The sequence below is a fragment of the Diadema setosum genome, chromosome 12, assembly GCF_964275005.1.
Source record: "Diadema setosum chromosome 12, eeDiaSeto1, whole genome shotgun sequence".
NCBI lineage: Eukaryota > Metazoa > Echinodermata > Echinoidea > Diadematoida > Diadematidae > Diadema > Diadema setosum.
The window spans coordinates 32,180,767-32,402,848 of record NC_092696.1 but is presented as its reverse complement, the minus strand read 5'-3'; the positions used below and the strand labels follow the sequence as shown (position 1 = coordinate 32,402,848).

The 222,082-nt window shown below is 39.0% G+C and overlaps 9 protein-coding genes and 1 non-coding gene across 10 annotated transcripts; 6 read left to right on the top strand and 4 right to left on the bottom strand.

Moving 5' to 3' along the window:
• The first annotated feature begins 11,934 nt into the window (after positions 1 to 11,934).
• Positions 11,935 to 30,042, top strand: LOC140235893 (mechanosensory abnormality protein 6-like). Its single transcript, XM_072315885.1, has 11 exons — positions 11,935 to 12,226; positions 12,398 to 12,591; positions 13,084 to 13,271; positions 14,238 to 14,316; positions 17,495 to 17,608; positions 20,662 to 20,833; positions 21,450 to 21,573; positions 22,391 to 22,591; positions 23,806 to 23,890; positions 24,576 to 24,716; positions 29,559 to 30,042. Exons 1-11 carry the CDS (start codon positions 11,935 to 11,937, stop codon positions 29,739 to 29,741), a joined length of 1,773 nt encoding a protein of 590 aa, XP_072171986.1. The 3' UTR covers positions 29,742 to 30,042.
• Positions 30,043 to 45,357: 15,315 nt separating this feature from the next.
• LOC140236104 (serum paraoxonase/arylesterase 1-like) lies at positions 45,358 to 54,457 on the top strand. The gene is made up of 6 exons (XM_072316076.1): positions 45,358 to 45,523; positions 46,775 to 46,898; positions 49,131 to 49,331; positions 52,295 to 52,376; positions 52,807 to 52,947; positions 53,500 to 54,457. The coding sequence occupies exons 1-6, from the start codon at positions 45,400 to 45,402 to the stop codon at positions 53,677 to 53,679; spliced, it is 852 nt and encodes a 283-aa protein (XP_072172177.1). The 5' UTR covers positions 45,358 to 45,399; the 3' UTR covers positions 53,680 to 54,457.
• Positions 54,458 to 57,555: 3,098 nt separating this feature from the next.
• Positions 57,556 to 58,260, bottom strand: LOC140235892 (carbohydrate sulfotransferase 14-like). The gene is given in 1 exon segment (XM_072315884.1): positions 57,556 to 58,260. A coding segment is annotated over 1 exon segment (705 nt).
• A 20,577-nt stretch (positions 58,261 to 78,837) lies between these two features.
• On the bottom strand, positions 78,838 to 84,671 carry LOC140236255 (D(4) dopamine receptor-like). The gene is made up of 4 exons (XM_072316218.1): positions 84,384 to 84,671; positions 80,496 to 81,162; positions 79,105 to 79,327; positions 78,838 to 79,009 (listed from the first exon to the last, which is right to left on the bottom strand). Exons 1-4 carry the CDS (start codon positions 84,669 to 84,671, stop codon positions 78,838 to 78,840), a joined length of 1,350 nt encoding a protein of 449 aa, XP_072172319.1.
• Positions 84,672 to 96,775: 12,104 nt separating this feature from the next.
• LOC140236194 (DNA damage-binding protein 1-like) lies at positions 96,776 to 125,399 on the bottom strand. Its single transcript, XM_072316162.1, has 25 exons — positions 125,336 to 125,399; positions 120,276 to 120,424; positions 119,663 to 119,779; positions 119,020 to 119,165; positions 118,477 to 118,552; positions 117,328 to 117,540; positions 116,558 to 116,716; positions 115,501 to 115,584; positions 114,333 to 114,449; positions 113,552 to 113,654; positions 112,213 to 112,288; positions 111,383 to 111,491; positions 110,661 to 110,839; positions 109,628 to 109,791; positions 108,791 to 108,898; positions 108,027 to 108,234; positions 106,760 to 107,097; positions 105,951 to 106,115; positions 105,267 to 105,361; positions 103,367 to 103,537; positions 101,889 to 101,998; positions 100,813 to 100,982; positions 99,886 to 99,988; positions 98,370 to 98,493; positions 96,776 to 97,502 (listed from the first exon to the last, which is right to left on the bottom strand). Exons 1-25 carry the CDS (start codon positions 125,397 to 125,399, stop codon positions 97,422 to 97,424), a joined length of 3,429 nt encoding a protein of 1,142 aa, XP_072172263.1. The 3' UTR covers positions 96,776 to 97,421.
• A 6,767-nt stretch (positions 125,400 to 132,166) lies between these two features.
• On the top strand, positions 132,167 to 142,981 carry LOC140236125 (PIH1 domain-containing protein 2-like). The gene is made up of 6 exons (XM_072316099.1): positions 132,167 to 132,268; positions 135,373 to 135,579; positions 137,110 to 137,233; positions 139,270 to 139,826; positions 140,699 to 140,861; positions 142,863 to 142,981. The coding sequence occupies exons 2-5, from the start codon at positions 135,376 to 135,378 to the stop codon at positions 140,840 to 140,842; spliced, it is 1,029 nt and encodes a 342-aa protein (XP_072172200.1). The 5' UTR covers positions 132,167 to 132,268; positions 135,373 to 135,375; the 3' UTR covers positions 140,843 to 140,861; positions 142,863 to 142,981.
• Positions 142,982 to 148,765: 5,784 nt separating this feature from the next.
• LOC140235582 (dnaJ homolog subfamily C member 24-like) lies at positions 148,766 to 160,445 on the bottom strand. Its single transcript, XM_072315587.1, has 5 exons — positions 160,310 to 160,445; positions 156,970 to 157,149; positions 155,488 to 155,620; positions 153,697 to 153,762; positions 148,766 to 151,343 (listed from the first exon to the last, which is right to left on the bottom strand). Exons 2-5 carry the CDS (start codon positions 157,117 to 157,119, stop codon positions 151,150 to 151,152), a joined length of 543 nt encoding a protein of 180 aa, XP_072171688.1. The 5' UTR covers positions 157,120 to 157,149; positions 160,310 to 160,445; the 3' UTR covers positions 148,766 to 151,149.
• Positions 160,446 to 178,061: 17,616 nt separating this feature from the next.
• On the top strand, positions 178,062 to 193,796 carry LOC140236235 (scavenger receptor cysteine-rich domain-containing protein DMBT1-like). The gene is made up of 3 exons (XM_072316201.1): positions 178,062 to 178,179; positions 191,750 to 192,124; positions 193,202 to 193,796. Exons 1-3 carry the CDS (start codon positions 178,095 to 178,097, stop codon positions 193,405 to 193,407), a joined length of 666 nt encoding a protein of 221 aa, XP_072172302.1. The 5' UTR covers positions 178,062 to 178,094; the 3' UTR covers positions 193,408 to 193,796.
• A 5,860-nt stretch (positions 193,797 to 199,656) lies between these two features.
• LOC140236372 (U4 spliceosomal RNA) lies at positions 199,657 to 199,764 on the top strand. Its single transcript, XR_011901772.1, has one exon. It is a non-coding gene; the product is annotated as a U4 spliceosomal RNA (small nuclear RNA).
• A 6,037-nt stretch (positions 199,765 to 205,801) lies between these two features.
• On the top strand, positions 205,802 to 221,574 carry LOC140236094 (BAG family molecular chaperone regulator 1-like). The gene is made up of 6 exons (XM_072316065.1): positions 205,802 to 205,883; positions 215,914 to 216,027; positions 217,193 to 217,275; positions 217,639 to 217,752; positions 218,783 to 218,890; positions 220,709 to 221,574. The coding sequence occupies exons 1-6, from the start codon at positions 205,817 to 205,819 to the stop codon at positions 220,838 to 220,840; spliced, it is 618 nt and encodes a 205-aa protein (XP_072172166.1). The 5' UTR covers positions 205,802 to 205,816; the 3' UTR covers positions 220,841 to 221,574.
• The last annotated feature ends 508 nt before the right edge of the window (positions 221,575 to 222,082 follow it).

Below are 222,082 nucleotides of genomic sequence, written 5' to 3'. Positions count from 1 at the left end.
GTTAGAAACGCAGAATGCAGAGAGAAAGGAGATTAATGCTGTTTTGAAGAAAGACAAAGTTATTGTTGATGAGAAATGTATTTTAGAAGAGATTTATTTATATTACAGCAAATTATACCACTCAGACAAGTTACATAATTCTTGTGAATATCTGCAAAATTTGAATTTTGTTACTTTGGAAGAGAATGACAGTTTAAGTTGTGAGGGAATCCTTACAGAAAAAGAATGCTTTGAAGCCTTGCTGTCGATGGAAAATAACAAATCCCCCGGCAGTGATGGCTTAAGTGCTGAATTTTATAAGATTTGTTGGGATTATAACAAAAATTTATTGTTAGAGAGCCTGAATACAGGGTATAGAAGTGATACATTATCTGATAGCCAAAGACACTCTATATTAACATTGTTGTTTAAGAAGGATGATAAACGAAAACTTGATAATTGGCGCCCAATATCTTTGTTGAATATTGATTATGAAATAGCTACAAGGGCGTTAGCGAAACTTTTACAAAATGTAATTCCGAAACTAATTTCTTTTGATCAAATGGGTTTTATTAAGAAAAGATCAGCAGTAGAAAATATAAGACTTGTACAGGATTTATTAGACTTTTGTTCACAGACAAACTTACCGAGTATTTTTATTTTTCTTGATTTTAAAAAAAGCTTTTGATAATGTCGATCATGATTTTCTGTTTGAAGTTTTGAAACGGTATAATTTCGGAAAATCGTTTATTCAGTGGATCAGAACTATTTACAAGAATGCAGATTGTAAGGTTTTGAACAATGGTTGGTTGTCCAGAACGTTTCCAATTACTAAAGGGGTTCGCCAGGGCTGTCCTCTTTCTGCATTGCTGTTCCTTTTAGTTGTTGAAGTACTTCAAATGAAGGTACGAAATAATGATAACATCAAAGGTATATGTATTCCTCAATGTGAGCAGTCAAATTTAAAAGAAATCAAAATATCTCAATTGGCGGACGATACAACGCTTTTTGTTGATTCAATCCAATCGGGAAATGAAGCGATGAAAGAAATTGAAGCGTTTGGTGCATATGCTGGTCCAAAATTGAATTATATAAAAACACAAGCTATATGTTTAAATGGAAACTGTGATGACTGTATTGATGGTTTACAATGGTCTGAGGAACCGCTCAAGTATCTTGGAGTGTTTTTGAATATTCATGGTGAAAATTTTGAATATTTGAATTGGTCCAGGAAGATTGAAAAAATGAAACGCATAATCAATATGTGGAAAATGAGAAATTTAACATATTATGGTAAGATAACAATCATTAAGTCGTTATTAATTTGCAAATAATTCATGTAGCAACAGTGTTTACGATTCCTCCAAGCTGTATAATTGATATTAATAAGATTTTGTTTGCATTCCTTTGGAATTCCAAAAGAGAAAAAGTGAAGAGAAGTGTACTAATTAATAATCCAAAAGCTGGGGGTCTTGATATGGTAGACATTGAGTCAAAAATAAAAGCACTCAGATTGTCATGGCTGTCCAAACTTATCGATAATCATCCGCGCCCCTGGAAAAATATTGCTAGCTTCTGGCTTCAAAAAGTTGCAACACCTCCCACATGTTTTGTGATAAATTGTTCCATAAAAGATATGTTTTGTTTATGTAAGAAATATAAGATCCCATCATTTTATAGAGACCTATTGATCTATTGGGCAGAAATACGATATGTGGATCTGTTGCGAGTTAGAGATATTGGCGAGGAATTTTTATGGCTTAACAGTAATATCAAAAGAAGAAATGCTTTATTTTCAAAATTGGAGTAATAATGGTATAAATGTAGTGTCTGATGTAATAGTAAATGGATCTTGGGTTGATCAAACCCAAGTTAATAATAGTCTGCAGACTGATAATTTACTTGTTTCTTTTCAATATCAAAAATTGAAACACGCCTTCCCTCATTTTTGGTTACATAAACACTCTAAAAACACAAATGTTGAATTAGCATTTAAAAGGGCCGAGGAGTGACAACATTTTGAAAGTGTTGGTTTTCCTGCTAGATTCAACATTTAAAATTTTATTTTAAAAGTTGGATGCAACACTTCAAAAAATGCTGTCACTCCTCGGCCCTTTTAAATGTTGATTCAACATTTGCGTTTTTAGAGTGAACTACGTAATCAAAAAATTGAACATGAAATGAATAGTCAACAGATGTTTGAAGTGTCAAGAAGTAATGTTTCTGATATCCTTAGCAAAAAAGCTAAAATGTATTATACCAGTTTAAAAGAAAAGAAGGTTTCAGAACCAAATATGATCATCATTTGGCAACGTAAACTCGACCTGCCTTATACATTTGATTGGGAGTCAGTATTTGCTTTTAAACTGTTGAAAGTGAAACTCAACAAGATAAAAAAGTTTAATTTCAAAGTGATAAACAATATTGTACCTTTTAAGAATAATCTATTGAAATGGAAAATTACCACAAATGCACAGTGCAAATTCTGTATTGAAAATGAATCATTAATGCATAATTTGTTATATTGTCCGAGAATAAGAAACATCTGGGCAAGGATCAGTGACCTTATTTTTGAATGTTCAAGAAAAAACATTATCATAGATGAGAAAATCATAGTAATTGGGTATGAAATTTGTGAGAAAGATTATTTCTTTACCAACGCAATAATCAATTTCATGGAATATGCAATTTATAAGGTATATCTCATGGAAGAATACAGAAATCAGCGATTTACTGTATCCTTTATTGTAAAAGAATTCAAATATGAGTTTCTGTTATATTGTAATGATATCTCTAAAAAAAGAAGTATTCGAGAAATCGATGATAAAATCCGTTATATACAGAATTTTCATTTGATGTAATTTGAACTATGACTACAATTGTCTTATGCTTGTATTGACTTATGCATGATTCTGAATAATTGATTTGAATAAAGTCCCTCAAATTGAGGACAAAAAAAAATAATAATGTAGGCCCTAAGAAATAAATTGGCTCTGATCTTAGAGAAAATGTTATTATGTCTAGGTCTCTAATGGTAGACCTTTTTTGGCGCCATTAGTGTTCAAATACAAAAAAAAAAAAAAAAACAGCAGTCAAAACTACTCAGTTCAAAGAGTTCAAAGCTTGGCACTGACAGTAAAGACATTCAAAGTGAACAAACGCTAGGCCCGCTGACCCGATGACCCGACAACGCGAAATAATGAAACACACAAAAGAGCGCGGAGGCCTTTTCAAATGCGTTTACTCGATCTCTTTGATCTTTGCACCTGACCTATACGTGATGTAGACAGCCTAGCTCATCCAGCACACGCTCCTGGATCCTTACCTACGCTACAGGGGAAGTTATTCACCCCGCGACTGCTTTTAATTACCCAGGGAGGTTAGTTATCACCTCCCTTTCTAACCTCGATAAACTTCAGAATACTTCTTACCTACTCTTCATCGCTTTCTACTAATCTTGGCAAGTATAAATATATACTTGTGAGAGAACGTGCATGAAGCGATCACGGTTGGACTCGCCTTTTAGCCACATGAAACCTCACTTCTCAGTCATCTGTGCTTCCGTACCTTATCTCGTTCGACTGCATCGTTTGCAGGTGCCAGCTGCATATTCCCGTGGAAAATACTACAGTTTCAAATAACACTATGTTGACGAAGGTCATTGTCGTTCTGCTTGTTGCAGTAGCCGCTCGCCATGTGTTCAATTTTGCGTGAGTATAAACAGAGGTGTTTTTTTTTTCTTTCCATTTTGGGGTTCTTCTATTGTTTATTGTGTGTACACGCACTTGTGTATGTGTGTTTGTGCGTATGTGCGTTTTGTTAGATTGTAGCATATATCGTGAACCAATACATGTCATAACACGGAGCTGAGTTTTGGATAGAGACTATTTCACAATCAAAACGTTTTTAGGGCAAACGATGATATAAAAAGGTCCAAGACGTGTAAAAATCGGGAACGGCATCTTCGAATTAATGCACATACACTGTACATATTATGCAGGCCGTTCATCTTTATGGAGCCCCCACTTTCAAAAATGAAATAATGCATACTTCATTTGACTGGTCTATACTTAAGAATTAAGAACGTTGCACCCCCGCCCCCAACAACCCCCTTCCCCTTCTCCCGACGTTGCATAAACATTAAAATGTCTGTTATGGACTCTGACACAAAAATGATATGTATAATTCTAAGACGTAAAATAACATCGTCGTATGACTGGATAAACCATTGTACATTGTGTTAGCCAGTACACTGTGTCCCATGATGGCGGCTGCTGTAAATGGTTTGACAATGAATTCATACATCAGTGTAGAGATCAGTGGTACAGCCTACCGTGTCATCTCGTAGTGCTTTTGTTCCCCCCCCCCCCCCCCAAAAAAAAGGGGGGAATAGTTCTATTGCCTTCGTTACTCGTCAGTGTTTCACGGGAGTAACTTAGGGTCCCGCCCCAAGATTTGATTCAAATCAAATCAGATCAAATCAAATCAAATATTCACCCATCCGCCATCGAAAAGAAGAAGTCGTTGCCCACTGCCCCTTGACCCAACCACGAACACTACACTCCTGACCCCAACCTCCCTCGTCACCCCTTAGATTGTAAATCATCTACAACGTTTTATGTCAAATGATCGTTTCGATCAGTTTACATGATGGCTGTTGTACTGCCGCTGCATGCAACATGGTTATGGAATTCCACTATGGCGTGTAAGTCGCTTTTAAGGTGATTATCAATAACAAAAACTATGACTACGAGGGATGTACGATGTTATCAATAGTAGGATTTGTATGATTAGAGAATGGACCCTGACCCGTAAACTGACGTTAATTATCACGATAGGTCTAATTTATCTGACCATCAGACTAATAGAGGACAAGTTCACCTTCATAGACATGTGGATTTAGTGAATGCTGCAATATTAGTAAAACAAATCAGTGAGAGTTTGAGGAAAATCGGACAATCCGTTGAAAATTTATGAATTTTTGAAGTGTCTGCTCAGTCACTGCTGGATGAGAAGATTACTACAGCTGATGATGTCACATGCGTACAATGATATAAAGAAAATATAAAGAAAATTCAACATATTTTCACTTTTCTCGCATAATAAGAGAATACTTGACTTCCCTCTTTAAGAAGGCAGGGGGAATAATATTACCCTCAACATACGTCAGTGAAAAGTCGAGGAAATGTGCACATTTTTCAAAAAGTAACATTTTGTGAAATTCTCTTTATACAATATGTATTTTCCTTATACTGCTGTACGCATGTGACACCATCAGCTGTAGTAATCTTCTCATCCAGCAGTGACTGAGCAGACACTTCAAAAATTCATAACTTTTCAACGGATTGTCCGATTTTCCTCAAACTCTCACTGATGTGTTCTACTAATATTGCTGCATTCACTCAGTCCACATGTATATGAAGGTGGACTTGTCCTTAACTTCAATTGATACACACTAACACACTCAAACTACAGACGGGATGTCCTAGTTATCGGACACTCTACGAATTAAGTTTTTTCTTTATTATTTCAACTCGGCAAGCAAGCAAGATTTCGAATGGCTTGAATCAGGGAGGTGTTACAGAGATGGAGTGGCAACTCTTTGTAATTCATGCAAACGCATGTTTGGGTTCAAGGCGTTACAATGGGATGTCTAGCATTCCATTACGCTTTGAAGTCATGCTCGGCGCGGCTTTGGTTTGCAAGACGAAGTTGGGAGACGAAGAACGCATTTCACCTTTCGTTGAATTACAAGTTCTATTTCACCGTAAAATTTTAAATGAAATAGAAATGTCTACTCGAATTGATTTAGAATAGTTTAGGAAAGAATTCAATAATATAAACATGTATTTCTAGTTTCTTCGTAATGCGGAAATCAAAATGAAATGAAAATTAGGCCCTCTTAAAAACCTAATATTTTTCTATAATGCGCATATTTGTGCATGTTAGTTTTTTAATCTTTTAATCTGGGATATTTTGATCTTTCAAATACAGTACTCCGCTAAAGCGTATTCCAGCGTGCTTTTACACTATTTGCTGTTAAAATTGTTAGTTTGACACTGCATTTTGAAAGAGAGAGCGAATTGCAGTAGGGGCAAGTATTCTAGATGTGAGAGCGCTGGTCCCGATTATTGATGCTCTCTTTTGTCAAAGCACATGGGTAACACCTGTAGTTGAACGCATAACTTCTCGGCGGCGCCGCGCATGACTTCAAAGGAGAGCAATAGTTGCCTCTCCTTCTCTAGCACCTCCCTGCTTGAATGCAACGTTCGGCAGATCGCAGGTTATACACGAACTATAATCAAACCTTACATGGAGACAATGCAGTTTTGACTGACATTGTTTAATTAACTCGGGGTGTGTGTGTGTGTGTTATTTGTTTGTTCGTGGTTGTATTTTGGCGAAATCATCCCAATTCCTAGCACAATTTCAAGTTTCATTATTACTGATGATGATGATGATTATCCATAACATTATAGCGCCATCTGTTGTAGAAAAATTCAAAGGCGTAGCTGACTCCTCGAAAAGGGTTAGCAATTGAATGCCTGGTGAAAATTAAGAGTCTTGAGTGTATGGCGCGCCAGTTTCTTAATTTCACGGAGGAATAATTATTTCACATCAGTTTAACGAGATTTATACTCGTAGTTGATGTTATTAAAGGTAACCTGGAAATTCCATCTCTTTATTGACGTCATCTCTTCTCTATCCGCAGGAAAATTATGGGATACCACAAGATGGTTTACAATCATGCACCTGGGAAATGTCAGTTTGTGTCGGGAATCAGTAAGTCATCTCGCATTCCTCATCCCAGTGTAAATCGCACGAAGTAATAAGTGCGAGTGTCTATTCCCCCCCCCCCCCATTCATCCCCAGCCACCCCCCCCCCCCGCCCGCCATTTCCCAAGACTGACAACGAGGAAATAAGTCATTTCGCAGGTCTAGGGCAATTACCCCCTGGTCAATTACCCCTTTCCCTGACCCTGACCCTGACCCTAACCCTAACCCTAACCATAAGCTAACCGAAACTCTAACCCTAACCTGTATTTAGCCGGGGGTAATTGTCGGGAAGGGGGGGGGGTATTGTCCTGATACGTATTTCGCTACATATTCAATCATATTCGTTTGCATAGATACACACACACACACACACACACACACAAACACACAAAACAGAAAGTCCCTTGTTTAGGACAAGCTTACATTTTCTGAAAACAAAATTGATGTCTTTCGAATGGCTGTTCGGCGCCATTGAAAAAGAGAAAGGGAAAAATCACGGTTGAAGGAGTACAGTGAATGGGAAATTATGCGTGGCACAGGTCCTTGTGATCTGGTGGACGAGTTAAACTCAGACTCTGTATGAAAATAAGAAAGAAAGAGAGAGAAAAATGAAGAGACAGCCTTAACCTTTGTCAGATTTTTAGCTCAGACCACATGGCTAATTAATGAAAGTTAAACTCGCTTTTAATATACCTGATATATTTTCCAACTAGTACCGAAGAACAATGTTTTTGAACGACCAATTAAGAGCTGATACGTGTTAACTTTATTCCAATAACATTTACGTGAACTGCATTATAATAATAATAAAAACAATAATAATAAGAAATGATAATGATGATAATGATAACAATGATAATATTGTAGACTTTTTCTATAGCGTATATTTCTAATAAACTGATGATGATAATAATAATGATAATAATAATATTGTAGACTTTGATAAACTGATCAATGCGCTGTTCAATTGCATTAAACGTGCTCAGAGCTGTAAAGGATTTCACAGGTTGATGCTGGTCATAAGGGGGAAAATGTGGGAGATTTAAAAAAAAAAAAAAATCATAATGGTACACTCGCTCGTGCTCAATCACACGTTCCCCTTCAGGATGTATTTTAATTCTTAGAGTGCCGTTTTATGTCAGTCGGATAGACAAGCATAGTGAAAGAGTGTCAAAATCTTTATTATGTCATTCAGTATTCATCTGCTGCGATAGTTGTGTGAGTATTTTGTTTGTATATCTGACCATTAATTTCTTATATCGTGTTTTGTTTTGCTTTTCTTTTCTTTTTTAACTCGAGGTTCGGGGTCTGAAGATCTGGAACTTTTGTCGGACGGAATTGTTCTCATATCTGCAGTAAGTCACAGTTCAAATTAGACATAACCACCCTTTCTGCACACACACACACACACACACACACACGCACCAAAAAAAAAATCAAACAAACAAACAAACGAACAACACACAAATTTTACATATTATTTTAGCTGGACATTTCTCTAGACAGGACAAAATATAAATCAGTTCGGTACATCAACATCGTCTGTAAGCTTTACTCGGGGATTTTATAACCCCAAAGTAAAAGTGCTCCTAATAAAAGGTTGGCCCCACCATTTGCAAGGATCTATTTGTTTCTGTATATCTCATCCCTTTTAAAACCGATTTTCGTCAAGCAAACTTTGAATTACTCTTAAAATTTTATGCCCTTTAATAATTCATCGAAGTTGTTTATCATTATCTTGCAAAAAAGTTACAAAACTGAATCCCCTTCTCAACAAAATCTGTACCTTCCCTTCAACATCCCCGCACCCCTTCTAGTTTGTAAAGCATCTATGCGGTAAAATAGTTTTATGTCGGATAATTGTTTCAGTCGGTTGACATGGCTGTTGCCCTACCACTGCACTAGACCATAAATGTGGTTATTTTTTTAATGAATTCTGAATGATTTAAACTTTGATTTATATGAGAAGGGAAGACATTCCGCAGATCACTCTTTTGCCCATCATGTTTATGCTATAAACAAATAAAGGCACAACATAATTAGTCCGTTCTACAGCGCGTCTAGACTATTTGATAATTTACCACAAAATATTCCAATCATTGACAACTTAAGCTCTTTTAGAAAAGCAATGAATGAAGTAAATGTCCGGATGTAATATAGATTTTCTGTTGCCATTCACTTTTAATTCAATTTTGTTGTTATCGAAATGTCTTATCTTATCTTATCTTATCTTATCCTCCTGGGGTCTCTGCCATGCATGCTCGAACGCACACTGGTGCTCGATGGCACCGAGTACGTCCTATTTCTTTCTGACTCCTAGATGATGCGAGTCGAAGACTTTGCCTTTCATTCGTTAAACAGTGATGAGTTCTTTGAAATGTTCAGTAATAACACGGAAACACAGACAACTAATGACCCCTCTAGTAAAGATTATCAGTTACCTTTTAATTTTTATGAGGATAGTGTTAATTTTTGTCAGAATAACAATGAACAATATCCAAGTTCAGAATATTTCACTATTAACAATATCAAATCTTTGGTTGAAGGTAATGATTGTGACAATAATTTGTCTTTAATGCATCTGAATATAAGGAGTTTGAATCATAATTTTGATAATTTTCGCTTATTCATGAATGCACTCAAGGATTTTTTTTTTTTTATGTAATAGGTCTTAGTGAAACATGGGCCACTCAGGGTTTTACTTCTATGTTCTCACTCCCAGGTTATGATTTCATACATAATAGCAGACATCAGAGAATGGGCGGAGGCGTTGCTTTATATGTAAAACAAAATCTGGATTATGTTATTCATGATGAATTGAACTGTATGAGTGAAATTGTTGAATCACTTGTTATTGAAATTAAGGTCACAAATTGGCAATAATCTTGCTCGCAATATTCCGGATAGTCAAAAGAATTTTTTTGATTTTTTACAAACTCGTACTCCTAACTCATTGTTTTTTGTTCCCTTAGAGAGAAATGAATTGTTAGATATTGTTCAGAATTTGAAAAACAAGAAAAGTGCCGGGGCATGACAGTATTGATAATGTTCTTTTAAAAAATATTATAAATTTTATTGTTGATCCATTAGTACACGTTTTTAATTTGTCTTTGTGTAACGGAGTTGTCCCTGAGGATATGAAAATTTCTAAAGTAATTCCTATTTATAAAAAAAGGGGATAGGGAAGATGTTTGCAATTATCGACCTATATCTTTGTTGACTTCCATTTCGAAATTACTTGAAAAAGTTGTTCATTCTAGATTATTGAAGTTTTTGGATATTCATAACATCATTTCTGATTATCAGTTTGGTTTCCGGCAAAACCACAACACATCCCACGCAATACTTATCTTTTTAGATAAAGTTTCAAAAGCTATTGATCAATTTCATCATACAGTCGGCGTTTTCCTGAACTACTCCAAGGCCTTTGATACCATTGACCACAATATACTTTTTTATAAATTATCACATTATGGTATCCGAGGAAAGGCCTTGGAGTGGTTCAGGAGTTACCTTTCTAACCGTAAGCAATTTGTTTATGTTAATGGACATACATCTGTCATGCAAAATGTTAATTGTGGAGTGCCTCAAGGAAGTTTGCTTGGACCTCTTTTATTTATCCTTTACATTAACAACATGCCGAATTCATCAAGTATTCTTTCCTTTCTATTATTTGCTGATGATTCTAATGTTTTTTTGTCACATTCTGATCCTAATATGTTAATCGATGTTTTAAATGTTGAATTGGATAAATTACTTCAATGGATAAGAGCAAATAAATTGTCCATAAATATTAAAAAAACTAAATGTATGATTTTTAGTAACTCTTTAGAAAATGTACCTAGGAATGTATATCTGAATGATACAGTTATCGAAGAAGTTTCTTCAATCAAATTCTTAGGTTTGATTATTGACCGTAAACCTACTTGGAATTTACATATTGATTCCATAAGCCGTATTATTTCAAGAAATATAGATGTTATAAATAAAGTTAAATTTTGTTTACCCAAAAATGTTCTTTTAATGTTATATTCATCTCTGATTTTACCTTATTTGAATTATGGTATACTCGCCTGGGGAAACACACATTCTTCTCATTTGGAAAGACTACTTTTGTTACAGAAAAAAGCTCTTCGCATTATTTGCAATGAATCGTGGAGAAGTCATACATCTATTCTTGCAGGTCGAAGGGTGCGGACGTGCCGTGGTGCTCTCGCTGTTCTACTTGTACTATTAACCGAATTTTGCATCTATTTTCTGCCTTTCAGCTTTGATTAATATTGTTTGTTCTTCTTGATCATATGAGTGAGCCTGTTTTTCATTTATTTGATCCTTATGTGACACATTTCTGCTGAACTTGTTTTGAAATTTGACTGCGGATCTGAACCCAAAGGACAACGCATATCATCGTAAGTTGTTCGACTCACGGCAGTCAAGCACTGCTTTGCACAGTCTGTCGCAGTGAGTGCACGTCCGCTGCTCTTTAGCTTCCGCCCTATACAGTTTGAGTTACCGTGATTTATACATGTTATCACTTACTTTACTACTTTGTTGTGTTGATGTTATATACTTCGTAAGATCATTTATCATTCATTGTAGCGAACAGTATATTGTCTAATTATTATTTTTCTTTTTGTCTTAGATGTGTAGGCCTATTTTCCTCTGTTTTGAGTTATAGTATCCACTATTAGTATTATCCATATATCTATATCTTTGATTGACTTCACCTGTAGTTTATTTGTGAAAGGAAAGTATTATCTGTCTGTTATTGTGTTATTATATATCCACTGTGTATTTACACCCAGGTGTCAAAATACATCTGATTCTGTGTATACTTGTGTAAACTGCAGTGTTCGGTCGCTGCACGTTGCCAAAGCTATAGTGTGTAGCTACATGTAGCTGCCATTTTGTTTCTCACCTCCTCTATACACGCGTTCTCTTTTGTAATTCCCTTTGTTCTATACTATCCGACCTATTTACTTTATAACTGAGAGGCCTCATACTTTCTTTAGAGTTCCTTATCGCTTGGTCTCTCTTGTCATTGCCTGGTTTTTTCCTTTTCTTCGTATTCGGTCCGGTGCGCCTTTAGTCCTCCTTTTCCCTTTTATTCATTTCGCCTCTCCCTGCCCCACTCTATTGTTTATCCCCACTCGATCCTCTCCCTACATGGCCGTCACAATGGCGGCCATGTCTGGAATTCAGGACGTCCCTCCCCTCATTGTTCCCGCTAATGACTCCGAAGAAAACCCCAACAACCTCTCAGAGATAGAACCTGACCCCACTCCGATTCCTATCCGCGACACTGGCTTTACTGAAGTATCACGAAAAAGACAACGACCGAATTCCCAACCCTACTCCGATGACGAATCTGATCTGTTTCACACACCCACCCGTCCTCCCTTCAACCCGCATGTAACTATCATTGGCACAGTCAAAAACATTACTCTCATCAACCCCATCCAGATCGCACGTGAAATAAACAAGCTAGTAGGAAAAGTGTCTCAAGTCCAACGCAAACAAAAATCCTTCACTATCAAATGTTTCAATCCTAAACAGGTTCGTACTCTTATGGAACTGAATGAATTCTGCAAAACCCCAATTCGTGTCACTAACGACAAGTCATTCTCTCCTGTTCTAAAAGGTGTCATCAAACGCGTCTCGCCCGAGTTAACGGAACAAGACATCAAGGAGGCGCTGGCGGGCCAGGATGTGACCGAAGTTAAGCGCATCTCAAAGCGATCAAACGATGGTCCCACCCCAACCAATGTACTTGTTCTCTCTTTCGACTGCCCCTCACTTCCAGAATCAGTGTGCATTGGCTACGAAACTTTCCCAGTAAGTGTATATGTTCCCCCTGTTTCTCGCTGTTTTCACTGTCAGAGGTTTGGTCACACAAAAGATACATGTAGATCTAAACAGCGTTGTGTAAGGTGTGGAGAAAACCATGATCTCTCTTCTTGCCCGTCCAAATCCAATCCAAAATGTCTGCGATGCGGGGGCCCCCATAGCGCGGCATACGCAGGTTGCCCAAAGTTCAAACTTGCACGTAAAGTGCAAAATTACTCCACTTTGAATCATGTTTCCTACGCTGAAGCTGCCAAAAAATTACAGGTTACCCAATCCAACACCCAGGCTATGAATTCTAACCCAGATCAATCTGACCCGCAACATCTCCCAGGTCCTCATGTGCCCGATTCTCCTCCTCAATCCACCATACCTGCTCCCATTCATAACTCCAAGTCCAACCCTACCACCTCCTCCATCACTACTTCTCGCTCCCATCCTACCACTGTGAATGTGACCCATGCATTTACTCAACCCCAACAGGCTACTGACAGGGCCCAGGTTCACAGAAGCCTCCCAGTCCCCACAGATACAAATACGGCCTCCACTCAAACTAACAAACGGCAACTCCCTCCTACAACATCCATTCTCCTAGTAGAAAAACTAGTCTCCTTTGTGAGCACAGTTATCAACAATCTTCATGCGGCTGATTCTGACCACAAGAGAATCATGTTAGTTGTTCAATCTGCAAACACTTGTTTCGATGTGGTCGTTTCCCAGGAAAAGATATTCGAACTCCTACACCAGAACCAATAATGGATCTGAACCTCATTATTTGGCAGTGGAACGCCAGAGGGCTCCCCTCTAATGGCGCGGAGCTGACTCAACACATCTACTCTTCCCCTTCTCCCCCACATGTTATCCTCGTGCAAGAGACCTGGTGTCACGATGACACAAATTTCTCCATTCCTAAGTATACTGCTCTGTGGCGCAATCGCGTCTCATCACGTGGAGGTGGCTGTGCAATTTTTATTCATCAAGACGTAAATTTCAGCAATGTTCATTATTTCCCTCAGCTAGAGGGCTTAAAAGTCAATATTCTGTATAGAAATGTTTCTGTCACTGTGATAAATTTTTACAATCCCATAAAAAGATTGTCCACACAAGATTTACTTTCACTTACAGTCGACTGCCTGCCATACTATGTCATTGGAGGAGATTTTAACGCCCACCATCCTGCATGGGGAGGAACCACTATGGACCTCAACGGAAAAGTCATATTTGAATTTTGCAATGATCACGATATTGTTATGCTTAACGATTCCTCAGCAACACGCTTTGACATTGCTAGAGGATCTTCCACATCAATTGACCTCACTCTTGTTCCTCCGTCATTAGCCCCCCACTGTAACTGGTCGGTATCCCCGTTTTCCCTCGGGAGTGATCATTACCTTATATATTGCAGTGTTCATTTTACTTTGCCATTAAAGCGACTTTCCATACCTAGCGCTTCCTCTCAAAATCATGACAATCTTCCGCCCCGTTGGGCTTTTCGAAGAGCCAATTGGGAATTATTTCAGCGTGAACTAGAATTGTTACATCATTCACACAGCTCCCGTCCAGCAAATATTTACGATTTGTATGATCTTTTTCTACAATGTATTACCCAAGCTGCTAATGCTTCTATTCCCCTCCAGACCCCGACCTGTCGCCCACCTCTTCCCTGGTGGTCGGCGGCCTGTTCGAGAGCTGTCCGCGACCGTCATCGTGCCAAACGCAAGCTTCATAAGTCATATCTTTACGATGACTTAATCACTTATCTACAATTCAATGCTGCAGCCAGGCGCACCATTATATCAGCCAAACGTTCTCATTTCACTACTTTTTGCAACTCTTTGAACCGTTTTTCCCCACTCTCAGATGTATGGTGCAAAGTAAAACTATTGTCTAACAATAACACCAGGAGTACCTTCCCACCCATACTTATAAACAATACTTATACTCATGACGCCCACTGTATCGCCAATGCTATGGCAGTTGCTTTCTCTCAAAAGCCTTCTTTAACTCCCACTCTCCCTCTCCCTACTTCCCAACCCCCATCCTATATACATGACAATGATTCTCCTCTCAACGCTCCTTTCACTCCCAAAGAGCTCGAAATGGCGATCAAAGCTTCCAAAAACTCAGCCCCTGGGGGCGATGGAATCAACAAACAGTTGTTAAGCCATTTAAATGACAATATGTTTTGCTCTCTGTTAGAGATTATTAACATGAGTTGGGAAACGTCTGTGATCCCGCCCCAATGGAAACACTCCATTATCAAGCCCATACTAAAGCCTGGCAAGGACAAACACTCCATCAGCTCCTACCGCCCAATTTCTCTCACACCTATTGTATGTAAACTCATGGAACGTATGATTGTCCGTAGACTCTCGTACATTATTGATAAATATGATTTAATTTCTTCCCATCAGTCAGCTTTCCTCCGACATCGTAGAATTCTCAATAATCTCCTTTGCTTAGAATCCGAAGTAAGGAAATCCCTATTCAGTAAAGGATATACGGTCGCTATCTTTCTTGACATTTGTCAAGCCTTCGACTCTATTAATCATCAGGTACTGCTTTCCAGACTATACTCAGTGGGACTTCGAGGCCGATTTCTAAGCTGGGTACAAAGTTTTCTGGACTCACGAACTTTTCAGGTGCAAATAAACTCCACACTTTCAGACATTCGTACATGCCAAGCTGGCCTCCCGCAAGGTAGCGTCATTAGTCCTCTATTATTCAATTTGTTTATTGATGAAATTATACATTATTGTGCATCAAACGTGTCTATGTATGCTGACGACATCGCTTTATGGCATTCTTCTACCAGTCTTCGTCACATCAATACAAAACTCCAGTCCGATGTGAATAGCATCTCTGATTGGATGACACAGTATGGACTCTCTCTGTCTACTAATAAGTCTAAAGTGGTTATATTTCACTCTCGCCCAGTTTCTCCCACAGGTTTCTGCATTCGTCTCCAGAACGCTCCGCTTGAAGTCGTCCCTTCTCATAAATACCTAGGGGTTACCCTTGATTACTCCTTGTCATGGTCCCCTCATGTTCAAGACATCTTAATGAAATGCAACAAACGGTTAAACCTCCTCCGTTCGCTAACCGGTTCAAACTGGGGCGCCGATACACAAATCCTTCTCTTACTCTACCGGTCTCTAGTTCGCCCTCATCTCGACTACGCCTGTGAAATCTATGGTTCTTTATCCCCGCTCCTTTCAAGCAAACTAGATACAGTACAGGGCCATGCCCTTCGAATATGCACCGGCGCGCTACCATCCACCGCCCTGCATGCACTTCAAGTAGAATGTAACGAACCACCACTCCATATACGCCGTGAAAGGGCCGCCTTCAATTACTGCGCCTACATATACACACTGTCCCCACTTCACCCCGTCCGAAAAGCCATTGTCAACTGCTGGCAATACTCTTCGAATAAATGGCCACAAAACAAACTTCCTTTCGCTCTCCGAGTAAAGCCGCTTACGGACACTTTCCTAAAGCTGCAACCAATGCATGTTTATCCCAGTCCCCCTTGGTCCAAAGAACATCCCAATATTGACTTCTCTCTTCACAGCTCATGTCCCAAGACCGCCCTCCCTTCAGCGCAACATCAAACTGCTCTTCAAACCATAAAGACCACATATTCAAACCACCTGACAATTTACACTGACGGTTCCCATGATCCCTCCACTAACTGTTCTGGCATTGGAATTTACGTACCTCACTATCGTCATGAAATAAGTGAAAGGGTTTCACCCATCTCAATTTGTCGTACAGAACTGGTAGCAATTCTTCTTGCCCTATCATGGCTGGAATCCTCTCCCCCTCTCAGAGCTGTTATTTTCTCAGATTCTCTCAGTGCCTTGACACTTTTGAATAACCACACCTCAAATATCCTTGACCTTCCCAATGAAGTCCTTCTTAAATGCTCAAATCTTGTAATGAATGGGTGTGACATCACTTTAGCATGGGTACCAGCTCACTGTGGTCTAGCGGGCAACGAAAAAGCCGATTATCTTGCCAAACAAAGTTTACGTAAGAATATTACAATCAGTGTTCCTCTAAGTGTTGGTGATATACGACATGTAATTAAACATAGGTGTCTTGACGCTTGGAACGCGTTATGGCGCTCGTCTAAGAAAGGACGCCATCTTTTCAACATCCAACCCTGTGCCTCAAACACCTTCACCTTTGAAAGTCTGAATAGACGTGATGAAATAATAACTCACCGACTCCGCATGGGCAGAGCCAGATTAGCAACTTTTTATCATATTATCCGTAAGCTTCCCACTGGTCTTTGCTCAATATGCAATGCACTGGAAACCGTGGAACATTATCTATTACACTGCAAACAACACACAAATCAACGTACAAATCTCATGCGTGCTATCCATAAGCAATCACTAAACATCTCTGATTTACTCGCAAATCACAAAGCTCTGGACGCAGTTATTGCCTATGTCAAGGAAACCAACAAATATCACAGTATTTAAGATTGCATAACTTTGCTGTAGCATGGACTTTGCAAAGTCTTGCAGAATGTACATGTACTTTATCACTTTGCAAACGTAGATTTCAAGATATTTTGTGAGTCGTATTATATGTTATTATGCATTATTGGTATTATCAATTACTTGTTTATTAATAATGTCTCCCACGTTGCTGTGGAATGCATTTGAAGAGGTATGTACATGTATCATACATCTTCATAAATAATTGCGAGTTGCCTATACACACGTCATGTTGGCATATATCTGCTTATCAATGATATGTGGGTTTTTGTGTTTGTTTGTTTTGTTTTGTTTTGTTTTGTTTTGTTTTTCTTTCTTTTTTTCATGCTTGATTGTGATAAATCTCACTTATGTTTTATTTAGTCTCGTTTTCCCCTTCCCAGTACACAGGGGAAGGACTTTCATTCTCCCCTATCCTCAGCGTAATAGACCTTCACGACATTCGCAGCGGACATCGCTCTCCGGTCCCCTCCGACAACAAGCCCACCTTTGAATTGGTCAGCCGTCACGTCGAGGCCTCCATCCGTCCACCTCGCCTATAGGTGCCGGAATCTGCAGCAAGCGGGTTTGGGGAGTCACTCGCTGCTGCAGATCCCGGCATCTCCCTCAATGGGTCTCTATTATATAAAACATATTCATGTATATTGTCTTACGTTCCTTGCGTGCGTTTCCCTAGCAAGAACAGGGGATCCTTTCGTTCATATACCTATAGTGTAATTTTATAAATGATACACCTTTCATCATTTTTGTGGTGAGAACAACTTAAAAATATTTGTTAATCCCCTTTCGTATGAGTCGCCTGCACCTAATTAATACTTTAAATCTATGGTTTGAATTTATTTTGAAGATTATTATGACTCCCACTTTCTGGCACTAAATTGTACTTTTTATTTTTTGGGGCTTGAAGCCCGCAGGTATACTCATACGTCTTTGATTCCAGGATTATATCTGTATCATATTTCTCCGTTGTTTGCTGCAAATATTTTTCTGTATCAACGCCTTAGAGCTCCTTGATATAAACACTGCAAATATTTTTCTGTATATGCAAGTATTTTTCTGTATCAACGCCTTAGAGCTCCTTGATATAAACACTGTATATATATATTTTTTCATCTTCTTCTTTCTTTCGAAACAATGATACAGTTATAGTAATTTTATCTATTTTGTAAAAAACATATCATTGTGTGTGTGCTCTATTTAAATACTGTACATTATTTTGGGTTGAACCATGATATGGATGTGTCTGTGCGTGGTTGAAGGTGTGTGTATGTGGTTGAGTGTGTGCACGTGGATGAGTTAGTGTGCGGTACACGCGCGCGTGTATTGTGTAATTATTTGAGTTTGTCTGAAGAATAATATGAGGTATTCATCAATATCATATGAGCTCCCTCGTGGAGACGTAATGAGCTCCTTTATGGAGACAATATGAGCTCCCTCGTGGAGACTTTATGAGCTCCTTTGTGGAGACAATATGAGCTCCCTCGTGGAGACGATATGAGCTCCCTCGAGGAGACTTGGTATGCATTTAATATTCTTGTTTATATCTCTTTAAGATCTATAATGTTTGTTTTATGTTATAAGTGCTGTCTGGGGCAAATTATTTGTATAGGGCCCCATTTCTCTCTCTCTCTCTTCTTTCGATCTTTAAAATAACAACAACAACATACTGATGTATTATTTCATGAAAACAAAATCTTAAAAGTTAAAGATTTGTATTTTTTACACCTAGGACAATTCATGTACAAACTTACCAATAATTCTCTCCCATTTGTGTTTGAGTCCATGTTCACTAAAAACAGATCTGTTCATTTTTATCCTACCCGGCAATCCAACTCATTTCATTTGCCATTAACTAGGACTATGTGTGCTAAATCTATGTTTTCTTTTACTGGCCCCAAATTTTGGAACACTCTCGATAATAGTATGAAACAAGTTCTAAGTTTAAACACATTCACATCTAAACTGAAGAAGTTGTTCATAAATTCTTATATAGTTGAATGAGTTATATTTTAATTAGCCTTAATTTTGAGCTCTCTTTTATTCGTTATACTCATTCTTTTCTTCTATCTATTCCTTTCCTACATTATGTACATATACCTCGGTGATCCACCGCATCATGTGCCTCGCGTGTGCTGGTATAGACCTTTCATCTCTTCTCCTTTCTCGCCTTTCTCTTGTCTCTTTCTGTTTCTTCTTTCAAAGTAATTTCCTCTTTTCCTCTTTTTCCTTTACTGTGTTTTGTTTTTCTCTCTCTATCTTTCTCTTTACAAGAGAGGTTGCTTGTGTTTGTCCGTCTGTTTGTTTGTTTGTTTATATGTATAGGTCTGTATGTGTTGTACACATTTTATATTATGTCTAGCTAATCGCTTTTTGATGTTATTTAGTCCTTTTGTCCACGAGGAGACTGCAAAATACAAGCTTAGCTTTTTAGCATGTCTCCTCCATTTCCTGCAACTTTAGTTTCAATTCAATTTTCATTGTTTACTTTGCTTTTGTGATGCGTAGTATTGTCAACTTCACGTATTTTCTTTGTTACTACATTGCATTGATCTTGTGTTATTTTGTGTATGAAAATGTTGTTGGAAATGAAATAAATGAAATGAGATGAAATGAAATGAAAATGTACTCAATATCATTCCAAATCATTTTATGTTAAATTGATGCAAACATATAGTTGTAGTTATAATTGTTATGATTATCATCAGTTATTTAGTGACCATAAATTTGCAATATAACATACATACAAAGGTATATGAAAAAGATATCAGGGAGTGACACATTGGCCAGGGCTTACAAAAGTGAAATTCCTTACTATTACCCGGGGGCATGTGAGCCCTCATGTGTCACTCCCTAGCACATAATAGTGTTGATATTCGTTTGATTTAATATTTTCAGTTTGAAAGTTTTAATATAACTGCACTATTTCAATAAAATGATATGAAAATTACAAGTAGACTAATTAAGCAATGTCATTGATCGGTAAACAAAATTCAACGTCACCGGGGAATTTCGGGTTTTCATATATGGCTAGGACAAGAACATTCTTCTTCATGATCAAAGGAGCAAAGAAAACTACATGTTCAAGCCCATAAGATGCAGCAGAAAGACGCTGGAAAAAAAAAGAAAAACAAATATTTTCGATCGTTTAAAACAATCGAAGATATGTCAAGAAACGTAGAAGAGGAAAGAGACGACAATAGAAGCGATGATAGGTGAGAAAAAAAGAGACGTTTTTATGCACAAACCCCAAAGTGGGGAATAATGACTTGATATATCTGTATTTCGTCTACATTAATGCTTCAAAAATACAGTTCTTAGATGTGATATAATAGACATAGAAATAGTCAAAGTGAAAATGATAATCAGTATAATCAATGTTAAGTATATTGTGAAATATACAAAATAATGACAAAAGTCAGAATGAAGAAATGTTTTTAGAATAAACCGTCTTTCAGTTATGGTTAATTGAGAAATTAGTGATTATTATCTTCTTATATTTATGCTTTATTTTGACATTTTTATAAGGTACTACGTTTCTCCCTATTGTCAGGGTTACTTGACGTTCAAGGATCGCGTGGACGGTACACCTGCCGGGCACATCTACGCCTACGATGTCAACCGGCACGACGACGGGGCCAAAGAGCTGACGATTACGGGCGACTTCGACGTCACCAAACAGCTTCACCCACACGGAATCAGCGCGTACGAAGACTCGAAATCGGGTAACTTTCTTGGCAACTTTTGTTTGAAATATTTTTAAGAAAGCAGGAAAATGTCGGGAAAAGGATAATCAAAGCTCACATTTACCCCAAAACAGTGACCATGTTTGTACCACTTTATGTCAGAAAATATGGTGGATAATAGTATACTTGAACTTGAATCGTCTACAACGCAGGTATTTTTCAAATGCGCTTCTACATGTGCATCCAAAGAATTAAAAAGATGAAAAAAAAAAATGATTCGTCCCTTTTCAAACAGTTTGAGCTGAGAAAGTTGGGACTTCCATAGAAAACATTTCACCAACAACCAAGAACATCATTATTCAGCTATTGTTAGCGTGTATAGTTCTACAATTTGTTACATTTCGTGTGATTTTGTAGTACATCGTTTATCAATATTTTTGTACATATTCCTGTCACTGAGAACAGCTAGGTAAAATACACACATACACACACACACGCACAAACCTCTCATGTCCCCCGCCGTCCAGTATTAAGACGTGACAAGGTGAAAATCACCTATGTAGTCAAAGGCATATCTATGACCATCCACTGATTAACATTCTTTATGATTGGCAGATTGTTGTAAATGGTACCACATTATTCCCATGTCATGTAGGGAAGACATACTTCTTTGTCATCAACCACTACGTCGGGTACGATGTCGTGGACATTTTTGAATTTCATCGCAGTTCGATGTCGTTGTCTTTCGTGAAGTCCAGGAGAGATCCTCTAATGATAAGGTCAGAATTGACAATTGCATTTTTTTATAAAGCATTATGAGTTCATTTTTTCAATTTCCAATTTTATTCCCTCTCTTTTGTCAAGGAGCTTTAATTGCTGTACATTGTTCTGCGATTGTCGATCTTATACCCCCATTCTACATGGAAATTCTCTCATCGGTTTGTTGCTTCCAGCCAGCCACCGAAGTGTATCGAATCGCGGTCCGATGGATCCGACTTGACAAACACGTGTTGGTCGACTATCAGGTGAGTGTCAGACATGTGGTGGGTGATCCTAATCGGATGATCTTGCCCCATCGGATCACCGCCCGACATGTCTGACACTGACCTGATGGTCCGACGAGTGACAGATGAGGAAAAATCTCTGTGAAATCGGGGTATTATACGCAGTTTGGTGAATTTCATGTTGTTCAGAAATCTTTGATAACATGTTCATTGAAAAAAAAATGAATGGAAATAATTTTACCAACTAGATATAGATCCAGCTCTGTGATCAACACGTTTGCAGTGGAGATTTTTTTTTTCCTTTTTCTTTTTTTTATCGTATTGGATTTGATTTGAAGAAATTATAGTGAATACTCGGTCACTTATGTTATCTTCTGTTTCGGAAAGACAAACAAGTATATATATCGTTAGAAAGGGTTACAAAAGAAAAATCCTTTCTTTGTAGTTGCTGTTATTGACGGCGGGTGGTGTACGTCATTACGTATGATTGTGACGCTTATATTCACATGAACAAGACTTTTTTTCCTATTCTGTTTGATGAATCTCTGTAATACCCATTATGCATCATTTTATTCGAAACGAAAACATGTAGCGTGAATAATCTCGTAGCGACAGGCCCGGACTCGTTTTACATCACGAATGAGGCGGACACTCTACATCCTACCTTGCGATTGGCCAAAACACTGCTGATGCTGAAGACCGGATATGTCCTCTTCTGTGACGTCACTTCCTGTCGACAGGTGTCTGAGGCGCTGTTTGAACCTAACGGCATTGATATGTCTCCTGACAGAAGGTACATGCGTATAAACTATTCGATCAATTCTTGGAACATGTAATATGAATTGCTACGTTGTCACAGATGGTGGATAATAAATTATGTACTTCATTCGGAACGTCAAATAATACCAGTTTGTCAACGGGACTATCTCATTGAAACTCCATCCCATTTAATGATTACTTTTGGGGAAGTCCTGAGATTAGCTAAAAATGATTGTCATCTTGGCTAAACTCATCTCATTGGTCCTAAGTATCACGATCCGCCTACAAGGGATGACAGATTAATACAAGAAATGTTCCAGGAATTAACCAAGGATATGCACTTGATGAACAAAATAGAAAATAATCACGGAACATGCATTTTCCATGACGGTTGAACGATGTTGTTGTAAACAATGTAGGAGCTTTTTTAAATTAATACAACTTCACAGCTACGCTGGTAAGAGCTAAAGATAACCTATCCGAGTATGGTTTATTTTTTAATCATGGCTGTTACTTAAACACTGAAATTATTGTTATTTATTTTCGTCGATGAAGAGCAATTTGTGAATGAGTTGCGTTAAACACAACTAGACCCAAGAGTCACTCATGCGAATAACTGTTTAACGTTAGACGCCGAAAACGTGGCTTACAAATATTGGACAGAAACTGCAATCGCGATTCTAGACAATAGAAAGTGTTCACCATAACCAGGGCTCGACACTAACGGTGGCCCGGTGGCCCGGGGCCACCAAAAACGCACGTCGGGCCACCAAAATTTCAGAAATGAAGAATTTGGTGGCCTGATCGGGCCACCAATAAGGTCGGATGTTTGCCTTTGGGCCACCAAAAATAAAAGTTAGTGTGGAGCCCTGCCATAACTAACCATTTAGTATTATCATCATTATCATTATTATTATTGTTATTATCATTATTAACAACAATAACAACAACCGCTAATGTGGTTTGCCTGGAGGCGCAAATTATACAGGAGGAGACAAAACTGATTCTCTTCTTGATAAACAAACCTGAACGGAAATAGCAAACAGTTGTTACATTGAATATTATTGTATGAAACCTTCGCCAATTTGAGCCGCCACAATATTGCGAGTTTGCATGTGTTTCCTTTTTTTTTTATCTATTCATCCTCCTTTAATTGTAAGATGACTCTTGATAAGATGGTCGCAGTTGACGAACATGTGCAAGAGGAGATCGTCACAAGTGCTTTTTATTATTTACTTTGCTTTCCAGATATCTTTACGTCGACCAACCTTTTGAACGGAGAGTTCAGGTATACGAAAGGAATAAGGCGGACAACAGCCTCAAAGGGAACGAAGTAAGTCGAGTCCCTGCACTGACATCTATAGGAAATATCTCGATATCCTATAGGTTGATTGCTCTGAAACCACTGCACCGCCATTTTACCACGCATATTGCCCATTATACATATTGTGTACGGCGTTCACGACATCACGTGATCATCCTTACAGTCTCATTTGAAAATGCATGCAAATACCCATAGGGTGTGTGTGGTAAAATCGCAGTTTGGCGGCTTCACTTGTTTGTGCAGCATGGATGGGCCAATGAGATTTACTTCTCATATAGAGATCAATGAGTCTGTGTATCTTCTCAAACCGCCAAACTATGAGCATTGCTACTAATAATATCTGAACAAGTTATTTATCAGCTTGAGATTGCGTGTTGAAAAAAAAAAGCAGCTGTAATAAGAGCCAGACAGTTACAAAAACATTTTAACAAAATTATTTGTCTTTCTTGTATCATGTTGTTTTCAACTTATGTTCGTTCATCACGTGAATTGTATGATGATCACCGTTCTTGGGTTTTATTCTCGTTAAAGTTTGTCGTCCGCCATGAAGATTGCTATGCCCGTTTTAAAGCCAAGGTTACCATAGCAGCCCATCTGGCTCAGCCGCTGAGTTGAATAGTGAGTTAACTTCAAATTCCCAACTTGCATTACCCTCTACAAACCAAGGTCCCTCTTTCGAAATAACTCCGTTCAGGCGATCCAGTCCATAGATGTTTGGACGTCGCCGGACAACATTTACGTGGACGCAGACGGCGATCTCTGGCTTGGGTGCATAGCGGTGGGCCACACCGCTATGGCGTATATTGACCACGAAGATGTCCGGGTTGCTTCTCAGGTACTGAGAGGTCCTTTCGATTCATTTTATTACTCTGCTTCTGTGGAAAGTTTCGATGATGACAGAAAGAGAGAAGAGAGGGGTTTATCTGTTCATGTGAGTGTGTGTGTTTGTGTGTGTGTGTGTGTACACGTGTGTGTGTGTGCGAGAGAGAGAGAGAGAGAGTTCAGTATTGAAAGAACAAAATAGATAATTATCTCATAATATGCGTGTACATGTGTCTAGTCTCAAACATGCATACTACTTACACAATATATTACATAATAATGATAATCCAAAAACAGAGAGACAGATAGACAGACAGACATTACTTAATATCTGTATTTGAGTGAGTTGCCTATTGCCTGTATTGAAGCCATTAGGGAGAACTCTACTTCCTGACACGATTGGATGGCGAAATTGGCGTCGAGAGCACAAAAAAAAAAAAAAAATCAATTCCACAATCAGTTTCAAAATAGAAAAGAATGGCTTGAATCAGACAGGGACAATCTATGTCTAATAGGCCATGGGGTGAGCTGGTTTTTTCGCTTGTTTCGTTCCGACAACTGCGGCACTAAAATATCTCCACAGCTACGTGTAAACAAATAACCAAAAAGGCTACAGGAAAAAGTTCGACACAAACCCTCCTGCAGTATTTTTTGTAATTTAGGGGGAAACAGTGAACTTTTTTGTCACTGAGGAGCTGAATATGTACACTTTGCCGTGTACGATATTCATTCGCGAACGATCATGTGATGCATGTTATCCAATCCGAATCGAGAATTATTGTTTACGAGTCAAAATGGCCGCCCCCTGTGAGCCTGTCGACGCGTCTACGTCGTCTGCTCTGCCGAAACTTTTAAGATGCGTTATTATGCATGTAACATCGATGAAGTTTGAAAATTTCACGGCTATGACAAACCTAAGATAGACGAAACCTATTTTGTGTGCCAAAGAGTGGATCAAATTGAGTGGGGAAGACCGTGAAATCGCAGACCAGAACGAAGTGATTCATCTGCTCAGGGGAACTGACTGCAACCTACATAGGATGATTTACAGGTTAGTTTACGTGCGTACAGTCGTAGCAGTCGACACGGCAGTGCAGTCTCATATTTTAATATGGCTATAATGATGACTGTACAAGTACAACGTTAGCTATGTTAGTTATGAACGTTGCTTGTGTATATTACAATGGACGCTAATGCTGTAGCTTAGCCGTTTAGTAGCGTGTCTGTTACATTTTAGATAAATTATCTTGAATTTCACCTTGGCATGGCATAGCGCCGTTATCAATGTAGCCTAGATGAATTTTACATGTTGTTCTATGTAACGTTACAGCCCAGGTTAGGTTGATGTAGCTGATCAGTGATATTGTTTTGTAAAAATCTTGACACACAGGACTGGATTGAAAAAGGTCTAAACTGCATGTAAATTCATATTTTCATAATCATGGCCATGGAGTATTAATATTAAAAATCTATCCTGTCTCTCTCACCCCGAAATTGGCGAATCCCCCCTCAAAATACACATTTAGCATCTCATTAAATTAACTTATTAATATTTGATATAAATAGGTCTAAAAAACCAACAATGACAATAACATGATTTCAACAATTAAACTCCCTAAAACATAAGATTACCATTATGTTGTGCCAAATTATAAAGCAGTGGGTGGTGGTGATAGTGAAAGGCCAAGGATTACTAGTAATGTACTAGTATTAATGATGATAAGGCAGTTGTATTCATAATTATGATAATTGATATTGCATGTGATCAGGTGCTGAAAGCTGTAGATGTCATTTAAAATCAGTAATTGCACTGCAAGTACAAGTTGAAGTAGTTGATGATGACAATGATCATGAGGTGTTCCTGGCATAGTACTAGGGCCTATTGGTAATTACAAGATTCAAATATTGGCAGTCAATAGTCTACCGTACATTTAATGATATATTGAGTGTAATGTTCAACCCCTCCCCCTAGCGTTTAGCCTTTTTTCCCCCTAACAAAATCCAACAGCTAATCATTGCTGTTCATTTCTCCATTGTATTAAATAGGATTCCATGAAACGCGCTACAAGAGGTTTATAGATAGCAAACGCCTGAATCTCGCTAGGAAACGAAAGCTGAAGGAGGAGCCTGGTCCGTCAGCAGGATCATCTGTTTCCTCCCCTAAGACGCTCACATCAAGATCAAGATTTTCTTCTGGAAGCTCTTCAGGTTCTGCTGTGTTGCCTGTAAAATGCATCATTTGCAACAGAGTCAACCTGCTCATTACTTGCCAAGGGAAATAGGTCAATATGATTAATATTGAAGCATGAAAACATTGTCATGTTACTATAAGTTGTCCTTGATAAAATGGAGCAATATATATACACCACTGAAACATTCACACACATACACAAAGAACTTCAGTGCAAAGTTCAGAAACAACAGAATGTACTGTATATGCACCAATGCTTTGGTCAATGTGATTAATGTTCAAGAATTGACATCTTACCAAAGTTGTGCATGATAAAATGTCTTTGTAATACAGATTGCTTCCTGTATTTTGAATGCCAATGTTTATGCAACATGTTTTGACTCCTTGCCTCAGTATGTGATTGTTCGCCCTTTAGCAAACATTTCTGCCCACTATTATGATTTGATTAGGGTTGAATTATTCCAAAGATGTCTTCCTAAGTGGTTTTTTTTTTCATAAAACTGAATGACTACGATTAAAATTTGTTTCTCCCACTCTGGGGGAAAAATGTGTTACTATTATTAATACTGAAATAGAATGTTCATGTAGAAAGGTCAGTACAATGTAGGTGTGAGTACAAAATCAGTTTGCTAAAACTAATACCAGCCAAATGAAAATTGTGCATAAGTTGAGTCAGATTTGCGCAGATCCTCTGATATTGGAAGTTAATTGCAATGTTATCATAATTTTCAATGCCAAACCTGTTTTATATATTTATTCTCTCCAAGATTTTCAGGTACACATTGCCTCCAATACAGAATCCAGCAGTTTTCACTCATGAATGGGTAAACTATGATATTGCCTTTATTTTATATTGGCATTTTTCAAAACTTTTACACCCTTTCAAGGATATTTTGACCATGGAATGTTCCAGGAAATTTATTAAAACTAGAAAATTTGACTGATTATCATTTTGAGCTATCTTACATGAAAGGAGGTAGTGTCCCACCAACCTAATGATAGCAATGAAAACTTCAGGAAATTTTATGAAGATTACATTTTCTAAAGTACTGTAATATTTCATGAACAACGTGATGGCTATGTGATCTAATATTAAAGCTTCTTAAGAAGAAGAAGAAGAAAAGAAAAACATGTTTACTGATAAACAATATGATCTGTTTAATAGTAATGTCTCATGTGTGTCAATGAGTTTGTATGTGCGTGTGAGTGTATATAATATGTCAGCGTTTTTATGCACCTGTGTATGTGTAATGCACTGATCAATACATGTATTATATCATTGTGTGTGTTCATGTTTATGATAATCTTTTTTATGATGCTGATGTGATAAATGGCCAAGGCATGTAGAATAATATTGTAATACACTTGGGTATCTTCATAACTATGTGTGTGCGTATGTGTGTGTGCATGTGAGGGTGTGTGTGTGTGTGTGTGTGTGTACAATAAGATTCTCCCACATGCACGCGGACACACACACAAACAAACGCTCTGATTTTTTTTTTTTTTTGCCTTGAATGATTAGTCATTTGATTAATAACATGTCGTTGAACAGAATATAAGGCATTTGCCTTGACCTCTGATGGTTAGTCAGTGCTCTCTCTCATTATGGTCTCGAACCACTTTGCTCTTGTCCTTCTTTGCATAGCCAGCATCAGGAAAAGCTGAAACATGAGATATAATGCAACTATTAAACCAAAACTTCACTTTTTTTCTAGGTACTATGTGGCTAAAAGCAGTGCTTTACAAATGTGTATATGTATTTCAGCTTAGAAACACTATGGGAACTATACTGCGGCTAGCAGCCCCTACGCATAACTGCGGCCAGCAGCCCCATACGCATAGCGTCATGGGGCTGTGAATTGTAGCATACAGGATCATGACGGATATTTTACTGCGGACAAATATCAACTTAAAATCGGGAAAAAATCTTCAATTTGAAGACTTATTAATAAATTTGAAGTATTGATAACAGAGTTCGTGCAAGGTTTGCTTCAGCAAATAGTTCCTTTCTGTTCAAATTGATGACTAAATGTGACTCGGTCGAGAGGAAACTGGGAGAGCTACACTGAATTGACGGCCAGCGCATGCGCACACAGACATCATATTATCCAGTCAATGGATTCGAAATTTGTGCGCAGTGATGTGTGCGCCTGCGCTGACCGTCAATTCAGCGTAGCTCTCCCAGATTCCTCTCGACCTAGTCATATTAAGTCATCAATTCGAACAGAAAATGACTATTTGTAGAAACAAACCTTGCACGAACCCTGTTGTCAATACTTCAACCTTACTTGTAGGTCTTCAAATTGAAAAAATTTTTGTTCGATTTAAGGTTGACGTTTGTCCGCGATACTACCCTGTCATGATCCTAAATGCTACAATCCGCAGCCCCATTACGATATGTGTATTGGGCTGCTGGTCGCAGTTTATAAAATATGGATTTTCGCAAAAACTGCAGGATATTTCGAGGAGAACTTTTTACTGTATATTTAGGATGTACAAAACATCACATTTCCGCATTCAGAAAGTAGTGCCAGTGTTGCTGGAACGAAACCCATTTTCTAAGCCTCTTTTTCAGCTTCACCCCATGGCCTATAAAACATATAATGAATATATTGTGCTATCATGGACGGTCTTTGAAGCAATTTCATCTCCTGTGTCGTGTAGGTGCTTCGCGTGAAACTCGGCGGCTCAAAGGACGCCCCCTATCGGGACTATGAACTAAACGAAGTGTACAGCGAGGACGGGAGTAACCTCACCATGTCTACAAGTGCTGTACGTCACGGGAATGTCTTGCTCATCGGGTCATTGCACGAACGCATGATGAGATGCACGCTTGACGCTCTGTGACGTAACATAGTCATGACCTACGACCGGATTGCTTTGCGTCACCAAGAATTTCAGAAAAATCCATGCCGCACTTTCGTTCCACTCCTTTGATTCCTAATTGTATTCATTGTACATCATTAAAGCTTCATGCAATACAACTAAGACTAAAACAAGGCTTCAAACTTCCATTAATATCTTGTTAACTCATTTCTTTTCAGGAGGAAAATACAACAAAAAAGGACAGCACATCGATATAATTGTAATTACATTGCATTGCAAACAACCTAGGTTTCATACAACTTCCACATCGCAAAAATAAAAGCAAAACACGCATATGAATGAAAGCATAACTTGAAATAACAAAGCAAAGTGTTAAGACATTATTTCCCATAGGCTACCCCACCCCCTCCCCCCCCCCCTAAAAAAAAAAAAAAAAAAAATCTACATTATCCTTTTAAAGAGCGCCCTTTCAGTGTTGTTTCTATCTGTCAACAAAGATATTTGATGGTAATTAAATGTGACCCGCTACAACAAAATTATCCTAAAGTCGCTGACTGGTGAGCCGAAAAATCGAGTTTGAAGTCAGATCACCAAAATCTGTCAAAACGTTCGGATTTCTGTTCTTACATAATTTTGTAGTCTAATGTATCTTCTATCATCTGCGGAAATTTCGAAGCTAAATGATCAAAGGAAAGGCCTGAAAATAGCATTTTTCTGGGCCATGCTTGGCTCGCCCGTCAGCGACCTTGGGATCCTTTTGTTGTAGCGGGTCACAAATGCAGCCGCTGCTGTAAAGCCTTTTTGCCGATTGAAAAATAATGACCATGATTAATAATCTGTATAATATAATCGGAAAAAAAAATGACGCTACGCAAGTATTGATCTGATGAATTTTGGCTTCTCCCTATTCGTGTTTTTAAAACACTTGTCATGCATGTAGGCACCCTATATATGATAATTAGATATAGTATCTCATCATTGTCCCATGAAGCTTGAGAGCAGATGTAAAATTAGTGTAGTATTGTCTCAGAGCAGTGTTGAAAAGGGACTGGTATGTTGAAGGTGAATCCCTGTTGGGGAAATAAAGTAATTTGTTGTCAATACTGCTGTATAATTATACAAGTGTAGAATCATATAATAGAACGACTCAGGGGTATAGATATACTAGATATGAGTCATTCCTTAACAGGTCTTTCACGTATGAACCAGACAATCCGGTGAACGATATAGGAGCCGTTTATCATTATTATAACGGTTGACATATTGTTGGTAATATTACTTTCAATGTTTTATTTTATATGCATGTGTGTTTGTATAGGGTGATGTCCGTTATAACAAAGATTCGTTAATACCAAAAATGGGGGGGGGGAATTATGTTGGTGTGTTTTTTTCCCCATTTCGGATTAACGAACTTCAGAATGATAGCCTTATTTCTTTTTTGTATTAACGAACCTTCGGAATAACGAATCCTTATTTCGGCAACCATTAAATAAGATGTGAATTTGTCACACTAAACGCCGATGTACAGTATCATGAGGTTCCTGGTTCGTGTTGGCAAAGTTACAGAATACTTCCGTACTACAGTATGCCATGTGTTGTACGAATTTGCTTGTGCGTCTACCATGTCTGTTGACGTCATTGAAGTATTAAGTACTAGGCCTATACCTCAGATGACTCCCTTTGCACATCATGGCTGTAAAACGGGAATAAACTGTTGGTGTTGGAAAGTCTTTTTCTAAATTCTTGTGTGTTTGATTTGCATTATGTTCCGAATTACACTTCCTGTTCATGAGTGAATACTTCTCTACTGCAAGGCAGTCATCCCAGAAGACCGTCATTCACGAGTCATACAGCTCACGAGTCATGCAGCCCACGAGTTCGACACTAGGCAAATAAAGCCCATGAGACCGACACTTGGTAAAAACGACCCATGAGTTCGACAGATACAACACAGCCGGGGTTTAATGTGTCGGTCTCGTGGGCCTTGTTTGCTTAGTGTCGAACTCATGAGCTGTATGGCTCGTGGGCTGTATAACTCGTAGGCTGTATGAGTCGTGGGTGTCGGTCTGGTGACGTGCACCCCACTGCAAGTACACATTGGACTATAACCGGAATGGTAGACAAATTATATCATTCGGGAGACCTTTGATGACATGCCTTGGGGATTTTGGTGGGTTTTTTTTTTTTTCAAATTTCACCTGTTCCATACTGGAACCTCGTGGCCTGCGTATTAAGTCTAGGGGCATTTCAGAATTCAGAACTGTATGGAACGGGTTAATTGATGATCAACAAACCCTACAAAAGCAAAGGTGAATGTGTTCAAGTGTTCAAGTTGGGTAAGACCGCGGGCGGGCCCGGGCGGATGGGAGCGAAGGTTCTCATTGCCAATTTCGCCGAGCTGTTGCGGCGGTTTTAAGAGGACGCGTTGTTCCAGACCCTGTTTGTGTGTAACCATCTACTTACTAAACAATCTGGAGGAAAAATTGGGATTAAAGCAACGGTCAACTCCACAATCAATATCAACAACAACAATAACAACAAAATGCTTTGACGTATCACAAACCAAACGTATGTCTGGAAAATAATGGGTGTTATCTACGCCATTTCAAGTCTTTATCTTAAAGAGGAAATCCACCCCAAAATGAAAAAAAAACTTCAAAAGAAAGACAATAATATTCCCTGGAGAACGATACAAAAATGACGAAAATCTGGTAAGAAAAGAGGAAGACATGACATTTTGAAATTTCACATTCTTTCGGAAAACTTTTCTTTACCTGTCCTTATGAATATTCAAAATCACACATGGATGATATCATACCCGCACAATATTTCATATATGTTGTATATGAAATCCTGAAAATTCTAATCTTTAGCTAATACAAGTAAAAGCACTTTCCAATAACAAGATAATATATCAGAGTCAACATTTGTTCTCTTTTATATTTGGTGATTTTAAGACAAGTTTTATATTTATCCAGCTGAACTATGAGATTTTTTATGTGTCTATGATTGAAATGAAAAGCAAATTGTGAGAGCATGACATCGTCAACTTGAAAAAAGAAATTCCCTACAGAACGATACAAAAATGATAAAATACAGATAAAATAATGAGAAATGAGGAAGATATGACATTTTTAAAATTTCACAATCTTTCGGAAAACTTTTCTGGACCAATCCTTATGAATATTCAAATCAGCAAGTTGACAATGTCATGATCTCACAATTTCCTTTTCATTTCATAACAGAAATGTCAAAGATCTCATATTTCAGCTGGATATTTTTTTTTTCTAATTGAAGCATTTATCGAGGATTTAAGATGCTAATAATACCCACGTCTGCTTTTTATACTGAATCATACAATAAGTAATTAAAGAAATAAAAGTATTTGATAGTGATTAAAGCACTGATGATAGTATTTATAGTGCACCATGAGGGTAGATTCCTCGTGTCATCTTCATGAAGCATTACTGTAAAAGTGGATGTTTTTGCGCGATTCATTTTCCCGCGCTCGGCGGGGTAAGAAGAGTTTCTCGTGCTTTTAATTCCGCGGAATCAAGACATCAAGTACTAGAACATAATGCAAGCAAAAATGTTCGCGTGCTTTTATCATCCCGCTAGTTTCGAGATGCGCGAAATGCGCGAAATTTACCTGCACTTATCTGCAGTTCTATTCTTTTATTTTAAGGTAACACATAAACACACAAGCAGAATCATAGCAGCAGTCATTCTTCACTCTATCAAGCTGTCGGGGTCATCCCACTAGGCCGACACCTATGAGTCATACAGCCAACGAGTTCGACATTGAAAACAGGTCCATTTGTATACGGCTCACGAGTCATACAGCCCACGAGTTCGACATTATAGGCAAATAAAGCCCGTGAGACCAACATTGGGTGAAAACAGCCCACGAGTTCGACAGACACAACACGGGGTTTAATGTGTCGGTCTCGTGGGTCTGGTTTGCTTAGCGTCGAACTCGTGGGCTGTATGATTCGTGGGCTGTATTTAAAATCTTAGGCTGTATAACTCGTGGATGTCGGTCTCGTTACGTGCACCCAATCTATCTGTCTAACAAACATCACACAATCCAGTATATTATACAGTACTTGCTGAAGATATTGTTCTGCAAACCCCAGATTTATTTGACGAACATAGGGTTTCGGACGAAGCTGGTCATAACGTGAGGGCAAGATGATAAACTTTAATATGAGATCAACACTCAAGGTGAAGAGAGTTTCCCCCCCCCCTCCACCCCCCCCCCCCCCCCCCCGGCTTCTCCTGAGATTAATTCCAGCACGGAGGTGAGTATTGTATTGCACATTGTTTCTGTACTGATACATCAGTGCCAAAACCCTTAAAGGAGACCTCCAGATGATTTTCAGATTTCTATATTTGAACAACTATAAATGAGTTTTATTGATTACAGAGTTTCATTATTCATGATAATAATAATAATATGGTTTTATTTACCCAGGGTAGCCTCTTCAGTGTTGCCACTGTTCTACCAGAGGGCCCTGCTATTATTATTACCCTAGCATTGCCAGGTACCCATTTATACACCTGGGTCGAGAGGGACATAGTGGGTAAAAACATCTTGTCCAAGGACGTAAGCACTGGGCGGGATTCGAACTCGGGTCCTCCGATCGGGAGTCGAGAGTGTTATCCACTATACCACAGCTCCCCCATGATGATTAGAATGAAAAACAATAATGTTTTCAAAATTTACAACAAATTCAAATGAATAAAAATGATGACATGGCAGCATCACCATAAGAATGCATGGAGTTGGGGCTGAAGGAAGCAGAAGAAGAGAAGAAGGCATGCATACATTATACAAGCAAGCAGTTTACTGTAATCGAAATACACTGCTACATTTCTGAATTTATGTGAACCTCCTATACCATGTATATCATCGTCATTGTTCAGTGTAATTTGTTTAAAGTTTTTCACAATGTTGTTTCTCTGCTCAAGGACCCTAATAAATTCCACAAATCTACGCATGGAGCTGTCGATTTATGTATTTCATATGATGTGAAAGTAGGAAAATTGTCTGGGATGGGATTGCCCCTTTAACTGTTCAGAGCAAAGATTCATAGAAAGGTTAACACAACAACGGGTACAAAGGTGGCAAATTCTGCTACATTTAAAGCCTGTCCATGCCACCTCCCGTTTACCGCCATCAGCATTATTGCGGCTAATAATCATCTCTGGTGATCTATTATACAAGTGAGCAGTGTGAGACATATCATACTACAAATCTACAACTGCAGCAAGTTTCATTTTTATACATGAGAGACAGTGCCGCTATAGTGCAATCAATCTAGGCTTGCGTTGACACCATATTTTGAGTAACCTGATGTCGCCATCGACGTTGAGTGTCGTTCTGCTAGATAATAGTGTTCAACATAGCGTGAGTATGGAAACATCCATTTTTTGTCATTTCGTCATTTTTACGTTTTTATGGTATTTGGTGAAACTGTGGTTTACCATAACTATACACTGTATATCAACATAGCAATACAGTACCTTTGAAAGGAAATCAATGAATTGCCATATATGCTAATGCTAGAGACACCAAGTCCAGGATTTACATGCTCATTGTTCTGTGACCTTGAAATGTTTTGCAGGTACCTATTTTCCCCCAGAGCATGAGTTGCAACATTTCACTCACGCATGATTTGCAACCATGCTGAACAACTAGGCATGCATTATGTGTTACAAAAAAACAACTACATGACCTTTGTATCCGCGTATGGAAATAGCAATAATGGCAATCTCATGAAATGACAATGCTGAAAAGCATGAGGTGGTGACGAGAACAAATGCTTCATGCAGACTATTGTAATGTTGTTGTTTTTTTCACACTATAGCTTTCTTTGAGTATCTATCCGTAAGGTACCAGTGAGTTCAGACAAGAAACGGCAGCCTCACTTGCGCACGCATACTGATTGATCAAAAAATAAATATCTAATAAACATACAAATTTCATATGAACGCTCGCATTATTATGTTTCGGAAAACTTGAAATGAAAATATCTATTGGTCTGACATAACACATTAAGTGCTATTCCACATGTTGGCTTTCACTGAGTACAAAAGACGGTCAGAATGGAATAAGTGAAATACCAAGATAAATTCCTCAGAAAAAGTTATAAAGGAGATATCCGAACATACGCTAATCTCACTATTATCTTTAAAAAAAAAATCTACCCATTTTCTGAATCAAAAATATCTTTCACGTATAAGTACCCAGAATTAAATGAGACAGCATCTTAAGATAATCTGCCAAACAATTCCTATGCAATCTATTTAGAATAAACACGACAAAATCCTAACTTTAGTCTCTGCACCATACGACGATTTCTGTATACAACTATTCGTGTAAAAGCTAGCCTGTCCGATGCCACATAAATGTGTTACTCCAGCACCACATATTTTATATATATATTGTCAGTAATGTGAATATGGATAGCCGCTGTGTTATTGCAGCCCTCTACGCAGAATATGGTAATATCAACGAGAAATTTATGCAAGCCAATCTAGTTCTTTAAAAAGACGAACAAGGAACATTGGGAAATGATAATGAGTTAACCGGCGACGCTTCCCACTATAGAGTACAAACTGTTTTGCGAGGATCGCGACTTTCTCAAATGGCGGAATCTGGAGTCGTTCCACTCCGCAACAGTCGTCGGGAACAGCCATACAGTGCTCTTTGTGACCCATGGAGTGTAAAATAGATAACCACACACACCCACCCACCCACACACACACACACACACACACACACATACACAAATAATAATGTCGTAAATGCAATTTGATATCGATATGCACTCTTCACAGTTTATATATAAAACGAGCTTTAATATTGTTAGCGTGTTAAAAATCATCGTTCGCTCAGATTACAAGCAAAGCGCGGAGAGTGCATGTTAGGTATGTGAACTTGATCTGAACCTGGCCTTCAATGAGATGTACATAATAGGTTCCTACACTCGCTCTCCTATCTTTATGCCCTACGTTGGCAGGAAACGTCCCATTCACGTATTGTTTGCCTTTAACCCCAGATCAGTTCAGAGATACTTTTTGCTATTTCTCTTCTTTTTTTTTTTTCTAGACCTGACCTGCACTGGAACAGGAGTTCAAACCTGAGCCTTTTAATTTCATAGTGCTGGACCGTCTTACAACAGAACGTAACGACTGTGACCCGCATTTATCGTCGCAGACCTCGGTTAGCGTGTACGGGAGCATCGCTATAGTTCAAACTGCACGTATACTCGCTTGGAAACCAGTCCTGCACAGTTTCAAAAATATATGTTGTAGCATAATGTGGGTGAAGGTCATTGTCGTGCTACTCGCTGCCGTGGGCGCGCGCTATGTGTTCAACCTGCTGTGAGTATCGGAAACAATGACATTTCCCTTTTCCTTTTTCAATATAGGGTTTTTTTGTTTGTTTGTTTGTTTGTTTTTTGACTGTGACATACAGTATGCCAAAACAGCAAAACCTCTCTGAAACTGAGTGAAGGAAACACATCTGCAAGAATTGGCAAGATTGAAGGGCACAGACTTCCGACAATAATAATGATAATGATAATAATAATAATAATAATAATAATAATAATAATAATAATAATAATAATAATAATAATGATAATAATAATAATAATAATAACTATTATTATTATTATTATTATTATTATTATTGTTGTTGTTGTTGTTGTTGTTGTTGTGATAATAATGAGAAGAGGAAGAAGAAGAAGGAAACGATTGCTATATGTAATTTTAGGAGAAATTCTCTTTGTTTTGTAATTGCTTTCTTTTTCTTCTTATTGTTTTTCTGACTATATAGGCCCTTAAACTGTCGCAGAGTCGACTATGCCGAGTCCGGGACATTTTTCCCCAAGTCCACTTTATTTAAAGTGTAATCTTTGACCACGTTCAATTTTCCTTTATTGATTATGTTAAATAAACAAGTTGGAAGAGGTTTCATCACAATCACACTTCGAGCATGCAGAATGACAAATTCCACTAATGCTCCTTCACGCGACAATTTATATATTTTTCTACGATGTAATGTAATTATGAGCAGTCAATATTGTTTGTATTGTATCTATACCTGGAAAAAACATGACAATCTACGACTTTATATTAGAAGAAGACGAAAAACAATCGAAAAATTATCAAGATTTAATTAGACATTATTAATTTAAAACAGAGAATGTTTCTCTCAACAGAGGGATTGGTTGCATCGTTATCATTTTAATCGCTCGAATCATTAAGAAATGAACATTGACCCATAAATGGACGTGTCCATTATGATTTATCTATTAACGGAAACTTGCACACCCTCAGATTCACACACACACACACACACACACACAGTGACACACTCACTCACACGCGCGTGTCTCATAAATAGGTTAAACTCGCAGTATGCTGATATAATTTATGTAATTTATGGTCACCTTCCACAACGTTCTTTCCTCAGAGACGCTTTTTTTTTCTCGCTCTTTTCCGCAGGAAAATCATAGGATACCACAAGACAATTTACAACCACACTCCAGGAAGATGTCACTTGGTGCCAGGGATCAGTAAGTCATCTTAGTTTCATGATTCCAATATAAATCACGTCATACGATAACAGCTTTGTTTTTAATATCTGTCCTAAGTCTATATGGAATCTGCGATTGAGTTTGTTATTCATGACCGGAAGAAAGCCTAACCCGAGCTGACGAGCATTTTTGTCTTCAGATATAAAGATTGTTGTCATGACAAGCGTGAACTTAAAAGTGATAAATATTCATTTCAGTTCAATTCAATTCAATTCATTTATTTTCATACTTCTCATTTATGAACATTACAACAGAAATAATAATTTTTTTTTTACCTTGTAAACAATGTGCAGAAAACAAACAATATACATAGTGAAAACACATAATTACGTGTAATGATAACTGGTCAAAATCGAAATGGGATTGATCAAAGAGAAGTATGACGGGACCTACTTGAAAGCTAGCTTGTTTGGCTGTACGAGCCCCGAGCAATCAGTGTTTATGAAAAAGACACGGAGAACGGATAGAAGATAAGACCAGGTGATTTAATGGTGCCAAATAAGAAAAGCGGGGTATGCCTATCTATATGTGATAAAAAAGAAGAAAAAAAAAAAAACTATACTAAAAATGTGAACCATTACTGTGACCGAGCTGTTATTGGTTTCCGGAGTAGAACATGGTGTTAGACCGGGGGCCCTGAAGATTTATTCAGCTGAAAAGGGTCACACTTTTTAATGGTCTCATCATATAAGGATGTGTCCAAGGGTCAATAAAATGAATTGCTGGCAAGTCACATCCTGTACCGTAAGCCTAGGGGCCACAAAAAGGGACCCCGAAAAGGGGATTTATTCAGCCGAAGGGGGTCACGGACAAAAGTTGGTAGATATTGTTCCTTTGGGTGTACTTATCATGAAAACAGCAATGCCAGCTATTTTATCCTGTACGAGGCCCCAGACAGTAGCCCCAAAGGGCCCCACAAAATTTATGGTGTTATTCAGCTGAAAAGGGTCACGGCTAATTTCTTTTGTAATGGAAGTAGTTCCCATCAGAGATATCCAAAACACCAATGCCAGCTATTTTATCCTGTACGGGGCCCCAGACAGTAGCCCCAAAGGGCCCCACCCCCCCCCCCCCCCCCCCCATAGGCCTACGTACAAACACACACAAACATCGATTTTATTCAGTTGAAAAGAATCACGGCTAATTTCTTTTGCAATTGAAGTAGTTCCCATCAGAGATATCCAAAACACCAATACCAGCTACTTTATCCTGTACGGGGCCCCAGACAGTAGCCCCAAAGTGCCCCACCCCCCATAGGTCATACGTACAAACACACACAAACATTGATTTAATTCGTGCAGCTGAGAAGAGTCACGGCTAATTTAATTTGCAATGGAAGGAGTACCCATCAGAGATACCAAGAACACCAAAGCCAGCTATGTTATCCAGTACGGGGGCCCCGGACAGTAGCCCCAAAGGAGCTTCCCCCCCCCCCCCCACACACACACACATTAGTTTCATTCAGCTGAAAAGAGTCACGGCTATTCTTTTGCAATGGAAGTAGTACCCATCAGAGATATCCAAAACACCAAATCCAGCTATTTTATCCTGCACGGGGCCCCAGTCAGTAGCCCCAAAGTGCTCCCTCCCCCCCCCCCCCCACACACACACATTGATTTTATTCAGCTGAAAAGGGTCATGGCTACTTTCTTTTGCAATTGGAAGTAGTAGGCATACTCATCAGAGATATCCAAAACACTAAAGCCAGTTATTTTATCCTGTACGGGGTCCCAGACAGTAGCCCCGAAGTGCACCCCCTCCCCCCCCCCCAACACACACACACACACACACACACACACACACACACACACACACACACACACAAACACACACACACATTAGTTTCATTCAGCTGAAAAGGGTCACGGCTAATTTCTTTTGCAATGGGAGTAGTACCCATCAGAGATATCAAAATACCAAAGCCAGTTATTTTATCCTGTACGGGGCCCCGCACAGTATAGCCCAAAACACGGGTAATTTCTTTTGCACTGGAAGAAGTACATGTACCTATCAGAGATATTCAACACACCAAGGCTAGTTATTTTATCCTGCACAGAGCCCCAGACACAGTTTTAGCTCCACAGTGTCCCATCCATTATACATGTACTGTGAATCAGCTGAAAATGGTCTTACAAATTCTTTTGTAGCGTTAATATCAGGGCCTACTGAACAGAGATAATAGATCACAAACACTAAAGCAAGTCATCTTATCCTGTATACGGGGTCCCATAGGTTACAGTCGCAAAACACTCAAGAAATTTGCAAAGGAAGCATACTTCTGTATAGTGCACAACTAAGATGACCATATTACGAAAACCAGTCATTTCATCTTGTACTGGGCCCAGGTTACAGTAGCCATACAGTGCCCCTCCCCCGCATGATTATTATGACATCATTTAGCTGAAAAGAGTCATAGTTGTTTTTCTTTTACAATCGAAGTAGGCCTTAGTTTACATCATAGATACCCAAAACATCAAAGCCAGTTAGGTTTTCTCAGCCAATTTCGCACTTTTGTTGGTTCATTTGATAGAAGGTTCGAATTCGTAAAATGGGTATTCAAATTGGCTGGTACCCTACGTTCATTCAAATTCGCCTTGACTTGCCGAAAAGGGTATTTCAGCCATTAAATTTCGCGAAAGACAGTCAAATTCCAAACATGTTCATTCAAATTCAAATCATGCTATTTCTTTGTTTCAGAGCATTTTAACATGTCTTTCTATGTGTGTTTTCGTATCATCTATGAATTACTGTTATAAAGCAGTAAAAGTATCATATTTCTTATCTAGTATAACTGGATTTGGTTGTTCTGTAACCAGACTGATAACGATCCTTCTCTTTCATATACATGTCATTATAGGCCTATACGTGTACCAGTAATGCAGATTTACTTCATTTTTTATAGTCATGACAGCACAATAGATACAGACGTATATCTCTGGAAGACATAGAAAGAATTATCAAAAAAAAAAAAACATTTGAGGATCATAGCCTTGACTTCTTGGAACTGGCCGACCGCTCGTAATAAAACGCTCGTAACGGCCAGATAATTTGTGGCTTCTTACTTCTTTGGATTCAAAAAGCACGTTAAAAAAATGGTGTCATAGTCTCTTAAACGAATACGAAAACATGAAATGCTATGATGCTTACAAAACAATAACTACGATGAAAGAAAATAAGGAAAGAGGCCAAGCATGAACATATCTGTTTAATTGACTGCAGAACATATTAAATTAGATGGCCAGAAATCAATTTGAATGAACGAGCGCAGCATGTAATCACGTGACTATATCATTATGAATTTAGGAATGAACGGATAGTGGAATGGTACTTGTCTTATATATGGATTTCAGTTGAAAAAGTGTTATTTAGAATAAGGTTAGAGGTAATGTGAATGTTTCAAAATAAATTTGAATGAAGAGATTAATATGACATTGAACTACCATGTCATCTAGGCGAAATTTTTGCTAAATTTAATTCAACATTAAAGAATTCGATTAAAAGAGGTGCGATGTTGGCCCGGATGCAGGGCCCTGACAGGTATAGCCCCAAGGTATTCCCACCCCATGCATGAGTTAAGTGTTTTTAGGTGAAAAGAGTCATGTATGCCTATTTTCCTTGGCAGCTAGTGGAATTAACAGCTGAGATACGTAAAACACAAACCCATCCAGTTAAAGGGCCCCCAGCCAGTAGCTGGAAACTGCTCCCGTATTTATATTTTATTCTAAGTGAAAAGAATCACTGCTATAATTTCTTTTGCAATGAAAGTAGGCCTAGTACTCAACGAGGTATCAAAAACACCGAAACCAGTTATATAGCTGTACGGGGCCCCACGGAGTGTTCCTAAAGTGTCCCCACATGTAATTCCACTATCAAGATCTGCATCCCGATCTATTCAATCTGTCAGATCGGGAGAGAGCGGCAAAAGTGTACGGGGACCGGGAGCATCGATCGTAGCAGCAGCGTTTGGGTGATGGGGTTGGATCTGGCAATTTTACAGATCGGGAAGAAATTTTGAACTGGTTCAAAATTTCTTCCTCATCTCCCCATCATTATCAGCTGAATAAAGTCAATGCGTGTGTGTGTGTGTGTGTGTGTGTGTGTGTGTGCGTGTGTGTGTGTGTGTGTGTGTTTGTACGTAGGGCTTATAGGGGGTGGGGCACTTTGGGGCTTCTGTCTGGGGCCCCGTGCAGGATAAAATAGCTGGCTTTGGTGTTTTGGATATCTCTGATTGGTACTCCTTACATTACAAAAGAAATTAGCCGTGACTCTTTTCAACTGAATAAAATCAATGTTTGTGTGTGTTTGTACGTAGGCCTATGGGGTGGGGCCCTTTGGGGCTACTGTCTGGGGCCCCGTACAGGATAAAATAGCTGGCTTTGGTGTTTTGGATATCTCTGATGGGAATTACTTCCATTGCAAAAGAAATTAGCCGTGACCCTTTTCAGCTGAATAACACCATATTTGTGGGGCCCTTTGGGGCTACTGTCTGGGGCCCCGTACAGGATAGAATAGCTGGCATTGCTGTTTTCATGATAAGTACACCCAAAGGAACAATATCCACCAACTTTTGTCCGTGACCCCCTTCGGCTGAATAAATCCCTTTTTCGGGGTCCCTTTTTGTGGCCCCTAGGCTTACGGTACAGGATGTGACTTGCCAGCAATTCATTTTATTGACCCTTGGCCACATCCTTACATGATGAGACCATCAAAAAGTGTGACCCTTTTCAGCTGAATAAATGCTCTGGGCCCCCGGTCTATGTGCATATAAAGCCTATACTTTGGTATGTACACTATAAACTGTTGTTGCAACTATCGCAAGGATATGATCAGTAAGACACAAAAAGTAACATGTACAGCTACTAACGCATTTGGTGCCTGCCGTCAAGCTCTATAGGTAGAAAATGAGAGAGAGGTAGAGGGAAAGAGGAAGAGAGGGAAACGAAGTACAATGTGGAATTGCTAATGATGAATTCGGAGAGCCTGATGGCAAGACCCAAAATGGAATATGTTTGTAAGCCTGTGCTTAATTTCTTTTCTTTTTTTTTCGTATGTCACTTCTGCCAATCTGTAAGCTGGAGAGAAATTTACGCAAAAGAATATTCAAAACGTTTTCATATTTGCTTACTCAGTGTTTATCTTATTCCTTTAATTCATTTTTGTGTTTGTTTAATCGTTTTCTTTAATCGTTTGTTTATGTTACTTTCACTTCAGGTGCTGGCTCAGAAGACTTAGAAGTTTTGTCGGATGGAATCGTGCTTATATCAGCCGTAAGTTGATATCAAAAGCACTTTAACCCTATTCCCACGGGGGGGGGGGGGGGTATTTTGCCCTCCTCCCCCTCGACATTTCGCGTGATTACTCCGCAACGCGTGATGGTCTCGCCGCGACATTTTGAGACTTTTTTCTTTCAAGTATCGCGCAACTTTTGAGTTCAAATTTGTCGCTCCCGGGCATACCATTTTGAAGCCACGCCCCTTTGAAAAAAAAAAAATCGTCGACCCAAACATTGCTCAAAAACATGATTTTGTGTACAAATCCAATGTAAATTGTGTTTTTGCAAATAATTCATATAAAGATAAATATTTTTACTTTCAATTGCTGATAATGATTTATTTTAGCCTGATTATGCTTTAAAAATTTTCTACGACAAATTTTGATGAAAAGAAACAACAAAAACAAAATTAAAAAAACGAGGAAATACAAGAGAAATTCAATAAACAATAAGATACGTATGAAATGATTATGAAGCCGAATTTATGCTTCAACATTATTGTTGAAGGTATTGAAAAGAATGTATTCACCAAAACTTAGAAGTCTTGGAGCTTTATTTTTTGATTTATAGGCAAAAAAATATTTTTGCATAAATTAGCATAAATTAATTAATATAAAATACATAATTTAAGATTTGAAAAATCAAACCTTAATGTCTTGTAGATTACATTGGCATCTACCTTAGTGCAAATTTTCGCGAGGATCGCGCGAACCACGACCGAGATCTGAAAGGGGGGGGGCCAAAAAGCCCCCCCTCCGGTGGTTTCAAGTCCCTCAAAAAACCCGGGGGGGGGGGGGGTTAGGGTTTAAGTACATGCATGTATAACAATGTGTGTTTATTTTTGTATAAGTAATGAATAGTGTTGTGTCGGCTTGTGCCAACGCATGGTATAAGCGCTAGGGCTTATACCATGCGTCCAGCCAGCCTTTTGTTATCATTATTTATATCTTGGCAACTTAAGCGTCTTCTTAGTTTCTTGCATCAAATTATTTATGTTCAGACTAACTTTGATAAAGGTCTTTGACCGAAACGTCGGTCCATTTTTTTTTTTTTTTTTTTTTTTTTGTCTCCTGCGGTGTTTATACGACTGTTTTTACTCTTGATATCTATTTATTACACACCGACGCAGAACTTTCATATTTTGATATATATATATATGAAGAGTTTGTTTGCAAAAACCGATAAGTCCATATTTGCCAAATGGAGATATTTGCGATTAAAGGTCAAGAAAAATAAGGAAAATAATAAGAAAAGTTTTGCTTCTTTCGACCATAACTTCAAAAATATACCTTCATATGTAGTGACCAATATATCATTTAAAAGGTATTATTTTGTACTTTATGACAGAGATCGTACTTCAAAATCTTCAAAAATGGACTTATCGGTTTTTGCAAACAAATCCTTCATATATATATATATATATATATATATATATGTATATATATATATATATATGTAATGAAAACAAACAAAGTGAAAAGTTAGGCTTACAATAATAGAAGTTGTATTTGTCGATTCTGAAAAATAAAGACAGAGCGAGAGAAAAAAAAAAGAGGAAACAGGGAACATCTTTGGACAATAGAGGAAATGTGGAAATAATGGTCACCGTAGAGGAGGAATGAAGGCAAACATGGAAGAACAAAAAGAGAATAAAGGTGGACATTATACAATAAGTAATTATTTTGTGTTTGTGGTGTATAGAGCCGTGTTTTCTTATCTCAAAAGGAAACACCCATTTTTCCCATTTTAGGGGTGCCTGCTACCAAAAGATCGCGTTGACGGTGCACCTGCCGGACACATGTACGCTTACGACATCAACCGGCACGACGACGGGGCCAAAGAGCTGTCGATTACGGGCGACTTCGACGTCGCCACTAGGCTACATCCTCATGGAATCAGCGCTTATGAAGACTCGAATTCGGGTGAGATTTTGCAGCTTAGCTTTGTTTAAAGAAAGTGGCACAAGAGAAAGTGTCATGGGAAATGAAGCAGAAAGCAAAATTCATAAATTGTCGTTTGTTCTGCGGGGTATTGGTTATGTCTTAATGGTCTAAACGAAAAAAGAGTGTCTTTCTTTTTTTTTTTTGCAATAAATGAGTGGCTAAAAGATTTAAACATGGAGCATTTCTAACCGGACAAGAATGTATCGCTATGGAGACTATTGTGAAAAATAATAAAGGAAACAAAAACAAAGAAGACGGTCGAAACTTTCAATAACAGGAACCATAGGAAGGGAAATATAACTGGCGATTGTAAGCGAATAGTATCAATCTTCCTTAGATTTTTCAGCACGGTATAATCGTGTTGATACTCTCTAAAAAAAAAAATTCGAGTGAAAATATTCACTCTTGAAAGAGTGAATACAAAAAAGAGTAAATTTAGAGTGAAGTTGGAGTGAATTTTGCGTGAAAATGTTCATTTTCACTCGTTTTAGAGTGACCTCAGGTATCACTCCAAAATCTTCGAGTGATCCCTGAGGTCACTCCTAAATGAGTGAAAATGAACATTTTCACTCAAAATTCACTCCAATTTCACTCTAAATTCACTCTTTATTGTATTCACTCTTTCAAGAGTGATATTATTTTCACTCGATTTTTTTTAGAGAGTATTTGTTGTCTTATACGTTTATTGATTTTAGATTTATTTTTTTCATATATTTTTGTTACATTTTAGAAATTAAAGTAATCACTGTCTGCCTTCTCCAAACGTTGAAACATTAATCTCCGTTACACCAAAGGGGCAAGGAGAAAATATATCTTCGTTCATTTAGAACACGTCACTCGAATATATACATATATGTATACACTTATGTATATATTATATATTATATATTTCATTTACAACACCTCACTCGAACATTTTATATATATACATATATATATTATACATTTACATTTACAGTATCGTTAACTTGCCTGTTGTAAACTCGTAGTGAGATGGAAAACGAAAGTAGTGTTGGATTTTTTAATATAGAATCATTGACTTACGGCTGACATGAATGTCTAACCCAAATCAACGCGTAGTGTTTTCCTATGAAAACAGTAGTATACTTTTGTGTTCGTTCGGTAGGATTATTTTCTATTCAATCTGTGACATTCTCTTCATGCGTTAGTTTGAAAATGTCAAAGTTTATCAGATTATTCCTGACATGCCTGGTATATATCTCTGACTAGGCAAAACATACGTATTTGTCATCAACCATCTCGTGGGATACGATGTCGTCGACATCTTTGAATTCCATCGCAGTTCGATGTCATTGTCGTTCGTGAAGTCTCGGGGAGATCCTCAGATGATAAGGTGAAAATTGGCACATACAGTGTTGTAAATGTATATTTCGCCTTTTCAATGTCGATATCATTCCTTACTATGTCTATGATACAAAATAATATCACAGAGTGCTCGTTTTCCTTTTCTTTGCAAGATTCATTGTCACTTTTTGCCATCCAGTAATTCAATAATCCACATTTTGCAACTGATTGAGAAAATTACCCTTCATCGACTTAAATAAGCACCAATAAATCTAGTGTTTTGGTGGTAGCCGTGATTTAAAGAGAAACTTCACGAGTATCATGCAATGATTTTGTGAATAAGTCTCAATAGAAAATAAAACAACTCAAGGCAATAATTTATCCATATAAAAAAGACGCAATACTCGCTGCTCTGAGAACTAGCACTGGTTGTCAGACGAAAGCTCGGTAGTCTGTCTATTGCATAAGGCACTTGTCTTGTATTAATCAGGAGATTCTTGGTTCGAGTAAAATCCGAGTATTTTAGCTCATGATGTGTTATCAAGGCTTCACCTGAGGCACTGAAATTATCGGCGCTTATTTACGTCGATGAAAGGCAATTTGTCTATTAGTTGCTGCGAAAACTACTCGAGAAGAACACCAACATCTGTATAATACCCCCTAGCCTTAAACCAAAACAAGAAAGAAAAAAAGAAAGTGAATGTGAATCTTTCCAGCCTTGCGAGACCAAAGCCTTCCTCACTTTAGCATGCAGAGTGATTCATGCCAGTACTCTTTATATGAAAGAAACGAATACTGATTGTATAAGAGCAGATATCTATCAGGATCTATATACATTTATTATAGCAGTCGATGTGATATGTACACAGGAAAATGACCCGTGTGCCTAATGTCTACAGAGATCCGATATACCTTCACCGTTTGCACAGAAACTTTGCCCATCTTAAATAAGTTTAGTATTTCAAAACAACCTTAGAATGACAGTTATGTCAGGCAGGCCTATGACATGACCGTACGACACGGATAAGTCGAGATTTAAAAAGTGTCTCTTTTTTTTTTCTTAATGAAAGAATTGTCATTTTCATTGTCTATAGGTTTTTGCAGGTCCCTGGAAAAAAAAAAAGAAGCATACGTACTGTTCTTTTAGTTATTAATCATACATCGTTATCGTTCTTGATTACCTTGGTCAAAAATGGTAAAGCAAAAATCATTTTCGATGATAGTTTTTCATTGACCAAATTTACATGCTGTTTCGACAAGGATGTCTAAGTAAAACTTGCATGTCTCTAATGATATAGCTGATAACAATCAGTTACTTTACAAAAGAGAACGATGACGAACATCTCAACTATAATAGCCTCTGAGGGCAAAGGGCATTTGTGACCGTGCATCACAAAAACAAATATAAAGCGCAGCTTTTAGATAATATCATCTGAAAGAGACATTCTTCTTTTACATTATTTTAAAGTTAAGGATCATAAAACGAATTGGAAAATGTGTTTTTATGCAGTTTTTATAAACTTTTCTTTGTAATAGTGTGATTATAACATGTTTTAGAGACAACTTTATGTTTCTTTAAAATCCTTTACGCACTCTTCATTTTCAACTCTAATAACTAATAACTTTTGGAAGGATGATGCTACTGCTTTGAAAGTTGGTATTAGTAAGGGATAGAGTGTGTTTAATACATGAGCATTATTAATTTCAGTTTAGTCTAAGAATCAATTCGTTGTTTCTAAGCCGTCGATTTTTTAGGTTTTATTAAGTTTTAAGAGACTATTTGAAATGAGTAATATATCATTTTAAAGCCTAAAGTCTGCGCTTTTTTTTTACCTTACTTAAAATCTATGTCTGGTGTTTTTTGTTGGTTTTGTGATGAAGGGTCACATTTATATCACGTGGGTTGTTGGTTTTTTTTTCGCTACATAAGCGTTGTTAATCAATACCAATTTTTATTCTTCTTTTTTCTTTCTGTAGAATACAATGTTTTTTGTTGACTACAATAATGGCAACGTCACGTGGCTAAGACACGTCTATCTATCACTGGCAATACTGGTCAATACTAGATGACACTCTAAAATTATTAGCAAGCAGTAAATTTGAAATCATAATATTCTGGCCTATCTAAAAAATGATAATGATGATAATGGATAAAAAAGCCAGACCCTTTGCTTGCTGTATACAATACTAAACCGAGACAATGTTCTTCTAATCGCATTTTATTAACTGAATACTTTCACTGCTTTCTTATCCCATCATTTCATTTCGGGGGGAAAATCAGCTTGAATAATCTGGTGGCGATAGGCCCAGACTCCTTTTACGTCACGAATGAGGCGAACAGTTTGCATGAGACCTGGCGATTGGTCAAAGCATTCCTGATGGTCAAGACCGGATGTGTCCTCTTCTGTGACGTCACTTCCTGCCGACAGGTGTCCGAGGCGTTACTTGAACCGAACGGAATTGACCTGTCTCCTGACGGAAGGTGCATATGAATATTTGTGTTATGTTATATTTGATATGACGTAATTATCATGTTCTGACGCACTTGTTCCCATGAAGGACACCATTTCATCTCATTTCATTTTATTTCCTTTCTGACTAAAGGATACGATATCACATTTGCATATAAACAAAATAAAGAACAACGTGACTTTTGCATATTCAAATGAGATTTAAATGCACGCCATTTTTTACAATGAAACAAAACATAATTTTACCCTTTTTTTAAATGCATGGGCAAACTGTAACTGAATTGTAACAAAGAAATAATGGTGGGAAATGGAAGGACTGCTAAAAACTTAGTTTGTAGAACGCAGTCCGCTCGTGAGTATTCTTCGTGTGTCCATTGTACAAAAAGTAATGTCTATTCTACGAGCATTTAGGATTAATGCGGCAAATTACAAAATATAACTGAATAGAATGTGACATTGATTTACGTCCGAAGCAAATTAACGTTTCACTTATAAGATTAAATTGACAGATCACCCAAGGTGCTTCGTCTTCTGTTATAACATGGATCAAATTTGATGTGGGAACGACAAGAAGTGTTCACATTTTACTGAAAAAAAAAAATTCTAAACTGCATAATTATGGTGATTGTAATGACTGTGATAACTGGAGCTACCATATTTAGATAAAGGAACGTATATTTTTATTCCGGTGTACCAGTCTTTCTATATTTCATTTTACCACAGAATTATACGGCTGTCTGAGTTTATGAAAACAGCAAGCTACTTTTACCGCGCAGCTTTAACAACAAGTTTTTCTTTCAGTGGAAAGGAACACAGTATTTGCGATTGCGCTGTTGCATGGGCCAATATACAAATGATGCACAGGATAGAGTGCGTTAGTGGAGATGTAGCGCACTCGAGGGTATTTACAATTGTGAAACATGCACGAGGCGAAGCCGAGTGAATGTTGCACTACATTGTAAATACCCGAGAGTGAGCTGCATCTCCACTAACGCCACGAAATAATCCTGTGCATCATTTGTTTTATAAAATGGGTCGAAAACTAACAGCATTTTTCACGTACCTTTGTGGGTCAATACCAGTCAGCTACATGTAGCACTCGCTCAAGAGTCAAGATGTCCGAAGATGTTCGTCCCAAACATTTACGCACGTCGCACTCGGGATTCCCGCACATATGTACTGTACGTATAAGTTAAGAGCATACGTACGCCACACATGTTATGCACACAAGAAAGGCCGGCCGGCAGCGCCCGAACTAGAAGTTGTTTACAGGATTGACAGCGCGTATAGTAGCGCGCGACGCACTTGTAACAACTGATTGAGTGCGCACTGCTAGTGTAAACATTGTGACGTCAGGCCGTGCATGTTAGTGAGAAATTAATGCACGCACACGTGACTCATTTCAGCGCTAACAATTGGCTACATTCTTGAACCCAATTTATAATGCCTACTAACGCAGCTACCACAGTGGGACGATGTAAGTGTTCGTTCAAGGTATCTTTAGAAACGCATACGGCGATGTTCCAAACGTACGAGTAAAACCGATTCGTACGATGTATAATGCTGAAAATGATCGGCATAATGTCGGCTTATAGCTCGTGCGTTGATTCCACCTATACTACATTATGTATTCTGCAAAGACAAAGTTTGCTTGCTATCTAGCAGCGGGAAATTGCGTGTAAATACGTGTGATTGTCACAGTCGGTTACCTGCAGCATTTACATAGTCAATCTTCTTAACAAAAATGGCAGCGATCAGCACGTCCAGTACCGTATAAAAAGAGAGTCTGGCCAACTCGGTTTTCGGCTTAAGACTTTTGAAGCCTGGGAATGGGCAAAACTGGTCCCGTGATCTCTGTGGAGGCATGTGGTTACCAAAGTGCACTCATACGCAGTGCCAATTGTTCACTACCCCTAATTTGGATTGCTTTCATTATTACCAAAGAAAAAAAAAATGTACGTCTCAGCGTACACGCTAACCCTTTAACGCGTGATACGCTGGAGAACGACATGGCGTCCTCCATTTAGCAGTTGTCCAGACTCTCTTTCCGGCACTGAGCCTAGTGCCGTATATAAAGTCAGAGCGGGTTGATAGAGAGAGTTGCGACTTCGGAAGTTCGCGCTGATTGGCCAATCCCTCAAAATAGTTCCCCCCGATCGTTGATGTCGATAAGACCTTGGAAAACCGCGTACACCGTTATGACGCAAGCAATGCACTTATTGTTATTTTGCTCCGTGGCTCGCGCAAAGTAGAGTTACGCGCTCCGCGCATGGGTTCTACCCAAGATTTCAGAATAGTTCCCTCCCCCCCTAGTCGTCATAACAACAATAAAGACCAATAGCCCGGGATTTTGAAATACAACAACAAATGTAAAGGAGTGGGACTACATAATATACTCGTCCTCACATTTTGATGTTCGCCCATCAACATCATCCAGGAGCGTTAAAACCACTTTGAAAATATTTCATCCTTAGCGGTTGTTTGCATCCGTTTCCTTGACTTCGACAGCAAATACTCCTTTCTCTACTTCATTAAGCGCCTTGAGCATTTAATCAAAGTGGAGAACGGCGCTATAGAAATTGTATGTATTATTATTATTAAATTTACATGATTTTCTCAACTAGTCACACTCCCGTCGCAAGCAATTGGTATCTCACACTGCCGCAGGGTCCGTATGGTACTGCGTGCCTATGTGAAAACCCTGTAGAAATAATTCGTCGACATCGACGACCAGGGGAAACTATTTGACGTGACCTTTGTTGCCCAGTGACGCAACTCTCCCTATAAACCCGCTCTGTATAAAGTGCAACAGCGCCCTCTTGAGTCCTAGGTCTTTGTGCCCTTAACTTTTCATTAGCGTGATTTCACGAAAGGACTTCTCTGTCTCCTGTAGCAGAGATTAGATGAAACTGTCAGAGTTGACAAAGCTAGCAAAATAAGATTATAAGCACTTGTAAATTGCTGTTCTTCCCAGGTATCTCTACGTCGATCTACTGTTTGACAGGAAAGTTCAAGTATACGAAAGGAATAAGGACAACAGTCTAAAGGATAACAAAGTAAGTCGAGGTTTTTGTGTTTTTTTTTTTGTTCTGTTTTTTTTTTTTTGTCTGTAAAGGAATTCCTTTGAAATCGTTCAATTCGTGAGCTCGAGACGGCACTTTACCCAAAACCATAGAGATTTATGTAAACCTCGTTTGTATCAAATTAACATGACATCGATAAGACGTATGAGCAACTGAGGAGCACGAACGAAGCTTTCGAGCTTACCAATAGCAATCAACCAGACTGTTGTATCTTTGTTGCGTAGGTTCATGGCTGTTTTCGAGACCTCGTGGGTTTTGTACTAGGCCTGCGTAGAATGGAAGCCCAGTATATTCTTTGTCAAATTGCATTTCTTTCTTCCACGGCGTCTAAGATAAATAGTGAGTTAATTGCCAACTCCCAACATCCTCCATCATTCCCTTTTCGAAATTACCTCCGGTGCAGGCGATCCAGTCCATAGATCTTTGGTCATCGCCGGACAACATTTACGTGGACGCGGACGGTGATCTCTGGATTGGATGCATACCGGTGGGCCACACCGCTAAGACGTACATGGACCACTCTGAGATTCGAGTACCTTCTCAGGTACTGCGATCTCTCTCGTTCATTTCCGATTGCTCTGCCATAGTGGAGGTTCGAGGATGTGAAGGAAGAGAGAGACATTGAGAGATGGGAGGGGCGTGTGCTTTATTTTGTGCATGTGTATGACTTTAGTCTTTAGTATTGCTAATAAAAGGCAAAATTATATATATCATATCGCATGCATGTACATGTTTACAACAAGACTCAAGCAAGCAAACTTGGTACATTATACAAAACATGTATATAAAGAGAAAGAGAGAGATTTTTACGGAGATTTATTCAAATAGATATTTCATAAAAACTCGAGAGAGAGAAATTAGTAACAACAGAGTTTATATCCGGTGTATTATATTCAACGCGTTTAAGGGAGTAGGCCACAATCCACTTTCTGAACTATTTGGAGCAGGATTATTGGCGTCAACAAAGGCAACGATCAATGCCATGGTCTTTTTCGAAATGGAAAAGGAATATCATGAACTAGACAGAAAACTCTTGCAAGTTGAAGAAAAAAATAAATATGTTTAATTAGTGTTTCAATCCATTACATTTGAACAGGTTATTCGCGTGAAACTTGGCTCAAAGGACGCCCCCTATCGGGACTACGCCCTTAACGAGGTGTACAGCGAGGACGGGAGTAATCTCACCTTGTCTACAGTAGCTGTGCGTCACGGGAACGTCTTGCTCATCGGGTCATTGCGTGAAAGCATGATGCGCTGCACACTGGACGCGCTGTGACGCAACATGTATATGACTGATGACGGTAAGCACTGTTGGGGCACCCATCCCGCTTCATCATAAATATTCATCATCTACATGTATGTTTACCATCGGTAGGTAATACAGTTGAAAATACATGATTTTTACATTCCCCGGCAGCGTTTTTACATTTCCCGGCAACACTGAACATTTTTCCATCTCCAGGCGAAACGTTTTTACTTTCCCCGTTGATGCAATTTTTACGTTTTTACATTTTATGATACCTATCCAGCGTTCTGGGCATTTATCTTACTGCCTGATGAATATTCATGATGAAGCGGGACGGGTGCCCGAACAGTTCTTACCACTGATGATCATCCACATTGTTGTACCCCCCCCCCCCCCCGACGTTCCGGAACAAAACAAAACATTAAAAAATCCATACCACACTCGCAGTTATTTGCTGTACCCTTGGGTATACTAGAAACATACACTGTAACTTACCCTTAACACGTCGTCTCGTTAGGTCTCCTCTCTTTGCATGCGATCAACTCCGGGCTGCTTTTAATTTCCACATAGGCCTACAGCGTTATTGACATGCCCTGTAATAAACTGTGGTAGTAGGAAAAGAGATAATGTATGTATGTGTGTGTATTTTGCCCTCAAACTTATTCATTTTTAAGTGCTTTTCCAGTAGAATTTTACATTATGTAATTTCTTATTTTTCCTCAGAATTTTTAATCTACTTCCATATAGTGTTTGTAATGATTTTTGTATTTCATTATTCACTTTTCCTAATGCGCCTTGAGCACATTAGCCGTGTGGAATGGGCGCATTATAAGTATAATAGTAATTGTTATTATCTTTATTATTATGATTATGATAATGATTATTATCATTATTACTTATATTATTCTTATTATTATTGATGTTGCTATTAACATTATTATCATCATTATTACTATTATTATTATTACCATTGTTATCGTGCGATTATCACAGTATTTTGAAATTCATAATTATTAGAGCATTATAACTACTCTCTTCAGAGAGTAGTTGTATTTGTGTTTTGTTTTGTTTTGTTTTTAACCAAATTTGCTTAGAAGACTGTCCCACTTTGACATAGGTCAATTTGTCAATCAGTTATTCCAATCATCAATTGTGTATGTTTGTTCTGGAATACAATACAAATGACATTGGAAAAGTTGAACTATTTCGTCTTCTTCTTGTTTTGTTTTGTTTGTTTGTTTGTTTTTTTCGTTTTCATATTTTGTGGTAGAATTTAGATTACTGTAGCTGAGATGATGAAGTTTCAAGTTATAATTCCTTTTTATTTGTTTCATCATAGCGCCTAATCTAATCATTTGAGGCATCCGTTTTCAAGACGACTTCTCTGGAAAATATGCTTACTATCGGGACTGATATACCACCGTTGACTTCTGTCTGTATTTGTTTGTTTTGTTTCTATTGTTGTAGTTGTTGCTACTGCTGCTTAATTTTTGTTTGGTTGGTTGTTTGTTTGTTTGTTCGTTCGTTCGATCGTTTAAGTCTTTGAATAAATGCCTTTTAGCGTCAAATCAATAAGCCTAATGATGGTCCCTCTCGATATATGGCGGGCAAAAACTGCATCACGATGGCCGGATACTGATGCAACGTTTGGATAATACAAACCCCATGACAGATGCCTCAGGACATTAAAGCATGGATAAAAGGTTTTGCCAGGATTTATATCTCTACCATTCTTTCTTCTTGTAAAGGTGACACGTAAACACGCTAACAGATTCATGGCAACAGTCCCTTTTCATTCGGTCTGCCTGTATGACAAACATCACACAAACTATATTGGTTAAATATATCTACGAAACCCATCATTTTATTCGGTGATTAAAGAGGCTGCGTAAGAAACTAGTCATTATGACGTGAGCAGATGTTGAATATTAAACCGAAATAAAATTCAAGGGGAAAAATGAACTGTTCGCTGTTTTAACTTTCGAGACTAATTCTAGCAAAGATGTAAAAAAACACCGGCACTGCTTTTTTTTCTGCTTTTTTTTTTTTTACTAATAACTCAAGAACAACACGCTACATTCTGGACACATTATACAACTATATGAATAGGTACCTATTTGTGTGGGACTGAGGCAAACCCAATGGTAGCGAGTGGTGGTATTATAAAAGCCTATAAAAGCTTGCCCATGTGACCTCCAGCATTACATAAGCAACATTAGTATATCTAATGATAATTTCTGAAGCCTCTACCAACAATATACACTTAAGCAGACGAGTGTGAGGCATAGAAAACTCAACACTGTTGACTGTACCTGTCTGTGCGCTATGAAACAAGTTATTTAGATGGTTCGAAATGCGTATATACATAGTTTGAATCCGGCCTCCGTTTAACATGTACGCCACAGTGCAACCTACCCTACTTGTTTTCACATATTTTTCTCATTTCATTTCATTCCATTTATTTAGTTTCCATAGATATTATGCAGTGTTGCATTATTTTGTAACATACATCCACAGCTTGATAAAAAGTATATACATATGTATAATGTTTATATGTATTGTAGGCATATGATAATATGTATGTGTTTGTGTGTTTCGCAACAAGTAAAGGAATGACAACAGATGTTCACAAGCAATGACAAGCGTCAACGTCCGGTCAGGTATCAGGTGTTTATTGTACACGGCAGTCACAGCCACCGCCTTTCATGCCATGCGTTATTATGTGAACAAATTATCACCAGTTTTACTGGTAACAGTAACAGCGTACAGTACACATCAGGCTGGCAGGCCAATTAGCTGGTCCCTTGAATTAGAGCACTCTTAATACACTATTTTCTACGGTAACTGGTCAGATTATCCTTTTACTAGTCCTACATAACTAAAGAGGCATGTCCAAACCTGCCACTAAAAAGGTGCATACATGGTGTATATAAATATATATATATATATATATATATATATATATATATATATATATATATATATATATATATATATATAAACAGACAAATCTCCTTTTACTAAGGCGTCGTGGGAACACCCAGACTTCCATGGTACATAATAATCATTTATAAGCATATATCATTATAATCATTTATTTTAGAGCAGGACTGACACCTCTGTATGTTAAACGTGCCAAAATCTTATATGCACTTAAATTTGGTTCGACTTTCATCCATACCGACGGTATGCAAAATTGTAGTCCTACATAACCAAAGAGGCATGTACCAAGAGCGCCAAACCTGCCACTAAAAAGATAAATGTATGGAAAAAATGATAGATAAATAAAGAAACAAGTAAATAATGAATAAAGATAAGTAAGTAGATAAATAAATAAATAACACCACTACACGTACATATATGTAACCCCTTAATTCTACTCTTTCCATTACTTCTGAGTCAATTTTCTCATGATATGGTTTTAGAGAAGTAAGGAAATAAGCTCATTAGAAACAGATCCCTTGCAATCAATTCTAAAACAGGCACAGACACATTAAAATCCTTTCTTAGCTTGTAATTCTGTGGCAAACTTCTATAGGCAGTAAAAGTCAATCTCTAGCAGCTGAAAGACTTTATATTTGCCAGAGGGTACAGTTGTATAGGACTTGGATTCGAACCGGAGATCTCATGCACGAGTGGAATCCTGTGGTCTGATATTGGCATAACGCAGAGTCACGGCAGCTGCTGATTATTATAATGATAGAAAAGTCAGAGCGTGCTGCATGTACAGCAGAGCTAACAAATCCTTCGATGGAAACGTTTCAAAATGATACATCACAGAGAACTGAGCAAAACATGTCATTTCTTGCCCGGATAGTCGTTTAATGCAGACGAGGCGTTTACTCGCATTTTGATACTTGCTGGAATCGGATAGTCGAACAATTCTATATCTGTCGACAAACGTCGCTATAATGACCCCAGCTGTTCTGTAGAAAGTTGCCCATAGTACTGGTCAAGGACAGAGGAACCGCTACTATTTGTCGGGTTCGAAGAAGCTGGAAATCTGATATCTTCCCTAACGCCCAGTCTGTTGAGGATCATTCTGAAATCTTCCTATAGCGTTTCAAAATGACCAATGAAATCATACCTTATATCACACGGCGCACAAAGGCGGAACATTTCTCGCCAGTGTTCTTCTTCTTGAAGACCAAGAGTGTTTCGAGAGTTACCTACATAGTCTACAAAATCACTGAAAGTCACCGTGTCACTGTTAACATCGGACGAATTTGAGAGTATTTTTTCATTTTGTTGGTATGGCTTCCTCTTTGACCGAGATATCAATGATGTAAATTTCTTTTTTATAGAAAGGCTGTCAACTGCAGGAAATTGGAATTTATCTCGATACGCAGACAAGATTCGGGCGAAAGGTTCTCGAACAAATAAAAACGTGGTGTAATTTCGCAGCCGTTTTTTAGCCTCTTCTACATCTAACCTGCGCAGTGTAACTAACTGTTTCTCAGCAAGTAGATGAACATTGTTATGGCCAATGGCATCAGTTGAATTTATTAACCCTCTTAGAAGCAGGAAAAGCCGCTTCCAACCAGTACAACTAGCTTTAGGGACATAGCAAAAAAGTGTCTTTAATTCGTCAAGCACGAAGATATGATCCATACGTGACAGCGACTGTTTGTTAAGACTACAGGGCTGCCAACATTGGAAACTAGTTGAGAGTGAGACTCCCATAGGCCAATGCTATAATTCAGGAGTCAAAATGAGTGAGATCAATAGAAATGCATGCAAATGAAATAAAGTTTTAGAGTGAGAAAGGACCACAATGAGTGAGTCTCACTCTCAATGAGTGAGAGTTGGCAGCCCTGAGACTATTAGTCTCGAAAGTGGCGTTCGTATAACCAAGACGTGTGCATGTCTCATGTAGATGTGAAATTCGTCGAAACTGGCGATCCAGAACAGAATCCGATGGAGTCATCTACATATCAAATAAAGCAAATATGAATGTTATTAAGATGATTGAACTGACACAGGGAAAACCGTAATAGGCATAAGGGGTTCCGTGTCACTGTTAACATCGGACGAGTTTTTTTTTTCATTTGTTTTGTTTGGCTTCCTCTTTGACCTAGATATCAATGACGCAAATTTATTTTTTTTTTTTCATATTGATGCTATCAACTGAAGGAAATTGGAATTTATCTCGATACGCAGACAAGATTCGGGTGAAAGGTTCTCGAACAAATTAAAAATCGTTGTGTAGTTCTGCAGCCTTCTTTAGCCCCTTACCTACATCAGTGTAATTGCTTCATGAGTTCAACATCAAAGGAAAGATACGATTCTCTTTACAGAACTCGGTGTTCATAAGTCATGCATGACTGAGGTAGAACAATGGATAGTGGTGCTACCAAGTGGTAGCACCATAGTGATGAGTTTTCTGGACTTTTACCGCTATCTTTTCGAAAAAGCGAAATTCATAACAAAACTATCCATACTTCCTTTTTTCGTATGAGACCTTAAGTGTTAAACATGAATGACGCAGGCTCGAGAAAAAGTTGTATAAAATTATGTTTTATTTCTATTCATTCGACGGATTGTAGAAAAACAAGCATTCAGCTTTCCCGACTTAGCACTAGACAATGGGCTCAGTATCTGCGCGAGTGAATTCCCTTTTACCCCCCCCCCCATGTTTCTGCAAAAGCATGCGGAAGCATGAAGGTCATTCTTATCTGCCAAGTCTCAAGAGCTAGCAAAATCGTTTCTCATTTAAAGGCTTATTTACCATTTGCAGATGAAACAAAAACCCAGCTTTAGTGCTTCAAAATAGTTCTGAAATATGAGTTAGGGATAGAAACAGCCTGTGAAAAAAAAAAAAGTTAATCAGTATAAACAATGTTAAGTATTGTAAAATATAAAAAAAAAATGGGAACAATGTCAGTTGTAATGAAATTATTTCTAGACTATTTTCAAAACCGTCTACAGTTACGGTTTAGTGATGAAGATAGTGATATCTCCTTATATTTTAGGCTTTATTGCAAAATCTTTATATGGTAGAATGTTTTGTGATACAACTGACACTGACTGACAATGCATCAATTAATGTGGTAACTCGAACATTTTTCAAATCACTGCTCCTAAAAGTGAACAAGTACCTTTAACTCTCCATCACTACGGATCAAATTGGAGCATATTTTCAAATTAAGTTTTCTGTAGCAGACGTTCATTTTCACGAATAAGCTGTCATATGGAAGGAAAAACTGCGAATGTCAAGGCTATAATTTTCATTTTTTGCACACACACACACACGCGCACACACACACACAAATAGCCGAAAAAAAGGTCTGAAAAACTCACTCAAAGTTCCGATTTGTGCGTGCAAACTCAAAGTCGCGATTTGCGCGTGCAAACGAAAATTTGGTAGCGCCACTGTCAATTGTTCTATCTCGGTCATGCATGATTAATGAACATTGTGTCGTGCATCGAATGAAAAAAGAGAAACTTACATTGCCGTTGATGTGCTTCTCATAAAGCATTTAATCTAAATGAATGAAACTATAACAAGTTCAAATTTTCAGGTGTGAGTTTCTTCACTATTAATTTGTCTCCCTCTACAAATGAAATTTATTAAGATCGCAACTGCTGATCTATGAATTAGCAAACATGTGGGGGGGGGGAAGCAACTGGTGGGAAAAATTTTAATTTGTAGAGGGAGACAAATTGAAGAAACCCATACCTGAATCTTCACCCATTACATATCTTGCCATTGAATATAGGACAATGCTTAAATTGGTATAGAAAAAACTGTTACCGCATCTGATGAATTCTCACGTTCAGTCTGTTCATCCCATTCACCGTTCATCCCATCATGTACTCCAAACCTAACCACTACATGATTGTTGGAATCTGCAAATCAAACATTAAAGCACAAAAGTATATCACGGTATTTTGGCATTATGAAAGTGAAATTAATTACTCGTTTTCCATCTACCCACACCCCAAAGCAGCACAAACGCGATGTTATTGTATTTTGCGTTTGGTGTTGCTTTTTTTTTTTTTTTTTTTTGCCTATCACTGTCACCGATCAAATGATTCGGTTACGGTCGCTTACATAAACAAATTGCATAATTTTTATTATACAAAAAAAAAAAAACTAAGTTGAAACCAAGTATTGTGTTCAACATTCCGTAACCATCTATATTCAATTTAAAGCGTTGAAAAAAAAATAAGATCTTCCCCAATAAGGTCTTTTGTCGTCGACGTGCACAGAATAAATACAATGTATCATGTGAAAAGTGTCTTGCAAACATGGCAAACGGATTAATTGTACTTGTTAGCCCCTGACACAGTTTTGAAGCAGAAATTAGTCCGAGACAAATAAGGGCACAAAATTAGGCAAAATGTCAACCAAACTTCTCGATCTTTGGATCGCGATGTTTAGCTGCCGGTGTGACCGCACGACAGAAGGTCGCGAAGACTTCGCGTTCTTTGCCAGTCTGACCGCACCTAATTCTGGTCGAAGAAAATGACTGAGTGAATTTGATTAGTTTATACACGTTGCATGTGCAATGACGAACTGTCTTGAATCGAATACTTAATTCAATTAGATCTCAATTTATTTTGAAATTTCTCGGTGGAAAAAAAAATGTATATAATATTGCAAGTTAAAATAATGCATGATATCAAGATAGGAGGCATAATAGAATATTGCAAACATATGAACAGAGTGGTCGATCTATGAAAGTTGGAATCTGAGAATAAGTGCTAAAGAAATATAATCGAATCCACAATTAAAGCAAAAAAGCTTGTTGAGCGTAGGTCCCAGTATTAGAACCGAGTGTAAGAAGATGAGGAGAGCGATTGCAACAAATATGAAAGTTGTGGTAAGCAAATGACGAGTGACGTTGCATTTATTTTAGAAGAAGAAGTTAACGTCTCGTGGTTCGCCGATGTAACAAATGAATATGAAGTCCGACATTGATTATGACAACTGAGTATGCAAATACCATGTGTTATTATCATGCAGAGTATAAGTAGGAGTGTCTAGAAACGGATCGTCATAATAGTTCAAGCTATGAACGAACGTTATAGCGTGCGACTTGTTGTTTATTTGTTTTGTTTTGTTTTTTGTTTTTATATATAAAAGAGGTTATCTCCTCTGAGCCATTTCTCAACAATCTCGTCACCCTCATAGCCGACGCCATCATGGAGCGAGTTTCGCAAAACATCTACCAGGCTCTCAACCATGATGTCACTGAGAAAGAGAACGAAGTGTCTGCAAAAATCTGCTGGAGAAATCCCTTGCTGATTTGCCAAACATGCATGAAGAGCTGCAGGAACAGTACATTAGGCTAGAGTCCCTCAGGATCTACGGAATAGCTGAAATACCAAATGAGAAAACAGATAAAGTAGTTCATGGTGTTGTAAAACAGCAGCTTGACATCGAGCTTGGCCTGTCAGATATTGCACGGAGTCACAGGATCACAACGAAGTCGAGACCGGGAGTGAGATCTACTGAAGATCTACCACTCATTGTGAAGTTCAATACGTACAACACCAAGCAAACAGTATTCGACTCCAAGGCCATCCAATTAAGAAGACCTGACTTAACATCGACATTAACTGATCAACGCTGCCAAGCAGAAATCAACAGTGAAGCGAGTTTGGACAAACGATGGAAAAATCACGGCGTTGCTGTCTCTCCCTGGATCACACGACAGAAAGATCACCTTCAGAACTACAGAGATATTGAGAGACTGGAATGATTCGAGGTGAGAATCAATATTACTCAAAAGAGCAAGAAAAATAGACTGGATGGGACTATTAAGCTATCCATGTCTTATACTCTGAAAGAAAAACGTCAGAAATAATCAAAATGCATTTCTTTGTGTCAACTGCTGTGAATAGGGACTTTTCGATTTGCACGTTGAGCCAGGCGTCACCCTGTTCTGACGTAGTTTTTACGTACTGCGCATGCGCGAGTGTCGACCCTCGGCTCATCGCACAAATTTCGAACGCGTTAACCCCGGTTATCACCGTCCACCCAAATCGGTTGCGCCGCGCTCAACCCACCTTGCTATGACGTCACACTCCTCTCGGGTATCGTGCGAAAGAGCACGATGACTCTCGGGAAATCCGTGCTCAGTTCACCTGTTTTCCTTTTTCTTTCGAGAGAATATTTATATTCTAATTACATGAAAGCTTATGATCTTGATACGTCACAGCAGCAGCGCTGACATACAAACTACAGCCTCTGGTACCTACTTTATTTGCCCGTTTTCACTGCTTCGCACTTTGCAACTGCCTACCGTAGTCCCACACATGCACTTACACGTAATGCTGTACGCAAACAGATCTTGGTGCTTTTGGCCTAGCTAGTGCAGCAGGGCATTTGCCTAGTAGTCTTACCATGCATCATGTTTTAAAATCCACATAATTCCTCCCAGGATACGCATCTAGTCAAAGTCAAAATAAATATTACAGGTACAGAAACGAGTCACAAATTCCGCATATATGCACGCAAGGCACAGGTTGCCTCCTGCACACGCCACGAGATGTGACGCCGGCGCCCGAAATCGAAATGTGTTTTAGCAGTGGGTCAACGTACAGACGTGACGCCTTGACGTACGGTTGCGCTCGGCGGCACGTCCTTCTCGTTCACCCAATCGAAAACTCCCTAATGGCGTCACTTGGACTGATGTGGTAAAAGTAACGATGTCTTTGTAAGTGATATTGATTGCATATGTATTAGCCGCATTACCAGGACGTGATGATATGAAATCAAAGGAACCTGAAATACAAAGTGATACTGACATCTCAAAACCAAAAGAGAGATAGTTGACTGTCGAATCGCAACTTCAATCTCTAAGAGCTGAAAAGGGATTAAAATCATCGCACTTGAATTGTTTGTCACTGACCGAAAATAATGATGAACTACGTAGAATTGTAGATTTGTCTGATGTTGATTTGATGACTCTAAATGAAACACATTTGAATGAAGAGATACTTGATACAGAAATTGATATTGATATACCCCATAGATGTAATTAGAAGAGATGAAAATCCCATGGGTGGGTCGAGGAACAGCAATATATATCAGAAAATCAATTAGTTATAATGTAAGGTCAGATTTATGTGATGAATCCTTGGAAATGATTGCAGTTGAAGTAAAAATCACCGAATGTAAAAACAATTGTTGTTATTGTGTGGTACAGACCGCCAAACGCTAATGCTCGTGTGTTTGATTTATTTGAACCTGTACTTCGTAAACTGGATGATTTGCTTCAGGAATATATCATACTAGGTGATCTGAATTGTAACATGCTTGCAGGTCATCAGTCCTGGCAAAGTAAGCATCTGAAAGAGTAAAGTGTTGACTGAAGCTTTCGGATTAACCCAAGTTGGATCTTCGCCTACACGAGTTACTGTTGATACTTCAAGTTTGGTTGATGTTATATTGGTTAATAACCTGGATAAAGTTGAAAGAGTAAATGTAATTCCAGACTCATTTTGTGACTATTATATGGTTTCCTGTACATGGGGTATAAAACAATTTAAAAAAAAAATATGTAAAGAACACTCACATAGATGCAACTTTAGCAGAAATATTCAAAAAGTACATATCGTTAAATATGCAGAAGATATAAGTAAATTGCGCTGGGATTGCGTTTATAATGCCACTGATGTTAGTACTGCGTACTCTGCTTTTGAAAGAGAACTTTTTAAAGTAGTAGACGATAATGTTCCCCTGACACGTAAACGTATTAAGAAAAAGGAATCTCCATGGGTCAATGATCTTGTGCTACAGCTCATCAGAGATCGTAACAAGTTGAACCAAACTGGACTGACACACAAAAAGACGACAACTGGGACTGATATAAAAAAGGCAAGAAATTGTGGAAAAGCTGAAATACGTAAAAGAGAATTCATTACCAATACCATAAAGACAAGTAACGGTCAATCCAGTAATGTATGGCAATCGTTAAGTTATATAATGCCTAATAAACAAAGTCATGAAGGAAAAGATGAAATTGAACGAGATGGTGTCCGATACATTGGGAAAAAAAAGCCCTCACTGAAAACTTCAATGGTTAGTTCGCAGAGATTGGAAAAACTCTTCAGAATAGTATTATTAAGAACAGTCCATGTTGATCTTGACAACGACCATTGTAATGAGTCATGTTTATCCACATTTAAAGACATAGAAGAGCATGAAACTCTTAAAGTAATCATGAAGACATCTAAACGATGATATCCCGATGTCGCTTATCAAATCGATTGCTCAAACCTCTCACATATATATTGAATATGTCAATTAAGCAAGCATCTGTTCCACATGAACTGAAAGTTTCCAAAATTACACCTGTCTTTAAAAGAAAACTGTACTGACATTTTCTAATTGTCTTATAATTCTAATCTACATTTTTTGATGCCTACTACTGGAAAGAGAGGATTGTAAAACCCAGGATAAGCCTGTAATGATTTTTTGAAAAAAATGAAAACGAGCAAGCCATGGAACGATCCACACAATTTGGCCTACGTCACAGGTGCTCTTGGTGCACAACTCCGACATTAGCAAGACGAACTACATAATGCCAATTTACTGATGAAATCTCACACGAAGTACTGCAAAAGCTGTTATCTAGTATAATTGCAATATGGAGCTATAATAAACATGTTAAACAATATCTATTAATCTTTAAAAGCAATCTCTTCAACAGCTTTTTATTTAGATAAAACTTGTGGGGAAATTCCAGATATGCAAAATGAAAATTGGCATCGTTTTCCGAACGTGCTGCCCATAGAAGACTGTTAAACGTTACGCATTGGTGATCATCGCATGATCGAGCGATGGTTCGCCAGTTCAAACTATCTAACGTAGATGAGGGCTGAGTGAATCTAAATCCAAATGTAGATAGACTCTCTTCAACGGCACACACGATTTACATTTAGTGAGATGAAAACGGTACCCAGTAGGACCTACACATGGACTCTGAAATACTAGAACTAGGACTAGGACTACTGAGCAGTCAAGGAGTAGGTTCTACGTGGCAGTCCAAGTTTTGATGAGTAGGCCCTACACTCACCGTCGACATTGCAGCTGTAGGCCCTATGTGCACAGCTGCGCTAATAAGGCACAGCGTAACGTTACATACCCCTGCTGCCAGAACTTGAAGAAAGTCCAGACTCCAGATCTAGATCTGGACCCTTGTCCTGCAGGCACTGTTGTTCCTGTGCTGGATTTTTCAAGTAAGGTATCTGCTTTATGGATTTCCGATGCTTTGAAGTCGAGATAAATATCATAGTGGTGTTATTTACACCAAGGACTAATGTTAGATCTAACAGTTTGTTTCAGTAGGCCTACGTACTAGGACCAATATCTCGGAAGAGTGGCCACGTAGATTTTAACACAGTGTCGCCGCTTCGCGATCCCAGCGCTGGTGTAGGTATAGTGCTAGCGTACTTCCGTATCCATGTAGATATTTCAAAATTCACCTTGCCAAATGGCACCAAACTCACAGGAAATACTTTATGATTCATATCCAACAGCTCACGTTAATTGGAAACAAATCACATGTCGGGAAGCGTAAGTGTAGATGTCGACTTTCCTGTCGGCGTCGCTAAAAATAATCTGCTCTACGACTAACATGAGTGATTGCGGCCAGGCCCTACCTACCTGCTGCGCACGCACAGACTGAAGTTAGCCATTAAATATCATGAGACAAATCTTTCAAGTAATCGGGGGCAATAAATAAATTTACAAATTATTTGTGGTAAGTTGAATGAAAAATGTAGTTCCATCACACAAGTCGCAAAAATCATTACACTTTTGAGTTTAGTTCTCGCGTAAATTCCCCGTTCGCACAGTACTAGTCGGCTAACTTCAGTTCTAGATTGTGCATCTTGCGTTCGCCAAGATCTGTCGCGATGAGTGAGGGGTTTTTTTTGAGTGACGACTTGAAAGTCGACGTCAATATTGATACTTCTCGATTACTGATTTCGTTCAAATATAAGAGAATACTTTGAAATATGCTATGAAGTATATCCTGTAATTTTGGTGCGATTTGGTTTAGTGAAATTTGAGATATCTACATGGACAGAATGGTACACAAGCGCCGCCTGCTACAGTCAGTCCGCAGCACGTATGCTAATGAGCCGATCCGGCAAGATTTATTCAGCACTCTCGTTGACGATCTTTGCGTTCGAAAGGTGTCTCGTCGTGCGAGATTTTGCGAGACTTTGATAGGGCTATGGTTTTCACAGTGTAGCGACTTGTACATACATTTGTCATGGCTACAAGTCACGGTAAATTGTTTTCCAGACTTTGATCTTTATTTTGATACTAAATTTGCCTATAACATCGAATCTTATCATGACTATATAATCAGTTGAATTTGCGTAAATTTTACCTGCTTTTCACGGAAGATTTTGTCATCTAAAGTTCTTTTTTGGTTCCTGACCGGATTAAGAAACTGTTGTTTCTGATTTTGGCTTTTTCGTAGAGAGGAAACTTAGATACTCATCATATATTGGAGTCAAGGAGACGCAAGCATGATTTATACTAGTTTTTCCGTTTTGAAATGTCTTTAAAATTCACTCCTAAGTCAGAAATATGCTCCGCACAAAGTGTACAGTGGTGCGAAAGAGCTCTCTCATTGGACAGTGCGTGCGTTCAGCGCTTGAACTACACGCGTGCCAAGAAACCGCAAGTGGCATGAAACCGTTATGTAGCAGCGTAATGACGTAATACAAGCGCTGAGTGCAGGCGCTGTCCAATGAGAGAGCTTACTCTTGAGATTGCACGGTTTCAAGCTGATCAGCACTGACATCGATGTATACTTTACTGGTTCCTGACCGGATTAAGCAACAAATTGTCAAGATATTTACATAGATACAAAGATTAGGAGATGGACTACCAAATAAAGCATTTTCATTGAGACGCAAGGTGAATTTGGTATTTTTTTGACGTCTTGAAAATGTACTGCACGAATTACTTTTTTCATCATTTTTCAAGCTCAAATTACGCTCTGATATTTTTCATTTACAATAATTTGAGTAACATGTGACGATAGTTTACATATTTTCCTTGAATTTGATACCAAATTTGTGAACATAAGGTGTATTTTTGTAGCCGAAAGCCCAAGCACAAAATCCCCTTACGCAGCTCATTACGTATGCAAGCCTAAAGCGGGCTTGCATACGAGTTGAATAAATACGAGCGAATTATCGGGTGCTGCGGACTGACTGGCTAGCTATTAAAATTAAGCCTAAGCGTCGTCTGCTACTCGATACGAATTAACGCACGCGTATGCGAGCACTTGTAATCAGTAATAGTGAGAGCACCTGTGACATCATAACATCCGGGCTAGTCAGCTCATTAGAATAATTCTCACCTAAAAAGTTCCGTTTTTAACATTAAATTACGGACTTAATCGTTATGAAATTTTGATTCTGTTTGCACCGCTGGGTCTTTTAGAATTAAAAGAACAACATATAAAAAATAAAAAACCGGTAAAATACCCTTTTAAAGGTGGGAATAAAATGGTGATTGGAAATGATAGACCAATGAGTACTTTACCTGTTTTAGCTAAGATTTTTGAAAGATAATATTTACCCAATAATATGATTATTTGACCAATCATCATCTTCTCTGCGATCAACACTTTGGTTTTGGCCCTAACAACTCTACTAATACCACTGCCTTGTTAAAAGTAACAGAGGAATGGCTAGACGAGCTCGATAGAGGTAATCTAGTTGGGGTAGTAACATTGGACCTGAAAAAGTCTTTCGACACTGGTGACCAAGAGGTATTGTTGTATTATTAAACTGAACAGACTCGGTGTCACCGGTAGGGCCTAATGCACTGAAATGGGTGGAGTACTTTGTTCAATCGCTTTCAGTATACTGTTGTGAATGGTATAGAATCACCCAAGAGAGTTATTGTTACTTTTTCGATATCAGTGATTTCGTTATCATTGTTAGTGTATAATACACGAAATTCCTTCGTAGAAATATCGCCGCATTTCATCTATCATGTAATCATGTATCCAACCATGAACTGTAACTGTTCACCTGTACCTCGGTGAGAAATATTTTGTCATGCCTTACTGATCAGTGATCCAGGTGAACTAACTTTGTGTAAGCCTTTAGACATACCTCTCCTTTCCCTTTCTCCTTTCTACTATCCTATCTCTCCGCAAGTCATCCCTCCCTCTTATTTTCTCTATGTATATTATGTACGAGGGCTGTATAGATTACTATATACCTTTCTTATCTTAAACATGAACTGGAAATGTCGCTATGGCGACTGGTATTCCTCCGCCATAATGCATGGTTCTACTTATAGGTCTATAATACAATGTCTTGACAATGTGTGATACCAGTAAATCACATAATTGGCAATATTTTGTACTCACCTCAGTGTTACTGGCTGGTAATTCTTTTTTTGAATGTTACTACATGTACGGTTCTCCCTTAAAGGTATTAGCCCACATTTGTAAACCTGCAGCAATTGGTCTCATAGTTATCATGGAGTTTGGGTATGATTGCAGTAACACCTGTGCAAAATTTCGTTCCAATTAGTCCATTACTTTCATAAAAATAAATGAAAATGCACCGTAATCCGTATGCATGCGTATAACGCTCGTAGCTCCGGTCCACGTACGTGTTACATGTACAATGTACGTAGCTATAGCCCGCGCTCGTAATTCGATTTTGGGTCGGGTTAACCCGGTTTGAAAATTGATTTTAAAACGATGATTTTCTCTCTTTTATCGAATGGTATAGACAAAGAGAGACAGGTGAGGTATGTTACTGTTATAACTTGTACTTGAAGTCATATTGGACCTGTTTTATGCAGTTTTGATTTTTGTGGGTTTGCAAATGTGGGCTAGTACCTTTAAGGCTTATCATGTCTCTTCTGAGGACTCACGTGTCGAGTTGTTCTTTTTTCAGCATTATTCAAATCGTATTATTACACCATATTGTTAGCATTGCTAAATCAACTGTTCATACGTCTGCACAATGTGGTTGTCTGTTTTTCATTATCTGTATTTGAGAAGATTCTTTTATTGCCCCTGGTATTCTTGCCTTTCATTTTTGCTTTCTTTATTTTGGTCCTATGTTGCACCCGTGCTTCTCATCTGTTTTTTACACTCTGTTCAGAATTTGGGACCCTCCTGCGGCATCCTTCTTCAGCATTCATCACACACACACACACACACACACACACACTCACACAATTGTGTTTTTGCATTTTTTCCAGAACACTCTTTTTATAACATTAGTGATTAGGTGTGTCTTACAGACTCGTTTACAATTTTTACGACATCTTATACATTTCCATTCAACTCAAATAAGTTTTGATAGAGTGTGCAAAATTTCAGTTTAATCTGATAATGCCTTTATTGTGGTTTCCGTAGATTTACTTCCTCTTTTTATTTTTGTTTTCTTGTTGTTGTCGCTGTTGTTTTTTGTCCCATTCATTGCACAGAACACGACTTGATATATCTTAATTATATATAGTTGGAGCTTGAATACATTCTTACCTTGAAAGCCTCTTTTCCGAATGTGTTTTTCTTTCAGTGTGTGTGCATTCTTTCTTTCCATTGTTTATATAGATCAGGAAAATTCATCTTTACCGTGTACTGAGTTATACATCGTTTAAAAGCGTAGCGTCTGTTCTCGCAGATCATGCCCTTAAATAAAGTTTATGTCTGGCGACATTGTGTGTTTGGTGAAACATTGTCACATATCAGTTGCAAAGAAGAGACCGAGTGAAAAGGCATAAAGGGAGGTACCCTCCCGAAATGTTATCTGTCTTTGTTCATTTTTTCATTGTAGTCATATTCTTTCATCAGTCTTAAATGCAGCTTCCATGTCACTATTCTTTGTCATATGCGCACCGCCAATACATACGTATTGTAAACAAACACCAACAAACACTCAAACAAATCCTCATAATGCAACTAAACCACCTCAACGCTTTTTTTTTGTTTTCCCTTGATATTAATTGATTTCATTCAAATCATTCATAAATCAACCCATTCTGGGTGTAACATAAAGAAAAACGTTACAAATGCAATTCAAAACACGAACAAATCCGTTTGTCAATTAATACTACAAAATAATCTCACTTCAACATAGATAACTCGATTATAAATCAACCCTACTAACAATTTCTTCACGAGAAAGTTTTGACATGCACCAAACCTATATCCCTTGAATATATTGGTTTGGATCATGTAACACCTTCTTACTTACAAGGGCGTATACATAAAAAAAGCACAAATACATTGTACAAATCTAGAATAAAATCAGTCATAAAAACCCGACCAACCCCCCGCCCCCAACCGAAACAAATCTACATCTATCCTAAATATTAAATCCTACCAAAATCTGTCATACCATTTATAACTATCCTTCTTGAAATCAAATCCCCAACCCACCAACCCCGATTAACCAAAACCTAAATCATCCCACACCCACATTCACCAACCCACATACATGTACATACACACACCCACACACATACACACGGGTGCTGCTCGTTATTCCGAAGGTTCTTTATTCCGAAGATTCGTTTTTCCGAAGGTTCATTTATCCGAAACACACAATTCCCTATACCTAGAGGTTCGTTAATCAGAAAATGAAAAAGGGTTCGTTAATCCGAACATTTGTGGCGTTATTGCGAAGGTTCGTTGATCCGAAAATGAAATTCGGAATAAGGAACCTTCGGAATAACGAACCTTCGGACTAAAGAGCCTTCAGAATAACAAACCTTCGCAATAACGAAATGTAACCCACCCCCTCCCCCCCCCCACACACACACACACATCCGAACCGATACCACCTTCCTTCCTGATGAAACGACATCCCAATTCTTCCCAAACGACTTCCCAAACCTTCCCAAACGACTTCCCAAACCTTCAAACAACACATGACTTCCCAATGTTGATACATAAGACATAATGGACCGTATGCATAAAAGCACCACTCCGAATTCATATACAAATCCGTCAAACAAACTCATCAAACTCAAAACTGCTGATAAAATCAATATAACGTTTATGCCAGCAACAGCTTAATCCTCCTCATGCGCAGCCAAAACACATACGCTGACATGATAAACACATTCTTCCATCATAATATAACATATACACACACACGCACACACAGACACTAAATTATCATGTGCGCGCGCACATACACACTTCCTTGAAACCTCACCATGACTTTTTACATGGTATGTTTGCATGGATGTAGCCATGTAGGTTTTGTTTAGGTACTTCAATGACTATGTCAAGAACAATAATACCCAGCAAAATGTGCTTCGAGGGCTTCGATGTGCTTCGAATCTTTGCCGCCAGCCCTCATCAAAGATTGTTGCCAGACGACAACCTTCGATGCCAACTCCGTCAAGGATTGTCGCCCCCGGCTCGGGGGCGACAATCCTTGTCGCAACAATGTTTGTGCACCTGTTGATGTAATACAACACATACAATACATTCTTAAAATGAAATAAATGTCTATAAAGTTTTACTTGGTCATTTCGAGTTTTGCACTCGGCATATAGCAACAAGCAGCAATAGCAACAACAATTTAACATTTGGAAAACTATAAAGCACCGAAGTACCCGACAATATTGCCAGTGAAAATTTTTCCATGAAACAGAATTGGAATTATAAGAACGCATTGATACTGATTGTTGCAAATCCAACGATCAGCAATGGTTTGAGTAGGGTACAAGGATTGGTATATTATCTGTATCGTAATTAACTTTTGAAAATGTGCGCGAAGAAGTGATGATAGCAGAGGAAAAACTTTGCCATCTTCATAAAAGGAGATCTTCGACAGCACTCCTCACATATTGGCATTGAACCAGTGGCGGATGGGGGGGGGGGGGGGTGGGGGAGGAGAGCACCGGGCGCCCCCCCCCCCCCGTTATTTATTGTTAAAACAAAAAACAAAAAAGAAAAAGAAAAAATGGGGAGGGGTGCGCGCGACCCTCCCCCTTTGATTTTGTAAAGGCGCCCCCTCTTTACAGAATACCTGGGTTCGCCCCTGTTGAACGTCAATCATGTTTCTACAGTCTAAGATATTTCTTGTTGTCCCTTCCAGTCATTGAAAATGTTGTTCAGATCATTGTATTCTTTCTCCAAGCCGCTTAATTGTGAATCAGAAAACCATACCATACAGTCAAAGGGTTATTAAACAGGGAAATATCTAAGCCACTCTGCGTGCTTAGCAAATACTGTACGAACAGTCATTGCTTAGATTTAGGTGAGAAATTTATTTTGAATTCTGATTATTACTCAAATCTCTCTTCATTGTTCTTATTTCAATAATTTGATGAAATTACTCCGGCTGACTATTCGGCGTCAAATATGTAATAGTCAAACGATGGTTGAGAAGCGCAAATGTATATTCGAATAGCTTTTTGTAATATAATTTTCTAATCCATTAACTTGATTTTTATTTTACACAGTCGTTGTTTTGGGGGTTTGGGGGATTGCTTTTGACATCTTTTAAGGGAAGGCGAAGGTTTTGAACATTGCTTTTGATATCTTTTAAGGGAAGGCGAAGGTTTAGAACATTCTGTCTTCTAGACGTAATGCAAAAATCATCATGCTAAGTAGTCTTATTATGTGCTAACGACGGTATAGATACTGTATGTGCGGTAAGAGCAAGGTAAGTATCTTCTTAAATAAAAGTGGATATGCCATTAACCCTGAAAGATGACAAATAAGTGGACCTCTTGCGTCCTTACGGCATTGTAATGAACCCCCCCCCCCCCAAAAAAAAAAAAAAGCCAGCGTATGTTGCATAGTCCATTGTCGATGAGAAAACGATTAATCTTTACTCGTGATTTGACTCCCTGAAGGGACAATGTGCATGACTGATGGCAACAAGTAAGATGGACTGCTTGAAGTTTAAAGGGGACAATTTCGACAACCATGTGGTGTGATAATATTCACATCGATTGTGTGCAGCATTCAAAGTGTTGTTTACTTGAAGCGCTTCACAGATGTAATAATTTCTGAGAAGAGTCCGAGTCAGAAGGTAACACAACCCTACCAATACGTGCAGACACAGCGGAGATTCTGTGCGGCTTAAATACCAGGCATCTTTTCTTTAATGAACCGCCCCTCCTTACGGTATAGACATGCACTTATAAAGAGTATAATGAGAGAAGGTATAATAAGTTCGCCGATTGGAACGTTCGTTGGAGCAGAATAAAAAATGTCTGGAAAACGAATAGGGATTGTATAAATCACTTTGTGATGCCCGTTGGACCGAGGCGCCTTCAGACATGTGGGTTGAGTGAATGCAGCAATATTAGTTGAGAACATCACTCACAGTTTGAGGAAAATCGGACAATCCGTACAAATGTTATGAATTTTTTAAGTTTCTGCTCAGTCACGGCTGGATGAGAAGACTACTATAGCTTGTGATGTCACATGAGTACAACGAGATAAAGAAAGTATAAGGAAAATTCAACATATTTTCACTTTTCTCGCATAACAAAAGAACACTCGACTTCTCTCTTTCAGAAGTCAAGGGGAATAATATTTCCCTTAACATACGTCAGTAACGAGTCGAAGAAATGTGCACTTTATTCAAAAAAAAAACAAAGTTTTGTGAAATTCTCTTTTTATTTTCCTTATACCGTTGTACGCATTTGACATCATACACTGTAGTAGTCTCTTCATTCAGCAGTGATTGCGCAGATGCTTTAAAAATTCATAACTTCTGAACGGATTGTCGGATTTTCCCAAAACTTTCACTGATGTGTTCTACTAACATTGTTGCATTCACTCAATCCATATATATGAAGGTGGACTTGTCCTTTAATATCGCAAGATTTGACTTGACTACTTTGCATAAATATTTCAATGATTATCTCTCATGACAATCAATATTGTAGTTAGGTTTTACATTGCGTTTGGAAGATTTATCACATTATCTTTATGATATTTGTTTCTTCAGACAGCGTCAGATGAATTAATCTACGTATTGATGAAATCTTCGTAACTAAATGCCATTTTCAATCACATCTGGCAAATTAAGGATCAAGAGTAAATCTCTTCACTAAGTATACAAAACCACTTGTGCACATCAAAATGACCCTTGATCATAATAGGAAGATTTCTTTTTCAGACAAAAAAAAAAAAGCTAAACGATGACGAGGTCATTGGGACTCTGTGACGTTCGGTGTCAAGGGGTCAGCTGTTTAATATATTTCCCTCTTCCCTTTCTGTCCACTAGGAACCCTTCCGATAACCCTGGGGTGATATTGTCTTCGGGGGAGCAGACCCCGTACACTACACTGGCGATTTCCACTACGTACCCGTGACCGGTCAAGGATGGCGACTGATCAGTATGGAGAGGTGAGAATTCTACAGAAAGTTTTCACGGGGGTCATCCCGTGACACTTTATTGATGTATCCATGTACTTTTCCAGAATGTCATGAGAGGACCAAACAAAACCGAAAGGGGCCGTGAAAGTCCTGCGCTAGTCGTGAATGGGAGACATAAGTGAGAATGGCGAATCACACACATACACACACACACACAAAGAACAACAGCAAAACTTGGAGGAGCCAGTAATTTGTTTTAAATACTAGCTGCTTATGATCATATCAATTCATTCATTTTTCGACATTGCCGAGTTTTCAGGTTCATTTCACCTATTATTGCGGAATTTAAAGAAGATAATCATTTATGTGTGTATTTATTCATTTATTTATTTAGTATTCTTTACCCAGAATATATAGCCCTATCGATGATTTATACATTGTTTTTATGGGGGGGGGGGGCTCTGCAACAAAGAAACAATGAACTGAATATAAAAAGAAACAAATCAAGGACATCCACTTTTTAATGACATTATACAAACAATGGTAACACTGTATAAATACTGCAGAATAGTTTTTAATGGTAATGATAAACAAACACATGACATTATTATGAAATAGGATGATACACTTACACAACGTAAAACAGCACACTATAATAAATACATAATATAATAAATTGTGTGCATTGTTTTTGTTTAGACTACTGGGAAAGCCCCCCCCCCCCCCCCAATCTGTCATCTGTCATTCATTGCTGATAAGTACTAAAATGATCTTAAAAAAGACACTGGAATGCACATTTACTTAGACTGGTCAAAACTAGCTTATTTCCAGGTCACTGATATGATAACAAAAGACATTGTGGGGAAATATGCAGATTATGCTCAGTCTTTAGGGGAAGATGCATTCTAATGTTTGTTTTTGTTTTTGTTGTTATTATTATTAAGTCATGTTAGCACTGCAGCAATGATTGACAGATGTCAATGACTGAATATTGATTTTGATATGGAAGGCGTTTTGTTTTTGTTGATGATGATGTTGTTGTTGGGGTATTCAAGTTATCAGAAGGAAATGGTGGAAGCATTGTTGTAAAATATACGGCACACACTCCAATGTTTTTGTCAAATATTCGTTGATTAGGGTATTGTGAATTTATGCATTTGAGATTAAAACAAGGTAAGTGCCAAATTGTGTCTCGCCCATTCGCGTTCAAGGAAATAATATTTTTTATAACTCCCAGAAGTTAATTGACCTGCTTATGACCTTTGACCTTGTGGTGACCTTCAACACCTCAAGGGACATTTACCATCCAAGTTTGGTCGCAAACGGACAAAGGGATCAAAAGTAATGAGCCATAATCGAAACGCACCATAAAAACTTAACATTGGGCCCTGAAAATTTGTTGACCCCTTTCTGTGACCTTTGACCTTGTGATGACCTTTAACTCCCCAAGGGACATCTACCGTCCAAGTTTGGTCACAAACGGACATAGGGATCAAAAGTTATGTGCCATAAACGAAATGCGCCCTAAAAACTTAACATTGGGCCCTAAAAGTTCATTGACCCCTGTCTGTGATCTTTGACCTTGTGGTAACCTTCAACTTCCCAAGAGACATCTACCATCACCTAAGTTTGATTGCCATTGTAGCAACATGTGCTGAGTTACGTGTGATAAGAGAGTCTTGCAAGTAAACTTTAACGTATGACCTCAAATGACCTTTGACCTTATCATGTGACCTCTTACGGCACCATTACATAAAGATACCCCCAGTGCATCCATCATCCAAGTTTGATTGCCATTGTAACAACATGTGTCGAGTTACGTGTGATAAGAGAGTCTTGCAAATAAACTTTAATGTATGACCTCAAATGACCTTTGACCTTATCCTGTGACCTCCAACGGCACCATAACATGAAGGTACCCCCAGTGCATCTATGACCCAAGTTAGGTTGTAATCCAGGCAACTTATGTGAAGTTATTGTCAAAAGAGAGTCTTGCAGGTAAACTTTAACATAGAAAAGAGAGTCTTGCACATACACTTTAATATATGACCTCAAATGACCTTTGACATCACATGACCTCCGACAACACCATAACATGAAGATACCCCTAGTGCTTCTATCATCCAAGTGTGGCTGCCATTGCTGTAACGGTTGCTAAGTTATTCCTCATAAGAGAGTCTTGCAGGTTTAAACTTTAATATTTGTGACGGACGACGGACGGACGACGGACGACGGACGGACGACGGACAGACGACGGACGGACGCCATTTGGATCCCTTAGTCTCGCCTTCACCTCCGGTGGGCGAGACAAAAAGTACAAACAATGACAAAACCCAAGCGGACTGGTAGAGGTTTCATACATAGCAACAGAATTCAAATTTTAAGAAGAAGCAAAGATGGCCATGTGTGATGTACATAACATAAGGGAAGTGACATTTGGGTGGCTAATGGAATAAAGCGACAAACCCTTTAATCTTAGTATGCTATGTAGGCCGTAATTAGCATTGATAATATGTAACAGCCTTACAATAACTAGATGCATAGGATACAACACAATTACTTGTCCTTTTTTTATTTCATTACGGTGCAAAATTTTATAACAGGTAAACGTGACTTTTGTCAGGGCGTTTCCAACCGCAGACTTTAATTGCCAATGATAACATCGCATTATACTATTGTCTCGATAAATCCCCTAATGCAAAATAAAATCATTACCAGACCAAGCACTGTTTTAGATCACATGTTGACACCGAATCTTCAAGTCTATGCGAAACCCGGACGATGAGGGTGGTTCATTTCAAAGGGATGGTACAGTTTCGGTTGAGAATGGGGCTTCAGGTTTCCAATGTTTTGTTTTTCGAGGTCAGTTTTTAGATATTAATGCGAAAGCTATGAAACATGAAAGAGCATAACATTCTTAGACGAATTCAAAGTTTAATTGCTGAAAATTGGGTTTGAAATGGTTAAAATATCCAAACCAAAGCAATCCTAATAACAGGTGAGACTCATCTTTTTCTTAGGATCGCTTTGTTTCACTTTGTTTTTTTAATATCTCAGCAATTTTAAAACCGATTTTCATGAAAAAAAAAAATGAATTCCTCTTAGAATTATATGCTCTTTTGCATTTCATTAACTGATTTCTAATCATCCTGTGAAAAGTCAAAAACTGAATCCTCACCTCAACCAATAATATACCAGCCCTTTAAGATTTGACACAACTATCAATGACTCCGCGTACTTAAGAAGCCTTTGAACAAGGTGTTGTAGCTAAATTTAGACTTCATATAACGGGTGTACGTCACGAGTCCGACACCGACAAGTCATACAGACCACGAGTTATGCATTCCACGAGTCATACAGCCCATTAGCACGACACTAGGCAAATAAGGCCCATGAGTCTGACGATAGGCAAACAAGGCCCACAAATCAGACCCACGGTACAGCACCGAGGCTTAATGTACGCAGTAGTGTCGGTCCATGTTTTCGTAATGTCGCACTCATGGGCCTTGCTTGCCAACAACTGTCGAGGTCAAAGGCTGTTTGCATGGCGGAACCGGGGTACGGGGGTGGGGGGAATGGGCTCGGGTCCCCCACTTTCTTTTTCCCCATATAAAGGAATATGTTGTGATAAGGTCATGTTTTGTTTTTGGTTTTTGGGGGGTTTTTTTTTGGTTTTTTTTTTTTGGTTTTTTTTTTTTGCTTGTCAGCTGAAGAAACCCGGAAGTGGAAGTAGAAAAAAGAGCTGAAGACTTTATTTTTTTTTTATTATTTATTTATTTATTTGTTTTATTTATTGATTGATTGATTGATTTTTGCTTTTCAGCTGAAGAAATCCGGAAGTGGCACCAGAAGTTGCGCTGAAGGCCTTTTTTTTTTACTTGTTAGCTCATGAAACCCGGAAGTCTTTGCTTATATCGAGCTCGTTGGCCGAATGACTCTTTGTGTCGGGCTCGTGGGACGAACCCGATATATCGGTGCGAAATAAACGAGACGTATCGTCGGGCGACTGCGGCACACGAGCAAGCGAGTGGTTTAACCTTTGTACTCCACCGTGCAAGCTGGAATTGAACGAATTTAGAAACATAATAATTTGGAAACTCTTGTCAAAGGGGCTAAGGCTGAAGTTCTCCCTGGCTGAGGCCAACTGTTTTACCGTCTGGTGGGCCTGTTGATGGTCCTGCGGATCATCGAGCGCAGTCTTTGGCGAACACGGCGATTCATGAACGCGTAGATCAAGGGATCGAAGAAGGAGTTGGTGTAGCCGACCCACATGCTGACTACGCCCTGCCAGTGGGTGGGGTGTATGGGGATGAAGCAGGAATGGACAATGAAGTAAGGACACCAACAAAAAATTGTCGTCAGCACAAGTAGCACCCCTGCAGGATTAGGCAACACGGAGAAGAACGTACATAAAATCATTTGATTATGGTCCTATTCATCCAGGACAACATCTTCAGTGTTTCAAGTGCTCTACCAGAGGGCCTGTTACCATTTCCCTATCATTGCCACTGACATACACATCAGGTTCAGAAAGCATTTTTGTGAGTCAAAATGTCTCGTCATAGCCTAGTACGTAAGCATGATGCGGAAATAGAACGGGGGGGGGGGGGTTCCGTGCGAGAGACTAGAGTCTAACATTATTTATTGACTGAGAAATGCTCATGAACAGGTTGTTCATCTAGCAAAGAGTAACGGACCCAGGATTAAAGATGGCGGTATGCATGGACCAACGCTTATGCATATGTCATGTTTCACACGTCCGAATAAAACAGATAAGTAGGAAAATGGTTATAATAATGTCAATTTCAGTTCGCCTCTTGATTCGATCGTTGTTTCTGGATGGTTCCGCCTACTACATAATGATCCTTGATAAATTTTGCGTATTACCTATGCTATTATAGCAGTGAAAACTTACGTAAAAATACGTTTAACATGTACGTATAGTAGTCAATGAATTGTCATGTATTAGTGCAAGACTCAATTTCGATTTACATTACATCGATTTAATCAGGACAGTTCAATATTCAACTACTTTTACGCTTCGTACAGAAATCGTCAACGACTTCTAAACCTATAAACCAAATGGAGAGCACGCAGCTTTGATTGGGTGTTAAACTAGCTTTACATCATCGATCACAGAGGAAGGCGGCTCTTATCACTCCATTCAACAGCGCCCTCTTGAGTTCCGGTCACGTGTACCTTTAACATGATACTTTAAAACTCATTTTTACAATGTGTTCAACATGCTGCTATGTTTCTGAATTGGTAATATAATTTACTTCCAAAGTCTCCTGTGCATCAAAGAGGGAAGGTAGTTGGAAGTATGGGGGGAAAAATAAGTGTTAAAATTTGTGGATTTGTTGTGTTTCAATGCTTAGTGCACCCATGGAGGAGGAGGAGACTGCAGCAGGCCTAAAACTTTTGGGTGCATTTGACCTTAACACTCCCCATCCCCCTGCAGACCCTGCTAGAGTGCTGAGCAGTAATGGTCAACACCCCTTGGAGAGAACACTGTCCTGCAACCTTCCCCCAAGAGCAAATTACCCATCACAAGCTTACTACCTGTCACTGCGATTCTTTTGTCTCTACTGAGCCGCCCTCGGTTCAGCCGCAGGCCCAAGTGCTGCTTCTTCCGTTTGCCGACAGGTTGTTCCAGCGGCCCTTCAAGGGGTACCCTCTGCGGATCATCGCTTAAATCCTCGCAGGAAGGCACTGCACGTTCTTCCACATCACCACGACGGCACGTCACTGGATTCTCCTTGCCTTCAAGACTACTGAATTGTGTTTCCGAGCCGACGATGATGGCGCCTACACCGTAGGCGACCGTTGTCTCGCTTTCCTTCTGAGAGAGTTTCTTCATGAGGAGCTCCTGGCGTCTGATAACTCGGAAGACGGCGACGTAACAGATGAGCATGACGGGAATGACGATACCGTGGAAGTAAACGAATATGATAACGTAATAGGGACAGTCCCATCTTGGAGAGCAGTGATGCGTGTCGGACAGATACACGTAGTCGGAGAGAAACTCAGCGGCTGGAGGAACGACTACGAGAAGGGGCACTGTCCAGCAGCACAGGAGGAAAACGACTGCTCGAAGTCTAGTCGGCGGGAATCTGGCCGACCACACGATCGTCAAATACCGATCAACCGATATGAACAGGATGGTCATGAAATTACCGAGCGTGAAGAAAGTGGCGCAGAACCCGTTAATCTGCCATGGAGTTCAAAGGTCATTCCAGAAGAGCTTGAATAGCTTACAGAGAGACTTGAGATTATATGACAATGGTGTAGTTTGTATCAATTATTATAATTATCATCATAAGTCGTTTACGGAGAGTTTGATAGCAAAACGATTCTTGTCAATCTAAAATACCTTCAGGTTTCAAGTTTCAGCTAATTTCATACTGGTCATACTCATATCAAACTGCATCAAAAAGTAATAGCACAAATTCTTGCACCTTGTTAATAATATACAAGAAAAATACACTGTATACAAAGTATATGATAACTGGTCGAAATCGAAATTACGGTTCGGGTTGTACAAAGAGAAGTATGAAGGACTTACATAAACAAGATAAAAGCAAGCTTATTTGGTTGTAAACCCCGAATGATCAGTGTTTTGAGTAACGGGCCGTGAAAACGGAGAGCGGATAAGAAGTTCAGACCAGATCAATTGATAGTATCAAATAAAGGAAATGAGAAATGCCTAGTAACAACTACGGTTAAAACTGCCTGAAGTTTAGACTGCTGAAAAAAATAAATGAAAATGAGCAATTTTAACATGATATCGTATTTTTCATGATAACTTTAAGAGTTTTCTTTAAATGTAACAAACGAGGTGTCAATGATGATCATGGAAAAGATTCTGTTTTGCTCTCTCTGATGATGGACTTATTTCAAATTAAAAAAAAAAATAGTAGAGTTAATTCATTGCATCCAAGAGACATGTCATTTAAGTGATATTCATGAACTAAGATAATCAGTTTCAATACCTTTCAGATCATCCTTGGTTGTCCCTGTGTAAAACTAAATGACTGTAGTCCTTGCTGCTTGGGGTTCTTTCTCAGCTGATTTTTATGGTTATTGTGTTTATAAACTGCGGCAATCATAGGACTAAAACATGGAATATGTTTAGAATTTATAAAAGATCACCCCTTTCTCCGATAGGTTCGGATTAATTACATTCGTGATTAAGCACTTATGTACTATCAAGGAAACAAGAGGAAATAAGACTCATCTTTAACAGTAAAAAAAAAAAAAAAAAGGAGAATGATGATAATGCTGAAAATGATTAAAATATGATAATGATAATGAAGTGAAAGCACTAGAAATAAAAAACTTGCAATCGAAAATGCTTCCAATATCAAGTACTGTTGAAGTCCTTGGATAGCGGACTATACACCGGTGCAGTCTTTGTAGATTTGCAAAAAGCTTTTGATATGATAAACCCTAAATGCCTGCTGCATAAACTTTTCACAATAGGTATTAACGGTCCCACCGTTAAATGGTTTGAAAATTATCTATCTGACAGAAAAATAGTAACTAGTATAGGTAATTGTATCTTCGAAGAACTGGATATTAAGCTCGGTGTGCCACAAGGATCGACATTGGGTCCATTGTTGTTTATTATATTTATCAACGGCTTACCTTCCATATTTGATTCATGTAATGTACATTTATATGCGGATGATACCGTTATTTATTTTTCTCATAAAGACCCATAAAAAGTACAGTTTTGAAAAAGGAATTATATGTTTTAGATAGTTGGATGTGTAAGAACAAATTGAAAATTAATTATGATAAAACTGTGAGTATGTTAATTGGTAATAGATATATGTTGAAAAGATATAATAGATTGAATTTGAGTATAAAAGGATATGAAATTAATCAGGTTAAAAGTTTGAAATATCTAGGATTGTACATCGATGACGAACTCAGATGGGATGTTCATGTAAATTATCTATGTGAAAAGGTAGGCCGTATGATTTCTTTCCTTCCTCGCTTAACATATTTCATAAACAGAAATTCTTTGAAATTGATATATCGCAATGTTATTCTTCCTCATTTAGATTATACAAATGTTATTTGGGAGTCCTCTAGTGAAAAACATATAAATCAGCTACAAAAACTGTAAAATAGAGCAGGAAGAATTATTCTGAAGATTAATCCTAAATCACACTTTTCTCTTAGGTCAATGCATGATATATTACAGTGGGAAATGTTAAAATCCCGTCAAAAATTTCACATCGGAGTAATGATTTTTAAGATTTTAAATAATTTAACACCTATTTATTTACACAATAATATATTCTATTCCTCCAAACCCTACCAATTTCGACACAGTAGCCTCAGCCTTCCAAAACCTCGGACAAACTTTTGCAAACGTACATTTTTCTACAGGGGAGCCAAGCAATATAACAGCCTTCCAAATGCTGTCCGTGAGTGCAAGTCACTGAAGGATTTTAAACGGTCCCTTTTTGAATTGGTTTAATCTTATCTGTCTAAATTTATCTCGATATATATTTTTTTTCTGATACACGAGAAATGTATCTACACTTTTCCAGAAAGCGTATTTTGCCTTGAGATTTTGCATAGTATTGCATTATGAATTAATATTTCATGAGATTATCATAATTTTGTGTTTATATGATATGTAATCTTCTAGTTTTTTCTTTCTTTTCTGTACCTCTGTATAACTGGTCCCCATGGAAGACCAGCGGCACCAGAAAAGTGCAGCTGATTATGGGCTATCCGATAGTTATCTTTCTATAATCCTACATTCTATTCTTTTGTATATCGATGATGTGTCACGCTATTCATTTGCTATGTATGTATGTTTCATTTTTACGCATGATGTATCATTTTCCTTGTACTGTAATTTTATATGTTGTCTTTTATATCTGTATGTATATTTATGACGGAAATAAAACAAGCAAACAAACTGTTCTGTTACAGTAAGCTCTGCTCTTCGATATTGGGCGTGCGTTGCAATTAGCCTACATTATTGTTGGGTACCCATTTGAAAAGTTATATATGCTTTTCTTGTGAATTCCTTTTTTCCATGTAGAGTTACAAATTGGGATTTTATTGCTTACTTGTTTATTTATCCAAACCAAAGTTGATATCATTATAATATTGTATTTATATTTTGTTGAAGCTTACGTGATTCAAAAGTTCCTTAAAATACTATGTACTCCTGCTAGCATTACATATTTTACTTTCTATTACTTTCTATGGAAATAAAATCATTTTGAATGTGTCAAGTTAAATACGGTATATTGCTTGTGATGGAACGCACGAACTGCAACTCCCGTCAGCAGGAACCAAACAATAGAGCTATGATATACTTGGTATAGACTTGGATGTATAAATGAATGAATGAATACATGAGTAAGTAAATATATAGCTATCAAGGCAAAATTTTCGGCTCACCGTGCACATGACCTTGTTATTGCGGAGAAAGTGCCCGTTGTCGTACACGGACCAGATGGAGAGTGTCATGCTGGTGATCACCACACCGAGGTCCATGCAAATCAAGGTGAAGATGAGAGCGTTGTGGAGGTTCAACCTCAACTGCTTGTCTCGAACCATGATCGCCATTGCCAACGAGTTTGCTGCCAAGGCTGCTACAAAGATCACAACCAGCGTCAGACCTTCGACGACAGCGGCAGCCGACGTCGGCCCGTGAACATCCGGAGTCGATGGATACGACGTCGTCATACCTGCACTCGCAAATGCAGTTATAGTTACCTGCATTCTCGCATTGGTCTGAAACTTGATGACGAATGAAAGAAATTCGTTCTTTTCAGGACGAGGTTTTTTATGGCTACTGAGGGTTGACATCAGAGCGTCAGGATTAAACACAAAGGGTCAACAGTACTGTAGTTATGTTGGTTTGCAAGCTAATTTGTTGCAGAGGTTTCATTTTCATTTCTCTACATCTCTATATTCATATCCAAGGTTCCATTTCCGCTGTTTACATCATTCTTCTGTCCTTGTGGTTTTTAACCGTCCTTGTTTCAATTTCTAGACAGAGCTTTCTATTTCCAGTTAGTCAGTTAATAAGGGACTTTTTTAAGTTCGTTCTGTATTTTGTTAATTGATGAAGGAAGTGAGAAAGAAGATAATAAGGGAAGGAGGAGGAGGGGTGAGCTACGCCAGTAAATAAAAGGAAGAAACCGTAAACGATTCGGATGAGGTTTGGATCAGATTTATTGTCGTGGCTGAGACGACTATGGCAGGCCAACTGTGACAAACGTAGACTACTACAACACAACCAATACTGGCGTGACTTCTTCTTTCTTCCTCTGTTCTCTGACAGCTTAATCATTACTCTCCATTAACAATCAATCGTACGTTTGTACAACACAAAATTTTCCCCTGGTGTTACAAAGACACTAGAAAACTGAAACAAATCACTATGAAACCACAACTTAACAGTTAGCATATCACCTGTCACTGTGATAATATCAATCACTATAATTAATAACAAGATCCCACCGCTGCCACCACGCCAGTAAATAAAAGGAAGAAATCGTAGACGATTCAGATGAGGTTTGGATCAGATTTATTGCCGTGGCCGAGAAGACTATGGCAGGCCAATTGTGACAAACGTAAACTACTATAACACAACCAACACTGGCGCTAGGAAAGGGTACAGAAGTGGAGAAGTGCACTGGACTTCATAACCACAAAGAGTTGAGGCGTCATGTAGCTTATGGTTGTGAGTTTCTGAGAGGATGATAATGCCCCTATAAAACCACTTAGGAATGATTAATGAGACACTCATTTGGATTTAGTAATTCACAATCTGTTCAAAAGTTACTGCTCTCTAAGGGTTTGTCTTCTTTTAAATGCTGAGATAAGTCAATTTATACAAATACCACTATCAATGCCATCTGGAGAAGAAAAGTTCACGGGACAATATCGATCTTCTAGATAATCGTCGTCGATATGCTAGACAACGCTACTCTATGCAGGGATGATAAAGTGAACTCGTCACACGGAAATGATTACTGATGCGAAGTTTGTCTCTACCAAAGCCGTATACAGGGAAATTTCCAGCGACAGGAGTAGGGGATGCCCTGTATTCTAAATTTGTAACAGATAATTCAAATCACAAGCATCCATTCATTACGTTAAAGAGGTATACTACTTATCATTATTTACGCTTACCTTTTGGCATATTTATATCCACATTAAAGGGTTAATATTCTGAAAATCTCCAGTTAGGGTTAATTAATGTCGCTGCTGATGCCTTGCATGCCCCCGGTCACCACGCGTTGAAGATGATCACACAGACCTTGTGAACTCTTGGGTTCCGTTGCTCTCAATTCACAGACAACTTTCGTTTTAGTCTTTTCTTTTTTGCTGCTTTTGTTTTCGTCAAAAGACTCCATCGGATTTTCTCATAATATATATCAGTCCACCATACAGTCATTATCTTAATATAGTGGACTAAGTGAAGCAGGAAGCACGAAATGAATGACAGACTGAACTCTGAACGTCTGTCAGATTATCTGAAAAGACACAAACACAAAGACATGCACATCATTACCGTCATCACCATTACGACTTATACTTCATACTCAAGCAGGCAAGATATGAGGTAAGGCCTAACCGTTAAGATATGCTGCTTTTGGGTGTATAGGTCCAAGCCACGTTGAGATTTCACACATTGGCTGCACAAAGAACCCCTCCCCCCCATCAAAAAAAAAAAAAAAAAATATATATATATATATATATATATATATATATATATATATATATATATTATAAGTAAATAAATAAAATAAAAATAAAAATAAATAAATAGATGTTCCTCTGTTCAGTGTTTGCTTTGTTTTGATACCGTTAGTGTCAAGACTCTTGATTAAGGCGTGCAATGCATATTACAGTCACTGCGGTCACTTTGAATTGTCAGATACAGGAAAGTAGAATCGATTACAAGTCATGTAATACACATGCTAGTTAACGTTTGTGTTAATGCGTCTATGTCCGGATATACATTTGGTATCAACACATCCCATGTGAAAACATGCCCTATACGTGGCACATGCACACATAACGTGATTATTTAACCCTTAGCAACTATCATTTCGATAACTTTCTACATTACGCAAAAATAGATCATTGCATGTTTATTTTTGTATATAATGAGTTATGTAATATATGAGAGCTTATAATGAGTTATGTAATATATGAGAGCCTATAGACTTTACTAAGAGACTTGTTTGTCACAAAAATATTTCTGACATAATTTTGATGATTTTTAATCTCTTTCAAATTACATAATTATATATTCTACATGAAAACAATAAAACTGCCCTACTTTGGCAAAAGGAAGCAAGTGACATGTCATTCGAATTTGAGTAACTGATGTTTTGATAATTTACATAATGAGCTCTTCTTCCAGGCCAAATTTCATGGAGAAACACTCATCCTACTAAGAGATGTGTTAGATAAGACATCATGTTAGTCTATTGACGTTAGTGTAAAATTATGACAGACACATTTCCCTCTTTTACGCGAAATGTCACTTGTCACTTGCTTCCTTTTGCCAAAGTAGGGCAGAAAACTAGTATAGCATAGAACTTTACCACAAAAAAAAAAAAAAAAACGGACTGGTAGTTTAGGGAGTATCTGACGGTTTCGGGCGGTTCAGTTACTAATGGGATAAAATACATTATCCTTACGGACAATTATTGAAGCATAATTATCTATATAAAAACGATGGAAATGAGTGTATAGTGACACCATATTACTTGCTCCTGCTCCTGCTCAATTGCTCCGATCTTATTGTCTCCAGGGACTTAGGGAGCGTGGGGGCGTTGTGGCATGATAGTGGATAAGACTCCCGACTCGGAGGACCCGAGTTCGAGTCCCACTCATCGCTTACGTCCTTGGATAAGATGTTTTTACCCACAACGTTCCTCTTGACCCACGTGTATAAATGGTTACCTGGCAACGCCTACAAAGACATTATTATTATTATTATTATTATTATTATTATTATTATTATTATTATTATTATTATCATTATTATTATTATCATAATCATTATTATTGTTAAGGTTAGGCTTGCGAGCTTTGAGTTTGAGTTTGAGGTTTAGTTTAATCGGATGTGAGGATTAGGACTAGGGTTAGGATTCAATTTGTGGGTAGAATGTATTCGTTTCGTTTAACGTGCAGATATTTCATGGGAGCAAGTGTCGCAAAAGCAAATGTCATGGAACCGATTATACATCCCTGTAATATTTTATCGCTTGTCAAAATACGGCATGTGTTTTTAAATGTACTTGTGTTTGTAATCATTTTGCAGCGTATCCCTTGGGTCGAGTAAGTTTTGTGCACATTGCCCGGCAGCAGTTGACACTGGATGTTCGTCAATCGGTGTGCCCACACCCCCCTCGTCGACGGCTTCATGGGGAAACTCGGGGCCATCGAAACCCCATATTGGGAGGTACTTGGAGCACCATACTAATTTGATTTGCAGACTCTATGCTCAAGATGCAACGACTTTTCTAAAGTTCCTCTTGAAAATAAGAATACTTAGGCCCTAATTATCTTTCAATATATTTCAATTCTGGTTTATTCATGCTGATCTGTAGTAAGAAGTGGCGTGAATTTTGAAAACGAAATGCTTCATATTGCTATATTCAATGGGCAACATCTTAATTTTCGAGAGGCCACCAAAATTTGATTTCGGACCACCAAATTTCTTGAAATGGTATCTTTTGGTGGTCCAGTTAGGTAAATATGATCGAAAATGGATCGCTAAGTTTTCTTTTATTTCGGGCCATCGAAATTTGAATAAACCCTTTCCTGACCCGCACGGGTCATCACAGAAAAAACAAGTTTGTGTCATTTGTGTCAAGTCCCTGCATAATATGCCTGGTATGTTTACAATTGCAAAAAAAAAACAAAAACAAAAAACAAACAAACAAATAAATAAAGAATAAAAAAATCGTTCTAGTTTGCAGTATACGTAAATAGTTAATGTACAGTACTTGGTTACTACTGTATAAACTGTTATTTCATTTTCGCGAATGAGGAGGTCACGGACATTTTCGCGAAATGTTGTTTTCGCGACTTTGACACAGATGCTGTCACTAATGCCTGTCAGTTCGAGATGTGAAATTTTCGCGTGTCGTTAAATTGGCGGTCTAACAGTGATTTGCGAAAATAGCAGTTTATACAGAGTTTATGTAATAATAATTGTGTGGCTATGTTTTTTTACAGTATGTCATTCCCTGCAGTAACATTGACGCTCTTCCTGACCTTACTTTCACCCTGAACGGCATGGCATACGTCTTGACTGGACGGGATTATGTTAACAAGGTAAGTGGGCAGATACAACGAAGTCTTCATGGTAGGTTTTACTGGGAGCTTTAGATTTTCGCGACGGGGACGTTCCGAGAAAAAAATCTGCTCCTGCGCAGAAACGCGCGTCAAGTCGATCTTTTTACAGGGGCGGATCCAGGAATTCTGTAAAGGGGGGCGTGACTAATATTTCTGGTGCCACTTCCGGCTTTCATTTCAATTTTTTTCTTTTTATTTCTTTTGTTTTTAACGAAAAATAAAGGGGGACGTGAGCCGGTTGCGCCCCCCTCTGGATTCGCCACTGATTTATGGCTTGCGTTGTCTGAGTCTTTCTCTACGCGTTCTGGGCTATTTTTACGTCCGCTCAATTCACGACGTAGAGAGCTACTTGATGCACAGATCATATTGGGGCGCCATTTTATTTTTAACACCTCGCGTCCTAGAGTAATCTAAAGCTACTTTTCAGCACGACTCAGGGAGAGAGGAGAAAGTCCAATATTATTACGCACTCGTCTCAAACGTCAGCGCCGCAAATCTAAAGCTCCCTATTATGTGCAACGAACAGAACGACTCTTTGATCATGGTTTGTAAAGAAATGAAAGAGGGTAAAAACACAAGTTACTAATCTGTTCTATAGCAATGTCTGCAAGTCGTACGTTCATTTCGAGGTTTGTCCATTTTTTTTTTTATCTTTTACTTTCACTTACGCGAATGTACAATAATAAATGACAATAATAGTTTAGACTCTATACATCATAAAGAGTATTTTCTGCAACATGTTATTACAAATAACGTCTTTTCCGTGGGTCCCTGCAATTATAAGAAGCCTACATTATTTCTTATTCCTCATTTTGATTAGCTATTATAATCTTACATTATTGTAATGATTCGCTATCGTTTGTTTACAATATTCTTCGTTAAAAGAAAGAATGGTGAAGTGATGATGATGGCATTAATGTAGCGCCATTTGTATCCGTAGAAACGTTCAAAGGCGCCCGGCTCCCACATTATGTGTTACACATCATTCACAAAGTTGCCGGAAAAGATAGGCTAAGTCTTCAGTTTAGATTTGAAGGGATTGAGGCTGTTTTGTATACTATTGTCTTCTTCTTTTTCTCGAAAATGATAGCAAATTTGAGTAGAATTGAACTGCGAGTTATGGCCTTAGCTGATCGATAGATTGCACATTCTGTATGTTTACATTATAATCATAGCCTAGGCCTACGTCTTTATTGCTTTCTGTGTACATCTCCATGCTCTATAGATCACGCACGGTTCTAAGGCCTTGTGTATCGCTGCATTCGTCGACCTTGGCTACTACACAAAGTGGACTTTAGAGGAGCCCTTTCTTCGCACTGTGTACACGAAGTTCGATCGCAGGAACAATCGAATTGGTTTCCCTGCGGTAATTGTCTAGGTACCAGTACCACAACTGATACATTATGGATAATAAAAAATCTCGGCTTAACCTTTTCTTTCATAATCGTGGGAAGTTGTTTTGTTGATGTTTGTGTCGCTGTTTGTTGTTGTTATTGGGTTTGTTTGTTTGTTTGTTTGTTGTTGTTGTTGTTTGTTTGTTTGTTTTTTTTGGGGGGGTTGGGTTTTTTTTTTTTTTTTTTTGGGGGGGGGGGGTAATGCAAGTGTCCTGTCTAATAGCAACAAATGTGACACACATACAGAGTGATATATTGTAACTACATTTAATATTGAGCCCTTCAGAATTCTGGCATAATATTATTATTATTCTCTACGTATCTCGCTGTGGCATCGATTTTTTTTTCCAATTACAATGTATAACAATGAAACCAAAATGTAATAAAAGTGACTAATTGGATTTAGATGTAGGGCCTACTCGTCCAATTGCTGCCAAAATCCAAGTCTTTCTCTGATGTCTTCTCCCGTTGCCATGGTAACGAATTACTTTTGCAAAAATATATATTTCCAATTACACAATAATTAATTGTAATAAAAGTGACTAAACTTATACATTAAGAATTACCAGTTAACTTGTAGTGAAAGTCCCAGTCATTCAAGGTCATGTAAATGCTCAGGAAAGTGTGTTGCCATGGTAACATTTTTCTTCAAAAATGTTATACCGTATATTCGTAATGAAACATTGTAAAAACACAAGAAGTGTCTGAGAATGTTCAATTCTAAGAAAAACTTTTGTTGGTCATCAAATTACTCTATTATGATCAATATTGTCACAATAAGACGTTTGAGTTTGTTTGTATGTCATAACCTTAGGGGACGTAGGCCTTCATTTGTACTTTGCTTTGATATCTCTACAAGTGTGAATTATGTTTCTTTAGTGATGTCACTAAAGTATAATGTGTCTTCGTTATAAGTGCAGCCTACAACTCCACATCAGAGGAGCATAAGTAGTTCTACCGTGTGCGGTTGCACAGTACTTCTTAGCTGGTTTGTATGTCAGTGTGTGGATTCTGTTTGTGGTTTTTGTTGTTAGTTTCCATTGAAGTTTTGTTGATTTATCATTGTCGTTTTCAGAGGTTGGATTTTGGTATTTTTGTTTGTGTTTTTCCTTTACCTTCTCCTGTTAGGGGAGGACGCGTTAGTTTCGCATTGATTTTCTCATAATTGTTTTCTGATGATTTGGAATGTATCTGCAATCATCGGAAATTCCGTATGCGAAGGTGAGGAAACTCCCTTAATAATTATAATGTATTGAATGAATGAATGAATGAATGAATGAATGAATGAATGAATGAATGAATGAATGGAATGAGTGAGTGAATGAATGAATGAATGAATGAATGAATGAATGAATGAATGAAATAATTAATTAATAATGTTGGCCTTGCATTGTTCTGCTTCACTTTTCCATTTTCATTCATGATTATTTCTATGACAATGACGGTAATGCAAATACTTCTCTTTTCATTGATTACTCTGGGTTTTTTGTGTGTGTGTGCACATATGCTATTAGAATTTCATACACAGGTTGTACAATATTAGACAAAGACGTCCATGTATTTATTCCTGTATGTGGTGTTTCTTGTCTGTTTCTTTCTTAACAAGATAATTATATCAACTAAGATTTACTCGCTTTTGACTGTCTTTCTTCATTTCAAATGTTTTCCTCAAGCTGTTACAGAATGAATGTACAATGTAGTACATGTTGTCATTAGATGCATTGTGCAAAGTGGGCGTGGCCTATTTGGCCCACTTCGGAGAAGATGGATCGAGATTGGAATGATGCCATTGGAGGCGAGGGAAGAATAAAGTTTTCTTGTTACGTATGTCTAGTATGGTGGTGGTGATTTCTTTGCTGTCAGAAATGATATGTGTGACAAGTTGTTGTGGCACCAATATTTTCCTTCCTTCCGTAACAATGTATTACATTGTATCATTTTCTAGTAACTATCTGAGAACTTGTGTGTCACCGTTTTGTTACATGTACACGTGTATTTGGACAGACATACAAGAGTTTTTGATACAATACCATTTGGCAGTCTCCAGTGCAAATTCACACACAGAGCCACATAAACACCACAAACAAACAAGTTGAAAAAAAAAGAAAGAAATACCACTGCTTTTCATCCTTTTTCTCTTCTCAACAGATGCAATTTTAATGTCAAACTCTTTAGCAAAAATTACATTTTCACTCTAGTACATACATCACATAAAACATCATCCATTCAACGCCTTATAAATGCGGGATCCCAAAGACATGGTTGGTAACACCACAATATTAATTACAGGATGTACAATGATTGATACCATCCTAGGAGAAAGCTACACGTAATTGCGACGTATGAAGTTACTTTGTAGCATCAAATTACAATGGTGTATGTATAGTTTTATAGTGTGTTTAGGTGCATACACAGTCCTGGCCTTTTGCATACATTAGTATGTACCTTGCTGAAACTATGATCAATCAGTTGCCCTGTAATATGATATCAATGCGCTAGACCAATATGAATTTCAGATAATATGCATGATTTATGTTACCTTTACAAGCTTTGAAATCAAGACTCTTATCGTGACCTTTGAACCTAAATCTCTATCTGCTATTAACACAAACCTATCATTTACTAGCCCATCTGCATTTATTGAAAATCAAGAATTTAGTTGGGTGAACTAATCATCAATATGATTCTCAAGTAACCATGTACACTTGCAAGTATTGAAAATTACAAATCTCCAGTGACCCTTCCCGAGCTCTCCTTAACTCATCGAGGATGGACTGATTTTGCCATCACAAACATTTTAAATAGACACCTGCACGAGTATACTCGGGACTAGTCTTCAACAGGTTAAGTTTTGTTCAAAAACTACAGTGTAAGTCAGCGGAGGCACAAAGTTTGAAAACTAATCATCCATCCTCAGTGTGTGGAGTTACTTTAGAATTTGAGCTTGACCTCTGACCTTACAAAGATCCTAACCCAGTCTCGTCACAAAATTTGCCTTGTCTCAACTTACTTAACCTTTGGAAATACAGTCTACCATCTGCGCAAGATTTTCGATCATCATCATCATTGTACTAGGTCGAAAGAAAGTCAATTTGGTACTTTAATCATTCTCATCAGCTAATCACAAAAACAGTACCAGGGCAGCTGGATGGATGAACAGCCAGAAGACAAAATGATTGACAGAGTGTTTTATGTTCCAATGTGCAACTGATACATTTCACTCCCATGTTAAGTGAACACAAACAAAACAAGTCCTTCATGCACAGTGCAAAAATTTGTCCTTGCAATAATCTGCTCAATCTGCATGGCTGAAGAAGAGAGTCGATGCAAAAACCACATCCTGGATTTCTCTTCATACACACCAGTGATTTTCATCGACTTCCTTCCTCATTCCAAGTATTGTTAGTTGGAGTTCTTCATTGCAGTTGCACATCAAGGTACTGTGACTAGATAATCAGGTGTTTCTAAAGTGTGCATTTTGTTTCGCTTCATTTAGTCAAGGGTACACACATATAGGCTTATTGACTGCTGCCTGCTAGTGGCTATGAAAAAATTGATGATTTTGCAGCAAAACAATGCCATGCCATAAGTATTTCAATATTTTAATCAAACACTGTCACACCAGCAGCATGCACGTCAGGAAATCACAAGTGAATATGTCGGAACAATTCTAAGCTTTCCATGAAGAGGAATTATCAACAAAATAACGATAGTCGTCACAGAGATGAAACTTGTGATAGTCACTGGATCAATTTATAGGGCTATTGAGTTCAGCGAGTGCTGCAGAAATTAAGTACTTATGAGCGTCGTACACTACATTTACAGTGTATACCTTTCCCAGACTGTGGTATACAGCTCAGTATGAATACCATAGATGACTGTGCTGTTCTAATTGAACCAATTTCAGTTTTCAATAAGATATCGTAGTCATACAGAACTCTATGGGTTACAACAGTGAACATTACTGATCATTCCTTCAGGCACATTATAGCAAGAGTTGTGTGCTGGCTCTTCATATAGGGATGCTACAAAATATGCATGCCGCAACAATAATTCGCAATCTCCTTGCAACCGCTTCCTACACAGAACTATAGAGTGTTATGGTTTATACATGACCTACATAAACCTACATGGCCTTTTCATGATTGGTTGTTGGGAGATTTTTAAATGTCAGGTTCAGTTCGCTTTGCTGCTAATTCATTATCTTTACTTAGATGATTTATATTTGAGCAAGATAAACTGAGTTTTGGCATGATAAGCTATATTGTGGTACAATGAAAATAAGCCTTGGTGTATAATATACCAGGTAATCTGCAATCCAGTAAAAGTGGAAATTTTGTGTGCAACTAATTTTTTGTGCTTAGCCTTGTAAGATGAAGTTTGCATGTTTTAAATTCCGCGACATCAAAACACAGAGCAGTATTACACAAGGGAAGCAAAAATGATTTGCATGTTCCTCTATTTGCATTGCCAAATATGCGAAAAAGTCTACATCACAAAAAATTCCACTTTTACAGTAATGTATTAAATGCAAAGTTTTATGCACAAATCTCTGGATAATCCGTGTTACAGATCTACTTGTCTGATATTAAATGAATTAATGTGATAACAGCTAAAGGTTCACCTTCATTCCCTGATGGCACAATGCCTTTTGACTATCAAGGACTAAATCATCTACTGCAATAAGTAACAATCGAGTAATACTTTGGTTTTACAGATGCAAATACTGATAGCATTCAATAGTGATAACAATTGTATCCCTAATCACAGTGATGATGATGATGATATGTGCGATGAATACCTCCAGGTTGAACAATAATATCGCAGCTGTTTTCTTCTTGCAGAAGGCTCTATGACCCCGTTTACAGTGCATGGCTGGGCCAAGCCCGGGCTGAGCGCAGGCTGAGCCTGGCCTCAATTACAGTACTCGGCCCCGCAATTGTCCGTTTACAGTGGAGGGCTCAGCCCGGGCTTTTTATTCAAACCCTTCAATATTTTGTCGTAGAGGCGCTCTGCTCGTAAAGAAACAACTATTATTGGGAGAGTGCCGGTCACAATTTGGTACCGCATTGGCCCAATTTGCGTTTACAGTGAGAAAAGGCCAGGCCGAGCCCGGGCCGAGACTACCTCCAGAGCTTGGCGAAATGCCGCATTTGGTACCGCATTTGGTACCGCATTTGACCTTTTGAGCGTTTACAGTGCAAGGAAGGCCGGGCTGAGCCCAGGCTGAGCCCGGCCTTTTCACTCACTGTAAATGGGGTCTTTGTTATTACAGTCACAATTAACACAGAACTGTTTCCTCACATAGCACAAATTGATTATCTTCACCACTTCACTTCACGTGCTTATTCCTGTCTTAGGATCTTTTAAAAATTGCTGGAAAAGTAATGGTTTCTTATCCCGTCATTCGTACAATACAGCAGCCACATTGACTTGGTCAATCAAACAAAACTGTGTGGTGACTAAACAGATCATGATTAGTAGATGGCTAATATGATATTGATCTCGATCATATCTTGTTGATGAAACAGGACTGCAATCACACGCAGAGTTACATCTGATTCAAAGGACTAACGTTTGGATACTGCAATTGATTGTAACTTGTCATGCAACAGGTGACCATGGGTCTGATAGCCTCGAAGTATAATAGATAACTTACCGATATCAGTAATACTGCAACACATACACGGTGTCTATTTTAAAAAATCTTCATGCATGCTAACTGTGGTGAAGTCATTACATGCAATTCAACTAGAGATAAAAGCAACAGAATGGCTACCACTGTAAAGACCATGCTAAACTGGTATTTGAACGTGTATCAAAGAAAAAGTGGGAGACTTAAGGCCACATGCTCATTAGTGCTCCATGTGCACCCTATATATTTGCAGAGTTTGTGGCATAACAGCTTACACGTACTGTGCATTAGTACTAGAGTAGGCTGTGACACTTAAAGTACTGTATACGCTGTTATTTTCGCGTACAGATATTTTTGCGAATGAGGAGGTCACACACAGTTTCGCAAGGTATTTTTTCGCGAATTGACACCGACACTTATTTAAATGTACTACTACTCTTAAAGAGTCTAACGTCCGGCGACATTTTCGTGTGTTGTTAAATTCGCGATCCAACTGTGATTCGCGAAATTCGCAAAGATTAAACACTCGCGAAAATAACAGCTTACACAGAAGGTTCATTCGTGTATCTACACGATGTAACTTAGTTCTCTCACTGCTCCTGCAGTACTTCCACGCTGTAATGAATGCCAGTTGATTTCCTCCGCAACTTCTGGTTGCCCGCATGATCATTCACTCTGATTCGTCAAATCTTCTTAATAGCAGAAAAACAAATATACCCACTCACGTAGAAACATGCTAAATATGTACAATTTCTGAAATTTCCGTCCGTCTTCACAGGCATCTGATTTCGTATCACGCAATGTCCTCTCAACGAACTGAAGTTCCTGGCTCGCAAATTTGGCAACACTCCGCATGGAACAAAGGTACACAGTGCCCAACAGATAATCAGCCGAAGAGAAATGTTCAACGGGTGAAGAGCAATGCAACAGTCATTACGACATGCATTTCCACTTGCTCCTTCCAGGTCAGAGTTCATCTCCAGAGTAACTCCATCCTTCTTCCTAGCTCTCTCTCTCTCTATCAATGGGTCTCCAGACCCCGCTAGACTCTGACCCCTCTCGACCTTTGACCTCCCGACCTCAGTGAATCCTCGTCAGCTCCTCGATGATCTTGATGAGGTCATTTGCAGTGCAGTCTCTCTTCATGCCACCATCGTCAATCTAAACAGCGAAACAGAAAACAAACCAGCTTTCTAGTCGAGAGTTAAGAATAGCCTTGTCTGCAAAGCCACATCTATTGTGGTTGGCTGAAAGAAAAGCAACTGTAGTAATTTGTTATCATATGAGGAACAACTCTGATTGAAATGAAGGAATACGTTGTATCTGCCTAGCCACAGTTCATCATGTCACTGGTATGGTATATAGTTCTGAGATGGCTACATTTTTTTCAATGTTTTTTTTTTATAACATGGACATCGGTTTTTACATAATTATTCTTGCATCCTTCAGATGAAGGACCAAAAACTGAGTACTATGACGATGCTTACAAGTGCTATATAACAGATGTTTGTTTGCAGGAGTTGCACAAAATATGAGGTCAATCAATGCATCATTGAGACTTTGATTTGGATTTTCTTGTCTAGACCTGTCTGTCATCAAAATCACTTTTCAAATCTTATAAATATTCTTTGTTCTCTTGTATCACTGTTGAAGAAAAGCAAGCTTCTGTAATGTTTCTCCATCAAGTACCTACACCTTATGAAACACTGTACAATGCACAGCAAAAACGATTATAAAAACTAGAAAAGAACTCGGAGGGCGCAGACCTCCGCCAAGCCAGCAACTCATATCCACCCATGTAACACACATGCAATTTCCCAATATGGAAGCCTTTTGTTTACGCCATCAGCTTCAAGCGCCTTGTCCAAGCAGAGCACACGCTTTAGCGCACGTTCGTATGGAAACCTGAATTATGCACAGCTATAACTCCCAAGTTCATTGTCCTCATATGTCAAAAGATCAAAAATGTATAAAACATCCATAAATACAAAACCTAAGAAACGAGACCTGCAAGGCCAGACACTTTACCTGAAGACCCTGGGCTACCTCATCCATAGTGTCCCGGCTCAGGTCAAGGAAGCTCTCCAAGAGGTCACCGTCAATGAAGTTATCCATCGGCTCCGTCTTCCGCTCCGAGTAGAAGGATCGCCAGGTGGAGGGCGGAACAGCAAGTCAGTCAAGGAATCATTTAAGTTACATTAACAAAGTCGACTCCGAACAAATAAACAATAAAAAACATAGAGCAGATAATGTTGGGGCTTGAATTTTTACTTTGTTGTAACCAGAATTTTGTTACACCTGTGTTCGCTGGATTGCATTGTACAAGGGAATCTTGTTGTAATGAGGACCCCAAAACCACAACAATTACATTATTGTATCGGCTTTCTCACTATATCATGGTAAAAAAAACATAGAAATAGGAAAGTTGGGACGTTCAGAACTACCTTGTAATAAGAAGTTTGTCATACATGACCTCTTTATAACGAGATTTCACTGTACTCGGTCTTGAAGTGCATTGCCAAATTACATCCCTGTTGACTTTCTTTTTTTTTTTACAACAGAATAAAGTCAGGAACAGAATTACGATCCAGAAAGTTATGGAATTTTTAAGTTTCACATTTACACAAAATGGTGATACATGTATTAGTCACAAACATGTGGTATGCATATGCAAATAGCCAATGATGTCACAGTCCTACAAGAATCCCATCGGTTTGTATACAAAAACAAATATTGTAACAAAAATTTTGGAGCCAATAATTTAGCAACTGAAATCCCTTGACCCTAAAATCATCACTGCCTGATGATTTTCGAGGCTACAGACTCAACCTGATGCAAAGGATACTGGGTTCTAAAACCAAACAGAATGCTATTCTTATCAGAATCAATCTGGTACAAAGAAAACAATTACTTCAAAAGAAGTGGAATATATCACTGTAACTGTGTGGATAATTCAGACAAGTCTCATTATTTACAAGCAACAGAATACTTAATGCAATGACACATAGACATTAACTGTTTGTCAGAGAAAAATGTGACTGGAGTTCAGCCAAAAATTGGAGAACTGAAAGAATGGAAGTCATCAAATGTTTCGACGAAAAGAAAAAGAAAATTTGTTAGACATGCGAAATAAGTTTAATCAAGAGTGATGCTTTTGGATCCAAATTTGATAAAAACATTCCAAGACAGATTAAGCAAATAATCTCAAATATCCATTTAAATTGTAGAAGTGTCTGGCACACTTTGAATTCAGGTTTTCTTTTCTTTTTTTCTTTTTGCTTTTTTTTTTTTTTTTTTTTTGGGGGGGGGATGTTACTTGTTCCCCTTTGAATTCATCTACTGGTCTGCTACTCAACAGAATAAAAACACTTTGTATATCACAATCAAGAACTGACACCAACAGAATGTCAGCCTTGCCACACATTGAAATATTTGACAGCCCACATAGTAATTTCCCATGACTGTTGTGCCAAACAGTCAAGTTTTACGTTGACGGTGGTGATGTTTCAAATCATTCCGCAGCTGATGGACAAGAAAAGGATATAAGGAGTGCTTGATCTTGCCAACACTCTTGATGACTTTGGTAAGCTTGTTCTGCACCTCCAACATGAAGCGGTAAAACTCTTCCGAAAGCTGCGTCACCAGGCCTGAAGAAAGCACATGCACACATAGAAAGCTCGCAAAATCAACTCTGTTGTCAGAGCATTAGGTACAGAGTGTAGACTCGGCAAAATACAGGATTTGTGTGTATGTGTTGAAAGAAATAGGATATGATATGATAAAGTATATCGTCACTGGGGTGGCAAGACCTTGAATCCGCAATTTGGTAAAAATGACTTTTTTGGATTAATGGTCAGATAATCAGTTAAGTGAAGTCCTATCCAAATCCTACATGTCTTGCCCCAAAAATGAAGCCACCACGGCATGTCGAAGGAATGTCTATCCCATTGGATACAGTGCTTTGGCTGCCATGTTTTTTTGCTCTCCTGAACATTTGACATTCTGTAGATACGAGGTCTTGTCGCCCCAGCGACAATATGCTATATCTAGTGTTTTGTTTTGTTTTGTTTTACTCAGCTGATATCAACAAATATAGCTCAACGTAAATACAATGATGAGCTTCATTTCTACTTCATATCAATACTGTTGAACTACATTGTACGAAATATGGTAATGATATGTCTAACACAGCTGTGAATGCATTTCCATTAATTACACTATCATTTCTACAATACATGATTTTTTATTTTTTTTTAAATCAGAAAAAAAAGAAAAACCAACAAATTTTGATTGCTCATAACCGAGTCTGGGTAATGATAATAAGAAAAAAGGAATACATACTAATTTCTGTGACGTAACTTTTCACATTTGTATTTTGTTTTATTTTTTTGATAGGGGAAATCATTGTGCGAAAGATTTTCCAATGGGACTATCAATGGCTAACAAAAGCAAAGTAATAAAGAATTCTTACCCACTGAGCCACTGATTGTGCCAAACAGGACGCTGCCCGTCGTGGGAATCGAGCTTTCCCCGATGTTCTGCATGACCAGTGAGCCGTGACGGAAGACATTGACAAACTCGCCCAGGTGGAACAGCCCGACTTCCTGTAGGTGGCGTCGTTCCTCGTCTGTTGTCGCAGCGCTGCAGGGGGGCCGGTGAAAGTTAGACAAGGTCAAATACAGGGAAACCCTGTTGTAACACATCTCCTGGAGAACTGATTTTACCTTGTTACGACCACTGATCTCTGTAAGAGATATCTGGATGTCTCATTGGACCATTTACACTGCACAAACAAGTGAAGCTGTCGTGCCGCCATCTTACTAGGCACACTCTATGGGCATTTGCAAGCATTTTCCAACAGAGGCTGTTTCATTCACAGATCAAGTGATGTTGTGAGCTTCATATACAAATATATGGGCGATGTGCGGGCAAGATAGGGATGTGATGGCTTCAAGGCGACTGGCCTATGAGATATCCAGATACCTCTATAAAGATCAGTGGTTATAACCAGCACCTCCTCATAAATTCTGAGATCAGCGAAATACAAAATGCCTACAGGAATCTGCCCCAGTATCATTTGACACTGCATGGCTGCCAACAGTCAACCATCAAAGTCAGGGGGGTTTCAAGAGCAATCATGAAAGTGCCTGTGTGTTACATAACATGTCACTGAGTAAAAGTAATTCCCAAATCAAGAAGATTTAATATTTTCTTGCCCAGGCATACAGAAAAGATTGAAATTTTCAGGAAGCCACCTGAAGAATACAGCAGATTTGGCAGATCCGACTAACTTTTTTTTTTCTTTTCTATTTTTGCAAATATCTTCAGCAAAGAACCAGCTTAGTGGTAGGTAAATTCGCAGTGCTGGCACATAGCACACTGAACCGACATAAATCTGTCCAATGATACAATAAACCCAAAGCAAAGTACCTACTTTAACTTTGGTGCATCAAGGTTAGTTTCTTACAGTGTAGTTATCACTTTTGGTGACGGCATTGAGTATCACGTGAGATTTGGCTTCAAAATCAAATCACAAGCATGGATTACCTGTCCTTTTGGCAGGAGAAAAGGTTTGAAGAATTCTCGGCTCCCAGAAAGGTGTCGTCGTCAAGAATCTCAACAGCTGACATCCAGTTTGGATTGTAGTCTCTTGCAATCTGTGAAAGGACAGAAAATTTCATGGTTATCATCTCATTGGCTAAAACTGTTTTTCATCATCATGCTCACAGAGACTCAAATTCTCCCGCATTCGACGGGAGGTCTTGCGCCGAAAGCCCATTTTTGCAAAATCTCCCGTTCTCCCGCTGAGATTTAATTTCTCCTGCCCTGGCTCTGTGTCTCCCGCTTGAAATGATTTCTTACTTAGTGTCAAAATAAGTCTGAGATAGCAAAAGCGAGCATCTAGAATAGTTGCGCTTCGCGCACATCAAGTTGGAGTCTCCCGTTTGCTAGGGGTTTCAGGTGGGAGATTCTCCAGATCAGAAGGTGCTTGGGGTTGGAGTCTCTGTGCTCACCATCACTATTTTGTCACTGATTATTTCAGTAAGAGACAATATTTGTACTGTTACAACCATAAAAGCTACTTCAGACATCCGATTCAGCCGGAAATTATCATTTAGCATCATCAGCATTATTATCATCACCATCATCATCACCACAATCATCATCATCAACAACATCTTTGTGAAGATTACCATCATCATTATCAACATCATCATCATCATCACCATCCAGCATTATCATCACTATCAACATTACCATCAACATCATCACCATCATCATAATCATTAACATTATCATTAACATCACCATCAACATTATCACCATCATCATCAACATCATCCAAGTGCCTAACCTTTTCCTCAGAATCTCTTGAAAAACCTTTGTTTTTGTTCTCTTTTCAAAAATCACTGCCAGCTTCATATGTGACAGAACAATATTCATCTCCGCCAAGGAGGTTAAATTTTCAGCGACGTTTGTTTGTTTGTTTATTTGTTTGTTTGTCTGTGTGCAAAAGGACTCAAAAAGTTGTCAACGGATTTAGATGAAACTTGCAGGAAAAGTTGATAACGACACAAGGAACAGATGATCAAATTTTGGTAGTGTTACTGGAATTTTTATGGATTTCTATGAACTTTTTTATCTCTTTGCTGATAGGTTAATAATGAAGTTCAAGCTGTGCATATTTGGGGTTTGCATACACGCTATAAAGCATGTGCTCTGCTCGGGCGAGGCACCATGCAGCTAAAAGCTTGGATGGATGGAAATTAACCACTTGGCCGAGATCTGCGCTCTCCGAGTACTCTTCTAGTTAGTGTATTGTTGCATTCTTGTCTGTAGTGCATTTGATATTTTAAAACAGGGCCTGACCATCATGTTGAGGTACTTATTCCTCTTTAGACCATTGTTACCAAATTAACATAAAATTATCGTCACATCATCCTCACTACCACGGAAGTCATCGATTGCCACAACCCCCACAGATCCACTATCGGGATGCTCTACATGGTATGAAGCCCACACACCTCCTCAAGGCAGCCTTCCATGGGTTTGTAGGCTAGGAGTGTGATGGATCTCATGAGGTCTCCGACGATGATGAAGTCTCCCTTGGTCTTGAGGTAGAGCGCCAGCACGTTGTTGTAGTGGTTGCACTCCACCCGCAGCGAATGTTCCGGGGTCCACTCAAAGAGTCTGACCTGCAGGGGGGGGGGGGGGGAATGATATTGTGCCATTTTAAACACTGCTATTGACTGTACAGGGGTAATGCACTTGCTGAAATCATTCTTATTTCTGCCTACTTTTAACCTAGAGCAGGAGGTCTTGGGCATAAACCACATACTCTAAATGAAGATATGAAGAGTTTGTTCGCAAAAACCGATAAGTCCATTTTTTCAGATTTTGAAGTACGGTTTCTGTTATTAAGTACAAAATAATACCTTTTAAATGATATCGTCTGTTGAGAATGAGAAGGGCGTTAAGTTGTCCCAAACACTATGGGTTTAGAGGCAACTTAACGCCCTTATCATTCTCAGCCGACGATATTTTGGTCACTACATATAAAGGTATATTTTTGAAGTTATGGTCAAAAGCAGCAAAAATTTACTTGTTATTCTCTTTATTTTTCTTGACCTTTAATCACAAAAATCTCCATTTGACAATTATGGACTTGTCGGTTTTTGCGAACAAACTCTTAATATTATACAAAACAATTTAAAAACTTCTTAAACTTAAAAAGAAAATAGTGACTGAAATGACAACCACTGACAGAGGTAAAGACAAAAAGCAGTGACAACAATCATAATCAACAGTCAATAATACAGAAGGATACAAGGGCTCACTATCCACCAGCATGCTGAAGTAAAAAAAAAAAAAAAAAAAAAAGAAAAAAGAAGTATCCTCACACACTTACTGTACATGTTAACGTAGCTTCCCCCTCCCCCACATATATGCACACACACATACACTCGGACACAAAAGCATTGTCAATTCACGTAGACACAACCCAAACTTGCCTTTACCCCATTAGACCAAGATACTGTAGAAGCTGCTATTTTCGCAAGGATTTTATAATTTTCAGGAATTTTGCAAATAACTTTTGGGCTGCATATCTAACAGTATGCAAAAATATTGAGAGTGGACAGGCGTTTAGTGCATTTACTACAGCTTTGATGTCAAATCACGAAAATGGCACCTCATAAAAACCTCTGTGACCTCTTCTGCAAAAATATTCATACGCGAAAATCACAGCTCTTACACAAGAGCTTCAAATTGACATGAATTAAATTTCATGACTAGACGTGAAGAGCTCCTGTCAACCATAACAGCAAGAAAAGGACAAGTCCACCTTCATATACATGTGGATTGAGTGAATGCAGCAATATTAGTTGAGAACACATCAGTGAAAGTTGGAGGAATATCAGACAATCCGTTCAAAAGTTATGAATTTTTAAAGTATCTGCTCAATTACTGCTGGATGAGAAGACTACTGCAGTGCATGACGCCACATGCGTACCACGATATAAGGAAAATAAAAAGAGAATTTCACAAAACTTTATTTTTTTGAATAAAGTGCACATTTCTTCGACTTGTTACTGATGTATGTTAAAGGTAAAATTATTCCCCTTGCCTTCTGAAAGACAGAAGTCGAGTGTTCTTTTGTTATGCAAGAAAAGTGAAAATATGTTGAATTTTCTTTATACTTTCTTTATACTGTTGTACACATGTGATATCACAAGCTATAGTAGTCTTCTCATCCAGCTGTGACTGAGCAGAAACTTCAAAAATTCATAACTTTTCAACGGATTGTCCAAATTTCCTCAAACTCTCACTGATGTGTTCCACTAATATTGCTTCATTCTCTCAACCCACATGTCAATGAAGGTAAACTTGTCCTTTAACTTGGAGAAAAGTGGCTGCCAAGCTTACCACGCTGTTGACAGATGCCAGAAGTTTGCCATTGAACTCTACCAGCGAGTACGGGGCCCCCTTGACTTCCTTCTCGGCCACTTCTTGCAGCTTGCCTGGAAGAAAATACACCACATTTTTGCACGAAACACCAGCAATAAGTAACAACAAATAAGTCAGGAGCCGATATCAAATACACACATATCATTATGATCTCTTTCTGTATACATCAATCCCTACATCTGCCAATAATCCCAAACATAGAAAGCTGCCTCTGTGTGGTGTGAAAAGGGAGCTTTAAAAGGGACAAGCATTTGGGTCTCACAATATCAGTAAATTACACACACACAAAAACAGCAACAACAAAACAAAAAAAAAAAAAAAACAATGAATACACTAATTTTACTATGAATTCCATTTAGTAATATTTTAATATCCTATCTTGGCACTGATATGCTTCAAATAAACAGACAAGCAAACAATCTAGGGCTGAGTCTTCAGAGCACAATTCTCAAAGTCTAGCAAGTGTACGACGAGAAAGCTTCCACACGCACTGATCTAACCAGCTAACAGCAAAGTCGGATTTGATTTCTTGGTATCCAGTGAGTGGTGCTGTCTACTGTTATCCGGACTAAGGAGTTCATTTCAGGCCCAAACCCACTCGCACGCACACACCAAGAGCCTTCTATTAAGGTGCCACCTTACCGTCGCTGTACTGGAAAACAACTATCCTCCCCGCTTTAGGCTCCGCCTCCTCGGCGTGCACGTTGGCCACACCCACAATGTAGTACCAATTAGAGTCGTTACACAGCTTGCATGAGACCAGACTGGTGGCGAACTCGGACGGACCGAAGTGATGGGCGTGGAGCACTAGTGGAGGAGAAAGAACAACCAAGGAGAGGGGTCAAAACAGGTCAAAGGTTACTCTGAACAACTGCTGGTTTCCATACACAGAGCAAACTTGGCTCTGCCTGGCTCGCAGCTCATAAAAGAATTTAATAACAAAGCTGTCTTGACTGCAGTTACCATTATGGCTGTGGCTGGGAAACAACTATCAGCTGTATAAAGCATTTGACATGCTGCTGCTGGAGTGACAATTATTGCAGTTTCCAACTGCATAAGTCTCCATCTACTAGATGCAAGTTCTGAGTCCACACAGGGACAATTTTATATTTAAACTACTATATCAGAACAAGGAAAAAGAAAATGATGTGAATAACTGATAAAGTAAACTACATTTCTGTGCATGCACAGAAGATAATTCAAACTAATTTTCAAGATATGCTTCTAGTATAAAAGAGTCAACCTTTGGCAAAACATGCACAATATTAATTCAACTAGTGCATGAACATTCACACAGACTTGAGAAAAATCAAAATTTTGTTCTTGCAACAAAAATGAAAATTCAGAATGAAAGGGCAATTGAGGCACCTCTTTTTGCAAGTTTTAGGGCTTTTTTTTTTTTGTTTTATTGTGTTGAATTTTCCTCTCTTTAGCATGGCTCAGTCCCACACCTTCAAATGTGTGTTGGTCAATGATGAGCAGTGAGTGGACCTCCACCTCATCACCGAACGATGACCCTTCTCCGCTGCCACCCGCCTGGCCCGCCGCCATCCCCTTCCCACCGCCACTCTTGGTGATGTTGAGGGCGCTGGTGCTGGCGCTCTGCCGCGACAGGGTCGCCCCGGGATCGGCCAGGTCAGTGCGCGTGGTGATGACCCCAAAGGTCTGGGAGGACTCCTGGTAGGCGATGCGCAGAGGCGTCTCCCCCAGCGGCACCGTCCGGATGTGAAGCTTCTGGATCTCGTCGATGCTGCCAATCATGAGCGTGGTGTCGTTGCACAAAGCCAAACTGCCATTGAGAAGGAAATGGAGAGACAGACACGACAGACACAGAGTTAGACAGACAAACACAACAAAAGTGACAGACAATGAAGGAGAATCTGTACCTATTCTGAAGTCAGAGATATATGTTACAGTCAAGGAAACTTGGAAAGATAGAAAAGCAAAGAAAGAAACATACAACTGTAAAAGCAGAACACAAAATTTTTAATACCTTATCGTCGCTGGGGTGACAAGACCTTGTGCCTGCAATTTTGGTGAAAATGACTTTTTTGGACTAATGGTCAATTAATGGGTTGAGTGATGTCCTGTCCAAATCCTAATTGTCCTACTCCAAAAATGAAGCCACCACAGCATGTCAAAGGAAAGGCTATCCCATTCGCCACAGTGCTTTGGCCGCCATGTTTTTTGGCTCTCCTGAACATTTGACATTTTGTAGATATGAGGTCTTGTCACTCCAGCAACGTTATGTAGGTTTTGATGTCTTATATCCGTTATGATAGTGCAGTTCCTCCTGTTTGAGATTCCATTTTCTTGCAAAAATGAGGGACAATGTAGGGCAGAATGATTTGCTTGTCTACTGCATATGCCATTTTACACTACTGTGCAAGTCAATACTTTCGTGTGATTGATTTTTCGCACTGAGCAGCTCATAAACATATTCACAGATTCTTGAATATGCGCTGTGGAACTGTCGACCCATTCAAAATGTGAATAGAAAATTGTGAAGATATCTTCACGCGTTTCAAAATCTGTGCTAGCCACATGTAGCGCAAAATATGTGGAAATTATTGCACTGCGAAAATTTCCATGTTTACAGTACTTCACAGTGATTTAATTTACGATTCTGCAGTAAATTACTTTTTTTTTTATAGTAATGAGCTTGTTGTTTGTACGTTCTCATTAACAGTACAGCTGTGATGCAATCAGTTCACTGACCTGTCTGGGTATCCCTCCGAGTTGAGTGGACACATGTAGCTGACCTCCTTGAGGTTCACGTTTGAAAACACCAGTTTGTGGTTGCTGGAGTAGATGACCGTTGGCCGGTCCGAGCAGGCAAAGACGTTGACCGTTGAATGAGAGCGGAAGGTTTTGAGGACTGTCGGCTGCGTACCAAGAATGACCTTCTTCCGGTCTGACATGTAACCTGGGTTTTGTTGTTGTCGTTTTGTGAGGAAGATTACATTGGTGTGTGCAGTTACTATGAGAATTGTTTAAAAGGAAGTTGTTTTGTACAAATCAACTTTCAGAGTCAACATGATCTACTCATATTGCAACATCTTGAATAAACCCAGATGCACTCCTAAGACAGGAAACAACGTTCACATGCCACATTTATAGCACATACCCACCACCCCTATGGTATCATTCAAACACATAAGGTCATGTACAGTGTACAAGATGAATGAAAAAAGAAAAGTAGTAGCAAGGAGTAGGAGGGAAGGGAGGAGGGTGAAGAGGAGGAGGAGGAGGAGGAGGAGGAGAAGAAGCGGGGGAAGGAGGAGGAGGAGGAAGAGGAGGAAGAGGAGGAGAAAGTGGAAAGAGGAAGAGAGGAGGAAGATGAGAAGGAGGAGGAGGAGGGGGAGGAGGAAGAAGAGGAAGATGAGAAAGAGGAAGAGGAGGAGGAGGCGGATGAGAAGGAGGAGGAAGAGGAGGAGGAAGACGAGTTGATTATACAAGACAGGAGAAACCAACAGTCTTACCCGTCTCTGCATTCAGCTGGAAGTAGAAGAGCGAGCCATCTCCAAGCGCACACAGGATGTAGTTCTGACCCTCGAAGGTCGTCAGTAGGATTGACCTTGGGATGATTTCTGTGAAGAGATCAGGCAGTTCTCAGAATTTGGGGGTGGTTTTTGCTTTTCTACTATGCTAGTCTCACACTAACGACAAACACTGTTAATACGATCCAACAATGAGCATTATCTTTTTATGGTACTTTATAAATTGTAAGAAGTATTCAATACTCCTACTAGAATTCAAAGTAGATGGCACTAAAAAAGGAGTGACTTGCACTTGTTGCAAGAGTTAACACATTTTTAGGAAGTGTTTGCGCACTCAGCAAGCATTTGCACAAAATCTTAGACAAAATAAGGTGTAGTACGGCACAGCTTTTTTACTACACAGTAGCTTATAGGGGTTCCACATCAGCCTATGCATTTGATTGAATATGCTCTTATACTGCACTTGGAAATCAAGTGGACAACGATTTATAGATAATAATAACACTAAATGGTTTTATTTCACGTAATACCACGGAATATTAAACTTGCTAGGACCAATAGTCCCGGGTATCCCATTCAATATCTTCCAGTATAATATAATTGATCTTCACAATCACCATCCTATCAATTTATCTTTTTGTCAATTTATTCATTCATCAGCTACAAATCTATCTACCTATCTATCTATCTATGTACCTACCTACCCATCTATCTATCTATCTATCTATCTATCTATCTATCTATCTATCTATCTATCTATTCATCTATCTAGCTATCTATCCATCCATTATCTACTTATCCATCATCTGTTCATCTTACCTCCTCCAAGGCTCTCAACGTGCATGGTTTCCATACTAGGCAGCTTCAGGATCCTGGCCGTTATGTCTGTCCAGAGTCCCACAGCGCAGAGATCGGTGAAATCAGCGCCCTCCTTCAAGGGAGTTACGTCCAGGCAGGCTACCTCATGTTCCATGGTTGTTGTGCTGTAGGGAAGAGGTGGGGACAAGTGTTATGCCAGTGTTGTTTAGCATTGGGAGCAGTGATTTGAAAAAAAATGTTCGAGATATCACATTTTATGTTACGTGTAGGTCAGTTGTATCACAAAACATCCTACCATGAAAAAAAAAAAATTGGATAAAGCCTATAATATACAGAGATATCACTATTTTTCTCAAGAAAGCATAACTGTAGACGGGTCTTGCCCAGAAACATCTTTATTACAATTCACGATTTGTATATTTAACATTACTTAACATTAACTACACTGATTCATATTTTCACATTGGCGGTTTCTATCCCTAACTCACATTGTAGAACTATTTTGAAGCACTAAAGCTGCGTTTTTGTTTCATCTGCAAATGGTAAATAATGCCTTTAATGGAAATTTTAGGGAAGTCAGTTAGAATGAAAAGAGGATCTACCTGAAGTTATTATGTACAAGGAAGGGACTGAACTATGATACCACTTGTTGCCTGAAAATTGTCATCCTTGAATTGTGGACAGTGGTACTACAATTTGTATGTTTTGTGTGCTGTCCATTGAATGTGACATCTTTGGTGTCAGGTGTTATGTGTTGTGTATCAAATAGTGTATTTTGTGCATTGAGTGTCATGTATTGTTTGATAAGGTGTTGTGTGCTGTGTATTAGGTGTTTTGTGCTGTGTAATGACAGCTGAATTAAAAATGAATGAAGAAGAGTTCACTGAAACTGGTCCAACCTCAATAGTCATGCACACTGAAATTTCATCTCTGACAGCATTTCATATTTTTTCTTCATGTAAATGTCTTAAATTCTATTAAACTGAACATAGCAACTCGTGACATGTATGTAGAGGCAGGAGAGATGGCATACCTAACTTGCTGGACCTCCCCTTCAGAGATTTCTAGGTAGAAGACTTCACAGCCGGCTGCGCACACAATCTGGCGTGTGTTGCATGCTGCCACGTTGATATTCCTGCCCGAGGGAGGGCGCCATTCGCTCACAAGACGCTTCGTCGGTGCGCTGACTAGACGGGCTGATGCCGCTGTGATCTGACACAATTTTTGCAGAGGTAATATTGGAAATGTCTTTTAACGAGAGAACCATGGGTCTGGTGCTCACATGAGCATCACAATGTTTGCCCTCAAGGCACCTTACCTACCCCCTAATTTGGGGGTATTTAGGCCCCTTAGAGCCCCCTGGTGACATTATAATCGTTTGTAAAAACTATGAAACCTTCCCCGTTGGTGATTTCTGACAAGTCTGGCAAAGAATCCAGCCACCAGTTTTCAAGAGAAAGTGGAAAATGTGAGAATTTTATCACAGGAAAAACAGCATGTAACTCATTCTGAAACAATCAATTCAATAGCTCACTCGAGCCAAATCAGCTTCCGTGAGGTAAAAACTGAGTACATGTATTCAAGAATTAATTTCATCTCGGTCTCGCAAGCAAATATACAGATGAATCTCCCCTCAGAGAGGGTTTATGTAGTAGCCTAAAAAATATCATCATTATTCCCTGCCATTGAAAAAAAGCATTTGTGTAGGGGATGAAGGCAGGAAAAAGGTCATCTTCACATGCATAAGTCTCTCACCTGAATGATCTGATTGTACTTGACATTGCCACAGAAGAAAGACTGGTGATCCCCATCAAAGCCAGGCAGTTCAGTTTCTTCCACTTCCTCACCATTCAACATCAAGACCCTGGTGAGCAATAGATGGGATTGGGCACCAGTCTTTGATCACTTCAACTTTAAATGCTTTTTTGTAACCAATTGTGCTTTGCTGTAACACTTCATACAGGACTATAAATATTCGGCATCAAAACTGGGAAGATTCCACAGAGCAATCAAGGAAAAATTGTATGTAATGTGCATTTCAATGGCCAATTCAATTACTACCAAATCAGGGAGGAATTTATCTCTTGTAAGGATAAGTAGCGATATATATTTTCTCCAAGATGCCTCCTCTACAGCCAGGGAGAAACGACAGCTCTGCACAGTATACAATCATGCCACTGAAGCACGAAATAGGTTGTCACTCTTACACATGAGATTTTCATAACTCAACAACGACTGACGACTCCTAGGCAAACCAATTTATGTTATTGGGCCCTGGAGAATGTGCTGGTGTCATAATACTTCATCATAATCAAAAACAAACAAATAAACACAGTATCTCCCAGGAGCAGCACTAGATATATGCTTTGAATTTAATTGTGACATAACAAGTTTGTTTTAATCACATTCATTACAAATAGGTTATTCTGTGCAGATCATTGTCCATTTTCACTACTTTAGTAATCTATAATAAAAAGTCCTTCAGTGATAAGTATCTGAAAAGCATTCATATTCTTGTATAAGTTGCAATGCTTCCAAGAGGCATATGGTAAATGTAAAGTGAAACCTTACATCAAATGTCTCACCTTGTTTGACCAACAAATGAAAGCACCAGAGTGTCATCAAACTGTGAGTTGACGTCAACTTTCAGAGGCCATATACCTGCAGAGAGAATGAGGGAGGGGGGGAAATTAGTCTGGTATGAAGATTTGCAAATTTTTTTAAATTAATCATGGGCCCCCCTTGTAGGCCAATCATAACAAGAGATTCAGTGGGTTTAGGCTCTCTTGCAGGCTGAAGAAAGTAACGGCAAACTTGGATGCCTTTGGGTAATCACAGTGGTGATAACACAGGGCAAACCCATTTCATTCTGTTTGACAGTCGGATTGGACCAGTAGGTACCCAGCTTTTCCAGGTTTTATTGGTCCATTCCTAAAAAGTTTTTTTTTTCTGTTTCTTTTTTTAATACACCTCAATACTGAATTTGAATAAACTCTGTCAAAAAATGTGCCCACTACTGGCACACACATCAACATGACATGGAAATAGCGTAACACTGCTGAATCCATGAGGCAAATCTCTCGTTTGAAGAAGCTACACCCCTGTAGACAATGCCAGTGTATATCTTGGCAATCAAGGACTTAAAAACCAAAGATATAAAACACCTGTTTCTTGACCCTGGCCTAATCTGAGCATCAGTCGGGGGGGGGGGGGGGGGGGGCACCCGCGAGAGGATGAGATTGTTTTGGTTTTGGCATGGGCTATGTAGCTCCATGGTGCGTGCGTGTGTGTGTGTGTGTGTGTGTGTGTGTGTGTGTGTGTGTGTGTGTGTGTGTGTGTGTGAGTGTATACATTTTCGTTATTTATGGGTCAAATTTTTTCGTTCGAAATTTAAAATGGATGACCACAGAATTTCTCAATAGAATATAAAATTGAAAACTTTAGAAAAAATAGAGAAAATTGAGTTCACTTTGAATGGTCTGCCACGGGCAGATATCCTTATCATGCTCTTACGTAATATGACAGCTGTTGTAGTCATTAAACCCTGGCTTGGCCTCCAGGTTTGCCACGCCTGAGTAGAAAGTTATTTTGCAATGGGCAAATACATATCCTCCCACTTCTCAAACGAGGACTCGTTAGGGGGGTATAGCACCCCATCAGCTTCGTTTGCCAATGGGGTCTCGTCTCAAACGGGGGTTTGACGGCATGTCCAAAGTATCTTCCAGCAAATATCATGTGTGGTTGCACAAAGAAAACAATGCTACACTGTATGCCCAGGATTTCTTTCATCATGGCTACTGCTACAACACTGATCAATTCAGCGCTTATTTACGTCGATGTCGGGCAATTTGTCAATCAGTTGCACAGAACACCTCGCGACAGAAGAATTTCATGAATTTGAATAATCCTATGGACTGTACTTACCTTTAATGCCAGGCAGGTCAATACTGGCATGCTCGTGTATTCCAATTCCATTTCGGATGATGCGAAGTGAGCCCTCCTTGTATGCCCCTGAGCAGGTAACAAGCTATAAAGCAGAAGAAAGGCATCACCACATGTACAAGCCATATAAAATTACCCACAGTACTTGTAACTTAAATTAAAAAATGTCAAATCTTTGTACGACAGCAAAGGAACAATACTGGTATTGAAATTCGTCACACTTGTCAAACACAAACAATTTTCTCCTTCAGTTTTTCTTTAATTTTGAAATAAAACAAAATTGACAGACTCAGATGGTGTAGTCTTCATATTAATTTGCAATTTCTACTTCAACATTAGCATTCTCAGTCATCATCATCACAATCAAGTAATGAGAACAAAACATGCAGTAAAATTCACTTGACTAGACCTGTATTACTGCTGTAAATTCAAAATGTAATCAATTCTGCCACTAGTGTAAATGCAGGGATATTCGCAGTACAGTGGTCACCTCTTTAATTGGGAGGGATCAGGAGACAAGGTTTTCTCCCAATTAGGCGGTGCTCCCACTTTAAGAAGCGGTGGCCGGTATCGGCCCGTGCAAACCACACAACATGAACCCCACTAAGTGGGCATTACACTTAACCATGTACAGTTACTAATTATGATTACAGACTGATATTCGTATGTAGTACAAGTGTATATTATTTCTCATGAATTTCGTATTGATTTCCATGAATTTTCCACCAATCAAAACTCAAGCTCATCTGTCCAATGCCTTTACCTGCCCTTGCCCTTGCCGGTCGAGATCAACCACCGCCATGTCGACGATCGGACCCAGGTTCGTAATTGTCTCCATGACAGCAACGAAGGAGCCGTTCTCGTCTGGCTCTGTGTTCAGCTATTTAAATCAGGAAGAAACAGTTGTACAGTATATGTCGTACGATTCACAGTGGTTTTATTTTCACAAACTTTGCAAGTTCGACTGATACATTGTAAAATGAAAAATAAATCACAAGCCAAATGAGTGCATGAATGCAGAAATGCCAACTTCTTGACATAAAAGATGGAATATCCTAAAAATCAGATTTTTGAGAGGAAAATCAGATTTTCATGAAATTTGACACCACCACTAGCCTGTTGGTCCTGGGCCAGTGAAATGTCAGAAAAAAAAAATGTCTCCCTGGAAAGAACGAGAAGTAAAATGTAGCTACTTCATCAACATTGATAAGAAAATTGTACAGCATCCACATATTTCCTGTCCATTTAGGCTTGTCATTCAACGCTTTTGAAGGGGTTTGCAGGAATTTAGTAGTATCTTTCTCTCTGTGGAAGCATTTTTCTGCCATTTATATTTGCTTCATTCTTTTTCTTAATTAGAAAGATGATAAATACTTTCAAGAGCCGATATTGTGGCATACACTCTGTTTATCAAGCTAAATATTAAAAGAGCATAGTGGTTTATATACTATAAAACCATATCGGTTGTCATCTCTGTGAATGCAATGTTTAGGTCTCAAAGTGGAAAATCACTTCCTCTCCTTCAAAAGCAATCTTGCTCTATCTATCAATTTCTCACTATAATGCCGTGATTCTCAATTACAATTTTTACCACTCTCAAAAATTGCATAGCGAATCCTTGTTTGTGAAATGAAAAATAAAAGAGAATCAGAAAAAGATCATTAAGTCCACTTGGATGCCGATTCCGTGCATACATGAGGCACTATTTAAAACTAATGAACATATATTTTTTATAACTGCCCAATATAAGCCTCTCCTTCAAAGATTTTGGAGTCACTAATATTCCTAGTCATACAAAATGGCATTTACACATGATTTCACTCATTTGAGACTTTCTCCAGAATGAAGAATACGAAGTAAAGCAAGATGGAAGAATGGTTACACCAAAATATGGCATCACATGTCAGTTGAATACCCAAAGCCACACTTACTCTGACTAACTGAGAGTCCCCGAGTCTGGAACCAATAAATACAACACCATTGTCCAGATATGTCAAACACTCCGCAATTGAGGTCTACAGAAGAAAAGAAAGAAAAGAAGTCACATTACAATTGTATGTGCTCAAGAACAAAACTGGGGCACTACATACAGTACTCTACAATACTCAAAACTTCATCAGTGTTATCAAATAATATTTTTCTTCCAGGGTTTCAGTTTATGAAAGGAATCTAATTTTCAGTGTTACTAAAGGAGCACAGAAACTCAACATGTTTCACTTCCTAAAAAAATGACCATGGAGTGCCCAAGGAAAGTAACCATTAAAGGAGAATTATGTAGTTTACTTGTACAGAGCTCATGATGAAAGGCATAAATGTGTCTGCCTTGACGGCAGGCTCAACTAGACTGACAAGCCCTGGATACCAAGGAGCTTTATGAGTTGGTACTAGAGTGCTCACTCTCCGTGCACCCTGTATAAACTGCTCTTTTATTGTGCAGAGAGCACGGATCTCTCTAGGAGGGATCTGGATATCTCATTGGCCCATTCATACTGTACAGACAAGTGAAGTTACCGCGCCGCCATCTCACCATGCACCCTCTATGGGTATCTGCGTGCATTTTCGAACAGACTGTCAGGAAGATCATGTGATGTTGTGAGCCCTGTACACAAATGTATGGCCGATGTGTGTGGTAAGATGGCGGTGCAGTGGCTTCAAAGCAATCAGCAAATGAGGCATCTAGATACCTCCTACAGAGATCAGTGGCGGAGGGACACGAGGCACTAAGCTCACCCATCATGCTAGCATGCTAACGTGCGAGCAACCCAGAAGCAGCCAAATCAAGGAGTGCAAACAAGCATAAAAGTTGAAAGGTTCAAGTACACCCTGTAAAAAAGTTACTTGAGTGCGCAGAGCATACACGCCATGCAAAGTCTGCCCTTGCTAGGTGCGGCATATGTATATAACTATATCTCCCTCTGATCACAGACATTACTATACAGTTCGCCATCCATTGGTAGGGAGAAATATCTGTTTTTTTTTCATACTGACCTCTCCCAACGGTTCAACCTTGAGATCCTTCACATTGGCTCCTCCATCCATGCTCTCCTCTTTATCCAGGTGGAGGAGAAAGAGGCGCCCAAAGAGATCGCTGAGGAGATACCGGCAGCCGTTGGCATCCACGCGGCAGTAGCACACCAGAGTGCCTTGCTGCAGAGGAAAAAGTGTGATACATGTACAAACGTGGTCACTGGTTTAACAAGTTGATCTTTCTCAGCAATTAAATGTGTTGAACCACAGATTGCACTTCTGGGCATTTACACAAACACAAGACTTGTACACTGAATGATATGATCTCTGTCAATACTTACAAAAATATCACATCATACGAATGTATTCACCAGGATATGCTATCAGCTAACACACTACTTCCCACCCACACATCCAGAAGCGTGTCATGTATCCATCATGTTAATCTGCTATTAATAGTATTGAGCATAAATCCACATAATTTACTGCCCTGAATTGCTCCTTTCTTCCTCATGTTATGTCACAAGTATAAATTCTAGATGTGGATATTCTGCACCATCATAATGCTAACAGCGAGTTTTAAATCTGCGTATGCTATTACAGGACAATGCCATTAGGCTAAAAATGCCGTTCTGAACATGTGCGAGGTAGCTCTTGCCATTGTCAAACCTGAGAGGCTGCATCGTCTAATTAGTGTTCACATCGCAGATCTAAAGCTTGCTGATGCCGAAGATTGAGAACCATGCATTGAAAACATGAAAAACTTGAAGTCACGTTGCTGGTAACGTTACCTTGATGGCAGGTGGGGCAATGGCCACATAGTTGTCTCCTTTGTGGTACGTAATGGATTCCTGACCGATGATGAGGGCGCCACCGTAGGGCTGCGGTACGGCGATCACCATCGCGGCCTCGGTCTCCACGTTGTCCTGCTTCCACGGCCCCTTGTTGAACTCCTTCTCTCTCAGATTGACCTCATACGTCTTCACGTGCCTCCCTTGTGGATCCTGGCATTGGCAAGGACAAGCAGCAAGCACAGGTCAAAGTTCACAGGTCAAAGTTCACAGTTCAGACATCATTACTCAAATCAATTAAGAATCCTCATAATGTGTGATGACGCACCTTAAAACTTCAACCCATCGCAACTGAAGATTCTATACACAATGTCCTATGGTTCCCTAGAAGATACAATATTACTCTCATTTCGACAAGTCACTAAATGATTTTGAATAGCTCACTGCATCTTTACTTTTTGTCCATTATAGGTTATGTTAATTTGAAAGCCTATTAAGACTTTACCAAGAGAATGGTGTGCCACAGAAGTAATTCTGACATATTTTTGTTGACCTTTGACCTCTTTCAGTGGATGGTTTAGGACGGTTGTTTGCTGAAGTTTGAAGATGCTACAACAATGAGAATACACACAGTCCTTCTACAAAGGAAAAGCACATGATGACACCTCAAACTCTTTTTCACAGCTTTGAGATAACTGCAAACATATTATTAGTGCAGGTGGTACGCATCCTGTCGAAAGGTCTGGAGCTCACCAGAATCCTGTCAGTGGCACAAAACTGATCAAAGTGCATGTTTTTCATACTGAAACAGATAAGAAATATGCTTTGTATTTCTCCATGTTTCAGCGCATATTTTGGTACCCTGCTTTCACGGTGAAGGTGTCACACACGTCGACTGGTTTATATCAATGCATATAATGAACAGTGTGTTTAGCTAAACATAGCAAATAGGAAGTCACTGGTACAGTGTATGTGAGTTGGGTAACAGTGGGAATAATGACAATGTTGGGGTTGGCTCATAGTAATATGGGATCATAATATATGACACTGTTAGAGAAGCACAGTTGATGGCAGTTTATGAGAGGAAGAAATATAGCTCAATGTTTGAGTCATTTTGGATTGTAGCCAGAGCAAAGGAAATCTGCTCACCTGGTGTAGGAACACAATCGTTGGCTGCTGGCATCCATACAAAAACTGCACATCAATGACATTTAGCTCCTCCAATCTGTCGGGATCGAGATAAAACATCAAGCAAAGCAGAAATGTCAACTGCCTGTAATATATTACCTAGTGAACTTGTGAACTAGTGAACTAGTGAAGCAATTACCGAAAAGCAAGTTACAAATATACAAAATCAAGGAGTAACCTGATGTTGAATGCCACAAAAAAAAAAAAAAAACAGAGTGAGAACTTATTGTTAAAGAAGAAAAAAAAAAAATAGGTTGCCAATTTATCCACGTGTTACAAACTCATGAAACTTCAAGAACCTGATGTTGAATGTCACAAAGATTCATTATAGATGGTCAATCTATCCAAGGGTTGTCAATTTGATATCATCGTAAGAACCTGATGTTGAATACACACACACACACACACACACACACACACACACACACACACACATAAACACAAAATCAGTTCAGGTTGTTAGAATATCAAAGGGTTACTAATTCATAAAATTAAAGTAAGGACCTGATGTTAAATGCCTTCAGCTCTTTGTTGTCCCTGTCCAGGGGTATGACTTTGAAGAGTCCGTCGTAGAGGCGCAATCCGATCATCCGGCACTCGGGGTCGATAATGGCTATGGGTCCCGTCTCTGAAGGCCTTCCAATACGGTCCTAGGCATTATTTTGCATAGGAGGAAAAATCAAAATGACAGCATGAACTTGTTTGACATGTGGAAAGAAAGCTGCATAAAAGACTCAAAGAAGCAAACTACCACTTTTATTCATATAGGGGATCACAATCTCATCACCTTTTATAATACCACCATATCTATCTGACAAACTTTCTGTTGTGTGTACATATGAGTGCTGTACGGTAGGTAGGTAGGTGAATTTGACTCGTGTACAAATTGTTGTTAGTGTTAATCCACAAACTGTTTCAACTTAATCCATTCTGTGCCGGAATGTGTTCCGCTTGACTGCTTTTGCACAGGTGGATTACCAACCTGTCCATTCTTTGTTGGCCGGCAAATCTCGTTTGGGGGCATTAAAGGTCCTCAGGGAATTGGGGGAGCAGGGAGGAACGGGTTAATTGCTAATTATGGCAGACTTGGAAATCAAATAGAATCAAATCAAAGATATGATCAGGGCTTTGTATTAATCCCCCTTACCTGGACGTTGCCGTGTGCTCTTGTGATGATTTCTTCAGACCCGTCTTCATTGACATACTCCAGAATGCATGCATTGTACTTTGCAGTGAGAATGAAAAGCATATCCTTGTTTTGACCCTAAAAGGAATAAAGAAGAAAAAAGAGCAGATATTCACAGTCAGAAAAATGAAAGCAATCCTGATAAAAGCTAGTTACATGTTTTTGAAAATGAAAAAAAAAATAGTATATTTGGACAATAATAATCGTCATTGCAACTTATTGACAAATTGCTCTACATGGACATAAAATAAGCACTGAATTGAGCAGTGTTTTTAGTAGTAGCCATGATAAAAAAAATCATGGGTGTATGTATTCAAGCAGGATTCGAACCTGGTTCTATCTTATCTACGTCGATGTTGGGCAATTTGTCAACCAGTTGCAATGAAAACACCTCTCGACAAAAGAATTTCATGAATTTGAATAATCATCTTTGGACATGACAGTTCAATGTGGAGCTCAGGAGGTTGCTAATTTGGTAATTGGATAACATTTGTATAAATAAGTTTTAAAACCAGGTACAACAGTAATAGTATTTGCAATATTGTACATCTGGTAAAATAAAATTAATACTCACAGGAGGTGTGTAAAGTTTCATAACCTCAATCCGCCCATACATTCCCACCTCCTTGATGGGTCGGAGTCCCTCCGGAGTGACGACATAGATCTCCAGCCGTGTGTTTTTGGCGATGATGAGATTCAAATCATCAGGGGAGGTAAAATGACCTGCAGAACATGGAAAAAGCCACATGAAAATCCGTGGATACTTAAATTACAGCATCCAGTCCAATAGTGCAAAGCAATGCATCATAAATGATTTGAAGTATTGGTTATATTTTTTTTTTTCTCCCATAAGAAAAAGAAAAGTCTGCCGGAGATCTGCGGCAGACTTGCCGCAGGTCTTCGGCATACTTTTTAGTCTGCGGCAAGAGTAAGCGGGAGAATGCAGCGGAACTAAGCTTTGCTGCAGACCGACCGCATACTAGTATGCGGCAGGAACAGTCTGTGGCAGATCTGCGGGAAGGCTGCCACAGAATCATACATTGCGGCAGACTTTTCGCATACTGCATACCTGTGTAGAAATCTTGCCGCAGATCTGCCGCAGATCTGCCGCAGATCTGCCACAACCTCTTCCTGAAATCGTACTTATGAATATTCATCATTAAGAGTCTGCGGCAGCAGCTAATTTGCATGTGAAAATGATGCCTGTCTGCGGCAGATCTGCGGCAAGGCATCCGCAGCAGTATGCGGCAGGCTGATTTCTTTCCTATGGGGGCTTTCAAAACTTCAGTAGATCAAGGTTTCTACATCCATTAATTATTCCTGAAATATTTATCCAGAGTCACAGATGGTATGGTATTTGAAGGATATTAATACTGGTTGTATGTTATGTAACACATGCACTTCTCTTCTGCTTTTTTCCTATACCATGAACCACAACCACAATAAATATGTTATTAGTAGTGTCATGAAAATGTCACCGAAAGGACTTACTAAAACAGAGAGTGGGAGTGAGTGATTTCAAGTATAGTACCAGTGCTACAACTATCTTGACACCAGCACCAGCAATAAAATTGCACTTGAATCACTTCGTGTGTTACATAGCAGGTTGACCTAAAAATTTTGACAAATTTCCAGTAGCTACAGTGTACTTTAGTGTTGGGCCTGGTGTTGAACGTCGTGTGTTGAATCATAGACTATGTTTGATTAAGCTCAATTTCCTTGTCAAAAAGCACAGACGAAATTTCTTCTCCTTTCATCATGGAGAGTGGACATGTGTGTCAGTGTGTGTAACCAAAAAATCACTGTGCAAACTTGTGACAATTTACAATGTCAAATGTTGGATGGATGAGAAGTGAAGGTCGTGATTCTCTCTGGGATCCTAGTTAGCATCTCGCCAGTCGGCAGAGCCAGACCCAGAGGGCCTCATGAGCTCCTGAGCTTGAGCATGGCCGGGATGCAGATGGTCATGTCACTCATGAGAATTGAAGGAGGGATCCTTTGTTATGAGCAGGAGACCCCCCCCCCCCCCCTTATCGTCTGCTCATCATAGCAGGTTTCCCGGACTGACTTGATTTACGTTAAATTCAAAATTGTTTCAATAGAGTCTACTAATGTTAGTTTACATTAGGAAAATACCAGACAAGATAGAATCGGCATTATCGTGAAATAGTCCACCACTCCATTCACCCCCATTCATTTCGCCATAGCCGCTGAGTACTTGACCTTGACACCCCCCTCCCCCCGGTCTCACAGCCCCCCCAAACTGAAAAACGTTCCGCGGCCCCTGTCGAGTTTGTATACATTTTCATGTCATTGTGACTATGTGCATGTGTGTTCAGTGTCGGAAGGTACGGTGCCAGCAGGGAGGTCCACACCTCCCTGGTACACGGTGCCAGTGCAGTGGCCGTGCCGCACCGTATATCGGCAAAGTGTGCGTGTTTTGTAGCTGTTCAGGGTCCCCATCCCCTGGTCTGTCACGGCGATACATTCTATTTTGAAGAGAAAATGAATGCGCATTTCCAGCAAATGTAGAATTATTAAATGGGTGTATCTACACAATAAATAACTTTTCCATGGATTCCGGTTTGTCTCATATTTCTGCGGGATACTTTTCTTCACGATGTAAATTCACGGACACAGCCGTGAGTGGTATCATCTGTAGTGTGTACTGTTATACAATCATTCATCATCCAAATAATGAGTGATTATCAAATGTCTTTTTAGAACATGAAGAAACATCTTTAAACGTTTAATGCTAGAATGCCATATCAGTATCATTTTGACATCCATCTGCAATTGTACAAGCCAGTTTCCAGTTGAATATGCTACAATTGTACTATGAAGAACTGCAGATATACATACCAGCTGTGTGGACACAAAAAGTCACAAACACCAATAAATACAGCAGTGTTTTGAATATCATGGAATTTATTTCAGTCGTACATTTGTTGAAAGACATGTTTTATACCTGTTTCAATTGATAACACAATACATCAGAATTGCAAGAACACTGGTATCAGAAAAGCCATTACAACACTAAATACTAGGCCAAGTAAAAAAAGAAACCAGTTTCTCGTCCTCGCGCGCATCGATTTTGGCCGCCGCATCGATTTTTTTACTATTTACTATTTTCAAAATGGCGCTGAAAATACCAAGAAATTCATAATTTTCGTCCCAGCCCGCTCCCCGCCCGCATCGATTTTCAGTTGCCGCATCGACTTTTTTGATATTTACTATTTTTCGGCCGCCGAAAAAAGATCGACAGTTCACCTACCAGTACCAATCGTGATGTCTCATTTCTAATTACGCCTTGCGTCCTCTACTTAACTGTAGTATAGCTGTAGCTTCCGTAGTGCGTATGTAATAACGCATGCATTTCATACTGCGAGCTCGGCAAGAAGAAGGAATGACCCACAAAGCAGTCGAACTGTAGTTGGAAGGGCGCGGGCGGCCGCGGCCGCGGGCCTGGGCTGTGATGGATACAGCGCACTCGGTACGTCGTGAACGCGATAGCGGCAACATTTCTTCGAACAATCGCTGATATTCCACGCATATTTCGCGCATTGTTCGTATTTTCCCCGTTTCTCATATTTTAAGCGGATGAATTGTACTGTACAAATGCTTGTGAGGATTGTATCGAGTTTGTATACATGTTCATGTCATTGTGACTATGTGCATGTGTGTGCAGTGTCGAGGTACGGTGCCAGTGCACCGTGGCCGTGCCGGTCGCGTATGGCATGCGTGTCTGCACTGCACTGTCTATGTACCAGGCACCCCCGTACACTCTGCTCTGTAACGTTGCATCTGACGGCGATGACGGATTTGTTCTATTTTGAAGAGAAAATGAATGCGCTTTTCCAGCAAATGTAGAATTATTAAATGGGTGTATCCACAAAATAAATAACTTTTCCATGGATTCTGGTTTGTCTCGTATTTCTGCGGGATACATGTACTTTTCTTTACGATGTAAATTCAAGGACACGGCCGTGAGTCGTATCCCCTGTACTGTAGTATACAATCATTCATCAAAATGTCGAACATGAAGAAACATCTTTAAAGGTTTAATGCTATAATGCCATATCAGCAGGTATCATTTTGACATCCATCTGCAATTGTACAAGCCAGTTTCCAGTTGAATGTTCTGCAATATATTTGTACTATGAAGAGATGCAGATATATACATACCAGCTGTGTGGACACAAAAAGTCACACTACCAATGATAAATAAATCAGTGTTTTGAATATCATGGAAATTATTTCAGTCGTACATTGGTATTTTGTTGAAAGACATATTTTATACCTGTTTCAATTAATAGCACAATACATCAGAATTGCAAGCTTACACTGGTACCGGGTATCAGAAATGCCATTACAACACTAGGCCTAGATACCAGTATTAAGATGGTCATTTTCCCTTGACATCTGTAGTGGAAAGAAAAAGCACATGTATTTCTGCATGCATGAAGTTTCATTTCAAGTATGGTACATATATCTATTTGTTTGAAAAAGCACAGAGTGCAGGCAAGACATACACTTGGGACCTGGTCTCTCATAACACAGCTACCAGAGTGATAGTCATTTCATAAATTGGATATAGAAAATAGTAAAGCCCTCTCTCATTACCTTTCTCAAAATTACCGGACGAGAAACACATATTACTTCCATTTTGACAATCCTCGAAAAAATAGTAAGATATCAAATAGTAAGGACCTCCCTCATCGCCTTGCTCAAAAAACCCGGACGAGAAACTGCTTTCTTTTTTTACTTGGCCCTAGTATTAAGATGGTCATTTTCCCCTGACATCTGTAGTGGAAAGAAAAAGCAAATGTATTTCTGCATGCATGAAGTTTCATTTCAAGTATGACACATGCTTATATCTATTTGTTTGAAAATGCACAGAGTGCAGGCAAGTCATACACTTGGGACCTGGGCCCCGTTGCTAGAAACTTTGCGTTTAAACGCAACTTGCAACTGATTGTCACTGGCCAATCAAAATCATTGTTGCATGCATGTCTTCTTAATAGGGCAGACCCTGAGCCAATCAGAATGGTTGTTTCAAAATTAGCAATTATTTGCAATTGATTGCAACTTTCTTGCAACGGGGCCCTGGTCTCATAACACAGCTACCAGAGTGATATTTCATTTCATAAATTGAATATAGAAAATTGTAAAGCCCTCTCTCGTTACCTTTCTCAGAATTACCGGACGAGAAACACATAGATCTAGGCCCTATTACTTTCATTTTGACGATCCTTGAAAAAATAGTAAGATATCAAATAGTAAGGACCTCCCTCATCGCCTTGCTCAAAAAAACCGGACGAGAAACTACTTTCTATTTTTACTTGGTCTAAGATTGTAGTGTCAGGTTTATCGTTTATTTAGAACACAGCAATTATCCCAGGCAATCATTGATCATAATTTGATCATGGTAATCTGAAACCAATGGCAACGTTAGTGCAAATTTCGAATGTGTTGCTGTTCAATAGGCCCCGAGTCAGAAGCGTTGGAGGGCCTTTTAAAGTCAAAGATGAGTTAAGTACCGGTACGACAGTGTTTACTGAGTACTCTGAGTAGACCCTGACCAGTCTAGGCTATGATCAAATCAAGCGCACACTGACTCAGTGACTGACTTACCCGTTTCACAGCGATTTACTGCTGTCGGCTTGTGAGCTGTAACAACATAGTTGTAGGCCATCATGAAGTACGAACAGATTGAAACTGCACTCTAAACAGAGCCAAGGAAATATGAATTAGTGGGACAAGTCAAAAAAAGATTCACTTCACTGGCAGCAAATCGTTGTGTTGACAGTGGACATTTGCAAGCCGGGGAGCTCGGTCATTTAGGAGGCTAAGCCAAATAAAGGGCATAAATATCCACAAAACTCGCGGTAGGCTCGCGCACACATTACAAAACGATCGGGATTCGGCACCTCCGAATATACAACATGCGGCGCGCGCCCCGTGGTTGCTTTGCCCGCGCGTGTTTATGGAAAGGCAGCCTTATGGAAATCGCATGGTAGAGAGAGAGAGAGGGAGAGGGAGGGAGAGGTCGCGCAGGGGGGGGGGGGGGGGGGGGGGGGTCATTCCTCTCCAGGATCACACGTATAGGGCGTACTCTCGCGATTTCGCACCCAACGGGTGTACTAATGGAGCCCCACATGGAGCCCAACGGCCGCCATTTTAGTAATAATACACGTGAGCCTACGCTATGGAGCGAACCCTACCTTCCTTTCATTTTCTTCATTTTAACGAGAGACAGAGCGGTAGGATTGCATTTCAGGCCTCAAAATATCACAAGAAGTATATTTTCTGCCGATACGTTAAAAAAGAATTTGATATTACTTTTCAATTTGTAGTCCCTCAAAGGTTGTTTTTGAGCTGACAAACGCCGTCTATCTCTTTCTCTCTCGGGCTAATTTAGCTCAAACTTTGAGGGACTGCATATTGGAAAATAAATGACATTTCTTCAATTGCATTTCATGATTAGACAGGAATGATACTTCTGTATGACAAAATGTCCTAAGTACGTCTCTTCCCCTGTATGCCCCCTATGAAGGGGAAAATGAAAGGGAGACAGAAATTAGTATATACGCCCTCTATCGGTCTGTCAGCTAATGGCGTCCGTATTTCGCCCATGAGCGTACTACGCGAAATCGCGGGACGAGCCCTCTTAGCGTAGCTTCTATACTCTTTGCTATGAACTCATGACTTGCATCAATGCTGTCATGACCAAAGAGTATACTCTTTGGTCATGACTGTCGCAAGGAGGACACTGGTGACTTATCACCTCCCTGCAAGAACTTGCAGCTCAAATAACCGCCACCGCAAAACTCAATAAAACCTGGAAAGTGGAAGAGACTTCCACCTAATGATGAAACCAGTCGATCGTCTAGTGTTCTCAATATAGGCCTACAGATCTAAACTCTGCAATGTATATGGCTGAAAATGTCAGATAAATAGTGCCCAGTGGCGGATCCAGAGGGGGCGCAACCGGCGCAAGCCCCCCTTTAATTTTCGTTAAAAACAAAGACAATAAAAAGAAAAAAAAAATGAAATGAAACCCGGAAGTGGCACCAGAAATATTAGTCACGCCCCCCCCCCCCCCCCTTCACAGAATTCCTGGATCCGCCCCTGGTGCCATTTCCATATTCAATGCAAGAAACGCAATGGAGAATTGTGCATATTTTTTTCTTATTTATGCATGATTTCATTCCTGCTGTATTTTACTTCTCTGTTGCATCACTTAGGATCGCTGAATAATGACTGTGATGGTGTATTTTGTTCATTCATCAATATTTTTCCCATTACCAGCAAAAACATAAAAGTGATTTTTTACAGAAATTTTACGCTATATGATTGTGTATCACAATAAGTACTTAAAGAAATTTAATAATCATTTTGCATCATTGAAAGCATAGGCCTAAGAAAATGTTGGAAATGGGGAGGAGTGCTTGTCAGCTGAAAAAGAACCCGGAAGACCATTTTTTTTTCTTGTTAGCTGATGAAACGCGTAAGTGGCTTTAGAAAAATGTAAAGTGGTCCCCCCCCCCCCCCCCTCCGCTTTTCAAAACGCGATGGCGGCAAAATCGCCCACACAGTGGACAAAACGTTCATGAAATAATAGAGAAGGAGGAGAAAGAGAGGGAGAGATTGAGAGAAACTGTAGGCCTATTACTAGTGTGGTGTGAAGATAAAAATATAGGGGACTAGAAGACGAGAATCAGTGGATGGTTGAAGTCGCTCAGCATAAGCATTATTCCTTATATTCTAAGAGAAAATAAAGTTGCATATATTCCGATTCTTTAGCAACCACTAAAGCATCAGCACGTTTTTACTATTTCATGATGCTAGTATAATAAAACCTTAATTCTAGTCATGGGATTCGGATTTTTTATTTATTTATTTATTTATTTTTTTTTTGGTAACGTAATAATAAAAAATGTTTCCTTTAAATTGTTTCAGGTATTGTTTAACATTTGGAATTAAAACAAAAATCCCACACTGCAAAAAGTCCGGTGTTAAATAGTGAACACCGATTTGGTGTTAAATTTTCAGTGCTGATTTATGGTGTTAAATTAACACCTCCGGGTGTCATTTCCAAATTTTAAACTGTTTTTTGAAGAGTTTCTTAGTAACTGCACTTCTTGTTGATTTTTTATTTAAACAAGACGATCAAGAATTTTACATTAAAATACTAGATTTTTGAAAAAAATGTGAAAATAAATTTACACCAAAGTAACACCAGCTGGTGTGGTCTCTTATTGAAGCTGGACGGGTGTTAAACCACTGATATTAACACCAACAAATATCAAATCAACACCATGTGGTGTCATTTTTTAATTAACACCAGTACAGTGTCAAAATAACACCAGGTACAGTGTCAAATTTACACCACGAAGTGTCAGGTGAACACTTTTCAACACCATCACAGTGCATTTTCAACACCTGTGGGTGTGGTCCTTTATTAGAGTTTGATCGGTGTTAGATTTAACACCCGTGGTGTTAAATCTAACGCCGATGTTTTTACAGTGCAGCTTCAGTGCTTGAAAAAGGTTGTTAAATGTGAGTTAGGGATAGAAACAACCAGTGTAAAAAGGGAAAAAAAAAGAAAAATGAGTTTAGTGAGAAAAATTGCGTTTCTCCTTGTATTTTAGGCTTCATTGCAAAATATGTTTATATGGTAGGACGTTTTGTGATACAACTGACTTACACATATGCATCAAATAACTCGATTTTATAAAGGTAAACGGTTGTCCTTTATACATACGAGGGGTCTTTTTTTTCTGAAGTAGAGACGTAACCCTTATAGTCTTTCCCAAGCTATACGCTCTTGCATCTTCCGGCGCAATTTTCCTATGTGAGGGCATCATTTCGCCCTCAGTACCCCTCCCCTTCGACCCCCCCCCCCCCCAGATATCACCGCCACTGCTTGTAGTTATAATGGCACATGCACCCCTGGATCACACCTATACTGGATTGCTGAGGGGTGGCTCAGGGTCCAGCACCCTTTATAGTCCATGGGCCAGGCCAGATATTGGTACCATCTGAGGTGGCAAAACCTTTTTGGTGTCATTTTGTTTGTCGGGCATAGATATGCTTATCAAGCTATGATAGCATTTCCAAATGAGTAGCTTAGTCATAGTAAATGAATTTTAAACAAATTTGGTCTCGCTGTTATATCCCTGTACTTCTGAATCGAGACCAACCGCTATACAAAGAAGAGCACTGTCTTCTGTATGTTCACAGGTGTTCTGTTGTAAACGCGGTGCGCTTAGTCTTTATTCAAGGCAGCGAAGGGAATATCCAAGGGTTATGATGTCCACAGCGCTTAGTCTAATATTCAAGACGGCGAAGGGAATATCCAAAGCTTATAATACAGTGTATATCCTTTTATCTAAAAACAACAACAACAAAAAAAGCAAATTCTCGTGAATTTTAGCGTATTTTTCAATTATTTATCATTTTCCGGTGAAAACGGTATACCGTGAAAACGCTAATACCACGCCAATGTCGCTTTATTTCCATCCAACAATGAAAGATTATGCAAAAACAATGTACCGGTACACTACAATACATTATAATTAATAATGTTGGAAATGAACAGAGTGATTTTTGTTTAAAACTGATGTATTTGTTGAGAGGGTGGTATAAAAACAGTATAGATAATCCCTTTTATTAGGAACTTTAGATATGATAACGGTACATTGGTCTAGATAAAGACTAAGCGCACCGCGTGACAGCTGTGGACATCATAACCCTTTGGATATTCCCTTCGCTGCCTTGAATAAAGACTAAGCGCACCGCGTTTACAACAGAACACCTGTGGACATACCATGGAGCTCTGTTAGTAGCTCTATGGACATACAGAAGGCAGTGCTCGTCTTTGTATAGCGGTTAGTTTCGATTCAGAAGTATAGGGATATAAAAACGAGACCAAATTGGTTAAAAATTCATTTATTATGACTAAGCTACTCATTTGGAAATGCTATCATAGCTTGATAAGCGTATCTATGTCCGACAAACAAAATGACACCAAAAAGGTTTTGCCACCTCGGATGGTACCAACAACCCATTTTTCGGCTCTTGGCCCATGGACTATTAGTGTGGAAAAAGAAGAGGAAGAAGAACAAAAAAAAAAAGAAAAAGAAGAGGAAGAAGGAGAAGAAGAATTTTGAAAGAAAAAATCCAAGGGGTCTGGTCTGAAATCAGGGCGCGATGTCACAAGTCCTTATACCTTATTGCTTTGGTACAATCCACATAGTGAAACTAAACAGCTTGATTTCATAATGACCAATGCTCAGTTCTATACATTGGCTGCCAGTAGAAAAAAAACAACAACAACAACTAGGTTCTGTGATCAGCACATCACTCGGTTTACTCTACTTTCCTCACTATACCGTATGTCCCAAAAAAAAAATTACAACGGGGCCCTTCGCAATGATAGCTTTAAAAATGTTGCATCAATCTAAAGACAAATTCAGGGTATGACACTATAACTCATTGCCCACATCTTACAGAAAACCCCATTCGATTTGCTTCAGTGGTCAAAGAGAAATGAGGAATTTTGTAGAGGATGTCGGGAATCTCTTTTGTCCAAGTTCTGTCTATTGTTCACACACAAAATCATCGAAGTGCTAAACTTGGAAGAATCAGACTCATGACATGCTTTACTACAATCCCCATTTCTCTGTGACCCCTTGACCAAATCGAATGGGGATTTCTGCAAAATAGAGCTAAGATGTTATATTTCAAGACCCTGAAGTAGCATTGAAAAAGAATAATCATATTGGATGTTATCAATGCGAAAATCTGATTGTAATTTTTGTGGGACATACTGCAGTATGTCCCTCAAAAATTACAATCAAATTTTCGAATTGATAACATCCAAAATGATCGACCTGTCTAAATGCTACTTTGGGGCCTTAAAATATAACATTTTAGCTCTATTTTGCAGAAAACTTCATTCAATTTGGTTAAGCGGTCACAGAGAAATGTAGATTGTTGTGAAGCATGTCATGAGTCTAATTTTTCCAATTTTAGCAATTCAATGCTCTATAGTGCGTGAATAATAGACAGAACTAATTGGACAAAAGAGATTCCCGACATCCTCTACAAAAGTCCTCATTTCTCTTTGACCACTGAAGCAAATCGAATGGGGTTTTCTGTAAGATGTAGGCAATGAGTTACAGTTTCATACCCTCAATTTGTATTTAGATTGATTCTCTATTTTTAAAGATATTATTGCGGGGGGTCCCGTTGTAATTTTTTTTGGGACATACTGTAGTGCGTATACCGAGACGGCGACTAGCTCTACATTCCGCAAAAGAATACAACCCGTTGAACCTGGCACTATACAGGGCCGGCCATATTATGCTATACGTTCATCAGGTGCACTGTGATAGCAGGGCAATCCCACCTCCCCGGTTATGATATAGGCCTTCTTCGAACACATAAATAAAAATTAGCTTCTTCAAAATCAATTGGTGCATGGGCAACGATATTACGTGCACGACTGCTTGCAGTACTACGCGAATTACTAATTTTACTATCAGTACCTGGGGGCATTTCATGAAGCGTTTTGTCAGATATTTTGTCTGACAAATTGTTAAAAGCTACTGAAATCCTTGCATCTGATTGGCTGAGAGCAAATTTGTCCGACGAAGTTGTCGGAAAGAAATAATGCCTCATGAAATGCCCCCAATCCTCTTTTCCTCTAGGGGTGTATCTCTCAGATGGAACTTCCAGTGATGGATGGGGGGGGGGGGGGGCTTTTTTGTTCAAACAAAAGAAATAAAAAGGAAATAATGGGGGAGGGCGTACGCCCCAATTAATTTTGTAAAGGAGCGCACCCCCCCCCCCCCCACCCCCGGGAAGCGTTTTTTTTAAAGACGGCACAGATTGGGGCATGGCTAGTCTAGCTTCTGGACTCTTTTTACTCGTAGGGGTGATTCAGTGTACGCGACAAGCCGTATGAGGGCGTGACACCCGAAGATTGCGATACGCCGAGAACTGCGATACTTTTTTGGGCGCGCAGCTCTCGATTATCGCAATCAGAAAATTTGCGCCCTCTCTTGGTCGCACCAAGGAAAAGGGGACGGAGCCACAGATATAAATACGGAGCCCAGACTAGGGCATGGCGCGTGTTAAACCCGGTGGTTAAACCTATGTAAAAACGTTGGGTTAAGGTTTATGGTTAGGGTTAGGGTTAGGGGTTAGGGTTGGGGTCAGGATTAGGGTTAGGGTTTGATGGTTAGGGTTAGGATTAGGATTAGGGTTAGGTTTAGGGATAGGGTCCCCAATCTGTGCCGTCTAAAAAAAAAAAAACACGCCCCCGGGAATCTCGTCAGAGCTTCCTCTCCGCGATAGGCGCCCTCTTACGTCAGTCCACCAATATCCGCATCGCGATCGCGACGCGACGACAACCAAAATTTTGTTTGATGATGGCGACCGGAGCTCGTCGCGCTGGGTGATTGACGAGCTAGAAATCACTGTCATTCTGAATCAAAACCTCACTATTATAGATTGCCAAAGTGTCTCCGTGTCGTTTGCAACGAGATTGTCAAACAGGTAATTACTTTGATACGTTATCACTCACAGACTGTCAGAAATATTGCCGGTAAATTGGAACCAAAATTCGTTGGAATCTGACAGTCCCATACGTAGTGAATTCTGTTTTTAGTAAGGCAGTGTAAAAACGCCGCGCGCCGTGCGCGTGCGACTGCTCTAATCTCAGTCCAGGGAAACCCGCTCATGAGGCCTGCTTCCTGATACCTATACCTATATAGATACCTATGGAAGCTTCTGAACGCAGGATGAGCCTCAGATCCAGGTTCAGTCCTTACGATGAGCTGGGTCGTGACCAGGTGGCGTGGCGTCAAACTTAAAATTTGAATTTATAGGGGCCTGCGTTCGTTGTCCCAGAAATTAAGAATTTATCCAAACCAATTAGGCCTAATTTCAAAACTAAAGACACGTCACTGGGTGCATCTATTAAAGGCATAATTTACCATTTGCAGATGAAACAAAAACCCAGCCTTAGTGCTTTAAAATAGTTTTGAAATGTGAGTTAGGGAGAGAAACAACCACTCTGTAAAAATCTTAATTGGTAAAATTGATGTTAATTGATATATTGTTAAATTCAAATGTGAACAACAGTACTTACAGCCTGTATATTAAAAATGTTTCCAGACTAAATGGTCTACAGAGTTATGGTTTATTGAGAAAAATACAGATATCTCCTTATACTTTAGGCTTTATTGCAAAAATCTCATATGATAGGATGTTTTGTGGTACAACAGACCTACACAATGGTCAATGCATTGAATGTTATATCATGAAAATATTTTAAACCACTGTTCCCAAAGGTAAACAGGACCTTTAAATTTCTAGGTAAACTATTCCATGGTTTCCTGATACACATGTAAAATGAATTTCTTCTTGTAGTGGTTTGTGATCAAAAAATATATAATTTTTTACTATGTCCTCTTGTGCATCTTTTTATTAAACCCAAGTTTAAGATACGAGCACCCCTCCGCCTCATGAGGTCATCGGAAAGCCTCATGAAGCCCCCGGAGAGAGAGACTCATGAAGCTTCCTCTTCACTTTTCATTCATCTCGCATCTGACATAAATTGTCGCAACTTAGCATGTTAACCGACTAGGGGCTAGACCTAGATAGGTTTCTATGTCTAAATCCGCGAAAAACTTCTTATTAATTGACCCAGAAAATGTCATTATTAATATTATAAATGAGAAGTTTTTCGCGGAATTAGACATAGAACAACTACTTGTCGGTCAACTTTGCACAGTGATTTTTTGTTACACACACATGTCCACTATCGATCCAAGATGAAAAGAAGAAAAAATTCTGTCCATGTAGGGCCTATGTTCTTTTTTACAAAAATCGAGTTTTAATCAACCGATGCACAGCGACCCATCGAAACATGGGTGCCAGCGGGTTCGCTCAATGCAAGGCTGCCACACCTAGCGCCAAGGGGCCTGATCCGACTACAGTGCACTCCCGTTATAACGAACACGGTTATAACGAAATTCCGGTTACAACGAAATAAAATTTAGGCCCGCAACATTATCAACTCTATGTATTTTTATTGTTTATTCATTCGGTTATAACGAAATTTCGTTATAACGAAAGAAAACTGCTGGTCCCGAGGACTTCGTTATAACGGGAGTCCACTGTAGTAAATATTTTCGGTGCTTTTTTCTGCGGCTCTCACCTCTCCATGCACGAATCAGTCCCATGAAGCTGAAGTCTGACATAATTTTACAAAGATTCATAACGAGAAAAATAAAATCAGAACTAACCTGATCTTGTGCATATATTCCAAACTACTATTCCTTACCAATAGAGAAGGTGGGTATTTGATTTTTGTCTGCAAACTGATCACTTTGTAGGTATTCTTCGTGAATTCTGATGTCCACAGACTTTTGGTGCTTTGCCTGTAATCGTCCCGCCGCATCCAGCGCGGACGGCGCACAAGCTGCAAGATACACCTGGGTAGATCTATACCCTACATTGTACATACTTGCACACATTGGTACACCGTTTAGAACCTACGTGTAGTAACCTACGTGTAGTAAGAGTTGTCCATCATACAGAGATATTGGCATATCACTGTATATCACCGTGCCTGAGGGACTTTCTGTCTGAGGATTTTTCTGTCGAGGAACCTGCACTGACACTAGTGACAGCAGTCGTTACTGTGTGTACAAATAACTGCCAATGGTGCAAACGTGAAGCGTTTGAGCTGTGGATAGTTAGATTTTCGGTCTCGTATGGGGTAGTATTGCACGTAGAATCCAACCTAAATACTTGAATTTGCTGCAATTTGAATACCGTATGTGCAGATGCAGTTCAATTTTTGACAACTGGCATCGTGGAATGTTTTATCTAGTTCCTCGAATAGTTCTTTTCCATCCAAAATTGTGCCTTTGGGTGCCCACTGTGGAACCTCACTGCAGCTCGCAGGAGATCGCTCCAGCTAGCAGCTGGCGCCAGATCGCAGACTCAAGTCACACAGTGGTCATTAGGCTTTTCTGCCTTATGCTTCATCAGCAGGTGATCTTTGATATTGTACATCCTTGTCAAGATAAAAAACAACAACAACAAAAAAACCCAACCCTTTTTACCCTGCAAACTGATGGTTTGCAAAGTTATGGAACTTACCATCCCACTTTTAGTACAAAGTTTGTACTTTTTTAATCTCTTTGTGTTTGTTGAACAGTGTATTTGAACTTGCTGTGGCCTGGATTTATTTAAGGTCATATACTGTATACGCCATACATTTAGCAAGTCTAAATTTTCTCAAATCGGGACTTCACAACGATTTTACGAATGGTTGAATTCGCAATCGTAGAGTCTTGTACTAAACGGAGAAGTGTGTACAAGTATGTCAAATTCATATCGAGATCAGAGTCAGTATTTTTGTGTGTCTTTAATTTCGCAAGTAGCACCTGACTTGCGAAATTCACGAAAATAAAAACCTTGCGAAATATATGGCGTACCAGGTATACAGTAGTGTGTACAGAACATTTACTGTCTTTGTTTTCAATAACCATCAGTTGTTGACTGAAAGAGGTAAAAAGATTTGACTCTCTTTCTTTGTGAATACTGTATCTTAATAATGTTGATGCCATTTTTCCCCCTTGATTCAGAAAATGTCAGCGAATGGAGAGGAGGGCTTTGGGTCCAGTCTGACGGGCGACTCGCTGAAGCAAGCATCGCACATTTGGGCCATGCTTGATGAGATGGCAGATTCTGACCCAGCTGCCTACAGTAAATTTATCAAGAAGACTCTGGAGGAGGGCAAGAAGAAAGTTGTTTTGCCGAAACCTTTCGCTTGCTTCCGCACATCTCTCCTGGTAAGATGCTGTCAGTATACAAATTATGCACAGGACAGAGTGGATCGGTGAGAATTGGATGGCATGTTTAACTTTAGAACTGTTTAAACCCACGAGCACAGCAAGAAGGTTTTTGAATGTTCCAAACTTTTAACGAGAGCATCCAATTCTCTCTGATCCACGAAATTGGCCTGTGCATCATTTGTGTTATAAAATGGACCCATAAACTCATGAAATACGACCATTTTTCCATCATGCGTCCAGTATACCTGCAACATTATACACGGCTTGAGCCATGCATTCAGATTGTACCAGACGCATGACCATGCGTTCAGATTTTACCGAACGCATGGCTTAGTGTGGATCAGTACAAATCAATGCATGATAATTGACCAATCAGTTTGCAGAGATTCTAAAGCCCATTTTATAATAGGTTATGGGGACTTCTCATAATATAATTTGATTTAATTCCTCAGTATGTGTACATCACAAAAATGCTATGACAGGGCTGCGCACTAACCCTTTTTTTTTTTTCTATTGGTCCAACATGTCTGTTAGACCAGAAGGTGCCCAGTTTTTCCATCTTTTCGTGGTCCATTCCTGAAAAAGTTTCTGGTCCGACAGTGATTTTTACTGGTCAGGGACCGTTGGACCAGTGCCAATGTGCAGCGTTGGCTATGATGTTTACTTTAGAGAGGGAAAAAAATGTTTTAAGATTGAATTTTGCGTGGTGAGATGTTACTGTGGTCAATGAGTCAGGGTTGTTGTCCAGACCAGTTGGAATGAAAATAATATGGCTGCCATTGTTGTGACTACTAATGATGTTTTGAAGGGAAAAAAAAATTCTATAGCCACCACCCCCTCCCCTCCCCCCCCCCCCAAAAAAAAAAAAAAAAAAAAAAATCTAGCCCAACTGATTAAGTAGGGAAGAAGATGAAATACCGAGGTAGTATTTTTGACAGACTCATTCAAATAAATACAGGAGAGCATGTGAACCAACGCATAAATGAGCAATCGTGACAGCTTACAATATTGTAGCTTGTTGCTAAGAGTCATTCGTGTTCGTGATGAAACATTTTCCTTGTAATATAATGCAAACAATCTCAACACAGTGGAGTTGGAACAAGATATATTCTCACCACTCAACAGAATTTGATTTCAGAAATAGTAGTATTTCATCTTATGTGAAAGTGCAGAGTAAGAATTGGACTAATTAAACATCATGTCATGTGCCATTTTAATGAAATCATCATTGATATTGAGATGACTTGCCACTGCTAGTTATCTATGCTTTTACACTTCCCTTTAAAAGTAAGCCCATGCATTGCTGCATCTCATTTATTGAATTGCCCTTTTGTAGTGATTCTCATTTATTTACTTTTTTATTCATTTATTTATTCATCTATCTATCTATTGATTGATTTATTTGCTTATTTATTTATCTATTAATTAATTAATTTATTTATTTATTCATTCATTCATTTATTCATCTATTTATTAATTCATTAATTTACTTATTTATCTAATTATTTATCCCACTGAAATTTGCAGAAGCCAGAAAAGACTTCCCTGTACATCAATCTCTGTGCCTGGGAGAGTATTCCCAAACCCAAGACAGATGAGGAGCCCGTAGCAGTGGCCAGTGGACCAATAGAAACAGAGAAAGACAAAGATGGTACATATTAATATGCAAATCAGTAACTTCAACCCTCACCCCACTCCCAGCAGTGTGATCTCTCTTTGTGGCTCATAATCTTTATACCCCCGCCAAACGAAGTTTGAAGGGGGTATATAGGAATCAGCGGACGGTCGGGCGGGCGGTCGGTCCGTTGCAAATCTTGTGTCGCGAACTACTTCCTCAGTTTTCAACCGATTCCCATAAAACTTGGCACAGATGTGTGCCTTGGGTTGTAGATGTGGAAGACGTATTTTTTGACAGTACCCAAAGTACGTTGCCATGGTAACGGCATATTATGGGCAAAAATGGGTACAAATCTTGCGTCGCGAACTACTTCCTCAGTTTTCAACCGATTCCCATAAAACTTGGCACAGATGTGTGCCTTGGGTTGTAGATGTGCAAGACATATTTTTTGACAGTACCCAAAAGTACATTGCCATGGTAACGGCATATTATGGGCAAAAATGGGTACAAATCTTGCGTCGCGAACTCCTCCCATAGTTTTTGATCAATTTTTATGAAATTAGGTACAGATGTTCATCTGAATATGTTAATGTGCAAGACCCATATTTCCGCAGTGGCAAAAAGTGCGTTGCCATGGTAACGGCATGTTATTGGTAAAATATAGGGCAAAATGCTTCATGGCAAAACTGCTTCATCAGTGTTCTTCCAATTCTCATGGAATTCACATTGAATGTTTGTCTTAGGATATAGGTCAGCATGACACATTTCTTGACAGTGACAAAAAGTATGTTGCCATGGTAACAGCTCACATATTATGAGCCAAAATGATGGAAAATTTTGTGTTGCAAACTACTTCCTCAGTTTTTGCCCAATTTCCATGAAACTTGGTACAGATGTGTGCCTTTGGTTGTAGATGTGCAAGACACATTTTTCGACAGTACCCGAAAGTACGTTGCCGTGGTAACGGCATATTAATGGCAGAAGATCAAGGAAAGATCTTGCGGATTTAACTACTTCCTCAGTTTTTTGACCAAAGCTTATCAAATGTTGTTTTGACCAAAGCTTATGAAATGTTGTTTGGCGGGGGTATAACCAGTCGCTGTATCGACATTTCTAGTTTATTTTTAGCCAAGTGTTTTATTTCTGTTTAGATTTTTGTGTGTTTGGTTTTATTTGATTGCCTGTTTCTATGATATATACAGTATTGAAAGCATCAATGTATATATTGTAATTTATCCATTTGTTGGCAACACTGAAGAAAGCACTGTGGTATTGTCAATTAACAGAATGTCAGTTGAATGTGATAACAATTTTGAGTGGAAATGTTATTCACATTACCTTGATCAGCAGCTTAATTCTTGTTTGAACATTCCTGAACATTAACAAATCATCCATTACTGTTTCTGTACTGGTAGGTAGGTTTATTTAATAGTATTCCCCATTTTGTGCTTCTGAGTTGGTGACAAGGATCAAAACTACGAATGAAATCCACACTTTTCAATACATAGCTATTACACAAGTTGACAAGCAAATTCACGCAAGTGGCTTAAAGTCTAGAAACATTTTGTAATGGACTGATAGCCATGATATTTTTGTGACAAAGTAAATGAGCCAACAAGAAAAACAAACAAACAACTAGGGCACTAATACTTGTGGAAGGTAGGACCTGTGTGATATGTCCCCTTGTCTCCATACTAGAAGGCAAGGGAATTTCTTAGAATCAAGGAAAATACAGTGACTGAAAAAACTCAAACCTGTTGAGTGTCACATCTCATATTTTCCTTCGTCATACTTTGTTCAGACCCATTTCATAACGTCAGCAATGTAAGGAGGGAACAGACTGTTGTACAGAGACACATAAAAAGACAAGTTGAGAATTTAGAGGAAAAATCTTAACTTTTGGCCCAATTACATTCACACGGGATATGAAATAGTTAGCTTGAAATGTCTTCAACACCACACTACTCTCTTCCTGGAATGCAAACAGGATAAGCACAGTGTTATGTGGATTTCCATCTTGTAACACAATTTTTTTTTTCCCCTACACTGCCTCTCTTTCTATTATCTAGGAGAATATAAAGTGGTGAGGCTAGCTTTCAATCCATACGTTTTGGAGGAGGGCTTTAAGAATGCGGTGGATCGCGATCTCATTATCAACCTGGGTATAGACTACATCCAGAATCAGCACAAGGTCACAGTGTCACGCAGTTATAGGGAGTGCTCAGATTTCAAATTCAAAGGTCCCATGGTGTCATTGACTTCTACCCAGAGGTTTTTTGGCAAACGTGAAAAGACAGAGGAGGAGATTCTCCAGGAGAATTTAGCAGGACTTAGTCCCCAGTCGCTCCTGGGGAAGGTCCAGGAACTCTCTGGTCAAGACCTGGAACAGAGTGAATTAGAGTCCAGATTAAGAGGATTGGCCCTGAACACAGACAGTATGGACAGTATGCCAAAGAAGGCTGCAGGACTTATTGAGGAGATCTCGAGCAGCGATGTGGATTTGCCAGCTCCGGAGTACAATCTACGGCTGCTCCCTGCAAATGAAAATAAACAGCGCAGGCTTGAGTTAAGACTAGAACTGACAGGAGTTCAATCTGTTTCCGAGTGTGAGCTGGACATTTCAGAGGTATTGGAGATACAAATTTTCAAATATCATGGGCTGTAGAAGTATCTGCAGTGCTTTTTTTTTTATATTCCTGTTTGATTTGGCACACCATAACCTCGGGTACCAGTATTCCCTGGGATATCATATGTTTTCTAGACAGTATAATATCATACTGCTGCTATGGCAGCCAAATTTTTGCGATCAGTGATAATGCTCCCAATGCCAATTCATCTTTGTTATGACTTGTTTAGAATAATTGTAAGTAATGATGAAAGATATTTTTTCATAAGTAACTTTTTTGCTAGAGGTGTTATGATTTTGGACGGTCTTTCATATAGAGACCACTCGTATGACAACGTATCTAAATATAAGCCGCATACAGTATATTTTATGATAATTTTGGTGCTATGTTTCTTCAGATCACTTTGATATGTGTCCACACAAAGTCCACCAAACCAAGATTCGGTCAGTGATATCATCTGTCAATCACTGCTGAAACAAATATACCCCGTTAATAACAAATGACATGGTAATGCACCTTCCCCGAGACTGTGCATAACGTGCATTTGATACAATGTATTTTAAAAATCATAGCAGTGGCGGATGCAGAGGGGGGCACAACCGGCGCACGCCCACCCCCCCCCCCCTTTATTTTTCATTAAAAACAAAAGAAAAAGAAAAAATGAAATGAAACCCGGATGTGGCACCAGAAATATTAGTTGCGCTCCCCTTTACAGAATTCCTGGATCCGCCCCTGCATAGTAACATAGAAACATAAAGGTTATGCTCAATCCAGGGGAAGGTACATTGTTTTTTGATCACTCTTTTGATACTCGGGAGTTTGTTTTCATATTTCCATATTTTGTTCATCTATTTTTGTTTTTTGTATAAAGGAGGAAGTCTCACTGTTCGTAGAAGGCAAATACAGGTTATGCCTGCCACTACCTGAGCCCATCAGAGAATCCGATGCCAAGGCAAAATTCAACAAGAAATCGTCAGCTCTGTCCGTCATCCTACCAACGCAGGCGGTTTCATGACAGGAAGACTTAGCAGTGTGTGAGTGGCCAGAAGTGATGATTTTTATCGTTGACTGTAATTTGCAATGACCTTAAGCAACTTCAACATAATTTTTCTTCAAAATGCTTTCTATGGTATTGTTTACCATTGGCAGCAGTGATTTAAACAAAGTTCCAGTTATCACGTGTGATGCATTATGTGTAGGTCAGTTGTATCACAAAACATCGTACCATATAAAAAATTGCAATAAAGCCTAAATTATAAGGAGATATCACTGTTTTTCTCAATAAACCATAACTGCAGATGGTTTATTCTAGATGCAATTTTATTCTAAGAATTGTTCACATTTTGAACTTAATAATACTTACATTCTTGTAACATTGTTTATACTGATTAAAATTTTTACATTAGTTATTTCTTTCCCTAACTCCCATTTTAGAACTATTTTGAAGAACTAAAGATGCAAGTCTGTTTCATCTGCAGATCGTAAATAATGCCTTTAAACTTTTGTTTAGTTGTTATACTGAAATCTGGATAGTTTTACAATCCCCAAAATGGAAAGAAGGCAAAATATTGCTTCACCTACTGTAGTTGGGTATTGTTGTAATGTGTTGTCAGTCCAGATGCGGTGCCACTGATATATGAATGTGTGTGGAGAGTTTTTCTAGAAGGAATTATTGGCATGTCACAAACTAAAATACAAAGATGAATCATACACGATTGGATATGCATGCCTCTGGTGGCACACTACTGGTATTTTGTGACCAACTTTGCTTTGTAACTGATCCACAAATTGCCCTACATCAACATAAATTGACTTAAATGTAGGGCAATTTGTCAATCGGTTACAATGAAAACATCTCGACAAAAGAATTTCATAAATTTGAATAATTACGCAATACTCGCTGCATGCTCTAAGGATTATAATCAACACTAGCTGTCGGGCAAAAGCTTGGTGGTCTATTGGAGATGATGCCTGCCCAGAGTTATACATGACGCAAATCTCTCGTTTGAAGAGGCTACACCCCCGTAAATAATGCCAGTGTATATCTTGGCAATCAATGACTTAAAATCAAAGATATAAAACACCTGTTTCTTGACCCTGGCCTAATCTAAGCATCAGTCATCGCCACAGCGCCACGGGGGGCACCGCGAGAGGAGGAGATTGTTTTGGTTTTGGCATGGGCTATGTAGCTCCATGGTGCGTGTATGTGTGTACGTGTGTGTGTGTGAGTGTAGACATTCAGCGTATGCAGACAGAGCATGCCTGTACTGCAGTGACTGGAACTATTGTCATTCCATTTTGTCTCTCCCCCATCTCCCCCCCCCCCCACCTCTCTCTCTCTCTCTCCCTCTCTCTGATCCAGTCAGGAGGCTGTAACCAGGGAGGTAGTCTCACCTCCCCGTTGTAACTCACTGCCAAATAGCACATTGTCAGCACCGGCAAACTGGCAATGCTCTCCTTCTTATTCCTGTATTTTCGTTATTTACAGGTCAATTTTTTTTCGTTCGAAATGTAAAATGGATGACCATAGAATTTCTCAATAGAATATAAAATTGAAAACTTTAGAAAGGATAGAGAAAATTGAGTTCACTTTGAATGGTCTGCCACAGGCAGATATCCTTATCATGCTCTTACGTAATACGACAGCTGCTGGAGTCATCAAACCCTGGCTTGGCCTCCAGGTTTGTCACGCCGAGCAGAAAGTTTATTTGCAATGGACAAATACCTCGACTCCCAACTCCCAAACGAAAAGTCTTGAAAGCGATATATACCCCACTTTGGGGACCCCCAGTTGGGGACTCGCCTCAAACGAGGGATTGACGGCATGTAGAGGTCCTAGGTTTGAATCCTGCTGAAGTATATATGCTCATGATTTCTTCTATCATGGCTACTACTAAAACACTGATCAATTCAGTGCTTATTTACGTCGATGTAGGGCAGTTTGTCATTCAGTTACAATGAAAACATCTCGACAGAAGAATTTCATGAATTTGAACAACTTTGCTTTGTTCTCATTTTGTTCCTATTTTGCTCAGGAGGAAGTCTCTGAGAGTGAAAACCAACCACTCTGTCCAATGCCAGTTGGACTACTAATTTCAACTACAAGTTCCTGCATAGAAGTCCATCCTCTCAACATAGGCTAAGATCCAGTGGTCTCTTCTTCAATGGCCAGCTTGCATCCTTGTTCCATCATCAGAGACTCCAACCCGAAGCACCTTCTGATCTGGAGATTCTCCCGCCTGAAACCCCTAGCAAACGGGAGACTCCAAGTTGATGTGTGCGAAGCGCGAAGTTCCTAGGGTTCTACATGCTCCCTGGTGCTATCTAAGGCTTATTTTTTTCAACATACAATAGCAATAAGTAAGAAATCCTTTCCAATGGGAGACACAGAGCCAGGGCGGGAGAAATTAAATCTCAAGCGGGAGAACGGGAGATTTTGCAAAAATGGGTTTTTGGCGGGAGATCTCCCGTCGAAAACGGGAAAGTTGGAGTCTCTGCATCATACACATCTCTGTCATTCACAAGAGCGTGAGTTAGAGCCCAACGATGCCCGACGCGTTTGAATTTCAGCAAGGCACTGTGTCCACCTTGCTACTCTCAACACGAGTATAAATGGGTACCTAATTGGATGAGAATGTTAACCCTTTGAGGACGAGTCCCGAGTAAACTCAGGCAAGCGTCTATTCGAAATGTGTGTTGTAGCAAAATTCAGTGTCACCTGGATAGCAGCTTTTACCTCTACAGAATATTCATTGCCTGTTCCTGGTTTCATGGACCATCATGATTCCTGCACTAGCTACCCCCCCCCCCCCACCACCCCCCTCCCCCCACACACACACACGCACATGTATACGAAATACATACGAGATGACAAACCAACAACATACATACACACACACAATTCTTCGCTTGAGTGAGAGAATCCAGAACTTTTCAGAATTGTCTTCTTTTTTTTTTTAACTCGTTTGTCATAGCAGATTCCACAAAACAAGGCTGGATCACATATCAATTTCAAGTCGGTATGACATCAATGCATTCCACATTTCAAAGACAGGCCTTCCCTTTTGCATTCCTTCCCAAATAGCACAGAACATGATATATTCCACCGGAATGACAAGACTACCGTAATTAAAGCTATAACATTTCTGTGATGTTTGAAGGTTGTTAGCCATTAAAAATTCAAATAATGCACCAAATGCTCATCGTAACGTATTCTGTGTACTATAGGCACAGCTCGAATAGTCGGAACGGGGTGGTTATGGCAGTCTTCGACGTTGTCGGGGTGAACTGGGATCTTGTGATAGGCTCGAACCAAACTGATCTTGCTGAAAACCCGTTTGCCCTCAAGTCTGGAAGTGAAGTCATGGAGATGTGGGACGGGATAACAGTCTGGCACCGTTCTCGCATTCAGAGCTCTGTAATCTCCACACGGTCTCCAATCACCAGGCATATTTGTAGGGACCATATGCAGAGGGGAAGACCAATTGTTGCTGGATTGCCGTATGATCCCCAAGTCCAACATGTGGTCGAATTCCCGCTTGGCAATGTTGAAACGCTCTTCAGCGAGACGACGAGGACGAGCTGCAACTGGTGGACCATGCGTGGTGATGTGATGTGTGACAGAATGTTTCACAGCTGTGTGGTTGTAATCCGGACGTGTTATCCCAGGGAATTGCTGGAGGATAGCTTTGTATGGTGAACCGCTATCCAAATGTGAAATCACTGGGCTGATGGAGGGTGGATCAGAATTGATGCAAATTCCATGCACCCTCAAACTTGTGGTAGCATCATGAAGTTTGCGATGCTTTATGTCCAAAAGCAGGTTAAAGTGTCTCAGAAAATCTGCACCAATGATGAGATGACTGATCTTAACGATGATAAACACCCACCTAAATATCCGGCACAAACCTAAGTCCACAGTAATAGAATACGTGGTAATGGGCGAATGATTCACAGCTTGCAATGTAACAGACGCACTGTAAGCACGATGCTTGTCTGCAGTAGTAGGTGGAATAATGCTGACTTCTGCCCCAGTATCCACAAGAAAACGGCTGCCAGAAAGTGTGTCAGTAACATAGAACAGGCAATTAATGGGCTGTCCGCGGGCTGCGCTCGTCGCCGCTAGTTGCCAGCTGGCTTGTTTCCGTCGCCGAAGAAGGGTGACGCTTATAGCAGGAACAAGGGGGAGTACATCTCTTAGCCTTCTCGCCAAAAGACCAGTGATACCAGCATTCACTATCTGGATGTCGTTGCTGTGGGCTCGGTCTCTCGCTGCGACTGCGAGTTGACCTGCGGGAACGCGAGGAACTGCGATTCCGCGACCGATGACCTTCTTTCACCGTGGCGGTGAGTGCTTGTACCTGCGCCGTCAGCTTGGCTACCTGTGCGGCGAGTTGTTGTATGTCATCAGGGGTGCTTGCCGTCGGTGTGCTAGGGGCTGGTAGCGCTGGTTTTGCTTCCACGCCAGCGACCAAGGATGGAGCTGCCACTTCCAAAATACGGTCAGCAAGGGCTGCCGCCTCGTTGATGTCCATTGTTTCACTGGTTGAGGCGAGTATCAGCTGGACATTTTTCAGGAGCCGCTGCACGAATAGGTGTCGGAGCATGCTCGGCTCAAGCATCTTATCGCGGAGGTGTTGTTGCATCCGTCGAAGGAGTTGAGAAGGGGTTTGGTCTCCCAGCTGATACACATGTTAGTTAGCTAAATATAACCGCGTTGGTTACGTCCAGTGTAATTGCACACTCCTGGTAAAGAAAAGAAGAATCATGCGTTTCCTTTCGCATGGGGAAAAGGTAATCCATTGAATATTCTGAAACACAGTGAAATCAGTAGAACAGCTTGAAAGATATCCAATTAGATATCCACGAAAGAGGAAGGAAAACAGGTTCCCGTGATATCGATACGATGACTAAACTCTTATATCGCGACTGCAGACATACGTGATACGTGACCGAGTAGTAAGAGCAAAGTCAGGAATATCCAAAAATGACAACGCGAACGCGACCTCGACAATCGGTGACCACGGCCGAAAAAACAACGTTCATTGGTTGCCGTGAAAATATGCTGATTACTCATTGATCCATGGTCTTAGTGAAGGTGGGGTGAACACATGAAACGATGAATGTTGACACTCGCTGAAATGTAACATTGTGTGCTAAATTAAGATCACAGCGCCTCTACCACGCGCGTAAACACCAGAAAGGAAAACAAAGGAAGTAGGTCGTCTCCTGATTCTATAACATGCGGTCAGTTACCCAGTATGTACAAAAGTGTAAGGTCACTACATCTGCCATGTACAAAAGTGCAAGGTCACTACACATTAATCCTGTGGTTGTAATAATTATGACACTTATACTTCGAACAAAAGATATGCATGTTAAAGTTGTCAGAAAAGAAGAATTCACTAGCTTCTCTTACTTTGTTATCGATGGCAAATAACAACACGCCACTTCCATGAATTACATGTGCAGCTAAGTGCATCACACAGATCTGGAAAACTAGACTAGTAGTTAGGATTTGTAATTTTTTCGTAATACAAAAAAATATTATTGAAATCTTAACGATCAATTTAACTAAACAAATGAAGACCCTCTTGAGTTCACAATTTACAGGAGGTTTCAAAATAGTGTTTTCTTCAATACCCAAGTGTTCTCACCAATTTTTCAAAAATTTGCATGCAAAAGGGATTGGCTGTCTCTAGAAATTAGCTAGCATGGTGCTGTTCCTTTCTGTGCTAAATGTAAACTGTTCCAGTGAAAGTAAAGAGGAAACAGTCTTTGATGTTCTTTCCAGTCATTTCCATACATGTGTATTCATACCTACTGGTGAACAATTTTGTGTACATGGTGCGCGTGACAAGATGTATACTGTAGACAAACTGTTCAATGTACATGTATTTTCCAATGAATACCTGATTATAGAAAGACCTAAATCAATTAGAGATGATCTCAGAGAAAAAAGAAAAGTTGTACATGTATTCTGATGGTTTTTGGGGGTTTTCATTTTTCAGGTATGGGAATGATATGTATACTGATTAAAGTGTAGAACAATCATTTGAGTGATTATTTATATTTGCATTGCTCAGCAAATGTTCTTCGCAGAAGGTAGCTACACTTTGACTTAAATCGGCTGTCCTTACATTCAGGTACAGTGTATTCAAATGTTAGTGAAACATTTCACAAGCTGTTCTCTTCAAACCCATGTAGGCTAAGACTTTTCCCAAACTTGCATGAACTTGTTCCGTTTCTTAAATTCCAATTTCAGCATCCAGGTAAACAATAGGGCAGGGGCGAATGAAAACACAAGCAGGTACATGTATTCAGTTCAGAAACTATAAGAAGTCATCAGACATGGACAAGTTTATCAAACTTGGTACTGAATGATTCATGAATTTTTCTTCAGATATTTAATTCTATGTACCAGTTGCAGGAATACTACACTACATAGGATTGATGTCCTTTAAACTGATGTGTGAAGAGTAGATGGCATGCTGTACTGGTTCAAATGATATTCATGCATGTATTCTTCAACCTAAATGCTTCTCCATCTTATAATACTGTAAAAGTGGATATTTTTGCACAAGTAATAATTATTATTTTTTTTTGTGTGCTTGACCAGGTAAGATAGATTTTGCGTGTTTCTGATTTTGCAGAATCAGGACATTAATTACTGGAGCATGTCATTTAAAAATATTCATGTGCTTTGTTATTGCACTAGCTTCTGGTTGTGCAAAAATTTCCACTTTCACAGAATGTATAACATACGTATAAACAACCTTGCTTAAGTCAACCTCACATAAGTCAAACAATCGCCTACGTGCAAGTCACAGGTCTTTCAAGTCCTCTTCTTGTTATATTCTATTGATTGTATTCCCTCATAGGCCATATTTCTCTTAATTGTTGAAGCTACTTCTTCAGTTCAACTACATGTAGATTTGACTTTTATAGGCAAGATCGACTGTGCAATGTATGATTATACATGTATAATATAATAGTGTACAGAAAGATACATAATACAATGTGTAATTATATACATGTACAAGCGTACATTGTATGTTTATGCAAATGCCTTTGTACCTGTCGAGTGTAGATCATGTGTGATACATGAACTTGTAATTGTATCCCCTCTGACCAGGGTCAGGGATTGTCTCTAACTGATGGAACAGGTATGGATACAGAAAGAGAGAGGAATAAATTATCTTATACCACCAACTGAAAACTGAACTTGACTCAGCTTGTTTTATTTTGCCGACTCATTGCAGATGTATTGTCAAACAGGTACGAATACATAGAAAAGAGGAATAAATTCTTTTCTACCAGTGACTGAAAACCGAACTTGACTCACCTTGTTTTACATTGTGTTTTGCCGACTTATTGCAGATGTGTTGTCAGTTCTTTGAGTTATTGTACACTGTGGCGGAGCCAGAGGGGGGCGCAATGGGTGCGTGCTTCCTCTTTATTTTTTTCTTAATTAAAACACAAGAAATAAAAAGACCAAAAAAAATGTAAAGGTGCCACCCCTTTATGGAATTCCTGGATCCGCCCCGGTACATGTGGTACATGCACACTGAAACACTAGTCAGAGTACTAGTAGTTCTCACTAATTGATAATGTACACTATAGCGTGACACAAGTTTGTGAACTCTACAATCAGTGGAAAATTGAGCAAAGAAAATGGGATTCCATCGGGATTCGAACCCAAGAACTCTACAATTAGTGAGATTGACGGGCAAATGTACTACATTGTATTTCCATGGTTACATCGACCAATTATCTCCTGAAACAAATTTAGTAGTCTCCTTCAAGAGAAAAGCCCTGTGTGTTGCAAATGAAAGGGATTGCATTTATGTGTAATATGCTGTAGTGTGTGTTGTATGTGTATGAATGTGACCATGTGGTACACTGAAAAAAAAAAAACATTAAAAATCCAACACAAAAGTTCAAAACATCATGTTCTATACCTTTATTTTCTTACCATGTAATTGTACAGTAGAACAAATTATTATTGGCTTTCTGTGGGCAAACATTTGGCTGGTTACATCAACCCACGACACATCCAACACCAGGTTCTTTGAGAATGACCTTTATCATTCTCAAAGAACCTGGTGTCTTGAAATGCAGATTATACATGTACATCATGATGTAATCCTTTTACTGAGAGGAGTTAAACTCAATAATTCTCTTACTTCAGACACTGTACTACAGAGAGTTGATCAGAATGGATTAAAGAGATATATTTGATATAGAAAACATGTATCTTTAAGTACTGGGTCTGTGATGTTCTTCAAAATAATTGCAATACTCAGATTTAAATCCAATAGCTTTTCCTCATAAAAACTGACAAGACTTTTTCAATTTATGCTACCACAGAGCTGTCTCAATTATAGTCTGTCTTCATATTGTTTACAGTTCAATGGGTTTTCTTGTTCCTTATCAGTCAACCACAGCATCCATCATATCAGTTATGTGTGTACAGTAAAACCTCATAACAAGGATGGATGTAGCGAGACACCTGATACACGTATCCGTATACACATTTCGCAAGGTAATTTTGAAGGTTCTGTTCCTTTTGATTCTTCTGTCTTTATCCGTAATACAGTAGACTCCCATTATAACAAAGTTCTTGGGACCAGCAGTTTTCTTTCGTTATGTCAAAATTTCGATATAACTGAACAAATAAACAATAAAAAAAGCACAGAGTGGAAAATGTTGTGGCCCATATTTCTATCCGTTGTAACCGGAATTTTGTCATAATCGTGTTCATTACAACAGGAGTTCACTGTATCAAAATTCATTATAACCGAACAAACAATAAAAAACACGAGTGGAAAACCTTGCAGCCCACATTTTTACTTCGTTGTAACCTGAATTTCATTATAACCATGTTCGTTATAACGGGAGTGCACTGTACTAGAATAGCACTCAGAGAGCGCAGACCTCTGCAAAGCAGCTCAATTCCACCCATACACTTGATACCCCTCCCAGAGTGAGACCCTATCCCGCTTCGTTCCTTCACTCCCTCAGAAAGGTTCACTATTACCAATTTTGAACGCCCCCCCCCCCCATAAAAATCCTAGTTACGGACCTGTAAGCGCAGCTTGACCTCCCAAGTTCACTGACCCAAACTGTCAAAAGATCAAAAATCGATAAAAATAAGTCAACCACACAGCGGCCCAAAGATAATCACTATTCCATACCTGCCAACATTTCAAGATGAAATATCTTACTCGTGGATTGCAAAAATCTTATTTTATATGCAAACTGAAGTTAAAAATCTTTATTCAGTCCAATCTTCAGAAAATACACATGAAAGGTACATCTAAATTTTTTAAAAAAATCTTATTTCTCTTGACAGAAAATCTTATTTTGCAATTTTCAATGTAAAAAATCTTTATACTGCATCTGATAAAATCTTATTAGTTGGCAAGTATGCTATTCATTTCAGCAACTTTCCAACACTATTTGAAGAAGCTCCAATGCAGTGCAACACTAACACTCGATCGAACCAAGGTTGTTACTCCAATGTGTTTAAGCGTGCAGTCAATGTGTGCTGTTCATGCAGCTGATTGTTTTCTACTACAAAAGCCCTCGACTCGATTTTCATTATCATTTTCTGATTTTTGGACTTTCTTTTTTGACAAGTGAAATTCATGTTTGGGCAATGACTGAAGTAGAATACATTTGTGGGTTATGATTGGGCAGTAGATTGGTAGGAAGGACTTATCAGATTACAAGTGGAAGAGTTCGACAAGGGAAGATAGATTGATGGTGAGGGTGACATATAATGGAAAAAGAGACTTAAGCAAAATGAAAGGACTTAAAATGATGACAAGACTTTGACACAGTAATGCCCATTCTGAGTACATGTCACTGCACTGTTTTCTATGGACTAGACCAACATGAATAAAGTTAGGGTGGGGACAAGATCTTAAACTAGTGAAGTTGGGGAAAGCAGAATTGAATCCTAGAGTGTGGTAGAGACATTGGAGGGAAAAGGATGGAGAACTTCACAGTACCAGAGTGAAATGGGGGCTGCTGCTGTCCCCCAATAAATTCCACTAGTTGGTAACCCTGAGCTACAAGTATTAACTCCTGATAATACACTCCGTTGACACAATGCATTACCTGAATACTCAGGTGGTATGTTTGACATTTTCTAAATGTTCACTAAGTTCATCATGGCCCTCTGAATGCAGTCATTTAAAGGCCTCGGAATAAAAGCTCCAAGTTAAATTTTAGCATGACCAATCCATGAACAATTGTTGGGGCGGCAGACTGTCCAGCATGGAAAAATTGTCCGGCATGGAAAGACTTAATGCCGTGTCACCTGTTGGGGCCAGGCTTACTGCCACTGTCGGCGTCCTCTGAACTCGGCACGATACACACAAGTATGCACAGCGAGCAGTTGCTGCAGTTGACGAGTCTATTCTCTTGCGCTTCCTCTGCCTCTGATGCATCGTCAAGGGAGACGGTGTACTCTCCTCCGCATCGGCACTCATAGTGATAACCTCCCTCATCTGCATGAAGAGATAGCATAGAAACCGGTACAATTTTTAAAGGGACTGTACAGTACTGGTTGAGGTGAGGATTCAGCTTGTAATGTTTTGTGAGATATTCAGAAGCCACTCTATGAAATGTTAAGGAGCGAATAATTCTAAGGGGAATCAAAAGATGACTTCATGAAAATCGGTTTTGAAATGGTCGAGATATCTAAAAACAAGGTATAAAAACAAAGAGACCCTAATGTAAGTTGTGGCCTGTCAATTTTAATAGGATTGCTTTTTTGGATATCCCAGCCATTTCAAGACCAATTTTCATAAAATGAACATTGAATCCTTCTTAAAATTACATGCTCTTTCATATTTCATAAGAGGTTTCTCATTATCTCACCGAAAAAGATGTTGTAAACCTGATTCTAGGTCTCGACCAAAACTATATAATCCTTTTACATGTAATTCAAATAACTGCATGTAAAGACTAAATTGTTTCTTCTCTCCTGTAGGAAAATATGCACACATTACAATCAAGCATTCTTCAAATCTCATTATCTCAAACTCTCAATTATTGTTTTTTTCAAAATTTTAATTTTTTACATTAAAGCAAGTTACATTTAATTTATTAACAATTCACATAGCATACAGGCAATCTCTTTCCCTACCCCACTCTCCTTGTTCACTTGTAGCATTCATATCATGAGAAGATACACTGAAACAATGTCACCTTGTTTTGACATAATGATAAAAGCACAAAGCTCTAACTTTTGAGATGTTATTGTTTGAGTGTCACAACTCTCCAAGACAGTGGAAAACATCATTGACAAAAGCTGAAGCATGAAATACTGTTGACTCCCATTATAACACATTCCTCTGGAACGGCAGGTTTTCATTCATTATAATTATCGAAGTTTCGTTAGAACCGAACAAATAAACAACAAAATATATAGAGCAGATATTGTGGAGGCCTTAATTTTTACTTTGTTGTAACTGGGTTTTTATTATACTGTGTTTTTTATGATGCAAAAAATATTTCTGGTGCCACTTCTAGGTTTCATCAGCTGACAAGTAAAAAAGAGCTTCAGTGCAATTTTCTGCTTCCACTACAATCAGCTGACAAAGTTGGTATCTTCAAAAATTAAAGGGGGTGCCTGCTTCCAAAATATTTGATTAACTATTTTCAAATGAGTGATAACAGAAGATATGATATGAGAATTGAAGATAAATTTACACTGCCTTATGGCAGAACCATGCCATCATATAATTCTATACAGTGCACTCCCGTTATAACGAAATGCTTGGGACCGGCAGTTTTCTTTCGTTATAACGGAATTTCGTTATAACCGAACAAATACAATATATAACGAAAACAAGGAAACCATGCATGTATATCATATTCTGTTTGCTGAATACTCATCAGACACTGGAAAGCTATGTGAAATGGGATGGGATTATTGCATTACATTAAGTTCCCCTCAGAAACAGTGCGTGACGCAAGGAGCGAACACACAGTGATGTGAAGCGTTCACCCGAGTAGAGACGCTATAAATGCTTGTTCCGCTATGTTTTTTCGAAAGCAAAATGCATTTTGTTATAACGGAGAACATTTCTTATTGTTTCTCTCTGTCAGTGGCGCTCGGAAAAGACTTCGATATAACGAAAATTTCGCTATAACCGCGTTCGTTATAAGCAAATTTTGTACCATAGACTTTAGTGGTGTTAATTTTGGGACCAGAAGTTTTACTTCGTTATAATGAAATTTCGTTATAACCATGTTCGTTGTACAGGAGTGCACTGTATTTTTTAATGGACCCAAAATTTGGAATGCTATTCCGGTTGAAATAAGACAGAGTTCATCGCTGAATGTGAGGAGAAAATTAAGATTGCATGTTTTAAATCAGTATGCCGAAATTGTGTGATAAACTGTTCTTTCATAAAATATGTCAGTGTGTGTCTGTGTGTGTGCGTATGTATGTGTGTATTAATTCACAAAGAAATGTATATCAATTAATATTTTGATATTTTATGAATGAAATAATATGGGGACAGGACTTTTATATAAGGCATAGCCTGTCTGTCTGTCTCCGAACACTCAAGTGTACTGTATATTCGTGATGTTATACTGATGCTTATGTGATCATTCTTTTCTTGTTGTAGTATGGTGTTGTCAATTTTCTGTATTTTTTCTCTGTTTTTACTAAAAGTGTTTAATAAATCTAAATCTGAATCTGAACCCCATTCATTTTTTTTTCTTTATATTTCTTTACCTTTAACAAAAAAATAAGGGGCACGCACCAGAGGCACCCCCATCTGGATCCGCTTTTGCCTCCATCTATCCACATCTGAAATCGTTCACATGATTGATACTTTGACCTACCTTCATCCCAACTCATATCATCCAGAAGTATCTCATCGTTAACCATAGGTCCCTTCAACTGGTCCGCTGTATCAGTCAATGCATGAGAGAAGGGCAAAGGACAGGAAATGTATGATGCCATTAACGCTGAACAGTGCGCCTAAATAAACTATATAAAGACAAAATGTCACCTTGAATGAAAGCAACATTTTTGTATGATTTAATGTTTTGTACTTATAGAAGATACACGTCCACTGCGACACAGATATTGTCAGGTTTTGTTAATGTTTTTATTGACCCTTTTTGAAAGCTCAAACATTAATTACCAATTGATATCATCTCAAAGACACATTACCCACTTGCAGCTCTTAAAATCATCATAAAATTGATCGGTTTCTTGTCTTTTCATACACTACTATCTCCATATTCCCAAGATTTCTTCATGGCCAATGTGTGTCATTGGATATGAAATTGATAACATCACAGATCTACCTACAATTCAATATTTATCAACATGATTGAGAGCATATGGTTTAGTTTTGTTACAGTAGTTGATAAAAGTGCAGTAAAAATTCTGGCCTGCTGAATTTCACTTTGCTCTTCACTTACTTAAAAAACACACATTACGTCTGAGTCCACTAGAAAATGACAAATTGGAATTATCTACTTGTACTTTGCAGTTGCACCAGCTTTGACCATCCCCACCTGTGTTAGCCCAGTGAGGACGAGTCCCGAATATGCTCGGGCAGGTGTCTATGGGAAATGCATGTTATAGCAAAATTAGCCCATCCTCAATGGGTTAAGAAATTATCTAAAACTGGATGATGTACTGCTAGAATATAGCACAAGAACGGGTGTATTTGTGAGTTGGGTGTGAAGGGGTGCTTTGTTGCAGAGATCTTAATGGAGGGCACAAAGCCCCATTTCCAAAACACGCCATCATAGATCACTTAAAGGGAAAGTAAACCCAAAGAGCAATGTGGATTGAGTGAAAGCAGTAATATTAGTAGAACACATTAGTGAAAGTTTGAGGAAAATCGGGCAATCGATGCAAAAGTTATGAATTTTTAAAGTTTTGGTGTTGCAACTGCTGGGTAAGGAGACTACTAGAGGTTATGACGTATGAGTGGACTACAATATAAAGAAAATAAAAAGGGAATTCTATAAAAATTCATTTTTCATGAAAATTACACATTCCGTCAGCTTGATACTGACATATGTTAGGGGTAGCACTTATTCCCCCTGCTTTCTGAAAGCGGTTAGTCAAGAACTCTTTCATTTTGCTAGAAAAGTGAATTTTTGTGGAATTCCTTTTATATTTTCTTTATATTGTGGTCCTCTCATACGTCATAACCTCTAGTAGTCTCCTCATCCAGCGGTTCCAACACCAAAACTTTAAAAATTCATAACTTTTGCATCAATTGTCCGATTTTCCTCAAACTTTCACTGATGTGTTCTACTAATGTCACTGCTTTTACTCAATCCACATTGCTCTTTGGGTTTGTGTTCCCTTTAACCCACTGATGACGGGCTGATTTTGCTATAACACGCATTTCCCATAGACCCCTGCCCGAGTATACTCTGGACTCGTCCTCAACAGGTTAAGCAGGTGCTTTGGGCCTACTTCCACTTGGCGTAAGGCACCACTTTAACCGAAAGAAAGGTCTGTATCTGGTCATCAGGGATACTTGTTCCGCGGAGACTGCATCTGGCTTCACGGATCACCTCCTTTACGGAGGAGAGCCATAACGTCAAAAGAAAAATAAAAGACTCCTCAGGACAGACAGATCTTTCTGTCCAGGCACCACTAACCTCTCAGCTGCTTGTCATAGAGGCTCCTCTTGCCAGGATCACCCAAGGTCTCCCAGGCACGATGAACACTCTGAAACTCCAACATGGCTTGGTGCTGCTTCTGATTGTCGCCTAACACTTTGTCTGGATGGCACTGGATTGAATAGCACAGCAGTAGGGGTGGGGTGGGGAGAGGAGATTTAGACTGAAATTCAAACGGCAATGAAGGGAGAGAAAAACATAATTTACAAACCTATCATAACTAGCCAGAGAGGGAAAGTGTAACTGCTTTCATCCTACAGTTCAGCAGCATTACAGAAGCCAGCATATCCTGAAAATTCATTTCAGTTGCTGGCTTACTATTTGAAGCAGAACTTGCGTGTACACCAGGGGTACACAATGTACCTGTGTAACCATACGAAGAGAAGCAAGCCATAATTCGTTATTTCTTCACACACCTGGGGAAAATGTACTGCAATTATAATTTAATCATTAATGACCAAGTTACAATTAGATTGCACAACACTAAAGAGAAGTTGAAACATGTGAGAATAAAATACCGGTACCGCAATGTAAAATATTAACTAGAAAAGCACTCTGAGAGCATACACATCCACCAAGCAGCTAATTTCCACCAGTACCCACATGCTGAAAATCATCCAATTTCCCATAGAAGCCTTTTGTTTACGCCATCAATGTCCACATGAGCGGCACCACGCCCAAGATGAGCATGCACTTTGGAGCGACTCTGCAAACCTCAAATACATGTACAATGTATGTGCAGCTTCAACTCATACGTTGAATTGACCCTATCTGCCAAAAAATAAAAAAATAAAAAATCATAACTCCTTCAAATATCCATAAAAAAATTCTTATCACTACAAAAATCAAATCACCTGTTTCTTGTGTTATTATCAACTTTTCTTGCAAGTTTTATCCAAATCAATCAACAACATTTTGAGTTATTTTGCAAACAGACACATAAACAAACAAACCCAACAACGATGAAAACATATTACCTTCCTTGGAAGAGGTAACAAGAGTAACTTTGAGTTCATGCACGTACATTTCTTGGGTGAGATTTTGCTTGAACATAAAGAGGGGTGGTCAGTGGTACCATGTCATTCATTACAAGTTTCTGCCGCATCTTCACAGCTGTAGATTAATGTTTCTTACAATAAACAGTGAATTCAGTGTTCATCGCAAGTAATCACACAAATAGAGATGTACCAAAATGTATTGCTATTTTCACATTTGTTTTAGTACACCTTTACATCTCTATTTTGTAAACTACAGTGACAGTAGGTCAATCATTCCAGTGGATTTCCTTCTGGAGCCCTCCAGCTCCCCCCCCCCCCCCCCCCTTGATCAGAAAAGACTTGACTTTTGCAATTTTGAACCAATTTGTGTCAAGCAAATATAGTACTTCACATTACAATAAATTATGAATGTTCTAGCACAAAATGTATCTTTCTGCACCAAATTCTTGTCCTGTAAACATACCTGAAGCACATGTTTCCTGTACAGCGCTTTGAGCTCTACGTCAGACGCCGATGGTTCAGCCCCAAGGACAGCATACAGGTCCCCACACGGTGCCTCATCTCTGAGCACGTCCTGGGTATCGGAAAACGCTGCCTTCCTATCACCAGTCATGCTGATGCATACTGATGATACAAGTACAGTCTGTAAACCAACAATGTGAATATATAAAAAATTGTGACTGTTCAATTTAACAGCTGCCCATTTATTTACTCACATTGATATAGACATCAAAATATAGAACTACACCTTTGTAGCATCAGATACAATGGACTGTATTACAGTGAACAACATATAGGCCTATTCAAATTCATAAAATTCTTTCGTTGAGTTGTTTTTATTGCTACTGATTAACAAATTTCCCTACACAGATTGAAATACGCACTGAATTGACCAGTGTTTCAGTTGTGTACAGTAGTACAAACAATGTAGCCATGAAAATAGAGATCATGGGCATACATTCATTTTGCTTGGGCACGATTTGAACAGGGTCTACGACCTCCAGATCTCCCGATAGACATCTTTAAATCCACTATTGGCACTAGACCACCAAGCTTCCATCCGGCAGCCAGTGCTCACTCGTTCTAATCCTGGTATCATACAACTGTACATGCAGTTTGCAGAGGATAATTACTGCGTAATCAATTCAAATTCATGATTTTTTTTTTTTAAGTTTATTTTGTTGTTTCCGTCAAGTACAATCTAGTAATGGTGCTACATATGTAAATTTATTGTCTATCAAGCTCTTATTTCAGGCTACAAAGTGAAAGTGTACTGAAACAGTACTAGAGTAGTAGAATTTTTTGCAAAGGTGCCCCCCCCCCCCCCTTTTACGGAATTCCTGGATCCTCCCCTGCATGTAGACTAAGTTAGATCTACACTTAGGCCTACACCTAACCCAGAGCTCTCCTTGTATTACGTACTGTGGCTTCGTGTTACATGTATTGGGGCTGGTCGCAGTTAATCTACATGTACACCGTACACATCAGGAAGTAGAATCTACATCATACAGTAGTAAATTTACATCATCATTGTGTATCAAACATGTTTGTGAACTAATACTATTACTTCTTCTTCTTCTATAATCTTCAAAGAGCTATAAAATGCAGCCTACAGTATCACTTTTATCACGAAGATAAATACAAGTTGTGTGCACGATGAGAGGAGGGGTGTGGGCTTAATTACAAGGTGTGATTTCAAGGTGGGTCATTTAAGAGCTCCTTGAACTGTTCAGGTGAGACTGCACAAACTACAGTCTAACAGAGCTTGAAAGTTTGTTCCACTCAGGTATGGATCTCTGGGCAAATGCAAATTTGTCGATATGTTCCTACTAGTCGCACTGTGAAGGACCTGAAAACCAAGCTCGATTTGTATGAACTCCCTCCCATCGATGAAGTTGTCACTTCACCACCCCCTCCGCACACCTGGAAATCGATGGTGAGAAGTGCCGTGGAAGAGCATCGCACAGACATCACCAGGAAGGCAGTCAGCGCAAAGCCATCATTGCACCTACTGTCCACCGTCCTGGGTCATGAACACAAACTCCTGCCCTCCATCATTCCCTCACAACATCTCCGACCAGCAATACCCATCAAAGCCCAACTGCTCAGCGGGGTATACCCAACCAACTCTCGCCTTCACACCATAAGAGGCAGAACAAGCCCAAGATGCCTTTGTGGCTGCACTGATGAAACAGTGACCCACCTGGTGGGCGAATGCTCACTGTACAAATCCCTTAGAGACAGCTTCCTCACCAAGTGGCCAAAGCAATGGAAAACACACCTCACCAAAACTGCAACACCACCCAAATGCTTTACCAGACTCACTCTTCTTGGATCCTGCTGCAACTCCACTATCTCCCTCTCTGACTGGAAAAACCCCCCTCTGTTTCATAACCTATCTCTGAGCTTTCTTTTCGACATACATACCACATGTACAGCTCTGTAGTACTATTATTGTTATCCTGTTGTTATCCTGTTGTTATCCTGTCGTTATCCTGTTATCCTGTGACCTTATGACTATTCATTCATAGACCTCACATTTTTTAGACAACTCTGCAACTTCAGCAGTTCTCCTGACTGGAGGTATTCAAGCAAAGAAGAAGAAGAAGAAGTTGCCCCTAGGACAGTATGCTTGAAAACACATATCGTGACTTTTCCTGGTTTTAGTCTAATTTAGACGAGTAAATTGTCAAAAAATGTAGGGGCCTATCTGGATGAATTGCAACAAGGTCGTTCATGATTCTGTACACCAGCATAGACCCTAACGTTAGTAAGTCTGCTCACAGTACGTCGTGAAGATAGGCTGGGCCATGGCCATTTCAACTTGAATATTGATCATGCTGGTCACACTGCTCGTTCTTCTATAACGATTGCCGATTTAATAAATTTACTACGTTAATAAGTTGCAACTCAGTTCGGGAAACCCACTCACAAGGGGGGCCCCTCCTTATAAGTAACCCGTCCCCCTTATAAGTAACCCCGTCCCCCTTATAAGTAACCCCCGGGGCACCCCTTATAAGGAGTCTTCACGCTTTTTTGCAATGCAACGCGAAAATGAAAGGACTGCGGCAATTCGCTTGATTATGTCCATAAAGCTTCACAAGTTTCCTAGTTACTCACGAAATTTGAGCAAAATCGGTTTGAGGCATCATATCTAAAATCATGGATTTAAATGCGATGTCAAACGACCCATGCGAATGCTGAAATGCGAGCGAGTACTGGCGTGAGTGTCGCCAGGCGCGGCGGCGCGGCAATGCTTGAGTGCAGACGTGGCGACTGAGTACGGAGGTCAGTTTCATTTTCGCGTTGCATTGCAAAAAAGCGTGGAGACTCCTTATAAGGGGTGCCCCGGGGGTTACTTATAAGGGGGACGGGGTTACTTATAAGGGGGACGGGTTACTTATAAGGAGGGGCCCCCCTTGTGAGTGGGTTTCCCGAACTGAACTTGCAAGTAGCCCAACCAGACGACTTACACCAGTAGCAGTCAACACTTGTGTCAGTACAGCGACTGGGCTGTGTCGTGCAGTGCCATCATACCAATGCAATCATTCCATGGAAATCGGCAATCAACACATATCACAATCTTCACATGCACATGACCTGATTACTGTATTTATCGAGACGTAGGTTACATGTAGCTACATGTATAGTATACACTGTACAGCCCTGTCGTACACAAGTGTTGCGAAAGAGCCATGCTTCGCAAGGCGTCGGGTAGGGCTTGACGTACAATGTACAGTACGCTAACCCCGGAGCGCCCGTTGGGCTCGCTGATACACCGGCGCAGTTAGACGTAGGCTTACCTTTGTTTAGTTAGGCAGAAATTGTGTTGTGAGTTGGCCTTAGCAGAAGAAAAAGCAGGATGTCCACGTTTATGCTGGAACAACTGCAGAATATCCAACCACTCAAACCTTGGTGGACCCCGTCGTTCGACCAACGAACAGGTTGAAATAGACGGTAGTTTTAACGCAACATGTACCGTATTAAAGGGAAGATAAACCCCAAGAGCAATGTGGATTGAGTGAAAGCAGCAGCATTAGTAGAACACATCAATGAAAGTTTGAACAAAATCGGACAATTTATGCAAAAGTTATGAATTTTTAAAGTTTTGGTGTTGGAACCGCTGGATGAGGAGACTACTAGAGGTTATGACGTATGAGTGGACAACAATACCAAGAAAATATAAAGAAAATACTACAAAAATCCATTTTTCATGAAAATTACAAATTCTATCAACTTGATATTTACATATGTTAAGGGTAGCAATTATTCCCCCTGCTTTCTGAAAGCGGTTGGTCCATTGCTCTTTCATAATTCTAGAAAAGTGAATTTTTGCTGAATTTCCTTTATATCTTCTTTGTATTGTTGTCCACTCATACGTCATATCCTCTAGTAGTCTCCTCATCCAGTGGTTCCAACACCAAAACTTTAAAAATTCATAACTTTTGCATCGATTGTCCGATTTTCCTAAAACTTTCACGGATGTGTTCTACTAATTTTGCTGCTTTCACTCAATCCACATTGCTCTTGGGGTTTATCTTCCCTTTAAAGGTACCGCACGTACAGCTGAATCACTAGTATGGTGTATGGTGCCGGTGTAAGGGCTAGCTTCAAGAGCAGCTAGCTGGAGATGCATGTGAATAAAACGTGTGCATGCTAAATATAACGTGTGTGTATTGCGTCGCAGAGGGCGCAATTGGTTGCCAAACCAACGATGCCATACACCCCACCGAACTAGTTCGGTGATACACCCCCGTCCACAACAATGTGAATTTTTTTGGCCAACTTAACTGTACGGTAGGCTACAATATACGGTACTCACCAACGATGCCAACGATGTAAAGCTTGCACTCAAACACCATCGATGTCAAAGATTTATTGCCCAGGTTACATTTTGACGTTTTCTGAACGTTCTTGAAACGTTCCAAGTTCGTTATTCGGACGTTTTGTCACGACGTTTTCAGAACGTCTTTTTTGTGGAAGGTTTTCGACGTATCTAAAACGTTTCAAATTGACGTTATAAAAACGTTTTTTTAAACGTTTAAAAAACAATAAAAAACCTTTTGGAAGTTTTAAGGACCTGTAGAAAACCTTTTAGACGTTATAGACGTCAGTAAAACCTGTTAAGAATATTCAAAACGTTCTGTGGATGCGTTCTGCGGACGTCCAGAAAACATTTGAAAACCGTCTAGAACGTTCAAAAAACGTTTCAACCTTAAGAACGCCTAAAAAGTCTTATGGCCGTTTCAGAACGTTTAGAGAACCTTTCATATCCGTCTAGAACGTCCAGAAAACCTTTTAAGAACCTATAATGTTTATTTTTATTGGGTATTTAAAAAAATATATATATGGTTATGAGATCATACAGGCACAACCTGGGATTAATGTGCCTTAATTCTAATCCTATATAAATCCTATCCTAACCTGTTCCTAAATAGTATTCTACCACCTATAGTGCATACCTATATATACTACATCCTATTCCCAATTGATGAATCTGTATTAATTTTGTGAATAACTGAACAATAACGTAGGTAAGTTTATTTTTAACACAGGAAGTTTGAACCCAGCATAAATCTTGAGATTTCAATGTCTTTTATCTATTTCCACTAGTTTTCAATATTTCTTATTTGAATATTCATAAATAGGTATGAATATTCATGATAAAGAAACCAATGACGAACACGTAGCAGACTAAATAAAAACGTTTATTAAACGTTCATTAAATTATTAAAGGACAGGTTGACCTTCATTAACATAAGGATTGAGAGAATGTAGCAATATTAGTAGAACACATCATTGAAAGTTTGAGGAAAATCGGACAATCCGTCCAAAAGTTATGAAATTTTGAAGTTTTTGTGCAGTCACGGCTGGATGAGAAGACTACTGCAGTGTATGATGTCACATGCGTACAACAATATAAGGAAAATATAAAGAGAATTTCACAAAATTTCATCTTTTGAAAAAAAGTACACATTCCCTTGACTCGTTACTGACATAGTATTTGATATGTTATGGGTAATATTATTCCAATTGCCTTTAGAAAGAGGCAAGTCAAGTGCTCTTTTATTATGCGAAAAAAAAGTGAAAATTCATTATATTGAATTTTCTTTACATTTTCTTTATACTGTTGTACTCATATGACATCACGAGCCTTAGTAGTCTCCTCATCCAGCGGTTCCAACACAAAAGTTTCAAAAATTCATAACTTTTGCATCGATTGTCCAATTTTCCTCAATTTTTTACTAATGTGTTCTACTATAATATTGCTGCATTCTCGTAGTCCTTATGTTAATGAAGGTGAACTTATCCTTTAAAGACGAAGTCGACGTAGCAGACCCAATAAAACGTTTTGTGGACTTTTATAAAGGACGAAGACGTATAGCTGACATGATAAAAACGTTTTGTAAAGTTTACTGACGATTTTAAAACGTTTTCCAAAAACCTGTGCTTTACGGTAAATGCTAAAAGTCCCAACTTTGACGTTGTTTCTACGTTTTAAAAACGTCCATTTTATACGAAGACGTACGGAACCTCAAAAAAAAAAAAAGTTTAAGAAATGTTTTGAAAACGTTATGTGTTTGCTTGGTGGGCAACTCACTATATTAACGATGTCAGAATCTGCTATCCAAAAGTAATTACCCAGTTTCTCTGATTTACTCACAAACCAAAAAGCTCTAGAAACCAACAAATATCAGAGTATTTAAGATTGCATTACTTTGCTGTAGATATGAAGTCATGCAAAATGCATGCACTCTCATTTTGCAAACGTAGATTTCAAGATATTTTGTGAGTAGTCTGTGTTATTTGTTGTTATGTATATTATCATAATTGCTTATCAATAATGAGTTTTTCTCATTAGGCGTTTTCACATCAGCCCGATGTCTCCAAATAGCGCGCTATTTTCTGACTTGGGAAATTTTCCCGATAGCGAAATAGCGCGCTATTTGATAATGTGAATACAAATTACCGCGCTAATTGTATCGCTCTGATCGAGAAAATTTCTCGACTCCAACTCGGGAAATTTCTGAAATAGCGGGATAGTAGCGCGCTATTTGATAATGTGAAAACGACTCGAGAAATTAGCGCCATGAATCCCATTATGCCTAGTAGTGTGGTACGGTATGTCACTGACACAGCTCCCGTAGGATTTTTGTGCCCAAATTGATTTTCTTGCATTTTTGGGTTCACTGGGGTCCAAGGTATTGGAAACTGATGGGGTTCAAATTTTCCCGACCCTCACCACCTGTCGGGGGGGGGGGGGGGGTTAGACACCTATCGTGGGACCCCTAAAAGTAGGTGTGTTAGTCATGACGTGAGTGAATTCACAAAACTTGAGTGGTTTTTCTAGAACTTTTATTTTCCCTCAACAGCCAAATGGAAATTTGAAGACTTAACAGTGAGATAAACTCTCCTGCGAACCCACCCCACCCCTTCCCCCACCCCATCCCCCCAATTTGCACTTCTTCGTCATTGTTCGGCCAGCAGTTCTAAAGTGAAATATAAGCATACTATAGTAGTGTATATACTTTCATTACAATTATACATCTACTAGCCAATTTCCACTTACAAAGAGACAGAAACAAACACACAGACAACCTACAATGTATAAACACCTCCCCTCCCCCACCCCCCACCCCCAACACTATTTCACAGAGAAACGTGCTCGCTTCATGTGTTACACTCACTTTGTAGGCCCTAGGCCTTTTCAGCATGTTAGATAATATAGACGTACTCATGTGGAACATTCAACATTCTCATTGACTGCTATGCACATAGTATTGATAAATCTTAAAATGATGTGTAAACATGCATACAAACATACCCACACACACACTCACACACACACACACACAACCACAACTATGTGCGCATGCTCATACACACCCGAACACATCAAACATTCACAGACAAGCGCGTACGCACACTCGCACACTATGCTGCTCTGGGACAGTCTGGAGCTGTGACTGTGAGAACATTTTACTTGTCGATACACTGTACTGAAAAGATATCACACAGATGTTGATGAGAATAAAAACCATCGAAAATATTTGAAAAAAAAAAAAAAAAAACTTATTAGTGAACGTCTCACACAAGTCCAGTTTGACAGCTCATTGCGACGCAACGAACCAGAAAAGCTTGTCAAATCGAATGTAGTCACCAAAGCTATCGATCACAGTCTTTCAATGATGGATGGTGGTGAGATAATTGGTAATCTGAAGAACGTGGCTGGCCTACTCCGACACGAAATCATGCAAATGCACGGCTGTTCATTTACAGGTATCTTTGATGACTTCAAGAATCCATCATTACTCCAATTCTTCCTAAGCCACCTCCTCTTTGGTAGTCATGTTGTTAAAGTTTCTGGAGTGCGGGACCAGGAAGTAGACAAAACTGTTGATGTAGCTTGTCAATTTCTATTCCAGAACACTCATACTGACCGGCAAGTAAAATATCAACCAAAGGGGGATCATGGTTTCCGTCAAAATGTCCAAACACCCTTGTCACTTGGACTGCATCTTGCTATCCACTCTCGAGTTCGTGACAAGAACCTTGTTCAAAACCTTTCAGAAGTCAACATTGGAAGTGACTATCACAAGATACTTGATCTAGAAAAGAGAGTTGAGCAGTCAGTCCTTCAATGAATGAAGGATTCTGGGGGTTTTGTCTTCCTGATTTTGTCAAGAAGGGTGTGAATATTTGGTTTGCCATAGACAACATTGATCTCTTGGAAGACACCACCACAGGGCAAGAAACCTTTCACGGGACAGTGGTTGTTATCAACCAAGAGGCTGTAGATGGAGAGCCAGTGAATCAACCACTTGTCATACCCGAGAAACTTTCTTCACAAGCCTCTCTAGCTATTGAGATGAAAGTGCTTCCTGAGCCAGTCATCAGAACCAGTACATTGAGATTTCAAGCCTACAAGAAGAGGAAACCAAATCTCATTTCTCAAGAATACACTCATACCTGGGCTCTTGTGAACTACCATACAACAGATGACAACAGGGATATCATCCAAACTGAACCTCAACTGCAAGACGAAGAAGCCCAGTGCAGTGAAGAGATGTCAACTGATGCAGAGTCTTCAGATGACAAGAAAATTGAGCCTTCCAATGACAAAGAGGAAGCTAGGTCTTCACAGGCCAGAGAGGAAAGAGAGGAGACAGATGCTGTCATGGTCATCGAAGAGGAGATGAAGAGATCAGATAAAAGTGTGGAAGAATGATGTTCTCCCAACATGGGCTGCAACTAGTTCATTGTTGTTGTCTCAATCCTCACACGCTAGCACACCTACAAACACAGCGGTGATTGCCCCATTATTCAAGACATCACCAACTGATTATGGGACACTCTTTACTGTTCTCCGGTTATCCTAGGGAATATCTGCGACCGTCGTTGGCCCTCACAGTAAGACATTGATAACGCTAGATCTCGATCTTTACTATCGAACATTGAAGATTCAGCAGTCGGTGGGAAACACCAATTGGATCTTTTAAGAGCTGGAGCTCTCCACATTGCCTTTGCTTCCTTGCATGGTCTAGGCAAAACCATCGATGGTAGCGGTCTTGACATGTGTGCTATCGAATGTGGTGCATACACTTCAGCATCTCTTCGCCGGATCTTTGGCGGTAAAGCTTACAAGAGTGGCCTTGAATTCCACATCACTGCAAGCCTTGCAATCATGATGTTGCGTTTTGATGCCATACTATCGGATCTTCCCAAAGGCCCAGTTCGCATCCAGTGCAATAATCTCAAAGAGAGACTTCATGAACGTGACCCACAGGTGGTGAAGATCTTTGAAGAAATTCAATCCTGGTACTCGAGCAATGTCAAACGGCTTGAAGAATCTGAAGACCTAGGCGAGTTTGCCCAGTTCTTGACCCAGTATCTTAACCAGGTGGAGAGTCTTCTACACTTCATTAGTTCCTGTCGATCAGGGGACGGGGAAGATTACTTGTCATCACTAGAAGATCTCACCAAGTACTTTTTCGCTCATGATCCCCTGAACTATGCTCGTCTGATGCCAGTTCATCTCGCTCAAATGAATGCCCTAGAAGAGGATGATCCAGAAACATGGAATGCCCTCAAGTCTGGAGACTTTGTGGTGGCAAAGTCAGAGATACTGTTTTGTAATCTCTTCACTGATCAGGCTTTAGATCAAGAAATCAAGAAACTAAAGGGGCATGGCGGGATGGTTGGACTCACAAGAAATGAAGCCGCTTTGGACCGACTAGTCACTATCACGCCTTACCTTGCTGCTCTGGTGGATAGTTACCTCAACGATTTCCCCAAAGCTACCGGCGCTTCAGGGAGGAAGGAACATCATCAGCTCTCAGGAGACATTGCGGTGAGGTCAAAGAAAAATGCTCTGAATCTACGCCACCTAATCGAGCTGCACTGCGGAGACAATCCTTTCAAGGAGAAGACACAACTGAAGAGTCTGGTTTCATCAGCAGTTGTCTTGTGAGGCCAAAAGTGACATTCTTCGCTTTGCAGAAAAGGGCCAGAAGCGCTTTGAGGAGTTTGTGTCTGATCGTTTGCTTTCCTCATCAACCCTCTCAGTGCGGGACAAAATGAAGAAACTGAAGCTGAAATCGTTTTCAAACTGGATGGAGAAAAGGAAAGTGCGTGTTGGAGATAAGGTCATCAAGTTGAGAGAGGAACGTGAATTGCTGGGAAGATTTTGAGGAGGCACACACACATGAAGAGGCTGATACTCTGATCCCCAATCAAGTCCTTGCCTCTACTGCTAGTGGGGCCTTGCGAGAAATTACTGTCTGGTCACCTGACACTGATGTCCTCTTAATTCATCTAGCATCTTGTGGAAACAATGCAGTGCCCACTTCCTTACTATTTTCTACATGCAAGCGAAAAAAGAAAAAAGAAATAGATGTGCTGGAGCGGGTTCAAGTCATTGGACATCAAAAATGTCAAGGCCTCCTTGGACTTCATAATCTTTCTGGTGCCGACTGGGGAGGAAAGTTCGTTGGGATATCCAGGAAGACATGGATCAATGCCTACATACAGCTTGATGATGATGATCCTGCCATCACCTGTTTCAAAGAACTGGGCGAAGGTTTCATTCCAACTGAACTTAGCAATGGAGAGCTTCCAACACAGGTGAAGGCACTAGAGCATTTCATTTGTCGTGTTTACTGTTCATCAGGCCCAACAACCCTGCCAGCCCTCAGATGGGAACTGTTCCGATCAAAGAACGTGGAAGCTGAGATGTTACCTCCAACTCGAGCAACATTACTACCTCACATCCTCCGTGCCAATTACATCACAATGCGAGATAAATCATACAAGACAAACTGCCCAACGCTTCCCCCTATCGAAGAGAATGGATGGTGTGCAGAGAATGGAGGATGTTTTCCGGTCAAGTGTCTTGTGCTCTCTGCACCACGGGTAGTACTTGCACTCATCAAATGTGCCTGCAAAGTAGGATGTAACGGACGATGTAGCTGCTCCAAAAACGATCTGCCCTGCACTCCTCTCTGCAAATGCTATGGTGGAGAATGTGAAAACCAGACAAGGGAAGATGCTCCAGACTGTAACAGCGAGTGACTTTTAGCGGAAGTCTGATGAGCATTTCCTGTTGTCATGGTAACCGCTAAGTAGGTGATTTTCCCTTTTCTCGATTTCATTGTATGTTTGTTTTTAACTGGAAAAAAAATCCAAATGATTCTTTAGTTCTAGCAGACATTGTGTCTCGTACATGTGTTTGTGAACAAAATAGTAACTTGTTTCTGTGTTTTACGGGGGGGGGGGGGACTGCACTGTTTTGTATGATTTTGCATCGGCAAGCTGTCACATTTGAAATGTGTCAGCTTTCTGATTCATTGATGCAATTAAAGTGCGTAAAAGTTGATATTTGAACGGATTGTTTGGTCGTATTATCGCCTAAAGGCGTGGCGCCATCTGGTGTTGTAATAAGTCATTCCGTTGATGAAATACTAATGATTGATTTTGCATTCACAGACTGAAAATAATCATGTTAATGACATCCTCAATTAATCCACTGTATAACAAAACACAGTAATGTCATTTCCACTTATCATTTAAAGTTCTAGCCCAAAAGAAAGAAAATGGGCACAATTTTCTGTGATATTTTTCAGTTTCTTGCAACATTTCGTAAAGTGCGCCCCCATGCGGTAAAAGTTAAAAAGTTTTACATCACAATATCATTGAAAATGTAATTCTTATACATATCAGACAGCTTCATACTAAAATTGGGGAAAATCTATATATTATGGCTGAATAAACCTAATTTCCCTATTGGGCTTTATACAAGCCAATATGGCGTCCAAAAAGGACCCCCCACGAAGTGAAGGAGGGGTCTGAAAATTTGAACCCCATCATTTTTGGCCCATTGGGACCCTTTTGAAGCCAAAACAGCAAAAAAAAAATCAATTTTGGCAAAAAATTCCTGCGGAAATTACATACCATACCGCACTATAGCGTGTGTGACCCGATCGATCGAGGCAAACTGCACACAAGTCATGAGGAATTTTTGAGAGGACACACACATTACTGATGCTGTTTGCACATACTCAGCTGTCGAATTAGCTATTTTAAAATTTTTAACTATTCGGGCTACCCCCTCTTCGGGCTGATGTGAATAAGAAATGAAATAGCGCTCTAATTCGCAATCGCGGAAAATATTTCGAGCTTGGATTTTTATCGGGCTGATGTGAAAACGCCTATTTTGTTTGCTGTGACATGCATTTGGGGAAGTTTAATGTATAATGTATGTAATCAATTGCAGTGGTGGATTTTCAAGATAATGTATGTATTATCATCTGCAAACGTAGATTTTCAAAATATTTGCGAGTTGCCTACACATGTTGGCATATATTTGCTTATCAATAATGTGTTTTCTCATAAATGCTTATTTTGATTGTGATTATTCTCATTTATGTTTTATTTTATAGTCTCGTTTTTCCCTTCCCAGTCCAAAGTCCATGTTAGGGACTTTTTGTAAAAATAGAGTCCAAAAGTCGGGTTTGTAGAGCATTTAAAAGCAAATTTCTAGGGAATTAAACATGGCAAAAAAATTAAGTGTGAAGGACTACGATTATAACATACGGGGGTGACGCTGAGAAATCCTCGGCGAGGGAGCAAAGCGAGGGACTTTTTATAAAAACAAAGTATAAAAGTCGCCTATACAAAACATTTTAATTCAAATTTCGAGGGAATTAAACGTATGAAAAAAAGATTATTGCGAAGGACTATGATCATAACTTATGAAAACTGTTTATTTTACTGTATGTACGGGCAGAGCGAGCGAGCCACTTTCATTCTGCCATTCGTCTGAATGTATTCATTAAAAGCTTAAACGTGATCGCATTGATCGAGCAATAAAAATTATTTTTATACAGCGTGTCCCAGAAAAAACAAAACCGGGTTTCCATGCAACTTTTTACTATCGAAATCATACATTTTCTTTAAGAGATATACATCAATGGAAAGATAAACTTTTCTTCTTTCATTTGATGTACAACTTAATGTTCATTGTTCATGCATGACTGAGTTAGAACAATGAACAGTGGCGCTACCAAATTTTCATTTGCACGCGCAAATGGTGATTTCAAGTGAGTTTTTCAGACTTTTAACGTTACGTTTTCGAAAAACAAAGTTCATAACCCAAATATTCATATTTTCTTCTTTCATGTGAGACATTATGCGTCAAATGTGAATAACGCATGCTTGAGAAAAATTTGCATGAAAACATGCTTCATTTCTACCGATTCTATACGGATAGTCATAAAACAATTAAGCATTCAGCTCTCCGGACTTTGCATTAGACAATGGGCTCATCTGCGCCATTGAATTCACACAAAACAACCGCAGTGCTATACAGTGAATGTTGTTGCGGGGGGGGGGGGGTGGGTATTTACAGAGAATGCTGTATGAGACGGAAAGCCCTTTGTTGTCATTTATTTAGAATAAGCTATGAGAATTAACCAATAATTGAAGACTAATATCGTGAGTATTCTCAGGCTGCACGCAGTCCAATGGCTACGGGAAATCAACATTACAACAATGATACACATTTTGATGATTTTGTACCTCAAACTTATTTCTCTGTTTCATTCCTCTCTACATTTCCCTCGTGCGTGGTTAGTCCGTCATCACTGACAGGGTTTTGAAGTTTTTGAAGGGGGGGGGGGGTAAAGCAGAAAGAGAGAGTACATCACTTTAATTATCACTAAACTTGCGCTTCTAACATTTCAAAGGTGCAAGTGTAGGGCAGAAAGTCGTCTTTTTTTGTTGGTGTGTGTGGGTGGGGGGGGGGGGGGGAGGGGGGCTCGGAAGGGTTTTTTTTCGGTCCGTTACTCCCACCCCACCTTAATTCCCAAACATTCCGCGGATGAACACCCTTTGCTCTGTAGTTAGCTGCATGGTCAGGCAAACTCATGATCATGTGCTAATTTACGACCCTATTTACAACCGAACCGTCTGTAACAATCCCTTTTACCCCTGCCTTCATGTTTGTGTAAATTCCTTGAAGCATGAAGGCCATTGTTATCTGCCAAGTTGGGCATTTTATTTTGTCGGGGAAAGCTGTCTGGCTCCTTATTTACTATCTATATCTGTGTAAAATAGAAGCGTATGAAGAGTTTGTTTGCAAAAACCGATAAGTCCATTTTTGAAGATTTTGAAATACGGTCTCTGTCATAAAGGGCAAAATAATACCTTTTAAGTGATATATTGATCACTACATATAAAGGTATATTTTTGAAGTTAGGGTCAAAAGAAGCAAAAATTTTCTTATTATTCTCTTTGTTTTTCTTGACCTTTAATCGCAAATATCTCCATTTGACAAATATGGACTTATCGGTTTTTGCAAACAAACTCTTCATATTTTCAAATTAAAGTTTCTCGAGCAGGCGTTGATCATTTTTTTTTTACGCATGGGACATAAAGGAAAAAGAATGGATATCAAAGCTATGATTTTATTTTTTTGCAAAAGATTGCTGAAAAAAGTCTGAAAATTCATTCAAAGTTGCCATTTGCTCGTGCAAATGAAAATTTAATTGCACTATAGTACTGTCTATTGTTCTAACTCAGTCATGCATGAATTATGAACAATGAGTTTTGAATCAAATGAAAGAAGAGAAGTGTATCTTTCAATCCATGTACATCTCATAAAGCAAATATACGATTATGATCGCAAAAAATTGCAATGAAACTCGGTTTCGTTTTTTCTTGGACACGCTGTACAATGTAGTAGATGTTTTGCTCATATTTTGGTACCTTGGTCACTCAATGACTTTCTGAACAAGGGACCCATGGGTTCAGAGCTCACCTGAGTATCTCAAGTTAACCTTCCATGCAGTCTTGCAGACTGTTCCCTAGGCAGAACACATCAAAGTGGAAGCCTTTAGAGATCTCCAGGGTCCAGGGAGACATGACATCCATATGTTTTTATTCCATGACACTGGCAAAAACACCTGCCAAGTCTGTATAGAAAATGTGATCATGCATTTCCAAAAAGAACAAAACTTACAACTGGTCCCTAATGAATTAGATATGGCAGCGACCAAACGGGGGCACTCCTGGATCTGCCATGAAACATTTGAAAGTACCTTCTTCATTATTATACGGTTCCTGTAATCATGACCTTTATCTTTTTACCACTGTCTGATTCTAGAGGGCCGCTTTCAGACTGTTTTCTCAAAATTTCCCGGTCTCCCTCCAGAGTTTGTAGTTATCCCACTCTATTAAGATGGCTCTCTCTCTCTCTCTCTTAAGATTTTTTTTTTTTTTTTGCGCATGTCACAGTGTAACACCCAAGAGTCATACGGCCCATGAGCTTGACATGCACTAAACTAATAAGGTCCACGACACAAGGCAATAAAAAAAGAGCCCACGAGTCCGACACAACGCAAACAAGGCTATTAAGTTTGACACAGGATTATCCAAGCAAAGAAGACCAAAGACCTTTTTTTCAATGCTGACCTCATTGACTCACGGGAAAACCCCAAATGTTTGAAACAGGAGAACAAAATGGCCGCCATAAAACTTTTTATGCTTATATCTTTGGACATGAAACCCTTAGAAAGTAAGTTATTGTGTCTAAACCTATGTTTTTTTAGGTCAAGGAGTACAATTATGACATAAGTAGTAACTTAAAAGTATTTCTTTGTACATAATTTGCATAAATTGGCATATAAATGCATTCAAAATGGCCGCTATAATGGCCTTTTAATATCTCAGTACATAAAACCTGTAGAAAGTAAATTTTGGCGTCTATATTTATGTTTTTCACGTCAATAAACACAATCACGATGTCAGTTGTAACTCATAAAGCATTCCTACATACATAATTTGCATGTATATGCATATAATTATATGCAAAATGGCTGCCAAATGGCTTGTACATGCCCCTATCTCTGATTATTTCATCCGTAAGTGGGTCCCTTTGTGTCTCTTATCTTCACTGCCAGGAATAATTGCTGCTGCATGAATATACATATAAATAATAATATATGTAATTATATAAATCACTAATATGAATACATTTCTACTTTTAGGATATACATAATTTATATGCAGCCTGCACAATGTTGATTGCGATGCCTGTATCTATTAATTCAAGGGCAAAGAACTATTACATTTCACAATAATCAATGTAAACAGCATTGAACAGAACCGATTTTCTTTTAACTTTAACTTCAATTTAGCTTCCAAGTGTGCCCAATGGGTACAGAAAAATTGAAATCTTTGAATTATTCAATGCATATTTGTAACTACAAAAATACTTTCTCCTTTTTTTTTTTTTGGCAAGAAGGAGGGTACATCAATTCATTATGAGCATGTTTATCTATGAGTCTATCATATACAAAAGTTACATGAGTTTGGTATACTGTATACCAAACTCGTGTAACTTTTATATTCCTAGGAATGCCCCAGGACAAGCCGATTCGCACACCCTTTACGCACCTGACACACACAGGATGCCGAAATGACAGTATTTGCTTCCGCAACCCTTCCTAGGCTTGTCCGCGCCCTAGTGGATGTCCGCTCTTAAGGTTTTTCAAAGTATTGGTTCTCTGGTCACTTGCTGGTCGAGATCCATAATTCATTCCACAGATCCATACATGGAGTTGTCGATTTATATTGATACGTAGGACCCTATGCATGATGTGAAAGTATGAAAATCATGTGGAATGCCCCTTTAACATAGCTTTGTGTGTGTGTGTGTGTGTGTGTGTGTGTATGCGTGTACTGTGTGTGTGTGTGTGTGTGTGTGTGTTCCTCTTCTCAGATGAAGCAATGAAGGCGCGTGGTCGGAACGCTGGTGTTCGTGGTGTTTCGTCACTCATTTAACATCATCGGGGGTGTTGCGGTGGCCCGTACGGTTAGAAAGAAGGTCGTCTGCAGTCACAGCCTCTAGCACTGCTCCACCCTATCCATACCAGGATTTAGCACAGTCATCTCCAGGACAGCCGTCAGCTCCACCCTATCCATACCAGAATTTAGCGCAGTCAGCCTAGCTAGAGTAATGACACCCGTAGGACTGATATCCTGCAGTAGCGCTCTTCACGGATAAAGCCCTTGGTCATTCGACAGGGCCCTCCACACACTATACGATCAGACGGGGGTTTTGCAGTTGCCCGTACGGTTAGAGAGAACCCGGTATCCAACAGGTCATCCGCAGTGAGATCCTCTAACCGAGTCTAGTTCTGGATTCTTTTCTTCTGTGGATTTTCCCCTCGAATATACACGTTAAGCCGAGTGATGGCGCGATCCCGAGAACTTTTCATTAAATAAACTTTGAATCTGGATGATCAAGGAAGTGCCTCGGAGTAGCTGCTGGAAATTAAGTGTGGCTGTAAAGTTCTGCTGATAAAATAAAGTATTTAGTTCATTATCTGGGGATAATGATATTTGAACTTCCTGCGGATCAGTTAGAAAGACTGCCTCTTGGCTCAACTTGCATTTAGAGAATACATAATGGGCGTTTTTTGTTTGTTTGTTTGTTTGTTTGTTTGTTTGTGTTTTTGTTTTTACGGCAATCGAGAGAATTCCGAAATTTTGTCCATGTGTATAAATTTATATCGTCATAATTCTGTGTAACGAAATTTCCAAAAAAAAAAAGGGGAACAGAAACAATAGTCCAGTAGACGGTGTCATAGAGCATGTACATGACTTGGAAAATTTGTGAAGTAAGGTTTTCTTATTGATTCGTGTTCTAGAAGGGTGTTGAAATGAATTAAGCTTGGTTGGCTCACCCCGTGCAACCTTGGGCATTTTTTTTTTCTATTGGCCGAATTAACACAACCACATAAGCATATTATACAGTAAAGATTATGTAATATACATTTCTAATTTTTATACAGAAAGCCTGAAAACATAAATACAACCTTTTAAGGGATTTTGTAACGATCGAAGAACCCATTCATATAAACACAAGTTTCTAATTTGAAATTATGCAAGTGTCTTGAATATAATAATAAACATAATGAGATAATTTGCATGATTATGTATATACAATAGTGAAATATGGTACCATATTAGAATACTATGTATATGACTTGGAAAAGTTTTCAGTAAAAGTCGGTTTGTTGTTGTTGATGATTCATAATTATGTAGATGGTCACCAAAATAAATTATGCTTGGTTTCTACCTTGGTAACTTTAAGATACCACTTTTATAAGCTTCATTAGCATATTCAACTAATTCGTGCAATTCGTAATGTTGTTAATTTCACCACAGGAAGTCCAAAAATACATAATATGACTTTTCACTGGTTCTCCGTAACCAGGATTCCATTTATTACACTAATTTGTACTTTCAAACGATGAAGATGTCATAATTGACATAATGAGCTAATCAGCATATCATAATTATTTGTACAGCGTTTGATATTGTCCATTTAATGGCACCACAATATACCATAATTATGTACAGTATGGGACCTAGTAAAGTTTGTATGTAAGATTTGATTGTGTAGAATCATATTTTCGATGGGTATTGGCAAGCACAGTAAATTAAGCTAAGTTGCCGCCTTCGTAACCTTACGCAATTATCTTTAATTGGACTAATTAGCATGTTTAGCTACTAACCATAAAATGTTTGTTGTTAATCTTATCCCAGGAACTCTTGATACAGCTAACTTTGATACAGGAAGGTTTAAAACACAGACAGTACTTGTACAGCTTTTTGATGGTTTTCTGCAACCAGGAATCTATTCGAAAAGGCAGTTTCCCATTTGATGCAAGTATTATATAGGCATAAAGAGGTATTGTTTACTTGATGTTACCACATTATATCGAGCAAAATATGACCTGGAAAAGTTGCAAAGTACAATTCAAGGCTCTTTGTTGCTTCACTTGTTTATAGACAGGTTTTGGAGTAAAGTTAAGTTTGATTGTCACCTTGGAACCTAGGACAATTATTTTATTAGTCTAATAGCATATTCAGCGTATTAGTTCAAATAAATGCAATATTTTGCTATTTTCAATGCAGGAAGCCTGAAAACAAAAGGTACGACTTTCTTTAAGAGGAATCTATTTTTAACAGTGGTTTTTACTTAAGGCCTACATGTATTTTTAATTGGTGCAAGTGTCTGAAATACATCATAATTGGCATAATGAGCTAATTTCCATATTTTCTATAGTCCAAATATCATGTATTGGACCTTGAAGAGTTGTTAGATTCAGGATAATATTTTTCAATCATACAACAACGAAAGACTTAAGTTTGTTTTCATGAGAGGATATCCCTCACATTTCCACACGCCCCTCATAAAAACAAGCGTCCCATATTTATGTATTTTCATAGTAAACCCTGAAAATGTGTTATCCTTGTTTTCAAACTTTCTTTTATTGTGCTGAAGTGCGGCGACATTTCCACGAAGGAATTTCATTTATTGTACATGTGCATATAACAATGAAATCACTGATATCCAGAGAGTAATATTGTTTTTACAGCTTTCTTAAAAGAGGACTTGGACTTCGAATTTCAGAAGGAAGAGACTTCCAAATATCAGATTCTGGTCCGGTGTGTCTAATAGATTTCAGAGCCATCACAGTTTTACGAGGATTGTATGAATGAAATTTATTAGATTGTCTCTTGCATGGGACAGGAATGTATGACCTTGTTTAACTGAAATAATAATGATTAAAAAAAGAATATGGCAACTGACAACTATTATGTAAGTGAAACATAAAGAGTGAGTTTCGCCCCCCAAAAATGTCATTTTAACCTTGAATATTTTTAATTCCGCGAATAAAGAATCTGAATGGTCCCGATAACCCTGAGTTGGTGCATATACCTCTTAGCTTTCTTTTGTAGAAGTGATATGCTATCAGTTTGACTTTTTAAAGTTGCCCAAACAATTTTGCAGTATGAAATGTACGGTAATACCAAGGAGTTATGAAGCATAAATAAAATATTCTTAGGGACATGAAACTTAAGCTTATGGAGTATACCAACGTTACGAGATACTTTATCAGAAATGTATTGAACCTGAGCATTCAATTTCATATTTCATTTACAAATATTCCGAGAAATTTGATACTCTCTTTTTGTTCCTATAATATGCCATCCACCGTGATACTCAAATGTTGTGTTTCATTTTTATACTTATTATGAAAATGAATAAAATTTGTCTTCTTTACTTTGAGTGATAATGTTTTGCTCTTAAACCATGTAAATTATTTTGGTTATTCAGTGTTAAGAGTTCTTAGAAGGGACTGAAAATCAGAATTGGAACAAAATATACAATGTCATTAATATCATGTCATTGACAAACAAAATATTAAGTTGCAGTGACGTAGAGATGAGATTGAAAAATAATTTATATAAACCAGAAATAGTAGCGGTACCATTATGGATCCATGTGGGGCGCCACAATGTAGGTATATACATGTACTTCTGAGTTAACAGATTCATAACATACATATTACTTTCTATTTCATAATAATCTTTAATGAACCATTCAAGTGGAATGCTACGAACTCCATGGCGTAATCACTGCAATCTGCGTATAAGGAGAGTGTGGTCATAGAGTGCCGAATGCCTTGCTTAGGTTCATGAACACACCGATGACAACTTTGTTCACCTGAGGCAGTCGATATCGTACAATTTATTTGGGTAGTGCCATATCTGTAAAATAATGAAATTTCCTGAGACAATTGGTCTTGGTTCAGTATATCATTTCGTATAAAATACACACACACACACACACACACACACACATATATACACGGTCGAGTTATCGGTCTGTTTACTGTATATCGGAACAAAGCATGGATGACGTTCACAGTATATACGCCTATTTTGATGTCTGTATTTCTTCTATGCCCCCATGAGGGGCCGTGTTTGAAATAAAATTCATTCTCATTGTCAGTGAGCGTCATTGTTATTGTCATTTGACTAAGGTAGGGCAGCTCTATCTCTATGGTTTGGGGTGTAGGCGCCTACACACGGGGCAACGAATGAGCAAATACGAATATAGGGGACGGCAGTCGATGCGTGTACGATACCGCTTGGTGTATTGTAATAGGGATCGAGGCGAGATCGAAAAGGTCACCTTCCTTTTTAGACCAAAGACGCTGTTCCCTATGTATAATGGCTCCGAATGTTCATAGTGAAACCGTGCGTGTGTACCTGTCACTGGTGGTGCTCTGTACTGCGGCAAGAACTGTCAGCTGCCGTGAGTTTGTATACGTGTACTGTACTTGATTACATGTAGGCCTATTTGATTCTTCTCATGATTTTCGGTGTGCTTTTTTTTTTTTTACCATCATGCTATTGCTATCTCAGATCACAATGTGGGTAATATATATAACCTGACTCTTTGTAATTATATAGGACCTACTTCCTCATTCATGTAGCAAGCCGAATCATGACGTAGTTTCCATATGTACATGTATTATAGGTCCGAAGTCTAGTGAATATAAGGATGAACGCAGCTAGTGCTCATGATTGTATAGGAGAAAGTTCTAATGAAAGACTCTCCTCAGAATGCAATATCGGGATATAGGCTTATTACCAGTGTATTGCTATTGATTGTTGTGAAGTACCTTGTGCAGTAATATTAACTGACCCTCAGCATGCGCACGCGGCCGGGTTAAAGGGATCGTATAGTTTTGGTTGAGACCTACACTCTAAGAAAAAAAGGTTCTTTTGAGCACCATTAAATGGTTCTCAGCACTGTCACAATAGCGACACCCTTTTAGGTGCTCGTGAGAACCTTTTCTAAATGGTGCTTGTCGGCACCTTTTGCAAAAGGTGCCCATTAGAACCTTTTTCCCGATGAAATGGTGCTCGTGAGTACCATTTAAAAGGTGCCCATGGGCACCTTTTTGACTAAAGATGGGCACCTTTTTGACTCTTTTCAAAAGGTGCTCATGAGAACCATTTCATTGGAAAAGGTTCTAATGGGCACCGTTGTTAAAAGGTGCTGACAGGCACCATTTAAAAAAGGTTCTCACAGGCTCCAAAAAAGGTGTCGCTATTGTGACAGTGCTGAGAACCATTTAATGGTGCTCAAAAGAACCTTTTTTTTTTTTCTTAGAATGTAGTATGTGAATTGATGTCTGTGTATTTTTGGTGTGTTTCACATGCAGTGCTGGTAAGGTGCTTCACTGGCACCATTCTTAAAGGTACATTACCTATCTGCATTGAAAATGTGCATCACAAACTCATTTGAAATGAAATGAATTCATCTGAATTTCATCTCATCAGTCAAATATACGTTCAAAACATGTATACATATAGCAATACATCAGCATATCATACATTATCATTGACACTGGGAAAAAAAGAGCAAGGATAACACACCCATGCACACACAGTTTCACAAGCATGAATACATGTACATGACATTCACCAATATTTTTTCATGAAACATTACTCAATAACTGAAAAGCATAGAAATTTGCTCTTTCACATATTCGCAGAAATGTATTTATTCACCTTCACTTTTACAATCTAAAGGTGAGGTTTGTATTTGTCATGCTATAATCTGTCAAATATTCTTAACAAAATATTTTCATTTGTTCACTAATTTTTTCCATAATATTTGTCATTTGTGTACCGAGCAGTTCTTGAAAGACCATCACACATCTCTGTACAGATGATATGAAATAGCAAGAGGTGCATCAGGCTTTTGAAATACATAACAAAATTTCTAATTCTCTGTGAAATAATTCCTGCATGGATGAGATACAGTAATTGTGTAAGTCATAAGATAGGCAGAAGGCAAGTACATTACCTGCTTAAGTAGTATGAGGAACTTTTTCCACATATTTGCTAGTTTGTTTGGTGTTGTTGTTTTTTTTTTTCCTTTTAACGCATATTTGTCCTAAAAGCAACTACAAAGGGCAGGAAAACAATTCCATTAAACAGGACCTTTGGTATTGTCACAGAAAACATACATTATATTGCTGGTACTGTATGATACTTCGGATAGGATAAGCTTTACACTTCTTCACTTCACTTCACTTCACATTCATAACGTCGAGTACTTGAATTAACTTATCTTTGTATACGAGTGACCTTTTTGTTGTTGTTGTTGTTCTGCAATTTGAGAGCACCTTAGACACATCTATACAACTGCAAATACAAGAAGAGTATCAATTCAGGTTAATCATGACTTCTGACAATTTACAGCATGTCCTACGAAAACACACACAAAAAAGAAAAGAAAGGAAAAGAAAAGAACACATTGTTTTATAATGAGAAGGATAATAAGAATCCCAAGGGGAAAAGAGCTAGGATACCACACCCACACAGTTTCACAAGCATGAATGAACAAAATTCCTCAACCATGATCTTAAATATATAACATTGGGAATCGATAAAAATTTGAAGAGTTTGATAGCAAAAATCGATAAGTCCATTTTTGAAGATTTTGAAGTACGGTCTCTGTCATAAAGTACAAAATAATACCTTTTAGATTATATATTGGTTACTACACTTACATATAAAGGTAACATTTTTGAAGTTATGGTCAAAAGAAGCAAACATTTTCTTATTGTTCTCTTTAGTTTTCTTGACCTTTAATCGCAAATATCTCCACTTGGCAAATATGGACTTATCGGTTTTTGCGAACAAACTCTTCATTTACACTTTTTTTTTTTTTATAGCAGAGCAACAAATTCATTAGAGTAAACTGTATGCAGGCCTAAATCTGAGGTTTGAATTTGCTGTCCTATAACCTGCCTATGACAATAATATGTTGTTAGCATTTGTCATTTTGTTCACCAAATTTGCCAACAGTCTTTTAAACACCACACATGTACATTTTGTATTTCTGCAAAAGCAATATAAACTGGTGACAAGAGGTGCATCAGTGCTTTGAAATAAATTACATAATCTTCAATTCTCTACACAATACGTAATTCCTGCGTGGGTATAAATGCAATAAGTTTTACCTGTCTAGGTGCAAACTTTAAAAGTGTGCAGAAATCGACCACACAATGACTGGAGAATTATAAAGAGCATTTTCCTTTTGTGCTTTTAAAGTTTAGAACTATGAATGACTCCACTTCTCAGATTGGCATCTGGTGTGATCTCATTACGTCTACCCCCCCCCCCCCTCGCCCCCCCCCCCAATTACAGTTGATTCAAAGCTGTTAAATGCAAATTATAGTGAAACATTATCACTGGTACATTGTAAGTTGCAAATACTGTATTGGGATCATAACAAAACATGTGACCCTCCATCACACAAACCAACAAAAAGTCGCCTGACATAAATATTTGGTTGACGGCAGATTCTGAAAGAGCAGCTATAAAATACACTATAAGTCAATGCAAACGAACTTACCTACCCTATCTACATATTTCTCAAAGGTTTTCTCTGGCAGCATCAGTGTGTTTTCTTTGACTCAGCTCATTCTTGGCTAGCGTAGGTTTCTGGTCGATGCTGTCAACGGGCTATCGGGCTAAAACTGTCATTCTGATTGATGTATTCTTTTGGTCACCCAGCTCATTCTTGACTAGCCCATCGGTTCTGTTTGATGCTGTCAACAGGCTATCACAGGCTGTCATTCTGGTCGATGTATCGTCTTAGCCACACAGCTCATTCTCGACTAGCCCAGGGTTCTGGCTGATGCTGCAAATGGGCTATCCCGGGCTCTTATTCTGATCGATGAATTCTTGTGGCCGCCCAGCTCATTCTTGGCTAGTGTTAAGCCTACCGCCGATTACCGGTTCTGGCCGATGTTGTCAACGGTCTGTCACGGGCTGTCTCTCTGATCAATGTAGAGTCTACCTTTTTCCCTAACCGCACCAGCGACCCAAACACGTACGTACTGCTTCATCGTCCCGGCCAGAGTTACTTGTTCCCTGGTTTCTGTGCATGTTGGTGTGTCCACTTCCCTGATATATGAATTGAAAGATACAATAGACCTACACCGCATTAATAAAACAATGTCATTGCTATAATTCGATAAACAGAACACGGCATTACACGGCGTGACTCCTCACTGAGAACAAGCCTGAAAACATACTGAAGAGATTTTGACCTAACAGTTAGGCCTACTGGGCTGTAGACAGACCTCTATTGGCTCTAACGTTAACACTGACAGTTATACATAACTTATAAGCTTCTAACATTAGAACAAATTTCCTTATTGCATGTAGACGGTATAGACCTTACCCCGGGGCGCTCCTTGTACACAGTTATCTTTGCGTTCGGCGTTGGGGCTATGTTTCAGAGTTAGTAGACTCTATTTTTAATAGGCAAAGAAATATCTAAACGTTACATGCATACCTAGCTAAGTAACTTAGCCCGGCCCAGTCGCTGTAAAAACGTGACAGCCATGCTCCGGCCCTGCACGGCGTCTGTTCGGGCTAGCCCATGAGCCATTGCTATGCCAAATTTCTAATTGTAAAGTGTCTGTCAGCTCAGCCTATGTTATTGATAGATCTGGATCTACTGTACCTGGTAAACATTACAAAAGATAGCAGCTTCGATCAAATTAGATCTATCATTAAGATCTAGCTAACCGTTAACCAGTTGAGGACGGTTTGATTTTGCTACAACACGCATTTTCCATAGTCACCTGCCCGAGTATGCTCGGGACTCGTCCTCAAACTGAGTGATGAATCTAACACGTAACATTCTAACTTGATTTTGTACCAACGTCGAACGAATGTCATCTAAAAATGAGATAAAACCACATTAAAACTAAAAATCTTACCTCTTCTCCTGAATTGTGGTGACTGCTGTGGCGAAAATGGAATTGACAGTGACACGTTTCCAGTCCACTTTGTCAAAAGTAATGTCTAACGTTACCGGGTGCCGTTCGTTATGATGGGCGTGATGATGTGTCTACACTATCTAGCCGCGCCGTCTGCCGTTGCGCTGCATGTATGGTATTGCATTGGCACTCTGCCGCTATGTGGTGGTAGGTTTGCATAGGCTAGCGCAGGCAGGCAGCACAGGGCTACACAGCCGCGGCGCGTGTCGCCGCGGTTACAATACTAGTAGTCCTACACAGTGCAGTGCTAGTACTAGTATGTGTACGTTTACGCGTACGCATATCTGATCGAGCGCTAAAATTGGATGGTGGGAGCTGTCAGTTGGCACGCAGCCAAGAGAAGTCATTAGTCTACGATAAAAACAATTATGTACTTTTTATTATCACAGCAGTAAAAACGCATAGAATATTTTTGTATCAATACCACAGTTTTGGTGATTCTTACATCTGACATTCGAATATACAGCAAGGGGAAAAATGAAAGTGGACCTAAAGATATTGTTTGACCTGCAGGAGTACCACAAATAACACTCGGGGACTGGGTCGCATACTAGCAAATGGTGACGAACGGAACCATTTCGATTGGGAACCATTTATAGGTGCTCATCGGAACCATTTTGCGAGAACCATCTGACGAGAACCATTTTGGAGCCGACGAGAACCATTTGAGAACCTTTTTTTCTTAGAGTGTAGGGCCCGTTGCATAAATGATACAATCATGGTAACTTTGCCATCCAGTGGTAACTTCCATGGAATTCTTGACTTTGATTGGCTGTTGAGTATTGTTGCCATGGTAGATACCATTGGAAGGCAAAGTTACCATAATTGTAACTTTGATGGAACGGGCCCCTAATTTCAGGTTTCTACCATTTTTTTTTTTTTTTTTTTTTGTGAGATGATGAGAAACCTCTTTAAAATATGAAAGAGCGTGTAATTCCATGAGGAATTCAATGTTTATTTTATGAAAATGGGTTTTGAAATTGCTGAGATATCCAAAAGAGCAATACTAATAAAGTGTGGGACCCATACTTTTTTACAATCGCTTTGTTTTACTTTGTTTTGTGGATGTTTCAGCCATTCCAAACCCGATTTTCATGAAATAAACTTTGAATTCCTCTTAGAATGGTATGCTCTGTACTATTTCATAAGTGTTTTCTTGGTATCTCGCAAAAAGTTAAAAGCCCAATTCTCATCTCCACCAATACTGTACCGTCCCTTTAACTGCCTGATGCCGGAACTTGCAGCAGCTGCGGGCCTCCTGCTGGTATTCTGCGTGGACCTCTGCTGGCGATCCCCGGGAGTCACCCGGAAAAGCTAAGTGTACTTGGCTGCGGGTAAATCGGACTTGCGTGCGTAACTACAATGTAGTACGGGCGACTATATAGGCCTTATACGTGCTACGCCATTACCGAAGAAGGAAACAACAGACGATTCGGATGTAGTTGAAACGATTTATTGCCGTGGCCGAGACGAGCTTACGGCCAACACAGAAACTCAACGTAACGTGCGTAACAATAACAGTGGCTATATGGAAAGCCATTAGTAACAAATAATGTAACACAGCTATTATAATAATCTAACTATATTGGCGTGGCTTCTTCTTTCCTTTTTATCTCTTTCATTTCCACTATGTGATTTGCTACGCCTAACAAATAAACGACTATTTAAGGCTTCAATCTCTAAACCTAAATATATATTCATGTATGAATCAAATCAAATTTTCTAACAATCACATTACCCTACCAAAATTACAAATTGTTGAAACCATTTCTACACGGCAATATTATGGATCCAACTAGTTTTATACACTAACAGAAATGAGGAACTCTTTATTAAACAGCGCCTACCATATATAATAATAATTTACCTACCAATAACTGTTCGTATACAAACAATCTTCATATAATAAATCAAAAATAAAATCACCTTATCAACGTTCTCATCTGTACTATATGTACGAAACAAACATATATGTGCATTTATAATACAAAACCCTGAATAAAACTGGATTTAATAACATAATCATATTACTGACCTGTCATGCATATTTATCTAAGGAAGTGAGGCTGCACCATTAAAGATGGCAAAATAACACACCTTAGTTTTCCTACTCCCTACCCTTCACCTCAGGGGAGGGGACTACATCTGTCACAACCAGTGGGACATAGTGCATGCAAAAGGACACAGACTACAAAAATGTGTGCATAATTAAAAAAACAAAACCCACAAATACTATAAACAACATGGCAAGCGTTTATAGGTAACAGTTCGGAACTATGGAGGGTATGACCATGAACCTCACAGACCCTCCACTTGAAAGGCACAAAATAAAACATAAGGCAAAGGAAAATAGGTGTACACGTTGTACATATTTCAAATTTAACAATACATTAACTAACATTTTAAAAATCTATGTGGGTGAATGAGGATTATGGGCGTTGGAACCTAAGCTATAGAAACTCGCAGGTACACGAATAATGTTGAAGGCAGGTATACATAATAAAACAAAGGTACATGTATATGCTGTGTATCGTGTAAGCTGGCACACAGGATATGCCAGGGACAAAACTTGTAGTTACAACGTAAATAATATAGCCCGAGCAATTAATGCCCTTAAAGACAATAACAAGAAAAATAAACCCACCAAAGCGTTGGTGTAGCAAGCAACGTGTACAAATAATCCTTTCATAAAAAGAACATACGGAGTGGAAAGAAACCCTTCATGACAGCCTGCAACCAGGGTAAAAGCAGCGTATGAATTACAACCACTAGTAAGCACCTGTGCCCTTAAGGTTATACTTAAAAATAAAAGCACAAATTCAATATGCACATAATAACCAGCATAATAATATACAAAGTGGGATAGGTACACTGGATGAGCCACATCAATAAAATATACATCAACTGAAATCCATATTAACCATCTTCTGTTTACCCTAACAAATCGCAGATATGAGGTCCCCTCGAAAGTAATCGTTAAAGAAATATTAATATAAATCATTAAAACACAATCACCAAACAATTCTCATTATGCATAATATGTTGTTGCATGACCAAAAAACAAACAAACAAACAAACAAACAATTAATGTAACAAATTGAATTTCCAGCTAGTGAAAACCCACAGCGTACCAGTCTCACAAAAGGAGTATCGCATTGTAGAAATAAGGTGTACAAACATCATGTGGCCCAGAAATAAAGTATTATCCTACACCACTTATGGTATCGGAATATTAAAGACCACACATAATCTAACAAAAATATTGGTGTATTTCATAAACAAAGTACACATGCATTTACAATGTACTTATGTACATGTATATCTATCATTATGATAAAAGATAATAAGTAGTCAAAGTCTTGAAAATACACTGTACTCTAAAAAAAATCTCTAAAAACATGAAACAAATGGCCTAATTAACTATTATGATTTGGGTATATGTACTTAAAATGTCCTCTGAGCAAGTACAAATAACATACCCAATAAATCATATGTATGTAAACTACAAATACACTTCAGTGTGGAGTTTACAGGGCAGTTTAAGGAAACTAGGTACATGTAACTAGTGCCACACTCAACCAGGGGTCAACGGGGGCATGGGAGGGCAATGGAGTACTGCTGGCAGTCCAATGTAGTCAGGGGGTGCTGAGGGATGGGGATGACTGGAGTACGCGAAGATGGCGGACGTCCATCGGATCAGGGCCAGCACGATTACGGGTAGGAGCGCAGAAGACATTTCCCAGATGGGCAGTGGCTATCATCCGAGTTTCTGCATGTGCAGCTCCAAGGTGGGGACGAGGGAAAGGACCTCCTTCACTCAGTGATGATGGTGGGCAAAGGCAACTAGTCCAGGGGGGACTCCAAGCTGGAAGTGTGTCGCTATCAGAAGAGCCAACATCATCCATTCCAGGTGGATGGAGGCATTCAGTGTCATCATCGACATTTGGAGAAGTCAGGGTACCAGGCTTAGATGCGCCTTGGGGTGTGAGATCTGCCTCTGAAGGTGTAGTCTCGTCGGGAGGCTTGCCTGTACTGTCCTTAGGACCATCAAGGTGTTGCCGTGGAGGTATATCTGGCGGTCTCATGTTACTGAGAGAATGGGTCGGCGTCAAGATGTCCAGGGTGCTCATACCAGTCTCTCTGTAGACCTGAGAAGCACTGTAGCCATGGGTAACACCAGCACCACCCACATGACCCAGCTGGCCAGCATCGCGACGCCGGCTGGGACAGTCACCCACACGACAGTCGGTGTGAGAACGCTTCTCAACAGCATCAGCAAGCTTGATGCGTGGAGCAGTATAACAGCACTCAGTGGACAGACAATTGCTATCAACATCTGTCCCAGCGCAGGAACAATCAGAGTCATAAAAAATGGGGATACAGCCAACGTCTGCGGATACACCAGGTGGGAAGTGAACGGAGGAACTGCTACCCAATGAATCTATATCAACACCTGACAGGTAACCGAAGTACTCTGACGACTTTACATACAACTCCATGTTGTCATGAATATCATCCCTGTCGCTGTCCCTTTGATGATCATCTCACATTCACCTACAGCTTTCATCACATTATGTGTGAGCATAGGATCGCATTCATTCTCTGTACCCATCACATTACCAACACATTCAGGATCCACTTGTTCATTCTCTGTTCCCATCACATTTTCCACACAATCAGGATCAACATGCTCGTTCTCTGTTCCCATCACTATTTCCACACATTCAGGGTCATGCTCATTCTCTGTACCCATCACATTTTCTACACATTCATGATCATGTTCATTCTCCATTCCCATCTCATTCTCCACACACTCTGTCCATGGTAGGGTCCATGCTCTGTCTTTGTACCAACATGGTTGAAGGTCATGTGGTCACAATCATATCCATGCATGTGTGAGTGAGAGGTATTATCAGTGACAGTACGTGTCATGTGATCACAATCGGTATGTCCATGCTTGTCATGTGTGGCTTTGCCTGTGTTTGTCTCTCTGTGTGTATTGTGACTGTTTATCTCGTGTTCATACCCACCAACAAATCCATTCACACACTCGCTGTTCATCACACGATCGTGTTCAGTGTCAGTATTGTGAACAACATCCGCCACATCTGACCGAACACCAGGGTGGCCATCCTGACCAGACGTAGTACCGGCACCGTAACTAAAAACACAACTATCACCAAACATGATGACATGCTTAGAGGGTCTTACCGACACATCATTTTCCTCCATAAATGGAGCACCAGCCAAAACATCAATGGCAGTGTCATGTGTGTACAATTCCATGGTGTCATCATCAATAACTAGACCATCAAACCACATGTCTTGTTGATTGTGTACAAGTGAAAAGCAAGCGAGGCCTACAATGCCTTGTTTCAAGATGTCAGTGGAGGAATCAAGGTCAAAATAATCACCATAACCAAAATCATCCACCACCACATCGAGGCCTAAAGCATCTGCAGTAGTTTATCTAATGAGGTTTACAGTCGAACCACTTTTAACCCCTATTTGCACGGTTGTGTCCAAACTCGAGTGGACATTGGCTGGGAAACACGGAAATTCATTCCGGAGTCTCCAAACGTCGCTCGGCGCGACACCGACCGGACACCATCTCTCTGATGCCCCTGCGGTAGCGGCAGTGCTTCGCTGCGTTGGAGCGTTGCCGGGGTTGGACCCGGCCACGGCGGCGCATCGCTTCGTCGATGCAACGTGCATGTCTACGGACGGGACTAAACGCACTATAAATCACTCCAATCGTATACCTACACCCAAACTATCACCAAAATATAAATGGAGCGCCTGTCCCCACTATGTTGGGCGAGATTCCTCCTTGTCTTGGAACTTGGGAGAACAGAACTGCGGCGTTAGATTCGAAATCCACCACGCCATTACCGAAGAAGGAAACAACAGACGATTCGGATGTAGTTGAAACGATTTATTGCCGTGGCCGAGACGAGCTTACGGCCAAACACAGAAACTCAACGTGCGTAACAATAACAGTGGCTATGGAAAGCCATTAGTAACAAATAATGTAACACAGCTATTATAATAATCTAACTATATTGGCGCTAGGTATACTGTCACTGCATGTGCGGGCCATCTATGGGGACCTCCACCTGGGTAGCAAAAATTGTTCCCCGCACAAGTCACAATAAGCAAGGCTTGTCCAGAAAGATGTGACGGGCTTATTGTTGCGGGTAAGTCGCGGAGTTGTAGGAGTTGTAGATGTCATTTGATATGTCGTTGAGACTTAAAAAAAAAAAACAAAAAACAAAGTTACTAAATACATAAGAAATGTGAAAAAATAAATAAAAATGACGTCATCGAAAAGTTGCATATATTTGAATATATTTCACTTTTCCTCGACCGATTTTCACTCAGATTTCAGTATGTTGTAGCTTAGGATAGTATTATCTATCGAAGATACGTTAAACTTACCTGACCTTTTTTTAATGACGTCATCACTGTGAAAAAAAACGAACCTACTTACACTTAGCCTTCTCATGTTAAATTTGACCATTTCGTGTTATCTCTATGGCGATCCATTTTTTTTTTTCGTTCAGTGAGCAGTAGCTCAGGAATCCTTGTGCCGCTTTTCCCCAGCTTTTGATATGTTGTAGCTGACACTACAGGTTATCAGGAGTGCGCCCTCCGTTTTTTTTTTTTTTTTTTTTTTATTGAATGTCTGGATTATGTCTCAAAATTGGTTGAAATTGTATACTTAAGACTTCATTTGAATGAGATGTTGAGCAATATAGTCCTATCATGTAGTTGCTATAACTTTTGTACAACTGTAGACTATGTCAAGTGCAACATTTTATGAAATAATTAGAATGTCGCTATGGCGACTGGTATACCTCCGCCATAATGCATTATTCTCCTAATAGGTTTATATTACATGTGGACAATGTGTGATTACATTTTCATAAAATTGGCAAAATATCAAAATGACATGTTTTTCTCACAAATGTGTTGAATGTTCACCTTCCTTGACCTAGGTTTAATTGGATGAATAGGAGAACATGTATTTGGGGATTTTAGGACTTTACTTGATTTGACCCTTTCATAAGTTTATGCATTGAGTAATTTTCAAGGTACGGAAAAAAGTGCAAGTTCTGTATTAAACAGTAAATTGTTACCATTTTCATCTGGCCTTTGACCCTTAAATTCAGAAGAGAATCACTATCCGGCAGAACATGCATAAACATGTATAGTTTCAAGATAACCTGAGCCACTTCCGAGATATGGAGGAAGAAGTGAAGTTCAGCACTTTCACTGGATCTTTGACCTTTGACCTTTCTGGCAAAGAAAAAAAAACACTTCCTAGACAATCTCTATTTGGTCAAACATGGATACATCAAGTTAAAAAAAAAAAAACCAAACCATAATAATCCTGCAGGCATTTCATAGATATGAGGGATATAGTAGAATTTTAAAGTGTTGCCCTTGACCTTTGACCCCTGACCTTTGAAAGTTCATAGATAATCACTGTCAGTCAGGACACGCAAATATACTATGTTCCATGGATATATTATACCTTGAATCATTTCCAAGATATGGAGAAAAAAAGTGAAATTTCAACATTTTTACTGGACCTTTTCACCTTTGACCTCATGACCCCAAACTTTCACCAGAGAATCTTAATTGGGTTATACATGTATACACTAAGTTTCAAGAAAATATTTCAAAGCATTGCATAGATATGGGGAAACAGTGAAATTTTGAGCATTTGACCTTGACCTTTTGACCTTGACCTTGAGCATGTGCACCCAAGAGTTGGTAGGCACAACTTCACCCCCTAATACACATACATGCCAAGTTACATTAGGATACCTCAAAAGGTTTTTTAGTTATACGTTGTCCACAAAATTCATTACAGACGGAAGGACGGACAACCCGAAAAAGTAATGCCTGCGGCACCACTTCTTGGCGGAGGCATAAAAACTGTCTGATCAGACATAATCTTGGATATGTAAAATGGGATCGAAATCAAATGTACATCAGTCTATATTTTGGAAAGTTTTATGCTCCATCGCCTTCATATTTTGCACACCTATAGACCATGGTACTCGGATCATTTTATAAAATAACGACTTCTTGGTCGGATGCGATCCTTGGCTAGCTAAACTGGGGTCGAGGGTCAACAACACATACTTCTGTGTCATAATTGGCGTGTATCTTTGGAAGTAGGCATCTAAATGCCCGATGCCCGCCATATTTCAAACACATGTAGACCATGTCCTGGATGCGTGTTTTTTTTTTAGACGGCACAGATTGGGGACCCTAACCCAACGTTTTGCCCATAGGTTTAACACGCGCCGTGCCCCAATCTGTGCCGTCTTAAAAAAGAGAAAAACGCGTCCTGGATCATTTCAGTGACGGATCCAGGGATGACCGCACCCGGGTTCCCCCCCCCCTTTAGTTTTTGTTGAAACAAAAGAAATAAAAGAAAAAAAAAGCCGTAGTTCTGAATGTGATGCTTTATAAACCTATATCACCCTATGAGTGTAAAACATTTACCCCAAAACAGTGTCGGGCCTATACCCCCGTTACAACGAAGTTCTCGGGACAGACAGTTTTCTTTTGTTATATCGAAATTTCATTAATCAGACAAATGCAGTATACAGAACCGGTCATAGTACAACAATGCTTTGGAGGCACCGCCCGCAAACAGATGGTGGACTGATCACGTGACAAACTTTGCAAAGTTTCATCAGTTGCTATAGGGTCCACACTGACCAAACAAAGATCGAGAAGATTGGCGAGGGTCCAGGAGATCCCTGGATTGAGTGAAAATTGTAGCCGGAAGTTTCAAGAGAAGTTTCGTGACAGTGAATTCTATGTCTGATTTTGATAGATTTATCCAATTTCGTTTGTTTGATATTGCCCTGTCAGTTTAAAGAGATATAAGAGTGGAATAGCCTTCCACTTTCTTTTGATTGTTCTTGAGAAATTGTAAGTGTCGTACAAGAATTAATAACGGGTAACGTTTCTCCTTTCCCTCATCTGCAGTTCTACATACGACTACAGAATCCTCTACCATGACCAACACCACGATACGGCCTGACTTCCCCGTACGTTTAGTAGGAGGGCCATCGGACAGCGAAGGTCGGGTCGAGGTCTTCTACGACAACCAGTGGGGGACGGTGTGCGACGATGAATGGACGAATGTCGAAGCGAGCGTGGTCTGCCGACAACTCGGATACAACACCACGGTCTCCGCTGCGGTGAGGAACGCTTTTTACGGCCAGGGTCGAGGTCCCATTTTTCTCGACGATGTGAACTGCTTTGGATGGGAATCGTCTCTTTCGCAGTGTTCGTCAAATGACTTCTACGATCACAACTGTGGCCACAGCGAGGATGCTGGTGTGGTGTGTCAATACAAGGGTGAGAGAAGCGACCCAGTCAACAACCCCCCCCCCAAAAAAAAAAAAATAAAACAAAAACAAAATAAAACAAAACAAAGATATCAAACAGGCACACATAATCCATCTCTTTTACTATTTTTACAAACATATGCTCCCTCTCCCTCACATGCACACATACGCGTCTATGGTGGAAACCGAGGACTTTGCCAACAAGAATTTTTACCACATAACCGAGGACCTGCGTGTAAGCAGGACACTTGTCAACCGAGGACCCATTCGTATATTACCATCCAACCGAGGACTTATTACAATAATTAATGCTAATCGAGGACCTATACAAACATTTACCCACATGGAAAAGCAGACCGTTTGGAATTGTCTGCGAAGCGAAGACGTCCTCGGTTCTCTATGTGTCCTCAGTTTAAATGTAAATTTCGTGTGTGTGTCCTCGTTTTCCAACACGGGTAAGTGCACATACTCTCACACGCACAAACCACGAAAATTGGACCAATAAGCTAATGTTACGAGTATTAAAAATTATTAGTGGAAAAATAAGCAAAGAAAATGGGATTCCATCATTTTCAGTAATGGCAAGATATATTTAACCACACACGCCAGCTTGGAGTGATAATGATGTCATCACTTCCAGAAACCGTCAACGTTTTGCATTCGAAAGTCATGTTTGGTCGATTACTGCATGACAAAGTGCAACCCCCTCCCCCTGTGAGTTAGCAGGGCTAGATAATTTATTGCAAGACTACATAAGGATTTCATGTAAAGGAAGCGTCTAATTCTTGTGGATTTCATGCTTTTAAAAAGAAGAAAATTCAGTGAATATTTGCATACAGGTTGATGGATTTTAATAAAACCTCTGCCGTCCTGATTGTCTGATTTTACACTGAACTTTGACATCGTGTAGAACTGTAATAAAACTTAAAAGTGTTGATTTAGAAAGAAACAACCAATGTCTATTATTATAGTTCCCTTCTTTCTTCGTTCATCTACTACTATTATTTTGCATGTGAGAAAACTAAAATAAGTTTTAACGTAGGTTTCCTGCTACTTTTTGCGTTTGTTTTGTTCATGTGCTACTCAGATTACACTGGGCGCGTGATCGGAACGCTTGTGTTCGTAGGTGTATCGTCACTCATTATCATCATCATCGGGGGTGTTGCGGTGGCACGTACGGTTAGAAAGAACCCAGGATCCAACAGGTCATCCGCAGTCACAGCCTCTAGCACGGCTCCAGCCTTTCCGTACCAGAATTTAGCACAGTCAGCTCCAGCACAACAGTCGGTCTAGCTAAAATGAATGACGGCCTTAGGCCTGATATCCTCCGGTACAATTTAGCGCTCTTCACGGATAAAGCCCTCTGCATCACTGAATACGATCAGACCGGTACGACCAGTCGTACGACTCTAGTCTAGGGCATATGACCAGTCTAACGACTTGACACCACACAATATAAGACTATACACAACTATAGGCTTATGACCGTTCTGGTTTTAGCACATTTTACCAGTGAGTAGCGCACACAGTGCGTATTGTGTGCACTTCTATACTTTTTGTATAATATTTGTATCGTGATTGGCTGGTAGAGCCCACGACCGGTCGTGCATGGATATTAGACATGTCAAATCTCTACGACTGGCACTACATCCCGCCGATCACTATACGACTCACAACTATACGACCTTATAACCATGAGACAAGTTCGTGCGACCAGGCAACGCGCACTACATCCTCACCTTTAGTCTTACGACCGTTCTGGGTTCGTGGAAATTCAACATGTCAAATTTCTACGACTGGCACTAACACCCAGTCTTACGAATGGAATCTGGCAAGACTGGTGACGTCTCACTTCCGATCTTAAGGTCGTACGACCGGTCGGATCGTATAATTTGCGGATCTTATAGCCCAAACTGTCTTAAACATGCCGCACACATACGATAAGACCGGAAGTGTGACGTCACCAGTCTTGCCAGATTCCAGTTGTACGTCTGGGTGTTAGTGCCAGTCGTAGATATTTGACATGTTGAATTTCCACGACTGGTCGTAGACTTTCAGCCAATCACGATACAGTATTATATGCAAGAAGTATAGAAGCGCACGCAATGCGCACTATGTGCGCATCTATATTCATTAAACCTAACGGTCGTACGACTAGCCTTGTAAAGTCAGGTCGTAGTGTGCGTTGGCAGGTCGTACGACTGGGTCCATGGAGGTACAGTGGAAGTCGCACGACTGGAAACAGGGTAGGCTGGTGACGTCACACTTCCGGCCTTTCCCTTTGACAATCGCTGTCGCTGCTATTGCCGTCGAGCTAATTCGGCATTTGCAACTCCAATGGACAAGGCTATTTAGACTTCTATCCCTCTGATGGATTTACAGAGAGCAGCTGGTGACCCATGAGCACTGACAGCGCCTACGTGGAATCCAGAATCATACATGATTCATACAGAATTGGTATCTTGAACTTCCATTTACACTGGCGGTCTAACATCGCGATTTTACTCACTTCACGATGTTCACTATAATTATGTGAAGTAACATACTGTTGTACATGCAATATACGAAGACTTTTTTAAGGAGTGGATGATGTTTCATATTGAATTCTTTGAAAGCAGACTTGTATATAGTACATAAAACCATATGTAATTTCTTTTGAGAGTTAAATTTGATGCTGTATGAAATTCGAGGTGATGGTTTCCGCAAGCACTCCTTCTCAATGAATAGCTACATCACTGAAAATGTAAATTGTTAGAATGTTTCAATTTTATGAATTTCCTTTTAACTGCTGGTCAGTTTAATTGTTCTGGGTAATGAAATTCAGTTGAATTTTGAACTGCCCATTTTCGATTAAAGTCAAATTTCAGTGTCAGATTTCAAATAATTGTTGCAATTTTCATATCGTGGTCCTAGTTCTATACGGTATCTCCAAATGATATTTGTACATACGTGTATACACTTGTGCCCTATACAAACATGAACGACATTTAATACGGACTGAACATGAGAAATCTATCCCTATCCAACTAAAACTCTCCTCGATCGCTCTCAAAAAAAAAAGAACATTCGACAAGAAGATAAAAAATCTCATTTTGAATTCATCTATAGTACTTAACCATATAAAATGACATTTTTATTGACAGGCTGATTATCACTAATACCTCTTAAAACAAACAAACAAACAAACAAACAAACAAACAAACAAACAAACTCCTCTTTAAAATAAGTGCTAAATCCAAGACATTTCGATAGAACTTTTAGCAAAATTTCACCATTAGCATGATAAGTTTGGAATAACCTCCCCCTCTGCATTAGATGTATTACCGATTCTGATAAATTCAAATCTGTTATAAAAACTCATCTTTTTTTATAATTGTTGATTATAATGTGAATAAAGAAAAGTTTGAAATATTTTTTTCATGTGTTCACGCAGAGAGACTATACCGTGCGTTCTAAGCACTGATTATTATCATTGTTATTTTTCTTTGTTATCATTATTACTATTATTATCATTATAGTTATTACTATTATTGTTGTTGTTATTATTATTATTATTATTATCATCATCATCATCATCATCATCATATTTTTATTATAATATGAGATTGGTGTCATTCCGCAAGACGCTCTGGACAGAGCTGACATACGTCAAACGTATTTGAAGCGGTTCCCTATATTGCGATGAGATGAAGACAAATATCATCCTCTCACAAGTTTCCTATTGACCTTCACACAAACCTTGCTCAAATTCTTCTTTTGACATGAAATCAAAAGGCAGCAGTTGTATCATTTGCAGATGACCAAAGACGTTATTTTCGTGACATTCTTGTACACAGATCAGTATATAATATGGGAGAATAATGAGTTGCAGACATAACCAACCGACCCTATTTCATAACTTGTATTTCAGTGTTGCGGTAAATATCACTACATTGTATTTGGTGAAAACATGCATAGTATATATAGGCAACTATACATGTTTCTTTACCAAATAGCCTAGATGCCTGCCTAGTGACGGGACTGTAACAATGTTTTGCTTTTTATTGTTTATGCTCGGTTATAACGAAATTTCGATAATCATGACAACGAATTAGAAACGCCGGTCACGAGGACATCGTGATCTAACGGGAGTCCAGTGTACTATGGCTCTATATCTGTGTATATTATTTTATACTCCTCTTATGTAATCGAACCTGCGTTAGCGATCATCTACCTACAGCAACCACCCGAAGCATTGCATGACAGCCTGTAAACAGTTTGCACATCTTTATGTCATTTTACGTGTTGACATTGTATAGTGTATTTACAAGTATCCCTTCAAACGAGTACCGGTTTCAGAAGCCATAGATAAGTTTCAGTAACATTTGCTAGTAGTTAAATCATAATCATAATCATAATCACAATAATAATAATAATAATAATAATGATAATAATAATAATAATAATGATAATAATAATTATAATGATAATAATAATGATAATAATGATAATAATAATAATAATAATAATAATAATAATAATAATGAAAATAATACATTTATAAGGCTCATAATGAGCACATGCTTCTCTGTTCGCTGTACAATAAGATATACAAAGAACAAATTACGAGCAAGTAGACCCTATATAGGGTAACAATCAACAAAATAAATACAATAATGAACATAGTAGTCCGGGGTTGTTGTTGTTGTTGTTGTTGTTGTTGTTGTTGTTGTTGTTGTTGTTGTTGTTGTTGTTATTGTTGTTGTTGTTGTTGTTGTTGCTTTTGAACCAGATATTGTTACGTCATGTTTTTGGTTTGCTTGTTTGTTTTTGTTGTCGCAATAATTGTGTTCTTATACGTGGGCATTGAACTTGATCTAGCTTGGTTGCCACTTTAGCAACCTAGACATAATAATTAATGGCATAATCATGTAATTAGAACAATCAATATGTTGTTTATTAATTTAAATCCAACATAGGCATGAAAACACGTTTATCAAAGATAGTTTCTGTGTTGGGGAATCCAGCTTTGTATATCAAAAGTTTTCAAATAATGCAAGTGCCTTAAATGTCATCAGAGCGTAATTGTACATTCCACCCCAGTAGAACATAGATGGTACAGTACCATATTCCACACACATTAAGTGCAACATCTTTATTTCAATTTGTACGTGTTAAAAAGGTAAACAAAACCTAATATTTTATAGATGTGCACAGTGGCGTATCTAGGGAAAACGGCACCCGGGGCAAGCGCGAAAATTGCGCCCCTAATTTCTGAAAAAGTGTTCAACCCCAACCCCATCCCGGTATAGGGACTTTAAACAAAGTCCACATGATGTGCTTTTTCAAGCACCTAAAAGGGGTCTTTTTGAGGGTTTAAATGTAATGAATTTTGATAAATTTTGGCAAGCGAGCGCAGCGAGCGAGGCGAAAATCGTTTGTATTTCAGCTTACAAAACATGGAATTCTTGTCATTTTTTGCTTATCAAATCTTACAATTCTAATCAAGATAATAATATAGTGACGGCTTTATAGATAACGATTTATACCAACAAACTGAGGACTTTAAAAAATACTCTAAATTATAGTGCCCGCGAGTGAGCCAAAATTTGTATATTTCCGCGTCATCATCACGTTTTGTTTTTATCTCTGTTTTTTTTTTTTTTTTTGATAAATTTTGGCGAGCGCTTTTTCAAGCACTTAAAAGGGGTCTTTTGGAGGGTTTAAATGTAATGAATTTTGATAAATTTTGGCGAGTGAGCGCAGCGAGCGAGGCGAAAATTATTTGTATTTCAGCTTACAAAACATGGAATTCTTGTCATTTTTGGCTTGTTAAATCTTACAATTCTAATCAAGATATAGTGACGGCCTTATAGATAATGATTTATACCAACAAACTGAGGACTTGAAAAAATACTGTAAATTAGTATGAGCGAGTGAGCCGAAATTTGTATATTTCCGCGTCATCATTACGTTTTGTTCTTACCTTTTTGATTTTTTTTGCCCCCCCCCCCCGTATGTTCGAAACCGTTGGCGTCCTCTTTTGATCCAATCGGCGATCGCTTCAGAACGAATGAAATTGCAGTCGCTGCTCCGTGTAACATTTTTCCTGCTAAATATAAAATGACATGTGTGAACACATTTTGTCTGCGTCATTATCACATTTTGTTCTTACTTTCGTTTTTTATGTAAATTTTGACGAGCGAGCGGAGCGAGCGAGCCGAAAATGTTTGTATTTCAGCTTACAGAATATGGAATTCTTGTGTGAACACAATAAACATTGTCATTTTGTCCGCGTCATCATCATGTTTTGTTTTTATCTTGTTTGATTTGGTTTTCTGCCCCCCCCCCCCATGCATGCTCCCTCCCCCCCCCCCCCCCCTCCTTCCGGGCGAGTTTTTTTCTTCTTCTTCTTCTTCTTCTTCTTCTTCCTCCTCTTCTTTTCATTTTTCTTTTCTTCTTCTTCTTCTTCTTCGTTTTTTTTTTCGTTTTTTTTTTTCGTTTTTTGCGCCCCCAAGGAGTGGCGCCCGGGGCACGTACCCCCCTTGCCACCCCCCCTCCCCCCTAGATACGCCACTGGATGTGCAAATTGAAATGAAGATGTAGGGAGATATCCACAGAATGTCGTTGTTAATGAGAGATACTGACATAAATTATGTTTAGGGTAATATTCTTCCCCTTGCTTTCTTTTTCCCTTTTCCTTTCATTGTCCGTTTTTTTTTTTTTTTTTTTTGGGGGGGGGGGGTATTATTCTTCATTTCCACACCGTATACTAGTGCACAAATATGACAACCGTCGAACGTACCAAATTTACAACAAAAGTTATGTAAACTATGTAAATATAAAACAGATTAATCACTGCAATATATACACTTATCATCACCGTGTGATCACTGTATTCTGGGAAGACACGGCCACACCACAGATAGTCCAGTCAAAATACGGTTTCACCCACCACTAATTGCAACAGTAGGAATTCCACTGCAGTGCAACTTGTTATGGGCTCCTTAACACCATACTAAAAGTCCCAAGAATCCAGTGGGGCAAAGTGGCTAAATTTGCATAATATGCAAATTAGCTCCCATAATGATAAAAAATCAGTGTTTTCATGAAAACTAGGCTTCTAGGTTTCAGAGTGGAAAACAGAAAGTGTTGAAACCTATGTTAACAATGTCAGTTAGTGCGATGCAAACATTTCCATGAACACAATCTGGGTCTCATTTGCATAATATGCAAATAAGCTGCCATTATTATAAAAATGCAATGTTTCCATGAAAATTATGATTTTAGGTTTCAGATTGGAGCACCGAAAGTGTTGAAACCTATGTTTACATTATCAGTTAGTGCGATTCAAACTTTTCCATGTACATAATCTGGGCCTCATTTGCATAATATGCAAATTAGCTCCCATAATGATAAGAATACAGTGATTCCATGAAAACTATGCTTCTATAGGTTTCAGATTGGAACACCGAATGTGTTGGAACCTATATTTACAATGTCAATTAGTGCGATGCAAACATTTCCATGTACATAATCCGGGCCTCATTTGCATAGTATCGTAGTTGCATAGTATGGCAGTATCGTAGCCAATGAGGTTTATCCGAGGCGCGATTATTGCTAGTTGATAAAGGGACCGAGCCAACAGAATATTCAAATGCATCAAGGTGCCCGATATGAGCATATCATGAGTGTTCAAAAATGATATTTCAGTTCCTCTTCACCAAAAACAAACTTTACAGCAATAGTAACCTAGCATGAATAATATTATGCAAATTAGAGTTTGTTATCAGACAGATAATGATAGCTTATCCATTAATTACGTAGAATCAAAGTACGAAATATAACAACTTGTCCAATTTTGTAATGAAGGAACTTTATTTTGCTATTAGGAAGGTAGCTCATTCGTTTCTTGATGATTCAGCTCTTGCATCCTTGAGGGTTTTTAGATACTGAAGATGGCACAAAGGAAACCCTGTGCGGGTAGTGCCCAAAGTTACAGTTATCGATCATATATCCCCACGATTATTACAAAACATGCATCAACCAACGCGAGTTCCGTTGTTCTAAGCGTACAAGATTTTTTTTTTTTAAGTCGTTTGGCCGTCTAGCAAATACTCTTTTATTTCCCTGACATTTTTCTACAATGTGTATATCTTCAAAAAATTGTGCACAGTCAAAGCGACTCGCAGGGAGGCACCCGAATTTATCCCTATTATACCCTCGCTGCCCGGTACAAAACATAATTATACACACGTGAATACAGCTGTTTGAAGCAAAAAAAAAAAAAAAAACTCTATAACGTCCTTTTCGTTTCATTTTCATCAAAATTCAGTGGAAGATATAGAAGAATCATTGTTCTACAATATCTATAAGGTGAAAATGTTTCACATACGAAGGCAACCGCAGTCTAAGACTTGCAATAATCATGTACCAACGCAAATACATAATTATGTTCTCTGGGTACATGCCTTTAAACAATCCTTCTGGTCCTCTCATAGCAAAGAAACTTTTATTAATGAAATTCAATAGGGTTAATAGAAGATATATTGCTCTGCAATTTTGACTTACACTGACATAGTTAAAGTGGTGACCATTCGAAGGGAGCCTACTCTGGGAAGTGCCCACATTGATTTCCTCTATACAATCATGACCCTGATAACGCAAATACCAACGCAATTACAGTCGTTCCAAAAGAACATGTCTCAAAAAAGGTCGTTCCTTGAGTTTTATGACTATCACTTGAGTTTTATGACTATCACTTGAGTTTTATGACTATCACTTGAGTTTTATGACTATCGCAAAGTGCTACAACCGTTGTTCATTCTTTTCATCCTACATTATTAGTTTTACGCACCTCATTTTCTGTTACAAAAAAAAAAGTGATGTCTATATGTTCTTGTCGAAAAATTAAATAAAAATTTGAATTGAAAATTGAATTGAATTCCTGCCATATCAAGACTCTTTTATTTCTATAAAAATTGCCGGGGTAAGGATAAAAAACAACATTGATCTACAATATCCATACAGCTCAAAGGGTTTACTTGCAGAGACCACCTTGTGGGAGGTGCTCAAAGTAACCCCATGCATCCTAAAGGCAATGAAAAACATGCACTATATACAACCGCGAAATATGCTCCATGAATGGGTACATACCTCGGAAAAGTTCTTCCGCCTGTCTAGCACATACGATTTTATTTTCGTAAAATACATTACGGTAATATAGGAGACGTTGCTTTGCAATATCTATTTTTTTCAAAAGGGTGGACATTCAACGGCAAGCCCTTGAGAAGTGCCCAGATCACCCCTACCCTTACCGTCGTGGTCCCAAAACAGGTTAACAAAACATGCATTATTTGCCAAAGCAAACTCAGGTGTACATGCATGTAGAAAGTAGTTTTGCCGGGTGGTAAATAAAAACACTTTACTTTTCATGATTTTTGTGTGGTAGAGACACTGCTTTACAATATTCATATGAAGGGTTTGTTTGCAAAAACCGATAAGTCCATTTTTGAAGATTTTGAAGTACGATCTCTGTCATAAAGTACAAAATAATACATTTTAAATGATATATTGGTCACTACATAATAAAGGTATATTTTTGAAGTTATGGTCAAAAGAAGCAAAAAAAAAATCTTATTATTCTCTTTATTTTTCTTGACCTTTAATCGCAAATATCTCCATTTGGCAAATATGGACTTATCGGTTTTTGCAAACAAACTCTTCATATAGTCAAAGGGGTACACATTCAAAGGCAACCGAGTGGAATGCGTTCAAAATCATCCAATCCCCAGGGCAATATAGGAAACATGCACTACCATAATAATATAGCACGAATATGTTCCAATTTTCCATGCCTTCACATAGTCGTTACAGTTGTACAAAAATTGTCCTTTTGTTTTCAAAAAATGCAATATAATAACAAGAAGAAAAATTGCTCTATATTTACCATATTGTCAAAAGGGTGAACATTCACAAGCAATCCCTTGGGAAGTGTCCAAAGTTACACCTCCGCTCAAGCCCCGTAATGACAGCACACGGATACTATGAACGCAAATACCGACGCTCTTGCGTGCATGGTTTTAGAAGTAGTTCCGGCAATACAGCTACACACTTTTATATCAATGAATGTCGTGGGAATGATAGAAGAAGCATTGCTTCACAATATCTATCCAGTGAGAGGATGCACATTAAATGCCAATCCTGTGGGATGTGCCCCAAAGTACATCACTCTCATGGCAATATAGAAAACATTGAATATCATTAACGCGAATATACTATAATTATGTTCCATACGTACATGTTTTCAAACTTCGATCGTGCTGTACATCAAGGGCACTTTTGTTTTAAAAAATGCATTGTAGTTCATAGAGGAGACATCGCTCTACAATCTTATCCATATTGTCAAAAGGGTGAATGTTAAAAGGCAATCCCTTGGGAATGGTCCAAAGTTACACCTACGCCCACTTCTCCTTGATACTAAACACAGATATTAGCAACTCAAACACCGTTGTTCTAGCGTGGACGGTTTTAAAATATAGTCCCGGCAGTACAGCAAATACACTTTTTATCAATGAAAAGTCATGGACATGATAGAAGAGGCTTAACTTTACAAGATCTATACGGTGATATGCCAAAAAATACTCCACGCTCACGGCAATATAGAAACATATAATATCATATAACGCGAATATATATATGTTCCCAACGTACATCTTTTCAAAATTCCATCGTGCCGTATAGCAAAGGCACTTTTGTTTCCAAGAAATACAAGTAATTAATAGAGGAGACATTGCTGTACAATTGTCAAGAGGGTGAACATTCAAAAGGAATTCCTTGGGAAGTGTCCAGATTCACACCTGCGCTCACGCCCCCTTATTACAAAACACAGATATTAGCAACGTTAATACAGTTGTTCTAATGTGAACGGTTGTAAAAGTAGTCCCGGCAATACAGCAAATACAATTTTCATCGATGACAAGAAATGGAAATGATAGAAGAGACTTAACTTTACAGGATCTATATAGTGAAGAGGGTGCACATTAAACGGCAACCTTGGGGGATGTGCCAAAAAATGCTCCACCCTCACGGCAAGTATAGAAAACATATAAAATTATATAACGCGAATATATTATGTTCCAAACGTACATGTTTTCGAAATTCCATCGTGCCGTATAGCAAAGGCACATTTGTTTCCAAAAAATGCAACTAATCCATAGAGGAAACATTGCTCTACAATAACTACATTGTCTAAAAGGTGAACATTCAAAGGTAATCTCTGGGGAGGTGCCTAAATTTACACCTACGCTCACGCCCTTTATTACAAAATACGGATATTAGCAACGCAAATACAGTTGTTCTAGCGTGGATGGTTTTAAAAGTAGGTCTGGCAATACAGCAAATACACTCTTATATAAATGGAAAGTCATGAAAATGATAGAAGAAGATTTGCTTTACAAGATCTACACATTAAAGAGGGTGCTCATTGAAGGGCGATCCTGTGGCGCGTGCCCCCAAAATGCCCTTTATCCTCCTGGCAATATAGAAAACATACAATATCATATAACGCGAATATTATATGTTCCAATCGTACATGCTGTCAAAATTCGATCGTGCCTTATAGCAAGGGTATTTTTGTTTCCAAGAAATGCAATGTAATCAATGCAGGAGACATTGCTTTACAATACTTATTATAGTAAAAAGGGGTGCACATTTAAAGCGGCCCATTGGGAGGCACCCAAAGATACCCCCTCAACCCCGCGTCCCCATACGCAAAACGTGCCTTATGCCAATGTGAGTACTGTTGTTATGAATGTACTCTTACAATTACCGCTAATTTGCATTTTATGTAAATTATTTTTGTACGACCAATTCGAAAGGCATCCATCGTGTTCATTGACCTATAAAACATAAGTTTATACATTTAGATCTTTAAAATTGGATAACGGGAAGCTGAGATCTGTCCATTTTCTCTCATTACAGGTGCTAATTTGCATATTATGCAAATTTTACTATTTTGCCCCACTGGATTTTTTTGGACTTTTAGTATGGTGTTCAGGAGGCCTCAGCGACTTGCAATGCAGTGAAATTCCTACTGTTGCAATTAGTGGTGGGTTACCCCCTAAAAAGCGTTAGATTGACTGGACTATTTAGATGGTCATGATGGTGATGGAAGCATATACCGTGTGTCAGAAGTATTGTCACCCTTGGACGCAGAAAAATCTTCATCATGTTATTACTCATCTCCTGATTTGAATTTTTGAAAGATTTATTGCTTATATTTACTTTCAATGATTTTTCAATAGTAAGTCAGTCTTAATTTACATTTGACAGCACTTTCCTACTGAAAATTGTTTCTCTTTCATCATTGCTGTAATTAGTGGTTTATCCGCCTGACCAAGTTTACAGGGCCTATCTGACCGTCTCCTGGTTTTCTGTCCAAGTCCAGGATTTCTATTGCACCAACGTTACACCCATCTGACACTCCTTCCAAGAAGTTTTGCAATTTCTTTATTAGTTTTCCCATCCTTTCTCCAACAGATAGCCATCTTCCTTTCCATTTCGGTACTTTCCTTCCCCTTTTTTCCTCCCCGCACATTCCCATCGTCGCTATGACTGGCCGCCATTTTTAAAAGGCTCTGAGGTTCCAGGCATTCAAATTTGCCCCCACTCACACAACACGCTGTAGCTCAGCCTACACAAAACAGATTGTGCAGAGCTATACATTGCACGAAAGTTTATTGACCCAGGAATCCCCCTGTTTGTGTGTTTGACTTCATATCACTACTCCACTAAGGAGAGAGGCCGAAAGGGCTCACACCTGTAAATAAAATGGACTGTCCCAGACCCCTTCACAAATTCGTACCAAAGATACCAAAATAAATGAAGAAAAAAATTAATTAAAAATCAATGATGTAGTTTGGCAAAAAACTGAAAAGCTGTAGATATTGAGTATGAATTCCTCTACAAACTGCATTTTGGTTGAAAGATGAAAGCTTTTCTGATGGAATTTGAGGGGACTATATTTCATTGGGTACGTGTACGGAAAATAGGTGATTTTTTGAGTGACAAGAACTCGTAGTCTGGCTTTGCGGACCCCTGGGTCCCGTTGCATAAAACCTTTTTTGCAACCTTAGAAAAGTCCGGTTGGGATTTGCCCAACCTGAATTTTTTAAGGTTGCTAATCTAAGAATGTAAAATCCGTTGCATAAAAACTCTGGTTGGGAGCTTCCAACCGGAATTTTGTGATTTCAACCGGAAAAAAATCCGGTTGGAGTTTTATGCAACGGGCCCCAGTAGAGCAGAACAACCCACCCTGGCAATCTGATGGATGAAAGGTAATATCTCACTTATTCAGGTTAGTGAAGATGAAACACCTCATTTCTCCCGGCTATTTTACAGAATTTTTTGAAATTTGAATTTTAACACACGTCTCTATGGGGAATTATTTACCCGTGTGAGCCCGAAAGAGCTTGACACCACAGAATTATATCTGTGCTTGACACCCACAGGGGGTGACGCCCTCTCCACAAATTGTCTGCTGCCCTCAACGAACTCGAATCGGTCTAAATATCCATGCTTACCTTGGTCCCGTGTGTGCGTGCGTAAGAGTTGAGAGGACGGATCAGGACCACAGATAACATCAGGACCACCGAACTAAAAGTTCGGTGATCAGACTAGGACGGCATTCCGTCAACTGTGCTGTAGAATATACCGTGACAGCATGGTATGGTATGAGTTGGACATGGAAAGCGAGGAAAACGAAGTTGTACGGCTGTCTGTCTCTCATGGTATGGCTATAATTGTGATAGTTCGATACTTGTGAATATTCTTTTCTTCCTTTCTCTTCACTAGACTCTACCTTGGCCAACTTGTTTAGCTTTCAGAGTTGATTGATAACAAAGATCGCGAGCTAAAGTGACTTGTGTTAGTCCCATCTATAGGAACTTTTGTGGGCACACACTTGCCTCCGGATGATTTTCATATAGAGTCTGGCATTACTCGAGTAGTGTTCTACTTATCGCGAAATAGGTCCCCACACCATTCACCGCCATAGCCGGGGAGCGTGTTTTTTTTAGACGGCGCAGATTGGGGACACTGAAAATCTATTGGGGACCCTATCCCTAAACCTAACCCTAATCCTAATCCTAACCATCAAACCTTAGGCTTAACCGTTACCCTAGCCCGACCAGACACTGTTACGCTATGTCGCGACGTACCATGTACAGCGACTGGGCTGTGTATAGTTACCGTTACCCCAACCCTAACCCAACGTTTTTTCCTTACGTTTAACACGCGCCGTGCCCCAATCTGTGCCGTCTTAAAAAAAAAAAAAACGCAGCCGGGGACTTCATTCAACCTCCATAGACTTTGCACATAGTAGACACATACAGTAGTGGAGACCCGCACACGTGGAACGAGAGGGGACCGATAGTGAAGGCGGACTCACACTGTGCGATTTTTACTGCGATGCGCTGCGCTGCGATAATGTGCGATATCGCAGCCTGTTGCACTCTGTCGCAGGTGCTGCGATGTATACCGCACACTGTGCGATTTGTGGCCTACGATTTACACCGTGCGCATGCGTACATCGTACATTATGGCACCTGTTCATCATAAAGAACGGTAACCATGAATGAAGTCACTCGTGAATGTTTGTATTTCATTATTATTATTTTATTTTTTTTTTGCGACGTTGGTTTGTAAAGTACATGTACGTTCAAACTTGCTTTTTTTTCTTTTGGTTTGACTCTAAAGTAACTACAGAAATTACTAGATATGAATCAAATAACACTGTCTATTCTAAGAAATAAAGTTAATAATGACAGAAAAATGAAATGCCATATTTTGGTTTCAATTTGGATCACTGCCTGCATCAAAGTCCCCCCCCCCTTTTTGGGGGGGGGGGGGGAGGGTGGGGTGGTTGTAGGATTCTTGATCATTTACAGCATATTATGCATATTTATGTAATTATAACAATGGGTAGAAATCACAGTAAGGGTGAAAATGTACTGCTTGGCGGAGGTCTGTATTCTCTGAATGCTTTTCTATGGCTTTGATAGTGGAATTCTAACATTGTGGTTTCTCAAGCACATAAAATATTGTGCTGACATATTTTTCTGGTTGGCCCTTGAAAAATTTACTCTTGTTTTGTGTATGTAATATTACCATCCAGATGTAAGGGAATCACACTTATTTACAATATATATTGATTCACAAATAAAAACGTGACAAGAATAAAGATAATATTCAAGTCATTAAATTAGATATACAATATAAATTAATTGATCACAATTAAAGTCAATTCAATAGTTTATTTATTTCCATCATCAAAAAAGAAAAAGAGAAGATGGTACAAAGCAGTACAAGTTGTTGGTTTGTCTTTACATAACATGACTACAGCTGTATGCTTCAATTAGTTCAATACAATTGTACCGTCAAAAAAGGCAAAAAAATGCAAAACTAGTAGGAAAAGCAATATCATAATTGTGCTGTACAATTCACATATACATACTCTAGTATGGATGTCATAGTTCTTAATAGTATCACACAAAGTGACCAAACACATCAACTTCCATTTCTTTTCCACATAAACAATGAATACGAGATTCAGTCAACTTGAACATCTACAAGAAGTTCAGCTCAACGAGTTATCATTACAATTTGCACGCGACAACTACCTATGCCACTACAATTTCCCAAATAATGTTGCAAAAACAAACAAACAAACAAACAAACCTCAGAGAGCAAATTGCTGCAATCTAACATACTCTACAAGCAATGTTTACAGTTAGAGTTTCTGTGAACATACAGTGTATTTTGGAAAATGCCAAAATGAAATGATCATACCAGCTTCCGAAGGGGTGCTTGGAGATGCACTAAATGTGCTACTGGTCCTAATCCAGATTAATCAGACACTGCATACACTGCAAAATACTGTGGCAAAGCAGCCATTTGAATTGAAATTCCAACTGTGTGTAAACCCTGTCAATTGTATACCTTAATAATGTAATATCATTACAGGAGATCTCATCTTCAACACTGTCCATTTTCTGTCCATCCCAGATTATGTTGGCAGAGACTCCAACTCTCCCGTTTTCGACGGGAGATCTCCCGCCTTCGACGGGAGATCTCCCGCCGAAAACCCATTTTTGCAAAATCTCCCGTTCTCCCGTTTGAGATTTAATTTCTCCCGCCCTGGCTCTGTGTCTCCCGTTGGAAAGGATTTCTTACTTATTGCTATCGTATGTTGAAAAAATAAGCCTTAGATCGCACCAGAGAGCATCTAGAACCCTAGGAACTTCGCGCTTCGCACACATCAACTTGGAGTCTCCCGTTTGGTAGGGGTTTCAGGCGGGAGAATCTCCAGATGAGAAGGTGCTTGGGGTTGGAGTCTCTGTGTTGGTGCCTACCTTAGACATTATTTATAAGAAGAAGATGTGCTGGTTAAAATGTGTGGAAGTAAAAAAGATAAAAGGTTAAAGGCTAGAGAAATGTATTTTTGGTTACACATTATACTTTCCGGAATTGACTTATAAGCAAGAAATATACAATTGTGTTACCAATATCAAATCAGGAAGATACAAATGAATGGACATTGAATTGCTTTGAATGATAAGGGTAAGTGGCAAATTGTAGCCCACAATGTAGCAAAAACAACTATAACAGTAATTTGCTGACTCAAACTCTCAGATGTTGAGTCCAGTAATAAATGTTATCCATCGATACAGATAGAGGTATGATAAAAAACAAGCAAACAAACAAACATGATTTTGTGCAGGGGGGGGGGGGAGATCAGTAGTTAAAATATGTATGATTAATATACTATGCAGCACTTATACGGCAGCATATATATGACTGCCTAGGGAAAAAATAGCCAACTCAGCGCTGTCTGCTGCATTCACATTACTCTAAATTCAGAATTGCACAGTAACATGGTTTCTTGTTGACAGCTATAGTACAACTTATTGCAATGATACATGTGCCATTCTCCATTTTTCTAGTTCAAACATTTCTGGCAATACATGTATCATTGTCAGACTCACATTTTAATACGCTTAGAAGACAAGGGCAATGAAAACACACTGTGCAATTTCATCATTGTGCAATGATTAAAGCCTTGTTGATGTAGACTGGCGTTATTAGGGTGATTAATAAGTTTACAAAACTGTTCAATGGTCAAGTTAAACTAATATTAGAAAACTTACAATAAGCTCTCACTTCCACATAGGCCTAAGGTGTTTTTACTCTGCGAAGTCTTGTGAGTGACGAAGAAATATGATGTCATGTCACTACCACTTTTGCAACAGTACAAGTCATGTACAACAACTTCAAGGTAAAACATCTCTTGAACTTCTGAAGTTTTCCATCGATTCAAAAGAAGTTTTGCTTACATGTTCAACTCACTGCAAAGTGTGTTGCCGTGGTAACAGCACTAATTGCCCTCAAAATTATGTAACGGCTTTGAGAACAGCTTTCTTCCCCAGTTTTCAAGCCATTAAAAATGTGTTTGTGACACATGTTGAGTTTAATGTAAAGTTGCACAAAACATACAATTCTAAACAGTAGTGGAAAGAGTGTTGCTATTGTCTCTGAACATTGTAATGGCCCTCACAAATCAAACAAAATCTAGAGGAGTTTTTTCCCTCTCCAGTTTTTCAGTGATACAAATAAAACATGGTACATTTGTTGTACTTGATTTAAAGTTGCAGGATAAATTTTAAAGAGAAACTGAAAGTGCATTGCAGGAGTAACAGTGCATAATCGCTTTAAAATCATGACAAAACCTTGCACATTGAAATTCTTCAGCTGTTTGTTGGCATTTCAGAAAAAAAAAATGACTCACAGTGATTGCATGTAAATTTCACTTTTTTGAGAGTAGCTGTGTTTGTAGTTGAAATAAAACCATTGTAAGTTAACATCAAACCCATGTAAAATTCATGGAAACTTGCACTGATGGTCCAACATGAATGAAAGAATATAGTAAGTCAATATGTCAGTTTCTTCAAGTTCCACCTTCAGGTCTGCCTGCTGTAGTAGCTGCCATTTTCCTGCTTTGAAAAGTCACATTTTATTTCCAGTGAGTCCCAGAGAGACAGCAATGTCATCCCACATCGATCTTGCAGTTACAGGTGTAAGTGTTGAGGTGAACTGCATGACAAGGGCTAAACAAACACACAAAAAAGAGAGAGCAAAAGGGAGAAAACAGGGGAAATATTAATTGTTACAAAAATGCATAAGGTTCCCTGTGAAGAAAATGTTTGTAGTTTAGGATGCCTCCAACTTTCCGCCCATTTGCTCACAGTGTTTACAGCACTTGAACTACATACATTAGCAACTGACAACCACAGTTGAGTTATCGAGTTGAGTTTTTATGAAGTTCCTCGACCATGGAATTGACTGTGGAATTTTATTTTTCTTGAGAAAGTAAAAGAACAATGTGGCATGTTCTTATTTTATACTTAGAGAACTTACACCTGAATAATCCTTGTTGATGTGATAACTTGAAATCAGCAAATTTCGACAGTGATCTTAGATCTGAACCCCCTGACAAAAAGAAGTATCCCTGGATGATAATTCTGTGAATAAAGCCAACTCAACAATGTTCTTTGAAGTATGTAAATCAAATTTGGGATTTTCAGGTACACCCCAAATACATAAATACGTTGCACTTGTCTGGAGAGAGAAAAACAAAAACAAACATGTTTTTGTTTTTCTTTCCCTCTATTTGAGGGGTAAAGCAAACATTTTCCATTAGTGTATCAGCAGGGTACCTACTGCTAATACAATTTTGGTTTCCTTTGCTTCTTGACTCCTCCTTATCTTCTTAGGTTTTGCTTTGACAGGTCCTGCATCTCCTTCTCCTGCTCCTTATCCATCGTCTTATGTGTAGCATTTCATCCTTTGACGCCTTACTGGTAGAGTCTTTATCATCTTGTAATTCCTAGTAAATAGGAGAAAAAGAAAAAGAAAAAAAAAAACCACACAAACATGAATACATACAAAATTATTATTGTATTGAATTAGAATGATGAAGAGAGATGCATTTCTCATATGTCTTACAATTGATTCATTCTTTCAGAAAGATGTTTTCATTAATTTCTAGAAATTGCTAACAATGAACTGTATTAGAAGTTCTATGAATAAACTATTCATTACTTTTAGGCTAGCATGAATGAAATTTTTATTTTCTTCAAAATACTGTAAAAGACAATTAAATTACACTTTTTGAAATAATTTCTTTCTTTCTCTCAACTTAGTGTTTTTTTTTTTTAATTGTCAAGCCACCATAGAAAGAAAAAGAAACTGATGTATTCACACATGCAGTCACATAAAAATTTTGGAAAGTATGAAAAAGTGTTTATTTTGTCTTCTAACACATATACTGTACCTCAGTCTCCAAAATTGGTAAGTGATCCTCTTGGCATGTTTGTCCTCAGAAATTGCAGGTAAGAGAGGGATTCATTTACTTCTGCAGGACAACTGGTTGCCAGCTGCTCCTTTTCTGCTCTTCCTTTTCAACATTGTGACAAGCTTGTGTATGAATTCCTTAGAGATTTTATTCTTATTCAGACCTGTTTAGGGTGACACAAAGGGACAAATATTTTTAGGCATTTGTGATAATTACAGTAGACTCTAAATTTACCATTTGGGTAAAAAGGACAACATTGGGGAATGAATAGAGTTAACAAAAACATATAGTGATACACAAATTTATTCAACTATTCACCATTGTTGATCTTTGGAAATAGCAGAAGCACTTGCATGTACAATGTAACTCAAAATAACATCATAGAGGCCTGTACATAAGTGCTTCATGAATTCATATATCATAATCATAATTATTTCAGTCATTAACTAGATGCTCTAAGGGCTTAGGGCCTGAAAGCTAAACCAAATTACACTATGCATTACATATAGTGTATTTAGTACAAGTATGTCAATATACATGAGTAACACATATGACGTATACAGCATTTGTTTCCTACAGTCTGCAATTTTGGATAATTCATGATTGCCCTTGAATGATGTTTATATTCTGCAATCAAACTGCAAGTACAATTTGTACACCTACAGATTGGGGCAGGGTCTTTGATGATTTCAGACCGAGAGTTCATTTTGATATACTTTGTTATGAAATTAAAGGGCAATTAAAGTTTACAGAGAGTATGACATGTATACCGGGACTACAGTGTATACTGTATACTATAGCCTTACCAAGTGCTGTGCACAGCACGTTTGTGACTTGCTGAGGCAGCAACGACAAGGCTGTGTTTATTATCGACACACTAACAAATGACGCTCTACCGTACCAGATAATCAAATGCTTTGTAGCACTAGTCTGCAGACCTGGGCATGAACATGTTACAGCCTCATACAGTAACAACTTTCAGTTTGGAGTGCATGATTGATCATCACATAAAAACTCGCATTGACAAACATGGATAAAATGTTAATCACCTAGTTACCTACATGTAGAGAGGGTCACTTCACTGCATTGCAATTGTGTGGGTGTGTGTTTCTACAATTCTAGACTACAATTTCCGTACAAATCTCCAAGAACAATTGATCAATCAAAGTTACCTCAGCTCCATTTAGGCCTTATTCTTAAAAATCTAGAGTGCTATACTCCTGCCCTAGTTAGGCAATTTCCATGAGACTAGACCCTATGTCTACTCTCAAAAAAAAAATGTTTTGGAGGATCCGAGAGCCGTCACAGATTTTTTGTTTTTTTTAAATGTCATTAAACTCCTGCGTACATATTGTTTATTTTTTTGTCTAGGATCTGGATTCATACTGCTTGTTACTGTATAGCAATGGATCTCACAGTGTAGGTCTATTAAACGCCTAGAGTTCTAACTAATTCCTCTAATCGTTTAATACAAAATGTAAGCCTACGGTTCTAGACCACCAAGGTCGAAGCCCAGGGCAGGAAAGGCTAGCACAGCTACTGACAATCTAGATCCAGTAGGTGCCTAGGCCCAAGTAATAATCTACAGTCACTACACTGTATATCTGTAGTCATCACTAGCTTAACCAGAGTAGGCCTACCGTATGATTTTGAAATCCACAAGCACATTTTTTGGGGAAAAAAATGTAGACCCATCTAACGTTAGTACCCTTACCTTACGGTAGATCACCGTAAGCTATAAGGGAGTAGAAACATTACTATCGTTAAATGATGTAGAACGGGTCTAAAACTAAAGAAGAAGAAGCCTGCTGACTGCGAGTAGTGTCAACGTTAGTGCATGCTATGACTGCTACTGCCTAGTCCTTTATTAGATCTAGTGCTTAGGGTCTAGACTAACCCCAGGTACGCTCCGTGTACACAGTTTACTGTCCTGTGTGTTGGGGCTGGTCACAGAACAGTTACAGTCTTAACTAGCCTGACCAGACAGCTGTGCATAGCACAGCAGTCGCTTTGCGACAGCGGCTGCGTGTAGTTAGCTCTAGTCTAGACAGACTAGTTAATCTATCAGGCCTATTAAAGACTTAAGAATGTAGATTTCTAGAGATCTTATCAGTTACATCTTAACGTTAGTGGGCTAGCAATTAGACTTTCAAGATCAATATCCTTTCCTATCAACGTGTAAAAAAATTAGCTGGATCTCTCTAACTGTTGCTTAGGTTACTAGTGAACAGTAGGCCTAGATGGTTCTACTCTTTTTCAAAGTTAGACAGAAATCACATAGAATCTATAATTACTAACGTTAGGCCCTAACGTTACTAGTACTCTTTTTCAAAGTTAGACAGAAATCACATAGAATCTATAATTACTAACGTTTAACCAGAGGCCCTAACTTTACTTAGCTGTTTATGTGTTAACGTTAGTGTTCACGTCCACGTCAGTCGATCCAGTGGCAGTGCAATACTAAGCCAATATGGTCTAGACTTAGATCTAGGGCCTGTCCAGACCAGGAGCATAGTTAGTACAAACGTTAGTAGTAGTAGTAGTAAATCTATATCCTGTAAATTTATGTCGATTTATTGAAATTCGACTGGAACACGTATCATGTACAATGTAGATCTAGCGTTAAGCCTAACGCTAGTAGTAGGCCTAGAGAAGTTGAACCACTTCTAGGCCCACACACGTATTTAGGCATGGCTAGATATGGGTCTAGTTTATAGTATACTCAGTAGGGCTTATGTCTAGTATAATTTAAACATTAACGTTAGATCAAACACTTTTGACTTAACAAGTTAGTCCAAGGGCCAAGGCTATGCACAGTACCGGTCCGGCGGTACGCACACAAAATTTTAACCAACCCACAGACTGTTTAATCTGCCCTCGGTCAAACTCTATACATGGGACTACGTATGGACCAAACAACTGCGATGGACGCGACAAGCCCATATTCATGGTAGAATTACTCACGATTACATTCTAAGTCGTTGTAGAACTCCCTCCTAATTTCATCTTCGTCGTCATGTTGAGGCAGATCGGTGAACAAATGTGGAATGAAGGAAGCACATCAAGCCAAATCTTGATTAGGACGTCTTCTACCACCTTGCTTCACTGAAAGTATTCGATCATCGTCGCAAGCGATTGTCGCAGAATTTTGAACATGTTCAAAGTTCTGCGATGGGGCTGCGATCCCTGCGATAGCCCCAAATCGCCGGTTGTCGTATCGCAGACATCGTCACACTGTGCGATTTCTCGTCGTGCGACATCGCAAAGGGTAAATCGCAGTAAAAATCGCACAGTGTGAGTCCGCCCTGAGTCTCGATTACACTGACTGACTGACTGACTGCAAAATTTCAGAATTTGTAGTGATTGAGATAAGGAATAGGAGTGTTTTCAAAATGTATAACAAATCACAATGAACAAGGATGATGACATGCCAGCCTCACGAAAGAATGCATGACTCCATGAGTTTAAGTAGGGGTTTAGGGGCTAGGGCCAGGCCCAGGGCAGGGGCTCACAAGAAAGCAGAACAAAAGTAGAAGGTATGCATAAATTCTACATGGGTCATTTATTTTAAATAATGACTATTTTACGACCGATTTAACAACAGTGTGCGATTAACAGTAATAACACTTAATAACAAATGTACAATTCACATTTGAATTAGCCCGACCAGACGCTGTGTCGCTATACAGCGACTGGGCTGTGTATAATTACATTTGAATATGACTTTTAATACTTCATGGCAGTAGATTAGTGTGGATTAGATACATTGTATATCAGAAAGGGCAGTATGATGTGTTTTGTTGATATCTTTGTTGACACTTTGTCACAGTGTTTCAGTTTGCCTTTTTTTAAAGGGACTGTACAGTACTGGTTGAGGTGGGGATTTGTGTTTTGAACATCCCTAAGTGAGATAATGAAAAGCCTTTATGAAATATGAAAGAGCATGTAATATTAAGAAAGATTCGACATTTATTTGATGAAAATTGGTTTTCAAACGGCTGAGATATCCAAAAAAGTGCTAATAGTAAAAGGCGACATGCCACAACTTTATTAGGATCTTTTTGTTTCACCTTGTTTTTGGATAAAGATTTTCATCGAATAAACTTTTGATACCCCTTAGAACTGCATGCTCTTTGACATCTCATAAAGTGGTTTCTGAATATCTCACAAAACATTAAAAGCTAAATCCTCACCTCGACCAGAACTGTACACACCCTTTAAGTTTCATTGTATAAATGGACTGCTATTTAGTTAATGACGACTTTCAGACCTTTATAGTTCTAGAAATCTACCCAAGGCTGTAATTCTTTATTTCCTGAATATTGTTTGTTTATGTGTTTTGTTATTATTGTTGTTTTTTAATGCACTCCCCAACCTCGCCCTTGTGCTCAACATTTTTTTTTTTATAGGGCCAGACAAATACAATGTGGAGCTGCCATTAACCACTGTGGTGAGACAATTATCCCAGAGACTGGAAGAGCTCACAGGAGTGCCCACTGGAGGACAAAAGTTGATTCACAGGGGTAAGATGGAAAAGCCACACATACAGCTGTAGGGCATGATGTTACGATGTACCTTCTAATGAATGACCTTATGGAAATCCAGTCCAAACATAAGTTAGTCTGATAAGAAAGAGTAAAATATTATGAGTTCAAGGGTAAAATGTTGATAGAAATTGGATGAAAAATAAGGCAGCTATGACATTTTGAAGTTTCGCTAATTTTTGAGGAAACAGTTATAGTGGATATGCAAATGGCAAAGTGAGCATGTCATCCCCTCACAACTTGTCATTTATAGTTTGTACATAAAATTTTGACATTTCCAGTTTTTCATTTAAACGCAGTTAAGCCCAAGGCTCAAATCCTGATTTATCTTTAATCACTATTCTGAAGTTATATCATTTCAGACTTCGATGACAGAAACATTGAATTTTCATCATTTTTTCCCCCTTTTTTTTTTTTTTTTGGTGTACATGATCAATGGAAAATTGTTAGGTCATGACATGTTCACCTCACTCATTTGCATTTGTATTCATATCCACTGTACAAGAACTGTTTTGCAGAAAAATAGCATAACTTCAAAATTTCATAACTTGCATATTTTTCATCCGATTTCAGTCAAATTTTATTGTTGAACTCGTAAGATTTTACTCTTTTTTTAAATTAAACTAACTTATTTTTGGACTGCATTTTCCTCTTTAACTGATTTACACCTGTGTTACAATTGTACAGTACCAGGTAAAAACAAACAAAACATTCCTTTAACCCATTGAGGACAGACTGATTTTGCTATATTAAACATGCATTTCCCATAGACACCTGCCCGAGTATTCTCCTGACTCATCCTCAACGCGTTAAGAAAGGTAAAATATTCTGAGAATAGCCTTTTGCCATGATTTTTTTTTTTTTCGTGCTTTTTGTAATTGATAAGGATAATAGTCTATAATGTAAACTCCTCTTATAAATCTGATTCCCTGTATATACAATGATGATTAGATTGCCAAACAAAATAGAAAAATCACTAAGATACAACACACCAGACACTTTGCTTGTAAATCATGGGTCTTTTAAAGTTGTGTTGTTGAGCTAAATTCTATGACAGGATTTTTGTTTGTTTGTGTGTTTGTGTGTTGCTATTTTTTTTTTTTTTTTTTGCATGGAATGATTTTTGGACTCTTTTTCTTCCAAGGTAAACATTTGCAGGATCCAGAGCAGACACTGAACGCTGCTGGACTGAAGCAGGGGAGTAAGCTGATGCTTATTGGCAAAAAAGTAAGCAGGAATAACAAATGGCATTATGGTCCATTTGGAATTTCTCATGTTTTATTCAACAACCGTGTAGTTCATCAGTCAAATCAATAAAAATTTCCTTTTTTAAGCCTTCCATCCTATGCAATGTACTTGTATACCACAAACAAACAAAAGATCAGCAACACATGCCAGATGAGTATTTAATCCTAAGTGTTTTTTTGCTTTCAAATGATGATAATCTTTTTTTGTTGTTGTGGTTTTTTTTTTCCTCAAACAACTATTATGCTTCTATATAATGGAGAGTGTTATGTGATCTCATTGCATCCAGTATTAGATTTGTGTGTGCAGTATTTACATGAAAGTCACGTTTATCATCCAAAACAGACCAATCCAGAGGAAGATGAGAACTACAAGGCGATCGTTGAGGTGGAGAAGAAGTCGGAAGCTGTGACCGAGCGGCAGACAGAAATCAAAGAGGAGGTGGATGGTGTTCAACAGGTAAATGTTGCAGTCAAACCTGTCTTAGCGCCCACCTGTCTATAGTGACCACCTGCTTTATCAGCCACTGAACCCCCCCCCCCACATGAAATTGCTGTACTATAGGCCCTTTTTATAGCAGTCACCTACCTAACGCAGCCAGCAGCCAATCATTTTGTAATCTCGTGGTGAATAACTAACTACATTAGCAGCCACAGAAGTTATGCTGAACCGTTAAATCAGCCATGAATATGTTAGCTTTTATGCTCATTGCGTGAATTCTACCGAGTCCCATCAAAAGAACAGAAGTAGGCTAAAAGAAGATTTAAAATGAAGTAAACTGTATAAAAAAATTCTGATACCAACTATAGCTACTCATCCAAACGTATTTGCTGTTTGTGTGTTTGGGTTTTTTTTGTGTGTTTTTTTAATACTAAGAATAACATGCAGTACTTTATGCTTTTATACAATGCAAGTGTTAAAATTCAAAATGACCACTGATCTGTCTATAGTGGTCACCTGTCTATAGTGACCACTTTTATTGTTTCCCTTAGGTGGCCACCATAGACAGGTTTGACTGTATGTCCTGTTTCCTTCCGTACATGCAGTTCTCAAATCCAATTACAGCATACAGTCAACCTTGCTTAAGTCAAATTTATTTGAACTGAAGTGAAATAGCTTCGACTTTTTAGAGGAATTTTATGACTTATGAGGGGTTAAAATCAATGAAATACAAAGAGAAGAGAAGTTGACCTTTGACTTCGGTGATTATTCGACATATGCGAGGTAAACTTAAACAAGGTTGACTGTACTTCTATTATGATGAACATGGATATAATGAAATTCTTGTTACAATGAAGTGACGGTTTAGGACCAAATATTATCTTTATATCTTTATACTCTACTGTTCAGTCGTAATGGAATTTCAAAATAAGGAAAGAAAACTCTAGTACCGAGGACTTCATTTTAACAGTTGTTGACTATTATAATTACACCTGTACCTGCCCAAGTGTCAACTGAGCAATTTGTTCAACTGTATCCATAACTGTAGGGCTACCTTCAGAAGGACCAGGAGAAAGACTCTTTATCAAGACTGGACAAGAGGCTAGCTACCTGTCACGAGGAGTATGTCAGGCTGATAGAAAGACTAGACTCTTTGGTAAGTATGCACACCTGTAGTGGGACTGATATTGGTAGATGATTACCATTGATACATGTTTTTCTTTGTTATTGCTTTGTTGTTTATTTCTGTTGAAAGAAGTTCTCCAAAAGGATTGAATGTATACCCAGTGTGTTTTCTGTTTGGTGTAAAAAGTGAACCAATTTGTCAGACTTTAGCCTGCTGTTTTCCTCCTTTTCTTTTCAAATTTGGTGAGGCAGTATTGGGGGAGGTGTAAAACTCTTGGTAACCCTGTGTGTGCTTTGAGTGCTGATAGGCACAAGAAACCCCTTAAGCACTGTGCACACTGTCCAGTGTCAGTGGCGCAAAATATGTTAAAGGTTCTTACAGGTGGACAGCATGTGGGGGGGGGGGGGGGGGGAAGGAATCAAGGCTAAAATCTGTTAGTCCGTCCTAATTAGATAGATTAGATGAACCTTCACCAACCACTGCAATAAACCTTCACCAACCACAGCTCACAAGTTACTATTAATCCTTTCTGTGCTTCCTCTGCTGATTGTGGGAACTAATTGTCAGTGAAAGAGAGATTATCTAATCCCCTTAATCCAAACTGTATCACCATGATCTTCCTGTTGCTCGGAAACACACAGCCATGCCTGAGCAGGCTTGGTACTACACTGTAGTAATCTACTCATTGCTTGGACTTGAAAAAAACCTGAATAAAGTACAGGGGGAAAAAAGCAACAATCAATAATCAAGTACATTGTTTTTTTCACATTCATGAAATTCAGATTTAATTGATCAGTGTTTAGTAGTAGCCATGATAAAAATCATGGGCGTACATACTCGAGCGGGATTCGAACCCACAACCTAAAGCTCGGTGGTCTAGTGGAGATGACGCCTGTCCGGTGATCAGGAGGTCGTGGGTTCGAATCCCGCTCGAGTATGTACGCCCATGATTTTTATCATGGCTACTACTAAAACACTGATCAATTCAGTGCTTATTTACATCGATGCAAGGCAATTTGTCAATCAGTTGCAATACATTGTTTTTTATGTTAACCATGCCATCTACTATGTTGCCCTCTGTATGTTTAACTCATTATTGACACAATGCGTAGTTGCATATTTAGTATACAGTATGTCCCCAAAAAAGTTACAATGGGATTTTGCATTGATAACTCCCAATATGATTTAACTGTCTAAATGCTACTTCAGGGTCTTAAAATATATCATCTTAGCTCTATTTTGCAGAAAAACCCAGTCAATTTGTTTAAGTGGTCACAGAGGAATGTGGAATCATTGTAAAGTATGCCATAGGTCTGATTCTTCCAAGTTTAACTCTTGGATGCTCTTTGAACTGCATAATAATGTGTAAACTCAATGGACAGAGCTTGGAGGGAAGGGGTTCCTGACATGCTCTACAAAAATCCTCATTTCTCTTTGACAACTGAAGCAAATCAGATGGGGTTTTCTGTAAGATGTGAACAATGTGTTATAGTTTCATACCCTGAAATTGTATTTGGATTGATTCACAATTTATTTTTAAAGTTATCATTGCGTAGGGTCCTGTTGTATTTTTTTTTTTTTTTTTTTTTTTGGGGGGGGGGGACATATGGTACAGTGTGCCTACACATATCTTGTGCAATATGGTGGGGGGGGGGGGCAAAAAGGGGAATGTAGTGATGTCAGTTTAATACAGTGTATTAAACATCATATGTGAAAAATCTTATGCAAAAAATCCTGCAACTGGACACACCGTTGTCAGTTTTTGCTCATGAGCCATTGAAAAACTGATCTAGTAGTCTTTTTTTTCTTCTTCTCTTTTTTTGTTGTTCCTGCCATGACTGTTTTCAGGATATGAGCAGCAGTAACCAGGCGATCCGCGGGAAAAGGAAGAGCGTTATCGTGGCTATCCAGAAACACCTTGAGGTAAACGACGTCGTGGACGCGACGATAAAACGGCTGCAGGATCCCAGTGGCAGTTGATGTCAGTGGAATTAAGAAGCCCAAGTGGACTTTATCCAGTGTTAAATCAGGATATCAGCTGATCATTGTACTGTTCATCCTCTGAGGATGAGCTGACTTTATAACACGCATGTCCCATAGACTGCTGCTGTCCGAGTGTACTCCGATGTAGTCTTCAACGGCTTAAAGGAGAATGAAAGTGCAGTGTTACCATGTTGTAGAGTGTAAAGTATTGATTAATTTAGTGTATGAATTCCACTTGGAGACCAACTGATAACAAAAATGGAGTGGAGTAAACAGACTCAATTTCATTGTATCTACTACATGTAGTTATTTCGCTTTGTAAGATGGCTGCCCTTTTTCTTGAAATCTCCCCTTGTTACTTCCTGATTGGGAGTTGGGACATTGTATGGAGCACTGTTTCAGCTCAAGCGTCTGTGGTGCTGCAAGCCCCATGACGATATGTGCAAGACGGTGTACAGTTCACTCTCGTTATAACAAACACAGTTATAACAATATTCGGTTATAACGAAGTAAAAATTTGGACTGCAACCATTTATGCTCCATGTTTTTTATTGTTTATTTGTTTGGTTATAACAAAATTTCAATATAACGAAAGAAAATTGCCGGTCCCGAGGACTTCATTATAATGGGAGTCCACTGTATTGCTAAAGGTACTGTAAATGTACTTCTGTATCCATAGTAATGTAGATACGTAATGTGTATCTCATAGTCCAGACATATGTATAATCAAATTGCACAAAAATGATAGGAAATACTTAGTAGGCCCTACAACTTGAAACTTATTGGTAAGGGACGCAGCCTTCCCCCCCCCCCCCCCACCTTTTTTTTTTTTTTACCCTGGAAGTGCATAAGTGGCATGAGAAAGAAAAAAACTGTAGATAGAAACGTTGGAAGTGTGAGAGTGGTAAGGCTTTGTTTTTGCGCTGGAGATCTTTATTTGTTTGTTTGTTTGTTTGTTTTTGTTTGTCAGCTGAAGAAACCGGGAAGTGGCACCAGAAGTTGCGCTAAGGTCCTTTTTTTTTTTTTGTGCTTGTCATGAAACACGGAAGTGGGGCCCTCCCCCCCCCCCCCCCAACTTCTGAAAATGTGGCACCGATGGTGCTGAAAATGTATTTGGATTGATTCACTATTTTTCAAGTTATTGTTGCGGAGGGTTCCATTGTAATTTTTGTCGGGGGACATGCGGTGTATCTTTGATGGAGCTGGGGATCCCTCTTCAATCTCCTTTCACAATATTGC

Excerpts from the sequence above, each read along its gene's own strand:
- LOC140235893 (XM_072315885.1), top strand. The coding sequence starts at position 11,935 with ATGGCGGCCATGTCTGGAATTCAGGACGTCCCTCCCCTCATTGTTCCC. Across the intron at positions 21,574-22,390 it reads AGAGATCCTCTAATGATAAG|CGTGAATAATCTCGTAGCGA; the intron begins GTCAGAATTGAC and ends GAAAACATGTAG. Across the intron at positions 22,592-23,805 it reads GATATGTCTCCTGACAGAAG|ATATCTTTACGTCGACCAAC; the intron begins GTACATGCGTAT and ends TTTGCTTTCCAG.
- LOC140236104 (XM_072316076.1), top strand. The coding sequence starts at position 45,400 with ATGTACGCTTACGACATCAACCGGCACGACGACGGGGCCAAAGAGCTG. Across the intron at positions 45,524-46,774 it reads TTATGAAGACTCGAATTCGG|GCAAAACATACGTATTTGTC; the intron begins GTGAGATTTTGC and ends ATCTCTGACTAG. Across the intron at positions 49,332-52,294 it reads GACCTGTCTCCTGACGGAAG|GTATCTCTACGTCGATCTAC; the intron begins GTGCATATGAAT and ends TGTTCTTCCCAG.
- LOC140236235 (XM_072316201.1), top strand. The coding sequence starts at position 178,095 with ATGGCTCCGAATGTTCATAGTGAAACCGTGCGTGTGTACCTGTCACTG. Across the intron at positions 178,180-191,749 it reads GGCAAGAACTGTCAGCTGCC|TTCTACATACGACTACAGAA; the intron begins GTGAGTTTGTAT and ends CCTCATCTGCAG. Across the intron at positions 192,125-193,201 it reads TGTGGTGTGTCAATACAAGG|ATTACACTGGGCGCGTGATC; the intron begins GTGAGAGAAGCG and ends TGTGCTACTCAG.
- LOC140236094 (XM_072316065.1), top strand. The coding sequence starts at position 205,817 with ATGGTATGGTATGAGTTGGACATGGAAAGCGAGGAAAACGAAGTTGTA. Across the intron at positions 217,753-218,782 it reads AGGTGGATGGTGTTCAACAG|GGCTACCTTCAGAAGGACCA; the intron begins GTAAATGTTGCA and ends CCATAACTGTAG. Across the intron at positions 218,891-220,708 it reads TAGAAAGACTAGACTCTTTG|GATATGAGCAGCAGTAACCA; the intron begins GTAAGTATGCAC and ends GACTGTTTTCAG.
- LOC140236255 (XM_072316218.1), bottom strand. The coding sequence starts at position 84,671 with ATGACGACGTCGTATCCATCGACTCCGGATGTTCACGGGCCGACGTCG. Across the intron at positions 79,328-80,495 it reads AGGTAGTAAGCTTGTGATGG|GGGTGCTACTTGTGCTGACG; the intron begins GTAATTTGCTCT and ends CTAATCCTGCAG. Across the intron at positions 79,010-79,104 it reads ATCAACAGGCCCACCAGACG|CTTGCACGGTGGAGTACAAA; the intron begins GTAAAACAGTTG and ends GTTCAATTCCAG.
- LOC140235582 (XM_072315587.1), bottom strand. The coding sequence starts at position 157,119 with ATGACTGGTGATAGGAAGGCAGCGTTTTCCGATACCCAGGACGTGCTC. Across the intron at positions 153,763-155,487 it reads CTATGACAAGCAGCTGAGAG|CGGACCAGTTGAAGGGACCT; the intron begins GTTAGTGGTGCC and ends TGACTGATACAG. Across the intron at positions 151,344-153,696 it reads TGATATGAGTTGGGATGAAG|ATGAGGGAGGTTATCACTAT; the intron begins GTAGGTCAAAGT and ends CTCTTCATGCAG.
- LOC140236194 (XM_072316162.1), bottom strand. The coding sequence starts at position 125,399 with ATGATGGCCTACAACTATGTTGTTACAGCTCACAAGCCGACAGCAGTA. Across the intron at positions 113,655-114,332 it reads ACCGGCAAGGGCAAGGGCAG|CTTGTTACCTGCTCAGGGGC; the intron begins GTAAAGGCATTG and ends TCTGCTTTATAG. Across the intron at positions 103,538-105,266 it reads TGGCATCTGTCAACAGCGTG|GTCAGACTCTTTGAGTGGAC; the intron begins GTAAGCTTGGCA and ends CCCCCCCTGCAG.
- LOC140236125 (XM_072316099.1), top strand. The coding sequence starts at position 135,376 with ATGTCAGCGAATGGAGAGGAGGGCTTTGGGTCCAGTCTGACGGGCGAC. Across the intron at positions 137,234-139,269 it reads AACAGAGAAAGACAAAGATG|GAGAATATAAAGTGGTGAGG; the intron begins GTACATATTAAT and ends TCTATTATCTAG. Across the intron at positions 139,827-140,698 it reads GTGAGCTGGACATTTCAGAG|GAGGAAGTCTCACTGTTCGT; the intron begins GTATTGGAGATA and ends TTTTGTATAAAG.